This window comes from Bombina bombina, chromosome 1, assembly GCF_027579735.1.
Source record: "Bombina bombina isolate aBomBom1 chromosome 1, aBomBom1.pri, whole genome shotgun sequence".
Lineage (NCBI taxonomy): Eukaryota > Metazoa > Chordata > Amphibia > Anura > Bombinatoridae > Bombina > Bombina bombina.
In genome coordinates this window covers 1,051,226,912-1,051,515,269 of record NC_069499.1, presented here as the reverse complement: position 1 = coordinate 1,051,515,269, position 288,358 = coordinate 1,051,226,912, and the positions used below count along the sequence as shown (strand labels likewise).

Sequence of the window (288,358 nt, the reverse complement as noted above, 5' to 3'; positions counted from 1 at the left end):
TGTTATTATTGTACGTAATTCCTAATGGTTTATTATGAGTAAATAGTGATGTTAAAGGGACACTAAATCCATAATTGATCTTTCATGATTCTGAGAGAGAATCCAATGTTAAACAACCTTCCAATGTAGTTGTATGATGTAAATGCGTTCATTGTTTATATCTTTTTTTTGCCTGAATATCAATGACAAAAGGCATGCATGTGCATCCATCAATCATCATCTGGTGAGCCTATCTAGATATGCTGTTCATCCAAGCATATGAGTTGAATGAAATGCTATAATAGACGTAAATGAGACGTGTTTACAATTGGCTACTGTTTGTGAATAATGAAATGTTAAAAAATAATTTTCAGTCCGTTTAAATATGATTTAATTTTTTAAACCGATTTTGTATTGTTGATGATAGAATTGTTTGTGATTTCTAGTTGATGTAATGTAATTTACTTTAAGAATTTGATGTTGTAGTGATGTTCACACAAGTAAAAGCCATAACTCCATAGGGAAATTGTAATTTCTTGATCTTTTTGTCATAGCGGGACTAATGCAAGAATGAATGAATTAGCGCCACAATTCTAACGCTGGTATTACAAGTTTTAAAGTCTAAAAATGTTGTGTGCGTTAGGGAAATCTGCCGTTCGCGTGCACAAGCACATATTCCCTATAGAAGTCAATGGAGGATAGAAATTTCAAGAGAAATAAAAACCCAACACTTGTGTTGAGCGTAAAATGAGTGACTTCATGTTCTTTTGTGAAAAAGTAGCTAAATCGTGTTAATTTCATAATAAACTAATGTTTTGTGTAGGTAATGTGCTGTATATTGTCTGTATGTATCGATTTGTGTATATATGTGATGATATTTGTAGTTAGATGTAGCTAAATGAGTGTATGTTCCTGAATGTCTATGTAAGTCAATGTAAAATGGGTTTGTGTGCATTTTTTTTTTCCGAGATCTCGAAACTTTGATCCTTTATATTTTGACATGAAAAATTTAGATTTAAAAATGAAATATTGCAGAGTGTTTGTATGAGTGTAGGTGTACTTTGTGTAATGTTTTTGAAGTGATTTGTGGATGTTTTTGTTATCGGTATATCATTAACTACTGGGTCTGTGTGAGTGTTATGTATTTGAGCGTAGATGGTGATATTTGTGGCGCTACGGAAACTTGTAATAGAAAATGAAGCTTTATGGCCCATAACGATGATATTTGAGTCATAACACACAACTCGTAATCTAGCTGAGTATTATTTGCAAGAAAATGCTCGTTAATGCAAATTTGTAAATATAATTTGTAAACTAGAATAGACACTTCAGTATGTTTTTTTCCCTCTAAAAATGCTGTTTTTGTTTGTTTCAATCTGTATGCCAGAATACACAATGCAATATGAGCCATTTTGTACATATTGCCATTAATTAGATGTTTTAGCTTTTGGCTGTGCTAGCTAGGTACAGATACTAAGAATAGCATCAAACTCTCACAGAACACTCATAATACACATACACTTGTCAACCTCCTTAATCTTATACCAATATAAAAAAAAAATATTTTCACATAAATATGTCAACAAAATAAATTATTTGTTCACATGATAAAAAAAGGATGTTAACTATAGCCTGCCTTGGAGACATGAGTTTTCCTGTAATCATGGACTCACCTTCAGTCACGCAAGAGTCGTGCCAAGAATGCCTTTCTAGTATGTGTCACGTCTAAAATAAGAATATTACCACCAGCCACCCACTTTACCTTCTGTGCAGACACGGCTGCTATTACTTAATGGAAAACTAGTGACTCCAATTCTGCTTACTTACTACAGCAGCAAACCTGCAAATTGCACAATGGGCTCAGCGTCCTAGAAATCTTTCTGTGTTTCACAGATCCATTTTAATCAGATATTCTTTATTCACAACAATATTTACAGGAACAGACCTTTGAGACAGTGCATTGTATGAATGCACAAATAAAGTTTGACTATTATATATAACATTAATTCTTTTCAGTGTATTTCTCTTTGTAATTTCCATTTTTTATATGAACACCAATATTTCTAGATGGGCAGTGACTATAAATGTACATGTGCAGTATATTACTGATCATTAACATTCTCTGCTGGGACATGAGTGCCAATTGAGGCATTGATGCCATAGGTTTGCCACCTCTCCTGAAATGTATTTATCTGGCTCAGACTGACTGCTGAATGTTTTGGAACCAGGAATTCATTTTTTTCTTAATTTTATATTAGCAATATTTCTTTCTGAGTAGCAAATGCTTGCTTTTAGGAATATATGAGACACAAAACTGGGAATAATCTTGTAGATGTATGTTTCTGTATTTTTGCATTGAGACAGGCACATCACTGATGCATATTACCCATGGTCGGCTCCAGAACAAATAAAATGGGGGGGGCTTTTTTTTCACGAGGGGGCACGCATTTACAAAGCATGTATGAGAGTCAAAATAAGAGCAGACCTACATATTCTGCAGGAAAGTGTAGCTTCTGGCTGGCTTATCCCCCACTATTAACATTTGGAGAATATGTGCTAAATCACTAGGTAAAAGAATGAAGTCTTAATCCTATCTAGTGCACTAAAACAGAGCCATTAAACTTGAGACCCCCCAATGCAATAGTTCTTAAAAAAACAATGCACCCCTTAATCAGCATGATCCAAAACCCTTAAACTCATTATCAAATCTCAATCATGTCCCCTAAACAGCCATGCACCCCAAACCCCCCAATGCAATTAACCCCTTTGTTTGCAATAGCAGTGAGGATACTAGGTTTTCAGGTACTGGTAATTTTGTAGATTAGATTTAGCTATACCTGTTTCACAATAACTAACAGATATCAGGCTTCTTAATACAACCTATGTACTGTGAACCTATAAGAATATGATTGTATCATATAAATATAAGTCTATAAATGGCTACCGGCTTCTATCGATGCCTCAAAAGTGCACTGTGATCTTAAGCCCGACCTAAGATCACAGTGCACTTTTGAGGCATCGATAGAAGCCGGTATCCATTTATAGAATTATTTTTATATGATACAATCATATTCTTATCATGGTCTATTGTTTAAGAAAATGAGTAACTCACGATAGTAAGGTAAAATTAACAGGGTTAAAGACAAGTCCAAAAAGTCTCTAATTAACTTCCAATTCCAAATAAGAGGTTAAGACATGGAGCTCCTTGCAGATGCGTGATGCGATCTCACAGTTCAGCAGCTAACTCCGCCCCCCAGCATGCAGCATTACATAACAATTCATTACTGTATTTATTATTTTAAAGCGTATGATCATATCAATATTGTTTGAGGGGGCACAGCATTCCATTTGGGTGGGCATTGCCCCCCAATGCCCCCCCTTGGAGCTGACCCTGAATTATTACCAGGCATATCTTGACTCTTGAGCAAGCCAAAACAGTAGCAAATGTCTGGTTTAAACATTGCTCATGTGAGGTTTTTGTTTTAGATAACTAGAATTATATTTTTGTTTTTAATAAGTCATATTTCTAAAATGATGCTCTATGGTACTTTATGTGGTGGTCCACGAGAAGATGTTGGTGGTCCTTGACACCATCAAGCAGGAATTAATCTCCTCTGATAGTATAACTCCCTACAGTGCATGGCTGGACATCAGTGAAAACCGACAGAGGAGAAGTTAAATTGCAATCTCCCTAAGCATGTTGCGCAACCTGCGCAACTTGTGTAGCTAGATTGTATTTTTAACTCCTCCCGCCCAGTGCGCTGCTCAGAGGAAAATGCTTCAATTCTAAAGCCAGCAGAGGTTGGTATAGTCTTGGCTTGAAATAGTTGAATTAAAGTATATAGAAAAAGAAAATCATTAAAAAAAAATCTCTTTAATTTATTTTCTTCCCTTTACCTGTCTCTTTTTAGTAGTTTTCCTAATTCCTTTAGATGGACTTACATCACTGTTTGTTTTCCTCCCCTCATCTTCTTTTTTTAATTAAATATTAATAATTTTTCATTCTAATAATTTTATTCCACCTGAATTCCAGTAATTGCTATCCAGCAGATCAGCCATATCCCACCAGTATTATAGTAATTGCCAGTAACATCAGTCGTGGTTAGCTCACATCCATATTGAGATCTTTCTGATATAAACTTAATTTATGACTCCAATGTCTGTCCATGATCATAAGTAGTTTTGAATAATTCCTAACTGGGGTGGCAACTTGGAAGTCTTGTGGTCCTTTTAAACATAATTATTTTTTTCCCACTTTCTGCCTCTCTGTTTTTAGCTCAAAAGTTGGCACTCACCCTTCATCTGTCATTTGGAAGTATTCTCTCAGTTCTGTCATTCAATTAGATAATTCCCAAAAATAATTCTTAAAAATGTGTAAATATATACATAATGTAAACTTAGCTATGGTTATACTAGTTATGTACAGTGTGTGTATATATATATATATATATATATATATATATACAGGGAGTGCAGAATTATTAGGCAAATTAGTATTTTGACCACATCATCCTCTTTATGCATGTTGTCTTACTCCAAGCTGTATAGGCTCGAAAGCCTACTACCAATTAAGCATATTAGGTGATGTGCATCTCTGTAATGAGAAGGGGTGTGGTCTAATGACATCAACACCCTATATCAGGTGTGCATAATTATTAGGCAACTTCCTTTCCTTTGGCAAAATGGGTCAAAAGAAGGACTTGACAGGCTCAGAAAAGTCAAAAATAGTGAGATATCTTGCAGAGGGATGCAGCACTCTTAAAATTGCAAAGCTTCTGAAGCGTGATCATCAAACAATCAAGCGTTTCATTCAAACTAGTCAACAGGGTCGCAAGAAGCATGTGGAAAAACCAAGGCGCAAAATAACTGCCCATGAACTGAGAAAAGTCAAGCGTGCAGCTGCCAAGATGCCACTTGCCACCAGTTTGGCCATATTTCAGAGCTGCAACATCACTGGAGTGCCCAAAAGCACAAGGTGTGCAATACTCAGAGACATGGCCAAGGTAAGAAAGGCTGAAAGACGACCACCACTGAACAAGACACACAAGCTGAAACGTCAAGACTGGGCCAAGAAATATCTCAAGACTGATTTTTCTAAGGTTTTATGGACTGATGAAATGAGAGTGAGTCTTGATGGGCCAGATGGATGGGCCCGTGGCTGGATTGGTAAAGGGCAGAGAGCTCCAGTCCGACTCAGACGCCAGCAAGGTGGAGGTGGAGTACTGGTTTGGGCTGGTATCATCAAAGATGAGCTTGTGGGGCCTTTTTGGGTTGAGGATGGAGTCAAGCTCAACTCCCAGTCCTACTGCCAGTTTCTGGAAGACACCTTCTTCAAGCAAAAGATATAAGGAGGGTGGTGCATATAGAACATACACCACACTCCTAGGGGGCACTAACAATAAGCAGCAAACAGTAAGCAGATATATATACAGATAATTAAGAGAATATACAATAAACCTAGCACACTTATATCAGATTATTAGAGATGATATGCTCACAAATGGACCCAGATGATATTGGTATAATCAAATAACAAAATGTCCACGCAAAGAATAATCCAAAAGAAAGAAGGCAGCTCTCTGTCATAGGACGGTCATCCTGGTGTGGCGTGATCTATAAGAGAAAGAAGCACAGAGGCGCCAACATGGCCTAGTAACGTCACGTCAGTCAGATACAAAACATCAGCAGGATAGGAAATATACTCACAAGCGTAGCGCACCCAAATGGTGCTATTGTGGCAGCCTGGAACATCAAACAGTGGTCCAGCTCACTGGTGTCTCCAGCCAGATAGAGATGATCCTTGGCAAGGGCCTATCCTATGATGCCTATAAGGGCAAAAAAGGCACACACATAGCCCAGTAACGTTTGTACACCAGATAAAAAAGGATTCAAGGTTGTACTTACAGGAAACAAAGCACCACCAGGTGCAATATCAGCAGTACTGGGACCTCTCAGCCACCCAGTGGACTGTGGAATCCAATTTGCAGGATGCAGAAAATCACCACTTTGGAAGATAGAACTAGCACACACACTCTGCCCCCAAACAGGAGCAGAATAATTGTGATAAAGCAAGTGTATATTTAAAAACTTTTATTTTAAAAACAGCGACATGTTTCTCAGCCACCACAGGCTGTTTCCTCAGGCTATGTTAAAATGTTAACAACACTTGCTTTATAAAGACAATAGAACGTATAAAACTAAATCTGATAGGCTAATTAATTTCTAAAGTGTGAACACCTGTTGCACAGGTCAGCAGTTACATTAGCGGTATAGCACTTTAATATTATTATTACTTATAAGATTACCATGATCAGATGACTTATTTATAGGATACAAGGGTATCTTTATGTTGGACCAATGATTACACATATTTATATATATACTTCTGCACGTCATTTAGATATAGCTTTAGGTTTTGATTACATTCCACACTTTATTCTTGGCTTATCATTTTTATTATATATTACAAATATTTTGTTAGTACATTTATATTAAATATAGGTACATACATTTTGCATATATGATATCACAGATAGGGTTTAACATTAGTTAGTCATTGTGTCATTTTTTTTTATTTTTTTTTGGCCTCTATTAGGCTAGGTCACATTGACACTTTTTCACACTAATATCACATCACACATAGATAGGGGTTGCTGATTGTTTTTGCATTATCCTACACAGTGGTTGTTTAGTATTTCGCCATGTGTAACAATTTTTTTTTTTTTCTACTTACATTAGCGGTATAGCACTTTAATATTATTATTACTTATAAGATTACCATGATCAGATGACTTATTTATAGGATACAAGGGTATCTTTATGTTGGACCAATGATTACACATATTTATATATATATTTTCTGCACGTCATTTAGATATAGCTTTAGGTTTTGATTACATTCCACACTTTATTCTTGGCTTATCATTTTTATTATATATTATAAATATCTTGCTAGTACATTTATATTAAATATAGGTACATACATTTTGCATATATGATATCACAGATAGGGTTTAACATTAGTTAGTCATTGTGTCTTTTTTTTTTTTTTTTTCTTTCCCAAAAGGTTTATACTGTCTTACAATGAAATAATCTTTCTATGGCTTAGGTGCTCTAGAGTTGCATTTTACATTTTATTTAATTTGCTCAAAATGGTTTGTGTTACATATGAGAGCTTTTTTGTTAGGGCAGAGAAATAAATGTCACACTTTAAAAGAGGGTACAATGTAGATATAATACCAATTAAGGTCTATAATACTAAAGGAAATATATAGATCTATTGTGATATAAAACATACATGTGGTCAGGCATATTATGTGATTATATGTAGAATAGAGACTATTAAAATACATGTATCCTGCTTATGTTTTTTATGTGGGTATATTATATTGTTGTACATATTGTGATTATTTTATTTTGAGGTGTATAACAAATGTTTTTATTGTGATTGTTATATTACTGTTTTCCATTTTTTAATCTTAATTTGAAGGGTTACAAGGTTATTGCTATTGTCTATTTTGGGTATGACAATGGTATGGAGGTTAATACAGAGATATCTATTCTTATTTGGGATTTGCTCAAAATGGTTTGTGTTACATATGAGAGCTTTGTATATAGGGGTTTCCATGCCTACCAACTGCTGACCTGTGCAACAGGTGTTCACACTTTAGAAATTAATTAGCCTATCAGATTTAGTTTTATCTGTTCTATTGTCTTTATAAAGCAAGTGTTGTTAACATTTTAACATAGCCTGAGGAAACAGCCTGTGGTGGCTGAGAACCATGTCGCTGTTTTTAAAATAAAAGTTTTTAAATATACACTTGCTTTATCACAATTATTCTGCTCCTGTTTGGGGGCAGAGTGTGTGTGCTAGTTCTATCTTCCAAAGTGGTGATTTTCTGCATCCTGCAAATTGGATTCCACAGTCCACTGGGTGGCTGAGAGGTCCCAGTACTGCTGATATTGCACCTGGTGGTGCTTTGTTTCCTGTAAGTACAACCTTGAATCCTTTTTTATCTGGTGTACAAACGTTACTGGGCTATGTGTGTGCCTTTTTTGCCCTTATAGGCATCATAGGATAGGCCCTTGCCAAGGATCATCTCTATCTGGCTGGAGACACCAGTGAGCTGGACCACTGTTTGATGTTCCAGGCTGCCACAATAGCACCATTTGGGTGCGCTACGCTTGTGAGTATATTTCCTATCCTGCTGATGTTTTGTATCCGACTGCCGTGACGTTACTAGGCCATGTTGGCGCCTCTGTGCTTCTTTCTCTTATAGACCTTCTTCAAGCAGTGGTACAGGAAGAAGTCTGCATCCTTCAAGAAAAACATGATTTTCATGCAGGACAATGCTCCATCACACGCGTCCAAGTACTCCACAGCGTGGCTGGCAAGAAAGGGTATAAAAGAAGAAAATCTAATGACATGGCCTCCTTGTTCACCTGATCTGAACCCCATTGAGAACCTGTGGTCCATCATCAAATGTGAGATTTACAAGGATGGAAAACAGTACACCTCTCTGAACAGTGTCTGGGATGCTGTGGTTGCTGCTGCACGCACTGTTGATGGTGAACAGATCAAAACACTGACAGAATCCATGGATGGCATGCTTTTGAGTGTCCTTGCAAAGAAAGGTGGCTATATTGGTCACTAATTTGTTTTTGTTTTGTTTTTGAATGTCAGAAATGTATATTTGTGAATGTTGAGATGTTATATTGGTTTCACTGGTAAAAATAAATAATTGAAATGGGTATATATTTGTTTTTTGTTAAGTTGCCTAATAATTATGCACAGTAATAGTCACCTGCACACACAGATATCCCCCTAAAATAGCTATAACTAAAAACAAACTAAAAACTACTTCCAAAACTATTCAGCTTTGATATTAATGAGTTTTTTGGGTTCATTGAGAACATGGTTGTTGTTCAATAATAAAATTAATCCTCAAAAATACAACTTGCCTAATAATTCTGCACTCCCTGTATATATATATATATATATATATATATATATATATATATACATATACTGTATATACACACACTGTCCAGAAGAGAGAGAACATAAGGAGGCACTCTCTGGTCTTTTAATAGGTGAAATTTAATATATCAAGCATGAAGTTTTGGGGGGGACACTCCCCTTTCTTAGACAAAAGTATATATATATATATATATATATATATATATATACAAAACACAATAGAGGATCCAGCACAGGTGTGAAATTTTTTTGGCAAGTTTACCAAGACTTTGTCTGTATGGGGTGCCCGTACGTCAGAGGGTCCTGCACACCTCTCATACATACATAGAGCAAAACCCAAGAAAGAGACGTCAGCACCACCAATTCATTAAGGTGTAGTCTTTATTTGCAGTGACATGAAGACAGAAAACAGCAACGTTTTGGGTCCATCTGACCCATAGTCATGCCTGTGCTGACGTCTCCTTCTTGGATTTTGCTCTATGTATATATATATATATATATATACACACACACACACATTATAGAGGTTTGTACCTTTTTAAAAAAAATTATGTTAGTGGTCCACGGGATTCAAAATTGTGAGTTTAGAAAGGTTGGCGACCCCTGCTCTATGTAGACACACTTTGGCCTAGGTCAGAAGTGTCATGAGATGCAGGACACAGCATAGAAGGTACAACGCTATTTTATTGCAGAGCATAGAAGTATGCAGCTTGTACAACGCATCTAACTTGGTAACTGCGACATAGACAATCAATCCCCGAAACCACGCCCCCATCCGGTGACGTCACTTCCCACTCTCATCACATCTTCCCCCTTTTCAAAGGACAAAGCATACATTTTTTTTTTCTTTTTGAATAAATCAAATAACAAGGTATACAAGAAGCATACAGAAATAGTTTTGTTTAGTAGACAACAAATAACATGTTAAAGATGATATACATAAACAAAATGAAATACAATCCTGACTTGAACATTGGGGTAGACTACCCTAGTCCACAGTGACCATGGGATTATTCTGACCATTCTTCTGGTCACTGCTCTAACTAGTGCTAATCCCGATATCGGGCTGGAAGTTTCACCACCCTTCCACTTGATGTCATTTTACATGAACTGTCCTCTGATACAGAAGAAGGTGATTGAGAGTCTGCTGGAAGCAAAGAAGTATCCCCGCTGTGATCTTGCTGAGGGGAAGGCACCCCTCTTAAAACAGGGGATCCCACCGGCAGTGGTACTGAGGCATCCAGTCCCAAACTCTCAGGTACTGGCTGAAGATGTTTTCGATTTCGATGTGTGACTGTCTGTCCATCAGGAAGGACTACATAAGACCTTGGTTCTGGAGAGCGTCCAATTACCGTAGCAGGCGTCTTCCATTTGTTCTCATCATCCAGTTTAACTCTGACACTTTGTCCCACATTCAGCTCCTGCAAGGGCTTCACAGAGTGTTTACTGTCGTAGAAGAATCAATAGCCCCTTTTAGCCTCTTCATCCCTCCTAAGGACCTTGTCCCGAGGAACAGAGCTAGTTTGCTGGAACACACCAACAGAGGGTAAAGTGGTGCGAATCTGACGTCCTAGCATCGGCTGTGCAGGGCTAAAACCCGTGGCTTGAATGGGAGTTGTCCTATAGGACAAGAGGGCTAGGTACGGCTCAGATTGCTTTAAAATGAACTTTGTTGTTTGAACTGCCCTTTCAGCCATTCCATTGGCCTTCGGGTAATGTGGACTCGACGTAGAATGGACAAAATCATATTCACTGCTGAAAGAGCTGAACTCCGTGGAAGCAAACTCCATTCCATTATCACTCACTAACTCCATTGGTATGCCCCACCGGGCGAACAAGCTCTTGAGACGAGTGATAACAGCTTGACTTGTGATCTCATTCAAGGGTGCAATCTCCAAATACCTGGAATAGTAGTCAATCACGACTAGGTACTTTTTCCTGTGCAGTTCGCACAAATCAGCAGCTTTTTTCTGCCACGGGCCTGCAGGCAGTGGAGTAGAAATCAAGGGCTCTCTTCTCTGAGTAGGCCGGCATTCCCGGCAAAAGGCACATTTTGACACATGGCTTGCGATGTCGGAACTGATCCCAGGCCACCATACTGCCGTAGCTGCCTTTTTCTGCACTTTGTAATGCCCAAGTGGCCATCAAGAATCCTGCTTAACATCTCCTGCCGCATGCTAACAGGAATAACAATGCAGTCCTGGAACAGCACCAACCCACCCAGTTCCGTGAGCTGCAACCTTTCTGACTGGTAAGAACTTAAAGACATCCAGGCTGCCCGGATCTCGGGCCAACCTTCTTTTATGTACTTAATAATTTCTTGAAGGTCAGTATCTAAATATGTCTCCTTTCTTATTTGCTCTAGCTTCCCTGATGAAATGGATTTGGATGCCAGAACTAAATCTACATACACTTTCACATCTGATTCCGCTGAAGATTCTTCAGCAGCAGCCAGCGGGAGCCTGGAAAGTGTATCTGCCACTACCAGTTGTTTCCCCGGCACATGCACTACCTGAACGTTGAACCTGAGCAGCCGCATCAGAAGTCTCTGGCATCTTAGGGGTGTTTTGTCAATATCATAGAAGTTGATTAGAGGGACTACCGGTTTATGGTCAGTCTCCAGACTAAATTTCTCTAAACCCACTAGGTAACAATGGAAGCGCTCACAGGCCCAAACTGCAGCCAGGCACTCTTTCTCAATTTGGGCATATTTCAACTCAGCAGCCATCAGTGTAAGGGAACAGTAGGCGATGGGCTGTAGTTTGTTCTCATTCAACTGCAGGAGTGCGGCCCCTTACCCATAACTGCTCGCATCAGCACTAACCACAGTCTTTTTAGAAGGGTCGTAGAACCCCAATACTGGGGCAGACCCCAGCAGGGACTTGACCTGCTCAAAAGATTCTTCCTGTGAAGGTCCCCAGACCCAGGCAACATCTTTCTTTTAACAACTCTGTGATAGGGTGTAGTATTGTGGATAAATCTGGAAGGAACCTGCCCACATAATTCACAAGGCTTAATATTTGTCTCAGCTCATGTACATCAGAAGGAATTTTCATCTGATCAATAGCAAGGTCCGGCTTGATGCCATCCCCATTGATAATATGCCCAAAGTAACATAACTCAGCCTTCCTAAAATGGCATTTCTCCTTATTTTTTTTTTTTTTTTTTTTTTTTAAATAAATTTTTTATTTGAGAAAAACACATAGTACAAGAATATCATACAAATGTAACATTTTCAATGATACAGACAAAAGGGAAATAATAACAACCACTAGTACAGTTTCAATAGTTTCAGTACAAACGATATTCCAATGTTGCATGATATTTCAGGTAACATTTTCCTCAGTTTTATATTAATAAGGCGTATTACAACGAGTACTTAAGTAAGTGGGAATATATGCTCTCATAGGGTAGCCTCAAGAAGGATAATGGGGTAAGGAATGGAGAGAAAATAAAAATATTGAGTCAGAAAGGGGGGTGAAAAATAGGTGTATACAGTAAAAAAGTAGTAGTATATTATATTAGTGGTATATTATATTAGAAGGAGGAAACCAAGGTCTAATTAGTGTCAAGCTTGTTTAATTAGAGAATTTTTTTTCCACCAAGGTGCCCAAGTTGCGTGATAGAAATCTAGTTTATCTAGGGCTGAATGGGAGTAAGCTTCCATTTTTGATAAATAGTTGACTGTAGCTAAAATCTGTGAGGTGGTAGGAGGAGAGAGTTGTTTCCATGCTTTCGCAATTTCTAATTTAGCGGCCATTAGTACATAGATAGATAAGGCTTTATGTGTAGGGGTAAGGGCTGGGAAGTTTAGATGAAGCAGGCCAATTTGGGGACTAAGCTGAAAAATGATGCCTAGGGAGTGTAGTAGGTTAGTTACCCAGAGCCACACGGAGGAGATTCTGGGACAGAACCACCAGATATGTGCCTGAGTTCCAAGCTGTCCACAGCCCCTCCAGCATACAGGGGACTGAGAGTCATATATCCTATGAAGGGTGACTGGGACTAAGTGCCATCATACTGAGATTTTGTAGTGGAGTTCCCAAAGGGATGTGCAATGTAATAACTTTCTAGTAGACTTAAGTTCTCTGTACCAGGAATCAGCGTCAGCCGTGAAGTTAAGTTCGGTCTCCCAAACTATAAACTGCAAAACTTTTTGTTGAGAGGAGGGATCCAGTAGTATCTCGTAGTGGAACGATAAGGTTCCCTTAATCTTGTGAGGCAGGGACCATCGCTGCTCCCACACCTTGGCAGGTCTAAGGTTCTCTCTAGGGAATCCCCATGATCTGACTATGGAACAGAGTCGGAAGGCCTCGAATTTCAACCGAGCTGGAATCCGTAATTTATTGCAAATCGATGAATGGGACATACCTCCAGTATGATCGTAAAGGTCAACTACACGGTCTGCTCCAAGAGAAGACCAGCTGGAGACATGAGTATCAGATAAGCAGAAGAGAACACTAGCAATGGTTTGACATGGGGAGGGATGGGGAGCGATCGAATTTAAGTGTCTCACCTGATCCCAGAATTTGAGGGTATCTAAGATCACCAGGTGTGTGGTATAGAGACTTTTCCAATAATGAGAGGGAATCCAAGGGAGGTCTGTCAATCCTACGCCTGAAGGGAGAAGCGACTGTTCAACTTCCCTCCATAGTGCTGAGCTATCACTGCGACCCCATTCTATCAGATGGGCTATAAAGAAATAGTGTGTTGATGGGAGCTAATAGGAAAGCCGGAGATATCCGGGTCCACCCTGATAGCTTGAGCAAGCGGCTCAATAGAGAAAGCAAACAGGAGTGGGGAAAGGGGGCAACCCTGTCTCGTCCCATTTGTTATGTCGAAACTATTGGATTGAAACCCTATTCCCTTAACTCTGGCAGACGGATTAGAATATAGAGCCTGAACCGCAGTAATAAATTGTTCTGGGATCCCAAAGGCGTGCAGAGTTTCCCATAAGTACTCCCACCTCACCCTATCAAAGGCTTTCTCAGCGTCTAATGCTAGGACTAGGGTGGGGGTATCATTTCTCCTTATTTAATTTCAGCCCGGACTCTCTAATGGTCTGCAGCACACAGCTCTATTGCTGATCATGTTCTTCCAATGTAGACCCATACACCAAAATGTCATCCATGACGACTGCCATGCCCTCGTGGTCCCTTAGGAGAGAACTCATCTCTCTTTGAAAAATTTTTCGGGAGCAGAGGATATCCCGAAGAGGAGTCTGCAAAAGCAAAACCGACCTGCCGGAGTAATGAAGGTATATAGTGTAAAGGGCCCAGCACTAGTACCCAGGCAAATAGGTGCACGCTGTAGGGACCCTGCAATAGTCCCTTGTAGAATCCAAAGAAGCAGAAAAACAGCAGCACCTTGTAAATGCAAAAAATCTTCCTTTATTGGTTTAACATCATGGCAGACAAGAGATACGTTTCGGTCATACACTGACCTTAATCATGTTCTAAATGACATCATAACTGCTCACACTTTATACCCTTACTTAGAGGGGAGGGGCTCAATTACCTGGTTCAGGTGTAATCAAGTACATTCCTAACCTACATACTCCCTCTAGTGGTTGTTAGCAGAGAGATCACTCTTCTTTAATCCTCAATGACCTGTAAATACATACAACCTAAATTAAAAACAATATATAACACACGTGACCGGCGCGGACACTCCACGTCATCAACAGGCGACTCATCGTCGGGGGACTCAAGCGCAAACACCGAGGCGGAAGAAAACACCGCTGGAGCCGGAACCAGCAAGGCGCCTGTACAGCAGAAACAACGGCCACAGAGGACAACCCGCAACAAAACCAAATAGGTCTAGGGGTAAATATCTCCGGACATATTCTGACAGAAACTGAACAAGTTGTTATTGAGAAAGGACTGTCATTTTGCCCCCTTTCTAAGTGTAATTTTTTCGATTTGCATAAAGACCTTCATTCCTTTTTCAGGACTCTAAAATTGAAAGCATTCTTTGGTAATACCGTTGCTGAATACTGCAATAAGTCTCATTTGAGTAACAATTTAACACTGGGTAAATTAAACCTTAGAAATAAGAGTGGCTTTACACCTGTTATTCATAATTCGAGCATAGATACCTTTATTCAATTGGTGTTAAGGGATATAAGCTTATTACAGAACAAAGTTACACTGAATAAAAGCAAAACTAAGCCTAATTTTACATCAGCAGAGTTTAAGGCATTGAAAGATCTTAGCAGTAACAAGCATATAATACAGGGAGTGCAGAATTATTAGGCAAATGAGTATTTTGACCACATCATCCTCTTTATGCATGTTGTCTTACTCCAAGCTGTATAGGCTCGAAAGCCTACTACCAATTAAGCATATTAGGTGATGTGCATCTCTGTAATGAGAAGGGGTGTGGTCTAATGACATCAACACCCTATATCAGGTGTGCATAATTATTAGGCAACTTCCTTTCCTTTGGCAAAATGGGTCAAAAGAAGGACTTGATAGGCTCAGAAAAGTAAAAAATAGTGAGATATCTTGCAGAGGGATGCAGCACTCTTAAAATTGCAAAGCTTCTGAAGCGTGATCATCGAACAATCAAGCGTTTCATTCAAAATAGTCAACAGGGTCGCAAGAAGCGTGTGGAAAAACCAAGGCGCAAAATAACTGCCCATGAACTGAGAAAAGTCAAGCGTGCAGCTGCCAAGATGCCACTTGCCACCAGTTTGGCCATATTTCAGAGCTGCAACATCACTGGAGTGCCCAAAAGCACAAGGTGTGCAATACTCAGAGACATGGCCAAGGTAAGAAAGGCTGAAAGACGACCACCACTGAACAAGACACACAAGCTGAAACGTCAAGACTGGGCCAAGAAATATCTCAAGACTGATTTTTCTAAGGTTTTATGGACTGATGAAATGAGAGTGAGTCTTGATGGGCCAGATGGATGGGCCCGTGGCTGGATTGGTAAAGGGCAGAGAGCTCCAGTCCGACTCAGACGCCAGCAAGGTGGAGGTGGAGTACTGGTTTGGGCTGGTATCATCAAAATGAGCTTGTGGGGCCTTTTCGGGTTGAGGATGGAGTCAAGCTCAACTCCCAGTCCTACTGCCAGTTTCTGGAAGACACCTTCTTCAAGCAGTGGTACAGGAAGAAGTCTGCATCCTTCAAGAAAAACATGATTTTCATGCAGGACAATGCTCCATCACACGCGTCCAAGTACTCCACAGCGTGGCTGGCAAGAAAGGGTATAAAAGAAGAAAATCTAATGACATGGCCTCCTTGTTCACCTGATCTGAACCCCATTGAGAACCTGTGGTCCATCATCAAATGTGAGATTTACAAGGAGGGAAAACAGTACACCTCTCTGAACAGTGTCTGGGAGGCTGTGGTTGCTGCTGCACGCAATGTTGATGGTGAACAGATCAAAACACTGACAGAATCCATGGATGGCAGGCTTTTGAGTGTCCTTGCAAAGAAAGGTGGCTATATTGGTCACTGATTTGTTTTTGTTTTGTTTTTGAATGTCAGAAATGTATATTTGTGAATGTTGAGATGTTATATTGGTTTCACTGGTAAAAATAAATAATTGAAATTGGTATATATTTGTTTTTTGTTAAGTTGCCTAATAATTATGCACAGTAATAGTCACCTGCACACACAGATATCCCCCTAAAATAGCTATAACTAAAAACAAACTAAAAACTACTCCCAAAACTATTCAGCTTTGATATTAATGAGTTTTTTGGGTTCATTGAGAACATGGTTGTTGTTCAATAATAAAATTAATCCTCAAAAATACAACTTGCCTAATAATTCTGCACTCCCTGTATGTAAGCCGGCTGATAAGGGCGGGGCCACTGTGATACTTGATAGGGGCTATTATATACAAGAAATCAAGACTCAGCTACAGGATGGGGATGTTTACTTGCCACTGCATAGGGATCCTTCATTTGAAGTTAAAAAAGAACTTGAGAAATGTGTATCTAAGGCAATGTGTAATAGTCTAATTACTGGAAGTGAGAAAAGCTTTTTGATTCCAGACAAATTTTCCATACCAGTCTTCTACACATTGCCGAAGATACACAAAAATCTTGATAAACCGCCAGGGCGTCCAATTGTGGCAAGTACCAACTCCATCCTTACTAATGTATCTGTATATCTGGATAGGGTATTAAGACCATTGGTCACTACAGCTATATCCTATATTAAAGACACAGGTGATTTCCTTCAAAAACTACAGGAGGTAGTTTTACAGAGTGACAAATTTATTCTCTATACACTGGATGTGAGTAGCCTATATACTTCTATCACACATAATAGTGGTTTGGATGCTACTAGACAGGCTATCACATCCAGTGGTTTACTAACAACCTTTGAGAGGGAATTTATTATGGAGTTACTGCAACTAGTTCTTTATTGTAACTATTTCCTTTTCCAGAGTCAATTCTACATCCAATGTCAGGGGAATGCTATGGGGTTAAATGTCGCCCCCACATATGCCAACATCTATATGAACATGTATGAAGAGAAGTTTGTGTACACTAATGGCATGTTCCAGAAGTATGGACTCTGCTGGTTTCGTTACATAGATGACGTGTTTGGCATATGGGGGGGCGACATTGACTCCCTATGTGAATTTGTAGCAGATTTAAACATTTCAACAAGATCTATAAAATTTCAATTGAACCTGAGTGAGGAATCGGTCCCTTTCTTGGACACACTGATAATCAAGGATGGTAGGTCTTTAAAAACTGATTTGTACAAAAAAATGAGTGATAGAAACAGTCTATTGAGGTTTGATAGTGCACACTCCCCATCCTTGATTAGAAGTCTGCCCAAGAGCCAACTCTTACGTGTGAAGCGAATAGTCTCAGATGAGGATAAGATGACTTCTAGACTCAAAGAGATGGGCAATTGTTTTCTCAAAAGGGATTTTCCTAAATCCCTGATTGATAGACAAATTAAAGAAGTAGAGTCTTCTAATAGGGAACTAGTTCCTAAGGGAAATAATGTAAATAGGAAATTTCAGAAAAAGGAGAGACTTGTATTTGTTTCTGAGTTTAACCCACTTAGCAACAAAATAAATGGCATCATCAGGAAACATTGGCCGATGATAAAGGATCTAAATAAGCATATCAAGGAATTCCAAGAGCCCCCTATGCCAGCTTATAGGAGGTGTAGGAATATTAGGGACACTTTGGTCAAAGCTGACATTGGCCCAGAGAAGGGTCTGAGACAGACACATATTAGTAGTCCTCGGATGGGTTGCTATCCTTGTTTAGGATGTTGCAACTGCAACAGCATGATCAAAGGTGGGATATTTCTACACCCCCTAACGGGAAAGAGATATAATATTTCTGGATACCATACATGTAATACAGATTTCATTATTTATCTGATTAAATGCCCCTGCTCCAAAATCTATGTAGGGGAGTCAACACGCAGGGCCAGGGATCGTATAAATGAACACAAATCCAATATTCGTACAAAAAATCTTGAAGCCCCAGTGTCAGGTCATTTTTTTCAGGCTGGTCACTCAATCTCGCAACTTAGGTTTCAAATCATTGAACATATTAAAAGACCTAGACGAGGGGGTGATAGGGTTAAACTGTTGAAAACCAGGGAAACTTTTTGGATATACACCCTACAATCTATGGCTCCTGTAGGGATGAATAAAGAAATAGATTGGGGGGTAACCCTTTAATATACATGTCTCTCCTATAACTATAGAATAGTACCTTGTGGGCTATATACTTACACTAGACAATATATGTAGTTTTGGGAACTTTGTATTTTTTTGCTAGTTCTAAGTATTTTTAACTTTAATATATAAATGTGTTATATATTGTTTTTAATTTAGGTTGTATGTATTTACAGGTCTTTGAGGGTTAAAGAAGAGTGATCTCTCTGCTAACAACCACTAGAGGGAGTATGTAGGTTAGGAATGTACTTGATTACACCTGAACCAGGTAATTGAGCCCCTCCCCTCTAAGTAAGGGTATAAAGTGTGAGCAGTTATGATGTCATTTAGAACATGATTAAGGTCAGTGTATGACCGAAACGTTGTATCTCTTGTCTGCCATGATGTTAAACCAATAAAGGAAGATTTTTTGCATTTACAAGGTGCTGCTGTTTTTCTGCTTCTTTGGAGTAATGGAGGTAGTCATCTTGCGACACTTTGGATCTAGAGATATCTGCCAGAAGCCGCTGGAAGCATCCTGTGTAGAGAAGAACTTTGCCCCAGCCAATTTCAGAGCTATGTCTTCCAAGTGTCGGCAGCACATATCTCTCTCTCTTTACCGCCTCAACCAGCATTTTCAAGTCTACGCAAATGTGTACCTTCCCATTTTTCTTCGCAACAGGTACAATGGGGGCACACCAGTCAGTTGCTTCAACAACCTCTTCAATGACTCCCATATTCTTCATAAGCAGAAGTTCCTTCTCCACTTGAGGCATTAGTGGGAACTGAATTCTACGAGGAGTGGTAATGCTGTATGGGACTTTGTCACCTTTAAGTGATATTCGGACTCGGTTGCAATTGAGTAGACCCAATTCACCAAACATGTCTCATTCACTCTGGCGACTAGGCCCAAACCACAGGCTGCTTTTTTGCTCAGTAGGTTGTTAACACACTGACCTCTAATCACATGTAGCCACATGGTGAATTTCCTCTGCTTGTACTTGCAGCTGGCAAGAAATTTCCCTGCAAAAAAAGGGGTGTTGTTAGAGATACTGACACTCTCTGTCTCTAATTAACTGACCCAAAAAGATTGGTATACCTCCTACCTACCAATCAGGACAAAAGTGCATAGAAGTAGTGTATGGGTAGCGCTAGTGAAAGCATAGAGTGAATGATAATAAAAGCATATAATGAATGATATAGATACGACCAAGTGATTTAGTGAGAAAACAACTAATAATTAGATAGATAAACCAGTGTGAATTATAAGGGTAATGAATAAGGCAATTAATCGTCAATTTCTAATGTATTATTTTTGCAAAAATTTTGCAGGAAATTGCGTGAAATAGACATGACCTATAAGGTGACAATATCGGATGTAATGGTTCTTGCATATGATACTGGATAAAAGACAATTTTGTACTGGATAAAAGACAATTTTGTACTACAACGGAGTGATTTCCAGTGTGATGTATTTACATAAGTTAACTTTAACTAAAAAAGGAAAACTAAATAATAAGATGAACTAATAATGTTTGGATAATAAATTACAGCTAATACAACAAAAGTAGAATAAAAATTTTGTTTAATTGTATGATAATAAAATTAAAAGTGATCATTGGGTGCCGGCACCAGATACTATGAATTGTAACAATAAAACTCTCAATGTTAAAAAAACACTCAATGTTAAAAACAAGAATAGCATTCACGATTATAAAAAATGATGAAAGCCAATACAATGTTTGAGGAATATTAAAAGTTATCAGTTCGTTACTTATTGTTGGCAGTATAAGCCATGAAGTATAACAGTTCTCTTCCAAATATATGGTTACAATGTTACCGTCAATCCTGTGGTGGAAATAACTGTCAATTTGTGAAGTTAAAGTTCCGTATATTAAAAGTACGTTATTTTGTGCTCCTGATCAAAGTCATCCAAAGCAGTACTCCGGAACAGCAATAGCGGTCTTTTGGACTGAATGAGAGACTGCTAAATGGAGCAGTGTAGTTTAACGGGATATCGAATCCAATATTTCAGAAAGGGAACCGGTAGGTCCTGGGACCGAGGTATTTGCTGGCAGCTATATTCTCCTTTCTAGCTGTACCTCCAGGTCCTGCTACCTGTTCCGGTGTTGAAGGTCAAGGGCTGACTCACTGTGTGTGTCAGATATAAGTCCCAAAACTTTGTGTAACAATATCAAAGAAATGTGGTTAGTGCACAACCGGTGTATAGATCCTGGGTGAGGAATTATGCATATGTATTCCACTTATATAATCGTAAGCGGCTTCATGCACCTCACCTACTATAACCAGAGTATATACCAAATAAAAGGGAATGAGCAGTCTACGCGTTTAAGCCCTGTAGGCCTTTATCAAGATGCTCATTGTAACGTGGCTTGAGTTTAAATATCCTAATGTTACTCCTTATAGGTGTGATAATTAGGTTCAAATATATAATAATAATTAAGTAAATGTTTGTATTCATATCTCCATAATACCATGGCTTGGTTATTATGGTCATGTATAAATACAATTTTATTTTATGATTTGTGTGAGTTAACACAACTTTAAACTTTCTTGTTGTGAGAGACTCAATATGAGAAATGTTATTGACTGTTAAAGATATGAGAAACATATGATTTAAGAAAAATAATAAGAATAAGATTCAGATTATTAATTGGTGATTCAATGGAATAACATGAACTTGAGTTAAGATTATTAAACTGTGAGAATGTCTCGTTAGAAAAATGATAAAGATAGTATTCCTTAGGCAATGGTTAAATTAAGGGTTAATCTCCTTTTATACTTCACAGCGTAAGAAATAATGATTAGAGATGATTTGCGTCGCATAAAGATAAAAGCACAAAAGTTCAGTAATGCATTACTTAAGTCTTTTACCCAGCATGCTATAAGTATTCGTTGGTGCACATACCTTTCTGGCTAACGTTAGAGGATGGTAGAAAGTCTTACTTGTTATCCGGAGATGTTGCAGGGAGACCGGAGGTGTAGTGTCAAACCAAATGCTGACAGATCCCCCCTTTCAGGAGCCCCCTCCAGCAGACCTAGAACCTGGTTTAAAAGGATAAGCGAGATGAAAGTCTGCTAACAAATCAGGTGCATTCAAGTCACGCAATGGAACCCATGAGTTTTCATCATCACCATAATCCTTCCAATGGACTAGGTACTCAAGTCTCCCTCTACGAATTCTGGAATCCAGAATCTCTGAAACCTCATAATCCTCAGGATCAGATAAAGATAATGGTGAAGGTTCCGCAGTAGGAACAGTAGACCCCAAGTAAGGTTTTAAAAGAGATACATGGAATGAGGGGTGAATCCTCATTGTTGGTGGTAACTTCAAAGTTACAGCATTCTGATTAATTATCTTAAGTATTGGGAATGGACCGATAAATTGGTCAGCTAACTTTTTACTTGGTACGGGCAGTTTGATATTTTTCGTGGACAACCAGACCATATCATTTGGTTTATAAACCGGAGGTGTCATCCTTTTCTTGTCATAATACCGTTTCTGTGTTTCTTTTGCAGTAACCAAATGAGTCTGCAAAGTTTCCATTACATCTTTCAATGATTCAGAATAATTGGAAACAGACGGTGAATGGGAACAAGTTAGTGTGTTTGGATAAGTACGTGGATGAAATCCATAGGTTGCGAAAAAAGGAGAAATCTTTGTTGAAGCATTGATTGAATTATTATAGGCGAATTCTGCGCTTGGTAACCAATCATACCAGTCATCTTGTTGAGATGAAATAAAACATCTCAGATATTGTTCAAGAGTTTGATTGAGTCGTTCCGTTTGTCCATTGGACTGTGGATGGAAGGCAGTCGTGAACCTGAGTGAGATTTGTAATGTTTTACACAAGTATTTCCAAAATTTAGAAATAAACTGACTTCCTCGATCGGTTACAATGGATGTTGGTAACCCGTGTAGCTTAACTACATGACTATGGAAGAATTTTGCAGTAGTTGATGCAGATGGAAGTCTTTTTAATGGAATGAAATGTGCCAGTTTAGTTAAATGGTCTATTACAACCATTATAGTGTTGTGACCATTAGATATTGGTAATTCTACAATGAAATCAATTGCTATCATATCCCATGGTTTTATGGGAATGGGTAAGGGTGACAGGAGTCCATATGGTCTATGATGTTCCTTCTTTTTCTTCGCACAGGTTTCACAGTTCAGAATATATGCATGTATGGTTGTTTTCATCTGAGGCCACCAGTATTCTCTACTGATAAGTTCAGTTGTTTTTTCAACACCTGGATGACCAGCCAAAGGTGTATCATGATGTTGTTGAATGATTTGGTTTCTTAAGATATGTGGAACATAAATTAGACCATTCTTCATATATAGTCCAGATTCAGAATCTGGAGAACATATAGGTGGAATATCAGAATCTGAATGTTGTGCCTGAATTATGTCAGATGTTTCTAAAACCACTGCAGCAATGATTTTAGATGGGGGAATAATAAATGTGTTGATTTGAGAGTCTTCTACTGTTTGATATGAACGAGATAAAGCATCAGCTTTTATATTATTTGTACCTGGTATATGAGTAAGTGAAAAATTAAAGCGATCCAGAAATAAGGCCCAACGTACCTGTCTTGAAGACAGAGTTTTATTTTTCTTCAAATACTGAAGGTTCTTATGGTCGGTGAAAACCTGGAAAGGGATTGTAGTTCCCTCTAAGAGATGTCGCCAATGTTCCATAGCTGATTTCATTGCTAGTAATTCCTTATCGCCTATTGAATAATTACTCTCTGCAGGAGTTAATCTTCGAGAAAAATAGGCGACAGGATGGAGATGACCATCTTGTTTTCCAGGTTGTGAGAGTATTGCACCTATTCCAACATTGGAAGCATCCACCTCCAAGGTGTAAGGTAGTTCAGGATCAGGTAAACTTAATACAGGTGCTGTTGTAAACTTTCCCTTTAAATTTTGGAAAGCTTGCTCAGCGCTGGAATCCCAAATGAATTTTTGTTTACCTGTCAATCGGGTTAAAGGTTGAACAATGGTTGAAAATTGATTAATGAACTTTCTATAAAAGTTTGTGAAGCCCAGAAATCTTTGTAAAGATTTCAAACTTGTGGGTCTTTGCCAATTGACTATAGCTGTTACCTTCTCTTGGTCCATTTGAATTCCTTTTGGGGATATTATGTATCCCAAAAACTTGATGGTATCTTTATGAAACTGACATTTTTCCATTTTAGCATATAAATGATGATCTCGAAGTGTGGAAAGAACCCATCTCACGTGTTTTCTATGATCTTCTAGACTTTTGGAATATATTAGTATATCGTCTAGATAGACTATTACGCACACATCCATAAGTTCTTTAAAGATCTCATTTATAAAGAACTGGAATGTGGCAGGAGCATTCGTGAGTCCAAAAGGCATTACATTGTATTGAAATAAACCATACCTGGTTCTAAATGCCGTTTTCCACTCATCTCCGGATCTCATACGTATTAAATTGTATGCTCCCTTAAGGTCTAACTTAGTGAAGATGGTTGCTCCACTAAGTCGTTCAATTATCTCCGGGATGAGTGGTAATGGGTATCTATTCTTTACGGTAACAGAGTTCAGAGCTCGGTAATCTATAATGGGCCTTAAAGTACCATCTTTGTTAGTAACAAAGAAGATGGCTGAAGCTATAGGAGATGATGATGGTGATATAAAACCTTTTTTAAGGTTTTCATCAAGGTATTCTCTAAGCTGTTTCAATTCTTTTTGTGAAAGAGGAAATATTTTTCCTGTTGGTATTTCTACTCCTGGTTTAGTGTCAATAGGACAATCAAAATGCCTATGAGGTGGGAGAGATTCAGCATTTTTTAAATTAAACACATCATTAAATTCATGATATTCAATAGGTAATTCGGAGGATATGTGTCCTATATGAACATATGGGTAACATGTCTTTTGGCAATATTGTGATTGGAAAGTGATTTGATTTTGGGTCCAATCTATTGATGGGTTATGTTTTTGGAGCCATGGTAGGCCGAGTATTATGGGATGGATTGAGCTAGGGATGATATCATATGTTAAAAATTCTTTGTGTCTATCTGGTGTGATGGTTAATAATGGGATTGTGTGATGAGTGATGGGACCCTTTGATATCTGTGTACCATCTATTACCCTTACATAAACAGGAGAAGATTTCTGCAGAATAGGTATTTTATTTTGTTTAACAATAAATTCATCAAGGAATATACCATCAGCTCCGGAGTCAATAATGGCTTCGTTCTGAAGTTGTAGACTGTCCCACTGTAAAGACAATGTTATGGATAGATAAGAAGGGTTTTGTAATTTATTAGATGTGTAATTTAGTATCAACTTACCCTTCTTTTGTCGAGAGAGGATAGGACATGATGTAACATCATGATCTTTATTTGCACAGTAGAGGCAAAGATTAGCGGATCTTCTTCTTTGTTTTTCTTCAAAACTAAGAGGACCACGAATGGTACCTATTTCCATTGGCATAGGTGTTGAGTGGGTCTTATCTTGATAAGATGGATAAGTTCTTTTGGGGGTGTTATCAAAATGATGTTTTTCAATCTTTCTTTCACGGTATCTCCTGTCCATGGCTATGGACAACTTAAATAAAGATTCCAAACTCTCCGGGAAATCCACTCTGGAAAGTTCATCTTTTAAATGTTCGGACAAACCTAAACGGAACTGGTTTTTTAGGCTTACTGAGTTCCATTCAGAATCCGTGGCCCATAGCTGAAAATCCGCTATGTAGTCTTCCACTGGTCTTTTCCCTTGTTTAAGGGATCTTAATCTATGTTCAGCTGTTTGCTGTTTGTTTATGTCATCATATAGAACAGCCATAGTCTGAAAAAAGTTTTCCAGGGAATTTAATATTGGATCTTCTATTTCTAGAAATCTGTCTGCCCATGCTCTAGGCTCCCCAGAGAGATAGGAAATAGTGGTGAAAACTTTAATTTTATCACTTTGATAGGTACGTGGTTTTAAAGTAAATAATAGGATACATGCGTTCTTAAACTCACGAAATTTCGTGCGATCACCAGCAAATGGTACTGGGGGGTTAACCTGTGGTTCAGGAGTTTCAATTGGCTTATGAGTGACATATTCATTAAGTATACTTTTTAGTGTACTGTTTTCATTTTTTAGTTCGGTTAAACCTTGGGCCAGTATTTCCACTTTCTGGTTTAATGTAGTGATTTGATTAGCCATTTCAACAGGATCCATTTTTACCTGAAAATATGTAGCTAAAATAAATTATTTATTTCTTTTAAGGGCTTGATTATTCTGTGATAATTAGGTTCAAATATATAATAATAATTAAGTAAATGTTTGTATTCATATCTCCATAATACCATGGCTTGGTTATTATGGTCATGTATAAATACAATTTTATTTTATGATTTGTGTGAGTTAACACAACTTTAAACTTTCTTGTTGTGAGAGACTCAATATGAGAAATGTTATTGACTGTTAAAGATATGAGAAACATATGATTTAAGAAAAATAATAAGAATAAGATTCAGATTATTAATTGGTGATTCAATGGAATAACATGAACTTGAGTTAAGATTATTAAACTGTGAGAATGTCTCGTTAGAAAAATGATAAAGATAGTATTCCTTAGGCAATGGTTAAATTAAGGGTTAATCTCCTTTTATACTTCACAGCGTAAGAAATAATGATTAGAGATGATTTGCGTCGCATAAAGATAAAAGCACAAAAGTTCAGTAATGCATTACTTAAGTCTTTTACCCAGCATGCTATAAGTATTCGTTGGTGCACATACCTTTCTGGCTAACGTTAGAGGATGGTAGAAAGTCTTACTTGTTATCCGGAGATGTTGCAGGGAGACCGGAGAGCAGCGTTCAGTCTGGTCAGCGTGGTTACCGACTCTGGCGTGCTGCGCAGGAGATTGTCTGTGAGCGGAGATGACGTCAGAAAAAGCAAGAGCGTCCGTTCACAGACTGAATGCGGCAGAACAGCTGGTGTTACTGTTAACTTGCTGATATGTGGTATTTAAGTTCAGCAATAAATAAAATAACAATTACGTTATAAGGCTGCAATAGCCCTAAAGGTAAAGGGTGCAGAAAAGTTAATTCCTCAAAAAGTGAAGTACTGAAAATTCAGGTTGTCTTTGGCTTCATATGAAATGTTGTCTAGAGAGACTAGAGCAAGTCACCTAAACACACTTTAATAATCAAGCAATGAGTCCTGGGAGGTTGAGACTTAAGTAGGATAGAATTTGGGGAGGAGATCTGGTTTTAAAGGTGTAGTGTCAAACCAAATGCTGACAATAGGTTAGTTGTTGACTCCCAATAGATGTGTTTAACTCGGTAATCAGCTGTTGCAGTTATCAGATTGATTGCAGACATTCATATAATACACATTATAATAAAAACCTACAAACATTTTCATATAAGGTATGATATGTTTGTGAAGAAACATCTTCCATCTTAGATAAATTCAAGGATATGTCAGAAGATGTTTCTTTCTAACAAATCGATATTAAAGTGATCTTATGTTTAAACAGTGCAATTTAAGAACTCTTTTGTAAGTTGTATAGAGAATACATACCAATATAGAGGTTATAACAAATCTATACTTCATATTGAATGTTGGGTTATCTAAATCCTGAGATAATAGCAGACAAATATTGTATTTAGAGGAGAGTATATTTAAAGATGAGGGTTAAATTTAGATTGCGGATATTAATTATAGTAGAAAAAAAAGGGGGGACCCTATTAGTGGAAATGTATCTAGCTTAGCATCATCTATGCCATAATTTAAAGTTGTATATAGACACTATAAGTATTAAAAACCGTGTCATATTATATTATATTTAATATTTTATGATCTTGCGGGAAATCGTTAGCGAACGTGCATTAGGGTCGTGTTTGATGTGATGTGTTCTATAGAAAAAGATTTACCTTCCTAATAATATATAAAATGATGGGAAAGAAAAAATAGTGATAGAGGGCACCTTTATCTCTAGAACGAGTATGTGAGATATAGTGAGTGGATATTTTAGATATGCGAGGAATCTATCAATGTATTTCGATGATTGTATATAGCTAAGAAATGAATCACTAAAACATGAATGTGTATTCAAAAGATATTGAGGAAATAAATAATGTATATGTATATACAATATATACATATATAAATGTATATAAAATGTATATAAAAAAGGTTTACGTAAGATATGAATAATATGTGGATATTGAAAAATGGCAGGTTTTATCTATCCTTATAATTTTTTATAGTCTTTAGAATTTTCATAATTTTTATTTTCCCCAGAAAATCTTTTCACAAGATTTTTTCCCAGAGGGACATGATCCCCAGAAACAAGCAAGGCTTAATAGAAAATATCTGGTGTATGTCTGTATGTAGTCTTCACATTTGGAAATTAATAGTTAAGTGTATATATGTTTAAATATATATATATATATATATATATATATATATATATATATATATATATATATATCTATATTAAAATATAGGTCTATATTATAGTATGACTGAAATTTTAAATAAGTGAATTAAGATCCAATTCCGAATTAAGGCCATATGGGTGTAGTGTATTGTAGTGGAATATGAGTTCTGCTTCTTTTTTTGGAAAATATACTTCTGAAAGAAATTAAACACACCCTATAGATCAAATATATACAAAATTACATAGACCTCAATATGGTGCCAAGAGGCTTAAGGTTGAAAAAAAGTTGCACCTTTACCTTACCTGATGTACTATCTAATGAATGGTTTGAAATATTAGAAATGGCCTCTATAGGACTAATGAAGGTCATTGTTAAATCTAGACAAATCCACCTGGCTGATATTAAAAAAGAAATTGAGATATCAAAAAATAAACTTAGCAATTTAGACATCAATGAAGAGTATAAACAAATACATTCAGAAATTGCAAAAAAACTTTCAGAACAGAAATAAAATATCACTATACAGAAAAACTCTAAGTTTAATAGAGATCTAGAAGACTACAAAAAAACGAGGAAAATATTATCCCAGATGAAGATATAATATCTAGTGAACATGTTGACACAATAGCTGACAACACCACAAGTAATTCTAAAAAAGACCCTGCTTCCATTTTTAGTAAAAACCATTCTAAATTACAAAATAAATCACACCACTCAATTTCCCACAAAAATAAACTAGAACCCCAAAGAAAAGAACAGACTAACTATCATAATCGTAGTAGAATAGAGAATAACTATAATAAACCAAATTGGAGGGAACATAATACAAACTCACATAGGAATGTACAATATAACCATACCCCTATGAAAAAGGACACATATTGGAATAGAAATAGGAATAACCATTATGAAACACATAGAGACATATATGAAAATCATCGAGTACAACAGTCAAATGACACAAGATCTAAACTATAATGATAAGATCAGATCCACATATCCACAACATCAATATGATCGATCTTATGAACCAGAAAATTTTAGGAATCAACACAATAATGGTAATCATAGACACAATAATTATAACTACCAATTTGAAACAAATCGTAACAGAAGAGATTCAAATTATTATTTTTCTTAAAGAGAAAAAAATTTTCAAAGAGAAAACTTTCATCAAAGAGATAACCCTAACCACAATTGGAGGGTACCTTTAAGAAATAGATATGAACCTTTACAACAGACACCCAATCAAAATAGGGCCTACACAAATAGAAATCAGGGTAACAATAATCAGGATACTATATCTAAGGAGACTACTATTTTAGGGGGTTCCCCCGCAAGAGCGGGGACCTCAAAAGACTTCCAACAAACAGTAAAAACACAAAGAAACCTACAAAACAAAAGAAGATTAGAGTTAGAAGAGGGAGAGGAACCTCAAAACAAAACAATAAAAAGATAACTCCAATAAAATCTGGCATTTGTAATATCAGGAAAATTATTCTGAATGAGAAACAAGAAGAGGTTCTAAATAAAGGCCTCACATTTGCTCCATCATGCAAATTGAATAAATTCGAAACGTTAATTAATATTAACCAATATATATGTAAAATAACACTAAAAAGATACTTCCTTAAGAATCCTATCCAATACAAATCAGCAACTATTAATGATAACTATATTCATATGAACTACAAACCAAAGTCTGACTTTTACCCGATCAATGAGAAAAGTGAACATATAAATTTATACAAACAAAATATTAAGAAAGACCTTACACTATTAGACCAAACCAAACCATTAAGGAGTAACTTAACTAAAAAAGAAACTCAGACATTAAATGAACTTAAGAACAACAAAGAGATAGTGGTGAAGCCAGCGGACAAAGGCGGGGGCATTGTGGTCATGGACACAAGCTACTACATAGAGGAGTCAAATAGACTCTTAAATGATAGGTCCACATATAAGAAATTAACAATGAATCCCCTTCAAAAACAAATACAGCACCCTTTTGAAAAATGCTAGAACAGTAGGCATCATTAACCAATCTGAACTGGATTTTCTGACCATAACCCACCCTAAGACCCAGACGTTCATACCCAGAAGTATGTTGACTTCTACTTGCAGAAATATGTGGTGAATTTGCGATCTTACCTAAGAGATTCAACACACTTTCTTAATTCCATTAAAAACATTATATGGCAGGACAATTACACCTTTGTTACATGTGATGTGAATTCACTTTATACCAACATCTCACATGAACTAGATTTAACAGCAGTCAAAATCTATCTAGATAAAGATGACAAACTTCCAACAATATAAAATAAATTTATTTTGGAGTGCATTAAATTTATTCTCTCTAACAATAGCTTTATGATTAATGGTGAAACATTTTTGCAAATAAAGGGTACTGCAATGGGCACAAGGTTCGCCCCCAGTTATGCCAATTTGTTCATGGGCTATTTTGAAGACATTTATATTAATGATTGTCCATGGGGGGCGAACCTTGTGCACTATTGCAGATACATTGACGATATTTTCATAGTGTGGAAAGGAGATATAGAATTACTAGATGCATTTATGATTGATATAAATACAAATAACATGGGCATTTCCTTTACCCATGAATACAGTAGTAACAAAATACACTTCCTAGACATTGAGATTGAAATCATCAACAACCAAATACAGACCAGAACATATTTCAAAGATATAGATGCTAATAACTATATACATTTTGAGAGCTGCCATCTAACACAATGGAAATCTAACATCCCTAAGAGCCAATTTATGAGGATAAAGAAAAACTGTTCCTCATCTGAGAGTTATCAATCACAATTTAAAAACCTCACTACTAGGTTTATAGAAAAAGGATATGACCCTCATATTATCAATAAAACTCAAAATGAGGTAGCCAATATAGACAGAGATACATTACTAACAACTAAAACGATGAAAAAAGCAAAAATGCCAATATAAATTCAGCTGATCTCTTTATACCATTTATAACAGATTTCAGTTCACAACACCTAGAAATCAAGAAAATTTTAAAGAGACACTGGTACCTCCTCAAACCACGTCTCGTTTTAGGCCACAATTTAAAGAATCAACCTGATATCATTTTCCGCAAGGCAAGAAACCTAAAATCAATACTCTCACCAAGTGAATTTAAAAAAGATAAACAGATACATGACAGAGACCTTCTAGGTAAAGAACTGAGTGGTTATTACCCATGTAATACGTGCAAGTCCTGCCAATATAGTACAAAACTCAAAGAACTTAAATCTCCCAATACAAAATATTATACCAAAATAAAAGAAGTCATTAGATGCACAGATAAGAACATTATTTATTGCATACAGTGTTCCTGTAAACTTTTTTACTTTGGACAAACCAGCAGAATGTTAAAGGATAGAATACGTGAACATCTTTTGAAAATAGAACATGAAAATAGAACATGAAGTTTCAGATACCAAACTTTATTCTCACTTCAAGTCCACCAAGGAGACCTAAAACATTTTAAGTTTTTTGGGTATAAAAAAACTCACCCTAAATAAAAGAGGTGGGAATATGAATACACTACTCACAAAAAAAGAAGCAGAATTCATATTCCACTATAATACACTACACCCATATGACCTTATTTCGGAATTGGATATTAATTCACTTATTTAAAATTTCAGTCATACTATAATATAGACCTATATTTTAATATAGATCTATATATATATATTTAAACATATATACACTTAACTATTAATTTCGAAATGTGAAGACTACATACAGACATATACCAGATATTTTCTATTAAGCCTTGCTTGTTTCTGGGGATCATGTCCCTCTGGGAAAAGATCTTGTGAAAAGATTTTCTGGGGAAAATAAAAATTATGAAAATTCTAAAGACTATAAAAAATTATAAGGATAGATAAAACCTGCCATTTTTCAATATCCACATATTATTCATATCTTACGTAAACCTTTTTTTATATGCATTTTATATACATTTATATATGTGTATATTGTATATACATATACATTATTTAATTCCTCAATATCTTTTGAATACACATTCATGTTTTAGTGATTCATTTCTTAGCTATATACAATCATCGAAATACATTGATAGATTCCTCGCATATCTAAAATATCCACTCACTATATCTCACATACTCGTTCTAGAGATAACGGTGCCCTCTATCACTATTTTTTCTTTCCCATCACTCTTTTATATATTATTAGGAAGGTAAATCTTTTTCTATAGAACACATAACATCAAACATGACCCTAATGCACGTTCGCTAACGATATCCTGCAAGAACATAAAATATTAAATATAATATAATATGACACGGTTTTTAATACTTATAGTGTCTATATACATCTTTAAATTATGGCATAGATGATGCTAAGTGTTACGGTTACCCTTAGTCTCGCTGAGAGATGGACCGCTTAGTAGCCTGGATCCCTATTGCTAAAGAGGGGAGAAGCTGCTTTCCATAGTATTCTATATGAGTCTCGCAAATATAGAATAATCTCCCTTAGCTGCAGTACAGCTAGGATACCCTTCTGCCCACAAAAACGAGTCAACGCTGCGATTGAGGGTCAAACAAGAACTCAGGACTGGGATGCCCAGCCTGCTTTTTATTAAGGTTACATGCACACAGGGCACTCCCAGGGGGAGAGGGGGGAAACACAAAATCCCCCATCACACATTTAGATAGAGAGCACTGTCCTTTGACAGGCCACAATAGGATTACAGTACTTAAGATAACAAGTTTACAAGTTCATCTTATCAATTAGCAGTCTGGCTCCAGAGGTGATTAGACAATGGGATTTGTTATCACTAAACTTAGAGCTGAGGCCAGCAAACGTGTATTTAGGCAATAGTTTCTAAAAGCTGAAAAAAAAAAAAAAAAGTTAACTCTTTATGAAATGATACTTGTTACAGTTTTCTTGGAGCCCTTCTTAGGCGCTGGCTTGCTGGTTCAGGCATTGCTGCTGGGAAATAAGCTCTTCACAACAAAATAACTAATGCTTCTGTAACAGTGCTCCCTTTCTGTGGAACACTCTGGCAGACATGGTCTGACCCCTTTTCGGGGCAGACTAAGGCTGTCCAGACCGCTGGTTATGCGGGGCTGAGGTCGGTTTGTCTGGACAACCCGTCGGCGTTGCCATTCTGTTTCCCAGGTCTGTAAGTAATGGTGAAATTGAAGGGTTGCAACGATAAGCTCCAACGTAATAGCCTGCCGTTATCTCCAGAGACCCGGTTCAGCCACACCAACGGGTTATGGTCGGTGACCAGAGTGAACTCCTGACCATATAAATAGGGAGTCAATTTCTTTAATGCCCACACCAAAGCCAAACACTCCTTTTCGACCGCTGCATAGCTGACTTCGCGGGGCAGGAGCTTCCGGCTGATGTAGGCAACTGGATGCTCCCCTCCATCTTCGCCTACTTGGCTGAGGACGGCTCCCAGCCCGAACATGGAAGCATCTGTATGGACGATAAAACGTTTGTTAAGGGCTGGGGCCGCCAAGACAGGAGTGTTAATTAGAGCATTTTTGAGAGCCTGGAAAGCCGTTTCACAGTGGGGAGACCACAGGACCTGTCGAGGTAAGTTCTTCTTGGTCATGTCAGTCAGGGGTTTGGCAAGTGTGCTGTAGTCTGGTACGAACCGTCTATAGTACCCTGCCGTGCCCAGGAAGGCTAGGACCTGAGTCTTAGTGATGGGGGTGGGCCAATTGGCGACAGCTTCTATTTTGGCCGGCTCTGGTTGCTGCTTTCCACACCCCACCCGGTGACCCAGGTACTGTAGCTCGGCCATCCCAAAGTGGCATTTTTCTGGCTTCAGAGTCAGGCCAGCAGCCCGGATCTGATCCAGAACCATTCCCACATGAGCTAAGTGGTCCTCCCAGGACTCACTGTGGATCGCTATGTCGTCCAGGTAGGCGCAAGCAAAACTCTGGAAGCCATCCAGGAGCATATCCACCAAGCGCTGGAATGTAGCTGGGGCATTCTTCATCCCAAACGGCATTACCCTAAACTGATATAAGCCGAATGGGGTGACGAATGCCGACTTGGGGATAGCCTCTGGGGCCAGGGGAATCTGCCAGTAACCTTTGCAGAGGTCAATAGTGGTCAGGTAATTTCCCCTGGCTATACGATCGAGTAGCTCGTCTACCCTGGGCATAGGGTAAGCGTCCGTCACGGTATTTTCATTGAGCCTCCGATAGTCTACGCAGAACCGGGTGGTCCCATCTTTCTTGGGCACCAAGACAACTGGGGAGGCCCAGGGACTATCGGAGGGCTCAATTACCCTGAGCTGGAGCATCTCATCGATCTCCTTCTTCATTCCTGTCCCAACTGCTTTGGGGATTCGGTACGGAGCCTGGCGCAAGGGAGCTTGTCCCGGAGTATCTACCTGGTGGGTGGTTACAGTTGTGTACCCTGGCTTCAGGGAGAAGGTGAGGTGTTTGGACTGGAGGAGTTGGTTGAGCTGCTCCCTTTCAGTGGGGCTAAGTCGGTCCCCTATCTGAACCTGCTCCACTATACCTGTGGGGAGACTCTTTTCTAATAGGTCTGGAATGGGTAAACTGTCTGGGTCTTCCTGAGGGGAACAACATACGGCCGTCACGTTCTCTGGTCGCTCAAAATATTCCTTGAGCATGTTTACATGGAATGTCTTTCTAAGATTGTTGTCATGGCAGCTAGCTATCACATAAGTGGTGTCTCCCTTTTCTCTACGATCTGGTAGGGACCCTGCCAGGACGCCTGCAATTTGTCTGTCTTCACCGGCTTAAGTACTAACACCTTTTGTCCTATGGTGAAGATTCTCTTTCGGGCCCCCCGATCGTACCATACTTTCTGTCTTCTCTGGGCCAACTGGAGATAAGCCCGCACGGATTTGGCTAATTGCTCCATTCGGTCCCTGAGTTCCAGCACGTATGGCACAATGGGGACACCGTCAGCCTCCATCTCTCCCTCCCAGTGCTCCTGGATCAGGTTTAGGGGTCCCCGTACCTTTCTTCCGTAGAGCAACTCGAAGGGAGAGAACCCTGTCGTTTCCTGGGGCACCTCCCGATAAGCAAATAGGAGGTGCGGCAGGAAGCGTTCCCAGTCTCGGTATTCCTGAGTGAACGTCTTGAGCATTTGCTTGAGGGTCCCATTGAACCTCTCACACAGCCCGTTCGTCTGGGGGTGGTATGAGGAGCTCAGGAGGGACTTAATTTTGCAAACCTGCCAGAGTTGTTGGGTCAATTCAGCCGTAAATTGGGTGCCTCGGTCGGATAGGATTTCTTTTGGAAATCCTACCCGGGAGAACACCTGTACTAGTGCATTCGCTACCGTATCCGCTTGTATGTTGGATAGGGCGACAGCCTCTGGGTACCTGGTAGCGTAGTCCACTACGGTAAGAATGTAGCACTTACCGGAGGGACTAGGGGTAGCCAGTGGTCCCACTAGGTCAATAGCAACCCGGCTGAAGGGTTCCTCTACAATGGGCATATTTACTAGATGGGCTTTATGGTGATCGCCTCGCCTTCCTACTCGTTGACACACATCGCAGGTGTTACAGTAAGTTCTAACGTCAGCGTGCACCCCTGGCCAAAAGAACGTGTGAGTAATGCGGTGTAGGGTACGGGTTACGGCTAAGTGGCCTGCTAAGGGGATGTCGTGGCCTATTTTGAGGATTTCTTGACGGTATTTGTGGGGCACTACCAGCTGTCGCCTACGCTGTCCCCTTTTCTCTGTCCAGCGGTATAGTTTCCCTTTTTCCCATAAGAATGTTTCGTTATCTGCCCCGCCCCCTCTGGTCTCTGCTCGTTCCCGGTACTTTTGTAAGGTCGGGTCAGTCTTAGACTCTGCCTCGAAAGCATCTGGGGTGTCCCAGGGTATGGGGCCTAACCTGTCAGGCAAGGTCGGGGTAGGTCTTACCTGTGTCTCCCGCACTGGTGAGAGCTCTCGCTCCGTCCGGGCTTGGGCCCGTGTAGTCACTGGGTCCGCCTCGTTGTTGCATACTGGAGCATAGGCAGAAGTCATGGGGCCCAAATCGTTGCCCAGTAGTACTTCGGCAGGTAAATTATCCATTAGGCCCATGTTCACAGCCCCCTTTCCCGCTCCCCAATCAAGATGCACTTTAGCTGTTGGAATTTTGTACACATCCCCCCCCCACCACTCTAATGGCCACAGTCTGTCCGGATCGCTTGTGCTCTGGCACCAAATGACTCTGTACCAGCGTGATAGTAGCCCCTGTGTCTCGCAATCCCTCGGTAGATCGCCCCTCGAGCCATACCCTCTGCCGATGGTGCTGGCGGTTATCTGAGGCAGCATATACAGGGTCTGCCTCATGAAGCGGCCCCACATATCCCTCCATAGGGGCCTCTTGGTTAACACAGAGGGCCCGGGCCGGACGATAGGACCCAGAGGGGTAATTGTAATTCCTGGGTGTCTGGTGCGTATTAAGGGGGCAGCTAGCCATGAAATGCCCTGGTTGCTTGCATCGGTGGCAAGTCGGTCTGGGACGCTCAGAGCTGTTATTGGGTGGTCCTGAGTGTCGGACGGGCCCTGTGGGCACCGGGGCTCGGAATTCAGCACGAAGGGGTGCACGGTAAACCTCTCTGGGTTCGACCCGTGCTGGAGCTCGGTAGTTCATGGGTTCGTGAAGACGGGAGTCATAATGTTCATCGGCCAATTTGGCTGCTTCTTCTAAGGTAGAAGGCCCCTGTCTCGCAGCCATTCCTTCCCTTGCTGTTCCATGCCATTATAAAAATGTTCTAAGAGAAACAATTGTAAAATTTCCTCCCCAGTCACCGCTTTACTTCCGCTCAGCCAGTGATTTGCCGCTCTCCGCATTCGGTGCGCCCATTCCATATGGGTATCGTTAGGCTTCTTTTCCGTGCCCCGAAACTGTCGGCGATACGTGTCCGGAGTTACAGCGTACCGTCGCAACAGTGTCTCCTTAACTAGCTCATACTGTGTCACTTCCTCAGCACCCAGAGTACGAAAGGCTTCCAGGGCTCGCCCGGATAGTTTCCCAGACAATATCGTGGGCCACTCTCTGTTGGGAATCTGGTGCAGGGCACATTGCCTTTCGAAGTCCGCCAAATATTCATCAATCCCTGTCTCGCTCTCTAGGAAGGGTCGAAATGCCGCATAGGGTAATTTGGGCCTCCCAGCATTTTTGACAGGGATGATTACCTGCGGGGCTTCAGCATTGCGGTGTGCGTTCGCTAGGTTGAGTTCGTGGGCTCGAGTCTCTCGTATATCCTCGTCCGCCTCCGCCATCAACTGCTGTACCAATTCCATGGAGGGGTTCGGCCCGTATAATGAGAGCCTTTCCCGAACAATCCTGTTTTTTTCGTCACTAATCGTGGTCGGTGTTTCCGCCATTGTGAAGCTCTGATCCAGTTCGGTCAATTCTGCGATCAGCTCTCTCCTCGGCCGGTTGCTGGCGTACCCCCCTCTGCTTTCAAGTAAATCCTTTAGGGTTGTACGCTTCAATTTTTCCATCCGTTCTGTACCTCTCCTAGGAAATCCAGGAAAATCCCGCCGCTGCCGCCAAATGTTACGGTTACCCTTAGTCTCGCTGAGAGATGGACCGCTTAGTAGCCTGGATCCCTATTGCTAAAGAGGGGAGAAGCTGCTTTCCATAGTATTCTATATGAGTCTCGCAAATATAGAATAATCTCCCTTAGCTGCAGTACAGCTAGGATACCCTTCTGCCCACAAAAACGAGTCAACGCTGCGATTGAGGGTCAAACAAGAACTCAGGACTGGGATGCCCAGCCTGCTTTTTATTAAGGTTATATGCACACAGGGCACTCCCAGGGGGAGAGGGGGGAAACACAAAATCCCCCATCACACATTTAGATAGAGAGCACTGTCCTTTGACAGGCCACAATAGGATTACAGTACTTAAGATAACAAGTTTACAAGTTCATCTTATCAATTAGCAGTCTGGCTCCAGAGGTGATTAGACAATGGGATTTGTTATCACTAAACTTAGAGCTGAGGCCAGCAAACGTGTATTTAGGCAATAGTTTCTAAAAGCTGAAAAAAAAAAAAAAAAGTTAACTCTTTATGAAATGATACTTGTTACAGTTTTCTTGGAGCCCTTCTTAGGCGCTGGCTTGCTGGTTCAGGCATTGCTGCTGGGAAATAAGCTCTTCACAACAAAATAACTAATGCTTCTGTAACACTAAGCTAGATACATTTCCACTAATAGGGTCCCCCCTTTTTTTTCTACTATAATGAATATCCTCAATCTAAATTTAACCCTCATCTTTAAACATACTCTCCTCTAAATACAACATATATTATTCATATTTGTCTGCTATTATCTCAGGATTTAGATAACCCGACATTCAATATGAAGTATAGATTTGTTATAACCTCTATATTGGTATGTATTCTCTATACCACTTACAAAAGAGTTCTTAAATTTCACTGTTTAAACATACGATCACTTTAATATCGATTTGTTAGAAAGAAACATCTTCTGACATATCCTTGAATTTATCTAAGATGGAAACATTTCTAACTGTCAGATACACTTTATGTTTCTTCATGAACATATCATGCCTTATACGAAAATGTTTGTAGGTTTTTATTATAATGTGTATTATATGAATGTCTGCAATCAATCTGATAACTGCAACAGCTGATTCCCGAGTTAAACACACCTATTGGGAGTCAACAACTAACCTATAAGGAGTAACATTAGGATATTTAAACTCAAGCCACGTTACAATGATCATCTTGATAAAGGCCTACAGGGCTGAAACGCGTAGACTGCTCATTCCCCTTTATTTGGTGTACACTCTGGTTATAGTAGGTGAGGTGCATGAAGCCACTTACGATTATATAAGTGGAATACATATGCATAATTCCTCACCCAGGATCTATACACCGGTTGTGCACTAACCACATATCTTTGATATTGTTACACAAAGTTTTGGGACTTATATCTGACACACACGGTGAGTCAGCCCTTGACCTTCAACACCGGAACAGGTAGCAGGACCTGGAGGTACAGCTAGAAAGGAGAATATAGCTGCCAGCAAATACCTCGGTCCCAGGACCTACCGGTTCCCTTTCTGAAATATTGGATTCGATATCCCGTTAAACTACACTGCTCCATTTAGCAGTCTCTCATTTAGTCCAAGAGACCGCTATTGCTGTTCCGGAGTACTGCATTGGATGACTTTGATCAGGAGCACAAAATAATGTACTTTTAATATACGGAACTTTAACTTCACAAATTGACGGTTATTTCCACCACAGGATTGACGGTAACATTGTAACCATATATTTGGAAGAGAACTGTTATACTTCACGGCTTATACTGCCAACAATAAGTAACGAACTGATACATTTAATATTCCTCAAACACTGTATTGGCTTTCATCATTTTTTATAATCGTGAATGCTATTCTTGTTTTTAACATTGAGTGTTTTTTTAACATTGAGAGTTTTATTGTTACAATTCATAGTATCTGGTGCCGGCACCCAATGATCACTTTTAATTTTATTATCATACAATTAAACAAAATTATTATTCTAATTTTGTTGTATTAGCTGTAATTTATTATCCAAACATTATTAGTTCATCTCATTATTTAGTTTTCCTTTTTTAGTTAAAGTTAACTTATGTAAATACATCACACTGGAAATCACTCCGTTGTAGTACAAAATTGTCTTTTATCCAGTACAAAATTGTCTTTTATCCAGTATCATATGCAAGTACCATTACATCCCATATTGTCACCTTATAGGTCGTGTCTATTTCACACAAAAAAATATTGCAAAAATAATATATTAGAAATTGACGATTAATTGCCTTATTCATTACCCTTATAATTCACACTGGTTTATCTATCTAATTATTAGTTGTTTTCTCACTAAATCACTTGGTCGTATCTATATCATTCATTATATGATTTTATTATCATTCACTCTATGCTTTCACTTGCGCTACCCATACACTACTTCTATGCAAGAAATTTCCCTGCACAATCAATGCGGCCACCAGGACTATGAACTTTTGTTGTAACTTTCGCCAGCTGAGACTGTCGAGGCAGTTTTATGAATGCTGCAAGGGACATAACAGTGATGTCTGCTCCTGTGTCAATCTTAAAGACAACATTTGCTCCCATTACAGTAAGAGTAACCCGCCAATCTTCATCTGAACCAGACCGTTCAACAACGGACCCTACAAAGGATACTTCTTGACCCTCCTGGTCACTATCCACCTGCATCTCCTTAATGTTTTCAGCTTTACACGCCACTTCAAAATGGCCCATTCGGTTACATTTTCTACATTTTTTGTCTTTAGCAGGGCATACGACACACTGACCATGGGTACAGTTACACCACATGCAGCAAGCATGCTGTGCCCATCCGCTTCTGGGCCTATCTGTTGCCCTTGATCTACCGCTCATACTGTGCCTTTCACTAGCAGCTCTCCTGAACTGCTGTACTTCATCCACAATACTCTCGGACCTCAGATCAGCACTTTGCTTTTTCACCAGTTCACTCTGGCAGGCCATCCTAATAGCCCCATCCAATGTTAAATCAGCCTCCAACTGTAGCTTCAGTGAGACTTCAGTATCTGCAATTCCTATGACTATTCTGTCTCTGATTTGCTCCTCTTTAGCAACACCAAACTCACATAATTCAGCTAGTTAATACAGGCTGCACACAAATGACTCCACAGATTCTCCCACACGCTGAGCACATTTGTGAAAACAAGCCCTCTCATGAATCACATTTCTTTTGGGCACAAAGTGAGCACTGAGTTTGTTCATAACTATTTCAAAGTCAAATTCTTCCCCTTCTTGGAAAGTAAAGGCATTGAACACTGGCTCCACATCTATCCCCATAGAGTATAAAAGAGAGAATTAACTTGTACTTCACCACTCTCCTTGTCCAGCTTGGAAGCAATCCTGAAGCGTTGAAACCGCTGACGCCATGTGGGCCATGCTGCAGGCTGAGAGAAATCAAAAGGCTCAGGTGGGGTAAACGTCGACATTGTCATTAATCAGGAAAGCACAAGCAAGTACTTCTGACACCATCTCATGAGATGCAGGACACAGCATAGAAGGTACAACGCTATTTTATTGCAGAGCATAGAAGTAAACAGCTTTTACAACACATCTAACTTGGTAACTGCGACATAGACAATCAATCCCTTAAACCACGCCCCCATCCGGTGACGTCACTTCCCACTCTCATCACAAGAAGAATCTAGGGGCAGGAAATTTTAAGGAATATGTTTATGGCTTTATTCTTTCTCCTATACTCTCCAAATCTTTAATTGTAATAATTGTATTACAAATTAATAAACCCTGGTTGTCTAGTGGTGACATGTGTGTCCTCCATATGTCTCTGGCCTCCATATGAGCTAAATTTGATGTAGGTGTGGAGCTTTGGTGGCAACATATATCCCTGTACCTGGGGCAACACTAAAACTAAATACATCACTACCCACAAGGGATAAAATCCAATGTGACAAATACAAATGAAAAAAGTGAAAGTTTTAGCTAAACTAATATTTCATTGTACATTTATAAATGTCATGCTAAAATAACATTTAAAAAATGCTTCTGGATCTCGCATGATCTTAAACTATGTTTTCATCTCACATTAATCAGTCATAAAGTCAGAGCTCCCAGCCATACTGCATTTTGATTAATTGTCCCAGTTAGGTAACTTAGTTCAGTGTTGCCCAGTTACTGCCTGATTACTCCATCCTGGACCACCCAGCTCTTCCCAATGCACTTTGCCATAATGTAAGAAAATAGAGTTTCTCATTCTATTAATATTTCTATTCTATTAATAATATGCACCATTTCTATTGAATATAGAAAGTTATGCGTAAAAATGGTACTGCTATGGTTAGCTAACACTGTTGAAGCACAATCCATAGGGCTCAAATTTTAAATTCCATATTACAAGTTGAAGGCAAAGAGCTCGAGCAAAAGCCTTGGGTGCACTAACATCTAGGGCGAGATTACATATACGGCGCAGGCTTTGGCGCAAGTGCTGAAACCTGCGCCACCCGTAATTTAACCTCGCACATCGGGCAATTACATATAGAGCGCCAGCAGTTCATAAAGTGCCGTAAGTCGGAGCCCAGAAATGAGCGTAAATACAAATTTCTGGAGTCGCTAGTGACTTAAGGCACTTTAGAAACTGCCGGCGCCTAAGAAAAATAAAAAAAATATAAAATCTCCAGTAACAGTCTAACACGCCTCACAAAAATAAACCCGACAAGTATTAACCCCTAAATCCGCCATCAAACCCACACCCCAAGTAATAACTAAAGTATTAACACCTAAATCCGCCATCAAACCCACACCGCAAGTATTAACTAAAGTATTAACCAATAAATCCGCCAACCCCAACATCTAACTAAATACTTTAATACTAAAGTATTAACCAATAAATCCGCCAACCCCAACATCGCAAACTGCCTAATAAAACTATTAACCCCTAATCCGCCATTAACCCACAACGCAAACTTCCTATTAAAGTATTAACCTCTAAACCACCAAAGCCCACAACGGAATAAACCTATTAAAGTATTAACCCCTAAACCGCCAAAGCCCACAGTGCAATTAAATAATTAAATTACTAAACCCCCTAACCTAACACCCCCTAACACCCCGTAAATGAACCCAAATTACCATAAATTACAAAATATTAAAGTTACTAACTATTAAAATAAAAATCTAACATTACTTAAAAAAATAAGTATAAATTAAAGGGACAGTCTAGTCAAACTTAAAAAACATAATTTATGCTTACCTGATAAATTTATTTCTCTTGTAGTGTATCCAGTCCACGGATCATCCATTACTTGTGGGATATTCTCCTTCCCAACAGGAAGTTGCAAGAGGATCACCCACAGCAGAGCTGCTATATAGCTCCTCCCCTAACTGCCATATCCAGTCATTCGACCGAAACAAGCCGAGAAAGGAGAAACCATAGGGTGCAGTGGTGACTGAAGTTTAATTAAAATTTAGACCTGCCTTAAAAGGACAGGGCGGGCCGTGGACTGGATACACTACAAGAGAAATAAATTTATCAGGTAAGCATAAATTATGTTTTCTCTTGTTAAGTGTATCCAGTCCACGGATCATCCATTACTTGTGGGATACCAATACCAAAGCTTAAGTACACGGATGATGGGAGGGACAAGGCAGGAACTTAAACGGAAGGAACCACTGCCTGTAGAACCTTTCTCCCAAAAACAGCCTCCGAAGAAGCAAAAGTATCAAATTTGTAAAATTTTGAAAAGGTATGAAGCGAAGACCAAGTCGCAGCCTTGCAAATCTGTTCAACAGAGGCCTCATTTTTAAAGGCCCAGGTAGAAGCCACAGCTCTAGTAGAATGAGCTGTAATTCTTTCAGGGGGCTGCTGCCCAGCAGTCTCATATGCTAAACGGATTATACTCCGAAGCCAAAAAGAAAGAGAGGTTGCCAAGGCCTTTTGACCTCTCCTCTGTCCAGAGTAAATAACAAACAGGTGAGATGTTTGGCGAAAATCTTTAGTAGCCTGCAAGTAAAACTTCAATGCACAGACTACGTCTAGATTATGCAAAAGACGTTCCTTCTTTGAAGAAGGATTAGGGCATAATGATGGAACAACAATCTCTTGATTGATATTCTTGTTAGAAACCACCTTAGGTAAAAACCCAGGTTTTGTACGCAGAACTACTTTATCTGAATGAAAGATCAGATAAGGAGAATCACAATGTAAGGCAGATAACTCTGAGACTCTTCGAGCCGAGGAAATAGCCATCAGAAAAAGAACTTTCCATGATAGAAGTTTGATATCAATAGAATGAAGGGGTTCAAACGGAACCCCTTGAAGAACTTTAAGAACCAAGTTTAAGCTCCATGGGGGAGCAACAGGTTTAAACACATGCTTAATTCTAACTAAAGCCTGACAAAATGCCTGAACGTCTGGAACTTCTGCCAGACGCTTGTGTAAAAGAATAGACAGAGCAGAAATCTGTCCCTTTAAAGAACTAGCTGATAGTCCTTTGTCCAAACCCTCTTGGAGGAAGGACAATATCCTAGAAATCCTAACCCTACTCCATGAGTAATTCTTGGATTCACACCAATGAAGATATTTACGCCAAATCTTGTGGTAAATTTTCCTGGTGACAGGCTTTCGTGCTTGTATTAAGGTATCAATTACTGACTCGGAGAAGCCACGCTTTGATAGGATCAAGGGTTCAATCTCCATGCAGTCAGTCTCAGAGAAAGTAGATTCGGATGATTGAAAGGACCTTGTATTAGAAGGTCTTGTCTCAGAGGCAGAGTCCATGGTGGAAAGGATGACATGTCCACTAGGTCTGCATACCAGGTCCTGCATGGCCACGCAGGCGCTATCAATATCACCGATGCTCTCTCCTGTTTGATTTTGGCAATCAGGCAAGGGAGCAGAGGAAACGGTGGAAACACATAGGCCAGGTTGAAGAACCAAGGCGCTGCTAGAGCATCTATCAGTGCCGCTTCTGGGTCCCTGGACCTGGATCCATAACAAGGAAGCTTGGCGTTCTGGCGAGACGCCATGAGATCCAATTCTGGTTTGCCCCAACGGAGAACCAATTGAGCAAACACCTCCGGATGGAGTTCCCACTCCCCCGGATGAAAAGTCTGACGACTTAGAAAATCCGCCTCCCAGTTCTCTACCCCTGGGATATGGATCGCTGATAGGTGGCAAGAGTGAGTCTCTGCCCAGCGAATTATCTTGGAGACTTCTGACATTGCTAGGGAACTCCTGGTCCCCCCTTGATGGATGATGTAAGCCACAGTCGTGATGTTGTCCGACTGAAATCTGATGAACCTCAGTGTTGCTAACTGAGGCCAAGCTAGAAGAGCATTGAATATTGCTCTTAACTCCAGAATATTTATTGGGAGGAGTTTCTCCTCCTGAGTCCATGAACCCTGAGCCTTCAGGGAGTTCCAGACTGCACCCCAACCTAGAAGGCTGGCGTCTCTTGTTACAATGGTCCAATCTGGCCAGCGAAAGGTCATACCTTTGGACAGATGGACCCAAGATAACCACCAGAGAAGAGAATCTCTGGTTTCCTGATCCAGATTTAGTAGAGGGGACAAATCTGTGTAATCCCCATTCCACTGACTGAGCATGCATAATTGCAGCGGTCTGAGATGCAGGCGCGCAAATGGCACTATGTCCATCGCCGCTACCATTAAGCCGATTACTTCCATGCACTGAGCCACCGTGGGGTGCGGAATGGAGAGAAGAACACGGCAAGCATTTAGAAGTTTTGATAACCTGGACTCCGTCAGGTAAATTTTCATTTCTATAGAATCTATCAGAGTCCCTAGGAAGGAAACCCTTGTGAGAGGAGATAGAGAACTCTTTTCTTCATTCACTTTCCACCCATGCGACCTCAGAAATGCCAGAACTATCTCTGTATGAGACTTGGCAATTTGAAAGCTTGACGCCTGTATCAGGATGTCGTCTAGGTAAGGAGCCACCGCTATGCCTCGCGGTCTTAGAACCGCCAGAAGTGAGCCCAGAACCTTTGTAAAAATTCTTGGGGCTGTAGCCAACCCGAATGGAAGAGCTACAAACTGGTAATGCCTGTCTAGAAAGGCAAATCTCAGGAACCGATGATGATTCTTGTGGATCGGAATGTGAAGGTAGGCATCCTTTAAGTCCACTGTGGTCATGTACTGACCCTCTTGGATCATGGGTAAAATGGTTCGAATAGTTTCCATCTTGAATGATGGAACTCTGAGGAATTTGTTTAGGATCTTTAGATCCAAAATTGGTCTGAAGGTTCCCTCTTTTTTGGGAACCACAAACAGATTTGTATAAAACCCCTGTCCTTGTTCCGTCTGCGGAACTGGATGGATCACTCCCATTACAAGGAGGTCTTGCACGCCGCTTAGGAATGCCTCTTTCTTTATCTGGTTTGCAGATAATCTTGAAAGGTGAAATCTCCCTTGTGGGGGAGAAGCTTTGAAGTCCGGAAGATATCCCTGATATATGATCTCCAACGCCCAGGGATCCTGAACATCTCTTGCCCACGCCTGGGCGAAGAGAGAGAGTCTGCCCCCTACTAGATCCGTTGTCGGATAGGGGGCCGCTCCTTCATGCTGTCTTGGAGGCAGCAGCAGGCTTTCTGGCCTGCTTGCCTTTGTCCCAGGACTGGGTAGGTTTCCAGGCCTGCTTAGATTGAGGAAAAGTTCCCTCTTGTTTTGAAGTAGAGGGAGCTGATCCTGCACCTGCCTTGAAATTTCGAAAGGCACGAAAATTAGACTGTTTGGCCCTTGATTTGGCCCTGTCCTGAGGAAGGGTATGACCCTTACCTCCAGTAATGTCAGCAATAATTTCTTTCAAACCAGGCCCGAATAAGGTCTGCCCCTTGAAAGGAATGTTAAGTAATTTAGACTTTGAAGTCACATCAGCTGACCAGGATTTAAGCCATAGCGCCCTACGCGCCTGGATGGCGAATCCGGAATTCTTAGCCGTTAGTTTAGTCAAATGAACAATGGCATCAGAAACAAATGAGTTAGCTAGCTTAAGTGTTCTAAGCTTGTAAATAATTTCAGTCAATAGAGCTGTATGGATGGCCTCTTCCAGGGCCTCAAACCAGAACGCTGCTGCAGCAGTGACAGGCGCAATGCATGCAAGGGGCAATTTTTTATCCATTGGATCTGAAAAAGCACAACTGTCCTCAACCGGGATAGTGGTACGCTTTGCTAAAGTAGAAACTGCTCCCTCCACCTTAGGGACTGTCTGCCATAAGTCCCGTTTAGTGGCATCTATTGGAAACATTTTTCTAAATATAGGAGGTGTGGAAAAGGGCACACCGGGTCTATCCCACTCCTTACTAATAATTTCTGTAAGCCTTTTAGGTATTGGAAAAACATCAGTACTCACCGGCACTGCATAGTATTTATCCAGCCTACACAATTTATCTGGCACTGCAAATGTGTCACAGTCATTCAGAGCAGCTAATACCTCCCCAAGTAACACACGGAGGTTCTCAAGCTTAAATTTAAAATTAGAAATCTCTGAATCAGGTCTCCCCGATTCAGAGACGTCACCCACAGACTGTAGCTCTCCGTCCTCAGGTTCTGCATATTGTGACGCAGTATCAGACATGGCTCTCACAGCATCTACGCGCTCTGTATCTCGTCTAACCCCAGAGCTATCGCGCTTGCCTCTTATTTCAGGCAATCTGGCTAATACCTGTGACAGGGTATTATTCATGATTGCAGCCATGTCCTGCAAAGTAATCGCTATGGGCATCCCTGATGTACTTGGCGCCATATTAGCGTGCGTCCCTCGAGCGGGAGGCGAAGGGTCCGACACGTGGGGAGAGTTAGTCGGCATAACTTCCCCCTCGACAGACCCCTCTGGTGACAATTCTTTTATAGATAAAGACTGATCTTTACTGTTTAAGGTGAAATCAATACATTTAGTACACATTCTCCTATGGGGCTCCACAATGGCTTTTAAACATAATGAACAAGTAGTTTCCTCTGTGTCAGACTTGGAAAACACTTTAAACAAAGTTAACAAGCAATATAAAAAAACGTTACTGTGCCTTTAAGAGAAACAAATTTTGGCAAAATTTGAAATAACAGTGAAAAAAGGCAGTTACACTAACGAAGTTTTTACAGTGTATGTAACAAGTTAGCAGAGCATTGCACCCACTTGCAAATGGATGATTAACCCCTTAATACAAAAAACAGATTAACAAAACGAAAAATATGTTTTTTAAACAGTCATAACAACTGCCACAGCTCCTACTTTTGAAGCCTTTTGAGCCCATCAGAGATGTCCTATAGCATGCAGGGGACTGCTGAGGGAAGCTGAATGTCACAGTTTGTAATTTTAACTGCACCAACTGTAACTTTTATACTATAACAGTGGAAAGTCTCAGGAAAACTGTTTCTAGCAAAAATAAAGCCAGCCATGTGGAAAAAACTAGGCCCCAATAAGTTTTATCACCAAAGCATATATAAAAACGATTAAACATGCCAGCAAACGTTTTATATTACACTTTTATAAGAGTATGTATCTCTGTTAATAAGCCTGATACCAGTCGCTATTAAATCACTGCATTTAGGCTTAACTTACATTAATCCGGTATCAGCAGCATTTTTCTAGCAAGTTCCATCCCTAGAAATATGTTTACTGCACATACCTTATTGCAGGATACCCTGCACGCCATTCCCTCTCTGAAGTTACCTCACTCCTCAGAATATGTGAGAACGGCAATGGATCTTAGTTACTTCTGCTAAGATCATAGAAATCACAGGCAGATTCTTCTTCTAATACTGCCTTTGATAAAACAGTACACTCCGGTACCATTTAAAAATAACAAACTTTTGATTGAAGTTAAGAAACTAACTATAATACACCACTCTCCTCTTACTACGTCCATCTTTGTTGAGAGTTGCAAGAGAATGACTGGATATGGCAGTTAGGGGAGGAGCTATATAGCAGCTCTGCTGTGGGTGATCCTCTTGCAACTTCCTGTTGGGAAGGAGAATATCCCACAAGTAATGGATGATCCGTGGACTGGATACACTTAACAAGAGAAATCTGATGTATTTTAATTGGGCCCAATAAAACATTTTCCCTCCCTGGTTTCATGTGACTCATTAGTGTTACAAGGTCTCAGGTGTAAATGGTAAGCAGGTGTGTTAGATTTGGTGTTATTGCTCTCACATTCTCTCATACTGGTCACTAGAAGTTTAACATGGCACCTCATGGCAAAAACTCTCTGAGGATCTGAAAAAAAGAATTGTTGCTCTACATACAGTAAAGATGGCCTAGGCTATAAGAAGATTGCCAAAACCCTGAATCTGAGCTGCAGCACGATGGGCAAAACCATACAGAGGTTTCACAGGACAGGTTCCACACAGAACAGGCCTCGCCATGGTCGACCAAAGAAGTTGAGTGCATGTGCTCAGCGTCATATCCAGAAGTTGTCTTTAGGAAATAGACGTATGAGTGCTGCCAGTATTGCTGCAGAGGTTGAAGAGGTGGGGGGTCAGCTTGTCAGTGCTTAGACCATACGCCGCACACTGCATTGAATTGGTTTGCATGGCTGTCTTCCCAGAAGGAAGCCTCTTCTAAAGATGATGCACAAGAAAGCCCACAAACAGTTTGCTGAAGACAAGCAGACTAAGGACATGGATTACTGGAACCATGTCCTGTGGTCCGATGAGACCAAGATAAACTTTTTTGGTTTAGATGGTTTCAAGTGTGTGTGGCGGCAACCAGGTGAGGAGTACAAAGACAAGTGTGTCTTGCCTACAATCAAGCATGGTGGTGGGAGTGTCAGGGTTTGGCCCTGCATAAGTGCTGTCGGCACTGGGGAACTACAGTTCATTAAGGGAACCATGAATGCCAACATGTACTGTGACATACTGAAGTAGAGCATGATCCCCTCCCTTCGGAGACTGGGCCGCAAGGCAGTATTCTAAAATGATAACGACCCCAAACACACCTCCAAGACGACCACTGCCTTGCTAAAGAAGCTGAGGGTAAAGGTGATAGACTGGCCAAGCATGTCTCCAGACCTAAACCCTATTGAGCATCTTGAAACAGAAGATGGGGGGAGCTCAAGGTCTGTAGCACCCACCAGCTCCGTGATGTTGTCATGGAGGAGTGGTAAAGGACTCCAGTGGCAACCTGTGAAGCTCTGGTAAACTCCATGCCCAAGAGGGTTAAAGCAGTGCTGGAAAATAATGGTGGCCACACAAAATATTGACTCTTTGGGCCCAATTTTGACATTTCCACTTAGGGGTGTACTCACTTTTGTTGCCAATGGTTTAGATATTAATGACTGTGTTTTGAGTTATTTTGAGAGGACAGAAAATTTACACTGTTATACAGGCTGTACACTCACTACTTTACATTGTAGCAAAGTGTCATTTCTTCAGTGTTTTCGCATGAAAAGATATAATACAATATTTACAAAAATTTGAGGGGTGTACTCACTTTTGTGAGATACTGTATATATATATATATATATATATATATATATACATATATATATATATATATATACATATATATATATATATATATATATATATATATATACACAGTACAGATGAAGCTTGCACTCTCTGGATTTTCAAAAAGGTGCTTTATTTAGCAAAAAAATGTGACATTTCGGGAATCAATCACCCCTTCATCAGACCAAACAAATAGTGAGCAAACAGTGTTTAAATAAGGTGTTAACCCCTCCACCAGTTCAGAATAAGACAGCCCCATAAGGTCATATCCAATTAGACCCATCAAAATATAAAGTGACATTTCAAAAAAATAATATCTTAGCATATTTATACATGTGTGCAAGCATATCAACAATAAAATATATATTGTATATTATAGGGGGCTGAACTAGTGCACATTCAATAAAGTGAGAAACTGATAATGAATTAAATCCCAAATAACAGCAGAGCGGTCAAATAAACTGCAATATACTAGCATTCAGAGACTTAAACATATAGGAGGGACAATAATAAAGGTAAACACTTACAAATGATAAATCAAACATTCAACAGTCACTCAGAACTCCAAACCTCGACACAGTGGGCGTAGCCAAAAACAGCATCTAGGAGAAAAACCATCATGTGACGCCATCCCATCACAGGAAGTGCTGGCAAGCTGGGTCAATGTAAGGGCAAAACGGTTAAGTGCCAAAGTGATCAAAAATCAGTAAATAGTAACATAATACATCACAAACAATTCCTGCAAAATATGTTCAAAAGCAAATAAATAAAAGAAAACCAAAAGAAAGTCAGTGCAACATGTCACAGCACTTCATGATATATATTAGTCACAACCTCAAGCCAGCAGTGTATAATGTAACTAATACAGACAACACATTGGCAGTTCAGGGAATATATACAGGGAGTGCAGAATTATTAGGCAAATGAGTATTTTGACCACATCATCCTCTTTATGCATGTTGTCTTACTCCAAGTTGTATAGGCTCGAAAGCCTACTACCAATTAAGCATATTAGGTGATGTGCATCTCTGTAATGAGAAGGGGTGTGGTCTAATGACATCAACACCCTATATCAGGTGTGCATAATTATTAGGCAACTTCCTTTCCTTTAGCAAAATGGGTCAAAAGAAGGACTTGACAGGCTCAGAAAAGTCAAAAATAGTGAGATATCTTGCAGAGGGATGCAGCACTCTTAAAATTGCAAAGCTTCTGAAGCGTGATCATTGAACAATCAAGCGTTTCATTCAAAATAGTCAACAGGGTCACAAGAAGCGTGTGGAAAAACCAAGGCGCAAAATAACTGCCCATGAACTGAGAAAAGTCAAGTTTGCAGCTGCCAAGATGCCACTTGCCACCAGTGTGGCCATATTTCAGAGCTGCAACATCACTGGAGTGCCCAAAAGCACAAGGTGTGCTATACTCAGAGACATGGCCAAGGTAAGAAAGGCTGAAAGATGACCACCACTGAACAAGACACACAAGCTGAAACGTCAAGACTGGGCCAAGAAATATCTCAAGACTGATTTTTCTAAGGTTTTATGGACTGATGAAATGAGAGTGAGTCTTGATGGGCCAGATGGATGGGCCCGTGGCTGGATTGGTAAAGGGCAGAGAGCTCCAGTCCGACTCAGACGCCAGCAAGGTGGAGGTGGAGTACTGGTTTGGGCTGGTATCATCAAAGATGAGCTTGTGGGGCCTTTTCGGGTTGAGGATGGAGTCAAGCTCAACTCCCAGTCCTACTGCCAGTTTCTGGAAGACACCTTCTTCAAGCAGTGGTACAGGAAGAAGTCTGCATCCTTCAAGAAAAACATGATTTTCATGCAGGACAATGCTCCATCACACGCGTCCAAGTACTCCACAGCGTGGCTGGCAAGAAAGGGTATAAAAGAAGAAAATCTAATGACATGGCCTCCTTGTTCACCTGATCTGAACCCCATTGAGAACCTGTGGTCCATCATCAAATGTGAGATTTACAAGGAGGGAAAACAGTACACCTCTCTGAACAGTGTCTGGGAGGCTGTGGTTGCTGCTGCGCGCAATGTTGATGGTGAACAGATCAAAACACTGACAGAATCCATGGATGGCAGGCTTTTGAGTGTCCTTGCAAAGAAAGGTGGCTATATTGGTCACTGATTTGTTTTTGTTTTGTTTTTGAATGTCAGAAATGTATATTTGTGAATGTTGAGATGTTATATTGGTTTCACTGGTAAAAATAAATAATTGAAATGGGTATATATTTGTTTTTTGTTAAGTTGCCTAATAATTATGCACAGTAATAGTCACCTGCACACACAGATATCCCCCTAAAATAGCTATAACTAAAAACAAACTAAAAACTACTTCCAAAACTATTCAGCTTTGATATTAATGAGTTTTTTGGGTTCATTGAGAACATGGTTGTTGTTCAATAATAAAATGAATCCTCAAAAATACAACTTGCCTAATAATTCTGCACTCCCTGTATACAAGTGTGAAACAAATAATGTTCTCAATAGGAAAAAAAATCATATGTATTTATAGTGAGTATATAACAACACAAAAATAATAGGGTAAATTGCCCAATAGATATAAGACACAAAAATGTGTACAGTGTTGTATGTCACTAACTATAACATAGAAACACTTCCAATACAATGAATACAAATAATAAATAATAAAAAATATATATAAATAAAAATTAAAAAAATTAAAAGTTAAACACATATGTAAAACAAACAAAAAGAGCATATGAACCAAAAGTGGAAAAAATAAGAAAAAATGATGAGGATGACTAAAAGAGGGTCCCATGGGATGTCTACTGAGGAAATGCGGCTTCTCAGGGACGTCAACAGATAATCACCATAGCACAAGGAAATAATGGTTCACAAGTGTAGAGACCAGATAATTAGGATCATCATGCCTATCTATAGGGCAGGTTCTAAAAAAGATAATATAGTGGAATTTAGAACACCACAATAATTCTATAACATGAATATAGGGCTATATAAAATAGATTCATAATGTGCAAAAAAAAAACAATAGATTTAAAGGAGAATAACACATGATAGTTCTTCATCAGACTATAAATAGGTAGTAAATAAGTTAGGCCAGTGTGTTCACCACCTCACAATTCCATGTCAGTGTTTATTAGGAACAAAGAAATGTTCACCCACAACACTAATGGTGGTCTTGATCATCCAGTGGGTCATCACAACACAGTGAGAAAATAAACAACACAAGAAGTTATTAGTACATTTAGAAATAAGCCAAATGTATGAATGTACTACAGCCCAATAGGTACTCATAAAACTAACACATCCTAGAAATGTAAAGGGAACGATACCATAACCATAACTATAGAAAACATTGCCAATCCAATTGACGGTTCAAGCCATGGGGATGTAGTATTCTTAATTTAAAGATCCAATTAGATTCCGCCTGTAGTAGGCAGCTGTTTTTGTCATCTCCACATTTGAGTGGTGGCACATGATCGATCAGAATAAATCTGAGATCACTGACACCATGTTTCATCTGGATGAAATGTTTGGCCACTGGTTGGTCAGATTCTTGACTTCTAATGGCTTCACAGATTGAATGCCTATGATTTGCCATCCTCGTCCGTATTGTATCGCTCGTTTTTCCAACATAAAAACGGCCACAGGTACAGTTAAGCAGATACACCACATGTGTGGTAGTACATGTTAAGTAGAACTTGATGTTAAAACTTTGGTTAGTATGAGGATGTCGGAAGCGAGACCCCTGTATCATTGAGCTGCAGGTAGTACATCCTGAACATCTATAACAACCTTTCCTTTTGCTCTTAATCCAATTCTTTCGGTAGCAGTGTTCAGGATCAGTCAGCATGAGTTGGTCTCTTAATGATCTATTCTTCTTGAAGGCAATCATGGGTGGGCCAAATTCATTGAAAAGGAGGGATGGATCAGTATTGACAACCGCCCAATGTTTTTTCAGGTTCGCTGCAAAGTCCCTTTTGTCAGGTGAATATTCAGTAGTAAAAAGGATGCTCTTGGTATCATCCATCATTTCTCTATTTGCAAGTTTCAGTTTCTGTGCTTCTAGAACCTCCTTTTGCGTTAGCTGTTCCATTTCTTGGCACAGTTTCCTCATCCTTGGGTATGAATAGCCCCTTTGAGCAAAATGAAAGCCCATCGCTTCTAACTGAGCCGATTTCTTTAGAGGCTTCTTCCGCACAGTTCTTATCATTTGGGCTCTTGGGATAGAATTCACCAGACTCCTAGGATGAGCACTTGAAGCACACAGAATGGAGTTCCGATCAGTCGGCTTGGTATATAACATAGTAGCTAGATGATCCATTTCCTTATAGATCAATAGATCTAGGAATTCAATTGATGTGGTGTGATGTTTCAATTTGAATTCAACCGGATGCTTTAGGTTATTCAGTGCCTGAAACCAATTTTCCAGATCTTCAACAGTGCCATTCCAAATGAAGAGCAGGTCGTCTATGTACCGACGATACATGGATACTTGTGGTACCTCATCAACTTTCATAATATTGACCTCATAATCTTCCATGAAGATATTGGCATAGGATGGAGCCATATTCGACCCCATCGCCATGCCAGATGTTTGTAGATAATAGATGGTTTTAAATTTGAAGAAATTCAACTCAAGACAACATTTTACCAACTCAAGAAGGATGTCAACAGGGGGACCCACGTATGGTGTCTTCAAAAGTGCCCTCTGCACTGCCATAATACCCCTATCATGGGGAATAGTCGTGTACAGGCTATTCACATCTGCTGTAACAAGGAGACAGTCAGGATCCAGATGGTATGACCCATTCAATGTTTCCTCAATAAGTTAAGAGTATTCCCTTAGGAAGGAAGCCATTCTGTTGACACAGGGTTGTAGATAAAAATCTACATATTTAGCTAAAGGTGATAGCAGAGAATTTCTGGCCGACACGATTGGACGTCCTGGTGTCGCCTTAAGTGACTTATGAATTTTTGGCAATGTGTATAGAATTAGGGCATGCAGGGTTCTCAGTCGTCAAGAATTGGTAGGTTTGTTCATCAATCGCACCCAGTTGCAATGCATTCTTTAATAGTGCCTCAATGCTTTTTTGGAAGAGTGGAGTCGGATTCCTGTCTAATTTTCTGTAAACCAATGAATCAGCCAATTGTTCAAGAATTTCTTTCTTGTAGTCGTCATAGTTCATAATGATGACCGCACCGCCCTTATCTGCAGGGCGAATGACAATCATAGGATCATTAGCTAGAACAGAAATGGCATTTCTCTCTTCCTGGTTTAAGTTGTGTTGAAATCTGGGTTTTGCAGATGAAAGTAGATCAGTAGATAGTAGCCTGGTATAGGTCTTCAGACTTGCATTATTGTTGACCGAATCAAATTTACTTTGGGGTCTGAAAGGTGTTGTTTTCCCTTCATAAGGAGATCCTTTAAAGTGGTCTTTAAGGTGTAGGAGGCGTAGATGTTTTTGAATATCCACATAGGTTTTAAAATCATCAGATGCTTGTGAGGGAACAAAGGATAGTCCTCGATTCAAAAGGGTTTTTTCGATAGTAGAGAGGGGTCTATCACTTAAGTTGACAATAATGTCAGCGTCTTCTGTCATCTCGGTGGAAGAGGCGGTCTGTGGGTCATGCCACCCACCCCTCCTGGGGTGTGGTCTTCGGTGCCTCTGCGGTGTCCGGCGCAAGTCTGGACCCTGTGAAAAACCTGCTGTTGAGTTGAAGGAACAGAGCCCTGTCCCTGTGGTGTCATCTGATCTGAGTAAGTTCCAGAGCTTGTATCAACAGTTTGAAGACTACGTCTAGCATGTTGGCGTTGGCGTCTAGGTCTATGGAAAAACGGTCTTCGCCTTTCTTCCGGTCCTGTGAGCCATCTATACACACGCTTCTCTTTGTAATCATCGTTAACAATTTCAAGTTTTCTCTTCTTGAACTTGATCAGTTCTTGCTTATATTCATTCACCTGAGTGTTTAGTTTCTCAAACCATTTTTCAGTTGAATCAGCTTCCATGTCACCTTTTTTGTGTCCTCAAAGTGTGTAATTTCATCCTTGATCTTGGTTAACATATATATATAAAAACTAGAGTATTTACATGATGATTACATATATTACCTGTTATGAGTTGGTAGAGGTGGGGGTACTCAGTACCGGTGAGTACCCCCACAAAAAAAGCCCTGTATATATATATATATATATATATATATATATATGTCAAAGAAGAAAATTGCACTCGCTGGGTTAGAAACAAAAAAAAGTTTACTAGCGTGATGTTTTGGGGTATCTGAGGAAGGAGTGATTACCCCAAAACATGAGAGTGCTCTGCCTTGGAGATGTGTACATACATATATACATACAAACATACAAATACACAAACATATATACTGTATGTGTATATATATATATATATATATATATATATATAGATGCTGTAGAAAAACAAATCCTCCCTCCTGGGTCAGCCACCTGGGTGCAGCACTGAGATGAATAGAAGCAAAGATGATGCACTTTCAGGCTTTTTACAAATAAGTTTCAAATTTATTAGATGACGTTTCAGATCTACATAAGACCGCTGCTTCATAACTGGTGTTTCTGGCGAAAACTGAGCTTGATAGATAGGCCCCATAGACACTTTAGCAGACATGCAAAGAAACACACAAACATACTCAGACAGAGACACCCACACAGACACTCAGCACTTGTTTACATTGACCTGACAAGTACTGAGGTAGACTACAGTTTTGTCAAAAAAGGAGATTTACAAGACAAAATATGGAGTTCTGATTATCTTGGTGTCAAGGAAGATGCCAACTATATGATTTCAACAGCATGCAGTGGCTGAAAGGAAGGGCCCTGAACTGCCTAAACAATAATTTAAAGGTTAAGTGGTGGATTGGGGACTTCCGGAAAGGTCTCATTAGTCTCAAAGTCTGTAGGAAGATGGGAATAATCAGTAGTAAGTTTAAAATGTCTTAAAAATGATCAGACAATGTACACAAACACACACACTCAAACACATACTTGCATATACACCCAAGGAAACACCCACAGAGACAGCCTCAGAAAACACACAAAGACACACACACACACACAGAGAGAGACACCCACAGAAAACACACAGACATACACACACAGAGAGACACCCACAGAAAACACACACAGACATACATATACACACCCCCTCACTGACATCCACAGAAAACACACAAAGACATACCCTCACAGAGACACCCACAGAAAATGCACAGACACACACACACACCCTTACAGAGACACCCACAGAAAACACACAGACATATGCACACACCCTCACAGAGACACACACAGAAAATACACAGACATATGCACACAACATCATAGAGACAGTCACAGAAAACACACAGACATATGCACACACCCTCACAGAAACACCCACAGAAAACACACAGACATATGCATACACCCTCACAGAGACATCCACAGAAAACACACATACATACAAACATACACACACACACACACCCTCACTCAGACACCCACAGAAAATGCAAAAAAACATATGCACATATCCTCACAGAGACATCCACAGAAAACACAGATATACATACATACACACACCCTCACAGAGATATCAACAGAAAACACACAAAGACATACACACCCACCCTCACAGAGGCATCCACAGAAAATACACAAAGACATACACACACACACACACCCTCACAGAGACATCCACAGAAAATTTCACAAAGACATACACGCACACACCCTCACAGAGACACCCACAGAAAATGCACAAAGACATAGGCACACACCCTCACAGAGACATCCACAGAAAATGCAGAAAAACATACACACACACATCCTCAAAGAGACAGCCACAGAAAATGCACAAATACAGAAACACACACCCTCACAGAGAGACCCACAGAATAAAAAAACACACACACTCATAGAGACACCAACAAAAGCACATAGACATAAGCACAGACACCCACAGAAACACTAACAGGAGGTAACATTTCTGCACATTGCCATCCACTATATTCCCTAAATCAACAGTGTATGACATGCATGATAAAAAAATAGTAGAAATTAAGAGATCACTTTTTAAAGAATAATATTTGTAAATGTGCAAAATACTTCTGTGAATTCAAAATTTTACATTAATGATCTGTCAGAATGGGTAGATGAAGAAAAGTACTTTTGAAAGGTTGACGTATGTTTGGAGGTTCCCCCCCAATTTTCCCCACCCCTTCAAATCTGGTATACAAATGTTCCCATTTGTCAGCTGTACTGAATTTTGAAAATGCTGTACTCTATATGGTCTTGGTGGAACCATAAGCTGTGGTACTCAGTCTCATACCATTAGATCTGGTTAAATGCAGAATTTAGGCTTGCTTGTATGTATTTCAAAATTAAGTCAGCTGTAGTGTAAACTGAACAGTGTTAAGTTAACCTGTCTCATTTCCAACACAGAGCAATCTTAGCCTGAGAGTATAATATTTTATGCAGATGTAAAAATCTGAGATAAAATGCCTGGCATATGGAAAGTCCTTGCACAAAGGGCAGCACACTGGAATGTAATATATATATATATATATATATATATATATATATATATATATATATATATATATATATATATATATATATATATACAAATCATAACTGCCAAAAGGGCACCTACCATTTGTGTATTGAGGAGGAAACATTTCTGCATGGTTTTAAATATAGAATTTCTACAGCATTGTCAAATAATCATAAATACACTGCTGCATATTGCTAAAAATGTGTTTTTATGGACCTCTGGCCCCACCATACAACTACCACACTGAAGTCACAATCCAAAATTGCACAAAGAAATAAAAAACATTTACTAAGTAAGTCCTACCTAAATGATCTGCCGTCTGACTCAGGCACACACTGTACAAACTGAAGTGCAAAGTCTGTCTCACACTGTGCAGTGGTTTAGTGCACACTCTTAAATCCTCTTAAATGCTAATACTTTACTCCTTGTAATGACATTTCCCGCGCTCAATAGCTGTAGCTCCCTTTGGTGGCTGCCAAAATAAAAAAGTTTTTGTAATAAGTCACCCCTTTCACACCCTGATGGGGGCCCTGTGTGTGTGTGTACATATATATTTAGGTATTTATATGTGTTTTTTCAAATAAAGATACCAAGAGAACAAAGAAAAATTGATAATAGGAGTAAATTAGAAAGTTGCTTAAAATTTCATGTTCTATCTGAATCATAAAAATGGAAAAAAATTGGGTTCAGTGTCCCTTTAACAACAGTATACTGATATCAAGATGGACTTTAAAACTTTGTAGTGTTATTAAAGACTGATGTTGCACCTTTCCCCTGAAAAACATTTGTCCATTCAAGACAAGTGCTGGTTGTCACAGATTTATGTTTGAATTTTCAAAAACCTGTTGACTTGCAGAAAAAAAAATACAGATGGAACCAACAAGAGAAGATCTTTTCCCTCTAACATTTTTTATTAGAAACATACTCCCTTGTCATCTTAGATAAAAGGGAACTCAAAATCTGACCATCATGTTTTCCAAGTAGCATGCATATAGTAGATTTCTAGGCCAAGCCTGCCATCTAGTGTTTTAACTATAGCTAAACTAAGCTCTAAAACCTTTATCATTTCACAAGTAGTTTTTTTTTTTTTTTTTAAATTAATTTTAATTCGATTTTAGAATGAAAGGTAACACTTGGGGACATGCAGGACCTCTGTTCAAACATACACAAACAAAAGGTTAGGACACGCAGGTCCGGTTGCAATAGCTGTCAAAACATTGAAACACCATAAATATATTGCAGAGATTTGTGGTGAAAATAATTCACCAAGATTGAACCCTGGTGTGGGCTCTGAATATGGGAGGGGGGGGGGGGGAGGTGGTACTTATAAATTAAATTTAATGCTCCAGAGATCAAGTCAGTATAAGTTGCAGTAATATGTATTAATGGATTTGTCCATATAAATTAAGGAGCAGGTTCTGTCAACAACTTGTGATGCAGGTGACAAAAAATTCCAGAGACAAGTGAGATGCCCATTGTACCCAGTACACACTGTACTTAGCACCCACTGTACCTAGCACTCATTGTGCCTAGCACACACTGAACCCAGCACTCATTGCACCTAGCACTCGTTACACCTAGCACTCATTGCACCTAGTACGCATTGCACCTAGTACACGTTACACCTAACACACACCGTACCCAGCACACATTATAGCTAACACGCTGTACGTAACACTCATTGTACTCGGCTCACGCCGCACCAAGCACACGCAGTGCCCAGCACACATTGTGCATAACACTCATTATGCCTAACACTCATTGTACCTGGCACCCACTATACCTAGCACCCACTGTACCTAGCACAGACCGTACCTAGCTCACACTGTACCCAGCACACACTGTACCCAGCACACTGCCATGCCGAGCACACGCGGCGCCCAGCACACATTGAACCTAGCACACAGGGCCGGACTGGGAAATCAGACCAGCCTTGGAAATTTGTATAGACCAGCTCGCCCCGCCCCCTCTGAATCAACCCTGCCCCTTCATCTTAATCCCGCCCCCTCTGGTGCAGCCCCCTACGTATATCCATTAATAGTTACTCTCTGTAAAAGTCACATTTGGGGCAATACAGAGACTGCTTCCTGGGCCTGGTCGCAACTTTTTGCGACCCTGGAAGTTCCGCCACTGCCCTGTATATCAGCTATATACTCAAGTGAGATGTCAGATCATTATAACCAATGCCTTAGGGAATGGGATGTTGTGTTATAGGACTTCATTACATACACAGCAAAGTAAAATGCCTGTAGTGTGTTGCTACAGCTGTTAGCTTGTGAGCACTAAGTTGTGACACAATTATTGTCCTCAGATCAATGGGTTGTGACACACCTTTATTTTTATTCTTTTGCTATGCTTTTACTTTATTATTACTGTTAACTCTTGAAATTTCTCAGACAAGAATTGTGACAATGAGCCCATACATACTCACACGCTCATACAGTCACACACTCACGCACACTCACTCACATGCACTCACACGCACACTCACACACCAACAAGACATCAGACAGGATACCTGCCAAGGTGTTGGGCTAAATTCTCTAGATAATCTAGAGAATTAAGCCCAACACCTGATTTTGCAAAAATGCTCCAAGTAAAAACACTATGAATATATTCATTATGGTGGAGATATAATTATTCATAGTGTTTTTACTTGGAGCATTTTTTCAAAAGCAGGTGTTGGGCTAAATTCTCTAGATAATCTCCAAGTAAAAACACTATGAATAAATATATCTCCATTCTCCACCATAATGAATATCTGGATGAAGTGTAGATGCCATGCTTATATAAAACAGTCTGCCATATTTTGACAACACAGTCAGTATGTCTTCTACTGGACTTCACACAGACAGTCACTAACTTGTATCACATTCACTGTTCACAACAATAATTATTAAAAAAAATATATACTACATACATGAGTCCTTTATGCACCCCCAAATGCCAAACAAAGCAGGACATGATCTAACACAAATGACTGGACACCTAATAATGAACAAAGAGCCTTGTTGTGCAGCATCTTGCATACCCCTGGCCCCACACCTGCATATGGATTATCACAGGGCAGATCTACACACAGTCAAATTATTTTTAAATCACATCTACATGGGAGACTCACAGCTTGCTGCTGCACAAAGAATGGTAATTGAAAGCATGATGATGTAATAGAGAAATCCAACAATTGCTCTCACCTGAGCTCAAACACAAGCCTTTGTTGATCGTGATGGTGAATGAATCTTCAGACTTGAACCGAATGAATGATGTGCCTGCTACCTGCCTCTGCTCTGCTTTCTGTCTGCTGCTGCCCAAGTTGCCGCCGGTCCTGCTCCTGCTCTATTCAGTTCCGTGACCGTCTGACTCCCTGGTCCTGCTGCTCCCACTGTCCAGTGTACTGTCCACATGTGACCCCTGCTTGAGCTTCAACTTACTGTATTACTCACTGACGCTGCGCTGCAGCTGCTTCCAGGCTGAGGCTCCCTCCACTATGTCACGTGGTGAGAACACCAGTGAAATCAACTCACACAGTGGCGTGACATCACAAGCCGCTGGCGCCGGCCCACCCCACCTGACCTTGCCCGCGCCCTGCATATGATGATTCCTGGGCCCGGCTGAATCCTGAGTCCTCCTCCTCCCTGGCGGCCCAGGTCCTGGCCCTCAGTGAGTGACACTGCTTTGACAGACAGTCAGACTGAGCCTGTAACTGTGAGTGAGAGAGAGAGACAGTCTCAGACACAGACTTAGTCACTGTCTAAGTGAAATTATGATTCGCTATAATTTGGCTAAGGAGGGCTAGCTTATATTGGCTAAGTAAGTGAGGAGTTACTAGTTGCGGTAAGGTCCTTAGGTTAGCGCCGGCGGCCGGTTAACTTGCGGAGTCTAAGAGGGGGTTAATGTAACTTATAAATAAGTTAATAACAACAATAACAACTTTTACTACACAGTGCCGCAGCCTTACTGGTTACTAAGTCAGTGTAACAGCAGGGACTGATTACCTGCCGGCGGCATCAATATCGCAAAGCTGCAATTGCAAAAATATAATTTATACAGCTGCAGCCAGCCAGGCAGCCCAGCTGAGCTACCAGCCGGCGGCCCACCGGGATTTTTCCCGGTATCCCGGCTGCCCAATCCGGCCCTGCTAGCAAACGCTGTACCTAGCACACATTGTACCTAGCACCCACTGTACCTAGCTCACGCTATACCTAGCACACACCGTACCCAGCACCCACCTTGCTTAGTACACGCGGTACCTAGCACACGATGAACCTAGCACACGATGAACCTAGCACACGTTGAACCTAGCACACATGATACCTAGGCTAGCACTCATGATACCTAGCACAAATGATACCTAGCACACGCTGTACCCAGCACCCGCCATGCCGAGCACACGCGGTGTCTAGCACACATTGAACCTAGCACACGCTGTACCTAGCACACGCTGTACCTAGCACACATTGTACCTAGCACCCTTCACAAGTAGTTTTCAAACTGTAACAACTAAAAATGAAGATACAGCCATCATCAAGTCACATGCATCGCTTGTCTACTGCTTTCTCTCTCTCTCTTTAGAGAATAACTATTCTTCCTTTCCATAGTCTCCAATATCATCTATAGGAGAATCACCATATTTGCTAAAATGATGATTGATGGAACTACTAATACCTAGCAATGTGCTACTGGAACCTAGCTGCTGATTGCTGGCTCTACATATATGCCTCTTGTAATTAGCTCACCAGATGTGTCCAGCTAGCTCCCAGTAGTGCATTGCTGCTCCTTCAACAAAGGATACCAAGAAAATTAAGCAAATTTGATAATAGAAGTACATTTTTAAAGTTGTTTAAAATATGCTCTGTGGCCTCGATGATTGAAAGCTCTCTGGGCTGGCAGATTATTAAAGAATGCTCGCCAGTCCTTCTATTTCCCTGGTGGACTGATCTAAAGCCACTCTTTACCCTGAAAACAGGGTGTCTCACTAAGGGGCGTATACTGCATTTTCATATGAAATGTGCACAGCAAAATTCGTATTTTAAACATCATACTAAACAAATATTTGAACCATTCACACAAAATTAAAAGTGTAATTGTTGTTTTTTCGTAAAATAGGCTGAACACGGGTGTTCCATGGGCGTATACAGTGAGTGCAGAATTATTAGGCAAGTTGTATTTTTGAGGATTAATTTTATTATTGAACAACAACCATGTTCTCAATGAACCCAAAAAAACTCATTAATATCAAAGCTGAATAGTTTTGGAAGTAGTTTTTAGTTTGTTTTTAGTTATAGCTATTTTAGGGGGATATCTGTGTGTGCAGGTGACTATTACTGTGCATAATTATTAGGCAACTTAACAAAAAGCAAATATATACCCATTTCAATTATTTATTTTTACCAGTGAAACCAATATAACATCTCAACATTCACAAATATACATTTCTGACATTCAAAAACAAAACAAAAACAAATCAGTGACCAATATAGCCACCTTTCTTTGCAAGGACACTCAAAAGCCTGCCATCCATGGATTCTGTCAGTGTTTTGATCTGTTCACCATCAACATTGCGTGCAGCAGCAACCACAGCCTTCCAGACACTGTTCAGAGAGGTGTACTGTTTTCCCTCCTTGTAAATCTCACATTTGATGATGGACCACAGGTTCTCAATGGGGTTCAGATCAGGTGAACAAGGAGGCCATGTCATTAGATTATCTTCTTTTATACCCTTTCTTGCCAGCCACGCTGTGGAGTACTTGGACGCGTGTGATGGAGCATTGTCCTGCATGGAAATCATGTTTTTCTTGAAGGATGCAGACTTCTTCCTGTACCACTGCTTGAAGAAGGTGTCTTCCAGAAACTGGCAGTAGGACTGGGAGTTGAGCTTGACTCCATCCTCAACCCGAAAAGGCCCCACAAGATCATCTTTGATGATACCAGCCCAAACCAGTACTCCACCTCCACCTTGCTGGCGTCTGAGTCGGACTGGAGCTCTCTGCCCTTTACCAATCCAGCCACGGGCCCATCCATCTGGCCCATCAAGACTCACTCTCATTTCATCAGTCCATAAAACCTTAGAAAAATCAGTCTTGAGATATTTCTTGGCCCAGTCTTGACGTTTCAGCTTGTGTGTCTTGTTCAGTGGTGGTCGTCTTTCAGCCTTTCTTACCTTGGCCATGTCTCTGAGTATTGCACACCTTGTGCTTTTGGGCACTCCAGTGATGTTGCAGCTCTGAAATATGGCCAAACTGGTGGCAAGTGGCATCTTGGCAGCTGCACGCTTGACTTTTCTCAGTTCATGGGCAGTTATTTTGCGCCTTGGTTTTTCCACACGCTTCTTGCGACCCTGTTGACTATTTTGAATGAAACGCTTGATTGTTCGATGATCACGCTTCAGAAGCTTTGCAATTTTAAGAGTGCTGCATCCCTCTGCAAGATATCTCACTATTTTTGACTTTTCTGAGCCTGTCAAGTCCTTCTTTTGACCCATTTTGCCAAAGGAAAGGAAGTTGCCTAATAATTATGCACACCTGATATAGGGTGTTGATGTCATTAGACCACACCCCTTCTCATTACAGAGATGCACATCACCTAATATGCTTAATTGGTAGTAGGCTTTCGAGCCTATACAGCTTGGAGTAAGACAACATGCATAAAGAGGATGATGTGGTCAAAATATTAATTTGCCTAATAATTCTGCACTCCCTGTATGAAATTGCCTCTCTAATCTAAACGTATTTCTATAAAGATTTTCGCACTGCAGATCTCATCGTTTTTTCTCACCAACTAAAAGGTGGCAAGCTTTTCTCAAAACGATATGAACACTTATAACCCCAATAGAAAAACAAATGCATACTAAAATATAGGTGAATATAAGATGCTATATGCAGAAAGCAGCATAATGTGAGTTATATTGGCTGCAGGATTTTAATTTTTAAGTGATCCCCCTGCTCCCTGCTAACTTTGCACTAAGGAGTGAAGTGTCCCTATCCAGCGAGCTTCATTACATTTAATAGGAGCCATCTTGCCACTCGCAGGGACTGCCCCTTTTTTTACGATCATTCCACCGGGGCAGCCCTGCGAGAGTCGGCAAGAAAAAGTAGGTTTGAACTGGCAAAATTGATATCATCGAGCAGTATGTGAATAATACTGTAAATGAAAATGTTGAAAACGTCCTACGCCTGACAGTTCCTTGCATCCGTGCGGTTTCTTCTCTAAAAAATTGTCTCCAGTGGAGTGCAATTATGAAATTGGCGACAGGGAATTACTGGCCATAATTTTCGCACTCAAGGAATGGAGGCACCTTCTCGAGGGTACTAACGTACCAGTGCTCATTCTTACTGACCACAAGAATTTGACTTATATATCAGAAGCAAAACGTTTGTCACCCCGACAGGCCAGATGGGCGCTATTTTTGTCTAGGTTTAATTATGTGGTCTCCTATCTGTCTGGTAGTAAGAATGTTAGGGCTGATGCCCTCTCTCGACAATTTTTGCCTCTGTCCAAGGAGGAGTCTGTACCTATTCCATTTATACCTCCTGACCATATTTTGGCTACCATACGTACTAATTTGACTTCTCCCTTGGGGGAGGAGATCCTGGCTGCACAAACCAATGCACCTCCTGAGAAACCTAGTGGTAAGTGCTTTGTTCCTGAGAATTTTTGAACTAAACTTTTGCACACTTACCACTATCCTAAAGCCGAAGGTCACCCAGGCAAGAACCAAATGATTTGGTCTGTCACTCGACAATTCTGGTAGCCAGGTCTTAGTTCTGATGTTGCTGCGTATGTTGCCTACTGCTCAGTCTGTGAACACCTCAACGTCTTCCTCTGGGTCTTCTTCAACCTATTGCTAATGGTGAGTGTCCTTGGACACATCTTTCCATGGACTTCATTGTCAAGCTCCCTTTTTCCAGTGGCAAAACTGTTATCCTAATGGTGGTTGACCGTTTTTCTAAAATGTCACCGCTCCGGAACTTGCTTAAATTTTTGCCCGTGAGGTCTTCCGTTTACATGGGTTACCCAAGGAGATAGTCTCGGATCGAGGTAGCCAGTTTGTCTCCAGATTTTGGCATTCCTTTTGTGCTCAAATCGGGATCCAGTTTTCATTCTCCTCGGCATATCACCCTCAATCCAATGGGGCTGCAGAACGGTCTAATCAAGCTCTGGAACAGTTCCTCCGTTGCTATGTCTCAGATCACCACAATAATTGGTCTGAACTGTTACTTTGGGCAGAGTTCACTCGTAATAGTGCTATTAATGCTTCCTCCCACTTATCTCCGTTCATGACGAATTATGGGTTCCAACCATACTTGTTGCCCGATTCATTCATGTCTCAGGGTATTCCGGCTTTGGAGGAGCATCTCCGGCAACTCTGTTCCACATGGGTGTAGATTCAGGATTGCCTTCTTTGTTCTATGCAGTGCCAAAAGTTCCAGGCTGATCGTAGGCCTCTGCTCGCGCCTTCCTACCAGTTTGTTGAGAGGGTTTGGCTGTCCTCCCACAACTTGAACCTTCAGGTGCTTTCCAATAAGCTGGCTCCCAGTTATGTTGGTTCTTTTTGAATACTCCGACGGGTTAATCCTGTGGCCTACGCTCTTGACCTTCCTCCTGCAATGCGCATCTCCAATGTTTTTCATGTCTCCCTCTTGAAACCATTGGTTTGTAATTGGTTTACCACTGTGTTGCCTCGTCCTTGTCCTATCTCTGTTGACGTCCCTCCTGGTTCCTGACTCGGCTCGTCTGACTACTTGCTTTGGCTCCTGACTCAGCTCGTCTGAATACCAGCTCTGGCATTGACTCCTGGCTTGTTATTTGACTTGTGGACTTTTTATTATTTCTTTGTTATTAATAAAGGTGTGATTATTTTTGCACTTCTCGTCTCAGTCTGATTCCTGGTACCCTGACACGCCTGTTCTGAGGCCGCGGACAGAAATCGCCAGAAATCAACCCGATTGAATATGATCAGGTTGATTGACACCCCTTGCAAGAACTGCTGATGCAATAATAAATTCTGAGAGCGTATGCTGTCGGCATTTATCGATGTGCAGCGGATATGATCCGCTATATCGTATCATGTCCACTCACACAATCTTAAATATGCCCCCATGTCTCCAGATACATGTTAGCTGGATTCCAATTACTTCAAATTCAGAGCCATCTAGGTAAATATATCACAGTTTGATCATCGTTGCTACTGATATTATATAATCTGGAACACAATTTGTAGTATCGTACGTGCATCAGACTCATTGCTCACACCTTACCTCCAGCCATATTGTAACCCATCATCTATTCTATGGGTTCCATTTATTAAGCAGCGGAAGCTGCTTCGGAGGCCCATCAGGCTCGCCTGAAACGGAAGTTAAGAAGCAGCGGGATGCTATCAGGATGATTGGCATCACCTGCTAGTGGGCAATTTTCCGCCAATGACCAGAGGGCGGCATTGCACAAGCATTTCACCAGAAATGCTTGTGCAATGATAAATGTGGACAGCGTATGATGTCTGCATTTAGCGATGTTGAGCGGACATGATTCTATACAGCGAGTCATGTCCGCTCGTCATTTAATAAATCTAACTCTAAGCTTCTTCAGACTGCATCAAGATGTACCCAATTAGCCAGAAGATGCTCAGTAAGGCAAAACCTCAGTACAGCTAACTATCATATATTCATGGGTCTAGAGAACTGAATACTGAATAAAGGCAGATGCTTTTAATACCCACTGCTGTATAGGTAGTACTAGGTGTTTTAAATGAGTCTAAGGTAACTGGTTGGATTCAGTGGTATGGATTTTAGTTTGTCTAAAGTAAGCATGCAAAATGTTGGATAAATAATACAAAACTTGTAAGAGCATTATAATGATTTTATTTCCGACTAGGCGATAGGCCTGCCCAGAATTTGCTTTCATGTGCTGGTACTTAGATAGGAGCCTTCACTAAATCAGTCCAGCCATGGCTACTTGTGACTACCTCCTTCAGGGAACTGCACCTGCAGAAGAAAGACAGTAGGCTCTGAAGGGCAAAGTGCCGAATTCATGAGGTCTTTACCGACGCAAGTCTAGTGCCTGTCTTTATGCTGTCCTATTCACTGGACTGGTGGAAGCAGTAGGAGTCCTTGTGGCAAACAGGCAAAGATGGACATTTACTTGCAGAGGATAAACACACGGTGATATATTCACAATCTGCATATTGTTTATGAAGCTTTTGCACGTGCATGTTTATGTATTGCGCTATTTTAAGTGTTGAGTAAAACGTTTACCCTTAGAGTGGCTATTTGCGCTTGAGTCTTTTTTTATTTCATTTTTACAGCCTTTCTTTGGGAGGCAGTTCACAGATACCCTCCGTATACACAGAGCAGCAGCCTTAATTCATTTACAAGCAACATTCTGGAGGAAATGGTGCCCTTATATTGTGGGACCTAATAGCCAGATACTACTGCTTATACTCCATTACAGGACTCTTCATATTGCAAGGTCGGTGGTGTATCTGGAAATAAAACTTTTATATAAGACTTTGATATATATCAATTGGGACTCATATTGAGGTCACCGACCTGTTTTTGCTTTTATTGGAAATCACATGTGGATTGAATTTGATAGTTCACACAGTAAATAATATGTGTAATTATTTAGTGTATTTATCTTGACATATTATCACCTGTATAGGGAAGCGCAACAGTTCACCTTAATTTATTACCCCCTAATCTAATACTAAACTACCAATAGCCCTTAAAAGGGCCTTTTGTAGGGCATTGCCCTAAGTTAAACAGTTTTTCTACTTAAAAAAAAAATACCAATTACCCCCTAACAGTAAAACCCCCCACCCAACCAACCCCCCCAAAATAAAAAAAAACCTAAGACTCTAAAAACCTAAGCTATCCATTGCCCCTAAAGGGGCATTTGTTTGGGCATTACCCATAAAAGGGCATTCAGCTCTTTACTGCCCTTAAAAGGGCAATCAGCTCTTTTACAGCCCATTAAATCCCTAATCTTAAAAAAAAAAAAGTAAACAAATATCCTAAAACTAAGCCCCAAATAGGTACTCACCGTTGCTGAAGTCCGGCGATGAAGGGCTTCTTCCAGGCGGCTCCATCATCTTCTGTCTTCATCCGGAGTGAAGGCGGCGCAGAGCGGATGTGCGGAGTGGTCTTTCCCGATGCGCGAATCCGGAGTGGCTTTCCTCAGCGGCGGTCCTCAGCGGAGTGGAGGCTCCTCTTTACCAGATCTCTGGCGTACACTGAAAATTGAATGCAAGGTACCGCATTCAATTTGGGGTAACTTGCATTCCTATTGGCTGAAATTTTAAAATCAGCCAATAGGATTAGAGCTACTGAAATTCTATTGGCTGTTCAAATCAGCCAATAAGATTTTAGTAGCTCTCATCTTATTGGCTGATTTCAAAATTTCAGCCAATAGGAATGCAAGGTACCCCAATAAATAATATTTTCAGTGTGCGATGGACGATCGCATGAAGAGGAGCCTCCACGCCGCTGAGGACTGCCGCCGTTAAAGATCGCCGTTGAGGACCGTCGCTCAGAACCGCCGTTGAGGACCGTTGCTGAGGATCCGTGCATCGGGGAAGCCAGCTCCGCACCTCTGCTCCGCACCGCCTTTTGTTTCGGATGAAGATAGAAGATGATGAAGCCGTCTGGAAAAAGACCTTCCCCGCCGGACTTCAGGAACGGTGAGTACCTATTTGGGGCTTAGTTTAAGGATTTTTTTTTTTTTTTTTTATTGATTTTTTTAGGATTAGGGATTTAATGGGCTGTAAAAGAACTGATTGCCCTTTTAAGGGCAGTAACAGAGCTGAATGCCCATTTAAGGGCAATGCCCATACAAATGCCCCTACCTAATGGGCAGTTTAAGTTTTTTTAGTGTTAGGTTTTTTTATTTTGGGGGTTTGGTGGGTGGGGGGGTTTAACTGTTAGGGGGGACTTAGTATTTTTAAATGTAATAGAGCTGTTTAACTAAGGGCAATGCCTTTTAAGGGCTATTGGTAGTTTAGTTTAGGGGGTGTTTTTATTTGGTGGGGGGCTTTTTTATTTTCATAGGGATAAGGTTTAATTTTTTTTATTTTTGATAATTTTGTTTATTGTTTTCTGTAATTTTAGAGTTTTTTATTTTTTGTAATTTTCAATTTTTTTGTAATTTAGGTTTTATTTAAATGTAACTTAGTATTGGGGTTAATCTAGGGGGTGTTAGGTTAGGGGGCTTAGTAATTAACAGCTAGATTACAAGTTTTGCATTATGAGTAAAAAAGCAGCCTTAAGGCTCATAAAGCTGCTTTTTCACTACCGCTGCTAGTCTTGTAGGTACAGCTGTCCCGCACACTTTTTTGGCCGTACCGCAGATTAACTTACTCAATTTTTGTAAAGTCTTTTTTCAATGGGACTTCCATAGCACCGGTATTACAAGCTTTTTTTTTAGGCCAAAAAGTGAGCAGTACAGCCTATCCCGCAAGATTCGTAACACATTCTAAAGTCAGTAGTTATGAGTTTTACACTACAAAGCTGTAACATAAAACTCATAACTAAAGTGCTAAAAAGTACACACTAACACCCATAAACTACCTATTAACCCCTAAACCGAGGCCCTCCCACATCACAAACACTAAAATAAAATTATTAACCACTAATCTACCGCTCCCGACATTGCCGCCACTAGAATAAACATATTAACCCCTAAACAGCCGCACTCCTACCTTGCAAATACTAGTTAAATATTATTAAACCCTAATCTGCCGCCCCTAACATCGTCGCCACCTACCTTCATTTATTAACCCCTAATCTGCCGTCCTCAACGTCGCCGCCACTATACTAAAGTTATTAACCCCTAAACCTAAGTCTAACTCTAACACCCACTAACTTAATTATAATTAAAATAAATCTAAATAAAACCTACTATTAATAACTAAATAATTTCTATTTAAAACTAAATTCTTACCTATAAAATAAACCCTAAGCTAGCTACAATGTTTTATTTTTATTTTACAGGCAAATTTGTATTTATTTTAACTAGGTAGAATAGTTACTAAATAGTTATTAACTATTTACTAACTACCTAGTTAAAATAAATACAAATTTTAATTTACCTGTAAAATAAAACCTAACCTGAGTTACACTAACACCTAACCTTACACTACAATTAAATTACCTAAATTAAATACAATTAACTAAATTAAATACAAATACCTAAATTACAAAAAATAACACACACTAAATTACACAAAATAAAAAAACTAATTACAAGATATTTAAACCAATTACACCTAATCTAATAGCCCTATCAAAATAAAAAAGCCCCCCCAAAATAAAAAAAACCCTAGCCTAAACTAAACTACCAATAGCCCTTAAAAGGGCCTTTTGCAGGGCATTGCCCCAAAGAAATCAGCTCTTTTACCTGTCAAAAAAATACAAACAACCCCCCAACAGTAAAACCCACCACCCACACAACCAACCCCCCAAATAAAAGCCTAACTAAAAAAACCTAAGCTCCCCATTGCCCTGAAAAGGGCATTTGGATGGGCATTGCCCTTAAAATGGCATTTAGCTCTTTTTCGGTGCCCAAAAGCCCTAATCTAAAAATAAAACCCACCCAATAAACCCTTAAAAAAACCTAACACTAACCCCCGAAGATCCACTTACAGTCTTGAATGAAGACTTCGGCCCGCTTGGATGAAGACTTCTGCTGGCTTTGATGAGGACTTCTGCTACTTCGTTGATGATGGATGTCGGGTCTTCAAAGACTGTAAGTAGAGATTCGGTGGTTAGTGTTAGGTTTTTTAAGGGTTTATTGGGTGGGTTTTATTTTTAGATTTAGGGCTTTTGGGCACAGGATAAGAGCTAAATGCCCTTTTAAGGGCAATGCCCATCCAAATGCCCTTTTCAGGGCAATGGGGAGCTTAGGTTTTTTAGTTAGGATTTTATTTGGCGGGTTTGGTTGTGTGGGTGGTGGGTTTTACTGTTGGGGGGTTGATTGTATTTTCTTTTCAGGTAAAAGAGCTGATTTCTTTGGGGCAATGCCCTGCAAAAGGCCCTTTTAGGGGCTAATGGTAGTTTATTGTAGGCTAGGGTTTTTTTATGGGGGGGGGGTTATTTTGATAGGGATATTAGATTAGGTGTAATTAGTTTAAATATTTGATCATTTATTTTTTTATTTTGTGTAATTTAGTGTTTGTTATTTTGTGTAATTTAATGTTTGTTTGTTTTTTGTAATTTAGTTAATTGTATTTAATTAATGTAATTTATTTAATTGTAGTGTAAGGTTAGGTGTTAGTGTAAGACAGGTTAGGTTTTATCTTACAGGTAACTTTGTATATTTTTTAGCTAGGTAGCTAGTAAATAGTTAAAAACTATTTACTAACTAGTCTACCTAGTTAAAATAAATACAAACTTGCCTGTGAAATAAAAATAAAACCTAAGCTAGCTACAATGTAACTATTAGTTATATTGTAGCCAGCTTAGGGTTTATTTTATAGGTAAGTATTTAGTTTTAAATAGGTATTATTTAGTTAATGATAGGAATCTTTTATTAGATTTATTTTAATTATATTAAAGTAGGGGGTGTTAGGGTCAGGTTTAGGGGTTTATAACTTTAGTATAGTGGCGGGCGACGTTGGGGGCAAAATGTAGGTAGGTGGCGGCGATGTTAGGGGCGGCAGATTAGGGGTTAATAAATGTAGGTAGGTTGCGGTGATGTTAGGGGCGGGAGATTAGGGGTCAATAAGTGTAGGTAGGTGGCGGTGATTTTGGGGGCGGCAGATTAGGGGTTAATAAGTGTAATGTAGGCATCGGCGATGTTGGGGGCAGCAGATTAGGGGTGTTTAGACTCAGGGTTTAAGTTAGGGTGTTAGGTGTAAACATAACTTTTTCTTTCTTTGGGGCTGCTTTATGCTCCATTATTGCAGGTGTTAGACTTTTTTTCAGTCGGCTCTCCCCATTGATGTCTATGGGGAAATCATGCACGAGCACGTAAAACCAGCTCACTGCGGCGCTGGTTTTGGAGTGCGGTATTGAGCTCAATTTTGCTCAACACTCACTTCTTGTCTTTTAACGCCAGGTTTATGAAAACCTGTAATAGCAGCGCTATAGGGAGGTGGGCGGTGACAATAACTTGCAAGTTAGCACCGAGCAGCTCTTACCGCAAAACTCGTAATCTAGCCGTATATTCTCATTAGTGCCCAAATGTATATCTTGTATTAATTTAATTCAGTAATTTCAGTGTCAGATGGACAAACATTAAAAGAAAAAGCTAATAAGGGAGATCTCGGAATGGGTGCACAGTAAGGCACTGACATATATGTAAAACATATACATTGCTATACAGTACTGGCAGTAGCTGCACAATATAATACAGATAATAAGTAACTAAACACATACAATGAGTCACATACGGGGCAAACACTATCTGTATATATTTGCCCTATGGGTATTTATAAAATTGTTTATAGGCAAAATGTCTCTGGAGAGAAAAAAAAAATCAGCAAGCAAACATACAAACACTAAACATCTGTGCGTTAAACTATCTAATAAATACCTGATTTTGGGCCAGATTACAAGTGGAGCTGTTTTGAATGCACCAGCTTGAGCACTAACTCTGCTAGAAGTAAGATTACTACAGTTTGTGAATTTTTTTTTCATTACTTTAGTCTAGGAAGTCAAAGTATTTAACCCCTTGTTCACCATAGAGGGCTGTCATACCTTATGTTAGTAGTAGATGTGCAGCCCTCTAAGGCAGTCAAGTGCTTAAATAATTTGATTTAAAAGTTTACTTATACTATTAATAATGTAATAATTTAATTTTTTAATTTTATGCAAACACCTTTAATTATTTAATCACTGCATTAAAAATGTTAAATGGTCTATGCATCCTGAAAAGGAGGGTTAATATTTTAATGTTTTCTATTTTTTGTTTTTTTTTTAGTAAAATTAATATATTTATCTAAATATTTTAGTACAATTTTGGGCTAGTATTTCCCCTTAAATGGTAAAAGTTTTTCATATGTGTGAGTGTTTGTGCATCTATTGTTTTTAATAACTTAAATATATATTAATCCCCCATGTGTGTGTATATAATGCTTTTAATACCCGCCCCCACCGCCACATCCCTCCAGTTCTTAGCTTTGGTGTTCAGTATTTTTGTGGAGGACACCTGGCAACCTTGGCCAACGGCGGCAGAGTGATTTGGGTGTGGCCCAGGAGCGGCACTGTGATTGAATGCTGATTATTTTGAACTGAAGTTTGGCAAGTGGCTACCTGCCTTGTGCCTTCTGTTATACCGTACAAATTGGTCAGTACTATCTGTGTCCCTGTGGTTAAAAGTTTTTAATATGCATTTATCTAGTATGTTCTGTAAATGCCCCAGGTGTATAAATATTAAATATGGCTTACATTAGTTCAATGTGCTTGTCCTGATGCACCCACCCACCCATGCCCACACACATACATACACTTACATATAAACACATACACACACATATGCTTATTCACACACTACAAACATACACGCATACACTCACATACACTACTCGCACACATACGCACCACTACACACACAAACTTACATACAAATACATACACACACATACATACACATTCACACACTGCAAATACATACACACATACACTGACATACATACATACATTACTCACACACACAAATATATACACACATACATACACATTCACACACTACAAACATACTCACATACATTCATACATACTGTACATATACCACTCATGCACATACGCATTACGCACCATTACACACACACTTACATACAAACACATACATTCACACACATGCACAGATGGACAGACATACACACATAAATACAGACACACACATACAGGGATGTCTGCACACACACATACATACATGCACTACTCACACACTAGCACACACACAAATATACATTCAAATGGGGAATATACAATCTCTATAATTATAGATAAAATAGTTATCTGTAGGTTTTGTTAGAACATCTCTGTAACAGTTTGTCAAAGACTAGAAATTGAATGGTTTGTAATCGGGAAGGGGGGCGGCAAAATGTATCCTTGGCTGTGTGGTCAGAAATCCTAGCACCGTCCCTGACACTAACACCCATAAACTACCTATTAACCCCTAAACCGAGGCCCTCCCACATCACAAACACTAAAATAAAATTATTAACCACTAATCTACCGCTCCCGACATTGCCACCACTAGAATAAACATATTAACCCCTAAACAGCCGCACTCCTACCTTGCAAATACTAGTTAAATATTATTAAACCCTAATCTGCCGCCCCTAACATCGTCGCCACCTACCTTCATTTATTAACCCCTAATCTGCCGTCCTCAACGTCGCTGCCACTATACTAAAGTTATTAACCCCTAAATCTAAGTCTAACTCTAACACCCACTAACTTAATTATAATTAAAATAAATCTAAATAAAACCTACTATTAATAACTAAATAATTCCTATTTAAAACTAAATTCTTACCTATAAAATAAACCCTAAGCTAGCTACAATGTTTTATTTTTATTTTACAGGCAAATTTGTATTTATTTTAACTAGGTAGAATAGTTACTAAATAGTTATTAACTATTTACTAACTACCTAGTTAAAATAAATACAAATTTTAATTTACCTGTAAAATAAAACCTAACCTGAGTTACACTAACACCTAACCTTACACTACAATTAAATTACCTAAATTAAATACAATTAACTAAATTAAATACAAATACCTAAATTACAAAAAATAACAAACACTAAATTACACAAAATAAAAAAACTAATTACAAGATATTTAAACCAATTACACCTAATCTAATAGCCCTATCAAAATAAAAAAGCCCCCCCAAAATAAAAAAAACCCTAGCCTAAACTAAACTACCAATAGCCCTTAAAAGGGCCTTTTGCAGGGCATTGCCCCAAAGAAATCAGCTCTTTTACCTGTCAAAAAAATACAAACAACCCCCCAACAGTAAAACCAACCACCCACACAACCAACCCCCCAAATAAAAGCCTAACTAAAAAAACCTAAGCTCCCCATTGCCCTGAAAAGGGCATTTGGATGGGCATTGCCCTTAAAATGGCATTTAGCTCTTTTTCGGTGCCCAAAAGCCCTAATCTAAAAATAAAACCCACCCAATAAACCCTTAAAAAAACCTAACACTAACCCCCGAAGATCCACTTACAGTCTTGAATGAAGACTTCGGCCCGCTTGGATGAAGACTTCTGCTGGCTTTGATGAGGACTTCTGCTGCTTCGTTGATGATGGATGTCGGGTCTTCAAAGACTGTAAGTAGAGATTCGGTGATTAGTGTTAGGTTTTTTAAGGGTTTATTGGGTGGGTTTTATTTTTAGATTTAGGGCTTTTGGGCACAGAATAAGAGCTAAATGCCCTTTTAAGGGCAATGCCCATCCAAATGCCCTTTTCAGGGCAATGGGGAGCTTAGGTTTTTTAGTTAGGATTTTATTTGGCGGGTTTGGTTGTGTGGGTGGTGGGTTTTACTGTTGGGGGGTTGTTTGTATTTACTTTTCAGGTAAAAGAGCTGATTTCTTTGGGGCAATGCCCTGCAAAAGGCCTTTTTAGGGGCTAATGGTAGTTTATTGTAGGCTAGGGTTTTTTTTATGGGGGGGGGTTATTTTGATAGGGATATTAGATTAGGTGTAATTAGTTTAAATATTTGATCATTTATTTTTTTATTTTGTGTAATTTAGTGTTTGTTATTTTGTGTAATTTAATGTTTGTTTGTTTTATTGTAATTTAGTTAATTGTATTTAATTAATGTAATTTATTTAATTGTAGTGTAAGGTTAGGTGTTAGTGTAAGACAGGTTAGGTTTTATCTTACAGGTAACTTTGTATATTTTTTAGCTAGGTAGCTAGTAAATAGTTAAAAACTATTTACTAACTAGTCTACCTAGTTAAAATAAATACAAACTTGCCTGTGAAATAAAAATAAAACCTAAGCTAGCTACAATGTAACTATTAGTTATATTGTAGCAAGCTTAGGGTTTATTTTATAGGTAAGTATTTAGTTTTAAATAGGTATTATTTAGTTAATGATAGGAATCTTTTATTAGATTTATTTTAATTATATTAAAGTAGGGGGTGTTAGGGTCAGGTTTAGGGGTTTATAACTTTAGTATAGTGGCGGGCGACGTTGGGGGCAAAATGTAGGTAGGTGGCGGCGATGTTAGGGGCGGCAGATTAGGGGTTAATAAATGTAGGTAGGTTGCGGTGATGTTAGGGGCGGGAGATTAGGGGTCAATAAGTGTAGGTAGGTGGCGGTGATTTTGGGGGCGGCAGATTAGGGGTTAATAAGTGTAATGTAGGCATCGGCGATGTTGGGGGCAGCAGATTAGGGGTGTTTAGACTCAGGGTTTAAGTTAGGGTGTTAGGTGTAAACATAACTTTTTCTTTCTTTGGGGCTGCTTTATGCTCCATTATTGCAGGTGTTAGACTTTTTTTCAGTCGGCTCTCCCCATTGATGTCTATGGGGAAATCATGCACGAGCACGTAAAACCAGCTCACTGCGGCGCTGGTTTTGGAGTGCGGTATTGAGCTCAATTTTGCTCAACGCTCACTTCTTGTCTTTTAACGCCGGGTTTATGAAAACCTGTAATAGCAGCGCTATAGGGAGGTGGGCGGTGACAATAACTTGCAAGTTAGCACCGAGCAGCTCTTACCGCAAAACTCGTAATCTAGCCGTATATTCTCATTAGTGCCCAAATGTATATCTTGTATTAATTTAATTCAGTAATTTCAGTGTCAGATGGACAAACATTAAAAGAAAAAGCTAATAAGGGAGATCTCGGAATGGGTGCACAGTAAGGCACTGACATATATGTAAAACATATACATTGCTATACAGTACTGGCAGTAGCTGCACAATATAATACAGATAATAAGTAACTAAACACATACAATGAGTCACATACGGGGCAAACACTATCTGTATATATTTGCCCTATGGGTATTTATAAAATTGTTTATAGGCAAAATGTCTCTGGAGAGAAAAAAAAATCAGCAAGCAAACATACAAACACTAAACATCTGTGCGTTAAACTATCTAATAAATACCTGATTTTGGGCCAGATTACAAGTGGAGCTGTTTTGAATGCACCCGCTTGAGCACTAACTCTGCTAGAAGTAAGATTTTTGCGCTCAAAAAGCCAAATTTAGAATATCACGGCCTTAATAAAGTATTCCCCCATAAAACTCAATGGAGCAAAAACAGTGGAAACTCAATTGCTTATTCTCAAGTTCCCGACATTAAAATATGAAATATGGGGGGAGCTTCCGGGCGGCGACCAAGATGGCCGCTTATTTCAGAGTCTGAGCAGATGAGCTGATATATTTGCTGCACATCACTCATAAGATACATCATCCAAGATTTATTTCTGATTATTTTGCTTATATTACACATACTGATCATTTTGATATAAGTATTATTGCACGCCTTAGCTCTGAGGTACTGGAACGGAGAGGAGTGCAGCTGCGGCCTTCTTCAAGACCGACTTCTACTAACCACGGGTAATGTAGAGACAGCTACTATACACATATAACATTCCTGTGAGACTATAACCCCTGTAGTCAATAGCCCTATAAATCTTATAGAAACGGGTCAATTGGAAGAAATATTCAGTTTGTTTAATTGGATCCAAAATGGCTACGCTACAAAGCTTGAAATTGACACTATTGGAGATATTCAACAACCACTCTTTGAAGTTGTAGCTGGCTCTACACCAAGCCTTTTTCAGAAAACCCAAATTATCACTCACCGATGCTAGATTGGCAATGCGCACATTCTGGAGAGCCCAGTAATAAACTACTCTATACGCAACCACCAGGTGAAGCTGAAAAGACATGGGTAAATGGTTGCGTGGCCTTGCTACCGGCTTCACCTACTGCATCATCCCTGCTATCTGCAATGACTTAGGACAAGGCAGCTGATACTAGAGTCCTGTCTAGGATAGATAAAGTTGCATTCATAATACCCAGCTAGACTGAGATTGCCAACATTATGGGAGTCGGTGGGCCGAGCTCCAAGCAGGCGCCCTCGGGGCAAAACTTACCCACCACTATCTGCAAATTACTGTGCAATCTCCACAAACGATGTTGCTGTGCTGGGAGTCACTGCCCAACGGGGGCTGGATTCCCTTGGCAGAGTGCTGCAGATGCCCTTGCATTTCTGGATGCCGACGTACATGGCTCTAGGTGATGGTAAGAAGGATGATGTGGTTCCACTCATAAACGGTCAGACTTTTGCCTTTGTTATCTCCTGGCGATCCAGTGTAGGATAGACCCCCTACGGGTAGTCACGCTGCTTGATGATTTGGTTGTCTGGCACTTACCATTATCATCTGAGTGTGGCTGTAGACTTGGGACTAAAACAGGCTTTGTTATTTGAGCTGAGGCCTCCCCACAAACTTTGCCTTTTGTTATATGTTTAAAATGCATATTGTTATAAATTACCTGTTTTCTAGTTTGTTTCTTATACATAATGATGACCTAGATAATATATATAATACAGTTTCCGAAGTGTAGAACATGCTGTTTATTTACAAAATGTAATTTCTCTAGTGGATTATAGATGGTCAATAGGTAGCTCATGAGGTTTATAATATGAATGTGACTAATTTTAGAGAATGTTTGCTGCTCATAGATATTTAATGGAGGGAAGTTCAAAGCTTATGAATAATATATCACTTTTTTTAATATTGTAATGCTGGCCATTATACTGGAACGAATACAGAGCTTAAACAAGAAACAGCAATGGTGGCAGCAAAAAATAATTTATTCCATCAGCATAGTAACAAACAGCATCAACGTTTCGAGAGTACCTCCCTTACTCATGCTAAATAATCAAACTGATTTTCTTAAATGTATACATATGCACCACTAGGTGGCACCACAATGTGCGATATCTATTTAACCATTTCCAAACCATTTTACATGGTACTTTTTACACATTGTATATATTTTTAAACATATTACAAATCATCATATAATTAAAAACTATATACCATCTCCTATATCAAGGGCTATATCCAGAAATTGTAATCTTACTCTAAGCATATTTACATATTCTTTAATTCAATTTTACTTTCTATATCCAATTTCAAAACCTAACTCCATATCTGAATACTATACCTCAATTAATTATACATTGTTTACCTCCAACTTATCTAAACTCCCAATGCTGCTTTACAGAAATACAGATAAATCCCAATCTCTATTGAGTCCTATTGGTTCCATGGTCCTTAATTTATAGATCTAGAATGCTTCACGCTGTTTTAATAACAACTCTCTATTCCCACCTCTATGGGGCATATGTACATATTCAATAATTTGGAACCTTAATTCATTAATCAAATGTCCCTTTTGGATAAAATGATGTGCAACTGGAGCTTAAATATTACCTATTCTAATTGAACTCTTATGTTCAATTATATGGTCCCTAATGTTTCTAGTAGTTTCTCCCACATAGCTCATCCCACAAGGGCATATTATTAAATATATTACAACATTAGTGTGGCAAGTATGATATCCCCGTATTTTAAATTTCTTACCCGTGGTCGGGTGGTAAAACAATGGGCCTTTGATCATATTGTTACAACAAGAGTACAGAGCTGCCAGCGGCCGAGGCTGCAGATTTTATAGTACTTGTAGTATAATGACCACACATTTTGAGCTTTGTTCAGTGTTTACAAACAATAAAAGTCACACTACTTTTACATTAAACAGAGACAGACCTTTAATAAATTGTAATACTTCATATGGCCAGAGCTATAGTCTACCTCCTACTCATAAATTCAAATTTTCCTAAATTGCCAGACCACTACAAGACCTCCTATTAATAAAAAACCTAGTTTAATTATCTACTCTTCAGGCCCTGATGATACCTACTCAGTAGGCCAGTTGGCTGGCTAGAGTCCCTGTCCACAATTTATACTGCTTAATTCAGCTCCTACTTTAACAATGCCACATGTCTTTAAAATAGATTTTTTTATTTTTTTTATTTTTTTACTGTGTCATAGTACATAATTTTGACATTCTGGTTCAACGTTCAGTCATTTTTTGTTTTAATCATGATATACCTTCTATCTAGTAGCTAGAATTACTGATAATTCTTTGTAAGCACTTGATATAATTTTGTTCCTAAAGATAAGCTGGTTATTGTTTGATTACTATGCTTTAATATATGTTTACGTTGCAAAATATTCTTTGATATTTTATATGTTGTCTTCTACTAGTTCGTTTTTAAATCACAGTCTGTTATATAAAGTAAAGAAATTTAAAAGGAGGGTCATCATATGAGATCCAAAAGTGGTCTCTTATCTGCTCTGAATCACCTTCTGTAATATTGTATTAATAATTCTCTCTGGGAGGTCCAAGAGTGGCCTCATTTACCACATGTAAGGTTTCTAGTTTGATTGGCAAATTATTAATATATGTGATTAGGAGTGATTAGGTGCGCTACTTATAGCTAAAGGTGTACTAAAAGTATAATCGATATATATCGAAGAAGGGTAAGTGAGCAATATAAAAAAGTGAATACTAGATAGGACTAAAAATGTTCATAATTCATTAGTGTTCAGTACTGGATTGCTATTTTATAGCGCTTGGTGAGATGATAAAGACAATATGAGTCACTCTGTGTGGAATTTATATTTTATAGATCATATAGAAAAAACATATAAACAATAATAGTATATTAAAAACATCAATTTAAAGGGACGTCTCCCTTGTTATATAAAATTCTCAAATATAAAAACAGTGCATGGAATATTTGACACTATTGACACTTTAATAGTGTTTACATATGCTGCCCCATACATAAATTTATGCTGATGTCCGTCTCAAATGAACGTCTAGGTAATCGTATATCCTGCTATATTCAGGTAAATAGTAACAGCAGTGTGGTTCAGATTTGTATACCACTTAATCCGATGTTATAAAAGTTACTTAATGACAACGGTGCAGTTCTGATTTATACAACTCTTTAGCCGATGTTACAAAAGTTACTTAATGACAGCGGTGCAGTTCAGATTTGCATAACACTTTGGTTGATGAAACAGAAGTTACTTCTAGACAGGTATTTTTCTCCGAGTGAGACAGGTTACTACACAGTATTTTCTCAGTACCTGTTATTCTCCAAACCCGTCTGCAGCGTCCGAATCCCCTTCTCACCTGGTAACTGATCAGCGCCGCATGTGTCCTGGCGTCTGACGTCACCGCTTGGTATCTCTGGTGGGATTGGCTGAAATTTGACAAATCCTTTTGAATAATAAGAGAAAAACTTTTATAAAGTAACGATGTTGGTAAATGGATCCTGCACTTAGTGCTAAATGCACGCAGGATGTAAAAAGTTCCAATAGGAGTGTAATAGGCAACCCGGGTTGTTTACAGCTTATAAACTTGAATCATAAGGTATCCAGAAAAAGATAGTCTCTTTGTGTATTTATTTCACACAATAGCAGGGTCAGCAGTCACAAGGTCGACGCGTTTCGCTCAATAGAGCTTTATCAAGATCCTGGTGACTGTTGTGAGATTATATTTAAAGGCATCAGTTCATTCTGATTGGTCTTCCAATAATTGGGCTCATTTAAGGTGGAATGTTTTGTTATTCATCTGGTTTGTATGTATCAGTAAGGACTTAAGATGGAAACTTTTTATGAGGCAGCATTCTAAAACGTTATAAACTATACCATATAGAACATAAACACAGAATTTTTCTTATTACATAATGCTATTACAGATCAAAGTGTTTTAAATATTAACTACATGGTTTCATTCAAAAAGAAAAGGTGATAGGTCCATTTCAGAGTTAAGTCCATTTGGATATAGTGTTTTGTATTTGTAAATTAATTCAGCTTCTTTAATTAGTAGTTTCTTCTCTATGTCACCTCCCCTCCAGTTATTTTTTACTTTTTGTATTCCCCAATAGGAGAGATCTTTAGTGTTCCCTTTGTGGACAGTTTTAAAGTGTTTATATAGATGTGTATCTTCAGAGCCCCGTTCTATCTGGCAGAGATGTTCTCTTATTCTGTCTCTTACCATTCTTTTGGTTTCACCAAAATAAAAGAGGTCACAAGAGCATTTAAGAATATAGATTATGTTCTTGTTAGTACATCTTATTATCTCCTTAATATTAATTAATTTGTCTGAATTATTTATTTGTAAATTTTTTAATTTTTTACTGTGTGTGCACGCTTTGCAGGTGTAGCAAGGAAAAAAACCACTAATGTTTTTTCCTGTCAGGTCTTTCTGTCTCTTTATGTTTTGTTTTGATTTTTTTAGTTCACTGGGAGCTAGTATTGTTTTTAGGTTCGTTGCTTTTTTAAAAACAAATTTTGGTTGTTCAGCAATAGTTTTTCCCAGAATAGTATCCTCCTTTATGAGGTGCCAATGTTTTCTTATGATGCTTTTAATTATATTGTAATCAGCATGATAATTAGTAATAAACGGAATATCAATAACATTTTCATTATCGTTTTCTTTTCTTTTCTCCTTATAGGTTAAGAGGGACTCTCTATCAGTGTTTTTAGCTCTATCAGTTGCCCTATCTGTGATTGATTTATTGTATCCTCTCGCTTGAAATCTCTCTGCTAAAGTTTCTGATTGTTCTTCGAAATCTATGATTCTTGAACAATTTTTTCTAATTCGAAGGTACTGACCTGTGGGAATATTAAGTTTCCAGATGTTTAAATGGCAACTTTTTGAGTGTATATAACTATTACTATCAACCTTTTTGAAGTGGGTTTTTGTTTCAAGTTCTTTGTTCATAATCATTATCTCTAGATCTAAAAAGATAATTTTGTCTTTACTGTAATTAGAAGTGAATTTTAGACCCCAGGTATTAAGGTTCATTCTTTCAAACATAGATTTAAGATCTTGTTCAGTGCCCTTCCATATTAATAAGAGATCATCTATGTATCTCTTATAGAGCACAAGGTTTGCACCATAGCTGCCGGAGCCAAAAAAATCATCTTCCCATGCTCCCATGAACAGATTGGCATAGCTAGGTTTTTTTCCTTGCTACACCTGCAAAGCGTGCACACACAGTAAAAAATTAAAAAATTTACAAATAAATAATTCAGACAAATTAATTAATATTAAGGAGATAATAAGATGTACTAACAAGAACATAATCTATATTCTTAAATGCTCTTGTGACCTCTTTTATTTTGGTGAAACCAAAAGAATGGTAAGAGACAGAATAAGAGAACATCTCTGCCAGATAGAACGGGGCTCTGAAGATACACATCTATATAAACACTTTAAAACTGTCCACAAAGGGAACACTAAAGATCTCTCCTATTGGGGAATACAAAAAGTAAAAAATAACTGGAGGGGAGGTGACATAGAGAAGAAACTACTAATTAAAGAAGCTGAATTAATTTACAAATACAAAACACTATATCCAAATGGACTTAACTCTGAAATGGACCTATCACCTTTTCTTTTTGAATGAAACCATGTAGTTAATATTTAAAACACTTTGATCTGTAATAGCATTATGTAATAAGAAAAATTCTGTGTTTATGTTCTATATGGTATAGTTTATAACGTTTTAGAATGCTGCCTCATAAAAAGTTTCCATCTTAAGTCCTTACTGATACATACAAACCAGATGAATAACAAAACATTCCACCTTAAATGAGCCCAATTATTGGAAGACCAATCAGAATGAACTGATGCCTTTAAATATAATCTCACAACAGTCACCAGGATCTTGATAAAGCTCTATTGAGCGAAACGCGTCGACCTTGTGACTGCTGACCCTGCTATTGTGTGAAATAAATACACAAAGAGACTATCTTTTTCTGGATACCTTATGATTCAAGTTTATAAGCTGTAAACAACCCGGGTTGCCTATTACACTCCTATTGGAACTTTTTACATCCTGCGTGCATTTAGCACTAAGTGCAGGATCCATTTACCAACATCGTTACTTTATAAAAGTTTTTCTCTTATTATTCAAAAGGATTTGTCAAATTTCAGCCAATCCCACCAGAGATACCAAGCGGTGACGTCAGACGCCAGGACACATGCGGCGCTGATCAGTTACCAGGTGAGAAGGGGATTCGGACGCTGCAGACGGGTTTGGAGAATAACAGGTACTGAGAAAATACTGTGTAGTAACCTGTCTCACTCGGAGAAAAATACCTGTCTAGAAGTAACTTCTGTTTCATCAACCAAAGTGTTATGCAAATCTGAACTGCACCGCTGTCATTAAGTAACTTTTGTAACATCGGCTAAAGAGTTGTATAAATCAGAACTGCACCGTTGTCATTAAGTAACTTTTATAACATCGGATTAAGTGGTATACAAATCTGAACCACACTGCTGTTACTATTTACCTGAATATAGCAGGATATACGATTACCTAGACGTTCATTAGAGACGGACATCAGCATAAATTTATGTATGGGGCAGCATATGTAAACACTATTAAAGTGTCAATAGTGTCAAATATTCCATGCACTGTTTTTATATTTGAGAATTTTATATAACAAGGGAGACGTCCCTTTAAATTGATGTTTTTAATATACTATTATTGTTTATATGTTTTTTCTATATGATCTATAAAATATAAATTCCACACAGAGTGACTCATATTGTCTTTATCATCTCACCAAGCGCTATAAAATAGCAATCCAGTACTGAACACTAATGAATTATGAACATTTTTAGTCCTATCTAGTATTCACTTTTTTATATTGCTCACTTACCCTTCTTCGATATATATCGATTATACTTTTAGTACACCTTTAGCTATAAGTAGCGCACCTAATCACTCCTAATCACATACTCTATCGTTTTTTGAAAGACAGAAGGATCTTTCGACCCTTTTAGGTGTTTGGTTACTATACCCCTTAACCAGCGCACTACTACACCCTCCACATCCAACACAAATTATTAATATACTTGTAACCCTGCAATATGTCCTAAAAGTAAGCATTGTGTTTCTCTCTTCTCATTAGCACATATTGAGCACGATGTGATTTAATTTGTCTGTTTTTTTGTTTGTTTCGTTTTTATATGGACACATTCTATTTGTTTGCCTTGAACTGACCCTTAATAAAAAAAAAATATATTAAAAAATAAAATAATATATGAAATATGAATTAATAGTTCACATTCCAATGTTCTTTATGTGAAATATTTACAGTAAATACACAATATAAAACTTTATTAAATATGAATATTGCATAAATGTTTTCATCTACTTGATTGCAAAGGGCTGCATTGCATTTATATATGTGTGTGTGTACATATGTATTTATGTGTTTATATGTGTATATATGTCTGTAAATTCATATATACACATATACATATTAACTTCAATTGTGCTCAAGCGATCGTGTATAGTTCCATCGTGTATAGTTCCAACCCAAACACCTGCGATAAACTTGCAAGTAACTGTTTGCGCTCAATTTGTAATCTGGGCCTTTATTTTATCTTATTTTTTATCTTTTGTAAATTTATGTCGTTCTCATAGTATTGTTTGTTGTAGTGAATCCATAGATAGATAGTGTGCATGTATCTGGAAAACTACAGTATTTGGCAGCATTTTTCCAAAACGCTTTAGTGCATTAAATGACAGTAAGGTTCGCACAATGTATAACATTGTAAAACGCAGTTTTGCGAAACTGCTGCCATATAGTGTTCCAGACACATGAATGCTCCTTAGTCTACCCGATTTTCAACAAAGGTTTCCAAAAGAACAATGTAAATTTGATACTAGAGGTAAATGGGAAACATTTTAAAGTTGTTCATTCTATCTAAATTATGAAGGAAGATTTTTGAGTTTCATGGGCCTTTAACCTTGGACCTTTTCTAATATTTCACTATATGTTGTATAGAGGGACAGCCAGGTACCCTGCAGGGTTATTTCATCTTATCTTTGTTTTTGCTGCAGAACATTATGAGAACGTCACAGAAGATGACATTAAAGTACATATGGAAAGTAATGGTAGTAATTACCAGATAATGGTAATGATCTGACCCCAGATTTCTTTCCTTTAGTAAAACTTTACCAGCAATTGAAGAAAAGATCCAGGATAAATATATTACTGGTTTCTTTTGGACTCCCCATTATCATCCTCATAGGAGTAATTGTGTTAGGAGTATATTTTGGGTAAGTTAAAGCTAAATATTTAAGTAAATTTTTTTTAAGAATTCTTATTATATTTATGATTATTATTATTATAATACTTATTTATAAAGCACAGCGCTGTCCATGGATACAATTTGTTTACATAAAACAATGATACAAAACTTGTAAGAGACAAGACAAATTTTGACAAACAAATACAGGAGTAATTAAGGGCCCTATTCCTGTTAGAATTTACAATCTAGAAGGGTAGGAGGGTGAGAAACAGGAGGTGAGGACTGCAAGGGTGAGAGTGATGTTAATAGAGAGTTAGATTAGGGCAATTATTAGGTAAGTGGAATTCATTTGTTGGGTGATAGGTTTCCCTGAACAAAACAAGATTAGGGGAAAGTTTGACAATGTGAGGAAGTGCGTTCCAGAGGGTAGGTGCCGCACGAGAAGTCCTACAGTCTAGCATTGGAAGAAGTGATAATCGAAGATGCAAGGAGCAGATTATTGTTGAATCTTAGTGGACGGGCTGGAGAATACTTGTTTATTAGTGAGGACAGGTAGTGGGGAGCAGAATTGGTAAGGGCTTTGTGGGTTAGGGTAAGAATTTTGAATATCAATTTGATTCTGCTGTGAATGAGGAACCAGTGAAGGGACAGCAGATACAGAGTGATGGGAAAGGTGGATTAGCCTGGCAGAGGCATTTAGGATGGATTGATGGGGGAGAGGTGGGAGAGCGGAAGGCCAGTCAGTAGGTTATTGCAGTAATCAAGTTGGTAAATTACAAGGGAGTGGATTATTTGCTTTGTGGTGTCAGTGCTCAGAAATGGGTAAATAAATAAATTATATAAGAAAATTTCTAGTATTTTTTAAATGGAAATTGCTCTATAAAAACAATACAATTCATACTTTCTGCAGTTACAGATATTTCAAATTAAGGAAGATGGTGAAAGATGACAGTTAAATGTCAACAAATAGCCACTCACTATCTGGGCATTGGTTAATAGGAGGGCTCCCGGCTCCCAAGGGCACCAAGCCGGATTTCCTACACGGCTATTGGTTAAGAGTTGAAAACGTCACCTCTCTAGCAAAACAGCGTTCTGCAGTGGGCTGCCTTAGCATCTCAGAATGGCGAACCCTTAAAACAAGCAAAGGAGCTTTCAGCATGAAGTATGTTATACTTCATGAATGAAAGTCACCTTTATTTGTTTCACTGTAAGCATTTGTCATTGTCTGTATCCAGTCTGCCTGGGGTCTGTGCAATAGAGCTAATTATCTTGAGCTGTTGAAACTCTAACTATGTGAGTATTCTGGGTCTGCCTTCAATCTAGGGGGTGAAGATTTACACAGTATTATGCTATGATGTGTTTCTTTCTCTTTCTTTTGAGGAACATTGTTTGAACTATTTGTATCTGTGGGACTGTTTCTATTAAAGACTCTTTTCACTTTGGATATATCAGAATAGGGGGCGATAGTAAGCGCTGAATAGCTTAAAAGGCTGGAAACTAAATTCTGGCGAATAATTTATTCCATATACATTCAAATTAAAATCACAGATAAAATGTTAAAACACAATGTTCATATATAAATACAGTAAAATTCTGTTCATGGATCCATGAAATATTCCAGGAGTTTTGTACCTGGCTACTTTAGTTATACAAAACCTTGAATGTAGCTATCTTCAAAGTTCTTATGTGTGTTTAGGATAGATTAATAAGTCGGTTACCTGACTTTGGCGTTCTAGATATGGTTCTATTGTCAGTGGATGAAAAAAATGTGTGGACTGTGGTTCAGATCAGACCAATGTGATGTGTGACAATAAACAATATATCAACTTTCAAATAAACATTAAAATCTCAGCACATGATGGTGTAAAAACATTCGTTCAAACTTCAATATAAAATGAAAAAAATAATGCAATAATCAAAGGCGTGTGAGATCCGTTACCGGACCAAGTGGAGGAGGGGCTGTGAAAGAACGTGACGTTGATGCAAAAGTAGGTGTTTAACCCCAGAGAAATGTGAATCCACACTAGCGCTAGTGAAAAAAAAAAAAAAAAAAAAAATTCAAAAAGAAAAAAATATATAAAAAATATATATAAAAATAAAGAAATATAGAAAAATATATATATATATATATAGTTCAATGTAGATCAATCTTGAACAGATGAAAAAATGTGAGACAGATGAAAATAATGTGAATCTTCAAAAATAAATGAATAATCCCCTTGAAAAATAAAACAAAATTATCCGCAATCCAAAAGTGTAAAATTACGTAAAACAAATATAAATTTTGATGGGCAAAAGACTAAATTGGCAGAGATTCTATATAGGTGCTCCTAAATACAGAGCCGCTTCAGCACCCTAGGTGCCAGATCCGGAGGTCGTAGTTACCAACTGGTAAGTGATATTGTTAGTGTCTATGATGGAAGTCCATATAGTATATATAGAAATGTTGTTCATAAAGTCAATATCACAAAAATGTAAAAATATAAAATGATGAAAAGCCTGAAAGAGAAAAAAAAGAAACAATAGTGCAACACTGTATATAAGGGACAATAGTGGTATAAGAATCAAGCTCACCAGTATGTCTGTCAACGCGTTTCGGCCACTATTTGGCCTTTCTCAAGACTATATATATAGTCTTTACATTATTTTCTGTGTTAACCACATTATTGTGATTTTTGTATTAAAAGTATTGTATTAAAAGTGCATACAGGGACAGTCAACACCCGAATTGTTGTTGTTTAAAAAGAAAGATAATCTCTTTATTACCCATTCCCCAGTTTTGCATAATCAACACTGTTATAGAAATACACTTTTTATCTCTGTGATTACCTTGTATCTAAGCCTCTGCAAACTGTCCCATTGTTTCAGTTGTTTTGACAGACTTGCATTTTAGCCAATCAGTGCTCACTCCAGGGTAACTTCATGTGCATGTGCTCAATGTTATCTATATGAAACACATGAACTAATGCCCTCTAGTGGTCAAAATGCATTCAGATTAGAGGCAGTCTTCAAAGTCTAAGAAATTGGCATATGAACCTCCTAGGTTTAGCTTTCAAATAAGAATACCAAGAGAACAAAGCAAAATTGGTGATAAAAGTAAATTGGAAAGTTGCTTAAAATTACATTTCCTATTTAAATCATGAAAGTTTTTTTGGGACTTGACTGTCCATTTAAGGAGCAAAAAAAATCTGATAAATGAAGAAAATGTCTCAAAATTTTGTACGAGCTAAGTTTATCACTGCCCAAGCCTATTCTAGCAGTATCATGAGTTTTTGATTCCACACTGCAATTTGCAAACAAATGTTCCACAATACAATATTTCATTAAGCAGATAATATTAGACTTTATAAAATAGGGAAAAATTTGGTGGAATTGAGTTGATATTAAAGGTCATTTTTATACATTAAGAAACCAAAAAAAATGTGCTTAACGCAATTTATTTACAGTGTGGAAATCCAAGACTCATGAAACTTCTAGAATAGGCTTGGACAGTGATAAACGTTGTGCACATTTTAGTGGCAATTGATTGCTGTTTAGGCATTTTTTGGCTCATTAAGCACTTTTTGTACATTATGCCAGTTATATTAAACATTTTAAAATTGGCAAAAAGAGTAAAAAGTTTATATTTTTGTGTGTGATTCACCTAAATTATACACATTTTCTGTGCACATGTTTGAGGTTAGAATAATGTAATGTGTAACATTTGGTAGCAATTGAGTGATATGAAATGTCATTTTTGTACATTATGCAAGCAAAACATATATATATGCTTAATGTGATTTATTTTTACTGTGGGAATCCAAACTCATAATATTCTAGAATAGGTTTGGGCAGTGATAAAGTGATTGTTGTTTAGGCATGTTTTGGCTCATTGAAGGGAAAGTCCAGTAAATATTAAACTTTCATTATTCAGATAGGGCATGCAATTTTAAAAAACTTTTCAATTTACCTTGATCATCAAAATTGCTTTGTTCTCTTGGTATTCTTTGTTTAAAGCTAAACCTAGGTAGGCTCATATGCTAATTTCTAAGCCCATAAAGGCCACCTCTTATCTGAATACATTTGACAGCACTGATTAGCTTAAATACCAGCCTGTCAAAATAACTGAAATAAAAGTCTGCAGAGGCGTAAATACAAGGTAATCACAGAGATAAAAAGTATATTAATATAACAGGGTTGGTTATGCAAAACTGGGGAATGGGTAGTAAAGGGATTATCTATCTTTTTAAACAATAAAAATTCTGGAGTAGACTGTTCCTTTAAGAGCTTTTTTACATTAAGCTAATTGCATTAAAGGGACAGTATGCTATATAAAAATGTGTTTCCAATTACTTTTTTTTACCAGCTGCAGAGTATTAAAGTGAATGTCAATTTTCGAATAGCTACAGCCTCCTAATACTTCTTTTACACATATGTATTAAAACCGCTATGTTTAAAAAAAAAAAAAGACCATTTATTATATATTTTAATCACTAACTTTGTTCAGATTTCAATCTTACTCCTCCCACCCGGCACTTCCTTGTTCTTGACAGGGTGGGGTATAGAGCGGTCTGAAGCGCGCACCAGTGGAGCTCTTTATCTGCACATGCAATGAAATCAGACATATTTACTCTGCGCATGCGTTAAAATCCCTGATACTTACAGCGCAACATAGTATTCTTTGTTTAATGCTCAATTTACAATTGTGTGCTATAGAGCATGCGCGTCGCGTGAACGCGCATCACTTCTGAATTGTGAGATAATATCCTAACGCATGCACAGAAGAAGTGCATGACGTTTCTGAAAAGGGGTTGAATGCTTAAGTTAACGGATGTAGGTGACTTTACATTCACTTTAAATGTATGAGTTTTGCTTTTTTAAGGCTTATTTGAGTATATGAATTAGCTGATTTTGTGTTTTAAAGCCACAACCTTATTAAATAGGTTGAGCTTGTAGGTATAATCATTGCTTTATTACATTGTGTACATATACCTGCTTCTTTATCTTTTATCTGTCCATAAACCAATCACCAATACTTAGAGAGAACAATGAAAAATTAACATTTTATTACCTTATCTTATGGAGAGTCCACAATGTCATTCAATTACTAGTGGGAAAGCAGGAGGAGGCAAAGAACACCACAGCAAAGCTGTTAAGTGTCACTTACACGACAATTGCGTATCCTATCTTTTCAATGGGATCTTTCTAACTCCGGTATTTAGAGTCGTGTCTGAAGTGAGCGTTAGAAATCTAACGACAAAACTCCAGCCGCAGAAAAAAGTCAGTAGTTAAGAGCTTTCTGGGCTAACGCCGGTTCATAAAGCTCTTAACCACTGTGCTCTAAAGTACACTAACACCCATAAACTACCTATGTACCCCTAAACCGAGGTCCCCCCACATCGCCGCCACTCGATTCAATTTTTTTAACCCCTAATCTGCCGACTGCCACCTACGTTATACTTATGTACCCCTAATCTGCTGCCCCTAACACCGCCGACCCCTATATTATATTTATTAACCCCTAACCTGCCCCCCACAACGTCGCCGCCAGCTACCTACAATAATTAACCCCTAATCTGCCGACCGCAAAGCGCCGCCACCTACATTATAGCTATGTACCCCTAATCTGCTGCCCCTAACACCGCCGACCCCTATGTTATATTTATTAACCCCTAATCTGCCGCCCTCAACGTCGCCTCCACCTGCCTACACTTATTAACCCCTAATCTGCCGACCGGACCGCACCGCTATTATAATAAAGTTATTAACCCCTAATCCGCCTCACTAACCCTATAATAAATAGTATTAACCCCTAATCTGCCCTCCCTAACATCACCGACACCTAACTTCAAACATTAACCCCTAATCTGCCGACTGGAGCTCGCCGCTATTCTAATAAATGTATTAACCCCTAAAGCTAAGTGTAACCCTAACACTAACACCCCCCTAAGTAAAATATAATTTAAATCTAACGAAATTAATTAACTCTTATTAAATAAATTATTCCTATTTAAAGCTAAATACTTACCTGTAAAATAAATCCTAATATAGCTACAATATAAATTATAATTATATTATAGCTATTTTAGGATTAATATTTATTTTACAGGTAACTTTGTATTTATTTTAACCAGGTACAATAGCTATTAAATAGTTAAGAACTATTTAATAGCTACCTAGTTAAAATAATTACAAAATTACCTGTAAAATAAATCCTAACCTAAGTTACAATTAAACCTAACACTACACTATCAATAAATAAATTAAATAAAATACCTACAATTACCTACAATTAAACCTAACACTACACTATCAATAAATTAATTAAATACAATACCTACAAATAACTACAATGAAATAAACTAACTAAAGTACAAAAAATAAAAAAGAACTAAGTTACAAAAATAAAAAAATATTTACAAACATAAGAAAAATATTACAACAATTTTAAACTAATTACACCTACTCTAAGCCCCCTAATAAAATAACAAAGCCCCCCAAAACAAAAAATGCCCTAGCCTATTCTAAATTACCAAAGTTCAAAGCTCTTTTACCTTACCAGCCCTGAACAGGGCCCTTTGCGGGGCATGCCCCAAGAAATTCAGCTCTTTTTCCTGTAAAAAAACACATACAATACCCCCCCCCAACATTACAACCCACCACCCACATACCCCTAATCTAACCCAAACCCCCCTTAAATAAACCTAACACTAAGCCCCTGAAGATCTTCCTACCTTGTCTTCACCTCACCGGGTATCACACCGATCTGTCCTGGCTCCGATATCTTCATCTAAGCCCAAGCGGGGACTAGACATCCATCATCCGATGGCTGAAGAAGTCCAGAAGAGGCTCCAAAGTCTTCATCCTATCCGGGAAGAAGAGTAGATCCGGACCGGCAACCATCTTCTTCCAAGCGGCATCTTCTATCTTCATCCAATGAGGACCGGCTCCATCTTGAAGACCTCCACCGCGGACCCATCTTCTTCCGACGACGACTTCCCGACGAATGACGGTTCCTTTAAGGGACGTCATCCAAGATGGCGTCCCTCAAATTCCGATTGGCTGATAGGATTCTATCAGCCAATCGGAATTAAGGTAGGAAAATTCTGATTGGCTGATGGAATCAGCCAATCAGAATTTTCCTACCTTAATTCCGATTGGTAGACACACTTTGTCATCCTGCAACTCCAGAGGAAAAAACTGTAGAGATATTTCTTAAAAACAAATCCAATTTTATTTGTCAAAACAATTTAAAAATCATGTAAAAACATGTATGCTGCATAAGCTAGTCGCAGGCCTGCAACAAGGTGTTTAGAACCAAACGCCAAACATGTTTCGGGCCAAGTTTCAGCCCTTGTTCACTGGCATCACTAGAATCCTATCAGCCAAGCGGAATTCGAGGGACGCCATCTTGGTTGACGTCCCTTAAAGGAACCGTCATTCGTCGGGAAGTCGTCGTCGGAAGAAGATGGGTCCGCGGTGGAGGTCTTCAAGATGGAGCCGGTCCTCATCGGATGAAGATAGAAGATGCCGCTTGGAAGAAGATGGTTGCCGGTCCTGATCTACTCTTCTTCCCGGATAGGATGAAGACTTTGGAGCCTCTTCTGGACTTCTTCAGCCGTCGGATGATGGATGTCTAGCCCCCGCTTGGGCTTAGATGAAGATATCAGAGCCAGGACAGATCGGTGTGATACCCGGTGAGGTGAAGACAAGGTAGGAAGATCTTCAGGGGCTTAGTGTTAGGTTTATTTAAGGGGGGTTTGGGTTAGATTAGGGGTATGTGGGTGGTGGGTTGTAATGTTGGGGGGGGGGTATTGTATGTGTTTTTTTACAGGAAAAAGAGCTGAATTTCTTGGGGCATGCCCCGCAAAGGACCCTGTTCAGGGCTGGTAAGGTAAAAGAGCTTTGAACTTTGGTAATTTAGAATAGGGTAGGGCATTTTTTATTTTGGGGGGCTTTGTTATTTTATTAGGGGGCTTAGAAGAGGTGTAATTAGTTTAAAATTGTTGTAATATTTTTCTTATGTTTGTAAATATTTTTTTATTTTTTGTAACTTAGTTCTTTTTTATTTTTTGTACTTTAGTTAGTTTATTTCATTGTAGTTATTTGTAGGTATTGTATTTAATTTATTTATTGATAGTGTAGTGTTAGGTTTAATTGTAGATAATTATAGGTATTTTATTTAGTATGATATGTAGTGTTAGGTTTAATTGTAACTTAGGTTAGGATTTATTTTACAGGTAATTTTGTAATTATGTTAACTAGGTAACTATTAAATAGTTCTTAACTATTTAATAGCTTTTGTACCTGGTTAAAATAAATACAAAGTTACCTGTAAAATAAATATTAATCCTAAAATAGCTATAATATAATTATAATTTATATTGTAGCTATATTAGGATTTATTTTACAGGTAAGTATTTAGCTTTAAATAGGAATAATTTATTTAATAAGAGTTAATTAATTTCGTTAGATTTAAATTATATTTAATTTAGGGGGGTGTTAGTGTTAGGGTTACACTTAGCTTTAGGGGTTAATACATTTATTAGAATAGCGGTGAGCTCCAGTCGGCAGATTAGGGGTTAATGTTTGAAGTTAGGTGTCGGCGATGTTAGGGAGGGCAGATTAGGGGTTAATACTATTTATTATAGGGTTAGTGAGGCGGATTAGGGGTTAATAACTTTATTATAATAGCAATGCGGTCCGGTCGGCAGATTAGAGGTTAATAAGTGTAGGCAGGTAAAGGCGACGTTGTGGGCGGCAGATTAGGGGTTAATAAATATAATATAGGGGTCGGCGGTGTTAGGGACAGCAGATTAGGGGTACATATCGATAATGTAAGTAGCGGCGGTTTACGGAGCGGCAGATTAGGGGTTAATAATAATATGCAGGGGTCAGCGATAGCGGGGGCGGCAGAATAGGGGTTAATAAGTGTAAGGTTAGGGGTGTTTAGACTCGGGGTACATGTTAGAGTGTTAGGTACAGACGTAGGAAGTGTTTCCCCATAGCAAACAATGGGGCTGCGTTAGGAGCTGAACGCGGCTTTTTTGCAGGTGTTAGGTTTTTTTTCAGCTCAAACAGCCCCATTGTTTCCTATGGGGGAATCGTGCACGAGCACGTTTTTGAGGCTGGCCGCGTCAGTAAGCAACTCTGGTATCGAGAGTTGCAGTGGCGTTAAATATGCTCTACGCTCCTTTTTTGGAGCCTAACGCAGCCATTCTGTGGACTCTCAATACCAGAGTAATTTTAAAGGTGCGGCCAGAAAAAAGCCAGCATTAGATACGCGGGTCGTTACCGACAAAACTCTAAATCTAGCCGCAAGAGAACAAAGCAAAATTGGTGATAAAAGTAAATTGGAAATTTGTTTAAAATTACATGTCCTATCTGAATCATGAAAGTTTATATTGGACTAGACTGTCCCTTTAAAAGGCATAACAAAATGTTAGATATAACCAACTAAATATCACAGGTGGACAGATTTCAACTTAATCTGATAAATATAGAGTATACAAATATGTAGTTGAGTTGAATGAAAGTGACATGAAACCCAACATTTTTCTTTCATGATTCAGATAGAGCGTGCAATTTTAAACAACTTTCTAATTTTCTTGAATTATCTAATTATATTTGTTCTCTTAGTATATTTTGTTGAACAGCAGGGAAGTAAGTTCAGGACCTTGCACGTGTCTGGACCACTATATGGCAGCAGTTTTGCAAAAATGTTATCTATATGCAAGAGCACTAGATCACAACACTATTTCCTGCTATGTAATGTTCCAGACACTTACCTGGGTAACTCTTCAACAAAGAATAACATGGGAATGAAGCAAATTTGATTATAGAAGTAAACTGGAAACTTTTTTTAATTTAATTCTCTGTTTCATATCCCTTTAAGTCTTATGTAAGAAACACACAAAATAAAAAAGTCACATTTGTCTATTAGTGAATAACAGTAATTGCTAATTCTATTCAGATGTTTGGATTTCATATAGTTATGCCCTCTCATCTCATGTAAATAGCTTACTGCCAGGGTGTATGATTATAAATTATGCATCACAAATGTCAGCACTTAATGACCTTAATAAAAATGAGCTAGACACATTTTTATTGTGACGTTTCAAGGCAGGCACTGCCTCTTCTTCATATAAAACAGTGTACTGTTAACCCACAAGTGCAAAACACTTTTCATTGATTTCAAAGTAATTCAATATTGCTCAGTGATTTGATAGCCTCTGGCCGTAATATACATCTATTTCCTCTGATAATGTTTAACCCGATTCTCTTTAATATTAATCGCTTGCTTTTCTTCAGAGGTAGTCTGTATACCGAAACTCACACTTCTATCTTTACCATAACTTAAATTTTTTATATACTGTATATATATTTATATACACTACAAATATAGTAATGAATCCATAGCTCAGCGCCAGCTAATGAGGTGCATTTCAAGTCCAATTTATAAAATATGCCATGGAAAGATTTTTTACCCTTTAATTCCTATTGGCTGATAGAATTCCATCAGCCAATCGGAATGTAAGGGAAGCCATCTTGGATGACATACCTTAAAGGGAAACTTCATTCTACGTTGACCATCGGAAGAAGAGGATGCTCCGCGCCGGATGTCTTGAAGATGTCTTGAAGATGGACCTGCTCTGCGCCGGATGGATGAAGATAGAAGATGCCGGATGGATGAAGATTTCTGCCAGCTTTGATGAGGACTTCGACCCGCTTGGATGAAGACTTCTTCCGGCTTCGATGAGGACTTCTGCTGCTTGGATGAGGATGCATGTCCGGTCTTCGAAAACTGTAAGTGGATCGTCGGGGGTTAGTGTTGTTTTTTTTTAAGGGTTTATTGGGTGGGTTTTATTTTTAGCTTAGAGTTTGGGCAGTAAAAGAGCTAAATGCCCTTTTAAGGGCAATGCCCATCCAAATGCCATTTTCAGGGCAATGGTTAATTTAGGATTATTTAGATAGGTTTTTATTTGGGGGGTTTGGTTGTGTGGGTGGTGGGTTTTATTGTTGGGGGTTGTTTGTATTTTTTTTAACAGGTAAAAGAGCTTCTTTGGGGCAATGCCCTGCAAAAGGCCCTTTTAAAGGCCATTGGTAGTTTAGTGTAGGCTAGGTTGTTTTTTTTTTTGGGGGGGGGGGGCTTTTTTATTTTGATAGGGCTATTAGATTAGGAGTAATTCGTTTTTATTTTTGATAATTTCATTTTTTATTTTGTGTAATTTAGTGGGGGTTTTTTAATTTAGATAAATGTATTTGATTAATTTAAATTTTTTTAATTTATTGTAATGTTTTTTAAGGTTTTAGTGTAAGGCAGGTTAGGTTTTATTTGACAGGTAACTTTGTATTTATTTTAACAAGGTAACTAGTAAATAGTTAATAACTATTTACTAACTAGTCTACCTAGTTAAAATAAATACAAACTTACTTGTGAAATAAAAATAAAACCTAAGATACCTACAATGTAACTATTAGTTATATTGTAGCTAGCTTAGGTTTTATTTTACAGGTAAGTATTTAGTTTTAAATAGGAATTATTTAGGTAATAATTGTAAGTTTTATTTAGATTTATTTTAATTATATTTAAGTTAGGGGGTGTTAGGGTTAGGGTTACGTTAGGGTTAGGGTTAGGTGTTAATAGGTTTATTATAGCGGCGGTGTGGGTGGACGGCAGATTAGGGGTTAATAATCTTTAAATAGTGTTTGCGATGCGGGAGGGCGGCGGTTTAGGGGTTAATAATTTTATTATAGTGGCGACGATGTCAGGAAGCGGCGGAATAGGGGTTAATACATTTTTAAAGTGGCGGCAATGTCCGGAGCGGCAGATTAGGGGTTAATAATTTTATTTTAGTGTTTGCGATGCGGGAGGGCTTCGGTTTAGGGGTTAATAGGTCATTTATTGGTGTTTAGTGTACTTTGTGACAGTTTAGTTATGAGTTATATGCTACAGCTTTGTAGCATAAAACTCATAACTACTGACTTTAGATGGCGGTACGGATCTTGTCATTTTAGGCTGTACCGCTCACTTTTTGGTCTCACAGCAAAACTTGTAATGCCAACGCTATGGAAATCCCATTGAAAAAGGACTTTTATTAAAGTGCGGTACTGAGGTTGCGTGATGGCCAAAAAGGTGAGTGGTGCAGCTATTCTGACAAGACTCGTAATACTGGCGTTAGTGAAAAAAACATCGTTATGAAACATAACAATGCTTTTTCACTCATAACGCAAAACTCCTAATCTGGCCGTCAGTGTTTCTTCAAATACACTGTTACTTTATTTTGTGGTTGGTTACATCCAACGTTTCAGCCCACATTTGGGCCTTTCTCAAGGTGACTGACCCACTTCCAAACTCCCATTATATACACACCAATGATTAACTAATAATTGCCAGGTGATTTTCACCACAACTGGCAATTATTAGTTAATCATTGGTGTGTATATAATGGGAGTTTGAAAGTGGGTTAGCCACCTTGAGAAAGGCCCAAGTGTGGGCTGAAATGTTGGATTTAACCCACCACAAAATAAAGTAACAGTGTATTTGAAGAAACACTGAGTCTTCTTTCTTGAAATATGAATACATAGTAAGACTTAATACTGAATTCACACAAAAGTAGATGAGGAGTACACCGGTATCTTGCTTCCTTAAAAAGTCTCTTTATTTATTCATTTTAAAAACTTTCTTGCTTGTTTCACTACAGCCTATCTTCACACCATCTCTGGGTTGGTAAAAGCTGACATGTTTCGGCTACTCCTGCCGTAATCATAGCTTAGTTTGTGACCTACACCTTATTGGTTAAAACAATCTGACATTCAACCAATCGCCAATCTCTAACAAATTAAAGGGCTAGCTCTGAAACCTTTATAAATAACTGTGTGTTGTTTATGTATCTTATTTGTTTGGAATTACAATAATCTATTTCTCACTTCACACTTTACACAGAGTCAATTTCTATCTTTTCATATGTTAATTGTCATTTTCATTCTTATTTCTGTTTTTATTTATAATCTCATATAGTTATAAACTCGTTGCTTTTAATGTTTTCTGCTTATTTATTCCGGTTGTAATTCCGACTAAGATAAACTCTTATGCCAGCTTCATTTTGTGATTCCAAACACTTTTCCTAAAATTACTATTTAGTGCATCGTGGATATCTTTACTATTATTATGCCCCATAGTGGCAATAATTTACAGTGTATGCGTGGTAATAAGTGATTAGCAATACATTTTTACACTTAATATGTCTATTCAGTTCCAGTAATTTATCAAATCATATTCACTATTCAGGCCTGTCGGTTTTCTAGTCTTCAATCTTAAAATCCAATATACTACCTGCCTGGCTAGTACCTAATCCCTGTCCCCTCCTCGTTTTGGTGGGGGAATGTGTTAAACTATAGTCCATTTTAGACTATTAGGACTTGGTAATTAAAATGCATGAACAAGGGTGTGGTCAGTATACCTGATTTAATATTGCCTACATGCTCACAAATTCGTGACCTGACCTCCCGTGAGGTCATACCCACATACTGTAGGTTACAAAGTGAGTAAGTTAACAAGTAAATCACATAGGTATGTCTACAATTATAAAATTTTTTGTGTAGGAACATTTCCCTAGTTACCACACTTCGAAAACCATTACCTTGTTGTACATATGTACAAGCTATACAGTTAGTGTTATGGTTGTTAACCAAGAACTTTGAGTAATTTGGTCATTGCTCTTAAAATTAGTGTTTCCTATGGTCAGACCTCTTCTTAAGGCAAACCTACATCCCTTCCTGGCTGTTTCCGCTAGATCATCATCTGCTGTTAATACGGAGAAGTGCTTAGAAACTATTTCACAAATATGTCCATATTGTTCACTGTAAGTAGTCAGGAATGTTACTCCTTGTCTCCCATAATTTACCCGTGGATATGTATTACTAACAATTCACTTCTTTCTCATTGTTCTGCCTTTTCCCTGATGCCTGTTACCATCTCTCTACGATAGTCCCTTGACACTAATCTTTCTGTCAACTCATTTGCTTGCCTTTTAAAAATGGCTTTGTCCGAACAGTTTCTTAATGTCCTTACAAACTGTCCCTTTGTGATAGCCTTAAACACTCTGTTAGGGTGGCTACTCTTTGCATGTAGGATTGTATACTTCGCTGTTGATTTCCGGTAAACTTGTGTTTCTATGTGGCCCCCATTGTCATCTAGCTAGTACTCCATTTAGTGTAATGCCCAAAAAATTAATACTGGACCTATCTAACTCATGTGTAAAGCTCAGACCAATTACATTTCTGTTTAATTCCTCCATAAAGTCTGTCACCTCATTTTCATTTCCCCTCCAGATCAGTATCAGATCATCAATGAACCTCTTGTAAAAGCTTATTTTTGTCCTGAACGAGTTGCTCCCTCCATAGATGTGGGACTGCTCCAACCACCCCATAAAGAGGTTGGTGTAAGATTGGGCAAATTTAGCCCCCATCGCAGTCCCACACGTCTGGAGAAAGAACTCACCCTTAAAACAATAATAATTGTGAGTGAGTAAAAATGTTGTCACTCTAAGTATAAATTCACATTGTTCTTCATTATACTGACCTGATCTGGCAAGGAAATACTCTACTGCTCTAAGGCCTTCCTGGTGAGGTATTGAGGAGTACAAAGATTTCACATCAGTTGTAAGCCACATCATGTCGCTTGTCCATTCTTGTTCTGTTAGTAACCCTAAGAGATGTTTTGTATCCGTTAAATGGCTTAAAAGTCCCTCAACAAACGGTTGAAGGATGGCATCTAGCAATTGGGAGAGCCTTTCATTTAATGAACCTATCCCACTAATTATTGGGCGACCCTGTATATTCAGACCTGGCTTATGCATTTTGGGCAGGTGATTGAATACAGGTCTGACTGGGTTAGTTACTTGCAAATATTCAAGGGTGTTATCATCAAACATACCTATATCCCTTCCTTCATCTAACAGATGCCTTATCTCTCTATCAAATCTTAGTGTGGGGTCACTTTTTAGTGGGGTATATTGCTCATTGTCATCTAATTGTCTTCTTGCCTCATTTACAAATTGTTCCCTACTCATCACTACTATTGAGCCTCCTTTGTCTGTGGCCCTAATGATTAGATCTTTATTGTCCTGCAAGTTTTTTAATGCTATTCTTTCATTCCTGGATAGATTGTGCTTATGTGTAGTTGTTTTCCCTTTTTCTGATAATTCTGTTAAGTCCTTCTCTACCCTTTTCTGGAATATTTCAAGTATCTGACCTCTCGACTGTATAGGGTAAAAAGAGGACTTGTTTTTAAACTCAGGTAACCTGACAGGTTCCTGTAGAGTACAATTAATTTATTTCTGTAATGTCACAATCTTCATCAAATGTTAGGTATTGACCCTTTCTAACAATTACACCAGAGTTGTCCCCTTTCTCTAATTCATTAGTTTTATATAATTTCTTAGAGGAAGTTAGAGGAAGGTACAAAACTTAATCCTTTATTTAAAACCTTTCTTTCCATCTCACTTAACTTGTGATCTGAGATATTGATTACATTGTCTATTGGTATTTTGTGTAATGTCCCCTTCTTTGGGGGTACCAAGTTGACCTGATTTGTTCCTGTGATTGTTGATTCTGTTTGGGGACCTGAGGGTTGTTGCTTGTTGTATACTTGCACCCCCTTCTGGTCCTTTTGGGCCCAACTGAAAAACCTTATCCATATCACTGTTACTATTTTTTTTTTTTTTTTAATATTTTTTTTTATTAGTCTTAGCCATATACCAGAAGCAAAGAAATACACAAGAATAGTCCTCCTATACAGAAAAGAAAATATAAAATAACATACAAATAACATAATCGTATCTTCACTGGATCATTAGAGTCTAACAAAATCCACATAACTAAAAAATAGATCGACAATCATAGAATTTTTACATATTTTTGCAACCGTAATCCTATTATTGTCTCTAAATGTCTCTAAAAGGAGACTATCCTAAAATGGCTAATCCTTTTTTTTCCCCTTTTTTCCTACTCAAAACATTGAAAAAAGATAAAAAAAGAAGAACAGAAAACAAGAAACTAAAAAAGACAGGAAAAACGAAACACAAAAAACAACAAAAAAAAAAAAAGAGAAGGGGGAAGAAATCCCCCCCTCCCAGTCCTCACAACCTCAGATGAGATTTACCTATCTTTTAAATATCATCCCCAAATATAGATTATTCAGCCAAATTCCTATTTCTTATCCATAAATCTGGGAAGAACCCATGTATAACCAGTTCTGCAAAGCTTACTGAAGCCACAAAAGGTCTCAGGATCTGTCTCTGTGAACCAAAAGGAAATGTCTTAATAACCACCGCCCAGTCTTCCAAGAAGTTTCTAATTTTTCTTTCAGAGACAAATTGTATATGGAAAGATTCAAAGATAATCTGCGCTTGTATATCTCTTAAGACTTGAGACAAGCTGGGGGCCCTCTTCACCATCCAATTTTTGAAATCTAACTATAAGTATAATTGTGTTAAGAGTATTTAAACTATCCCCTCTTCTTATTTCATGAAAAAGTAGCAAATATCGTAAGCGAAATAGTCGAATTAAACACTTGATTGTACCAAAATTGGACTTTCGCCCATAGCTGTGATATCTTAGGGCAGGTCCATAACATGTGGCAGAGATCAGCCCGACTATAGGCACAATGTTCACAACGGTAACTTTTATCAGGATAGAACTTGGCCAAATGGGCCGGCGAAAGATAAGAGTTATTTAATAACTTTAAATGTGATTCTTTCCAAGTAACCGGTACGATAAGTTTGGCGACTCCCGCCAGACTTTCACTAACCTTCTCAAAATCTATAGACATAATATATGGACGCCATGGATTGATTATTTGATCCTCCATCAGTATACCTTGCTTAGTCAACATAATGTCATAGATCAAAGAAATTGAAGAGTCACCTAAGATGAATCTTCTAATACAACCCTTAATCTCAGTCCAATCACTCCCTCTACCTGCCTGCCAATCTTGAGCATTAACAAAATGCCGCACCTGAAAATATACGAACCGCTGCCACCTAGAAAGAGAAAATTGTTCCCTAATAGTATCCCATGAAAGCATCTGAAAATCATCATTAACTAATTGCTGAACATATTCTAATCCCTTAACCTGCCAGTCATAAAAAGATTTCTGATCTATGCCCGGGAGAAATAATGGATTCCTCCTAATTGGTAAATATTCAGAGAAGGAAGCATCAATTTTCATCAGTCTACAAAGTTTATCCCAAGCTATAATTATATTCCTAAAAGACAACAATGAAGATACCTCCAATGGGAGAGACTGCGGGGGACAATGAACAAGGGCTTTTAATGACCAAGGTTTAACCATGTAAGATTCAATGTCAATGGTAGTAAACCGCTCAGCTTGAGAGATCCAATCAAAGATGAACTTACTTAGAGCAGCATAATTATATAGCCTAATACTGGGCAATGCTAGTCCTGCACTGGTGTATTTTTGTGCAAGCCTATCCAAGGACAAACGTGGTTTTTTAGATTTCCAAATAAATTTTGAGAAGCTGGCTGTCAGTTTCCTGAGATCCTTGTTAGAGATCAAGAGGGGTAGGTTTTGAAGATAGTAGAGGATTTTTGGAAAAATTATCGTCTTAATGAGATTGACTGCTGCCGTAAGTGATAACGGAAATGTCACCCATATCTTAAGATCTTCTTGGATTTTCTGAAAAGATCCTTCAAAATTGGCCCGATACCAAAGTTTTGGGTTTCTATTGATTTCCAACCCGAGATAACGAACCACTTCCACCTTATGAAAAATAGTTAAGGGTTGATCCCTACTCGGCACCCCTAACCACATCAATTCACTTTTTTCCATATTGATCTTATAACCTGCAAATGAACTAAATTGGTTTATCGCATATATCACATTCGGGATTGTATCTGCCACTTTATTAAGAAAAAGAAGGATATCATCTGCATAGAGTAATATTTTCAAATTTTGCCTACCCAACGGAATCCCAGGAAGAATTTGACGTAATTTAACAGCCAGGGGTTCCAATACTATATTAAAGAGGAGAGGTGAAAGCGGACAGCCCTGTCTTGTTCCTCTTTGTAGAAGAATCCCAAAAGAGATTTTACCATTAATTAGTAAATATGATACAGGATTTCGATATATTTTTTGCACAAAACTGGAAAAGTTACAGAGGAGCCCAAATTTAGACAAAGATGAGAACAGATGCTTCCAGGAAATGCAGTCAAAAGCTTTAACTGCGTCTAAAGTGAGAACCGCTGTGTTTTCAAAATAATTTCTTCATCCACATCGTTCTGCCTTCCAGATATAATCAACTAAGGTTATTAATTTCCTAATATTCTTAGATGAGCACCGGGCAGGCATAAAGCCCACCTGGTCCGGATGGATACGTTTTTCCAAACATAAGACCAGTCTATGCGATAAAATGGCCGCAAGGATTTTATAGTCCGCATTGAGGACAGAAATAGGCCTATATGAGGCCGGGTCTTTTGGATTTTTCCCTTTTTTAAGGATCAAGGAGATATTAGCAGCTGTAAAGAATGAAGAGGGGGTATTATCTGCTGTAAAATAACTGTTAAACAATTTTTCTAATATTGGAGTGAGCGGCTCTGACAGGGTTTTGTAAAATTCGGATGGAAATCCGGACCTGCTGCTTTATTCAATTTAACCCTTGAGATCGCCCCACTAATTTCTTCTACTGAGATGGGGGCATTCAACCTGTCCAAATCTTCTAATTGTACTTGAGGGACCAGAATCGTAGACCAAAAGTTCGTTTCATTATCTTGATTGAAATCCCCTTCCAAATATAATTTTCTATAGAAATCGAAAAAAAATCCAGAGATTTCTTCCGAGTCCGATGTGCATCTACCCTTATACTGTAACACCGGAATGAGATTCTTATGTTTCCTCGCTTTGACTAATCTCGCCAAGCTCTTAGCAGAACTACCATGGATACTCTTGAAACGCAAGTTAATTTTCACCTCTTCTTCTTGATGTTTTTGTACCAAAACAACATCTCTCTCTTTCTTGGCATTCACATAAATATTCCAATTAATCCTAGAGGGTGAACCACAATAATTCCAAAAGGCATTTCTTACCTGATTAGATAATTGTACCTCTCTAGCGCGGATTTTCTTATTCCTTAAATATAAAAATCACTTTATTTCACCCCTTAAGACCGCTTTATCTGCTTCCCAAAAGGTTTCAATTTTATGGAGATAATCCGCATTATGTCTGGGGTACTCATTCCATCTTTCCTCTAACCAGGGCATGAATCTGGGCTCATTAGAGAGAAACCTAGGATAGAAAAATCTAGAATTCTTGTCCTCCAATCTGTTTTGCATAAACAAGAAGACCGAAATTATCGCGTGGTCGGAGATCATAATGTCTCCTATTTCAGCCTCCAATTTACCACTTGAAAGTGAGCCTGCCACCAAAAAGAGATCTATTCGCGAAAACGTTCTATGCGCTTTAGATTCACAAGTAAATCTTTGGATATCCGGGTTTAGTCCGCGCCACACATCATGAACCTGCAATTTCTCACAAAATCTCAGAAAATATTTTGAGCTTCTCTTATTCTCTGATAGATTTTTAGATGAAAGCCTGTCCATTTCCGGATATAGGGTCATATTGAAATCCCCTCCAATTATTAAGTTCTCTTTAATATAGGGAAATAACTTAGTCTTAATTTTATCCCAGAATCCTCCATTAAATTTATTGGGGCCATAAATATTACATAAAGTAAATTTAGTCTTGTTTATATTGATATGTAAAATAATAAATCTGGCTTCCGGATCTATCTCAACCTGGATAATGTTATAATCAAGGGTCTTATTTATCAAGATCGCTACTCCACATTTCCTACCTTTAGCCGCAGAGGTTATCACCTCCCCTACCCATTTAATCTTGAGCTTATTAGCTACCTTTTCATCTAAGTGGGTTTCTTGGAGGAAGGAGATATCTGGGTTCTTCCTTGCTAGAAGTTTAACAATAAGCTTACGTTTGGAGGGTGAAGAAATCCCCCCCCACATTCCAAGAAGTTATCCTAAGTGCCATTGATTACTAAAAGATACTTATCTTAGAGCCTGCGCCTGGCGGAGGAGGAAGGGAGGGAGGGGAGAAAAAAAAAGGAAAATTTTAAATAAGCATGCAACATTCTTATCTTGCATAACATAAAAAAAACAATCTTGGCTTTTAAGATTTAACCCATCAAATTTAAGATCAAGCATACCTAAAGTCACTAAACACATCTGGATTCTGACCCATTTCTGTATTCTCGTATACAATTTTGTCATGCTAACACTGGCACACCTCAGACTTATTTGTTTCATCGGACTTATTTATCTTTAAGAAATTCTTTAGCTTCCTCTGCCTCAGAGAAGCACAGACGAGATCCTCCGTACTCAACTATAATTTTAGCAGGATAAATCATACGTGCCTGAATTCCTTTATTAATAATTTGAGCACAGAGGGGGGCCATCGTCCATCTTCTCTGTGAGGTTTCCACTGAAAAATCCTGGAACAGCATAACTTTGTTATTACCAAAAATCAGGGGATCCTTTAATTTTTTGTATAGTTTCATTATTTCTATTTTATCTTGAAAATTCAATACCTTACATATAGAGGTCCTATTTCTACCCTGCGCTAATTCTAGAGATTTCTTTTGACCAACCCTGTGGGCTCTTTCAATTGCAATAGGAAGCATTGATTGCGGGACTCCCAGTCTCTGCAGTAATACCATAGACGTAAACTGTAGCAGATCTTCAAACTCCGGAGACTCTGAGAGACCCACAATTCTTATATTGTTCCTTCTGGCCCTATCCTCCAGGTCATCCAACCGCCCCTGCAAGATATTAATTTTCACATCCTGTCGGGTAATGATATTGTCTTGGGCGCTGACCTGGTCCTCTAAGTCGGATCTCCTACTCTCAGCTTCCTGCATTCGATTAGCGAATTGTCTTACCTCGGCTGACAGGGATGTAATTTCAGCGGAGATTGAACCCAATTCTTTTTTAATCATATCAAATTGAGGTGAAAATAAATCAGACAATTGGGTAATCAAAGTATGTCTCAGTAGTATTAGATAATAGCTCTGCTGAATCATCAGTATTAGCCTCTGGGGCTCTCACTCTTTTGTCTTTTATTTTGCTTGGCATTCTGGGGGAGGAAGATTTCCCTTGTGATAGGTATTTATCCATATAGCAGTGTGTGAAAAATCAAAGTGAACCAACCGTGAAAAAAAACCCCCACAAGTGAAGGTGAAGAAAAGTTGTGACGTGCTCGTGTAAATATTTTAGACTACATAAGTTAGACCGTGACACCGGCAAAAAACAATAATTGGTTTATAAAAGTGTTCTGAACCAAGATTCCCTAAGGGGGCAACGTGATTTCTCTTCTATCGCCGCCAATAATCCCCAAACACCAGGTTCGGGAATCAAATAAAAAGGTGAATTAAGGAGAGAGAAGTTCCTCCACAGGACGCCACACCACTATTTGTCCGAATTAAACCATTTACCCAGGCAGGAATTAATCAATTCCTGGCTGGGCTAGCAATCTACAATCTCACTAGCTTAGTATGAATAACAATTTAAGCAGAGATCAGCTCCTTCTTTGTTTCAAAACCGTTAAATAACTCTATCAAGGCAACAAATACACTAACAATGCAACACGTATGTTCTAATTGCAAGGTAGCTAGGCTAGTAACCAAATTTTAGCACATTAGTAAACACAACTAGCACATTATTATTGGTAAAGAAAAAGGACTAACGTTTAGAATATCCGTAACAGTCATCCTAGGTATCTATATATCGGGTGATCTATACTGCAGGAGAGAGTTTCATCCAATTAACAAACCACTATACATCAACCATAGATCTTTAATACATTAAATCTCCTAGGCCTAGATTTAGAGTTTGGCGGTAGCCGTGAAAACCAGCGTTAGAGGCTCCTAACGCTGGTTTTAGGCTACCGCCGGTATTTGGAGTCAGTAAAAAAAGGGTCTAACGCTCACTTTTCAGCCACGACTTTTCCATATCGCAGATCCCCTTACGTCAATTGCGTATCCTATCTTTTCAATGGGATCTTTCTAACTCCGGTATTTAGAGTCGTGACTGAAGTGAGCGTTAGAACTCTAACGACAAAACTCCAGCCGCAGAAAAAAAGTCAGTAGTTAAGAGCTTTCTGGGCTAACGCCGGTTCATAAAGCTCTTAACTACTGTGCTCTAAAGTACACTAACACCCATAAACTACCTATGTACCCCTAAACCGAGGCCCCCCCACATCGCCGCCACTCGATTAAATTTTTTTAACCCCTAATCTGCCGACCGCCACCTACGTTACACTTATGTACCCCTAATCGGCTGCCCCTAACACCGCCGACCCCTATATTATATTTATTAACCCCTAACCTGCCCCCCACAACGTCGCAGACACCTACCTACACTTATTAACCCCTAATCTGCCGTCCGCCACATACGTTATACTTATGTACCCCTAATCTGCTGCCCCTAACACCGCCGACCCCTATATTATATTTATTAACCCCTAATCTGCCGCTCTCAACGTCGCCTCCACCTGCCTACACTTATTAACCCCTAATCTGCCGAGCGGACCGCACCGCTATTATAATAAAGTTATTAACCCCTAATCCGCCTCACTAACCCTATAATAAATAGTATTAACCCCTAATCTGCCCTCCCTAACATCGCCTACACCTAACTTCAAACATTAACCCCTAATCTGCCGACCGGAGCTCACTGCTATTCTAATAAATGTATTAACCCCTAAAGCTAAGTCTAACCCTAACACTAACACCCCCCCAAGTTAAATATAATTTTTATCTAACGAAATAAATTAACTCTTATTAAATAAATTATTCCTATTTAAAGCTAAATACTTACCTGTAAAATAAATCCTAATATAGCTACAATATAAATTATAATTATATTATAGCTATTTTAGGATTTATATTTATTTTACAGGTAACTTTGTATTTATTTTAACCAGGTACAATAGCTATTAAATAGTTAAGAACTATTTAATAGCTACCTAGTTAAAATAATTACAAATTTACCTGTAAAATAAATCCTAACCTAAGTTACAATTAAACCTAACACTACACTATCAATAAATAAATTAAATAAAATACCTACAATTACCTACAATTAAACCTAACACTACACTATCAATAAATTAATTAAATACAATACCTACAAATAACTACAATGAAATAAACTAACTAAAGTACAAAAAATAAAAAAGAACTAAGTTACAAAAAATAAAAAAATATTTACAAACATCAGAAAAATATTACAACAATTTTAAACTAATTACACCTACTCTAAGCCCCCTAATAAAATAACAAAGCCCCCCAAAATAAAAAAATGCCCTACCCTATTCTAAATCACTAAAGTTCAAAGCTCTTTTACCTTACCAGCCCTGAACAGGGCCCTTTGCGGGGCATGCCCCAAGAAGTTCAGCTCTTTTGCCTGTAAAAAAAAAAACATACAATACCCCCCCCCCAACATTACAACCCACCACCCACATACCCCTAATCTAACCCAAACCCCCCTTAAATAAACCTAACACTAAGCCCCTGAAGATCTTCCTACCTTATCTTCACCATACCAGGTTCACTGATCGATCCAGAAGAGCTCCTCCGATGTCCTGATCCAAGCCCAAGCGGGGGGTTGAAGAGGTCCATGATCCGGCTGAAGTCATCATCCAAGCGGGAGCTGAAGAGGTCCATGATCCGGCTGAAGTCTTCATCCAAGCGGGAGCTGAAGAGGTCCATGATCCGGATGAAGTCTTCTATCAACGGCATCTTCAATCTTCTTTCTTCGGGAGCCATCATCTTCCATCCGACGCGGAACATCCTCTTCTCCCGACGCCTACTAGCCGAATGACGGTTCCTTTAAATTACGTCATCCAAGATGGCGTCCCTCGAATTCCGATTGGCTGATAGGATTCTATCAGCCAATCGGAATTAAGGTAAGAATATTCTGATTGGCTGATGGAATCAGCCAATCAGAATCAAGTTCAATCCGATTGGCTGATCCAATCAGCCAATTAGATTGAGCTCGCATTCTATTGGCTGATCGGAACAGCCAATAGAATGCAAGCTAAATCTAATTGGCTGATTGGATCAGCCAATCGGATTGAACTTGATTCTGATTGGCTGATTCCATCAGCCAATCAGAATATTCCTACCTTAATTCCGATTGGCTGATAGAATCCTATCAGCCAATCGGAATTCGAGGGACGCCATCTTGGATGACTTCATTTAAAGGAACAGTCATTCGTCGTTCAGTCGTCGGCCAGGATGGATGTTCCGCGTCGCAGGTCTTCAGGATGCTGCCGCTCCGCTCCGGATGGATGACGATAGAAGATGCCTCTTGGATGAAGACTTCAATCGGATGGAAGACCTCTTCTGCCCCGCTTGGATGAAGACTTCTACCGGATGGAGGACCTCTTCTTGCTCCGCTTGGATGAAGAATTTGGCTCGGCTGGGTGAAGACGACTCAAGGTAGGGAGATCTTCAGGGGCTTAGTGTTAGGTTTATTTAAGGGGGGTTTGGGTTAGATTAGGGGTATGTGGGTGGTGGGTTGTAATGTTGGGGGGGGGTATTGTATGTTTTTTTTTTACAGGCAAAAGAGCTGAACTTCTTGGGGCATGCCCCGCAAAGGGCCCTGTTCAGGGCTGGTAAGGTAAAAGAGCTTTGAACTTTAGTAATTTAGAATAGGGTAGGGCATTTTTTTATTTTGGGGGGCTTTGTTATTTTATTAGGGGGCTTAGAGTAGGTGTAATTAGTTTAAAATTGTTGTAATATATTTCTAATGTTTGTAAATATTTTTTTATTTTTTGTAACTTAGTTCTTTTTTATTTTTTGTACTTTAGTTAGTTTATTTCATTGTATTTATTTGTAGGAATTGTATTTAATTTATTTATTGATAGTGTAGTGTTAGGTTTAATTGTAGATAATTATAGGTATTTTATTTAATTAATTTATTGATAGTGTAGTGTTAGGTTTAATTGTAACTTAGGTTAGGATTTATTTTACAGGTAAATTTGTAATTATTTTAACTATTTTAGCTATTAAATAGTTCTTAACTATTTAATAGCTATTGTACCTGGTTAAAATAAATACAAAGTTACCTGGAAAATAAATATTAATCCTAAAATAGCTATAATCTAATTATAATTTATATTCTAGCTATATTAGGATTTATTTTACAGGTAAGTATTTAGCTTTAAATAGGAATAATTTATTTAATAAGAGTTAATTAATTTCGTTAGATTTAAATTATATTTAACTTAGGGGGTGTTAGTGTTAGGGTTAGACTTAGCTTTAGGGGTTAATACATTTATTAGAATAGCGGTGAGCTCCAGTCGGCAGATTAGGGGTTAATGTTTGAAGTTAGGTGTCGGCGATGTTAGGGAGGGCAGATTAGGGGTTAATACTATTTATTATAGGGTTAGTGAGGCGGATTAGGGGTTAATAACTTTATTATAATAGCGGTGCAGTCCGCTCGGCAGATTAGGGGTTAATAAGTGTAGGCAGGTGGAGGCGACGTTGAGAGCGGCAGATTAGGGGTTAATAAATATAATATAGGGGTCGGCGGTGTTAGGGGCAGCAGATTAGGGGTACATAGGGATAATGTAAGTAGCGACGGTTTACGGAGTGGCAGATTAGGGGTTAATAATAATATGCAGGGGTCAGCGATAGCGGGGGCGGCAGAATAGGGGTTAATAAGTGTAAGGTTAGGGGTGTTTAGACTCGGGGTACATGTTAGAGTGTTAGGTGCAGACGTAGGAAGTGTTTCCGCATAGCAAACAATGGGGCTGCGTTAGGAGCTGAACGCGGCTTTTTTGCAGGTGTTAGGTTTTTTTTCAGCTCAAACAGCCCCATTGTTTTCTATGGGGGAATCGTGCACGAGCACGTTTTTGAGGCTGGCGGCGTCCGTAAGCAACTCTGGTATCGAGAGTTGAAGTTGCGTTAAATATGCTCTACGCTCCTTTTTTGGAGCCTAACGCAGCCATTCTGTGGACTCTCAATACCAGAGTTATTTTAAAGGTGCGGCCAGAAAAAAGTCAGCGTTAGCTACGCGGGTCGTTACCGACAAAACTCTAAATCTAGCCGTTATTGTTTTAGATCCTTTCCTTCCCCCCTTCCACTTCCTCTAGGAGAAGGAATCCCCACTATTATCTAGCTTCCCTTCTGCTATGCAAGAACTAAAGCAAAATTATCACAGCAAGTCCCATTTGGTAACCATCACACAACACTTATTACCATCAGATTAGAATATTCAAGCACTATAGTCCACATTACTGTAATAGTGACTCAGAATGGTGACTGCTCCAGGATCATTTCATAGTCCCATTACTGTATTTTTCAGGAATACCAGACCCCGCTCTATGGGATACTCAAAAACATTACCAGTTAGAAATTCTCAATTGCGGTATTTATCAGAATAGCGTCTTTCAATGTGCCTGCTCCTATACCATTGGCTGCAAAGGCTCCCCTGAGTAGGTATGGTCTTTGTTCGCCTCTATCGCTCACCAGGGAGTGTCTGCGGGAGTATGTTCGAGACCGGCACTAGATCTCACTGTATGGATTCGCTGGGTATTCGGTCCAACACGCCACCCAGTGTAGCCAATCAGGAGCCGACAATTTCGCTCAAGCTCACCCAATCAGCATCACCAACGGCAACACCGTGCTATCTCCACCGACAGGAATCACCCCAGACCAGGCGATCACAGACACCGGATACCCGCACCGGCTCTACAGCTCACCAGGGAGCCCTCAGTGTAGTTCAGTCCGGTAGCGGGACCTTAATGCAGATGGTTTCTTTGGGAGATATCAGGTACGTTCAGCCCTCGGTAAAGTCCGGTCAGAACTAGGCTGTTTCAATCGTGTCAGAGTTCCAGGTAGGATACCGTAGCTTTTACAGCTCACCAGGGAGCGGCTATGCTCATCGGCGTGCGGCTACAAGATCGCCACTGCCGCCAGATCTCATGCAGATATAATTATCTCCAGGTAGCTTGTAGCAGAGGGGAGAGCACTTGTAGAGCAAGACAGCCACAAAAAAAAAATAAGGAAAGTTAAAATCACCACAGCTGGAAAGCAGATGCAGCCATCCGGCTTGTATAGACTTCAGCTCTCGTGCGGGTCCAGGCCCGGCTGAGTGCCACACTCAATCGCCTGGGAGCACTTCCAGGACAAGTGGCAGAGAGCGGGGAGCTGCTGGAAATGGCGTCCTCTCACAACACCGGCATGTAGCAAACCTGCATGTCTCCTCCCCCAAAGGAAGTCCACTGTTACTGCTGTTAACATTCATTACTCTCTGTGTAGGTTTGTACTTACTGTTGCTATCCATATTAATATAATCCCTATATTATTGTCTCATTAAGGGTTGGGTTAGAATGGACTTAACCTTAGGTCTGACTACCTGCTCCTATATGTTGGGATGTGTGGGAGGTGCAGAGTTCAGATTAGTTGGATTATTTGTCAGTTCCTCACCTCCTGATGCTGAGTATTCATCCGTAGACTCCGCCTCACTTTCTGAAAATCTGACTTTCCTATTCCTAGTGGTTATTTCTGCCCCTCCTGCCTCTCCCATGTCTCCCTCTATATCCCCTATTTGAATTTTGGTTATTCCTAAATTGGGAACGCTCCTTCCTGTTTCACACATACACTTTGTTTTGGTCATAATCAGACTGATCTCTGAGGTATTTCTTGTGTTTTATTTCTAATAGCAACTTTTTTGCTTCAACAATACTTTGTTGCAAGATTTTATCAAAACTTAAAAGATCAGATACCTCTTGTCTTTTATTGAGTTCTGTCTGAGTAAGAGCAATTTACACAGTAATGTCCCTACAATTCTTTGTATTCAACAATTAACAAAATCAGTTTAAGGGAACATTCAGGTAACGTGTTATTCCAACGTGTAATAAAGTCCTTGTCGTCAGTTATGAACGTGGGGAATTTGTTAATTCTTAGTCCCCTAGGGATGATATCTTTTTTAAATCTGTATATCACATTTAATTTTGTTTTCTTTTTTAAACAAGACTTCCATCCCATCAAAAAGTGAACTAAGTGATAACTGAGACTTGTCTGTTGTAAACACTTTCTCAAATTCTTTATCATTCCCATGTCTTTCCACAATTGTTTTCAAGGAAAAAATTTTGCAATATTCATTGGTTTCAGTCACAGTTACTGTGCAATTTTGATCTGCTGTTTGAACAAAGCTTGTGGAGTCTTTTATTCACTCCCTTTTGCAAGTCTATATGTAACGTATATGGTGGGATACCTGTTCTAATAAATCAGTAGATCCCCAATAATACTGAACTCACAGCACCAGGGATTAACGAGGCAGCCAGAGCCCCTAATCACTTAGTGAAATTTGTAAACAGTTCTGTTCCCTGTGCTGTTCCACATTCAGTGCCTCTTTCCCACATATCCTTTTTTGACAATGAACCTTTTTTCTCTTCTCAATTACTTGGTTATCTGGGGGGCCACGCTGCAAACCACGCTACAAATATTCCTTTTTAATTTGGGATTGCCATTTAACAGTAAACTCCCTTAAATGTTTAAGCAACTCACAGTTCATAGTTCCGTTTGTGCTCGGTCCTGGGGGACTGCCCTTTTCATCTGCTCCGTGTCGGATGGGCCATCCTTGTGTTGATCCCCTCCTCAAGTCTCCAAACTCACTCAAACTCTGTGTGAGCATATGTAATACTGTCTGTGTCTGTGGACACACCTCCCCTTTCATTTGTCGGTTATGGTTGTTGGCTCCATATACGTTTAACTGGGTTTCCCTTTGCTGGCTTCAAATATAGAATTCACACAAAAGTAGATAAGGAGTACACAGGTATCTTGCTACCTTTAAAAAGTCTCTTTATTGATTTATTTTAAAAACTTTCTTGCTTCACACCGTCTCTGGGTTGGTAGTCACAAAAGCGGACATGTTTCGGCTACTCCTGCTGAAATCATAGCTTAGTTTGTGACCTACAAACCAATGTTTAAAAAGGTGAAAAATTCACCTTATTGGTTAAAACATTTACAAATAACTGTGTGTTGTTTATGTATCTTATTTGTTTGAAATTACAATAATCTATTTCTCACTCCACACTTTACACATAGTCAATTTCTATCTTCTCATATGCTAATCGTCATTTTCATCCTTATTTCTGTTTTTATTTTTATTTATAATCTCATATTTATAAACTCATCGCTATTAATGTTTTATGCTTATTTATTACGGTTGTAATTCCGGCTAAGACTTAAACGTTTGGAGTGCCTAATCCTATTGGAAAATGTACAGTATCTCACAAAAGTGAGTACACCCCTCACATTTTTGTAAATATTTTATTATATCTTTTCATGTGACAACACTGAAGAAATGACACTAAAGAAGTGAGTGTACAGCCTGTATAACAGTGTACTGTCCCCTCAAAATAACACAACACACACAGCCATTAATGTCTAAACCGTTGGCAGCAAAAGTTAGTACACCCCTAAGTGGAAATGTCCAAATTGGGCTCAAAGTGTCAATATTTTGTGTGGCCACCATTATTTTCCAACACTGCCTTAACCATCTTGGGCATGGAGTTCACTAGAAATTCACAGGTTGCCTTTGGAGTCTTCTTCCACTCCTCCATGACGACATCATGGAGCTGGTGGATGTTAGAGACCTTGCGCTTCCCCACCTTCCGTTTGAGGATGCCCCACAGATGCTCAATAGGGTTTAGGTCTGGAGACATGCTTAACCAGTCCATCACCTTTACCCTCAGCTTCTTTAGCAAGGCAGTGGTCATCTTGGAGGTGTGTTTGGGGTTGTTGGAATACTGCCCTGCGGCCCAGTCTCCAAAGGGAGGGGATCATGCTCTGCTTCAGTATGTCACAGTACATGTTAATATTCATGGTTCCCTCAATGAACTGTAGCTCCCCAATGCCAGCAGCACTCATGCAGGCCCAGACTATGACACTCCCACCACCATGCTTGACTGTAGGCAAGACACACTTGTCTTTGTACTCCTCACTTGGTTGCCGCCACACACGCTTGACACCATCTGAACCAAATAAGCATATCTTGGTCTCATTGGACCACAGTACTTGACTCCAGTAATCCATGTCCTTAGTCTGCTTGTCTACAGGAAACTTTTTGCGGGCTTTCTTGTGCAACATTTGATGCAGTGTGCGGCGAATGGTCTGAGCACTGACAAGCTGACCCCCCACCCCTTCAACCTCTGCAGCAATGCTGGCAGCACTCATACGTCTATTTCCCAAAGACAACCTCTGGATATGAAGCTGAGCACGTGCACTCAACTTCTTTGGTCGACCATGGCGAGGCCTGTTCTGAGTGAAACCTGTCCTGTGAAACCGCTGTATGGTCTTTCTCACCATGCTGCAGCTCAGTTACAGGGTCTTGGCAATCTTCCTATAGCCTAGGCCAACTTTATGTAGAGCAACAATTCTTTTTTTCAGATCCTCAGAGTTCTTTGCCATGATGTGCCATGTTGAACTTCCAGTGACCAGTATGAGAGAGTGTGAGAGCGATAACACCAAATTTCACATACCTGCACCCCATTCACACCTGAGACCTTGTAACACTAACGAGTCACATGACACAGGGGAGGGAAAATGGCTAATTTGGGGCATTTTGGACATTTCCACTTAGGGGTGTACTCACTTTTGTTGCCAACGGTTTAGACTGTGTGTTGCATTATTTTGATGAGACAGCACATTTACACTGTTATACAGGCTGTACACTCACTACTTTACATTGTAGCAAAGTGCCATTTCTTCAGTGTTGCCACATGAGGGGTGTACTGGTGAGATACTGTATATATATATATATATATGTATGTATATACATATATATATATATTAATGTATATAATAATATAATATAATTGTATTTTATATAAATACATATATATATATATATATATATATATATATACAGTATATATATATATATATATATATATATATATATATATATATATATACACAGTATATATATATATATATATATATATATATATATATATATATATATAACATTTATAATATTATATTTAAATTTTAATAAAATATAAATATTAGTAAATTGTTTCTCATAATGCTCAATAAATATGCATCAGTGATCCATACATCCTCCAAAGTCATGTTAAAATGTATAATATATTTATGAGTTAAAATAGATGATGTATTCTAAAAGCACAAAAGTGCTCACATACATCTGTTAGATTTGTACTCAGCATCAGCCACACATCTGATGAGCAATGAGATTTAGAATCTCTCAGCTAATGATGTCCACAGAGCCATGTGATTCCCAGCCAGTGCAGCTGCTCCTGCTCTCTTCTCCTTTCTTCCATCTCAGGCTGTCATGGCGACTCCCAACAATGTTACTCCCACCAACTGCAGCTGGTGGCCCATTTCTGCTCTTGAAAATGATGCAGGAAAATCCAAGGAAGCTGAAGAAAATCCTGAAATATCTAGCCCCAACCTCAAATCTAAAGACAGGGTTGTTCTGTATCACTGGACACAGTCCTTCAGCTCCCAAAAGGTGAGTGCTGTGTTTGCCTACCAAAAATACAATATATAGCTACACTAGTATTTGTATGTTCTGCATTTAGAGAGAGAGGAAAGCTAAAGATTATTCATAGTTATTGTAAATACATTAATAAAAATGTGATTCCACTGTAAGACATAGGGAGATGTTGGTTCATTGCTTGAATAATAAATGTTGCTATGTCACTTGATTGTTGTAGATCTGCAGAATGCACACAGGAATCACAGTTATGTGTGTAAAAGCAGCACCAGCTCTATAGAATTCAAGGACATAATATGCATGAAATTAATGTATCTGTTTTTTACACAAGCAAGAATAATACATTAAACAATAGTGCTTTGTGTGAAGGCAATTGGAAGGTATTCTCTGCTGTGTATTAATGTTTGGTGAAATGAATTCTACCCTAAGGTGGTGTGAGAAATATTATAAATCTGTGCATGGCTTAATGTATGTGAACAGGCAGTTGCTTAGATTTGTATGATCTGAAATTCACTGTAGTATTAGAAAGCAGAAGAAACGGTTACCATCATTTTATGCACATTTTATTTAGTTCATGTGATGTATTTTGTATATAGCATTCTTTATCAATTAATCTGATACACTGAAGTGTTAGACAATGTAAACCAATATCAGAATCTCATTATTGTGCATAATATAAAATATATATTTTTTTACTATAATGTTAAAAAATAAACTGTTTTAGGGTCAGGACCCTGTCCAATCTTATTGACTGAAATGTCATTATTTATTAATTGCATCTAGCAGAATGAGATTGACAAGGCCAAGGGGATCATTAGAATGCATACTCCCCCCACAGCAAATGCCTATACCTTCTATATACATTATAGTAGGGGATGAAAAAAAACATCAAGGCAGCTAATTCTTAGGAGATCGGCTAAATTAAGGAGTTAGTTACAGCATTTGGCCAAATATATATATATACAGAGAGAGAGAGAGAGAGAGAGAGAGAGAGAGAGAGAGAGAGAGAGAGAGAGAGAGAGAGAGAGAGAAAGCTTTCTATTATATATTGTTCCTTTTGTTTTTCCAATCTTGCACTGTTATATTTCTTATTATTTTTAGTATTAACAAGCAAATATATTATTTAACTAATTATATTAAAATGTACAAAACTAATATATTATATCAGTTATAATTCAGAAATTGGCTTCATTGAACCCTTAGTAGAATAAGCAGCGACACTCTTCTGCATATGAGATCTGTCCCTGCTTACAATACTAAGAGCTCAATAAACACAGACGGAGCATCCACCTTCATTTTCAAAAAGTGCAAGCAGTATAACTTCTGACTTGCTGTACCGCCCTGCTGTAGAAAACAGAAAAAAGCACTGTGAATAGGGTGGACTGCAGACAGGGTAGGCGAGAGCATTAGGAAGTCCTAACTGAATAACACTATGGGAACAAGCTTATTACACTAATATTTATTTGTTATAAATTAAAGAGAAACTTTCCACATGATATGGTCTGTGTCCTTTTCAATCACACCAGTCTTGACCTTGTGTATAATCATTATAATTATATATATATATATATATATATATATATATATATAATTTGCGATTTATATAGCGCTTTTCTCCCTGTGAGACTCAAAGCACTTTACAAATATACCAACATAAGACATAAAAGTTAGGAGTTTCTGAAGGTCAGATAAGCGGACTGAATGCCTGATGGAAGAGGTGGGTCTTTAGTTTTTTTTTAAAAGTCTGTAAGGACGGTGCCTCTCTGATTGTGCACGGTAAAGAGTTCCAGAAAGTAGGGGCAGCGTGGCAGAATGCTCTGGAGCCTGAGTTTGTCCTTATTCTTGGCACTGAGAGGAGGGATGTGTTGGCTGACCTAAGTGAACGGGATGGGATGTAGGGTGTCAGGAGCTCTTTCAGGTACTGTGGGCCTTGGTTGTTTAAGGCTTTGAAAGTCAGCAGGCCAATTTTAAAATATGTTTGCCATTTAATTGGAAGCCAATGCAGGGAGTGGAGAACAGGTGTTATGTGGCAGGAGCTAGTTTGGTTGGACAGTAGTCTGGCTGCTGCATTTTGTACTGTCTGAAGGCGATGGAGTTCTTTTTTTGGGAGGCCCAAGTAAAGTGCATTGCAGTAATCTAACCTAGAGGATACAAATGGATTAATGTTGGCATATCATCCGGAGGAATTAAGTGTTGTATCCTGGCTATGTTTTTCAGATGAAAGTAGGCAGATTTTATTACAGAGGAAATCTGCTGTTCAAAAGATACTCCAGCGTCAATCAGCACTCCGAGGTTTCGTACCTTTGCTGAACTAACGAGTTCAGAGCCTCCAAGCTCCAGGCCAGTTGGGTGATCGTGGGATTTTTTTGATGCTCGGGGTCCCCTCACCAAGAGTAACTCTGTTTTGTCCGGGTTCACTTTGAGACAGCTAGCATTCATCCATTCTATGAGGTCTGTTAAGCAACTGTTTATGCGGCATGCTGGGTCTGTAGTATCTGGAGCAAAGGAGAAGTAGAGTTGTGTGTCATCAGCGTAACAATGATACCTTAGGCCATGTCGGTTAATGATGTCCCTCAGTGGTAGTAAGTAAATTACGAATAGCATGGGAGACAGGATAGATCCTTGTGGAACTCCACAGGCCAGTTCTGTTGGTGCTGATGAGCTTGATCCTGATATTACTCTCTGTGATCTACCAGCGAGGAAAGATTTAAACCAGTTAAGGACTGTGCCTCCTAGACCACAGATGTACTGCAAGCGCTCTATTAGAATCCTATGGTCAATGGTGTCAAATGCAGCTGAGAGATCCAGGAGGATTAGAATGGAGTAATCACCTTTGTCTCTTGCCATGAGGAGATCATTTAGCACTCGGACTAGCGCTGTTTCAGTGCTGTGGCGGCATCTGAAGCCTGACTGGAAAGGATCGAATATGTTTAGGCGTGATAGATGGGCTTCCAATTGAGTTGCCACTACTTTTTGAATTATTTTCCCCAGAAATGGGAGGTTGGATACTGGTCTGTAATTAGTCATGCAGTCTGGGTCTAATAAAGGTTTCTTTAGGAGTGGTTTTACCACAGCTTATTTTAGAGGATCTGGGAAGTCTCCTGTTTTTAGTGAACACTGCACTATTTTTGTGAGGACTGGGGCGAGTTTTTCAATGCATCCAGATATAAGCTGAGTTGGAGCAGGGTCTAAGTCACACGTAGTAGGGTGCAACTTTTGTATGGTGTTTGTAACTTCTTTTATATAAACATTTGTAAAAGTGGACCATAAACTGGGGCAATCTGGCATTCCATTGTAGTGGTTCTGGTGTGTAACTGTTTGGCCTGCTGTGATATCGGTTCGGATTGAGGAAATCTTGTCTCTGAAGAAGTTCGCAAATGCTTCACATTTATCCTGAGAAAAGTTGGTGGGGCTAAGCATGCATGCTGGTTTGCAGAGCCTTTCTACTGTGCGAAACAGTTGCCTGGGTCTATTGTGGGAGAGTGCAATTTCGCGTGATAAAAGTGAAGATTTTTTTCTGAGTTATCTTGGATTGATATTTTTTTAGATGTTTGGTAAGAGTGGCTTTATCCTCTGGATCATGTGTTCTGCGCCACTTTCTCTTGAGCTTACGTCCTGTTCTTTTCATTTCTCTGATGGAGCTATCAAACCACGGTGCATTGTTGTGGGTTTGGACAGTGCATATGCGAGATGGTGCAATGCTTTCTAGGGTGTCTCTTATGGTTTTGTTGTAGAGTTAGACTAAGGAGCTGGGGTCCTCGCAGGTGCCCATTAGTTCACTTAGATCCATATGTGATGCTACATCCAGTGGTGTCACCCCTTTTAATGAGCTGTGTTTGACCAGGTTCTGAGGCTGGTGTCTGGTTGATTGTGATACAATGGAGAAGTGAATGGAGTGGTGGTCTGACCAGGAAACTGGGTTTACAGTTACTGGTGACACTTCTAGTCCAGACTGAAACACTAGATCAAGTGTATGACCTTTTCTGTGGGTGGGAGTGGTGACGATTTGTGTAAAGCCGAGTGTACTCATCAAGCTGAGGAGATCCTGCCCAAGCAGGGATAGGGTGTTGTCAATCCAAGTGTTGAAGTCTCCTAATATAAGCCATCTGGGGCATTCAAGGATTAAGCCAGCCAAAAGGTCTGGGAGTTCCTGAAGAAATCTCTTCCCATCTCCTGGGGGTCTGTATATTAGCAGTATTCGGAATCCTCTCTCTATTGAGAGGCTGGCAGCTACACATTCAAAAGATTGGGTTTTGTGGACTGATATTGGTCTGGGATTTAAGGATGATTTTGCACAGATCATAACTCCGCCTCCTTTGCGATCTTGTCTCGGGTGGTGGAACACTGTGTAATTGTCTAGAATAGCTGCCTCTAGAATAGGCCCTGCATTTTCATCTAACCATGATTCTGTGATGCATGCTAATTCACATGTTTCAATAAGGTCGGAAATAATAGCTGTTTTGTTCTTTATTGATCTGGCATTGCATAGGATTGCTCTGATAGGACAGTCTTGGGATTCTGAGTTTTTGCTTTGTACTTTGGAGACAACGTGTCTTCTAATAGGGATCACACAAAGAGATTTTCATGATTTGATATTGCGGTTGTTGTGGCTTTTAGGTTGGATCACTTCAATTGGGCTTGCGGGTGGACAGGGTGGTGGGGCAGCTGTGATAGTGTCAGGATATAGAACTTTAAATTTTAATTTTCCTTCACGACAGCCCCTGTCGGTCCCTTTGAAAATGCTGAGTGATTTTAGGGTAGCCACTAGTGAGGGACTGATTGCTGCGACCGCTTTTTGGGGTCTTAAGGAGTGCAGATGTGAGGGCGTATAGGTGGTCATTCCCTCTGCAGTGAAGGGGTTAAAATAGCTTCTAGTATTTGTAGGAATGTTAGCAGTGGGGGCTCGTTACATTTCCCTGCTCTATAGGATTCAGGCCAGAGTGAGGTGTGAGATTTTGCACTTCAGGCTGCATTGTAGATAACAGATAAGAAAGCATGCAGGGGTTTTAAAACCAATGTATTTTAGTAAAATAGACTTCATCAATTAGTTTTTCTTGTGTTTAGAAATGAAATCTGAGCATTGCTAAATGGATGATGAAATCCAAAACCCAATTTGTGCATGGGTTGAGTCTGTGTGTTTTTTTTTTTTTTTTTTTAAGTTTAAGTGTACCTTGTTTGTGGTGTTCAGCTGAAGGTATCTCTTTCTGGTAGTAAGATGGTCCAGTGGGAGTATATTTCCATCCGTTGAATATCTCACTTTAGTAATGTCATCCGTTCAATTTATCTAGTTGTGCATTATGTGGAGTCGGTATTGGTCCTTGAAATAATTATGATGAATTTTGAATGTAAGAAGTTTAAAATTAAGATAAATCCAGAAGAGGTCGGGAGCCTGAGGAAAGTGTGGCAGTCAGCAGCGCGCGCTTCTCCCCCAAAAACAAATACAAAAGCCACAAGTTAAATTAACACTTAATTCAAACGCAACTAAAATAAATTATCTTCATTACTGAGTTAAAACTACTATCTATATTATACAGGTAGCAAAGCATTTTCCATTATTGGGAATCCTTTGTTACCCACCCACCCATAAAAAACCTCTTCCAATCCCAATTAACCCTAACACTCAAAAGATCCTCTACAAACCCCTTTCCCAATTGAAGCATTCCCTAACACATAAAACATAAAAACCTCCAAGTCATCCCTATCACTGATCCAATTGTTTAAACATAATTAATGAAATAAATAGATTTTCTTAAAAATAGTAGGTAAACCTGAAGAATACTCCGCCCTATGGTAATACAGATCACTGTAATGGACCCAGTTATTGCCACCAGAAGAATTTAATTAAGGATTACAATAGGAAAATACATTTAAGGGGCAGTTGGATTTTATTGTTTGGAAATTGATCCCTAAGGCAAAGAATGAGCCTATAGCAGAAAGTGGTTGATAAATAGGATAGTGCAGCATCTAATTTTTCTAGGACTGAAGACAGTTGGATAATTGGTAAAATAATTAATACCTGAACAATTAATATCTTAAGATGATAATAGTATTGTGGATATTTCTTTATCATGTGAAAAGTGAAGGTCATAGAAAGCTTTACAATTTATATAGAGAATGCAACTTTAACATTTACTTCTATTATCAAATTTTGCACAGTGTTTTTTTGTTAATATGTTCAGGGGCACCAGTACCTACTAATTATGTGCAAGAGTTCACAGTAAATACATAAATACAGTATATGCCTAGTTAGTTGACACTCTACCCCTAATAGAATATTTTATATTTATATATATATATAGGAAAAATAACTCATTGTGTAGTTCATTAACAAATCTAGACAGGCCCAGAGGCTTGTTTTCCCACAGAAAAACTCTGAATTACATTGTTTCCAATGCAGCAAAGGATTCTGGGTAAGATATGCAAATCAAGTACACAATGACACACCTTTTTACTTCAGTCTGCTTTTCAGCAGGTTCCCTTTACGCCAAAGTATCGCTGTACACACAGCTTATAAACTTAGCTAGGGTTAGTGCAGTGATTTATAACCATCCCAGGACAGACTGTTTCGTGGTTTTTGCCACTCATCAGCTGGGAAAAAGGTTAGAATCACTGCTGTGTGAAGTTGATTCCAGGCAGAATACAACAACATTTTAAATTAGGGGGAGATAAAAGGCGAGTTTAAAATCCTCCACTACGCACAAAATATAGAAAAAATAACTAATTGTGTAGTTCATTAACAAATCTAGAAAGGCCCAGAGGCTTGTTTTCCCACAGAAAAACTCTGAATTACATTGTTTCCAAGGGAACCTGCTGAAAAGCAGACTGAAGTAAAAAGGTGTATCATTGTGTACTTGATTTGCATATCTTACCCAGAATCCTTTGCTGCATTGGAAACAATATAATTCAGAGTTTTTCTGTGGGAAAACAAGCCTCTGGGCCTGTCTAGATTTGTTAATGAACTACACAATGAGTTATCTTTTCTATATTTTGTGCGTAGTGGAGGATTTTAAACTAGCCTTTTATCTCCCCCTAATTTAAAATGTTGTATATATATTTACACACACATGCAATTAAACATTGCTAATTAACAGCAGTGATGGATTAATCAGGTCAAGTAATTAACTATCTAGGACAGACCTGGACAAATCTGAGGAAGCTAGGGAGCTACAGCTTATAAAATTTTGCTTCCACGTTAACAATGTATTATTGGCTGAGGGACATTATCACAGATATGTCACCAGTCAAGTGTTCTGCAAACTCTTTATTATAGTTAGACACTGCACTTGTGAATTCTCTAATGCGGAGGTAAGTATATAGTGAGCACCTATGTTAGCGGCACTGTCACTGAGCACAAGTAGAGAAAAGTTGAGGAGAAGCCTACAGTGACTAAAATCTGTTCAGAGCAGGGCTACTAAAATGGTACATAGGGCTCCATTTATCAAGCAGCAGAAAGTTAAGAAACAGCAATCGTAACAGCGCCACTCCTTAACCTCTCTGCCACCTAAAAGGTGGTGGCTTAAAATCAGGATCGGGATGATTGACAGTCCTTGCTAGCGGCCGATTGGCCACCAGTGAGCAGGAGGCGGCATTGCACAAGGCTTTCTGGTGAAATGCTTATGCAATGATAAATGTCGACAGCGTATGTGTCTGCCTGCAGCGATGTCCAGCAGACATGATTTGCTATAGCTATTTGATAAATCGATATATAAATATATATAGCTTAGAGGAGAGAGATGATATGATAGAAACTTTCAAGTACATTAAGATGTTTAATAAAGCTGAGGCTGGAAGTACGTTTCACAAAAAAGCTACACCAGAACAAATGGTTATGATCTCAAGTTGAAGAGTAGCAGATTTAGGACTAATACAGAAGTACTTCTTCACAGAATGGTGGTTGGTTCTTGAAATAAAACTCCATTGCAAGTGTAAGACAAACACTGTGGGGGACTTCAAGCATGCATGGGATAAGCATAAGTCTATCCTATGAACCAATTGCTTATACAATATAGGAAATATGGGCATACTTGTTGGTCCTATGTTTTTATCTGTGATCAAAATCAATGGTTATATGTTTCTATACCCTATGAAGCACCAAAGACACTTAATACTTCACAGGATGGTGATGATTACTAATGTAGGACCTTTCAATACTAGTTCAGCCAAGAAAGTATTTTACAATGTCAAGCGTACTGAAGGAACTCAAAGAACTTTTAACCACATATTCTAATCCCAATAATATTTTTTCTAAGAAAAGGGAATTCCTACAGAACTATGTTGTATGCACATTGTAGGCAGCATTTAAATTGAATGAGTTAAAATTACATGAAACCCAAAGTGTTGATTTCGTATACAATCTTAAGCAAGTTTCAAATTGATGTATATTATCTAATTTGCTTCATCCTCTTGGTATCCTATGTTCAAAAGAATACCTAGGTAGGCAAAAAGGAAGAAGGTACTGCAGCCCAAATATATGTTTAAAAAGGGAGCTTTATTTGTTCACAACAACGTTTCGGACCTACATTAGGTCCTTAGTCATGATATAACTAAGGACCTAATGTAGATCCGAAATGTTGTTGTTTTTTGTACTTTGGACCATGCGAACAAATAAAGGTCCATTTTTAAACATATATTTGGGCTGGAATACCTTCTTCCTTTTTGACTGTCTGCAGGGGTATGACTACCCTGGACTCTGTGCCTGAATTTGAAGTGACCCTATTTGATTCACAAATACCAATGCATTACTGGGAGCTGTACAGCAAACAAACAATCTCCCTTAGAAAGCTTTAGCCGTGTGGTATTAACAAGATCCTTGGAATTGGGATCTATCATCACCCCTAATCACTCCTTAATCTTTACAATCCAGCACAGTGAAAGTCCATAGTAGACCATTAACTGATATTCTTACCGTGTGTATTTTCCCCTTACAAAAGTTACCCTTGTTCCGGGTCCCCACTTTCCTCCAAACTGCTGCTCAACTATTGGCATCTCGGCCTCTGTGCTCCGCTGCTCATTAACTGAAAAAAGGCTGTCATGAACAATGGCTCCTCTTTAGAATCTTTAGAATAAAGATTTATTTATAGAGAAATAAACAATGTAAAATTAGCATATGATCTCAGCATTTTAGCGCCTTATGCGTTTCGGCAACATAATCCTTAATCATAGACATTACTGGGAGCTAGCTGTTTATTACTTATTGCCGGATTCTGAGTGAAGCACAAAATTGTGCTTTCACAAGTGTGATATTTGCACTCCACTTATAATACCAGCTCATATAATTGTGGAAGCTTTGTGCTCAATAGAGAGGGCTAACATAGGCTCCAATGGCGCAGCAAAGGGGGGGGAAAGTTGTGCAGTGATGGGCAGCAATTTTAAATATATATGTATATGAATATATAGGTATCCAGTTTGGCTTTGCACACTTTCTATGTCCAGTGGTAGTCAGAGATTTACATAGCTCACAGGTGACTCCAACAAGGTATTTTATCATTGCACAAGTATTTCTAGTGAAATGTTTATGCAATGTCGCCGCTGCACATTTGCGGCAATCGGCCGCTAGCAGGGGGTGTCAATCATCCCAATCGTATCTGATCGGGATGATTGCTGTCCGCAGCCTCAGAGGTGGCGGATAAGTTAAGGAGTAGCGGTCTTAAGAATACAAATTTAAACAACAATCCAATTTACTTCTATTATTTATTTTGATGAATTTTTTAGATATCCTTAGTTGAAGAAAAAGCAATGCACATGTGTGAGCCAATCACAGGAGGCTTCTAAGTGCAGCAACCAATCAGCAGCTACTGAGCCTATCTAGATATGCTTCTCAGCAACGAATATCAAGAGAATAAAACAAATTAGATAATAGAAGTAAATAAGAAAGTTGTTTAAAATTGCATGCTCTTTCTGTATCATGAAAGAAAAAAAAATGGGTTTCATGTCCCTTTAACTTATGTTTCCGCAGCATGTTGAAGGGATAGGAAAGTCAAAATTAAACTTGAATGACTCCGATAGAGCATGTCATTTTAAGACACTTTTAAATTCACTTCTATTTTCAAATGTGCTTCGTTCTCTTAGTATCCCTTGTTGAAAAAGAATATGCACATATAAACCAGTGGGAGCTGCTGCTAATTGGTGCCTGCACACATTTGTCTCTTGTGATTGGATAACTAGATGTGTTCATCTAGCTGCCAGTAGTGCAATGCTGTTCCTTCAGCAATGGATAACAAGAGAATGAAGCAAATTTGATAAAAGAAGTAAATTGGAAAGTTGTTTAAAATTGTATGTTCTATCTGAATCATTAAATAATTTTTTTGGGGTTTACTATCGGCCCCAAGTGTATTTGTTGTTTTCTTCTTATCTGAAATGTGGTTATCTGATAGCTTGGTTTAGCCCACAGAAAAAAAAACAAAATGTTTATTTAGAACAGAGTCATTCATATATATATATATATGCAGCCACCAATCAGCAGTTAAAACTTAGGTTCTTTGCTGCTTCCTAGATAAACATTTCAGCAAAGGATAACAAGAGAGAAGCAAATTAAATAATAGAAGTAAATTGGAAAGGTTTTTGAAATTGTATGCTCTGTCTAAATCATGAATGTCTAATTAGGACTTTACTGTCCCTTTAACTGCAACTTATGCAAACACCACATATTTTTAATTCAGTTTCTGTATTTGCATTTAGTATTTGAATTGAAAGTCTATTACATGAATCATCTGAAAAGAAGTGTTTATGCAAATGACTCTGGAACCTACTACACTACAACTTGAAATCATGATCCCTTTTTCTGATGTTCCTCTTTCTTTAAAAAAGCTTTTTTTTTTTCTTTTTAAAAAGGTACATAAAACCCAAATGCTAAATCACATGAAAGTGATATATTATAATTATAACCGGCTGGCTAGAAAGAAATCACAGGAGCATCTCTATGTAAAAAATTAAGATATTTTACCTCAGAATTTCTTCAACTCACCTGAGTACGTGTTCTGTTATACAGTTCACATTTTGCTTTAATGTTATCTCATGAGATTTCACCAAAATCTTGTGAGAAACTGAAGAGGGAAAAAACATAACTTTGCTGCACATGCCAAATGCACACTCGCCAGTATATGCATTCTGATTGGATGCATAAAGTCATTTTTCAGTTGGATGTGGCTACTGAGGAATTTTGAGGTGTTGCATCACTTTCAAGGGATTCAACATTTTGATATCATGTCTCTTTAATTTCATAAAATCAGGAACAGGTTTATTTTTTCATCTATCTCTCTTTTTTACATGTATTTGTTTTATTTTGTACACTAAATACCATTTTAATTGTTTGCTGAATATAGTTTTTACAAGCTTATGGAGATATTAACTTTGCAAAATATTTGAGCATCCTGTGTAACACTTGCTGATTGGTGGCTACATTTAGCCACCAATCAGCAAATGCTACCCAGGTGCTGAACCAAAAATTGTCCAGCTCTTAAGCTTAGATTCCTGTTTTTCAATTAAAGATACAAAGAGAACAAAGAAAAATTGATAATAGGAGAAAATGAGAAAGTTGCCTCAAATTGCATGCTCTATCTGACTCGAGAAAGAAAAAAATGTGGGTTTAGTATCCCTTTAAGACAGAATAGAAATTATCATCATGTCAGACTGCTGTGTTCCTTTAGCCTTCCATAAACGTATGGAATCATTGTCTTAAGTCAAACTAACCATTCTTCTGTATTTTCTCTAATATATCTAAAAAAGAGTGTATCTTTGCTTTATATTGACTGATTCTCATCTGTGTTAGCATTGGAATTCTACTTAACTGCTTAGGCTTTCTTTGTTTCTCTACATTTTTAAAGCCTCCTGTGACTTTGCTTGTCTGTATTTCCCACAAGCGATCATTTTTGCTATTGAAGTTCAGGCCCTTCTCTGGAGAACCAGATTTGTTTCCTCTTTCTTTTAGCTTTATAAACATGCTGAATGTAGTGCATAAATTGGATTTCTTCAAATATTCCCAATGTTCCTCTGCTCCATTAAGCAGTGTATGCCCTTTTAAAAAATTGCTTGCATATTTACCCTTTTAAAAAAGCCATTCTTTCTACAATACTCGAAAACTAATACCTGCAAGTGCATGTAACCAAGGCTTTTTTTTCATCCAATCCAGAAGCCAGTCTAATAATTTAGCAGTCATTTTTTTCCAGTTTTCATTCTGGCTGTGTGAAGCTGGCCCCCTATAATCGGCACAAATAAAAAACCCACTGTGTTTTGTTAGTGCTACGTTTGTGCCGCAAAAATTAAGATTTGTGCTGCTTTTATTTTTAATATAATAGCAATTGTTTTTTGAGTTATTACATATTTAATAAAGGTCACCAAAGGTCACCCAGCCCTTCTACAACAGCCAAAGACATGAAACCGGGCTGGTTGGTTAGTGCTGCGTTTGTGCTGGTTTCTATCTCATTTAGTTTTTGATTTATAAACTATTTAATAAAGGTCACTAAAGGTCACCCAGCCCCCCCTACAACAGCAAAAACACATGAAACTGGTTGGTTAGCACTGTGTTTGTGCCGTTAAAATATTTATTTGTGCTGCTTTGGTTTTTTAGTTATAACAGTTTGTTTTTGTCAGTGAAAATTATGTAACCTGCCATCCAATTCGCCTCAGCTGTGTAAAGTTGGCACTCCATGTTTTTAAAATGTGAATAAAAATATAACATTTATTTGTGCTGTGTTTCTGCTGATTTGTGCTTCAAAAATTAACATAAGTGCCAGTTTCGTTTTGGAGATATTAAGCATTATATATGATCAAACTCCGCCCACTTTGCACTTCACATTTTTAAATTTTAAAAGCAAACATACCATTCGTTTGTGCTGAAATTCTGTTGATTTGTGCTTAAAAAAAATTAACATTTGTGCTGGTTTGGTTTTGGAAATATTAAGCATTATATTTGATCAAATGCCATTTGTTTGTGCTGATTTGGTTTTGGAAATATTGCGCATTATATATAATCAAACTCCAGCCACTTTTCGCCCCACATTATTAAATTTGAAAAACAAATATACCATTCGTATGTGCTTATTTGTGCAGGAAAAACAAACATTTGTGACAGTTTCGTTTTTGATATACTGAGCGTTATACATACCTCCTAACATTTAAAAATTCAAAAGAGGGACACCTCACCCAACCACCCCCCCCCCCCCCCGCGGCCAAAAAATTTAAATGTGGTGGGCGTGTCTTAAAAAATCATAAGACCAAAGTAATATAAATAAAATTCTTAATAAAGTCATATATTTTAATACACTTAGGCCTAGATTTAGAGTTGGGCGGTAGCCGTGAAAACCAGCGTTAGAGGCTCCTAACGCTGGTTTTAGGCTACCTCCGGTATTTGGAGTCATTAAAAAAAGGGTCTAACGCTCACTTTTCATCCGCGACTTTTCCATACCGCAGATCCCCTTACGTAAATTGCGTATCCTATCTTTTCAATGGGATTTTTCTAACTCCGGTATTTAGAGTCGTGTCTGAAGTGAGCGTTAGACATCTAACGACAAAACTCCAGCCGCAGGAAAAAAGTCAGTAGTTAAGAGCTTTCTGGGCTAACGCCGGTTCATAAAGCTCTTAACTACTGTACTCTAACACCCATAAACTACCTATGTACCCCTAAACCGAGGTCCCCCCACATCGCCGCCACTCAATTAAATTTTTTTAACCCCTAATCTGCCGACGTTATACTTATGTACCCCTAATCTGCTGCCCCTAACACCGCCGACCCCTATATTATATTTATTAACCCCTATCCTGCCCCCCACAACGTCGCAGCCAGCTACCTACAATAATTAACCCCTAATCTGCCGACCGCAAAGCGCCGCCACCTACGTTATACTTATGTACCCCTAATCTGCTGCCCCTAACACCGCCGACCCCTATATTATATTTATTAACCCCTAATCTGCCCCCCTCAACGTCGCCTCCACCTGCCTACACTTATTAACCCCTAATCTGCCGAGCAGGAACCACAGCGCTTATTATTATAAAGTTATTAACCCCTAATCCGCCTCACTAACCCTATAATAAATAGTATTAACCCCTAATCTGCCCTCCCTAACATCGCCGACACCTAACTTCAATTATTAACCCCTAATCTGCCGACTGGAGCTCACCGCTATTCTAATAAATGTATTAACCCCTAAAGCTAAGTCTAACCCTAACACTAACACCCCCCTAAATTAAATATAATTTTAATCTAACGAAATTAATTAACTCTTATTAAATAAATTATTCCTATTTAAAGATAAATACTTACCTGTAAAATAAATCCTAATATAGCTACAATATAAATTATAATTATATTATAGCTATTTTAGGATTAATATTTATTTTACAGGTAATTTTGTATTTATTTTAGTTAAGAACTATTTAATAGCTAAAATAGTTAAAATAATTACAAAATTACCTGTAAAATAAATCCTAACCTAAGTTACAATTAAACCTAACACTACACTATCAATAAATTAATTAAATAAAATACCTATAATTATCTACAATTAAACCTAACACTACACTATCAATAAATAAATTAAATACAATACCTACAAATAACTACAATGAAATAAACTATCTAAAGTACAAAAAATAAAAAAGAACTAAGTTACAAAAAATAAAAAATATTTACAAACATAAGAAAAATATTACAACAATTTTAAACTAATTACACCTACTCTAAGCCCCCTAATAAAATAACAAAGACCCCCAAAATAAAAAAATGCCCTACCCTATTCTAAATTACTAAAATTCAAAGCTCTTTTACCTTACCAGCCCTGAACAGGGCCCTTTGAGGGGCATGCCCCAAGAAGTTCAGCTTTTTTGCCTGTAAAAAAAAACATACAATACCCCCCCCCAACATTACAACCCACCACCCACATACCCCTAATCTAACCCAAACCCCCCTTAAATAAACCTAACACTAAGCCCCTGAAGATCTTCCTACCTTATCTTCACCATACCAGGTTCACCGATCGATCCAGAAGAGCTCCTCCGATATCCTGATCCAAGCCCAAGCGGGGGGCTGAAGAGGTCCATGATCCGGCTGAAGTCTTCATCCAAGCGGGGCAGAAGAGGTCTTCCATCCGATTGAAGTCTTCATCCAAGCGGGATCTTCTATGGTCATCCATCCGGAGCGGAGCGGCAGGATCCTGAAGACCTCCGACGCGGAACATCCATCCTAGCCGACGACTGAACGACGAATGACGGTTCCTTTAAATGACGTCATTAGATGATTAGATAGTTGCTTAAAAATGCATGCTCTATGTGAATCACGAAAGAAAATTTTTGAGTACAGTGTCCCTTAAATTGGACATTTAATAATAAATTCTTTCAAACTGCTCTCTGCATTCCCCAATAATATTCTAGATTCTGGCCTTTAAAGTCAGCAAAAATGCACAGTAGCACACTACATAGCATACACTTACACATGCAGATACACACACATTACATAGAATACACTTATACATGCAGATACACACACACTACATAGCATTCACTTACACATGCAGATACACACACACTACATAGAATACATTTATACAGGCAGATACACACACACACTACATAGCATACACTTATACAGGCAGATACACACACACTACATAGCATACACTTACACATGCAGATACACACACACTACATAGAATACACTTATACATGCAGATACACACACACTACATAGCATACACTTACACATGCAGATACACACACACTACATAGAATACACTTATACAGGCAGATACACACACACACACACTACATAGCATACACTTATACAGGCAGATACACACACACTACATAGCATACACTTATACAGGCAGATACACAGACACTACATAGTATACACTTATACAAGATACACACACACACACACACACATTACATAGCATACACTTATACATGCAGATACACAGACACTACATAGTATACACTATTACATGCAGACACACACACACACTACATACCATACACTTATACCTGCAGATACACACTTATACATGCAGATACACATACACACACTACATAGCTTACATTTATACATGCAGACACACACACACTACATAGCATAAACTTATACATACAGATACACACACACAGTTATGGATACAGATAGATAGACACACACACTACATCATATATGGGTATCTGTAATTCATTGTATGGGGTCCTGGGGTTGGCAAACACATTAGCTGGCAGTCTGCGGCTGCCACTGTTCGTTACCCTGGTATTAGCACTGCTCATTGTATAAAACTGAAGGCATGCTAGTATTATCATCACCAGGGGTTAGACATCATCACTACCAGAGGTAGGTTAGAGAGGTCAATTACCCGTGGTCAGAGTGTATACAGCCTTCTTACTCCTGCTTAACCCACACACCATTCCTTTTCCACAGGGAATATAACAGGTATCTAACCATGTGAGAGCAAAGCCAGCTGCTTCTGAGTATGGGCCCAATAGAATTTATAAAAAAATAAAAAAATATTTTATTTTTTATAAATGCCTAGGGCAAATCGGGACAGATGGCTAGCAACCCGGGACAGGGGGACAGACCCCTAAAATCGGGACTGTCCCACGAAAATCGGGACAGTTGGGGGGTATGCATTATATATGATCAAACTTCGCCCACTTTGCACCACACATTATTAAATTTAAAAAACAAACATATCATTAGTTTGTGCTGAGTTTCTGCTGAATTGTGCTAAAAAAAATTAACATTTGTGCCTGTTTGGTTTTGGAAATATTATATTTGCTCAAACCTCACCACTTTACAATCCAAGCCCAAAGTTTGATCAAATATAATATTATAAATATAATATTTGTTTTTAAAATGTAATGTGTGATGCAAAGTGGGCGGAGTTTGATCTAATATAATGCTCAATATTTCCAAAACCAAACTTGCACAAACATACTTTTTTGCTGCACAAAACAGCACAAATGTATCACAAACAAATGGTATATTTGATTTTAATATGTAATAATGTGTGGTAAAAAGTGGGCAGAGTTTGATCATATATAATGCTCAATATTTCAAAAATGAAACTGGCACAAATGTTTGTTTTAGCTGCACAATCAGCACAAAGGCAGCACATACAAATGGTATATTTGTTTTTAAAATGTTATATTGTGGGGTGTAAAGTGGGCGGAGTTTGATCAAATATAAAGCTCTATATTACTTTTTTTGATCACAAATCAACAGAATCTCAGCACAAACAAATGGTATATTTGTTTTTAAAATGTAATAATGTGGAGTGCAAAGTGGGCGGAGTTTGATCATATATAATGCTTATATTTCCAAACCGAAACTGGCACTAATGTTAATTTTTGAAGCACAAATCAGCAGAAACACAGCACAAATGAATGTTATATTTTTATTCGCATTTGAAAAACATGGAGTGCCAACTTTAGTCAGCTGAGGCGAATTGGATGGAGGGTTACATAATTTTCACTGACAAAAACAAAACTGTTATAACTAAAAAACCAAAGCAGCACAAATAAAAATGTTAATGGCACAAACCGGTGTACTATCAGATTCTGCTCCTTTGTCAGAATCTGCTCCCTCTGACTGTGCATGCTTTGTGTGACGTAATCGCACTCCATATATGTTAAACAGGAATGTGTGGAAAGCGATTATGTCAATCAGCAACATAGGAGCAGATTCTGACAAGGAAGTTGTGTCGGATCTTGCTGCCACTTCGAATGCGCTGTTGAAATTTAATACTGTCCCACAAATTAAAAGTGCATAATATATATATATATGTCACGGTGATGAAATATGCAACTATGTGCTTTCATTGAACTGTGTCTCCTGTGTGCGTGTATGTATGTGTATAAATATATATATATATATATATATATATATATATATATATATATATATATATATATATATATATATATAAATCCTCTCCAAGAACACAGGCACTCACTGGTCTTTATAAAAGGTAATCCTTTATTCAATCCATTAAAACGATAATAATACCATGACGTTTCGGCACAACATTGTGCCTTTATCAAATGTATCAAAATATTAAAAGCTTCATACCAAACTTACCCCAAATCACCACTTAAATACTGCTGGAGTATAGCACCTGCCGTCAACTCATGGTGTGTAAAGTCGGCGTCTGACGTCATCAGGGAGCGCTAAACTGTGCGCCCTGTGAGATCGTGATGCCGATGTTGTCATAGCAACATGTAAACTATACACGGTTACCCGGCGGCTATGCAATAAACCAACAGCTATATTTGCTAATCGAGTGTGTCGCCGATTACATGTGTTAGCGGAGATCCCCATACCTATAGCAATGGGACAAAATGTCGCTAATCCCCAAACTATTGGATAAAGAACAATATCTGTATCGGCGCAACACTCCCAGCAAATGATACTAAAAACAATGTGCATAAAAAACAAAATGTGTTTAAAAAGGTGTATCTATATAACATTGTATCTATATCATAGTAAGTGAAAAATATCACAATAGCTTTTAATGTCATAGAGACAAAAAACTACCTACATTTACATGTAGTATGAACTATTAGCTGACAGTCATGCCCACTAGTATTATGGTAGAAACATAGGAACAATATGCGAGCGATAATTATATGTCCATTTACTGAAACCCATATGCTACATCTGATTAGATCTGTGTACTCAGATTATGTAACCAGGACAGAATTTATCTAGTAGAAGGGACTAAAGTCCAGCGATGTATTGAGGCCATATGGACTGATGGTATTTAACCTGTAGATCCACTTGGTTTCACATTGTAGTAACAGGTTCCCCCTGTCACCTTTCCTTGGGAGTGGGGGTATATGATCTATAAGCATTGTGCGTAAACTGGAAACCGCATGCTTATATTGGATGCAATGCCTGGCTACTGGTTGTTCTGATTCTCCAGTACGTAGGGCCTCCCGTATTGCACACCGGTGATTTGCCATACGTTCGCGGAAGGTTGTTACTGTTTTGCCGATATATACCCTGGAACATGGGCAAATGATCATGTATACTACATATATGCTGGTGCAGGTTAGGCGATGTCTGATGTCGAATCTTCTGTTGCTATGAGGATGTTGGAATGAGTTGCCCCTAAGCATACCATTGCAGGTCACACATCCAGAGCAGGGAAAACAGCCCATTTTCGTGGGTTTAAGCCAAGTATCCTTTTTGTAGTTCTTTATTGGATCTGACTTAACCAATATATCCCTTAGATTATTTGCTCTACGGTATGCTATTCTGGGGGCAGTCACCCTCCCAAAAGGTAGTGTGGGATCACTGCCTACCACAGGCCAATGTTTCCAAACCGCATCAGCAAGTTGTCTCGAATCTGATGTGTATGTAGTTACCATATTGATCCGATTAGGGTCTGATTTAGTTGTCCCTTGTCTATTTTCCAAATTGGTGGGATCCATAAGATCATTACGTGCCTTCTTGACCATATCCCTGGTGTAGCCTCTCTCCACTAGTTTCATGTCCGATTCCTCTAGTTGTTGGTGTAGCATAGGCGTCTCTCTATTGTTCCTAATGACACAAGTGAGTTGGGAGGTGACAATCCCTTTCTTTTGATGCAGAGGGTGAAAACTCCTCACATCCAACAAGGAATTGCGGTCAGTAGGCTTGGTATAAAGGGAAGTACCAAACCGAGTGATACCCTCTGCATCAACTTTAAAGATGTTAAGATCCAAAAAGTGTACAGATACTGTACTGTAATCCAACTTAAACCTAATAGGACTAGCCATGGTGTTCAAATGTGACACCCACTCAAGCAATGCTGGCTCACCACCTCTCCACACCAAGAACACATAGTCGATGTAGCGTGTGTAATACATGATATTGCTGTTATCATGTGGCCGCATCAAAGTGCGTTCATACCACGTCATGTAGAGATTAGCATAAGTGGGTGCCACATTCGAACCCATGGCTGTACCTGAAATTTGCAGAAAATACTCATTTTCGAACTTAAAATAATTCATCTCAAGACAATGTTTTAACATTTCACAAAGGAACTCTATGAGTGGACCATTATATAGATCATTGCCCGTCACTATGGACCTGACAGCCTCCACACCCTCAAGGTGAGGTATAACTGTGTAAAGGCTGTCCACGTCCATGGTGACAAGCACATCGTCAACACTTAGACCAACATATTCCTTTAGAACACGAATCATCTCTGGGGAATCCTTAAGGTAAGAATCAGTATGTTTTACAACCTGCTGGAGGTGCGAGTCAATGTATATGGCCAAACTGGACAGAATAGAACCCCTGGCAGACACAATCGGTCTGCCAGGTGGATTAAGTAAGGTTTTGTGTACCTTGGGCAATAGATAGAGCACCGGAACCTTTGGATAATCCGTAATAAGAAATGACTGCTCCTGTTCACTAAGTATGCCAGCCTCAAAACCCTCCTGTAAAAATCTGTTAATGACCCTTTTATAGGCTGATGTAGGGTTACCAGATAGTTTCTTGTACGTTTGGTTATCCCTTAGCTGTCTAAGTGCCTCATTCCTGTATTCTGTATAGTCTAGAATGACAACAGATCCTCCCTTATCCGCAGGGCGGATAATGATGGATGTGTCATTCTTCAAGTCAGTAAGTGCTTGGGCCTCGGCCTTACTCAAGTTAGAATATGTCTTATTTTGAGGTATTTGTTTGATGTCATGACTGAGAGCTCTTGTATATCCTCTGATAGAATTATGTGTGTTTGCAGGTTCAAAAGTAGATTTTTTCCTGAATGGGGTAGGGACATATGTGTCATTTCTAAAGCAGGGCTATCATTCATACCGACCCCCAAAACTGATTCTTTTGATATGCTGGTAGATATACATAAATTACAGAGACAGTTAAAATTAAGAGATCACTTTAGAAATGACACATATGTCCCTACCCCATTCAGGAAAAAATCTACTTTTGAACCTGCAAACACACATAATTCTATCAGAGGATATACAAGAGCTCTCAGTCATGACATCAAACAAATACCTCAAAATAAGACATATTCTAACTTGAGTAAGGCCGAGGCCCAAGCACTTACTGACTTGAAGAATGACACATCCATCATTATCCGCCCTGCGGATAAGGGAGGATCTGTTGTCATTCTAGACTATACAGAATACAGGAATGAGGCACTTAGGCCTAGATTTGGAGTTTGGCGTTAGCCGTGAAAACCAGCGTTAGAGGCTCCTAACGCTGGTTTTAGGCTACCGCCGGTATTTGGAGTCAGTGATTAAAGGGTCTAACGCTCACTTTTCAGCCGCGACTTTTCCATACCGCAGATCCCCTTACGTCAATTGCGTATCCTATCTTTTCAATGGGATCTTCCTAACGCCGGTATTTAGAGTCGTTTCTGAAGTGAGCGTTAGAGCTCTAACGACAAAACTCCAGCCGCAGGAAAAAAGCAGGAGTTAAGAGCTTTCTGGGCTAACGCCGGTTCATAAAGCTCTTAACTACTGTACCCTAAAGTACACTAACACCCATAAACTACCTATGTACCCCTAAACCGAGGTCCCCCCACATCGCCGCAACTCGATTACATTTTTTTAACCCCTAATCTGCCGACCGCCACCTACGTTATACTTATGTACCCCTAATCTGCTGCCCCTAACCCCGCCCACCCCTATATTATATTTCTTAACCCCTAACCTGCCCCCCACAACGTCGCCGCCAGCTACTTACAATAATTAACCCCTAATCTGCCGACCGCAAAGCGCCGCCACCTACATTATAGCTATGTACCCCTAATCTGCTGCCCCTAACACCGCCGACCCCTATATTATATTTATTAACCCCTAATCTGCCCCCCTCAACGTCGCCGACACCTGCCTACACTTATTAACCCCTAATCTGCCGAGCGGACCTGAGCGCTACTATAATAAAGTTATTAACCCCTAATCCGCCTCACTAACCCTATCATAAATAGTATTAACCCCTAATCTGCCCTCCCTAACATCGCCGACACCTAACTTCAATTATTAACCCCTAATCTGACGACCGGAGCTCACCGCTACTATAATAAATGTATTAACCCCTAAAGCTAAGTCTAACCCTAACACTAACACCCCCCTAAGTTAAATATAATTTAAATCTAACGAAATTAATTAACTCTTATTAAATAAATTATTCCTATTTAAAGCTAAATACTTACCTGTAAAATACATCCTAATATAGCTACAATATAAATTATAATTACGTTGTAGCTATTTTAGGATTAATATTTATTTTACAGGCAACTTTGTAATTATTTTAACCAGGTACAATAGCTATTAAATAGTTAAGAACTATTTAATAGTTACCTAGTTCAAATAATTACAAAATTACCTGTAAAATAAATCCTAACCTAAGTTATAATTAAACCTAACACTACCCTATCAATAAATTAATTAAATAGAATACCTACAATTACCTACAATAAAACCTAACACTACACTATCAATAAATAAATTAAATACAATTACTACAAATAACTACAATTACATAAACTAACTAAAGTACAAAAAATAAAAAAGAACTAAGTTACAAAAAATAAAAAAATATTTACAAACATAAGAAAAATATTACAACAATTTTAAACTAATTACACCTACTCTAAGCCCCCTAATAAAATAACAAAGACCCCCAAAATAAAAAAATGCCCTACCCTATTCTAAATTAATAGAGTTAAAAGCTCTTTTACCTTACCAGCCCTGAACAGGGCCCTTTGCGGGGCATGCCCCAAGAAAATCAGCTCTTTTGCCTGTAAAAAAAAAACATACAATACCCCCCCCCAACATTACAACCCACCACCCACATACCCCTAATCTAACCCAAAACCCCCTTAAATAAACCTAACACTAAGCCCCTGAAGATCTTCCTACCTTGTCTTCACCTCAACAGGTATCACCGATCCGTCCTGGCATCCGGTGCTGAAGAGGTCCAGAAGAGGCTCCAAAGTCTTCCTCCTATCCGGCAAGAAGAGGACATCCGGACCGGAAAACATCTTCATCCAAGCGGCATCTTCGATCTTCTTCCATCCGGTGCGGAGCGGGTCCATGTTGAAGCAGCCGACGCGGATCCATCCTCTTCTTCCGGCGTCTCCCGACGAATGACGGTTCCTTTAAGGGACGTCATCCAAGATGGCGTCCCTCGAATTCCGATTGGCTGATAGGATTCTATCAGCCAATCGGAATTAAGGTAGGAATATTCTGATTGGCTGATGGAATCAGCCAATCAGAATCAAGTTCAATCCGATTGGCTGATCCAATCAGCCAATCAGATTGAGCTCGCATTCTATTGGCTGATCGGAACAGCCAATAGAATGCGAGCTCAATCTGTCGGCGATGTTAGGGAGGGCAGATTAGGGGTTAATACTATTTATGATAGGGTTAGTGAGGCGGATTAGGGGTTAATAACTTTATTATATTAGCGCTCAGGTCCGCTCGGCAGATTAGGGGTTAATAAGTGTAGGCAGGTGTCGGCGACGTTGAGGGGGGCAGATTAGGGGTTAATAAATATAATACAGGGGTCGGCGGTGTTAGGGGCAGCAGATTAGGGGTACATATTTATTGATAGTGTAGTGTTAGGTTTTATTGTAGGTAATTGTAGGTATTTTATTTAATTAATTTATTGATAGTGTAGTGTTAGGTTTAATTATAACTTAGGTTAGGATTTATTTTACAGGTAATTTGTAATTATTTGAACTAGGTAACTATTAAATAGTTCTTAACTATTTAATAGCTATTGTACCTGGTTAAAATAATTACAAAGTTGCCTGTAAAATAAATATTAATCCTAAAATAGCTATAATATAATTATAATTTATATTGTAGCTATATTAGGGTTTATTTTACAGGTAAGTATTTAGCTTTAAATAGGAATAATTTATTTAATAACAGTTAATTAATTTCGTTAGATTTAAATTATATTTAACTTAGGGGGGTGTTAGTGTTAGGGTTAGACTTAGCTTTAGGGGTTAATTCATTTATTATAGTAGCGGTGAGCTCCGGTCGTCAGATTAGGGGTTAATAATTGAAGTTAGGTGTCGGCGATGTTAGGGAGGGCAGATTAGGGGTTAATACTATTTATGATAGGGTTAGTGAGGCGGATTAGGGGTTAATAACTTTATTATATTAGCGCTCAGGTCCGCTCGGCAGATTAGGGGTTAATAAGTGTAGGCAGGTGTCGGCGACGTTGAGGGGGGCAGATTAGGGGTTAATAAATATAATACAGGGGTCGGCGGTGTTAGGGGCAGCAGATTAGGGGTACATATTTATTGATAGTGTAGTGTTAGGTTTTATTGTAGGTAATTGTAGGTATTTTATTTAATTAATTTATTGATAGTGTAGTGTTAGGTTTAATTATAACTTAGGTTAGGATTTATTTTACAGGTAATTTGTAATTATTTGAACTAGGTAACTATTAAATAGTTCTTAACTATTTAATAGCTATTGTACCTGGTTAAAATAATTACAAAGTTGCCTGTAAAATAAATATTAATCCTAAAATAGCTATAATATAATTATAATTTATATTGTAGCTATATTAGGGTTTATTTTACAGGTAAGTATTTAGCTTTAAATAGGAATAATTTATTTAATAACAGTTAATTAATTTCGTTAGATTTAAATTATATTTAACTTAGGGGGGTGTTAGTGTTAGGGTTAGACTTAGCTTTAGGGGTTAATTCATTTATTATAGTAGCGGTGAGCTCCGGTCGTCAGATTAGGGGTTAATAATTGAAGTTAGGTGTCGGCGATGTTAGGGAGGGCAGATTAGGGGTTAATACTATTTATGATAGGGTTAGTGAGGCGGATTAGGGGTTAATAACTTTATTATATTAGCGCTCAGGTCCGCTCGGCAGATTAGGGGTTAATAAGTGTAGGCAGGTGTCGGCGACGTTGAGGGGGGCAGATTAGGGGTTAATAAATATAATACAGGGGTCGGCGGTGTTAGGGGCAGCAGATTAGGGGTACATAGGGATAATGTAAGTAGCGGCGGTTTACGGAGCGGAAGATTAGGGGTTAATAATATAATGCAGGGGTCAGCGATAGCGGGGGCGGCAGATTAGGGGTTAATAAGTGTAAGGGTAGGGGTGTTTAGACTCGGGGTACATGTTAGAGTGTTAGGTGCAGACGTAGGAAGTGTTTCCCCATAGGAAACAATGGGGCTGCGTTAGGAGCTGAACGCTGCTTTTTTGCAGGTGTTAGGTTTTTTTTCAGCTCAAACAGCCCCATTGTTTCCTATGGGAGAATCGTGCACGAGCACGTTTTTGAGGCTGGCCGCGTCCGTAAGCAACTCTGGTATCGAGAGTTGCATTTGCGGTAGAAATGCTCTACGCTCCTTTTTTGGAGCCTAACGCAGCATTTTTTGGGACTCTCGATACCAGAGTTAATTTTATGGTGCGGCCAGAAAAAACCCTGCGTAGCGTTAACAGCCCATCTACCGCCAAACTCCAAATCTAGGCCTTAGACAGCTAAGGGATAACCAAACGTACAAGAAACTATCTGGTAACCCTACATCAGCCTATAAAAGGGTCATTGACAGATTTTTACAGGAGGGTTTTGAGGCTGGCATACTTAGTGAACAGGAGCAGTCATTTCTTATTACGGATTATCCAAAGGTTCCGGTGCTCTATCTATTGCCCAAGGTACACAAAACCTTACTTAATCCACCTGGCAGACCGATTGTGTCTGCCAGGGGTTCTATTCTGTCCAGTTTGGCCATATACATTGACTCGCACCTCCAGCAGGTTGTAAAACATACTGATTCTTACCTTAAGGATTCCCCAGAGATGATTCGTGTTCTAAAGGAATATGTTGGTCTAAGTGTTGACGATGTGCTTGTCACCATGGACGTGGACAGCCTTTACACAGTTATACCTCACCTTGAGGGTGTGGAGGCTGTCAGGTCCATGGTGACGGGCAATGATCTATATAATGGTCCACCCATAGAGTTCCTTTGTGAAATGTTAAAACATTGTCTTGAGATGAATTATTTTAAGTTCGAAAATGAGTATTTTCTGCAAATTTCAGGTACAGCCATAGGTTCGAATGTGGCACCCACTTATGCTAATCTCTACATGGCGTGGTATGAACGCACTTTGATGCGGCCACATGATAACAGCAATATCATGTATTACACACGCTACATCGACGATGTGTTCTTGGTGTGGAGAGGTGGTGAGCCAGCATTGCTTGAGTGGGTGTCACATTTGAACACCATGGCTAGTCCTATTAGGTTTAAGTTGGATTACAGTACAGTACCTGTACACTTTTTGGATCTTAACATCTTTAAAGTTGATGCAGAGCGTATCACTCGGTTTGGTACTTCCCTTTATACCAAGCCTACTGACCGCAATTCCTTGTTGGATGCGAGGAGTTTTCACCCTCTGCATCAAAAGAAAGGGATTGTCACCTCCCAACTCACTTGTGTCATTAGGAACAATAGCGAGACGCCTATGCTACACCAACAACTAGAGGAAATGGACATGAAACTAGTGGAGAGAGGCTACACCAGGGATATGGTCAAGAAGGCACGTAATGATCTTATGGATCCCACCAATTTGGAAAATAGACAAGGGACAACTAAATCAGACCCTAATCGGATAAATATGGTAACTACATACACATCAGATTCGAGACACCTTGCTGATGCGGTTCAGAAACATTGGCCTGTGGTAGGCAGTGATCCCACACTACCTTTTGGGAGGGTGACTGCCCCCAGAATAGCATACCGTAGAGCAAATAATCTAAGGGATATATTGGTTAAGTCAGATCCAATAAAGAACTACAAAATGGATACTTGGCTTAAACCCACGAAAATGGGCTGTTTTCCCTGCTCTGGATGTGTGACCTGCAATGGTATGCTTAGGGGCAACACATTCCAACATCCTCATAGCAACAGAAGATTCGACATCAGACATCGCCTAACCTGCACCAGCATATATGTAGTATACATGATCATTTGCCCATGTTCCAGGGTATATATCGGCAAAACAGTAACAACCTTCCGCGAACGTATGGCAAATCACCGGTGTGCAATACGGGAGGCCCTACGTACTGGAGAATCAGAACAACCAGTAGCCAGGCATTGCATCCAATATAAGCATGCGGTTTCCAGTTTACGCACAATGCTTATAGATCATATACCCCCACTCCCAAGGGGAGGTGACAGGGGGAACCTGTTACTACAATGTGAAACCAAGTGGATCTACAGGTTAAATACCATCACTCCATATGGCCTCAATACATCGCTGGACTTTAGTCCCTTCTACTAGATAAATTCTGTCCTGGTTACATAATCTGAGTACACAGATCTAATCAGATGTAGCATATGGGTTTCAGTAAATGGACATATAATTATCTCTTGCATATTGTTCCTATGTTTCTACCATAATACTAGTGGGCATGACTGTCAGCTAATAGTTCATACTACATGTAAATGTAGGTAGTTTTTTGTCTCTATGACATTAAAAGCTATTGTGATATTTTTCACTTACTATGACATAGATACAATGTTATATAGATGCACCTTTTTAAACACATTTTGTTTTTTATGCACTTAGGCCTAGATTTAGAGTTTGGCGGTAGCTGTGAAAACCAGCGTTAGAGGCTCCTAACGCTGGTTTTAGGCTACCGCCGGTATTTGGAGTCAGTCAGGAAAGGGTCTAACGCTCACTTTTCAGCCGCAACTTTCCCATACCGCAGATCCCCTTACGTCAATTGCGTATCCTATCTTTTCAATCTTCCTAACTCCGGTATTTAGAGTCGTTTCTGAAGTGAGCGTTAGAGCTCTAACGACAAAACTCCAGCCGCAGGAAAAAAGCAGGAGTTAAGAGCTTTCTGGGCTAACGCCGGTTCATAAAGCTCTTAACTACTGTACCCTAAAGTACACTAACACCCATAAACTACCTATGTACCCCTAAACCGAGGTCCCCCCACATCGCCGCCACTCGATTAAATTTTTTTAACCCCTAATCTGCCGACCGCCACCTACGTTATACTTATGTACCCCTAATCTGCTGCCCCTAACCCCGCCGACCCCTGTATTATATTTATTAACCCCTAACCTGCCCCCCACAACGTCGCCGCCAGCTACCTACAATAATTAACCCCTAATCTGCCGACCGCAAAGCGCCGCCACCTACGTTATCCTTATGTACCCCTAATCTGCTGCCCCTAGCACCGCCGACCCCTATATTATATTTATTAACCCCTAATCTGCCCCCCTCAACGTCACCGACACCTGCCTACACTTATTAACCCCTAATCTGCCGAGCGGACCTGAGCGCTACTATAATAAAGTTATTAACCCCTAATCCGCCTCACTAACCCTATCATAAATAGTATTAAACCCTAATCTGCCCTCCCTAACATCGCCGACACCTAACTTCAATTATTAACCCCTAATCTGACGACCGGAGCTCACCGCTACTATAATAAATGGATTAACCCCTAAAGCTAAGTCTAACCCTAACACTAACACCCCCCTAACTTAAATATAATTTAAATCTAACGAAATTAATTAACTCTTATTAAATAAATTATTCCTATTTAAAGCTAAATACTTACCTGTAAAATACATTCTAATATAGCTACAATATAAATTATAATTATATTGTAGCTATTTTAGGATTAATATTTATTTTACAGGCAACTTTGTAATTATTTTAACCAGGTACATTAGCTATTAAATAGTTAAGAACTATTTAATAGTTACCTAGTTAAAATAATAACAAAATTACCTGTAAAATAAATCCTAACCTAAGTTATAATTAAACCTAACACTACCCTATCAATAAATGAATTAAATAAAATACCTACAATTACCTACAATAAAACCTAACACTACACTATCAATAAATAAATTAAATACAATTACTACAAATAACTACAATTACATAAACTACCTAAAGTACAAAAAATAAAAAAGAACTAAGTTACAAAAAATATAAAAATATTTACAAACATAAGAAAAATATTACAACAATTTTAAACTAATTACACCTACTCTAAGCCCCCTAATAAAATAACAAAGACCCCCAAAATAAAAAAATGCCCTACCCTATTCTAAATTAATAGAGTTAAAAGCTCTTTTACCTTACCAGCCCTGAACAGGGCCCTTTGCGGGGCATGCCCCAAGAAAATCAGCTCTTTTGCCTGTAAAAAAATACATACAATACCCCCCCCCAACATTACAACCCACCACCCACATACCCCTAATCTAACCCAAACCCCCCTTAAATAAACCTAACACTAAGCCCCTGAAGATCTTCCTACCTTGTCTTCACCTCAACAGGTATCACCGATCCGTCCTGGCATCCGGTGCTGAAGAGGTCCAGAAGAGGCTCCAAAGTCTTCCTCCTATCCGGCAAGAAGAGGACATCCGGACCGACAAACATCTTCATCCAAGCGGCATCTTCGATCTTCTTCCATCCGGTGCGGAGCGGGTCCATCTTGAAGCAGCCGACGCGGATCCATCCTCTTCTTCCGGCGTCTCCCGACGAATGACGGTTCCTTTAAGGGACGTCATCCAAGATGGCGTCCCTCGAATTCCGATTGGCTGATAGGATTCTATCAGCCAATCGGAATTAAGGTAGGAATATTCTGATTGGCTGATGGAATCAGCAAATCAGAATCAAGTTCAATCCGATTGGCTGATCCAATCAGCCAATCAGATTGAGCTCGCATTCTATTGGCTCAATATTTAATTTATTTATTGATAGTGTAGTGTTAGGTTTAATTGTAGGTAATTGTAGGTATTTTATTTAATTAATTTAATGATAGTATAGTGTTAGGTTTAATTATAACTTATGTTAGGACTTATTTTACAGGTAATTTTGTTATTATTTTAACTAGGTAACTATTAAATAGTTCTTAACTATTTAATAGCTATTGTACCTGGTTAAAATAAATACAAAGTTGCCTGTAAAAAAAATATTAATCCTAAAATAGCTACAATGTAATTATATATATTTATATTGTAGCTATATTAGGATGTATTTTACAGGTAAGTATTTAGCTTTAAATAGGAATAATTTATTTAATAAGAGTTAATTAATTTCGTTAGATGTAAATTATATTTAAGTTAGGGGGGTGTTAGTGTTAGGGTTAGACTTAGCTTTAGGGGTTAATCCATTTATTATAGTAGCGATGAGCTCCGGTCGTCAGATTAGGGGTTAATAATTGAAGTTAGGTGTCGGCGATGTTAGGGAGGGCTGATTAGGGGTTAATACTATTTATGATAGGGTTAGTGAGGCGGATTAGGGGTTAATAACTTTATTATAGTAGCGCTCAGGTCCGCTCGGCAGATTAGGGGTTAATTATTGTAAGTAGCTGGCGGCGACGTTGTGGGGGGCAGGTTAGGGGTTAATAAATATAATATAGGGGTCGGCGGTGTTAGGGGCAGCAGACTAGGGGTACATAGGGATAATGTAAGTTGCGGCGGTTTACGGAGCGGAAGATTAGGGGTTAATAATATAATGCAGGGGTCAGCGATAGCGGGGGCGGCAGATTAGGGGTTAATAAGTGTAAGGGTAGGGGTGTTTAGACTCGGGGTACATGTTAGAGTGTTAGGTGCAGACGTAGGAAGTGTTTCCCCATAGGAAACAATGGGGCTGCGTTTGGAGCTGAACGCTGCTTTTTTGCAGGTGTTAGGTTTTTTTTCAGCTCAAACAGCCCCATTGTTTCCTATGGGAGAATCGTGCACAAGCACGTTTTTGAGGCTGGCCGCGTCCGTAAGCAACTCTGGTATCAAGAGTTGCATTTGCGGTAAAAATGCTCTACGCTCCTTTTTTGGAGCCTAACGCAGCATTTTTTTGGACTCTCGATACCAGAGTTAATTTTATGGTGCGGCCAGAAAAAAGCCCGCGTAGCGTTAACAGCCCATCTACCGCCAAACTCCAAATCTAGGCCATTGTTTTTAGTATCATTTGCTGGGAGTGTTGCGCCGATACAGATATTGTTCTTTATCCAATAGTTTGGGGATTAGCGACATTTTGTCCCATTGCTATAGGTATGGGGATCTCCGCTAACACATGTAATCGGCACACTCGATTAGCAAATATAGCTGTTGGTTTATTGCATAGCCGCCGGGTAACCGTGTATAGTTTACATGTTGCTATGACAACATCGGCATCACAATCTCACAGGGCGCACAATTTAGCGCTCCCTGATGACGTCAGACGCCGACTTTACACACGATGAGTTGACGGCAGGTGCTATACTCCAGCAGTATTTAAGTGGTGATTTGGGGTAAGTTTGGTATGAAGCTTTTAATATTTTGATACATTTGATAAAGGCACAATGTTGTGCCGAAACGTCATGGTATTATTATCGTTTTAATGGATTGAATAAAGGATTACCTTTTATAAAGACCAGTGAGTGCCTGTGTTCTTGGAGAGGATACGAATTGGCTTGCAGTGCACCTTGGCAGTCGAATTGGCGCAAGATTGTGCTGTCCTTTATCTGGACTATATATATATATATTATATTATTTACACTTTTAATTTGTGGGACAGTATTAAATTTCAACTGCACATGCGTAGCGGAAGCAAGATCCGACACAACTTCCTTGTCAGAATCTGCTCCCTCTCAGTGCGCATGTTGCTGATTGACATAATTGCGATCCACACATTCCTATTTAACATATGTGGAATGCGATTACGTCATACAGAGCATGCGCAGTCAGAGGGAGCAGATTCTGACAAAGAAGCAGAATCTGATAGAACACCGGCACAAACATAGCACTTACCAACCAGCCCAGTTTCAAGTGTTTTGGCTGTTGTAGCGGGGCTGGGTGACCTTTAGTGACCTTTATTAAATTGTTAATAAATCAAAAACTAAATGAGATAGAACAGAGATTTAAAAAGCACAAACCAGCACAAATGAAGCACTAACCAACCAGCCCGGTTTTATGTATTTTGGCTGTTGTAGGGGGGGGGGGCTGGGTGACCTCTAGTGGCCTTTGGTAACATTTATTAAATCTCTAATAACTCAAAAAGAAACAAGACAGAACAGAGATTTAAACAGCCCAAACCAGCACAAACGTAGCACTAACTAACCAGCCCAGTTTCATGTCTTTTGGCTGCTGTAGGGGGGCTGGGTGACCTTTGGTGACCTTTATTTAATCTGTAATAACTCAAAAAACAATTGCTATTATCTTAAAAATAAAAGCAGCACAAATCTTTATTTTTGAGGCACAAAACAGCACAAACGGAGCACTAACAAAACAGTGGATTTATTATTTGTGCCGACTGTAGGGGTGCCAGCTTCATACAGCCAATTTAAAGGGACAGTCTAGACCAAAATAAATTTTCATGATTCAGATAGAAAATGTAATTTTAAACAATTTTCCAATTTACTTTTATCACCAATTTTGCTTTGTTCTTTTGGTATTCTTTGTTGAAAGCTAAACCTAGGAGGTTTATATGCTAATTTCTAAGACCTTGAAGGCCGCCTCTTCTCTCAGGGCATTTTGACAGTTTTTCACCACTAGAGGGTGTTAGTTCACGTTTATCATATAGATAACACTGTGCTCACGCACGTGGAGTTCCAGTGAGCAAGCTCTGTTTGGCTAAAATGGATGTCTGTCAAAAGAACTGAAATAAGGGGGTAGTTTGCAGAGGCTTAGATACAAGGTAATCACAGAGGTAAAAAGTGTATTTATATAACTGTGTTGGTAATGCAAAACTAGGGAATGGGTGATAAAGGGATTATCTATCTTTTCAAACAATAAAAATTCTGGTGTAGACTGTCCCTTTAAATCCTTGGTTCCCGTTAATACACAGTTACACACACACACTAATCAAACCTCTTGATTGTCAGCAACAAACACACATTAGAAACTAATAAAGCTGTGATGTAACCCCTTGACTGCCCAAAACATACAAACAAAGCTGATGTAAACCTTGATTGCCTGATACACACTTGGGCAGTGTATTAACCCTTGTAAGGAGTAGGGAGAAAGCGAATGTTAGGCCTGTCTCCTGACCAAAGACACAGCCGAAGGCAGGCATTGTAACCTTCAGACTTGTACCCAGGTTTAATGTCAGGTTGTTAGGGCATTTTAAAATGCTCCAGCACCATTATTCTCAGTATCCTAGTTGGTTTGAAAATTCAAACCAATCAATAAAATGAAAGTAAAACACCAGCTACTTTTAATCTGAGTTAAAAAATAGAAGTGGTTTTTATTTTGCATTAACAGAATGTTTGAGAAGCCCTGCTCTCACACAATTGGTTGATCAACAGCAGGAGGTGTGGTTGCACAATATGCTGGGCAGACTGCTCACCAGTTGGGAATCTTTTCTACCTGGCAGTATGATAAATAGAGTCCATTGCGTATTCACATACCAGGATTTAGAATTCCATCGGGTTTGTGAGTTACATATAAGGGCAAGTTTACATTGCTAGTGTTTGTTAATCAGTTTTGGTTGGCCAACATTAGTTAATATGTTAGAAAACGAAGAGGAAAGAGACGACGGCACTACAGGTGCTGAGTCCTTCGTTGTATTCTTGTCTCTTATATTGTGTGAGAGATAATAATAGTATACTCGGGGACTTAGGTGCTGTACATTGGGAGAAACAAACTGGAAAAAATCAATTGCTGAACGCAGTTGAAAGAATGTACATAAATAGCACTCAACAGCACAGAGTCAAATACTAACTAATAGGTATTATTAGTTAGTATTTGACTCTGTGCTGTTGAGTGCTATTTATGTACATTCTTTCAACTGCGTTCAGCAATTGATTTTTTCCAACATTAGTTAATATGTCTCTGTAGCTCACAAAGCTGTCTGATTTTCATTTTGCTCTAGCCAAAGTACAGCAACAGGAGGTTGCCAAACTCTGAAATGAATGGGGTCATTTTTTTCTAGCCTTAGATTACTAGGCACAAATTTACAGCATGAGTATTTACAGTACAGCGGTTCCACCCCTTGCTCTCTCTCTATCCCTCTCTTTTGCTTTCCCCCCCTCTCTTTTGCTCTCTCTCTTACCCTCTCTTTTGCTTTCTCTCTCCCCCTCTCTTCTGCTCTCTCTCCCCCTCTCTCTAATTTGCTCTCTCTTTCCCCCCTCTCTTTTGCTCTCTCTCCCCCTCTCTTTTCCTCCCTCTCTTTTGCTCTCTCTCCCCTCTCTTTAGAGCTCTCCCCTCTCTCTTTTGTGCTCTGTCTCTCGCCCCCTCTCTTTTGCTCTCTCTTCCCCTCTCTTTTGCTCTCTCTATCCCCCCTCTTTTGCTCTCTCTCCCCCCCCCTTTCTTTTGCTCTATCCCCCCTCTCTTTTGCTTTCTCTCTCCCTCTTGTTTGCTCTCTCTATCCCCCCTCTTTTGCTCTCTCTCTCTCCCCTCTGTCTTTTGCTCTCTCTCCCCCCCTCTCTCTTGCTCTCTCTCTCTCCCCCTCTATTTTGCTCTCTCTCTATCCCCCCTCTTTTGCTCTCTCTATCCCCCCTCTTTTGCTCTCTCTCTCTCCGCTTTCTTTTGCTCTCTTTTCTCCAACATAGGTGTGTCCGGTCCACGGCGTCATCCTTACTTGTGGGATATTCTCTTCCCCAACAGGAAATGGCAAAGAGCCCAGCAAAGCTGGTCACATGATCCCTCCTAGGCTCCGCCTTCCCCAGTCATTCTCTTTGCCGTTGTACAGGCAACATCTCCACGGAGATGGCTTAGAGTTTTTTGGTGTTTAAATGTAGTTTTTATTCTTCAATCAAGAGTTTGTTATTTTAAAATAGTGCTGGTATGTACTATTTACTCTGAAACAGAAAAGAGATGAAGATTTCTGTTTGTAAGAGGAAAATGATTTTAGCAACCGTTACTAAAATCGATGGCTGTTTCCACACAGGACTGTTGAGAGGAATTAACTTCAGTTGGGGGAAACAGTGAGCAGACTTTTGCTGCTTGAGGTATGACACATTTCTAACAAGACTTGGTAATGCTGGAAGCTGTCATTTTCCCTATGGGATCCGGTAAGCCATTTTTATTAAATGAGAATAAAGGGCTTCACAAGGGCTTTAAAGACTGGTAGTCATTTTTCTGGGCTAAAACGATTGATATATAAGCATTTTTAATACTTCATAGTTTTGAGGAGTTATTTTATTCTTGGGAATTATGTAAAATAACCGGCAGGCACTGTATTGGACACCTTTTTCACTGGGGGCCTTCTCTAATCATAGGCAGAGCCTCATTTTTGCGCCTCTATTGCGCAGTTGTTTTTGGGAAGCAAGACATGCAGATGCATGTGTGAGGAGCTCAGATACATAGAAAAAGCTTACTGAAGGCGTCATTTGGTATCGTATTCCCCTTTGGGCTTGGTTGGGTCTCAGCAAAGCAGATACCAGGGACTGTATAGGGGTTAAATATAAAAACGGCTCCGGTTCCGTTATTTTAAGAGTTAAAGCTTTCAAATTTGGTGTGCAATACTTTTAAGGCTTTAAGACACTGTGGTGAAATTTTGGTGAATTTTGAATAATTCCTTCATACTTTTTCACATTTTCAGTAATAAAGTGTGTTCAGTTTAAAATTTAAAGTGACAGTAACGGTTTTATTTTAAAACGTTTTTTGTACTTTGTTATCAAGTTTATGCCTGTTTAACATGTCTGAACTATCAGATAGATTATGTTCTGTATGTGGGGAAGCCAAGGTTCCTTCTCATTTAAATAGATGTGATTTATGTGACACAAAATGTAGAGAAAATGATGCCCAAGATGATTCCTCAAGTGAGGGGAGTAAGCATGGTACTGCATCATCCCCTCCTTCGTCTACGCCAGTCTTGCCCACACAGGAGGCCCCTAGTACATCTAGTGCGCCAATACTCCTTACTATGCAACAATTAACGGCTGTAATGGATAATTCTATCAAAAACATTTTAGCCAAAATGCCCACTTATCAGCGAAAGCGTGACTGCTCTGTTTTAGAAAATACTGAAGAGCATGAGGACGCTGATGATATTGGTTCTGAAGTGCCCCTACACCAGTCTGAGGGGGCCAGGGAGGTTTTGTCTGAGGGAGAAATTTCAGATTCAGGGAAAATTTCTCAACAAGCTGAACCTGATGTGATTACATTCAAATTTAAATTGGAACATCTCCGCGCTCTGCTTAAGGAGGTGTTATCTACTCTGGATGATTGTGAGAATTTGGTCATTCCAGAGAAATTATGTAAGATGGACAAGTTCCTAGAGGTCCCGGGGCCCCCCGAAGCTTTTTCTATACCCAAGCGGGTGGCGGACATTGTAAACAAAGAATGGGAAAGGCCCGGCATACCTTTTGTCCCTCCCCCTATATTTAAGAAATTGTTTCCTATGGTCGACCCCAGAAAGGACTTATGGCAGACAGTCCCCAAGGTCGAGGGGGCGGTTTCTACTCTAAACAAACGCACTACTATCCCTATAGAAGATAGTTGTGCTTTCAAAGATCCTATGGATAAAAAATTAGAGGGTTTGCTTAAAAAGATGTTTGTTCAGCAAGGTTACCTTCTACAACCAATTTCATGCATGGTTCCTGTCACTACAGCAGCGTGTTTCTGGTTCGATGAACTAGAAAAGTCGCTCAATAAAGATTCTTCTTATGAGGAGATTATGGACAGAATTCATGCTCTCAAATTGGCTAACTCTTTTACTTTAGACGCCACTTTGCAATTGGCTAGATTAGCGGCGAAAAATTCAGGGTTTGCTATTGTGGCGCGCAGAGCGCTTTGGCTAAAATCTTGGTCAGCGGATGCGTCTTCCAAGAACAAATTGCTTAACATACCTTTCAAGGGGAAAACGCTGTTTGGCCCTGACTTGAAAGAGATTATTTCTGATATCACTGGGGGTAAGGGCCACGCCCTTCCTCAGGATAGGTCTTTCAAGGCTAAAAATAAACCAAATTTTCGTCCCTTTCGCAGAAACGGACCAGCCCCAAGTGCTACATCCTCTAAGCAAGAGGGTAATACTTCTCAAGCCAAGCCAGCCTGGAGGCCAATGCAAGGCTGGAACAAAGGTAAGCAGGCCAAGAAACCTGCCACTGCTACCAAGACAGCATGAGATGTTGGCCCCCGATCCGGGACCGGATCTGGTGGGGGGCAGACTTTCTCTCTTCGCTCAGGCTTGGGCAAGAGATGTTCTGGATCCTTGGGCGCTAGAAATAGTCTCCCAAGGTTATCTTCTGGAATTCAAGGGGCTTCCCCCAAGGGGGAGGTTCCACAGGCCTCAATTGTCTTCAGACCACATAAAAAGACAGGCATTCTTACATTGTGTAGAAGACCTGTTAAAAATGGGAGTGATTCATCCTGTTCCATTAGGAGAACAAGGGATGGGATTCTACTCCAATCTGTTCATAGTTCCCAAAAAAGAGGGAACATTCAGACCAATCTTAGATCTCAAGATCCTAAACAAGTTTCTCAAGGTTCCATCGTTCAAAATGGAAACCATTCGGACAATTCTTCCTTCCATCCAGGAAGGTCAATTCATGACCACTGTGGATTTAAAGGATGCGTATCTACATATTCCTATCCACAAGGAACATCATCGGTTCCTAAGATTCGCCTTTCTGGACAAGCATTACCAGTTTGTGGCACTTCCATTCGGATTAGCCACTGCTCCAAGAATTTTCACAAAGGTACTAGGGTCCCTTCTAGCGGTGCTACGACCAAGGGGCATTGCAGTAGTACCTTACTTGGACGACATACTGATTCAAGCGTCGTCCCTACCACAAGCAAAGGCTCATACGGACATTGTCCTGGCCTTTCTCAGATCTCACGGGTGGAAAGTGAACGTAGAAAAAAGTTCTCTATCTCCGTCAACAAGAGTTCCCTTCTTGGGAACAATAATAGACTCCTTAGAAATGAGGATTTTTCTGACAGAGGCCAGAAAATCAAAACTTCTAAGCTCTTGTCAAGTACTTCATTCTGTTCCTCTTCCTTCCATAGCGCAGTGCATGGAAGTAATAGGTTTGATGGTCGCGGCAATGGACATAGTTCCTTTTGCGCGAATTCATCTGAGACCATTACAACTGTGCATGCTCAGTCAGTGGAATGGGGATTATACAGACTTGTCTCCGACGATACAAGTAGATCAGAGGACCAGAGATTCACTCCGTTGGTGGCTGACCCTGGACAACCTGTCACAGGGGATGAGCTTCCGCAGACCAGAGTGGGTCATTGTCACGACCGACGCCAGTCTGGTGGGCTGGGGCGCGGTCTGGGAACTCCTGAAAGCTCAGGGTCTTTGGTCTCGGGAAGAATCTCTTCTCCCGATAAATATTCTGGAACTGAGAGCGATATTCAATGCTCTCAAGGCTTGGCCTCAGCTAGCAAAGGCCAAATTCATACGGTTTCAATCAGACAACATGACGACTGTTGCGTATATCAACCATCAAGGGGGAACAAGGAGTTCCCTGGCGATGGAAGAAGTGACCAAAATCATTCAATGGGCGGAGACTCACTCCTGCCACTTGTCTGCAATCCACATCCCAGGAGTGGAAAATTGGGAAGCGGATTTTCTGAGTCGTCAGACATTTCATCCGGGGGAGTGGGAACTCCATCCGGAAATCTTTGCCCAAATTACTCAATTGTGGGGCATTCCAGACATGGATCTGATGGCCTCTCGTCAGAACTTCAAGGTTCCTTGCTACGGGTCCAGATCCAGGGATCCCAAGGCGACTCTAGTAGATGCACTAGTAGCACCTTGGACCTTCAACCTAGCTTATGTATTCCCACCGTTTCCTCTCATCCCCAGGCTGATAGCCAGGATCAATCAGGAGAGGGCATCGGTGATCTTGATAGCTCCTGCGTGGCCACGCAGGACTTGGTATGCAGACCTGGTGAATATGTCATCGGCTCCACCATGGAAGCTACCTTTGAGACAGGACCTTCTTGTTCAAGGTCCGTTCGAACATCCGAATCTGGCCTCACTCCAACTGACTGCTTGGAGATTGAACGCTTGATTTTATCAAAGCGAGGGTTCTCAGATTCTGTCATTGATACTCTTGTTCAGGCCAGAAAGCCTGTAACTAGAAAAATCTACCATAAAATATGGAAAAAATATATCTGTTGGTGTGAATCTAAAGGATTCCCATGGAACAAGATAAAAATTCCTAAGATTCTATCCTTTCTTCAAGAAGGTTTGGAGAAAGGATTATCTGCAAGTTCTTTGAAGGGGCAGATTTCTGCTTTATCTGTTTTACTTCACAAAAAGCTGGCGGCTGTGCCAGATGTTCAAGCTTTTGTTCAGGCTCTGGTTAGAATCAAGCCTGTTTACAAACCTTTGACTCCTCCTTGGAGTCTCAATTTAGTTCTTTCAGTTCTTCAGGGGGTTCCGTTTGAACCCTTACATTCCGTAGATATTGAGTTATTATCTTGGAAAGTTTTGTTTTTGGTTGCAATTTCTCCTGCTAGAAGAGTTTCAGAGTTATCTGCTCTGCAGTGTTCTCCTCCTTATCTGGTGTTCCATGCAGATAAGGTGGTTTTGCGTACTAAACCTGGTTTTCTTCCGAAAGTTGTTTCTAACAAAAACATTAACCAGGAGATAGTCGTGCCTTCTTTGTGTCCGAATCCAGTTTCAAAGAAGGAACGTTTGTTGCACAATTTGGATGTAGTTCGTGCTCTAAAATTCTATTTAGATGCTACAAAGGATTTCAGACAAACATCTTCCTTGTTTGTTGTTTATTCTGGTAAAAGGAGAGGTCAAAAAGCAACTTCTACCTCTCTCTCTTTTTGGCTTAAAAGCATCATCAGATTGGCTTACGAGACTGCCGGACGGCAGCCTCCTGAAAGAATCACAGCTCATTCCACTAGGGCCGTGGCTTCCACATGGGCCTTCAAGAACGAGGCTTCTGTTGATCAGATATGTAAGGCAGCGACTTGGTCTTCACTGCACACTTTTACCAAATTTTACAAATTTGATACTTTCGCTTCTTCTGAGGCTATTTTTGGGAGAAAGGTTTTGCAAGCCGTGGTGCCTTCCATCTAGGTGACCTGATTTGCTCCCTCCCATCATCCGTGTCCTAAAGCTTTGGTATTGGTTCCCACAAGTAAGGATGACGCCGTGGACCGGACACACCTATGTTGGAGAAAACAGAATTTATGTTTACCTGATAAATTACTTTCTCCAACGGTGTGTCCGGTCCACGGCCCGCCCTGGTTTTTTTAATCAGGTCTGATAATTTATTTTCTTTAACTACAGTCACCACGGTATCATATGATTTCTCCTATGCAAATATTCCTCCTTTACGTCGGTCGAATGACTGGGGAAGGCGGAGCCTAGGAGGGATCATGTGACCAGCTTTGCTGGGCTCTTTGCCATTTCCTGTTGGGGAAGAGAATATCCCACAAGTAAGGATGACGCCGTGGACCGGACACACCGTTGGAGAAAGTAATTTATCAGGTAAACATAAATTCTGTTTTCCCCTCTCTTTTGCTGTCTCTCTCCCCCTCTCTTTTGCTCTTTCTCTCCCCCTCTCTTTTGCTCTCTCTCTCCCCTCTCTTATGCTCTCTCGCTCTCCTCTCTTTTGCTCTCTCTCCCCCCTCTTTTCCCCCCTCTCTTCCTCCCCTCTCTTCCCCCCTCTTCCCCCTCTCTCTTTTGTGCTCTCCCCCTCTCTTTTGCTCTCTCTCCCCCCCTCTCCCTCTCTTTCTCCCCCTCTCTTTTGCAGGCTCTCTATCTCCCCTCTTTTGCGCCCCCCTCTCTTTTGTTCTCTCTCCCCTCTCTTTTGCTCTCTCTCTCCCGTTTTCCCCCCTCTCTTTTGCAGTCTCTCTCCCTATCTTTTTCTCTCTCTATCCCCCCTCTCTTTTGTTGTCTCTCCCCCCCACACTTTGCTCTCTCTCCCCTCTCTTTTGCTCTCTCTCTCCCCCCTCTCTTTCCCCCCTCTCTTTTGCACGCTCTCTCTTCTCTTTTGTGCCCTCTCTTTTGCTATCTCTCCCCTCTCTCTCCCCTTTTCTCCCCCTCTCTTTTGCTGTCTCACTCCCTCTCTTTTGCTCTCTCTATCTTCCCTCTCTTTTGCTCTCTCTCTTACTACCCCCTCTCTTTCCCCTCTCTTTTGCTCTCTCCCTCCCCATCTCTTTTGTTCTCTCTCCCCTCTCTTTTGCTCTCTCTCTCTCCACCTCTTCCCCCCTCTCTTTTGCGCTCTTTCTGACTCTCTCTCCCCTCTTTTTTGCTCTTCTCCTCTCTTTTGCTCTCTCTACCCTCTCTTTTGCTCTCTCTCTCCCCTTTCTCCCCCTATCTTTTGCTGTCTCTATCTCCCCTCTTTTGCTCTCTCTCCCCTTTCTTTTGCTCTCCCTCCCCCTCTCTTTTGCTATCTCTCCCCTCTCTCTCCCCTTTTCTCCCCCTCTCTTTTGCTGTCTCTCTCCCTCTCTTTTGCTCTCTCTCTCGCCTCTCTTTTGCTCTCTCTCTTACTCCCCCTTCTCTTTTGCGCTCTTTCTCTCTCCCCTCTCTTTTGCGCTCTCCCCCCTCTCTTTTGCTCTCTGTCTCTCACCCTCTTCCCCCCTCTCTTTTGCGCTCTCTTTCTCTCTGTCTCTCTCTCCCCTCTTTTGTGCTCTCCCCCTCTCTTTTGCTCTCTCCTCTCTCTTTTGCTCTCTCTCTCCCCTTTCTCCCCCCTCTCTTTTGCTGTCTCTATCTCCCCTATTTTCCTCTCTCTCTCTCTCCCCTTTCTTTTGCTCTCCCTCCCCCTCTCTTTTGCTGTCTCTCTCCCCCCCTCTTTTGCTCTCCCTCCCCCCTCTTTTTTGCTCTCTCTCTCCCCCCTCTTTTGCTCTCTCTCTATCCCCCCTCTTTTGAGCTCTGTCACGTTCGTCAGCCATATGGCCCCGTCCACGTCACACCTGGCCCCGCCCACGTCATGTCTGGCCCTGTCCAGCCCCACCCGCATCACACCCGGCCCCATCCATGTCACGCCCCCCCTCACACCCAGTCGGCCCCAGATGCCAGCCAGTTCAGTCTGTTGAAGGCCAGGTGTTAAGATATATATCTCTACTTTAGCGCCAACTAACACCTGTGTGCCCGGATGAGGTGAAACCTAGCTTCCACCAATACGAATATAACTACAAAGGAATGGGGTAACCAGGCGCCAACTGACGGAGGCTAGGTGTAGGGAGGTTACGGTAAAAATCAACTTCAATTTTAATATACAAATAGTTAGAATAACAAATAGTTAAAACAATGTCAACAATAGGTAAAGTTAAAAACAGTGATAGTAAAATCAATATAACAATTGTAACTTCTTAAATCATGGATCCATGAGAATACAATGCAATGATAAGATATGATTGTGATAGGTCTAAATAGACATGGTACAATAGGATGGATAAAATCAATGAATAAACTGTATAGAGCTGATTCTGAAACAGGTTGTGACGTCAAATATTAATAATAACAACTAGTGTCCAAAAAAATCCTTTTAAAGGTAAATCTAAAATTAATATCCAAAAGGAGAAAATTCCGTGAAAAATGTGAACAAAATTAGTCCCAATCCTCGGTGTGTGTTTGAAATATGTCACAAATTGTGTCCCAAAAACACTCCAAATCAATGTAATCCAAAAAATATGAAGCAAAATATGAAACAAAAAGATGAATCAAAAATATGAAGCAAAAATGTAATAGGGTGCAGAAAAGTACTAGTGAAGTGATCCAATCCAAATTAAAAATAAAAAAAATGTGTGTTGAAACCTTTAATCCCTGTTTCTTCTGCTATGGAGGGGTGAATTCATAAGGTGTGAGAGAAAACCATAGGTGAAAAATGGCTAAAAAATTGTATAAAAAATACCTGTGGAAAGAAAAATACAAACAATGTGTAGCAAGTTCATAAATAATGACTCCAATATAAATAGGCTTACCAGTCTAAGCGTTTCGGCCCCTCTAGGCCTTTATCAAGACTGGTTATTTGTGTTTACTATCGGCCTTTTATAGCTGTCTACTCTAGTTGACCGGATGTTTGATTTTCCAATACTTCCGGTTTCGCCACTAGATGTAAATAAATATCTTTATTGGAGTCCCTATTCTAAAAAACTTCCATGTGGTAATATTTTATAGATATTTAAAAGTCAAAATTGTTTAAAATATTATACCCAAAGTCATGTCCAAAATTATAACCAAAATTATAGCCTCTGTATATTGGTGACGTCACTTCCGGGGTAGGCTGCCGATAATTACAGCTCATTTCAAATTTTACGGTTTGGTATATAGTACTGCTTTTTATAATCAATGTAGTAGATGACTCTTATAATTTGTCCTTGGTTATTAGATTAAAACATCCAATTTATGCTTGTTTTTGATATGCCGATTTTTAGGCTGTCCGATTGGTTGTGACGTCACCTCTTAGCCGCAAGGTGATTGGGTGTGCTTGCGAGTGTGTGTTCTACGATTGCTTCTCATATTTAATGTTTCTGTTAATAATGGCACTCGGGATCTTTTAGTTAGGTTGTTCAAATTATATTTGATATGCCGATTTCTGAGCTATCTGAATAACATATAATGTATAATCATCTTAGGGGGTATGTTTCTATTTACAATAGCACTCGGAATCTTGTAGTTAAGGTTGTTAAGAATATATTCGATATGCCGATTTCTAAGCTATCTGATTGGCTGTAACGTCACCTTATAGTCGCAAGATGATTGGATATTCCTACAAATGTATATTGAGCAATTCATTCTTATGTCTACTATCTAATCAACTGAGGGAATATGTTTCTATACTTAGTAGTACTCAAAACCTTTTAGTTTGAGTCATAGAGAGTATAAATAAGTAAGATTTACTTCTTTTTAAGCGTGGTGTTACGCCGATCGTTACTCTCCTGGCATGTATATGTGTATATTGCCTGATGCCTAAATGCTAATAGCAAATTGTATGGAGTGATCAGTATTGGAACTTAAGTGATTGAACTAGTCCGATATAGATATATTATATAACAAAAGAGTGTGAAAATCTCCTAATATACATTTTCTATATGACCCTTCAGAAAAAATTCAGATAAAATTGTCAAGCAAATCTTCTGTTCGAATTAAAATATGCTGATAGCGGGAGATGCTAGCGAGAGATACTTGGCTTATATTGAAATGTATTATGTATTAGATTAAAGTCAAAATAAATCTGACCTATCATAGAAACATAATCTTTTGCTGTAATTACAATTAAATAAAATTATCTAAAGTACAAAAACCCCCACTAAATTACAGAAAATAATAAAGAAATTACAAGATTTTTAAACTAATTATACCTAATCTAATCCCCCTAACAAAATAAAAAAAGCCCCCCCCCCAAATAAAAACCCCCTACCCTACACTAAATTACAAATAGCCCTTATAAATGCCTTTTGCGGAGCATTGCCCCAAAGTAATCAGCTCTTTTACCTGAAAAAAAAAATACAATCCCCCCAACATTAAAACCCCCCACCCACACAACCAACCCTACTCTAAAACCCACCCTATCCCCCCTCAAAAAAACCTAACACTAACCCCCTGAAGATCACCTTACCGGGAGACATCTTCACCCAATAGGGCCGAAGTCCTCAACGAAGCCGGGAGAAGTCTTCATCCAAGCTGGGCGAAGTGGTCCTCCAGACGGGCAGAAGTCTTCATCCAGACGACATCTTCTAATTTCATCCATCCGGCGTGGAGAGGATCCATCTTCAAGACATCCGATGCGGAGCATCCTCTTCAAACGACGGCTAAACATAGAATGAAGGTTCCTTTAAATGACGTCATCCAAGATGGTGTCCCTTTCATTTCCGATTGGCTGATAGAATTCTATCAGCCAATCGGAAATAAGGTAGAAAAAATCCTATTGGCAGATGCAATCAGCCAATAGGATTGAAGTTCAATCCTATTGGCTGATCCAATCAGCCAATAGGATTCAGCTGTTTTTTTTGTCTTTTAGATAATTTTATTTAATTGTAATTAATTGTATTTAATTTAGGTAATTAATTTAATTGTAGTGTAGTGTTAGGTGTAATTGTAACTTAGGTTAGGTTTTATTTTACAGGTAAATTTGTCTTTATTTTTAACTAGGTAGTTATTAAATAGTTAATAACTATTTAATAACTATTGTACCTAGTTAAAATAAATACAAAGTTGCCTGTAAAATAAAAATAAACCCTAAGCTAGATACAATGTAACTATTAATTATATTGTAGCTAGCTTAGGGTTTATTTTATAGGTAAGTATTTAGTTTTAAATAGGAATCAGTTAGTTAATTGTAGTCATTTTATTTAGATTTATTTCAATTATATTTAAGTTAGGGGGGGTGTTAGGGTTAGACTTAGGTTTAGGGATTAATATGTTTATTATAGTGGTGGCGACGTTGGGGGCGGCAGATTAGGGGTTAATAAATGTAGTTAGGTTGCGGCGACATTGGGGGCGGCAGATTAGGGGTTAATAAATATAATGTAGGTGTCTGCGATGTTGGGGGCAGCAGATTAGCGGTTAATAAGTGTAAGATTAGGGGTGTTTAGACTTGGGGTTCATGTTAGGGTGTTAGGTGTAGACATAAATGTATTTTCCCCATAGGAATCAATGGGGCTGTGTTAGGAGCTTTACGCTGATTTTTTGCATCTTTTTTTTCAGCCGGCTCTCCCCCATTGATTCCTATGGGGAAATTATGCACAGGCACGTTTAGCCAGCTCACCGCTAACGTAAGCAGCGCTGGTATTGAGGTGAGATGTGGAGCTAAATTTTGCTCTACGCTCACTTTTTTGTGGTTGTGGTAATACCAGCACTGTCTGTAAGTGAGCGGTGAGCATAAACTGCTCGTTAGCACCGCACCCCTGTTAACGCAAAATTTGTAATCTAGGCGAAAGTTTTTATGGCACAATACAGAATGCATTTTAATGTATTAAATGTACTTGTCAAACATTGGAATCAATCTGACCTCTGCATGCTAAAAATTCTGTAAGGGTTTGTGCTACTAAATTGCTAATATTTATTCACCTCACATGACTTACAGGAATTGACTACTTTATATTTCAAAGTAATCACAAAAGGATATTTTAATAATCAAAGTGACACTGCATTTTGTTACTCTTAAAGTGATAGTAAATCCTTAAAGTGATAGTAACGCTAGGATTTACCAGTGGAACAAATAAAGGGAACTTTCAGTCATGAAGTATAAAATACTTCATGTTGACAGTTCCTTTGTCTGCAGCGTCTGCACTATGTGCAGAATTATGTAACATTATATTAAGGACACCTTGGAAAAAAAAAAGATTTGCAAGATTTTAGCTCTTAAAGTTATACATACCTTGCTTTCCTCTCCAGCCTCTTCTGATCCGGTCTTCTATTTAAAAGCGTGTCACGGGCATGCTATTTAATAATAGCGGAATCGAGCAAAGGGTTTTAACATAGAGATACATGCATACACATGTCTAAATATGTATATGTATATATATATATATATATATATATAATCATCTATATATATACACATATATATATATATATATATATATATATATATACACATATATATATATATATATATATATATATATATATGTATCAGATATACAGTATATATAGAAATATTTATTTATGAATAAATAGAACATATTCTTCTATGTGAAGAACATTCGAATGTGAAATATTCATATTTTCATGTTGGGTTAGCGCACATGAGAATATGCGATCGGGTTTGCGCGCAAGTTGGATGGGTCCCCCCCCCCCATTGACTTCTATGGGGGAATAAGTTATCTCACGTGTGATATTCTAATTTTATCTGTTTGCGCCCGTTGGGTTAGTGCGCAAGCAAAAACAGTTTACTTTCAACTCATACGAGCACAACCCGACAAACGCAAAAAGCTTACTTTTAGTGCAATTAACTATAGATCAGGAGCATTAAATAGCTTTCTACTCATAATCTGGCCTTAAATATTAGGCAATAATAATGTTTTTTACCTTGTACACCAGAAAATGCCAAAAACATAGTGTTATTTCCCATATTTATGCTATTTCTGCAAAATAAAGCTACCTTCTTAAAATGTTTAATCTGCTAAAAAATAAAAAATAAAAAAATATATGGTTTGTGTGGGTACCTCAAAAATAATGTATAAATTCAATAAGAGTCTAAACTGCCCTAGCAGAAGGGTGTGAATGACTCATTAATGAAGGGTTAATACTCTTTAGCTGGTATAATAAGTCATCAGGAACATATTAGGGGGAACAACATTTATACTATAGCCCTCTTTAAATGTAATTATGCTTTGCATAGTTATCTCACAAATATTCCTTATCATTGTCATTTATGTTCCCCTTTTTCCCCTTTTTTAACTATTGTTAGATGATTTTCTTTTCCTACCTTCTCCCCCTTTCTCTCATTATTTGAGAGTCGACATCCATTAATATCACAGTTTCTTCCCTATGCCCCTTTCCTTATTATACATCATCTGCTTTAAGCATCACTTAGAATGTTTTCCCATCCCCTCTGGGAAATAGCTAACTATAAAACTAAGTTTCCATTTTCCTACTGCTTGCACTATCCAATTAGCTGCGACTTATTCACTTTCTCTTTCATCTCTAATTCAGATAACACCTCACTACATCTGACAGACTTTACTCTCTGTTATAGTCTTTTCTTCCATAAGCTTAAGACATGAAAATAAATTAAATATGTTATGGGGTTCCTTTTTCCCCAAGTTTTCCATGTATCTGTGTAGATCACTAAGTATAACACTTGGGTTTTTTGTTAGATTTCTAAGTTTGAGCCTTTAGTGCTCTCCCATGCCAGCCTTTTCCCAGTCCACTAGTTTTAGTCCATCTCTTTTTGCATTCTTTTAACTTCTAGTCTCATCTCTTTCTCTGTAATTAGACACTTTCCAACTTTCCAGCCCATATATATCTGGAGATTTCACCCTTAATGTGAATTGATTTGCAGTAAACGTGGGCACTGAAATGTACAGATCACAGAAAATAAGATTATGGGCCCAATGACCCATAATCATTGTTCCCAACTGGAGAATTTGTCTGGGTGACTTCATGGTATATGGGCAGCAGACACTGTATGTCCGCTGCCTGTATGTATCATTACAAACACAATTGTGTGTATGTAATATCTCCCCCATCTCTTGCAAAATCAATTCCTTGAGAAAAGGACATGACAGTCACTCCGAACTAACATGTTCTTGGTGATCTCTATCCAAATCATAGGTGGCAGAGAGAGTAATGACCGCTGCTTTTTACATTGCGGAAAGCAGGCTGCCCCACCAGGGTTTAAAAGCAGCATATACTGCTTAGTACATTGAGCACTATACAGGGAGTGCAGAATTATTAGGCAAATGAGTATTTTGACCACATCATCCTCTTTATGCATGTTGTCTTACTCCAAGCTGTATAGGCTCGAAAGCCTACTACCAATTAAGCATATTAGGTGATGTGCATCTCTGTAATGAGAAAGGGTGTGGTCTAATGACATCAACACCCTATATCAGGTGTGCATAATTATTAGGCAACTTCCTTTCCTTTGGCAAAATGGGTCAAAAGAAGGACTTGACAGGCTCAGAAAAGTCAAAAATAGTGAGATATCTTGCAGAGGGATGCAGCACTCTTAAAATTGCAAAGCTTCTGAAGCGTGATCATCGAACAATCAAGCGTTTCATTCAAAATAGTCAACAGGGTCGCAAGAAGCGTGTGGAAAAACCAAGGCGCAAAATAACTGCCCATGAACTGAGAAAAATCAAGCGTGCAGCTGCCAAGATGCCACTTGCCACCAGTTTGGCCATATTTCAGAGCTGCAACATCACTGGAGTGCCCAAAAGCACAAGGTGTGCAATACTCAGAGACATGGCCAAGGTAAGAAAGGCTGAAAGACGACCACCACTGAACAAGACACACAAGCTGAAACGTCAAGACTGGGCCAAGAACTATCTCAAGACTGATTTTTCTAAGGTTTTATGGACTGATGAAATGAGAGTGAGTCTTGATGGGCCAGATGGATGGGCCCGTGGTTGGATTGGTAAAGGGCAGAGAGCTCCAGTCCGACTCAGACGCCAGCAAGGTGGAGGTGGAGTACTGGTTTGGGCTGGTATCATCAAAGATGAGCTTGTGGGGCCTTTTCGGGTTGAGGATGGAGTCAAGCTCAACTCCCAGTCCTACTGCCAGTTTCTGGAAGACACCTTCTTCAAGCAGTGGTACAGGAAGAAGTCTGCATCCTTCAAGAAAAACATGATTTTCATGCAGGACAATGCTCCATCACACGCGTCCAAGTACTCCACAGCGTGGCTGGCAAGAAAGGGTATAAAAGAAGAAAATCTAATGACATGGCCTCCTTGTTCACCTGATCTGAACCCCATTGAGAACCTGTGGTCCATCATCAAATGTGAGATTTACAAGGAGGGAAAACAGTACACCTCTCTGAACAGTGTCTAGGAGGCTGTGGTTGCTGCTGCACGCAATGTTGATGGTGAACAGATCAAAACACTGACAGAATCCATGGATGGCAGGCTTTTGAGTGTCCTTGCAAAGAAAGGTGGCTATATTGGTCACTGATTTTTGTTTTGTTTTTGAATGTCAGAAATGTATATTTGTGAATGTTGAGATGTTATATTGGTTTCACTGGTAAAAATAAATAATTGAAATGGGTATATATTTGTTTTTTGTTAAGTTGCCTAATAATTATGCACAGTAATAGTCACCTGCACACACAGATATCCCCCTAAAATAGCTAAAACTAAAAACAAACTAAAAACTACTTCCAAAAATATTCAGCTTTGATATTAATGAGTTTTTTGGGTTCATTGAGAACATGGTTGTTGTTCAATAATAAAATTAATCCTCAAAAATACAACTTGCCTAATAATTCTGCACTCCCTGTAAGTGTACACTGGAGCCATAACCCAGTGTATAAATAAAGTTAACACAAATTTTTTACAAAATGTGCTATACATTGCTATACATGGCTGTCACAGCATACAGGGGGCCAGATAATTTTGAAATTTGTCAGAAAAAAAATCTACTGCAAGTGCTATTGTATTGTCTTTTTAGTGGGCACTTGCTGATTATGCAAATCTACTGTATTCAATAGTCCTTTAAATCTGTAAAGTACACAATCAAGTCTCACTTATAAATTTACATTGAAAATAAATAAATCCATTAATAAGGAATAGTAAAATAAATAATAATTGTTCCTTTCCCAATGCCGCCCAACATAGGCTGCTCTAGTGTTAGACCAAATAGGCAACGGCTTAAGGCCTCACTCCTGATGGGACCTCGCAGAGGGGTATAGAAAAAATGTCCTTTGTTTGTTTTCTTTTTCTGCCCCTGGGATCTTAGTTTTTAGTAGTAAAGTGACCCTGACCATCAACCCTCAAAGCCTCTTATACAACTGCAAGTTCTCTGGCTGTTACTTCTCACTTCCCTCCATCTTCTACCTGCCCTGTGTGGTGCTGTCAGCATCAGCATACTCAGGCGGCAGAGAGGACACAGGCAACAATAAACCTGTCCTTGTGCTAAGAATAACGCACAATCTGGAATTACAAGTGGATGATAAAAAATGTAACAGAGAATCTTAACCCCTTATTGACCATGACGTACCCTGTATGTTGCTGGTATTAAGGGATTTTCTGCTAATAACAGCTATTAGACAGTCCCTCCCTCCTGCAGGTTTCCTAAAATAGTGCGGTCTCAACGCTGCCACTATTGAGAAAACAATCCCCAAAGAAAGACCAGCAACATACAGGGTACATCACTGGTCGTTAAGGGGACATGAAAGCCAACATTTTTCTTTTATGATTGGATAGAGCATACAATTTTAATCAACTTTCTAATTTACTTCTATTATGATTATTTCTTAATTTTCTTGGTACTTCTTGGTAAGCACAGAAGAGTTCACATGCCCCGAGCACTATATTGCAGCAGCTCCAGATGCCTACCTAGGTATCTCTTCAACAAAAAAATACCTTGGCAATTAAGTAAATTTGATAAAAGTATAAAATGGGAAACTTTGTCTAAATCACAAAATATATTTTTTTTTATTGAGGCCAAAACCTTTTTTAGCACACCTTATACTTTTAATAGATAGAGCAAGGAGCACTATTAGTGTACTCTGTACTCATATTACAAGTGGAGAGTTGAGAAATACATGAAGAACTCCTTGCACGCCGTCTGCTTAGCGCTTGAGCAAAATCCAATATACATCTTACTGCATGCTCCTATAGCAATCTATTATGTGAGGGATTTAGCGCACCTGCACTTTCCGACATGTAGATGTTGGCACGCACTAGACTGCCACTTGTACTTGTAATATAAATGCAAAAATATAAGCGTTATTGATTGTTGTCAATTGATGCTAACTCAAAATTGCCCTAATATATTTTCACTCCACTTGTATTCTAGGCCATAGATAAAATCCATTCCAGAGCAATGCTTCACTCCTTAGCTGGACACTGCTTGTGACTAACAGCTATGCCCATTTGCTGATCCTGATTGGTTGGCTGGTCATGTCAGGCACCACTGAACTATTATGTCCCTTAAAAAATGAGAAGTCTGAATTCCATGTGATACTTTTCACGATCATTTTTATTTACTTTTTGAAAGGGCCATAATAATTATAAACTCTGATTTGTTAGAGCATTTAATTTTAAGACTAGCGACCCTGCAGTACTATGTGTTTAACCCCTGCGAATGGGGTTAAACACACAGTAGAAGTACTGCTTGGGTCCTGCAGGGCACTGCGGGTTGTGAGTGGAAACCGTGGCTGATCTAATCAGCAGTGCTAGTTACGCATCTGGGTCATGTGACGACTAGCGCTTCTGACTGGATCAGCAACAGTTTCTGCTCTAGACCTACAGTGCTCTGCGGGATCCTAAGTGATACTTTTACTGTGTGTTTATCCCTTTTGCTGGGGCAAAACACATAATGGTGCAGGGTTGCTAATCTTAAATTACATGGTCTATCGAATTAGAGAATGCCATTTTTTGATGATTATGGCCTATTATGTGTGTTAAGATCTTTTGATAAAATGATTACCTAAAATGTCTTTAGTGCTGCATTTGAAATTGCTGCATCACCTGCTATTCGCTGATAAATTAAATAGAATCTCACTGGCTAATAAAGACCACTCCCACTGCTCTATTCAACAGTCTCCAAAAGCATTAACAGAAAAACATGCATTTTTAAAAAAAATCTGTAATTCATTTAAAAGAAACTTTTTTGCAGTCAATAAATATAAAAACAGTTTAATGTCCCTTTAAAGCAAATTGAGAATAAAAAAGTGTATTAGCCTCCTGTGTGTAGTTGCAACTTTGTTGCTAAGTGGTGAGGTGGAGTTTTCTCACCTTATAGGAAGAAGTCAGAAGTTCAGCTACCTTTTTCTTCTGGATTCAAGGAGCTAAACCAACCCTCCCTCCCCCTTTTTGTTTGTTGTTGTTGGAAAATGGGCAGCATTCAGTTAAAGAGACACTGAACCCACATTTGTTCTTTTGTGATCCAGATAGAGCATGCAATTTTAAGCAACTTTCTAGTCTTCTATTATCAAATTGTCTTTGTTCCCTTGCTATCTTTATTTAAAAAAGAAGGCATCAAAGCTAAGGAGGCAACCAATTTTTGGTTCAGAACATGGACAGCACTTGTTTACTGGCAGTGAAGTTATCCACCCATTAGCAAGAACAACCCAGGTTGTTCAACAAAAATGGTCCGGCATCTATACATACTTTCTTGCTTTTCAAATAAAGATACCAAGAGAATGAAGAAAATTTGCTAATAGGAGTAAATTAGAAAGTTGCTTAAAATTGCATGCTCTATCTGAATCACAAAATAAAAAAATTGTGTTCAGTGTCCCTTTAAGGCTTCTGATGGAGTGTTTAGTTTATCTGGGGCCTGAGGAGAATTAGTTGACCTGGCTTTGTAAGTCCTTGAACAGTAGTTTTTTTCGCTCCTCTTGTCTCAGCATTCTATACAACTAGTTGTCTGTCATCTACTGCTTTGGAGTTGTTTGGTTGGCATTGCACCCTAGCAGGGCAGTTGATCTGGGCTCAGGTCATGGACAGAGAGAGAATTGAGTTATTGCAGGAGGGACAAAGTCCCCTGGTGCGGACCTAGGGGTGCTCCTTCTTGGCATGCAGCGGACTGAAGAGCTCCTATTTATGTGCATCTGTCAGATATTGTGGTAGCTGAGCTCCATTGAATGTTGGCAGCCTGGGCCTGACCAGCCTAGCATGGGTTAGTAACTTAGGATCCAAATTGCTGCCACCTGGGTTTATCTTTAAATTAAAGAGTTTGTCCAGCAGATGTTGTCTGCTGGATAATAAATACAACCCATGGGACTTTAAGCTTTCAATCCCTGTGTCTGTGTGTTCATTTTCTGGTATTTCATAATTGTTAATGATTTGTTTAAATTTAGTAAAACACAGGGATGATAGGGCATTTAATCCCTTATGGAAAAAAAAAGTTTACTCAAATATTGCAGATATGTGCTTGAATCTCATGAAAGAAGATCTCTAAATTTATAACCAATGTTTTTGTCATGTAAGAAAAAAGTTTTGTTTTTTTTTAAATCATTTTTGTAAGTTATTTAAACGTATGAACTATTTGTGGGTACTATGTTTCTTTAAAAAAAAAAATAGTCTTATTTTGGGTCCATCCACAGACACGAGCGTGACTCTGATAACAAATATTGTACAATTTGTTATAATTTACCAAATTTGTAATATAATGTAGTGCATTTCATTTGTTCCCAATAAACAAGCAGACAGTGCTTTTAGTGGCAATACGGCAAGACATTATGAAGCCAATTCTCCTGCTGAAAGCAATAAAACCAGAAATCCAATTAAACTTGCGCTTAAGAGCATTAGAGAAAGCCCAGAGAAAATCTGAGCAGGAAATGTATATTGGCCTCTGCAGATGGTGTAGAACAGTGTGGATGTGTGCACAGTTGTCTGTGGCTGCTGGAGGAGGGGCAGTGGGACACTGAAATCACCTATTCATCAAAAGCAACTGAGCTCCTTGCAGGTCAACTGAGCCTCTGAGACTGTAAGGGTTAATACACACAGTGGAATCATTAAGGGCAATGATTCAGCCGTTAAATTGACATTTAGATTATTTGATGTGTCAGATGAACACAGTATTGCCCCACATAATTACATTTCCTACTTTCCTCTATTCATTTTGAAGACAGCAGTTTGTTTTACTATTGATATATTGTATTTTCAGAAGCTTGGGGAAAACACTCTTTTATTAGACTATTGGGTTATCATTATTACTAATTTAATTATATTCCAAAGCAGTTTTGAATTTATAGTATGTCATGTTGCTTATATTTGACCTTTTTTGTGCTTATTTAAGAATTACAGTAACTTAGTGTTATATTATTTAGGTTTAATGGTGCCCTAGTTTCTAACAAGATTTTGTACTCATCATGTTATGATGTTTGAAATATTTCTATTTTTCCATGACTCTTTGTACTTTACCTTGTGTGTATATCTGATATATATCCCACTGTTTTACCTGTCTTCGTTTACAGTCTTTGATGTCCTTTTTGTTTACTGTTAGTCACCTTTGATGTCCTTCATTGTTTACTGTTTCCTATCTAAGCCTGCGTTCTTTAAACCTGAGACAGGAGAGGTGTCATGTGCTCCTTGTAAACCAAGTTTAACCTTGAATCTGTGTGCACTGTGAAGCAATTATCTGTGATCCCACAATATTTTCCTACAACTCCATTAGCAACACACAGTGCCCACCAAACTGACTCTTCTCTGCATATTACAATTTATGCTTGAAAAACGTGCTTATCTTATGAGCTGTGGCCCATACTTGTCTGCTTTTTGATTAGTCAATGCATATGTTACTGAAAAACGTGAAGGTTTTGCAAAATGTATGTAAAAACATGGCTAGAAAATATTACAGGGACATAACTATGTAAAAAAAAGAAGATATCTCAGGATGTCCCCCAATAACCACATCCTGTTGTAGGGGAAATGTAGTCATCCAATTTGGATGCTTGTCCCAGTACGTTGAAAGAAGCATGCATCTGGCACATGCAGGCACTATCACTTTATTCATCCTTAGTAAAGGATGGTTACTATGAAATCTTACAATAAATCCTATAAGATTATGTTAAAATCTCATAAGATCACAGTGAAGCAAAGAGAGACATCGCACTTTGGTGAGTTCACCTACGTTTTAAATAAAGAAAATCTAGGTATACATCATAACAGTTTTTTATTTCTTACAGTTGTGTTTGCACTAGGTGGAGTGCAAAGGAAACTATTAGTACTGAATGGCACAGGAAATGTGTGAAATAGATCAATTTTATTGACAACTTATCCTAAACAAAGCAATGATTATACATTAGGTAATATTTAGCTTTGATTGTTAATGACTTGTTAGTTGCTAAATATATATATACTGCCAGAGAAGACTGCAACACTGAACCAAACTTTCAGTCTGTGTGTATGTCTCCCTGCATGGTGTCAGAGAGACAATTGTAGCTTGCCTGCAGTTCTTTGCCTCCCTTCCACAGAATCACAGAAGTACATTTGTATTACAAGACTGTGAACAATATATTAACAAGCAGTAACAATGTTACTTTACTGCCAATTGTTTAAAAACATTATTTATATATTAAATATTTTTATTGAGGTAGTCATAACAATAACAAGGCAATCCCGACATTGAAGGGTACAGTTACAATGAAGCAATAATAAAGAAAAAGGAAAAAAAATAATAATTTCTAGATAAACAGTACAATACATCAGGTGAAAATAAGGGTCATTTATGAGTAACTGGTTCAAGAAATTGCCCTTCCTTATCCCACCTCATTTTTTTATTATGACTTCGTAGTGTCCTCAAACCATAGCAGATCCACCCGAGGGACCTGAAACATAAGGTACAGTTGAGGGCACACCCTCCATATCATGAAGAATCAGTGTCAACTAATATAGAGTTAGGAAAACAGTATATTCAGTTTTTGGTGATCTAAGGTATGAACAGCTATACCCGTATTAGTTTGAGAACAATAGAAATCATATAATGTGCAACAACGAAATATGTGAATTTGAAACATTACAACTTGTTTAAAAAGAACCTGAAGAACTTCAGAAAGTTCGCCACTGGGGCCTGGAACCTCTAAAAAAAAAAAAAGAAAAAAAAAAGGGGGGGGGAGGAAAGGGGGAAATATGGGGGCGGGAGTGAAGTAATGTCATGAGGGGGGGTTCAAGGGAAGGTCTGTTGAAGGCCGGGGGGGGAAACAGATACCTGTCAGTCAAAAGTCCCTCCTTGGCATAGAGCGTTATCACATTATTAATTTAGTTTAATCAGTCCTGTCAGATTGCAAGCTGCTCCTCAGGTATTCGTCCCATATGTACCAGACGGAATAATAAAAATTGTAGCGGCCCTCTACTCTAAGTGAGTATTCCTCCATTTTCTGTATATAGTCAAGGATGTCTAGTACTAGTGTCAATGTTAAATGGGAGTCCCTAGCCCACTGTCTAGCTATAGCTAGTTTAGCAGCCAATAGAATGATGACACATAATATTCTGGCCGGCCTTGGAAGCTCCTGCAGACCCAGATGAAAGAGTGCCGTATCTCCTGTAAGCCGTTGCACCAGGTGTAAGTGGGCTAATAGATCTGCTACCTGAGTCCAGAGAACCCTCAAATTGGGGCACCCCCACCACACATGTAGATGTGTACTTCTCTGTCTGCAGCCCTGCCAGCACTCCGCCGATCTAAGTGTGAAAATTCTATGCAACCTGGTCGGGACCCAATGCCATCTGAGTAACAGTTTAATGTATAGTTCAAACAAATTAGAGCAGCGTATTGCAGTATTGACGTCCTGGAGAGCGCGCTGCCAGACTATGTCTTGATACATCACTCTCAGTCCCTTGTGGTAGATGTTTTGACAAAGTGTGGAGCATCAAGTAAAAGTTTGTAATGGAAAGGAAGCGTACCTCGAAGAGATCTGCCTGCCATCCATCTCCTTTCCCAGAGCGTGAGAGAGTGGGAACCCATCTTGGGGAAACCCCAAGAGAGAAGAAGCGGTGTTAACCTGAGATACTCAAATTGCAAGTCCCCAGGAAAATCCTCTAGCGCGAAATTACGAGGCGGCAGCATGAGGGTGTCGCCTCTGTAGAGGTCTGAGACCTGCCTGATCCCCAGATTCTCCCATCTCCTTGGTCTCGAATCAGGGAGGCACTGCAACAGTGCCCTGATTGAATGGATTGGTGAGGGATGTGGAGCAACTGCTTTATGAGACCGAAGTTCTCTCCAACATCGCAAACATATCTTTATTATGCGACCATGGATCCCTTTAAGGATTTCAGCATGATCTGGAATCCAGATCAGATCAGTCAAATCCACTCCTGCTGGCAATGAAGCCTGTTCAATCTGGTACCAACACGAGGTACAGCCCTGGACCCCCCAGGCTGCAATATGTGAGAGCATTGCTGCCATATAGTAATGAGCAACGTTGGGAGCTGAAATACCGCCGCATTTCTTGGTCCTTTGTAGCTGAAGGAGAGATAACCTAGGATGTCTTCCCTTCCAGATGAATTTAGTGAAAACGGACTGGAAATGGTTAATAAGGTAGGTAGGAACAGCAACAGGGAGACACCTAAAAAGATAAGTCAGCCTAGGAATTAACATCATCTTCAGGGCCATTACTCTGCCCATCCAAGAGACCTCCAAAGCCGACCACTTCGTAGTCGTCTGTCTAAAGTCTTGGAGTAGGGACTGATAGCTTTTTTCAATGATTATCTTGGGGTCGTGAGATAGCTCTATTCCTAAGTGTTTTAAGCTATCTGTGGACCATTTTAACGGGTATAGCTTCCTCAGGGTGTCCAGTCTGGCAGTGTTCAACCCCAGCGCATACGCCTCTGTCTTATTATAATTAAGTCTATAGTACGATAAAGCAGCAAACTCAGCCAGAAGCGTAAACAGCTCTGGTAGTGAATCATCCGGCTCCGATAGGAACACTGTCAAGTCATCCGCGAAAAGCGATAAAGAGTGCGGGGTGTCATAGAGCACCAGGCCCCAAACAAGCAGGGCCGCCCAAATCCTGGCCGCCAGAGGCTTGACCATCAAGGTAAACAGTAGGGGCAACAAGGGGCACCCCTGTCTTGTGCCATTCTTAATAGCGATGGTCCTGGAAACAAACCCCAACCCTCTTACTCTAGCCGAGGGTCCCGAATATAGCGCCATGACCGCCGTCACAAATTTAAATGATATATTTATGCTTAAAATAATAAAATGAACATTAAAAATAACTGCATTTTAAATTAGATACAATACTTAAAATAATATTCATTATACATGACAATGCATATCATTTTAACATTGTATATAAATGTAGCGACATAGCTCCTATAGTTAGGGATTTTTGTATACTTTATTAGTCAGGTAGATTGCAGACATTACGTAGGTGTAGGCGTTCTGTGGGAGTTAGCTGAGCGTTCCAGGGGGAGTTTAGTGAAGACATGACATAGGTGTAGGCGGTATTAGGGAGTTACCTTGGAATTTCAGGGGAGTGTAGTTAAGACGTGACGTAGGTGTAGGCGGAATCAGGGAGTTAGCTGGGCGTTCCAGGGGAGTATAGCTAGAGTATGACGTAGGTGTAGGCGGAATTATGGAGTTAGCTGGGCGTTCCAGGGGAGTATAGCTAGAGTATGACGTAGGCGGAATTAGGGAGTTAGTTGGGTGTTCCAGGGGAGTATAGCTAGAGTATGACGTAGATGTAGGCATTCTGTGGGAGTTAGCCTGGCGTTCCAGGGGGAGTAACCTGTACTTTGATTGGGATACATTGCCAGCAGTGCAATATATTCCAATCTCTGAAGTACATGTTGCGAGTAGGGTGTCAGGCATGTTTGTCTCGCCACCTTTTCAATGGCGAGTTTTTACAGTGTGAGACAGATAATGTAGGTGTACTTAGAGTTAAGTTACCCAGGCATTATTTGAAGTTTTTCCAACACAGAAACTGTGTTTGGTTTATGTGAACTATCTGTCTGCGCTGTGTAGGAACACTTATAATATGTCCCCCACCCGCAGGAAATAGCAACAAGTGGCGATGTCTGCAACGTTTAGATGACATAGTACTCCCCATTATATCCTATCAGAGACACATTGCCACTCACCAGCACTTTGCGGGTCTGCCCCATTTTAGAAAATATTGATACTTTGAATATCGGGGCCCTAGCGCCCTGCACCAGGAAGCTGGGATTGTAGTCAGTACAGTTTATGGACTGAGACTTGGCGGCCTGTGAATGATTAAGGGATGTAATCTGAACAGTATTTTACTGACATGACCAGTCTTTTTCAGTTTCAGCTCAAAGATAAAAATAAAGGTTAAATATAGAAATAAAATATTTTATCATGGTCAAATTTTTTCTCAGTGTATTGGAATCTAATTATAGATAAATGATCATTTCAAATCAGTTCTAGCAGCGTTAGTTCCTGATTTATGCTGTATAATTAGTTATGCAAACATATGCTAATGAGCATGGCAATTATTTTAATTTTTCCAGAAAAAGTAGCCACCCTAGGTCTGCTGCATGGTTGAATGGTATGGTGAAACATTAGAGGGAAGGGACAGAGCAACAGAGCTCCCAAATTGGGATCAAAATGTGTAAACCCGGCATTAGAATTACCATATATTTAGTTAAAATAGTGCATATTTTTCTTCATGTGAGTAAAATGTTGCCTCTCATATTTGTAAAGTTAGACATTTCTAGAACATAATACAGCATCTAGAACTTATTACACTTTTATCAATTTGTTGTATAATATTCATAGGATTTGTTAAGATTATGACAGAGAAACTTGCCTCTGGTCAGACAATATTAAAAAGCATAGAAGCATAAATCTCTGCCACCATTAAAGGGACACTGAACCCAAATTTTTTCTTTCACGATTCAGATAGAGCATGCAATTTTAAGCAACTTTCTAATTTACTCCTATTAGCAAATGTTCTTCATTCTCTTGGTATCTTTATTTTAAAAGCAAGAATGTAAGTTTAGATGCCGGCCCATTTTGGTGAACAACCTGGGTTGTTCTTGCTGATTGGTGGATACATTCATCCACCAATAAACAAGTGCTGTCCAAGGTTCTGGACTTTCTTTTTCAAATAAAGATAGCAAGAGAACGAAGAAAAAATTATAATAGGAGTAATATAGAAAGTTGCTTAAAATTGTATGCTCTATCTGAATCACGAAAGAAAAAAAATTGGGTTCAGTATCCCTTTAAGGAATAGTAGGAAAGATATACAAATTATCACATCTGACCAATAATTGTTTTAAAAAAAAGAGCATCTATTCATTGTCAGTTTTCTGCAAGTATCATATAGTGCTGACTGCTGCCGGGAAGAAGTGTAGCAGGATTGTTATCCAAAATGCAATTTCTCATACATTTTATACTCTGCAGCTGGTATAACAAGTCATTGAAAATACATTCATATAAAAACAATTTTACAGTGTACTGTCCCTTTAGTGCCAAGCTGTGTAAACACAGCCAGTATAAGAAAGTACACTCCCAGTGGGTTATAGAAGAGATACGGTAACAAAATGTTAATTTTCCATTGTTCTCTCCAAGTATTGGTGGTGATTGGTTTATGGACAGATATAAGATAAAGAAGCAGATTTCTGTATACAATGTGATGCAGTAATGAGATCTGATAATACCTACAAGCTCAACCCATTTTATTAGGTTGTGGCTTCAAAACACAAAATCACCTTATTATTCCTATACACAAATAAACCTTAAAAAAACAAATCTCATACATTTTATCCTCTGCAGCTGGTAAAAAACGTAATTGGAAACACATTAAGGGAAAAACAATTTTATAGTATATTGTCCCTTTAAGAACAAGTCCATTTTTGGTTCAGAACCTGGGTTATGCTTGCTTATTGGTTTGCTAAATATAGCCACCAATAAGCAATCGCTATCCAGGGTGCTGAACCTAAAATGGTCTGGCTCCTAAGCTTTAAATTCCTACATTTTAAATAAAGATAGCAAGAGAACGGAAAAAAATGATAATAGGAGTAAATTGAAAAGTTGCTTAAAATTGCATGCTCTATCTGAATCATGAAAGAAAATATGTGGGTTAAGTGTCCCTTAAAGGGACAGTCAAGTCCAAAAAAAACTTTCATGATTTAAATAGGGCATGCAATTTTAAACAACTTCCCAATTTACTTTTATCACCAATTTTGCTTTGTTCTCTTGGTATTCTTAGTTGAAAGCTAAAACTAGGAGGTTCATATGCTAATTTCTTAGACCTTGAAGACTGCCTCTAATCTGAATGCATTTTGACCACTAGAGGGCATTAGTTCACATGTTTCATATAGATAACATTGAGCTCATGCACGTAAAGGGACCTAGGACTGAGCACTGATTGGCTAAACTGCATCTCTGTCAAAAGAACTGAAATAAGGGGGCAGTCAGCAGAAGCTTAGATACAAGATAATCACAGAGGTAAAACGTGTATTATTATAACTGTGTTGGTTGTGCAAAACTGGGGAACGGGTAATAAAGGGATTATCTTTCTTTTTAAACAACAATTCTGGTGTTGACTGTCCCTTTAAGTGTGCAAAACAATGTACTTCATACTATCCACATGACTGTGGCTAGTCTTGTTGGCTATTGGAAAACAATTGTAGTAAAAAGGATCTTACGGTTTTAAAAACATTCACACTTGGCTGATGTTGTATTATATAGCAAGACAACAGAAATGTCTTGTAAATGCAAGGTATTTTCTGTCCCTTTAAGAAGCAGTGTCCTTCAGACCAATGTGGCATGGGCAAATCTGCATGGCAAGGGCGTCAAAGCTGCAGCTGCAACTACATCATTGAAGCTGTTAAATATTTTTTTTAATTAATATTATTATTTCTCCCATGGGAAGGTTCTACAGATTATTTTTAATTTTACTAGTTTAAAATGGCTTTTCACTTCTTTTTAATAAAACAGTTTATTAAATAGTAAATTTTTAAAAAGCTCTGTAACTGAAATACAACAAATATTACAATGCATAGAAGTGATTTTCCCTTAATTAATGCAATGACGTTTATACATTTACCTTATTAACACCAGCCTGTTAAATTGCTGTTGTGTTGGACATTTGGTGAAGTGTATATAGTGCTTTAGATATGAAATCATGAAATAAAAAATGTGAATTTAAAGGGACACTGAACCCAAATTTTTTTTCTTAAGTGATTCAGATAGAGCATGGAATTTTAAGCAACTTTCTAATTTACTCCTATTATCAAATTGTCTTCATTCTCTTTGTATCTTTATTTGAAATGCAAGAATGTAAGTTTAGATGCTGGCCCATTTTTGGTGAACAACCTGAGTTGTTCTTGCTGATTGGTGCATAAATTGATCCACCAATAAAAAAAAGTGCTGTCCAGAGGTCTGAACCAAAATAAAAGCTTAGATGCCTTCTTTTTCAAATAAAGATAGCAAGAGATAGAAGAAATATTGATAATAGGAGTAAATTATAAAGTTGCTTAAAATTGCATACTCTATCTGAATCACGAAAGAAAAAATGTGTGTTCAGTGTCCATTTAATTTATTAAAGGGACATTGTACACTAGATTTTTCTTTGCATAAATGTTTTGTAGATTATACATTTATATAGCTCATCTGGTAATGTTTTTGTAACTATATAGTTTTGCTGTTTTTTTTAATAACATTGGGCTGATTTCCAGACTCCTAACCAAGCCCCAAAGTATCAAATGTAGACTGAAGTCTGCATATTCCTGCTGTTCCTGTTTGTATAATTTGTCATTTCATATGCAGGGGAGGGGACTATCTGCTTTTCCTTATTTCCCAGCCCCTTTCACTGGGTGTCCCAGCCTAAGCTCATTAACAGTGCTAAACTGGGAGCTTCTAATTAAGTTTTTAAAATTTTTTATACTGAATGTTTAGATCATTATCTGTGCATATTCTTCTTTATAGTAGTGTCTATTACATGCAGTTATGTGAAAATTGGTGTACACTGTCTCTTTAAGGTTAGCAGTGGTCTGGGAGTCCAGGTCAGCTGTGAAGCTGTATATTTTATTGTGACAGGGGTTAATATGAGAAGTTGTTTATTTATGAATATCTGCATGTTTTTTGGTACCACCTGGTCATTGCATTATTTGCATCTATGTAAATTAGCCTCAAAGTAAAATAGTTTAGTGACACTTGTATGGAAATAAAAACATATATCAACAGAACGATGCTACTCTCAAATTACTACATTCTTGTGCAGCTTTATATTGACTGCATGCAAGCTGCGCATTCTAACCATGTTGGTATGTTGTGGGCAGGGTGAAAGTGGTGAGCATTCTGGGCCCCGCGCTGCGATGGGCCCCGCACTGTCAGGGGTGAGGGTGTGAGAAGGTGCAAGGTACATCCTGCATTTAGTTTATGAAAAACAAAAAAGCTCACAATATTGATAACCAATATCGTGACAGGTGTGCACATAGATATAATCTACAATGGTTGAAGATTGAGCCAGTATAAATACATATAAATAGGCACACAGTATTCACTCAAAATAAAGATAGTTAAATATAAATAGAATTAATGTTCTTAATCCACGGTAACAGGCAGCATTCTCTGATAGAATGGAATAATGTAAACAATGTCCTGGAAGACAAAAAATTAAAGAGGCGCCTCTTTATTTTTTTTCTTCCAGGACATTGTTTACATTTAGTTTATGAAGAAGTGTTTATGGTATCAGAAGGTGTAATATATAGTGTCATGTTATGCAGGGTGCAGGCAGGGCATAGAGAGGGAATGGAATAAGGGGGCTATCATAAGGTGTCTCACAATTTGTCTTGCCCAGAGCCCCGCAAGGACACTAAAGTCAAAATTAAACTTTCATGATTCTGAAAGAGCATGCAATGTTTAAAAACTTTCCAATTTACATTCATTATCAAATTGTGAACAGTAATTTTTATGCACACTGTTTGAGACACATGCACCTTAGTTAGCATGTGTAAGAGTTCACAATGTGTGTATGTGTGTATATATATATATATATATATATATATTTATATATATGAGCTTGTGATTCACTGATGTCTGTCACATGATACAAGGGGATGGGATATGGAAGCACATTTTGTAAAAAAATATCTACTGCTCAGAATAAATGTTATTGCATTGTCTTTTTATAATGTTTTTGTTGATTATCCAGTTCTACTATATTTAGCTGTCCCTTCATTGTCATCTAACTCATAGTTTTTATTAGATTTAGCTCTAATAATGAATGAAATGAGAGAGGCCAATGTACCATGGAGGAAATACTTATACTAATAAGATATTCTGTTAGAAGGATCAGTAGTAGGGATGGGCGAATGTTTTCTAATATTAAAAAAATGAAACAAATTTTAACAGATTTGTTCGTTCGTTTCGAATTTCTAATGTTTGTACAACATTCTAACAAGTTTAATGTAATAGTAGTTTTAATGCTTTGTATAAATGTAATATTCGAATTATACATTCAAATTTATATATTTGTATCTATTATGAATCTATTTACTAAATTCCCTACCACATGAACTATTGAACTTCTGAATAGTATAAAATGTGGACATTCAATCTAATCGAAAGTGACAATTTAAAACTGTAAATAGCATTTGATTATAGAATATTTAAGAATATTCATTCTTATCAACATTCAATTATGTAAATCGAATTTCTACAATAACATTCGTTCTAACATTCAAATTAGAATATAAATACATTCGCCCGCCCCTAATCAGTAGTCATACAGTATTACATCTATATACTTGAAGTTAATATATACTGACTAAAATGGGCTGGTTATATATTATTTAAGTGTCATGAGCCAGGGCAAATTAGAACATTGTATTAGATGAGGTGAATGTTGTGTTAAATGGACAGTAAACACCTTGAGTAAAACAACTGTGCAGCATTCATTCAAAAATACATTACAAAGTATAGTTACGTTCATGATAACACCATCTAATAAAAATTATTAAAAAAAATATTGCACACAAAAGTTATAAAGGGTCAAAGATAGGTCATCTCAGGTGTTAGAAAAAAAAGCATGCAAAGGGCTTTAACACATTGTGATACATACATATACATTTCAAAAGTTGTATATGTATGTATATATTTATGTCTATATATGTGAACATATATATTTATATGTATTTACAGACATATATAAACACATACATATGTATACATATATAGTCATATCCCGTATGTGTATATATATATATATATATATATAAATATGTGCATTGGAGCCCTTTGCCGTTAAGTAGATGAAAACATGTAAAATAATATTTATGCAACATTCATATATAATAAAGGTTTTAACTATGTATTTACTGTAAATATTATACATGCCAATGTTTTGCACACAGCGGAATATGTCCTAAGTGATTATAAATAGATATTTATATATATATATATATATATATATATATATATATATATATATATATATATATATATATATATAGTATATCTGTATATATCTATAATATAAATAATATTGTAAATATATATTGTACAAACATACCATCAGAAATATGTAGAAATATTTATTTATGAAGAAATAGAACCTATTCTGTTATGTGCAGAACATTGAAATATGAAATATTCATATTTTCATGTTGGTTTAGCGCAAATGAGAATATGCGATCATGTTTGCGTGAGAGTGGGGTGTTAGGTTTTTTCCACTTTTTTTTCTCCATTGACTTCTATGGGTGAACACGTGAACACGGATGCGATATTCTAACTTCAAATTTTTGTCCTAGTCGGGTTACCGCGAGAGCCAAAAACATTTACTTTCAACTCGCAATACGAGCACAACCCGACAAACACAACAATCTTAATTCTAGCGCAATTAACACTCAAGCGGGAGCGTTAATTAGCACTCCACCTGTTATCTGGCCATTTTAAACAACAACAGGAACAATTTACTTTTATAATCACATTTGCTTTGTTCTCTTGATATTCTTTGTTGAAATCTAAACCTAGGTAGGCTGATTTGCTAATTTCTCATTTCTGAGTGCATTTTGGCAGTTTTTCACATCTAGACAGGGTTAGTTTGTGTGTGCCATGTAGAGAACATTGTGCTCACTCCCGTGGAGGTTTTTGTGAGTTAGCACTCATTGGCTAAAATGCAACTCTATCAAAAGAACTGAAATAAGGGGGCAGTCTGCAGAGACTTAGATACAATGTAATCACAGTGACAGAAGGAAAAAGTATATTAATATAACCATGTTGGTTATGTACAACTGGGAAATGTGTAATAAAGGGATTATCTATCTTTTTTTTAACAATAAAAGTAGACTGTCACTTTAAACGCCTCTTGCTTTTGTGTAAAGATTGTGATTTTCTTCCTAGGAGGACCAAAAAGCAAATTCTGAAACCTGGGCTTCAAAATGATGCAAACTACCTAAACTTGTGAAGTGATTGCTTTGAGCAGCAGACATATTAATAGCTATCTCTAATTGGCTACAATAAGGGGAGATAAGCTAACAAGTCTCGCCAGGGTTTTAAAGTAGTAGGTGACATTTTAATGGGCTTTTAAAACATTTATTTTGTAGGTAGCTCTTTTTCAGTGCAGTGATTGCTGATATGCTATGCATTTATATAAAAAAATACTTCACTTTCCATTTAACAATATCCCCTGATTATATTAATGTTAAAGAATTATTTCCCTAAAAGGGTATTCAACCTTAGATTTATTTTCAAAGGCAGAAAGCAGACGAGAATATATTTATTGTATGACAAAGAGCTAGAGTTTCATTGTTTTGCTGTTTTAGTGTTTTTAAACAGCCAATAGGAGATCTTCACCGGTTTGCCAAGTCATGGCTAGTTCTGATTCCTCTGCACAAACAAAACACATTTGTGCATCTCTACTGAAGGACAGTACAAACTGTATTTTATCAGATACAACTAAATAGATCAAATACATCTGTTTGCTGTATCTCTATGTATTTTACTCTTATTTCAGCAATGTTTGAAATATTTTGAGCATTTTTATTATTTTTTTAAACATGTTTAAAAAGATAACATTAACAATGGGGCCTACTCGTAGATTTGAAAGGTTTGGTTACATCAAATGTTCATGTTATGAAGTAGGGTTGTATTTATATGTTCTGTCGTCAAGGACAATAAATGGAAACTGGAGTTAAAAGGACATCACAATCTAAAAAAATGCTCTAGTGTGTTATAAAATTTTGGGCTAGATTACAAGTGGAGCGTAAAATATTGCTTTCGCAAAAGCGATATTTGCGCTCCACTTAGTAATATGAGCGCACGCAAATGTGCACTGGTATTACAAGTTAGGTGCAATGTGACTTGTTATCTAACCCTATATTATTACACTATTGGTTGCATTTAACCATGTGCTAAGTCATGCAGTCATATAACTGTGCTAAGCACATAGTTAATGTCAGCTCCAGAGCAGCAATGCACTGCTAAAACACACATCTGGTAAACCAATGACATAGGGTATATGTGTTTAGCCACCAATCACCAGCTAGCTCCCAGTAATGCATTGCTGACCCTAAGCTTGCCTTGGTATGCTTTTCAACAAAGGATACTAAAGGAAATAGGTAATTTCATAATAGACATTTGAAACTATTCCAGTTAATTATCTTTTTTTTTTTTTTTTTAAACTGCAAATATATTTTATATGTTTAGTCTAGATACATTCTATTATGTCCTGCACAAAAATACTTTTTCCTACAAATTGTGGCAGTAGTCCTTCCTTATTAATCAATGAGTAATTTGTATCTTGTAACATTTCTAACTTATTTTTTAAGCATAAAAGTATTTTAACATATGCTACTCTTTCATATAAATTATATAAATGTTTTGTGTTTAAAGTCCCTTTAATAATAGCTATTCCAGTTGGATTTCCAAGAACCCATTAAAAGTCCATGCTTGTTTATTTTTTCCCCATAGATTATTTTTTTGTTTATTTACATGGTAATTCTTCTTTGTCAATACCCACAGCTAGTGTATAATTATGTGTGTGATTCTCTTTTTAAGGATTTGTTTATTTATTACTATTTATAGTATACAGGTATGTTATATTGCCAACCTGTAGTATTGATGAGATTTCCATAATTGTTGTACACATCTGTTACAATTTATTTTCTAATTAAACAAAGGATCTTCTTTGTGATACACACAGCCAGCACAGATGAAACTGCAGGAAAATGATCAATCTTATTGAACTAACTGATCAGGCCAGTGCACACATAGAGCAGCCTGAAGCGGCAATTCAATTAGAATGAGGACATGGTCACTTACATTTTGGATGAACGGTGTAGATATTGCTTTTTCATACATCAAAAGAGTCCATTCACAAATGAAAAGCATTAAATCTATCTAGGCGCATTAATATAGCTGAACGGTTGTGCAGTCATCATTTATTTGATCAGGCATTCTTTGTCAAATGGTGTTTTAGGAAAGGCTTAAAACGTTGGAATAGCCAAATTAGTTTTGGGAGAGAGAAAGCTATAGATAGATGATAGATAGATGATAGATAGATAGACAGATAGATTGATTGATCAATAGAGAGTGTATTGTGTTTGCAATACAAATCTCATCCATATTAATTAAAACATTTTTAATTATTTACTTGCATAATGCCATATCTCTTGCAAGCTCTTGTTCACCTAACAGGTGAAGGAGGGTATGGGTGCAGGATTTAGTTACTCACTCACATCTCCCATATTCCAAGCTCATCAAAGAGAGTATAACCTGGTGTATATTATTATCATGTTATTATTTTGTATTATTATTATCATTATTTATTATTATTATTATTATTATTATTATTATTATTTAGTACCAACACTATTTTATTGGTATTATGACAACAAATGTCATAGTAACATAGAGGAGATACAAAAATAAAGACAGTGAATTTAAGAACTTTCTCCCTAGACAGCATAATGTAAGGGAGTGCCTTGCTCTGAGTGCTTATTGTAGGCCTAGTCTGTCAATTAGTTTCCAGCTTAGATAATTGGCATTTGATATGCATAAAACCTTACATAATGCAGTCACTGGCAAACCGAGCTTTGAACTTTCACTAAAGCCTACATTCCAGTACAGATGATGGACCTTTCTGGCCTGTTATCATGGAGCCATACCAATATTTTAATCTCAGAGCATTTTAAACACATTGCCAGAAACTGGGGGCACCAAAAACATTGTATGCCCTTTATAAAGTCCCATTCCAAAAGCTATTACAGACCATCCAAGAAACATCATCAGGGAGGCCAGTAACTCTGTTAATCCTATTCTTGTTAAGGCCATTTTAAAAAGGTTGGACATGTTTTAAGATTAAAAAGACTCACTTATTTCTGCCTAAAACAGCAACCTTTCTTCTTCTTAAAGTGCCAAAGCTATAGATGTCTTCCTCACTTTCAGTTTCACCCAAAATATAAAGGAGGAACTACCCTTGTTTTTTTAAGAAGACACAACAAGAAATGCTATTTTCAGCAGAAGTAAGCAAATCCAATTTTAATGACTTTTAAATGCCGTTACCAACTATACATACTAGACTTTAGTATGATAAATGGTTCTCCATTTCAGGTCAAACTATATATTGGTCCTTAAAGGGACATTATACACTCATTTGTTTCTTTGCATAAATGTTTTGTAGATGATCTATTTATATAGCCCATAAAGTTTTTTTTTTTTTTTAAATGTATAGTGTTGCTTATTTTTATATAACATTGCTCTGATTTTTAAACTCCTAACCAAGCCCCAAAGTTTTATGAGAATACCGTTAGCTGCCTACTCCAGCTTGCTCTTGTTTGTATAAAGGGTCTTTTCAAATGCAAAAGAAGGGGGGGGGGGGGGGGTCTTATTTCCCACTTGCTGTGGGCTTTCCGGCTACCTTTTCAACAGAGCTAAACTGTGAGCTTCTAAGTAAGTTTTTAAACAGTTTTATAGTGGATTTTTATATCAGTATCTGTGCATCTTATTCTTTATAGTAGTGTCTATTACATGCAGTTATATGAAAGTTGATGTATACTGTCCCTTTGAGAATGTAAGGAAAAACACCAGCCACATGCTAAACAAAACTATCCAATAATAAATTAAACAATCTAACATATTTTATATAATGAGGATATTTACATTAACTTAAGTTGTTTTATTTTTTTTAAAAATTGTTGAGGTTTTAGCAAATAATATAACAAATAAGGAATAGTGATGACACAATAAAAAAAATAATAAAATTGAGAAAATTGACAAATATAACTGGGGCCATCTTTTTAGGGATATTCCTCCTATAAAGTGGGTCATCTTAGAGACAAAAAATATGATGATGGGGAGTTAGCAAAACTGTGGCCACTTATAGACCTAGGAAAAATGGCAACTTAAGAAATAAAAAATAAAAAGAATAGTATACATACAGTTCCTTTGATAAATTAAAGCCCCTTTTGTAGTTTCATCTCTGAAAACACTTCCCAATGACAGGAGAATGTCTCAAATGGGATTGCTCAACTGTTCTTCTATAACAAGTAAATATATATAACACAAAAATATAAGTGACTATACTTCACCATCGCGGCAATAGACACAGTGGCATGACACTATATATGTAATTATCCATTTGTTACAGACAATAGCTTAAAAAAACTACAACAATATTTAAAACATATAATGAGATTAATCCTAGATCAGAAACTTTACTGAAAATAGCCACCAATATCACATATTTGTCACTTCTCTGTAAAATTACTCATTTAAGAGGATACCAAAAATAGTCTGAGCTTTATGACTCAAATAGGATATGTTAAAGGTACCTACATAGGTGATAGCTGACAATATTAGGAAATAAACATCTCAGGGGCATACATATCTGTAATATACAGTTCCATATTAGCATCAACTATTAAACAAACAGCTTTAATGCTGAGGTGCATTGCAGAGAGATTAATCATCAGAAGTTGTGTAGGAGAATCCTGTATACAGTATTTAGCAATTTTAACCAATGCAGTGCCCAACTGTAGTTCCCCTGATATAAAAACACCTCCGCTTGCAGACTAACTGTTATTATTATTATTATCATTTATTTGTATATTTGTATAGCGCCTCCAAATTCTGTAGTTATGAAATTAATCTTGTCTATAGCTATTTTCTCACATAACTCGGTAGGTCCTCCAAGGCAAGGAATGGCCCACACTGCCTCAAAGTCTCCCTTATATGTGGATCTATAGCTCCAGAGATGGTCTCCCGCCCTTAAACGGACTAAACCTTGATCTAGAAACATCACTCTTCTATAAACTGTGGCACTAAGCAAGATACCTCAGCATTCTCCTGACATACTGTACTGCTAGAATGGCAAATGGGTATGAATCAGGGTTGTTACTTTCAGTTCCCAACTTTCGATTGCATCCATGATGATCCAGAGGATATACTTAGTAGTACCACTTGAAACAACTCCGGAATATAGCATTTTATTTGCACAGCAATGTTAGCTGTTTACCCCAGAGACCTGGGGGGGAGGGGTATAAAATAGAGACCAGTCGTTAGCAAGGCTACTGCTGTAAATTCAATCATTCCGGTTTGACTGAAGTTTTCCTCAGGAGTTAGATCAATCTGGGCAGCGATGTCTAGGAATATCAAACAATTGTAGAATAAGCACAGATGGCCAGATTGAGAGGTAATAATCAATAGATTTAGTTGCTCAGATGAGCAGCCAAAGAAAAAAGGCAGCCACCAAGACTACGAACTGGACACGCCCCACCAACATAAGTTTTTATTTGCATTTTTAGTAATTAGAAAGGCATCTAATTGCAGCTGCACATCACTTTTCTGATATTTCTGGTAGTGAAGGGGTTAATCAGGTAGCTTATAACTTTTTTATCTGTTTTTTACCCGACACCTTCCAGCCACTTATCCCTATCTGATCCCTCCCAAACAGATATGTTCCCTCCCTTACTCCCTTCTGGTCATCACCATCTTACATACTTGCAGACAGTCTGCTGTTTAGGTAGAGTGTTTTTTTGTTGTTGTGTAGGGAACCTTCCTCACCCACCCAACATCCTGATCCCTCACAAACAGCTCTCTAACCCTCCCCTCTCTTACTAGGTGCTGCTATCTTATGTATGTTATCTGTCAGTACCCAGTTTGTAGTTTTTTTTTATTACTTATTACATAACGTTTCTGTAGTGTAGCAAAACCCCTTATCCCCCCAACCGATTGTATGGAGGATCCCTCTCCCTCACCTCTTTCCATAGTTTAGGGATCCCATAATGTATTCTTCTGTAGGTAGGGAATCCCCCTTCCTCCCCTCCCTCCTCCCTCCCGTGATGAACTGCTTGCCTTCCTCCTTCCCTCCCACATTACCCACAGGAGCACCACAAGCCATTTGCTTCAGCAAACTACCTTCATATAGTAAAGGGAGCACAATCAGCACTCCCTTACCATAGGATGGCAGATGCCTTCTGCCTCTGGCTGCGGTCTTAACTGTCAACGATAACAACCGGAACAGCAGCATGAGGCAAAAGGTTGGACATAGCTACTACTACGTCAACAAGATAAACTTAGCAAAGTACCCTGTAATGTGGTATCTATGTCCAATAGGCAGAAGAGGTTAAAGCTTCTAAAATGCTGATCTGTGTCCCCATGTTTTAGGAAATTGGCCATCCTTGATCCAGTTTATGTATTTGCTGTATGAGGAGAAACAAAGACATCATTTATCACACACAAACAATATAGGCAGAATATTTCTTTACATATCAATCACCTGGGTATTAGGTGCATACCGTGCATATTACTCACAATGGTATAAGTGACACCTCTATTGAAATAATAGATCCCTTCTTTCAATTAAGGATTTACATGCAAAGATGGCTATCAACAGATTCCCCTGGTAACAGCAATTACCTGATAGATCACTAATCATATGCATTAAAAATGGGAGATGAGGTAGCCCTTCTTTCAACTTCACCATCATTAAATAGTAGTAGTAGTGAGACATTTTATATTACAATCTCAAAGGCTTTACTTTCACTTTAATAGCTTGCTTTCTGTTTTGTTTCCAATAGCAAAGAGCAGATATAACAGGAATATATTTCATGTGTTTAGAGCATAACTCATCCTGTTTCAGAAGAAGTATAATATATGTATAATGTAAAAAGTGACAGAGATAAATTCATATTGATTTTCATATCTCATGTAAGAAAAACATTTCTCTTTGCTTTTAGATACGTTTAGTACTTGCGGAAAAAGGATTACAATGTGATGAGCGGGATGTCAGCTTGCCCCTTACAGAACATAAAGAACCTTGGTTTATGCGTCTCAACCTTGGAGAAGAAGTTCCAGTACTCATCCATGGGGACAACATCATAAGTGACTATAATCAAATCATTGACTATGTTGAAAACAATTTTGTAGGGGGTAAGATCATCGTGTTATAGGCCGTTTATTCTGGAGATCTCAAATATTTCTTTCTATTGTTGTATGTGCTTTCAAAATGAGCCCATCTTACTCCTCTGCACTTGTTAGTTGACAATGTTTGTAAAGAAGGGTGCCTAGTTTATGCCACATTAAAATGCAAATTGGTATTTGTTACGTTGCATAGAAAAACCAAAGATACTGATTGCCCCACTATTTGAGACATTGTTTTATTGGGATGTTTGCCATGACGTTTTCACCTATAACTAACACTATTGCTGGAATATTGACCATGACAGTAGAGATGTCACTATGGAGGGGGCTGAGATCTTGAGATGAACAAGATCTCACTGCCTGTGATATTTCCAGTAGGCCTATGTAGTTTTTCAGAATTCACATTTGTTTGCTAAATTCAGGCAGCTGCATTGGAATCTTTTCGGCACCAGATATCAGTGTGAAAGTGCAGCACATAAAGATGTGTGCAAATTCAGATTTTTGTGTGTTGCACTTTCACACTGATATATCTGGCACTGAAAAGAAGTAAATGCTGCTGCCTGTGGTCATATTTTTTGTATTCCTTTAGTAAACGAATGCTGAATTCCAAAAAAGTATTCATTCCTAATTTCCACTCTACTATGTTACTGGTGACCAATCTTCAGAAAGGAAAGGGATAATATTATTGTTAGTGGTTTAACCCCTTGGATGTCTAATGTCTTGCATTCCTCTCTGGTATATCCAAGGGAATAATGGGGGTTTCACACAATTTCGTATGGGCTAACAATAAATCACAACAATATTATCAAACACACCCAATTCTGAAATTCTGTCCCATTGTCCTTACCTCTATTTTTGCACCGGTTTATCTTAAACCTGGAATTGCCCAAATCCCAACCTAGAAATAATTAAGCTACATCCAGGAAAGTGTAAACAACACATGGTGTGTTTGTCCACAACTCTGTACTGCACACTTCATTTAGAAATGTAGTTAATACACCATTACTAATTTATTATCATTCCTGTGCACAATTTCAGACTTCTGTATGCAGAAACTAAGGATGTAAAATCATGCAAACATTTTAAATGACAAAATATACCAGAGATGGGATTAGGGCACAAGGAAGGAACAACAATTTCCCTACTAATGTTGTTAGAATTCACAACCTTAGCAAGAAATGTAAACAAAGGCCGCAAAACAGCCTTATCCTGATGGAAAATCAGAAAAGGAGACTCACAAGAGAGAGCAGACAATTTGGAAACTCTTCTAGCTGAAGAGATAGCCAAAAGAAACAACACTTTTCAAGAAAGTAGTTTAATATCCAAAGAATGCATAGGCTCAAAAGGAGGAGCCTGCAAAGTCTTCAAAACCAAATTAAGACTCCAAGGAGGAAAGATTGATTTAATAACAGGCTTGATATGAACCAAAGCCTTAACAAAACAGTGAATATCAGGAAGCTTAGTAATCTTTCTATGAAATAAAACAGAAAGAGCAGAGATTTGTCCCTTCAAAGTACTTGCAGACAAACCTTTATCCAAACCATCCTGAAGAAACTGTAAAATTCTAGGAATTCTAAAAGAATGCCAGGAGAATTCATGAGAAGAACACCATGAAATATTGGTCTTCCAAACTCGATAATAAATCTTCCTTGAAACAGACTTACAAGCCTGTAGCATAGTATTAATCACTGAATCAAAGAAACCTCTATGACTAAGCACTAAGCGTTCAATTTCCATACCTTCAAATTTAACAATTTGAGTTCCTGATGGAAAAACGGCCCTTAAAACAGAAGGTCTGGTCTTAGAGGAAGTGGCCAAGGCTGGCAACTGGACATCCGAATAAGATCCGCATACCAAAACCTGTGAGGCCACGCTGGTGCTATCAGAAACACATATGATTGTTCCATAATGATCTTGGAGATCACTCTTGGAAGAATAACTAGAGGCGGAAAGATATAAGCAGGTTGGTAAAACCAAGGAACTGCTAAAGCATCCACCATCTCCGCCTGAGGATCCCTGGACCTGGACAGGTACCTGGGAAGTTTCTTGTTTAGATGAGAAGCCATCAGATCTATTTCTGGAAGACCCCACATCTTTACAATCTGACAAAATACATCTGGATGGAGAGACCACTCCCCCGGATTTAAGGTCTGACAGCTGAGATAATCCGCTTACCAATTGTTTACACCTGGGATATGCACCGCAGAAATTAGACAAGAGCTGGATTCTGCCCAAGAAAGTTTCCAAGATACTTCTTTCATAGCTAGGGGACTGCAAGTCCCACCCTGATAATTGACATATGCCACAGTTGTGATATTGTCCGTCTGAAAACAAATGAATGGTTCTCTCTTTAACAGAGGCCAAACCTGAAGAGCCCTGAAAATAGCATGGAGTTCTAAAATATTAAATGGTAACCTTGCCTCTTGAGGTTTCCAAAACCCTTGTGCTGTCAGAGATCCCCAGACAGTTCCCCAACCTGAAAGACTTGCATCTGTTGTGATCACAGTCCAGGTAAGATGAACAAAAGAGGCCCCCTGAATTAAACAATAATGGTCTAACGATAATGGTCTCTAAGTCAGAGAGAGTTGAATGTTGGGATTTAAGTATATCAATTGTGATATCCGAGTATAATCCCTGCACTATTAATTCAGCATACAAAGCTGTAGAGGTCTCATGTGAAAACGAGCAAAGGGGATCGCGTACGATGCTGCAGTCATGAGACCTAAAACTTACATGCACATAGCCACTAAAGAGAATGATTGTAACTGAAGGTTTAGACAAGTGAAACCAATTTCCTTTGTCTCTTGTCTGTTAAGGACAGAGTTATGGACACTGAATCTATCTGGAAACCTAAAAAGGTGACCCTTGTCTGAGGTATCAAGAAACTATTTGGTAAATTGATCCTCCAACCATGTCTTTGAAGAAACAACACTAGTTGATTCGTGTGAGATTCGGCTAAATGTAAAGACTGAGCTAGAACCAAAATATCGTCCAAATAAGGAAACACTGCAATACCCTATTCTCTTCAAAAAGATCCTTGAAGCTGTTGCTAGGCCAAATAGAAGAGCGACAAATTGGTAATGCTTGTCTAGAAAAGAGAATCTCAGAAACCGATAGTGGTCTGGATGAATCGGAATCTGAAGATATGCATCCTGTAAGTCTATCATGGACATATAATGACCTTGCTGAACAAAAGGCAAAATAGTCCTCATAGTCACCAACTTGAAAGTTGGGACTCTTACAAAACGATTCAAAAACTTCAGATCCAGAACTGGCCTGAATGAATTTTCTTTCTTTGGGACAATGAATAGATTTGAATAAAATCCCAGACCCTGTTCCTGAAACGGAACTGGTATTATTATCCCTGAAAGTTTCTAGATCTGAAACACACTTCAGAAAAGCCTGAGCCTTCACCGGATTTGCTGGAATGCGAGAGAGAAAGAATCTTCTCACAGGAGGTCTTACTCTGAATCCTATTCGATACCCTTGAATCCACTGATTTTGAACAGAATCTGCCCAAATGTCTTGGAATAATTTCAATCTGCCCCCCACCAGCTGTACTGGATTGAGGGCTGCACCTTCATGCAGACTTGGGGGTTCACTTTGGTTTCTCAAAAGGCTTGGATTTATTCCAACTTGAAGAAGGTTTCCAATTGGAACCAGAGTCTTTAGGGGAATGATTGGTTTTCTGTTCCTTATTCTGTCGAAAAGAATGAAAATGATTAGAAGTGTTAGATTTACCCTTAGATCTTTAATCCTGAGGCAAAAAAACTCCCTCCCCCCCCCCCCAAGTTATAGTTGAAATAATTGAATCCAACTGAGAACCAAATAAATTGGTACCTTGGAAAGAAAGAGATAGTAATCTAGACTTAGATACCATGTCAGCATTCAAAGATTTGAGCCATAAAGCTCTTCTCGCTAAATTAGCAAAAGACATAGATTTAACATCAATTTTTATGATATCAAAAATAGCATCACAGATAAAATGATTAGCATGTTGAAGCAAACGAGCAATGCTAGAAAAATCAGGATCTGTTTCCTGTTGTGCTAAGCTATCCAACCAAAAGGTTGATGCAGCCGCAACATCAGCCATAGCAATGGCAGGCCTGAGAAGATAGCCAAAATATAAATAAGCTTTACTTAGATAAGATTCAAGTTTCCTATCTAAAGGATCTTTAAAAGAAGTACTGTCTTCCATAGGAATAGTAGTACATTTGGCAAGAGTAGAAATAGCCCCATAAACTTTGGGGATCTTTTCCCAAAACTCTAATCTAGCCAGTACCAGTCTTAACCTATTCCTTAGCAATCACATCAGAAATAGCATCAGGAACTGGAAAACCTCAGGAGTAACCACAGGAGGTTTATAAACAGAATTTAAACGTTTACTAGTTTTGATATCAAGAGGACTAAACTCCTTAATATCCAAAGTAACCAACACTTCTTTTAACAAGGAACGAATATACTCAATCTTGAAAACATAAGTAGATTTGTCAGTGTCAATGTCTGAGGTAGGATCTTCTGAATCAGAGAGATCCTCATCAGAGGAGGATATTTCAGTATGTTGTCGGTCATTAGAAATTTCATCAAATTTATGAGAAGTTTTAAAAGACCTTTTACGTTTATTAGAAGGCGGAATAGCAGACAAAGCCTTCTGTATCACATCAGCAATATAATTTTTCATATCAACAGGGATATCATGTACATTAGATGTTGAAGAAACAACAGAAACTGCACTAGTACTGATGGAAACGTTTTCTGCGTGCAAAAGCTTATCATGACAACTGTTACATACTACAGCTGGAGATATAATCTCAGCTAATTTACAACAGATATAATTAGCTTTGGTAGAACTGTGATCAGGCAGCAGGGTTCCAACAGTTGAGACATCTTGCAAAATGTAAAAGAAACAACAACATTAAAGCAAAATTGACAATTTCCTTATATGGCAGTTTCAAGAATGGGAAAAAAATGAAACAGCATAGCCCTCTGAGCATATAAAAGGCAAGAGGCATATAGGAAGTGGGTTGAAAAAATAAACTATTTTTTTTTGGCACCAAGTATGACGCACGGTGCAAAAGGAAGTTTAAATTTTTTTGGGCGCCAACAACATCCGAAAATGACGCAACTTGCATCATCACAGACACAACCTCGTGCAAGGAACCCTGGCGTCAACTAAGACGCTGGAAATGACGAACTTGCTTCATCAAAGACGGACCTTTGCGCCAAAAACATTCTCGCACCAAGAATGAACCAATAAATAACAGCATTTTGCGCCCTCGCAAGCCAAATTTTGCCCACGAAATTAAAAGAAAAAACAGTCAATTTGAAAAAAGAACTATACCCCAGGTAAGACAAATAACTTCCTAAACATGCTTCCCAAACTGAAACTGACAGTCTGCAAAAGGAAATATACATAGACCTGACTCATGGCAAATATAAGTAAAATACATATATTTAAAACTTTATATTAATACATAAAGCGCCAAACCATAGCTGAGAGTGTCTTAAATAAGAAAAACATACTTACCAAAAGACACCCATCCGCATATAGCAGATAGCCAAACTAGTACTGAAAAAGTATCAGCAGAGGTAATGGTATATAAGAGTATATCGCCGATCTGAAAAGGGAGGTAGGAGATGAATCCCTACGACCGATAACGGAGAACCTTTGAAAATATTTCCTGCAAGGAAAACCTTAAAATCAGTAGGCGATACTCTCTTCACATCCCTCTGACAAACACTGTACTCTGAGAGGAATTGGGCTTCAGAATGCTTAGAAGCGCTTATCATAGAAGAAATCATAGAAATCAAGCACAAACTTACTTCACCACCTCCATAGGAGGCAAAGTTTGTAAAACCTTAATTGTGGGTGTGGTGAGGGGTGTATTTATAGGCATTTTGAGGTTTGGGAAACTTTGCCCCTCCTGGTAGGATTGTATATCCCATACGTAATTGGCTTATGAACTCTTGCCAATTACATGAAAGAAAATCTAGTGTACAATGTCCCTTTGACTTCTGTATTCAGTTAACAAACAGAGAACATTAATTTAAACCCCTTTATTCCTGCAACACACCTAACATTTATTTAACCCTTTATGTGTAATAAAAGGGGAACATTGATTTAACCCCCTTTGTTCCAGAAACACTCACATTAGTAGCTATAATCCATTTGTGCAAGAAACACACAGAGTAGTAATTTAACCTTCTTGTCCCAATAAACAGTATATTTTTTTTTTAAGGTAATGGTATTGACCTTTATATATAATTTGTCTTGCCATCTCATATCACCCCCTGTAGATATACAAATTCCTTTACAAATTGCTCCTTTAAACATTCCCTAAAGACCTTTTTGTTCAGGGAAGCCTATCACCGACTCATTAACAAATGAACTTCACTAACCCAACAGTTACCCTCATCTCCCCACTAATATCATTCCCACCTTTGTAGTCCCCACCTCATGTTTCCCATCCTCCTACCCATCTAGATTGTAAGTTCCCATGGGAATAGGGCCCTCAATTCCCCCTGTATTTGTCTGTAAAATGTTGTATTTTATCGTATTGTTTCTCCGTTGTACTTCTATTCTTGTACCCATGGGCAGTGCTGCGGAATTTGTTGGTGCTTTATAAATAAAGAATAATAATAATTATAATAAAAATAATTTGATGGGAGCTTATGATGAGCACCACAAGAAAGAAGTCTATTGTAAGCCATCTTGGAAAAGTAACCTTAATATTCTACTCCATGGCCTTTTAAAATCCTTGATGTTGCTTTATGGTAATAAGGATCTATACTATAAGCATCCTCTAGTCAAACAGATGCCCTTGCTCTTCTCTTTATCCTTTTAATCCTTTCCAGTCTTGATGTGCAGATGCACTTGTCTTCTCAGATAAGAACATTTCTTCAGACTTTTCCTTGAAGATTTTATATTCAGTCATTCTAAAGGTGACTGTCCAATAATACCAGTGATGCATAATAATACAACATGAAAAGTAACAGTTACGTTAAAACACAGAACAGGACCTAAATAAAGGCACCTTAAAGGCATATCAATGGACATGCCAACCATTTAGAAAAAAATCTTCTTAAAAGTCCCTCATAGTGTCAATGTTTAAAGTGCTTTGATATTATAAATATATAACATTGTAAACTATTGTATTTTATAGTTTAGGGTCAATTTATCATGTCGTCTGCGGACAAGTGCTAGTGAGTAGCAGATGAGTGTCCCCTGTTCTTGCACCATCAATCGTGCAGGGTCTGTGAATCACTCTAGACAAACAAGTTTAAGGTGATTTAACTTTGCCGCCTCTGCAGCTTGATTAATGGACTCTATTGTTTATTGAGGTCTTATGGGGCATGCAGCAGTGATTTCATTTTAATTTTCTCTCACACTACTTGTGAAACATAGTAGACATATGATATTTAGAGTTTTTTCTTCTTACTGCTCAGAGAGATAGACATGAAGCAAATTAATTCCTGGATCACAACATCATCATCTATACTAAATTCATTTTTTTTTTTCATTTAAAGGGACAGTATACTGTAAACTTGTTTTTCCCTTAATGTATTTCCAATTACTTGTTATACCAGCTGCAGAGTATAAAATGCATGAGAAAACACATTTTAGCTTTATTTGTGCGTAGGAAATAGCTGGTTTTGTGCTTTGAAACCACAGCCTATTACAGAGGGTTGAGCTTGCAGGAAAAATTAGATCTCATTATATTATCATTTTATGTACACACACATGCTTTCTTGTCTTATATTTGTCTGTAAACCAAAGCTCAGTATTTAGAGAGAACAATAGGAAATTATCATTTTTATTATTTATCTCTTATACACCAGGAGTGTAATTTCTTATGCTGGCTGGGTTTACACAGCTCGTCAATAGCCTGGACTTAAGTCCAGAAACTTTCAGTATAGGTGGAGATACCACAGGTTAAATTAGCTATTTCAAAAGGCCAAAATAAGTGTCAATGAGCTACTTGTAATCAATTTAATACACTCCAGCAGGTAAAATGGATCATTGGTAACAAATTAAAGGGAAGAACATTTGTGGGTAAACTGTCCCTTTAAGGCAGAAGCTTTTTTGCTTTTTATTTTATTTAAATGCAATTTATATAGGTTTATATACTTTTTTCCAAAAAAATTATTACCTTTTTTTCTTCTGATAATTATTGAAAAGTAGTTCTAAATTTGTCTCTGCATACAATTTCTTGCAGTAATTTCTGTAGAGAGCACTCTTCAGATGAATAAACTAGCTACAATAATTGCATACTTCCAGAGATGTGATACAGATATCCTTGTCATTTGTTAGCACTGGCTTATTTACCCTTAAATAATATGCTCATTCTGCTGTTATACTGAGTTTGCCAGTCTCACTGTCTGGGCACAGTAGTAGGTGGGGGTCACACAATACCCCCCTAGAATCTCTACCACAGCCCCCACTGTGATCTTATAATGAATATATTTTTTTACAAATGAGCTGTAATGTTACCTATTGGCTGCCAGTACTAATTAATAATTGTCCCTCTGGCTGCCAGTAAAGTAATTTGATGTCCTTGATAAAGCATGTAAATTTAAGCAACTTTCTAATTTACTCCTATTATGCATTTTTCTTCATTCTCTTGCTATCTATATTTTAAAAGCAGGAATGTAAATCTTAGCAGCCAGCCCATTTTTGGTTCAGCACCATGGATAGGGCTTGCTTATTGGAGGCTTACATTTACCCACCAATAAGCAAGCATAACGCAGGTTCTCAACCAAAAATGGTCAGCCTCCTATGCATCACATTCCTGGTTTTTAAATAAAGATAGCAAGAGAACAAAGGAAAATGGATTATAGGACTAAATTAGAAAATTGCTTAAAATTGCATGCTCTATCTTAATCACGAAAGAAAAAATTTGCGTTCAGTGTCCCTTTAAGTATAACCCACTGTGTAGTTACAACACTAAAACAAACTGTTTTATATCCCTTTAAACACTGTTTCAATTCTATATAATTCTACATATTCTTATAATTATGTTTTTGAAACACAGATTAACCTGAGAATGTTATGTATATATTATAATTGTATTGGTTGTTTACATATTGGAGAAATAGGTTTAATATTTTAGGTCTCAATTTATCACGCTGCGATTGTAAGTTTGTTGCCCTTGTGGTGCATGTTTGCTCATGTGAGCTTGCAACAGCATGTTAAGGGCTAGATTTATCAAAGCTGAGGCGGACAGGGGCATGTATACATGCCCCTGCACGCCTCAGCTCGCCTGTGGCGTGGCGAATTTACCTGCAGGTAATCACCATTGAACATGAGTGCAATTTTGCGCTCTCGTGCAATCCCGCCCCCTGCCAGCGCACAACCAATCACGTGCCGGCAGGAGCTGTCAATCTCTTCGGTCGGACTAGACCGCGGAGATTGAATTTCAACACCTTAGAGGTGGCGAAGAGGTTAGGGAAGCTGCTTGTTAAATTACGGCGGGCAAGTTCTTGTGAGAACTTGCAGCCGTAGGGGCTTTGATAAATCGAGCCCTAAGAAACAGGAATCGTATAACCACTACTTACTAACATCTGATTTGTCCAGTATGATTTACAAGCCCTGAACTCATTATATAAGGTTAATGAGAGCAGGTGGTTGAGCTGCACAAGCAATTGCTTATGCAATATTAAGTGCAGGCAGCATTGCATATACCATTTTGAAAAGTAATTAAAGGGATAGAAAGGTTAAAAAATGAAATGTGCATGGGTGTATTTACATTTTTGAATAGAAGCAATTTTGCAATATATTTCCATTAGCAAAAATGTTTCTGGTAATGTATTACTGTTTTCAGTAGCATACTGACATATGCTGCAAGGGTTGTGCATCAGTATTTAAGCTCAGAGAGAGAGCTGGCAGTTGTGTGTAGTGTTTGTCTCATACAAACCGCTGCTGACTCTCTGAGGTGTGGTGTTTGATTACTGGTGCACATTCCCTGGCAGCATAATCATTTTTACTAGAAGTATTTTGTTAATGGAAGTATATTGCAAAAATGATTCTATTTAAAATGTAAAGGTACCTGTGCACATTTCAGTTATGACCTTTCTACCCCATTAAAATAAAATTTATAGATTTGATTGAAAAAATGTTAGTTTTAAGGAAATATTTTAAATTACTATAAAAATACTGATCATGAGCAATTCAAATGCAAATATTTTTTAGATACTTTTATATAAAAGTTATCTAAGAAAGTTTATTTTGTTTTCTTTAAATGTCTATTTTTAAAAAAAATATTATTCTTAAAGAAGGATATCATGAGCACTGTGGAATTTCCCACTCTCCTACCTTTTATGTAAGATCTCATTTGACTTTGCCTTGCTATCTCTAGTTCCTAGCAATGTCCTAGTAGTGGATGCACCCTCCTGGGCTGGATGATACTTCTAGAACTGGTTGCAGAGAATAGACCTGTAATCTTCAGACTCCAGCTATATTCCATCTGAGGAGTGGCCACCATTAATAATAAAGTGCAACAACAGACATTCAATGAAAATTATACACAACATTTAAGAAGAAATATGAACATCTCTGTAAACTGTGGCCATATATATTTTTTAACTACCACTATGGTTTCAATTTTCATTTTTTTTAATGTATTTTATTATCTTTCATTCTTAGGCAGTATTACCTAGTAGTCACTTATTTACATGTACTTTAAAAAGGACAACTTGATGAGATATAAAAAGCCCACACATTTTAACATTAGATATATTCCACATGAATTTAATTTCTAACTAAGATATGTGCACATCTTAATGGGATTTTACTCTTTCCAGTACTAAATAATGTAGCTGAGATTATGAAGTAGTCGGTTGTGCAAAGTGCAATACAATTACACATTTATAAAAAGTATAGCTCATCATTTATATGTCCAAAGTAGTAAGCTGATCCTTGCAAGTTTTTTGTTCTCCTGTACCAAGAGCCAAATTAACTCTAGCCATATAGTGTATCCCATAATAGTTTAACATTTACCCATAAGTTTACAAGACCTAACTATGGTTTTCACGTCCTTTCCTTTCATTTACCTCCTTTCAACTTCCTTCTCTGCTCATTCAAAATCTACCCTTACATTATAACGCTATTCTTCTTCATTTTGTCCTTTTCATCTTACAACGTTAAAAAGACAGTAGCGCTTCCCTATACCGGTACTGTGATACCGTAATGAATATAACTTTGCATATATAACACAGAACAATGATAAAATAATTCACTCAGTCCACATATAGTAAAAATGACACCAAGACAGTGACTTTAGTAAATACCCCAAAGTGAGCAAAAATGTCCCAATGTTCTTAAATGGGAATCTTGATATCAAATCATATCACTGACCTTGAAATTGTGAGTGAGTCCTTGGTCAAAACCAAAAAATAGCAGGATGGAAATGATCTAGTTGATTCCACAATGTGGAATGGTCGTATCCCCAAAACCGTTATTTGTGATACCAATGTGGCTGCTGCTCTTTGTAAACGAAGGGTCTCTGTTGACTCCCTCCCAAAGAAATGCTGGAAACAAATGAAAAAAGACAAGAGCACTCTTGTATTTTTTCATTTGTTTCCTTTTCATCTTAGCCATATTTATTTTTTATATATATTTTTTTTATATTCCACTTTGTTCTCCAACTTCTCAACATTATCGTTCCTCTATTTACTATTTTTACATCCTTTGTACCAGTACAGTTTACCTTTTCTTTCTACCCTTTCATTTTCCTCTTCTATTAATATTTATCTTCTCACCAATAGCATCACTTTCAGTTTCTACTCTTTCTTTTGTCTTATTTTCCTATTGGTTAAATACATTCTCATCACCTTAGCATAGTATGTAGGATTGTTTAAAGCTATTTTATTTAAAGTTAATTATGGCAGCACATAAATAAATACAGAGGTTACATGTATGCTGAAAAAAAGAGACTAGTGACTATTGCATTGTTTGTGAGTTGGTGAAACTGATGAGTATAAACCCATTTGTTACTAAAAGGTAATCCAGTGATTTTATAAATAAAATTGATCTGTATCCAGGACATGTCTTGTTTTCTAACATGTTTGTTTTTGTAATTCCAATTCTAGAACACATTCCACTGTTGATACCGGAGCGAGGAAGCCTTCTTTATTCCAGGGTTCTTCAGTACCGAGACATCTTGGACAACCTTCCAATGGATGCCTACACTCATGGATGTATTTTACACCCGGAGCTTACAATGGATTCCATGATCCCAAAATACGCCACAGCTGAGATCCGCCGTAAGTGGCAAAGTTAGCTGACTGCCTTTTGATAAGTCAGCGAGTGAGGACAACATTTTAAAGTCCTTTTGCCAGGTACCAATAAAACAGAGGGTCCATATTCTTTATGAAAAAAAATAAACAGATGGGCCAGCATATACATAATTAATACTGGAATTAATCAAAACTGCTAGCTCTGTAAAGGTTTATGTAAGTAACAAAACTGCAAATTTAGAAATAAATAAATAAAAAGGTCCAGTGCTGGTGGAATAAGAATCAGACCATACTATATATATTGAAACTTAGGAACATGAGCCTCTTCCGAATCCTTTATCAGCATGATGCATTCTCTACAGAGGTTTGGATTGTCTCTGTTCTCTTCCCAGTGCAACAGGGGCCAATTAATGCCATGTCTAGTAGAGAGGGGTTATAATATCTAATCTACAGTAAATGGGTAACCTTTTTAGATACTTATTTTTGAGTAAATATAAATGTATTTATAAATTGCACATATATATGGTCTAAAAAATATTTAAAATGTACTTACATTTTGTGACACAATACAGTCTAAGGGCTCCATTCAGAGGCCCATCGTTTCAGGCTCGCCTGAAATGGAAGTTAAGAAGCAGTGGATTGAAATCATCCTGATCCGATACAATCTGGATGATTGACAGCCCCTGCTACTGGCCAATTGGCTGCCAGTGAGCAGGGGGCAGCATTGCACAAGCATTTCACCATAAATGCTTGTGCAATGATAAATGCGGACAGCGTATGCTGTCTGCATTTAGTGATGTAGAGCGGACATGATTCGCTATAGCAAATCATGTCTGCTAGACACTTAATAAATCTACCCCTAAATGTTATTCTACAGAAAATGGCACTTTAATTTTTTTAATATTCCATATAGATCTTGTACCATCAGTAAAAACCTACAGCTTATACAACAGGGGACTAGAATGTAAAATTGCATCATTTTAAGTCAAATTACTTCAAGGTTTTTATCTTGACATAGTAAATCAGTATTTATTAGATTGATTTTTGGAACACATTAGTTGTGTTGTACTCTTCAACTAAAAAATAATTCAGAAATCCTGATTCAGGAAAATACCAAATATTTTGCAATTATTAGTACTGTATATCATTCATAAATCCTAGTCATGCTTTCTGGTCCTCAGCATGTAATACTGACAGCATTCAATAAACTGTCTACGATATGTATATGTGTTTATTGCGCACATGTGACCTAATACATTCTAAGCAATCCAAAACTCCAAAACAGAATCTTATAACATAGACTTCCACTGGAACAACAAATATGGTGGCTGTGAATCATTATATATATATATATATATATATATATATATACAATAGTTTCATTTAAACTACACATACAAGAATGCAGAAAATAATATACATACAATATGATATCACTTCAACTAATTATATATAATATTTAATTGTGAAAAGTCATCAGGATAAAATCCATTCTTGAGGGTTATCAAAACAGTTGAGACTTGGGCCTCTAGTTATCAAGCCGTCAACCGCAAATATGCTGGAATTCCGCATTGTATTTGTGGCGAGCCTGATTCGCCTTAGTTATCAAACTCTACAGACCGGCAAAAGTAGAATATAGTGACGTAAGATATGATCCGCCGGACTCAGTCCAACACAGATCGATGCTTTCGCCACTACAGATGTTCTGAACGCAAGTTCGGCACAATCTGACTACTTTTGCTAGTTATCAAATAACTAGCAGGTACGCTCACCACTTTTCCGGCCCAGCGTACCTGGTTTTCAATCCGCCGCCCTGGAGGCGGCGGATGTCATAGGAATCAATGGGAGTCTGAAATCAGCGAAAGCTTATGTTCGCTGCTGCCCGATATCCCATTGATTTCTATGGTAGTGTCTACACCTAACACCCTAAAATGTACCCCAAGTTTAAACACCCCTAATCTGCCGCCCCCTACACCGCCGCCACCTACATTAAATTTATTAACCCCTAAACCGCCGATCCCGGAGCCCGCCGCAACTAAATAAAGTGTTTAACCCCTAAACCGCTGCTCTCGGAGCCCACCGCCACCTACATTATACATTTATTAACCCCTAATCTGCCGCCCCCTATACCGCTGCCACCTACATAACATTATTAACCCCTAAACCGCCGCCACCTACATTATATTTATTAACCCCTAATCTGCCCCCCCTACACCGTCACCACTATCATAAACATATTAACCCCTAAACCTAAGTCTAACCCTAAACCTAACACCCACTAACTTAAATATAATTTAAATAAATCTAAATAAATATTCCTATAATTAACTAAATTATTCCTATTTAAAACTAAATACTTACCTGTAAAATAAACCCTAAGCTAGCTACAATATAACTAATAGTTACATTGTAGCTAGCTTATGGTTTATTTTTATTTTACAGGCAAGTTAGTATTTATTTTAATATTAACTATTTAATAGCTACCTAGTTAAAATAAATACAAAAGTACCTGTAAAATAAAACCTTACCTAAGTTACAATTATACTTAACACTACACTATAATTAAATTCATTACCTAAATTAAAATAAATTAATTACAATTAAATAAAATTAACTAAAGTACAAAAAAACAAACACTAAATTACAGAAAATAATACAATTATTACAAGTTTTTTAAACTAATTACACCTAATCTAATCCCCCTAATAAAATAATCATCCAAAATGGCGTCCCTTGAATTCCGATTGGCTGATAGAATTCTATCAGCCAATCGGAATTAAGGTAGGAAAAATCCTATTGGCTGATGCAATCAGCCAATAGGATTGAGCTCGCATTCTATTGGCTGTTCCAATCAACCAATAGAATGCAACCTCAATCCTATTGGCTGATTGGATCAGCCAATAGGATTGAACTTCAATCCTCTTGGCTGATTGCATCAGCCAATAGGATTTTTCCTACCTTAATTCCGATTGGCTGATAGAATATTATCAGCCAATCGGAATTCAAGGGACGCCATCTTGGATGACGTCATTTAAAGGAATATTCATTTGTCGGGTAGTCGTCGGCCTGGAAGGATGCTCCACGTTGGATGTCTTGAGGATGGACCTGCTCCGCTCCGGATGGATGAAGATAGAAGATGCCGTCTGGATGAAGACTTCTTCCCGTCTGGAGGACCTCTTCTTCCCGGCTTGGATGAAGACTTCTGCCCGTCTGGAGGACCACTTCTGCCCGGCTTCGTTGAGGACTTCGGCCCGGTTGGGTGAAGACGTCTCAAGGTAGGGTGATCTTCAGGGGGTTAGTGTTAGGTTTTTTTAAGGGGGGATTGGGTGGGTTTTAGAGTAGGGTTGGGTGTGTGGGTGGTGGGTTTTAATGTTTGGGGGGTGGTATTGCACTTTTTTTACAGGTAAAAGAGCTGATTACGTTGGGGCAATGCCCCGCAAAAAGCCCTTTTAAGGGATATTTGTAATGTAGTATAAGGTAGGGCTTTTTATTATTTTGGGGGGCTTTTTTATTTTATTAGGGGGATTAGAGTAGGTGTAATTAGTTTAAAAAACTTGTAATTATTTTATTATTTTCTGTAATTTAGTGTTTGTTTGTTTTTTGTACTTTAGTTAATTGTATTTAATTGTAATTAATTGTAGTTAATTTAGGGAATTTATTTAATTATAGTGTAGTGTTAGGTGTAATTGTAACTTAGGTTAGGTTTTTATATACAGGTATATATATTTGTATTTATTTTAACTAGGTAGCTATTAAATAGTTAATAACTATTTAATAACTATTGTACCTAGTTAAAATAAATACAAAGTTGCCTGTAAAATAAAAATGAACCCTAAACTAGATACAATGTAACTATTAGTTATATTGTAGCTAGTTTAGGGTTTATTTTATAGGTAAGTATTTAGTTTTAAATAGGAATAATTTATTTAGATTTATTTAAATTATATTTAAGTTAGTGGGTGTTAGGTTTAGGGTTAGACTTAGGTTTAGGGGTTAAAGGAACATTCCGGTCAAAATTTAAATGCACATAGATGAATTACATCTTTGAATAGAAACAAATTTGCAATATAGATGTATTGGCAAAAATGATTCTAGTAAAAGTTATCACTGTTTTAGTGTTAACATTTTTCTCTGCATGTGCACGTGAAGTATAAATAGATATTCTCACAGCACCGGCAATTTAAATACTGCAGTTGTTTAGATAATCAGTGGGGCTTGTATCATGTCAGCACTTAACAAATTGGGTCATTACCAGATGTTAAAAGCACCTTAGGCTCTCTGAGCAAGTGCTGTGTTTAAAATGCTGGTGCACGGTGCATACTTAAATACACTTTTGAAACAGCTATAGCTTTTATTAGAAGCATTTTTGCTAATGCATGTATATTACAAAAATGCTTCTATTGAAAACTACAATGAATCCATGTAAAGTAAATTTTTGGCTGGAATGTCCCTTTAATTTGTTTATTATAGTGGCGGCGATGTAGGGGGGGCAGATTAGGGGTTAATAAATATAATGTAGGTGGCGGTGGGCTCCGGGAGCGGCGGTTTAGGGGTTAAACAATTTATTTAGTTGCGGCGGGGTCCGGGAGTGGCAGGATAGGGGTTAATAACTTTATGTAGGTGGCGGCGGTATAGGGGGAGGCAGATTAGGGGTTAATATGTATAATGTAGGTGGCGGTGGGCTCCGGGAGCGGCGGTTTAGGGGTTAATACATTTATTAGAGTTGCCGTGGGGTCCGTGAGCGGCGGTCTAGGGGTTAATAACTTTATTTAGTTGCGGGGGGTTCCAGGAGTGGCGGTATAGGGGGTAAAACAGTTTAGTATAGTGTGGGTGCTTAGTGACAGGGTAGCAAGAAAGTTGTGAAAAAGTCGAAGAGCAGCGAGATCGATGACTGTTAGTTAACAACAGTCCCCTGCTCATCGCCCCGTACTTGGTGCGCGGCTTTTTGACAGGTTTTTTGATAATTTTGGAGAGCGTATTCAGGTCTGCGGCAACGATGTTAGGCAAACTTAGGCGAGCGTATTGGTGCCGTCGAATGCAGGTAAGTTGACGGCTAAAATAGAGGCCTTTTACTTTTATTTTTTCCTCTAATGCTAAGATTAGAAAGTCTTCTGTGGTGTTTTTGTTTGACCCATACTAGGCCAGAATACAAGGGGCACGCAATCTTCATTTTTTTTGCTCACGTGCAAACTTTTAATGCAGGCGGGTTAGCGCATGTATTACAAGTTGAAAGTAAACTTAAGGACTTTGGATATTGTGAGACTTCAATGCAGAGTCCTGAAGAAAAAAAAACTATACTTGTTGCTTGCATGCTAACCCATCACAGCTCTAAACCCAAAGGAAGTTATAAATATTTTACATTCCAATGTTCTTCACATGGAAGAATAACAGAATTTATGTTTACCTGATAAATTACTTTCTCCAACGGTGTGTCCGGTCCACGGCGTCATCCTTACTTGTGGGATATTCTCTTCCCCAACAGGAAATGGCAAAGAGCCCAGCAAAGCTGGTCACATGATCCCTCCTAGGCTCCGCCTTCCCCAGTCATTCGACCGACGTAAAGGAGGAATATTTGCATAGGAGAAATCATATGATACCGTGGTGACTGTAGTTAGAGAAAATAAATCATCAGACCTGATTAAAAAACCAGGGCGGGCCGTGGACCGGACACACCGTTGGAGAAAGTAATTTATCAGGTAAACATAAATTCTGTTTTCTCCAACATAGGTGTGTCCGGTCCACGGCGTCATCCTTACTTGTGGGAACCAATACCAAAGCTTTAGGACACGGATGATGGGAGGGAGCAAATCAGGTCACCTAGATGGAAGGCACCACGGCTTGCAAAACCTTTCTCCCAAAAATAGCCTCAGAAGAAGCAAAAGTATCAAATTTGTAAAATTTAGTAAAAGTGTGCAGTGAAGACCAAGTCGCTGCCTTACATATCTGATCAACAGAAGCCTCGTTCTTGAAGGCCCATGTGGAAGCCACGGCCCTAGTGGAATGAGCTGTGATTCTTTCAGGAGGCTGTCGTCCGGCAGTCTCATAAGCCAATCTGATGATGCTTTTAAGCCAAAAAGAGAGAGAGGTAGAAGTTGCTTTTTGACCTCTCCTTTTACCAGAATAAACAACAAACAAGGAAGATGTTTGTCTGAAATCCTTTGTAGCCTCTAAATAGAATTTTAGAGCACGAACTACATCCAAATTGTGCAACAAACGTTCCTTCTTTGAAACTGGATTCGGACACAAAGAAGGCACGACTATCTCCTGGTTAATATTTTTGTTAGAAACAACTTTCGGAAGAAAACCAGGTTTAGTACGCAAAACCACCTTATCTGCATGGAACACCAGATAAGGAGGAGAACACTGCAGAGCAGATAACTCTGAAACTCTTCTAGCAGAAGAAATTGCAACCAAAAACAAAACTTTCCAAGATAATAACTTGATATCAACGGAATGTAGGGGTTCAAACGGAACCCCCTGAAGAACTGAAAGAACTAAATTAAGACTCCAAGGAGGAGTCAAAGGTTTGTAAACAGGCTTGATTCTAACCAGAGCCTGAACAAAAGCTTGAACATCTGGCACAGCCGCCAGCTTTTTGTGAAGTAAAACAGATAAAGCAGAAATCTGTCCCTTCAAAGAACTTGCAGATAATCCTTTCTCCAAACCTTCTTGAAGAAAGGATAGAATCTTAGGAATTTTTATCTTGTTCCATGGGAATCCTTTAGATTCACACCAACAGATATATTTTTTCCATATTTTATGGTAGATTTTTCTAGTTACAGGCTTTCTGGCTTGAACAAGAGTATCAATGACAGAATCTGAGAACCCTCGCTTTGATAAAATCAAGCGTTCAATCTCCAAGCAGTCAGTTGGAGTGAGGCCAGATTCGGATGTTCGAACGGACCTTGAACAAGAAGGTCCTGTCTCAAAGGTAGCCTCCATGGTGGAGCCGATGACATATTCACCAGATCTGCATACCAAGTCCTGCGTGGCCACGCAGGAGCTATCAAGATCACCGATACCCTCTCCTGTTTGATCCTGGCTACCAGCCTGGGAATGAGAGGAAACGGTGGGAACACATAAGCTAGGTTGAAGCTCCAAGGTGCTACTAGTGCATCCACTAGAGTCACCTTGGGATCCCTGGATCTGGACCCGTAGCAAGGAACCTTGAAGTTCTGACGAGACGCCATCAGATCCATGTCTGGAATGCCCCACAATTGAATTATTTGGGCAAAGATTTCCGGATGGAGTTCCCACTCCCCCGGATGAAATGTCTGACGACTCAGAAAATCCGCTTCCCAATTTTCCACTCCTGGGATGTGGATTGCAGACAAGTGGCAGGAGTGAGTCTCCGCCCATTGAATTATTTTGGTCACTTCTTCCATCGCCAGGGAACTCCTTGTTCCCCCCTGATGGTTGATATACGCAACAGTCGTCATGTTGTCTGATTGAAACCGTATGAATTTGGCCTTTGCTAGCTGAGGCCAAGCCTTGAGAGCATTGAATATCGCTCTCAGTTCCAGAATATTTATCGGGAGAAGAGATTCTTCCCGAGACCAAAGACCCTGAGCTTTCAGGGGTTCCCAGACCGCGCCCCAGCCCACCAGACTGGCGTCGGTCGTGACAATGACCCACTCTGGTCTGCGGAAGCTCATCCCTTGTGACAGGTTGTCCAGGGTCAGCCACCAACGGAGTGAATCTCTGGTCCTCTGATCTACTTGTATCGTCGGAGACAAGTCTGTATAATCCCCATTCCACTGACTGAGCATGCACAGTTGTAATGGTCTTAGATGAATTCGCGCAAAAGGAACTATGTCCATTGCCGCGACCATCAAACCTATTACTTCCATGCACTGCGCTATGGAAGGAAGAAGAACAGAATGAAGTACTTGACAAGCGCTTAGAAGTTTTGATTTTCTGGCCTCTGTCAGAAAAATCCTCATTTCTAAGGAGTCTATTATTGTTCCCAAGAAGGGAACTCTTGTTGACGGAGATAGAGAACTTTTTTCTACGTTCACTTTCCACCCGTGAGATCTGAGAAAGGCCAGGACAATGTCCGTATGAGCCTTTGCTTGAGGTAGAGACGACGCTTGAATCAGTATGTCGTCCAAGTAAGGTACTACTGCAATGCCCCTTGGTCTTAGCACCGCTAGAAGGGACCCTAGTACCTTTGTGAAAATTCTTGGAGCAGTGGCTAATCCGAATGGAAGTGCCACAAACTGGTAATGCTTGTCCAGAAAGGCGAACCTTAGGAACCGATGATGTTCCTTGTGGATAGGAATATGTAGATACGCATCCTTTAAATCCACCGTGGTCATGAATTGACCTTCCTGGATGGTAGGAAGAATTGTCCGAATGGTTTCCATTTTGAACGATGGAACCTTGAGAAATTTGTTTAGGATCTTGAGATCTAAGATTGGTCTGAATGTTCCCTCTTTTTTGGGAACTATGAACAGATTGGAGTAGAATCCCATCCCTTGTTCTCCTAATGGAACAGGATGAATCACTCCCATTTTTAACAGGTCTTCTACACAATGTAAGAATGCCTGTCTTTTTATGTGGTCTGAAGACAATTGAGACCTGTGGAACCTCCCCCTTGGGGGTAGCTCCTTGAATTCCAGAAGATAACCTTGGGAGACTATTTCTAGCGCCCAAGGATCCAGAACATCTCTTGCCCAAGCCTGAGCGAAGAGAGAAAGTCTGCCCCCCACCAGATCCGGTCCCGGATCGGGGGCCAACATCTCATGCTGTCTTGGTAGCAGTGGCAGGTTTCTTGGCCTGCTTACCTTTGTTCCAGCCTTGCATTGGCCTCCAGGCTGGCTTGGTTTGAGAAGTATTACCCTCTTGCTTAGAGGATGTAGAACTTGGGGCTGGTCCGTTTCTGCGAAAGGGACGAAAATTTGGTTTATTTTTAGCCTTGAAAGACCTATCCTGAGGAAGGGCGTGGCCCTTACCCCCAGTGATATCTGAAATAATCTCTTTCAAGTCAGGGCCAAACAGCGTTTTCCCCTTGAAAGGTATGTTAAGCAATTTGTTCTTGGAAGACGCATCCGCTGACCAAGATTTTAGCCAAAGCGCTCTGCGCGCCACAATAGCAAACCCCAAATTTTTCGCCGCTAATCTAGCCAATTGCAAAGTGGCGTCTAAAGTAAAAGAATTAGCCAATTTAAGAGCATGAATTCTGTCCATAATCTCCTCATAAGAAGAATCTTTATTGAGCGACTTTTCTAGTTCATCGAACCAGAAACACGCTGCTGTAGTGACAGGAACAATGCATGAAATTGGTTGTAGAAGGTAACCTTGCTGAACAAACATCTTTTTAAGCAAACCCTCTAATTTTTTATCCATAGGATCTTTGAAAGCACAACTATCTTCTATAGGGATAGTAGTGCGTTTGTTTAGAGTAGAAACCGCCCCCTCGACCTTGGGGACTGTCTGCCATAAGTCCTTTCTGGGGTCGACCATAGGAAACAATTTCTTAAATATAGGGGGAGGGACAAAAGGTATGCCGGGCCTTTCCCATTCTTTGTTTACAATGTCCGCCACCCGCTTGGGTATAGGAAAAGCTTCGGGGGGCCCCGGGACCTCTAGGAACTTGTCCATCTTACATAATTTCTCTGGAATGACCAAATTGTCACAATCATCTAGAGTAGATAACACCTCCTTAAGCAGAGCGCGGAGATGTTCCAATTTAAATTTGAATGTAATCACATCAGGTTCAGCTTGTTGAGAAATTTTTCCTGAATCTGAAATTTCTCCCTCAGACAAAACCTCCCTGGCCCCCTCAGACTGGTGTAGGGGCATTTCAGAACCATTATCATCAGCGTCCTCATGCTCTTCGGTATTTTCTAAAACAGAGCAGTCGCGCTTTCGCTGATAAGTGGGCATTTTGGCTAAAATGTTTTTGATAGAATTATCCATTACAGCCGTTAATTGTTGCATAGTAAGGAGTATTGGCGCACTAGATGTACTAGGGGCCTCCTGTGTGGGCAAGACTGGCGTAGACGAAGGAGGGGATGATGCAGTACCATGCTTACTCCCCTCACTTGAGGAATCATCTTGGGCATCATTTTCTCTAAATTTTGTGTCACATACATCACATCTATTTAAATGAGAAGGAACCTTGGCTTCCTCACATACAGAACATAGTCTATCTGATAGTTCAGACATGTTAAACAGGCAAAAACTTGATAACAAAGTACAAAAAACGTTTTAAAATAAAACCGTTACTGTCACTTTAAATTTTAAACTGAACACACTTTATTACTGAAAATGTGAAAAAGTATGAAGGAATTGTTCAAAATTCACCAAAATTTCACCACAGTGTCTTAAAGCCTTAAAAGTATTGCACACCAAATTTGAAAGCTTTAACTCTTAAAATAACGGAACCGGAGCCGTTTTTATATTTAACCCCTATACAGTCCCTGGTATCTGCTTTGCTGAGACCCAACCAAGCCCAGAGGGGAATACAATACCAAATGACGCCTTCAGTAAGCTTTTTCTATGTATCTGAGCTCCTCACACATGCATCTGCATGCCTTGCTTCCCAAAAACAACTGCGCAATAGAGGCACGAAAATGAGGCTCTGCCTATGATTAGAGAAGGCCCCCAGTGAAAAAGGTGTCCAATACAGTGCCTGCCGGTTATTTAACATAATTCCCAAGAATAAAATAACTCCTCAAAGCTATAAACTATTAAAAATGCTTATAAATCAATCGTTTTAGCCCAGAAAAATGTCTACCAGTCTTTAAGCCCTTGTGAAGCCCTTTATTCTTATTTAATAAAAATGGCTTACCGGATCCCATAGGGAAAATGACAGCTTCCAGCATTACCAAGTCTTGTTAGAAATGTGTCATACCTCAAGCAGCAAAAGTCTGCTCACTGTTTCCCCCAACTGAAGTTAATTCTCTCAACAGTCCTGTGTGGAAACAGCCATCGATTTTAGTAACGGTTGCTAAAATCATTTTCCTCTTACAAACAGAAATCTTCATCTCTTTTCTGTTTCAGAGTAAATAGTACATACCAGCACTATTTTAAAATAACAAACTCTTGATTGAAGAATAAAAACTACATTTAAACACCAAAAAACTCTAAGCCATCTCCGTGGAGATGTTGCCTGTACAACGGCAAAGAGAATGACTGGGGAAGGCGGAGCCTAGGAGGGATCATGTGACCAGCTTTGCTGGGCTCTTTGCCATTTCCTGTTGGGGAAGAGAATATCCCACAAGTAAGGATGACGCCGTGGACCGGACACACCTATGTTGGAGAAATTTTCTTTTTGTTTAAAAATAATATATATATATATATATATATATATATATATATATATATATATATATATATATACATACATACATGTAAAGATAAATAAACAGAAATATATATAATTAAATATTTAAAAATTTAAAGAACAATTTATTCTAAGGGAAGAAAATTGGAATGTAAAATATTTAAAACATAATTACAGACATTATTGAATATCAAAATTGTTAAAGAAATGTTTTTTCAACTTTTAAAGGATTTGGGGCTGATTTATCAAGGGCCGAATGGCCCCTAATGCCCCTGTTTCCGCACAAGCCTTCAGGCTCGCCAGAAACAGCAGTTATGAAGCAGCGGTCTTAAGACCCCTACTCCTTAACTGTTTCGCCTGCTCTGAGGCTGCAGACATCAATCCGTCCAATCTCATATGATCGGGCTGATTGACACCCCCTGCAGGGGGTGGCATTGCACAAGCTGTTCACAAGAACTGCTTGTGCAATGATGAATGCTGACAGCGTATGCTGTCGGCATTCATCAATGTCTGTCGGTCATGATCCGCTGAGCAGATCATGTCAGACAGACCGATGATAAATTGTCCCCTTTGCGTGGAAAGGGCTTCATTGCATATATGTTCATATAAGTATATACATGTGTGCATATATGTGTTTATATATATATATATATATATATATATATATATATATATATATATATATATATATACATACACATATTTACCTGTCTGGCTACCTTATTTCTTCTCCTCAGTCACCCTGTCCTCATTCATGGGGACCCTAACCTCTCTGTTGACAATCCCAATGCCTCCTCTACAAAACAACTTCTCCAACCCACTTTCGGTCTGTCACAGTGGACTGATTCTCCCACTCACACTCTCTCAAACTTTTTTCCTCTTTCTGACCATCATCTCCTCACTTCCCTGCAGATTCGTGTCCAATCGTCCGCTAGCAGGGGGTGTCAATCAGCCCGATCATATAGGATCAGGCGGATTGATCTCCGCAGCCTCAGAGCAGGCGGACAAGTTATGGAGCAGCAATCTTTAGACTGCTGCTTCATAACTGCGGTTTCTGGCGAGCCTGAAGGCTTGCGTGGAAACAGGGGCATCAAGCTCTGTTCGGAGCTTGATAATTCGGACCCCTTGTCTCCAGATACTCTCCCTCGTGTCCCCTTTGCTCTGTTCACGACCTCCTCCTCTACCCCTCTCTTGTTACCTCCTCACATTCCAATATTTAGGACTTCTCCAGACTGGCCCCTATTTTGTGGAACTCTTTGCCTCGCTTCACAAAACTGTCCCCTAATTTTAAACGTTTTAAGCGCTCCTTAAAGACTCTACTGTTCAGGGATGCATACAACATACGCTAACCTTTTCTAACCTCAGTTCCTCCCCTCCTTTGTTATCCCCTTGAACCCCTTAGCATGTAAGCCCATGAGCCCAGCTGTTTGTAGTTCATGAGAGCTGACTACAACAGTGCAACTCATAGCAGGGCTCTCTACCCACTTGTTCCCTATAAATATTACCTGCATATTATGCCTTTGTTTATAGTGCTGCAGAATCTGTTAGTGCTCTACAAACAACTGATATATATATATATATATATATATATATATATATATATATATATATATATATATATATATATATATATATATTGTATAACCCTTTTTAGTCAAATATCCTGTCTTTTTCCATATACCTACTTTTAAATTGTAATATATGTACAAGTTAGTGTGGTCACGATATTGCTTATCGCGACCCACAATAACTTTAGCACGCCACTTGTAATCTAGCCCATTGTTGTTAAAGAATGCTATCTTGCTCACACTAAGCATTGAGGGAAATAAGAAAAGGCCATTTGCCAATGCATTTAGTACTTATAAAAATGTTTTGTAAGACTAATAATGAAGATGCACACTAATTGTATTTCTTGATTGACTAATATTTAGTTCCAGCAACAAACGGTGTGTTTTTTTCGTGCTTACTCAATTCAAATGTAGGAAAGCCAGAGATCCTAGATTTATTGACTACGTAACTCGGGCGAGGAGAGATATTGGGATTGCGTTGGCAGAAAATACAAATAAAAACCTAATCTGTATTTGAAGTTGTTCCACATCAACCTTTATAAGGTTGCAGTAGAGCTCAGGGTGTGTTAAGAGTCTATTTTTATATGCAAATTAATGAAGGAAATACACTGGTACTTTCTGAAGCAGGATAACTGTGAGAAAGCTGTTTTGCTTGTAAAAGAAATGTAATGGTCAGATCTGACTTTAGTGGCAATGGTGCCTGTTTGTTAGAACATCAAGACCATCAGTTGGCATTGCCTTTCTTTATATTTAGCTCTCAACTGAGAACCCATTCCAAATTTAATCTAAGGAAACTGTTAAAATAATTAAAATACCTTCAGTATTTAGAATTGCTCAATATGTGAACTCAATCTTAGTTTAAAGAACCTCTTCTTCTGTCTTCTAAGCCAGTACAGGATGTGTATAGGTATCTTTTTCCTAATTAAATAAATATATAAAACATAAAATATAATATTTTCATCATGGCATAAAAATTCTAGCAGTTTTAATCCTAAAAGTTTGCTCATGACCCCTTCTTATTCCTTATTATGTGAAGTCATAGCCTTCAAACCAACTGGTTTGTGGTTATTAAGATGTTTTAGGTATGAAGTTTGCAGTAAGAACAATTGAAACAAATTAAGCCTTGCTATGCATGATCTAGTATTTTATACTAAACTTAATTTATACTTATACAGCCTTGGTTCTGTAAGGCATCATATTATTATTAGTGTAATTAATGTGTATAGTGAATTAACTTGTTTTGCTTTTGTGTTATCATACAAACAGGACTCAGGACTACATTGGTACAAATGTGAATATTGTGCCATGCTGAAACACAAATATAATATGTATTATAAGTTCGATCATAAGGGGAGCAGGGGTGTAACTACAGGGTCTCAGACTCTCAGAGGTCTCAGTTAAGACCAGGCCCACACCTCTAAGGAGCCCATCTCGGCTTTTGCAATCAGTAGGGTTATCACTCTACTTGTATCATGTCTGGGCCCTCTGTGTGCTCCCCTGAAAACCAGGCTAACAGTTTAAGGAAAGTGCTTGGATTTGCCTTTACAATATTATGGCAGGGTTTCCAAGATGGCCACACACAGTTACTGTACAGAAAAACCTGCTGCAGCCATATTTTTACAGGAAAGATGTGCAAGCCCAACCAAGGGGACGGATGAGTCACATTTATAGAAAAGAGGCTCATATTTCTCCTATGTGGTGCCGGCTCAGCTTCTGCTGATTGCAAACAGCCAGGAAGGGCTCAGCACAAGAGAGTTATGTCACTAATGGTGAGCACATTTTACATACTGTTGTAGATTAACAAGAGCCTTTGTCGACCACTTTCTAGGAAATTTGGTAAATGCCACCACAGAATTGATGAAGCTTGATCATGAAGAACCTCAACTAACAGAGCCATATCTTTCAAAACAAAAGAAGCTCATGGTAAGGCATCTATTCAATACACTTTTAAATCGTCTAATATAAATAGAAAGATGAAATTAGGGTTGAGCAATGTGATATTTTCCTTAAAGGCACATTAAACACTTTGAGATGGTAATATAAAATGATAAATTGCATATATAAAAAGAAGTCTGCAATATACTTTCATTGTTTATTTTGCCCCCTTTTCCTGTAATTCCATTCTGAAATTGTGAGCTTTTCAGTTCCTGTTAAAATGAAGTGCAGAACACTTATATTGCACATAGCCATTGGCTGCAGACTCTAGTGACCTATTTAGAAACTGTCCCTAATTGGCCACAGCAAAGAAGATAACCTAAGTTACAACATGGCAGCTTCCATTGATTTATAGATACTAAATCTTATACTTAATTTGTCAATATTTAAACAGCTAAAGACATTTTAAAAAATACAGCTACATGTTATTCTCAGACTTATCTTTTCTTTAAATGCATTATTCTGTCTACTATTTATTTAGTGTTTAATATCCCTTTAAAGGAAGATTGTGTTGAAAAAATATAATTTTTACACCACTCACAGAGGAACTTTACGTGTTTAACCCCTTTAAAAACTGATTAAACACATAGGTAAAGTATCACTCAGTAGCCACACGCATTACAGATTCCAAGCTAAAGAGAGCCATGATGGACAGCGGCATGACCCTGCCCATGATCTCACTAGCAGTTCTCTGTGGCCCCTGAGAAGGACTTTAGTTGTGTTTCGTCCCTTTGCTGCAGAGAACTGCTGAGCAGAAAACAGACCATGAGGCAGTGGGCAGTCACATGACTTCACCAATCAGCAGCTGTATTCAGCTCAGGGGCTGCATTGTATGTGGATTCTGAGTAAGACTTTACTTATGTGTGTAATCACTTCATGGGAGTTCCAGGGTGAGTAGCGCACAAATTACATGGTCTAACAAATTAAAGCATTTAACTTTTCACTACAATGTCTCTTCAAAGTCAACCAGTCAACAGCTGCGCTGTTAGGACAAAAAAAGTATAAAATTGAAAAGAAAAGAAACAGAAGGGAAAAGGGTTATTCTAAGACTGACAAAACTTAATAGTCAAAATACTTGGTACAAATAAGATGATCCTCACTTTGCTGGGTTATTAAAGGTGACAGATATTACTTTATTATATACATGTCATCATGGGTGGGAAAAAATCTCAGAAGCCTAGAAAAAGATCTCTAATATTTGTACTTAAAAAATGTTTTCAAAGTACAATGTTATCTCTGTATAGATGCTAAATCTATCAGGCTCTAAAGATTTATATATTTTTGTACAACCTAATCTTCATTCTCTTCATATTTTTTGTTTCCTTGTTTTAATGGATAATAATAAGTTGGCCTATTAGAGTATGTGTGTATATTTTCCCTAAACGATTATGCTTCAATGTCCCATAATTGTAATACTTAATACAGTGTCATAACATATCTTTGAATTGTTTTCAGGGCAAAATATTGGAACATGATAATGTGAACTTCTTGTTGAAAATTCTGGTTGAACTAGGAATGGTGTTAGATCAAATTGAGGCTGAGTTGGAAAAGCGAAAACTTGAATATGAAGGTATGCTACAATGTATGTTCATTTGTTTTGTTTTTTTAAGCTTGAGAAATATGAGCTATAAACCAGCTAATTTTGTATGGTAAGCTATGTTAAGAAGTGAAGTGTGGAGGGAGGCTAAAGGGCAATTAAACACAGTAGAACAACATAATGCAGCAAATGTATACTAAAAAGACAATGTAATAACACTGCATTTCAAACAAGAATGAATTTCAAAGTTTCCCTTCATTTACCTATGCCATGTATCACGTGACAACTATCAGCCAATCACAGACTTATATACATATATAGATTGTGAACTCATGGCTCATCAGTAAACTATATCAAAGGAACAAAGTAAGAGGTTGATCACAATCTATCAGTTGAGGCCTTTTCCAGGGCTGGCTCAAGATATTGTACTTCCTGGGTCCGAGAATACAATGATGCCCCCCCAGTAGTAACATTACTGATTAACATATCAATGTACTATCCTGGCCACTGACCTTACTAAGCCTGCCTACCTGCATGCAACCAATGCTTATTAGTGGCGGCTTGTGGGTTATTCAAATGGGGGTTCACAGTACATGAACTGGGGTTAAACACCATCTCTCCTCTTTTTCTTTCTCTCTCTCCTCTTTTTCTCTCTCTCCTCTTTTTCTCTCTCTCTCTCCTCTTTTTCTCTCCTCTTTTTCTCTCTCTCTCTCTCTCTCTCTCTCTCCTCTTTTTTTCTCTCTCTCTCCTCTTTTTCTCTCTCTCTCTCTCCTCTTTTTCTCTCTCTCTCTCCTCTTTCTCTCTCTCTCTCTCTCTCTCCTCTTTCTCTCTCTCTCTCCTCTTTTTCTCTCTCTCTCCTCTTTTTCTCTCTCTCCTCTTTTTCTCTCTCTCCTCTTTTTCTCTCTCTCTCTCCTCTTTTTTTCTCTCTCTCTCCTCTTTTTCTCTCTCCCTCTCCTCTTTTTCTCTTTCTCCTCTTTTTCTCTCTCTCTCTCTCCTCTTTTTCTCTCTCTCTCTCTCCTCTTTTTTTTCTCTCTCTCTCTCTCTCTCTCTCCTCTCTCTCTCTCTCTCTCTCTCTCTCTCTCTCTCTCTCCCCCCTCTTTTTTTCTCTCTCTCTCCCCTCTTTTTCTCTCTCTCTCTCCTCTTTTTCTCTCTCTCTCTCCTCTTTCTCTCTCTCTCCTCTTTCTCTCTCTCTCTCTCCTCTTTTTCTCTCTCTCTCCTCTTTTTCTCTCTCTCTCTCTCTCCTCTTTTTTTCTCTCTCTCTCTCCTCTTTTTCTCTCTCCCTCTCCTCTTTTTCTCTCTCTCCTCTTTTTCTCTCTCTCTCTCTCTCTCTCTCCTCTTTTTCTCTCTCTCTCTCCTCTTTCTCTCTCTCTCTCTCTCTCTCTCCTCTTTCTCTCTCTCTCTCTCTCTCTCTCTCCCCTCTTTTTTTTTCTCTCTCTCCCCTCTTTTTCTCTCTCTCTCTCCACTTTTTCTCTCTCTCTCTCTCTCTCTCTCTCTCTCTCTCTCTCTCCTCTTTCTCTCTCTCTCTCTCTCTCTCTCTCCTCTTTTTCTCTCTCTCTCCTCTTTCTCTCTCTCTCTCCTCTTTTTCTCTCTCCTCTTTTTCTCTCTCTCCTCTTTTTCTCTCTCTCTCTTCTCTTTTTCTCTCTCTCTCTCCTCTTTTTCTCTCTCTCCTCTTTTTCTCTCTCTCCTCTTTTTCTCTCTCTCTCCTCTTTTTCTCTCTCTCCCTCCTCTTTCTCTCTCTCCCTCCTCTTTTTCTCTCTCTCTCTCCTCCTTTTTCTCTCTCTCTCTCCTCTTTTTTTCTCTCTCTCTCTCTCACACACACACACACACACATACACACATACACACAAACATAAAAACACACAAATATAGAAGCATTTAGTATCTTGCCTCACTGTTCCTTTCAGTGTTCTTAGCTATTGTGCAAACATTGTTTTCCTTTATTGATTGTAAAAACATTTATTGATATGGGATTATGTGGTGAGTTAGAGAGGGGAATATCACTGAGACAAACAGACAATGCATACAATATTGTTATTTGCAGGTAATTTCTGAAGTTTTATAGAACCAGTGTGAGGCAAAAGAAGGGGTCAGCATGTCAGTTGTATTTTTTTTAAAAAGCAGAGTTCATAGGTTGGGTCAGATAACAGATTAACAACTTCATGTGTCTCCTTTCAGTAAAGCTGAGATGAGACCAATGAGATCGTTAATCTGTTTAACGTTACTAAAACAAGTCCATTTGTCAGTACAGTCTTACTTAGCCTGCCTGTGTAAAATATCCTGGCAGTCTCCAGACCAGTCTAAACTAATAGCTTAGCAAATGTGAAACATCTCCTGCAAACTGCCGGAGACTTTAGAACATGAATCTTAAGAGATAAGCTGACAGGCGACAGCTTACAACATTTTTAAGTAAACTAAAATGAGGCTCCTACCTTGTTAGGTTTGTTAATGGCAGGCAGCAGCAGATAAGTTTTTTTCTAACAAGCGATCATGTCAGCAACATGCCTAGTAAGACTCTGAGACGGACCCCCAGCTTGAAATGATTTCAGAGTGGCCACTCACAGATTTGCCAATTACTACTGCACCAGTGCACTGCCCTCTCTACAGAAGCCCGCGCAGGCTGTTACAATTGCTGTATGTGGCCCCCGCTGTAGCACCCCCGCTGGCCACTATTAAAAAAATTTAAACTAAATCACCACCTACCTTACAACATTGTTTGAGCTTTGAGGCGAGCCATTTTAAAGGGAGCAGTGCTGATGGGCCCCCCACAAGTGGCAGACCTTTGCGATCGTGGAAGTTACACCCCTGGTTTTGCGCCGCCGACCAAGCTCCTTCTCCCCTCACTGTGACACTGACATCACATGGCTCAGCCGCGGTTAGGAAGATATAGGAGCTGGGTTGGGGGCGGCGCTACTAGCACTAAGAAATAAGTGCTCTGGGCTTGAAGCCTATACTTCTATGTATCGCACGTGCGATAGATAGAAGTATAGGCTTCAAGTTTAAGCCATGTAATAAAAGTCCCACTCTCCAAGTAAAAACGGCAATTTTCTTTTTCTTTTAAAATTTGACTGCAACATTTTGGGTTGATTAAATATAATTTTCCAATAGTGGTGTTATTGGAAAAATTATATTTATTTAGCCAAAAAGTAGTTTTGTTTTGTTTTGTATTTTTTCCTCTCAGCAGGGGTCAGGGCTCTCATGGGGGTTCACGTGCGACTGTGAACATATAGAGGAGCCTCCACTGATGCTTATGCACAATTGCAGCGTAAGTGGGAAGAAAGTTAGGGAAGAGATGCCCTTCTCCCACCTGACTGTTTCTGTGTCTTTGTGCATGATGAGGTTATGCTGCTGGGAGCCTGCGACTTCACCTACGGAGACAGAGGACAAAGTGGTCTGGAACTGACAGTGACTAACTCAGTCACTAATGTGCTGCCCCTTGTTAATTGCTGCCTGTGTTCATTGGACTCACTTGGTCCCATGGTTGAGCCAGCCCTGACAAGACTACAGAAACAGTGTTTTGTGTCCCTTTAACAATTCTTTATGTAAGATCTACCAAGCTAAATCTATCCCACATATCTTGAAAACTACCTTTGGAACACAAAATAAATTGAATTTAAATATATTATATCAGTTGCCAATGTAGGGACACACTTCTTTTCTAGGTGGCATGGTCCTGACTACCAAATTGAACAACATGAATTCCATGATTTAGCCTTACTAAGAGCACAGTGCCAGCTACCTAGCAACTAGATACACACACACACGTCACTTACTATACTGTATGTACATAATGTATAAACAGAAAAATAATATACCTACCTAATAAGAAGAAAAAAATCTACACCCAGCTTCCTATTTCTTCTCTACAGAGTCACAATTATAATGGGCTGAAACTATTTGCAGGAGCCTTTACGGCAAAACAATCATGTATGAAAGTTACAGGTGTAGCTACCATAGCCATAGTTGTTCCTCATATTTTTTGCTGCCCAAAAAACCTATGTATGATGCTAGTAGGATAATTTAGCCCTAGCAGGTGTTGCTGAGGAGGGAAACATAAGGAATAATTTTACAAAATAAAAATATAAATAGCTTTGTAGAATTCATACAAACTCTATAGAAGTGGTTCTCAACCCAAGTGATTTCAAGGCGAGTAAATTTAGCCAGACATGTCCAGGGCCCGGACTTTAATTAAAACATGTCTAGGGCACCCATTTTTAACAGCATCTGAAGGACCAATTTCCAGACAACTTTTAAATTACAGCACCTCTTTTCATTAAAAAAATTTTTTAGAGCACAATCCCCATGGACAGTCGAGATCTGAGGTACACCCAGCATGGAAGCTTATCAGAAATCAGCATATGGATCTTTGTGAGACAGACATGAAAAGCAAAATACAGTGAATAATATGAAGGAAAATAGGGGCATGGAAAAAAAGCGGGAGTATTTAGAAAGTCGGTGTAGAAGCAAAATTCTTCATAATACAATAAATAGTTATGCCTCCCTACTCACTTGCACAAGATGTTTCTGTAATCATCCAGAGAGTCAGAGTGAAGAGGAGGAGTCTGAAAAGGGAACAAAGAGAAGCTGAGGGGATATGACAGTACTAATGTTGGCAAAACACTTCTAAATTAACTAATCTAAAAAGTGATTTAAAGGCATATGGTGTATGACAAGGTGTTTGGGTAGAGTTCAAAGGTGTGTATATATATATATATATATATATATATATATATGTGTGTGTGTGTTTGTGTATATACAGGTATGTGTGCACAAATTTATATGTACACACACATACCCATACATACACATAAATACATACACACATACAAATACACATGCATATATATACACCCTTGATCCCTTCCCAGTCAAACACCATGTCGTATATCATATCATATCCATTTAAATCATTGTTACCACACTTTTATTATTAAAAATATGTATAGCATTATACTGTGTGAAGTACAAAACTATTTCTTTATTTTTTTTTTATTTTTTAATGCATTTTGGACTTAACACAACGTTTGTTTAGCTGCCTTTAGTTCAGTGCACCATTATCTTAGCACTTAGTGAAAGCCATGACCTGGGTATGGTAGTATGCCCCATAAGAGTCTTTTAGGTGAGGGATTTAGCGTGGCCATGCTATCCAACCTTCAGATGATAGATAAACTTTTGCTCAAGAGCTACCATTTTACTTAACACAAAAATAAGAGCACTATTGATTTAACTTGAACAGTGTTAACGCTCAAAATTGCTAATATTTTTTGTTCTAAACTTGTAATCTGGACCTAAAAGTGAAAATATAGTCATCATGTCTATCAAAGACTATTTTATATGTCAGTTTCGGGTGGTTTCCCAGTTTCTGTTCTGATAACAGTTACTTACACACGAAAAGTCCTTTTTAGGATCATTTCTAGTGAAAACACATTTGCGGCTGTGGGCTTTAAATGCACCAATAAATTTTGCATTGTGTTCACTCGAAACACCTTCTGACATATTCAGACGGAAATCAAAAGCCATTAGATATGTGCATGATCGAAAAATTCGGTTCGGTTCGGATCGATTTGGAGGTTTTCGAATTTCGTTTCGGATCGATTTGAATTCGGAAAACTTCGAATGAATTAGTTTCGGATTCGTTTCGGATTCATTCGGTTTTGAAAAAATTCGTCTGGATTCGGTTCGATTCGGTTTGGAGATTCGGAATTTTGGTATGTGTGCTGTGTATTAGACTAGTATTATGTACTGTATATTAGGTGTAACCCATAGCAGAGTGATATAACCTAATATACTGTACAATACTAGTGTAATCCATGTCCATCCGAATTTACCGAATAAATCCGAACTAATTCGGATTTATTCTGTAAATTCGGCAGTATTTTGATTCGGAAATTCGGTTCGATCTGAATCTCTGAGTTTGCCGAATTTTCTGAATTTCCGAATCGAACCGAATTTCACATGTCTAAAAGCCATTTCAGGATGTAAATAGCCAATAGATTGGGATTGACCGTTATATTTGATAATGGAATTAAAGTTACTGATGTGTTTTTTTTCATTTGCATATCTTAACTGATCCATGAAAGCTTAATTTTATCTTCCCTGTCCCATTAACTATTGGCTAACTGTTTTCAATCTTGGACATTGAATAATAGTTTCATATGGTACTAAGACTATTTTAAGTGTAAGGAAAATTGGTTATTGACATATTTGGTCCCTGGAAAATAATATGTTAGGAACTTGTTAGACGTGTATATTGCAACATTTTTTCTATGAATGCTTTGGTCATATAAAGGGTGTTAGCACAGAATATACCACAACAACTTGAAAACAGACAATACATAGGCAAATTGAATCTCACATAATATATGTATAATAAATCTTGGCATCTTTATAGCACAATTTAAAAAAAATCATCTTTTGTGTAAAAAGTGTTTTTTGTATCATACCCCCTAGAGAGAAAAATCTATAAGCTAAGTTTTCAAAATGAAGCAAATTGCATCAACTAACCATTCAATTTGCAGGTTATATAATTAATTTTTGGCTTATCTAGGGAGTAGGGTTGACTTACCACTTTTTCTGAAAAAAATATACTGGCCATGCTCATAACCATAAATCTACACACATATTTATACAGCATAAATCTAGAACTAAGGGTACTAGGATTGATTTCAAGTTATCATTTGTTACAATTAAATTCCTTGACCTTGATAGCATCTTTATTTCTATATTTAATCTTTAAACATAGATATTGACATTGACGGCAGATAAGAGCCATAGGCCCAGCAAGTCTGCCAGATATTTCCTAAAAGTATAAACTTATTTAGTTGGTGGGATAGCCTTATGCTTGTCCCATGCATTCTTAAAGTCCCCCATAGTGTTTGTCATTACTACCTCTTATGGAAGTTTATTCCATGAATTAATCACTCTTTCTGTAAAGAACAGCTTCCTTAAATTACTCCTGAATCTGCTACCATTCAGCTTGAGATCATGAACCCTTGTTCTTGAATTTTCCTTTTTATGTAAAATACTCACTGGCTCAGTTTTACTAAGCCCTTTAATATACTTGAAAGTTGCTATCATATCACCTCTTTCCCTTCTCTCCTCTAAGCCATGCATATTTAGGTAATTGAGCGTCTTCTGGTACGTTTTATTTTTTAGACCATGTACCATTTTGGTAGCCCTTCTTTGCACAGATTCAAGTTTGTATATATCCTTCTGAAGACATGGGCCTCTAGTTATCAAGCCGTCTACTTTCTAGCATTCGCCAGCCCCAATACGCTCGCCTAAGTTTGCCTAACATTGCTGAATACGTTCGCCAAATTTATCAAGAAAGTTGTCAAAAAGCCACGCACCAAGTACGGTGCGATGAGCAGCGGACTGTTGTTAACTGACAGTCATCGATCTCGCTGCTCATCTGCTTTTTTACAGCTTTCTTGCTAGCCTGTCACTAAGCACCCACACTATACTATACTGTTTTACCCCCTATACCGCTGCTCCTGGACCCCGCCGCATCTATAATAAATATATTAACCCCCAAACCTCCCCTCCCGGACCCTGCCGCAACTATAATAAATATATGAACCCCTAAACCGCCGCTCCTGGACCCCTCCGCCACCAACATTATACCTATTACCCCTAATCTTCCGCCCCCTATACCGCCACCACCTACATAAAGTTATTAACCCCTATCCTGCCGATCCCTGACCCCGCCGCAACTAAATAAAATGTTTAACCCCTAAACCGTCACTCCCAGAGCCCACCGTCACCTACATTATACTTATTAACCCCTAATCTGCCCCCCCTACACCGCCGCCACCTACATTATATCTATTAACCCCTAAACCTAAGTCTAACCCTAACACCCCCCTAACTTAAATATTATTTAAATTAAAAATATTCCTATAATTAAATAAATTATTCCTATTTAAAACTAATTACTTACCTATAAAATAAACACTAAGATAGCTACAATATAATTAATAATTAGCTATCTTAGGGTTTATTTTTATTTTACAGGCAACTTTGTATTTATTTTAACTAGGTACAATAGTTATTAAATTGTTATTAACTATTTAATAGCTACCTAGTTAAAATAAATACAAATATACCTGTAAAATAAAACCTATCCTAAGTTAAAATTACACCTAACACTATACTACCATTAAATAAATTAAATTAATTAAATACAATTACCTACAATTAAATAAAAATAACTAAAATTAACTAAAGTACAAAAAAACCCCTCTAAATTACAGAAAATAAAAAAATTACAAGAAGTTTAAACTAATTACACCTAATCTAAGCCCCCTAATAAAATAAAAAATCCCCCCAAAATAATAAAATTCCTTACCCTATACTAAATTACAAATAGCCCTTAAAAGGGCTTTTTGCGGGGCATTGCCCCAAAGTAAACAGCTCTTTTACCTGTAAAAAAAGAAATACAACCCCCTTAACATTAAAACCCACCACCCACACCCAACCTAACTCTAAAACCCACCCAAACCCCCCTTAAAAAAAACTAACACTACCCCATTGAAGATCACCCTACCTTGATCCATCTTCACCCAGCCGGGCCTAAGTCCTCAACGAATACGGGCGAAGTGGTCCTCCAGATGGGCAGAAGTCTTCATCCAAGCGGCATCTTCTATCTTCTTCCATATGGTGAGGAGCGGCACCATCTTGAAGACATCCGATGCGGAGCATCCATCGATCCGGATGACTAAACGAAGAATGACGGTTCCTTTAAACAACGTCATCCAAGATGGCGTCCCTTGAATTCCGATTGGCTGATAGGATTCTATCAGCCAATCGGAATTATGGTAGGAAATATCAGATTGGCTGATGAAATCAGCCAATCGGATTGATCTCGCATTCTATTAGCTGTTCCAATCAGCCAATAGAATGCGAGGTCAATCCGATTGGCTGATTGGATTTTTCCTACCTTAATTCCGATTGGCTGATAGAATCCTATCAGCCAATCGGAATTCAAGGGACGCCATCTTGGATGACGTAATTTAAAGGAACCGTCATTCTTTGTTTAGTCGTCGGGATCGATGGATGCTCCGCGTCGGATGTCTTCAAGATGGTGCCGCTCCTCGCCAGATGGAAGAAGATAGAAGATGCCACTTTGATGAAGACTTCTGCCCATCTGGAGGACCTCTTCTGGCCGGATTGGATGAAGACTTCTGCCCATCTGGAGGACCACTTCGCCTGGATTCGTTGAGGACTTAGGCCCGGCTGGGTGAAGATGGCTCAAGGTAGGGTGATCTTCAATGGGGTAGTGTTAGGTTTTTTTAAGGGGGTTTGGGTGGGTTTTAGAGTTAGGTTGGGTGTGGGTGGTGGGTTTTAATGTTGGGGGGGTTCTTTTTTTCCAGGTAAAAGAGCTGATTACTTTGGGGCAATGCCCCGCAAAAGCCCTTTTAAGGGCTATTTGTAATTTAGTATAGGGTAGGGAATTTTATTATTTTGGGGGGATTTTTTATTTTATTAGAGGGCTTAGATTAGGTGTAATTCATTTAAACTTTTGTAATTTTTTTATTTTCTGTAATTTAGAGGGGGTTTTTTGTACTTTAGTTAATTTTAGTTATTTTTATTTAATTGTAGGGAATTGTATTTAATTAATTTAATTTATTTAATGGTAGTATAGTGTTAGGTGTAATTGTAACTTAGGTTAGGTTTTATTTTACAGGTATATTTGTATTTATTTTAACTAGGTAGCTATTAAATAGTTAATAACTATTTAATAACTATTGTACCTAGTTAAAATAAATACAAAGTTGCCTGTAAAATAAAAATAAACCCTAAGATAGCTACAATGTAATTATTAATTATATTGTAGCTATCTTAGGGTTTATTTTATAGGTAAGTATTTAGTTTTAAATAGGAATAATTTATTTAATTATAGGAATATTTATTTAGATTAATTTAAATAATTTTTAAGTTAGGGGGGTGTTAGGGTTAGACTTAGGTTTAGGGGTTAATAGATATAATGTAGGTGGCGGTGGTGTAGGGGGGGCATATTAGGGGTTAATAAATGTAATGTAGGTGGCGGTGGGCTCCGGGAGCGAAGGTTTTGGGGTTAAACATTTTATTTAGTTGTGGCGGGGTCCAGGAGCGGGGGATTAGGGGTTAATAAGTGTAATGTAGGTGGCGGCAGTGTCGGGGCAGCGGTTTAGGGGTTAATAAGTATAAAGTAGGTGGCGGCGGTATAGGGGGCGCAGATTAGGGGTACTCGGGGTACATGTTAGGGTGTTAGGTGCAGACACTTCCCATAGGAATCAATGGGATATCGGGCAGCAGCGAACATGAGCTCTCGCTGCTGTCAGACTCCCATTGATTCATAAGGGATCCGCCGCCTTCAGGGCGGCGGATTGAAAAAAAGGTACGCTGGGCCGGAATAGTGGCAAGCTCTTTATCCCCCTATAATAGTACCTGGTTGTAGTTTGATATCTTCCAAAAGTAGTCAGATTGTGCCGAACTTGCGTTCGGAACATCTGTAGTGACGTAACCATTGATCTGTGTCGGTGGATCCGGTGGATCGTATTTTACGTCACTAGATTCTACTTTTGCCGGTCTGTAGGGCTTGATAACTATGGCGAATCAGCCTCGCCACAAATACCCTGCCGAATTCCAGCGTATTTGCAGTTGACGGCTTGATAACTAGAGGCCATGGCCTCCAGAACTGCACACAATACTCAAGATGAGGGCTAACTAATGATCTGTAAAGTGGTTTCTGCTGAAAATATTTCTACCAAGACATCCAAGCATTCTTCTGGCCTTACTCGCTACAGTACTACATTGTTTACTAAATTTTAAATCATCTGAAATAATAATCCACAAGTCCCGTTCCTCATTTGTAACAGTCAGTAAAGTGTCATTGAGTCTGTAATTAATGTTTGGATTTTTGTTCCCTAAATGCATAATTTTACACTTTCCTGTGTTAAATTTCAGATCCCAGTCATTTGCCAATCCTCCAATTGTTGTTTATTACTTCTCATTTTGTCTACCACCCCCCCCCCCCCCCCCGGAACATTTACTCTATTACACATTTTTGAATCATCTGCAAACAGACATACATTCCCCTGTAACCCTTTGCTGATATCTCTGATAAATATGTTAAACAAAACAGGCCCCAGAACTGACCCCTGAGGAACACAACTAGTAACAGCGCATCTGCTGAATCTACTCCATTTACTAAGACACTTTGTTTTCTGTCCTTAAGCCAGCATTATACCCAGTTAATATTTTTTTTATCCTAGTCCAAGGAGAGGTGTTTTATTTCCAACTTTGACTTGAATCTTAAAGGGACACTGAACCTACATTTTTTCTTTTATGATTCAGATAGAGCATGTCATTTTAAGCAACTTTCTAATTTACTCCTATTATCAATTTTTCTTTGTTCTCTTGCTATCTTTATTTTAAAAGCAGGAATGTAAATCTTAGCAGCCAGACCATTTTAGGTTCAGCACCATGGATAGCGCTTGCTTATTGGAGGCTTACATTTACCCACCAGTAAGCAAGCATAACCCAGGTTCTCAACCAAAAATGGGTCGGCTCCTATGCATCACATTCCTGCTTTTTAAATAAAGATAGCAAGAGAACGAAGAAAAATTGATAATAGGAGTAAATTAGAAAGTTGCTTAAAATTGCATGCTCTATCTGAATCATGAAAAAAAAATGTGTTTAGTGTCCCTTTAAATACACCGGTTATGTTGGTAAAATACGGGCTGGGTCATGACCCTACTAGGGAGAGTGGGACACCTCTTGTTTTTACACAAAAACAAGAGGTGCTTAAAGGGACACTGAACCCAAATTCTTTCTTTTGTGATTCAGATAGAGCATGCAATTTTAAGCAACTTTCTAATGTACTCCTATTATCAATTTTTCTTCGTTCTTTTGCTATCTTCATTTGAAAGAGAAGACATCTAAGCTTTTTTGGGGTTTCAGAACTCTGGATAGCACTTTTTTATTGGTGGATGAATTTATCCACCAATCAGCAAGGACAACCCAGGTTGTTCACCAAAAATGGGCCGGCATCCAAACTTACATTCTTGCATTTCAAATAAAGATACCAAGAGAATGAAGAAAATTTGATAATAGGAGTAAATTAGAAAGTTGCTTAAAATTTCATGAATCATGAAAGAAAAAAATTGGGTTCAATGTCCCTTTGATGTCCTTTTAAGAAATCATCCAGTTAATTTGTTTTATGTTATTAACCTTTTTGTTCTTATCACTTCCCTGTTTATCTGGAAAGCTTACAGAGATAATGAATAATTGATTTGACCTTTACTGCATCTCATTTGAATTCAAGCTTACATTTCTTTTTGGTTTGCCATGTAATTAGCAAAAGAAAAAACTATTATTGCCTTTTTGTTTCATTTCATGCAGTTGATTTCCTTGAATTAATTTCTGTAAAACCGTTATGGTTTGTACAAAGCAAGTCATTTATCAGAGTCTTTCTCCTGTAAAAATGGCCCAGAACAACAAACCACAATAATAATTATTTGACATTTAGGGTTAGATTACAATGTTATAGTCATAGCGATTGATAACCGTTTTTCCCCTATGACAAAAAAAGTATGTTTCACAAGTATTTTTAGTAAGATTTAAAAAAAATGCTGCCATTGTATTTTTTCCATGATCAAGCTCAAATTATTACTTATCACTGTCACTAGGTCAGTTGTGTCAGCCAATAATTTAGTGTATTTTAGAGGTAATTTTTACGTTGGGATTTTAAGGAGGCTTTTATGTTTTGTGTATAGACATTTATTTTTAAGGGTAAACCTTCAGTTATTGGAATAGAAGCCCTTCTAGGTTCCCATGCCTATGAAGTGCAGTATATATTTAGGAGGGGCTGTAAGTTCAAAAGAGGCTAGAAGCACTATTTTCCACGCCTTGCTGCCTGCGGCCGAGACAGCAAGACGTATGCATAGATATATCACTGTTTTGGAAATACAAACCACCTTAGTATACCCTGTACTTACAATAGACTCTCTAATAATAAATCTATAGCTGTGTGATCCCCCATCATAACATGCATGTTTAGCATAGTCCCTTTGAGCATACTTCCAATTAGATATATTATCTACAATTTCTTCCTCCATATGACCCTTAAAGATCTGGCAAAGTTATAACTTCAAGGCTCATCTTTGTTATTTACTCATATCCAAGATGGCGTCCCTTAGATTCCGATTCAGAATTAAGGTAGAAAAAATCCTATAGGTTGATTCAATCAGCCAATAGGATTGAGCTCGCATTCTATTGGCTGATTGGAACAGCTAATAGAATGCCAGCTCAATCCTATTGGCTGATTGCATCAGCTAATAGGATTTTTTCTACCTTAATTCCGATTGGCTGATAGAATTCTATCAGCCAATCGGAATCTAAGGGACGCCATCTTGGATGACGTCACTTAAAGAGATATTCATTCTGAAGAAGCCGTCGTTTGAAGAGGATGCTCCGCGCCGGATGTCTTGAAGATGGACCCGCTCCGCGTCGGAAGGATGAAGATAGAAGATGCCGTCTGGATGAAGACTTCTGCCCGTCTGGAGGACCACTTCTGCCAACTTTGTTGAGGACTTCTTGCCGCTTGGATGAAGACTTCTCCCGGTAAGTGAATATTCAGGGGTAAGTGTTAGGATTTTTTTAACAGTGTATTGGGTGGGTTTATTTTTGAGGTTAGGGCTTTGGGCTGCAATAGAGCTAAATGCCCTTTTAAGGGCAATGCTTATCCAAATGCCCTTTTCAGGGCAATGGGGAGCTTAGGTTTTTTTAGTTAGGCTTTTATTTGGGGGGTTGGTTGTGTGGGTTTTACTGTTGGGGGGTTGTTTGTATTTTTTTTTTACAGGTAAAAGAGCTGATTTCTTTGGGGCAATGCCCAGCAAAAGGCCCTTTTAAGGGCTATTGGTAATTTAGTTTAGGCTAGGGTTTTTTTTTATTTTGGGGGGGATTTTTTTATTTTGATAAGGCTCTTAGATTAGGTGTAATTAGTTTAAAGAACTGTAATTTGTTTTTTATTTTCTGTAATTTAGTGGGGTTTTTTGTGATTTAGCTAATTTAATTTAATTTATTTAATTGTATTTCATTTAGGTAATTTATTTAATTGTAGTGTAGTGTTAGGTGTTAGTGTAATTTAGGTTAGTTTTTATTTTACAGGTCATTTTGTGTTTATTTTAGCTAGGTAGTTATTAAATAGTTAATAACTATTTAGTAACTATTCTACCTAGTTAAAATAAATACAAACTTGCCTGTAAAATAAAAATAAACCCTAAGATAGTTACAATGTAACTATTAGTTATATTGTAGCTAGCTTAGGGTTTATTTTATAGGTATTTAGTTTTAAATAGGAATAATTTAGTTAATGATAGTAATTTTATTTAGATTTATTTAAATTATATTTAAGTTAGGGGGTGTTAGGGTTAGGGTTCAACTTATATTTAGAGGTTAATACATTTAATATAGTGGCAGCAACGTTAGGGGCGGCAGATTAGGGGTTAATAAGTGTAGGTAGGTTGCAGCAACATTGGGGGCAGGAGATTAGGGGTTAATAAATATAATGTAGGTGTCGGCGATGTTGGGGGCAGCAGATTAGGGGTTAATAAATATAATGTAGGTGGCGGTGATGTCTGGAGCAGCAGATTAGGGTTAATAAATATAATGTAGGTGTCTGCGATGTTGGGGGCTGCAGATTAGGGGTTAATAAGTGTAAGATTAGGGGTGTTTAGACTCGGGGCTCATGTTAGGGTGTTAGGTGTAAACATAAAATGTATTTCCCCATAGAAATCAATGGGGCTGCGTTTCTGAGTTTTACCATGCTTTATTGCAGGTGTTAGACTTTTTGTCAGCCGGCTCTCCCCATTGATGTCTATGGGGAAATGGTGCAGGAGCACGTACAACCAGCTCACCGCTGACTTAAGCAGCGCTGGTATTGGAGTGCGGTATGGAGCAAAATTTTGCTCTACGCTCACTTCTTGCCATTTAACGCCGGGTTTGTAAAAATCCGTAATACCAGCGCTGCAGGTAAGTGAGCGGTGAGAAAAAACTGCACGGTAGCACCCCACAGCTCAAAACACAAGACTCGTAATCTAGCCGTTTATTTCTAGATTTTTCTTTCAAAATATACTGTGTTCACTTAAAGAGTTATGTTGTATGAGGCATGTAAGCCATTATCATTGGGATTTGTTTTACATTTTATGTATGCCTTTTTTCAAACCTCAATAAAAAAAATTATAAAATTTATAAAATAACCCCCCCCCCCCTCAAAAGAGGCTAGAAGCCAATACATAAGTGTCATCAGAGAAATTAAAACACCTTAAAGAGAAAAAAAAACTATAACCATGCTGATTGTCTGATTTGGAAAGAATTTATTTGCATATTATGGTGGAAAATAAGTATTTGTTCACCTACAAACAAGCAAGATTTCTGGCTCTCACAGACCTGTATCTTCTTCTTTAAGAGGCTCCTCTGTCCTCCACTCATTACCTGTATTAATGGCACCTGTTTGAACTTGTTATCAGTATAAAAGACACCTGTCCACAACCTCAAACAGTCACACTCCAAACTCCACTATGGTGAAGACCAAAGAGCTGTCAAAGGACACCAGAAGCAAAATTGTAGACCTGCACCAGGCTGGGAAGACTGAATCTGCAATAGGCAAGCAGCTTGGTGTGAAGAAATCAACTGTGGGAGCAATAATTAGAAAATGGAAGACACACAAGACCACTGATAATCTCCTTCGATCTGGCGCTCCACGCAAGATCTCACCCCGTGGGGTCAAAATGATCACAAGAACGGTGAGCAAACATCCCAGAACCACACGGGGGGACCTAGTGAATGACCTGCAGAGAGCTGGGACCAACGTAACGAAGGCTACCATCAGTAACACACTACACCGCAAGGGACTCAGATCCTGCAGTGCCAGGCGTGTCCCCCTGCTTAAGCTAGTACATGTTCGGGCCTGTCTGAAGTATGCTAGAGAGCATTTGGATGATCCAGAAGCGGATTGGGAGAATGTCATATGGTCAGATGAAACCAAAGTAGAACTGTTTGGTAGAAACACAAATCGTCGTGTTTGGAGGAGAGAGAATGCTGAGTTGCAACCAAAGAACACCATACCTAGTGTGAAGCATGGGGGTGGCAACATCATGCTTTGGGGCTGTTTCTCTGCAAAGTGAACAGGACAACTGATCCGTGTACATGAAAGAATGAATGGGGCCATGTATCGTGAGATTTTGAGTGCAAACCTCCTTCCATCAGCAAGGGCATTGAAGATGAAACATGGCGGGGTCTTTCAGCATGACAATGATCGCAAACACACCGCCCAGGCAATGAAGGAGTGGCTTCATAAGAAGCATTTCAAGGTCCTGGAGTGGCCTAGCCAGTCTCCAGATCTCAACCCCATAGAAAACCTTTGGAGGGAGTTGAAAGTCCGTGTTACCCAGCAACAGCCCCAAAACATCACTGCTCTAGAGGAGATCTGCATGCAGGAATGGGCCAACATACCAGCAACAGTGTGTGACAACCTTGTGAGGACTTACAGAAAACGTTTGACCTCTGTCATTGCCAACAAAGGATATATAACAAAGTATTGAGATGAACTTTTGATATTGACCAAATACTTATTTTCCACCATAATTTGCAAATAAATTCTTTCCAAATCAGACAATGTGATTGTCTGGATTTGATTCCACATTTTGTCTCTCATAGTTGAGGTATACCTATGATGAAAATTACAGGCCTCTGTCATCTTCTTAAGTGGGAGAACTTGGTAGCTGACTAAATCCTTTTTTGCCCCACTGTATGTATATATATATATATATATATATATATATATATATATATATATATATATATATATATGTGTGTGTGTGTGTGTGTGTGTGTGTGTGTGTGTGTGTGTGTGTGTGTGTGTGTGAAAAAAGAGAAAGAGAACAGCACTCCTTAGATAGAACAAAAGCTAGAATAACTTCCATGCCTGTTCATTTAAATTGCAACTCAGGGTGCGCATTCTTTTTGCACACTTTGCCCCTTCACAGAGAAAAAATATCCTGTAGCATACCAGTCTGATCCTGCCCAATGACAGTCCAGCGCCAAAATACCAGGCAATTCTTCTCTGAACAAGGGAAGCAACAACCCCAGACGATCGTTTCGGCCTTCTGTGGGCCTCGTCAGTGAGGTGCAGTTGTATCTCTCTAAGGGCATGGGAGCATGGGGTCCACGTCTGGATTACCCATTAGTCTTAGTGAGACCCAATATATATATATATATATATATATATATATATATATATATATATATATATATATATATATATATATATATATAGATATAGATATAGATATATATATATATATAGTGAAAATAGCTGGGTCAATGTTTTCTTGTTTTTAAAGTTATCGCTTGCTTTGAAAGGGGCTGTTAAAAGGAAGCTATCAGGAGTAAAGAAGATTGTTCTATCACTGCTATGTAACAAGCAGTAAATGTAATGTGTTATACTGCAGTGGCACGGCGTACATAATTAATTAGGCAGTTTGCACAGAGAAACAGTTATATATCAAACAGCACATCCATGGTGATCGATAATTAGATCTCATCTGTATCATATTTCTTACTCAGAAGAACCAACTAATAATTTATTTTCCCCAATGGTGCAGTCAGATTATCTCTGCATAATTTTGTTTACAGAGCAGCAATAGTGCACACATCTATCTAAAGGCGTATAAAACTGAGAACATATTTTACAGTAAAGTCAGTGGAAAGAAAAGGGCAGACAGAAAATCAGTGCACAACGCAAGTATAGTAAGCATAGTAAAACTATACTTAGAGCTAAATTAAGGAATATTCAAATTAATAAAAATATTAATTTCTATAGAAAGTCAATTACATTAACACTAATTTCTCAATATTCTTTATTAAAACAGTTGAAAAAATTAACCCCCTTTCCATATCCCTTTTACGATGGCAGCCATAATTTAAGGTGAATGTTCTAACAAAATTCATTGGGTGATAACTGCTTCCTGCTAATGTTGTTTGGTTGAAAGGTACTTCCTGCTAATGATGATTGGCTGATAGGCACTTCCTGCTAATGTTTGGTTGAAAAAGTCCTTCCTGCTTATCTTTCATGCCCATGTTTACATTTTTCCCTTTCATACCAATGATTGAGAATGTTTAAGTGCAGTGTCCCTAAAATGGTGCCTGAAGCACTTTGTTATTGCAAGCCACATGTGAACATTTTAAGAACTTTAGTTTATCCATTTTATATATATTGAGTTGAAAATATTATGTTTTTATGTTGGATTCTACTGGATAAAAACAGATTTTTTTAATATTTTATTTTAATTGAGAGTTTTGTCTTACAAACAACTGAAACATTTTCAGGAAAAACAAAAACAAAATTCTGCACAGAAATTTGGAAATTGACATATATAAAAATTATTTATGCTTCAAACTAAATATTCATGTATAACCTTTAGACAAATAAGAATGCAAAATATAATTGTTTCCTGTATAAATACAACAGACAATATTTTAAGGCAATATCAGCTAGATTACAAGTCTGTGCATTTGTCTTTTAATGCTGAAAATATGGTATTTTCAGTGTTAAAACAGCACCGCAGCCATTACAAGTCTTATCGGTATAGGTGTACCACAAGCCTTTTAGCCTGTAACGCAACGTCAGTACCGGACTCGTAAAATTTACGTTTTTTAATGGGATTCCCATAGCGCTGGTATTACGAGTTTTTCTGGGATGCTAAAAAGCGAGTGTTACACTCTAAAACGGCAAGATCCATAACGCCATCTAAAGTCAGTAATTATGAGTTTTACGCTACAAAGCTGTAACATAAAACTCATAACTAATGTGTTAAAAAGTACACTAATACCCATAAACTACCTATTAACCCCTAAACCGAGGCCCTCCCGCATCGCAAACACTATATTAAATTTATTAACCCCTAATCTGCCGCTCCTGACATCGCCGCCACTAATAACATTTATTAACCGCTATTCCGCGGCTCCCCGACATCGTCACCACTATGCTAAAGTTATTAACCCCTAAACCACCAACCTCCCGCATCGCAAACACTATTTAAATATTAACCCCTAATCTGCCGTCCGCCCACATCGCCCCCACTATACTAAAGTTATTAAGCCCTACACCGCCGCCACTATAATAAACCTATTAGCCCCTAAACCAAAAGCCCCCCACAACAAAATATAATAAATTAAACTATTAACCCCTAAACCAAAAGCCCCCCACATTGCAATAAACAAATTTAAACTAGTAACCCCTAAACCTAACGCCCCCCTAATGTTATATTAAAATGAAAGATTTGAATCAGCCAATAGGAATTAGAGCTGCTAAAATCCTATTGGCTGTTCAAATTAGCCAATAAGATTTAAGCAGCTCTAATTCTATTGGATGATGAACCAGCCAATAGAATGAGAGCTGCTTAAATCCTATAATAAATTAATATATCAAAATAGAAAGGGCCTCTCGACCTAGTATAGAACACTAGCCATTCACTAGATTACTGCATTCGTGTTACTGACATGTGAGTCCTACTCTGGATGTTGTTTACTTTTAGTCCACTGTTCTAACATAAGTTTGTGTGTGTCTATTGACCCTTGTTGAATGTTGTGGTATCTTTCTAAGTGGATAAATGTATCTACCTGCCTTTTCCATTCTTCTACTGTAGTGGCTACCCATTACTTCCAATGCTTTGGGATTAGTAATTTACCGCTGTTCAGCATGGCCAGCAGCAAGGCTGTGCTCGCTTTGTTAGCAAGCTTGGGCAGTGATAGATATAATACTGTTTTGGGGCTGTTTTGCAGTGGTTTCCCTAGTGTGTGTGCTATGTGGTTGAATATTCCCACCCAGTAGTTGTCTAGTTTAGGGCAGTCCCACGAGATGTGAGTTGGCGTACCATCTCCCCCACAGTCCCTCCAGCATTTAAGGCTTGTTTATATATACGTTGTAATCTGCTAGGGGTGAGGTACCACCTTGTTAAGAATTTATAGCTGGACTCTTGCACCTTTGTAGATATTGAAGCTGTTTTAGTGATTTGGAAAGCCATCTGCCATTCTTGATACGTTATCTCAGTTTGTAGTTCCTTCTCCCATGCTTTTATGTATGAAGGGAGAGCGTATGAGTCCTCTGCAAGTAGAAGTTTGTATGTTATGGATATTGCATGTGCTGTGGGTGCGTTTCGTAGGCATATGTTCTTGAATGGAGTGGGTTGCCTTGTGAGCCTATGTTTGTATCTATGTGTCGCGAGGTAATGATTTAGTTGTGTATGCGAGTACCAGCTCATGTTTATGTCAGGCATTGTTTCCATTATGTTGCGGTGTGTTATAAGTTTGCCCCCCCCCGTGGTTAATGTTGTGAGTGTCCAGTCTTTAAAGGGTGTCTTGTGATCTGTCTCCTTCTCTGTATGGTTCCATGGTACTGTAGTGTTTTGGTAAACAGGTGTCAGCGGGGAGTGTTTTGAAGATATGTCGTGGTGTGTGTAATCTTGTCCCAAGTTTTATAGAAGTCTATTAACAATCGGTATGTTGTAGCTGCCACTGGTCTGTTGATCCGCCCCACCCAGGAAATCGACTTGTTTTTTCAACTGGACAGATCGGTAACTAGGGTATGTTCTACGGTTTTATAATTTGCTTGGAATATAACCTGAGGGTCTGAGGAGAGGTATATTCCCAGATATTTCATTTTAGTTGGTTGTAATATTAGGGGGCAGCCCCGCAGTGCCATGTCTAAGTCTCCTGAGTTGTATGTAATGTCATTAACTCCAATTTTGTTTATTAAGGTGGAAGTTGGAGAGCTGTCTGTAATCTCTAAAGGCAGTCAGGGTTTTGGTAAGTGAAGTGTCAAGATTGGTCAGTGTTAGTAGGATGTTGTCCGTGACTTGGTGGATATCCCTGAGATTTGTGCGTCCTCCCGAATTCTCTGCACCAGACCCTTTATGGCTATGGTGAAAAAAAAACTGGTGAGAGAGGGCAGCCTTGTCTTGTGCCGTTTCTGATAGAGAATCTATCAGACAGGAGGCCGTTCACCTTAACTCGCGCAGTGGGGTTACTGTATAATGTGAAAATTTGGTCTATGAATGTTTCGCTAAATTTCATTTTGGTCAGGTCCGCTTTTAGGAATAGCCAATGTACTCGGTCGAAGGCTTTATCGGCGTCCATCGAAACCAGTACTAGGGGTATGTGGTGTTGTTGGGCATGTGTCACTAACTGCAGCACTTTCAATGTGTTGTCTCGCGCTTCCCTTCCTGGCACAAATCCCACTTGGCCTGGGTGTATCAATTTCGGTAGGAACTTGTTAATTCTGTTTGCTAAAATTTTGGCATATATTTTGATATCCGAATTCAAAACTGAAATGGTTTGTCTGGGCTTCTTCCCTGCTTGGGAAGGACAGTAATATTTGCCTCTAACATTTGGACTGTAAAACCTCTCTCTTGTAACAGCGAGTTGAAGAGGGATGTTAATGGTGCTAACAGATGATGCATATAAGTCATAATATTTTATTCCTAGTCTGTCTAGCCCTGGGCTTTTGCCATTTGGCATGTTTCTGATGGCTGTTTTGACCTCTTCATTCATGATTGGCATGTCTAGGCATGCAGTGTCCTCTGGGGATAGTGTATGTAGTCGTACGTTGTCTAAATATCTATCTATGTCAGTTTGTGTGCTGTCATTTCTGATATTATAACGTTTCTCGTAATAGTGTCGGAATGTTTCCACTATTTTCTCGCTGTCTTTCTGTGTTTGTCCTGCCGCCTTGTGTGTATATACGTGTTTAATTGTTTTCGTTTTAATGCTTTGGCTAACGACGACCCTATCTTGTCATTCATGTCAAAGCATTTTTGTTGCAATATTGAGGCCTTTCATTGGTATACTTTAGTGAGGTGGTTATTCAGGTCATTCCTAATTTTGGTCAGTGATATAATATAGCTAATATAGCAGTGGAGGAAGGGGCTTTTTTATGTTTCGATTCCCAGTATCTAATTTGGGATAGGGAGGAGTTTACAAATTGCCGATTGTTTTTAGTTTCCCTCGTTTTATGTTTAATGAACTCACCCCGCACTACACATTTGTGGGCTTCCCATATTGTTGAGGGGGGTATAGTGCCTGAGGTGTTCTCCTCAAAATAATGTCCTAGAGTCAAGTCTACATCCATATTGATCAGGGGGTTGTCTAAAATGTACTCATTGAGTCTCCATAAGAAGGGACGTAGGGGTGTGTCTGGCCAAGCTATTGTGCATTGTACTGGGGAATGGTCTGCCCATGTAATTGGGAGTATGCTGGAGCCAAAGAAAGCCCCAGCTAGTCCGCTATGAGGTAGTCTATCCTAGTGTATATGTGATGAGGGTATGAATAAAATGTATAGTCTTGCACACCAGGATTCACTGACCTTCATACATAATGCAGTTTTAGTAGTTGAAGCTGGCCATTTATGGCTTTAATTACTTTTTGTGGGGTACATGTCTTGCCCGTTGAGGTGTCCCATATGGGGTTTTATGGTAGGTTTAAGTCCCCTGCTAAATATAGTATGCCTTTCGTGTGTTCGAGTAGTAGTTGCACCACCTGCTTGAATACTATATGTTGCCCTTAATTAGGAAGATATACAGGGAGTGCAGAATTATTAGGCAAATGAGTATTTTGACCACATCATCCTCTTTATGCATGTTGTCTTACTCCAAGCTGTATAGGCTCGAAAGCCTACTACCAATTAAGCATATTAGGTGATGTGCATCTCTGTAATGAGAAGGGGTGTGGTTTAATGACATCAACACCCTATATCAGGTGTGCATAATTATTAGGCAACTTCCTTTCCTTTGGCAAAATGGGTCAAAAGAAGGACTTGACAGGCTCACAAAAGTCAAAAATAGTGAGATATCTTGCAGAGGGATGCAGCACTCTTAAAATTGCAAAGCTTCTGAAGCGTGATCATCGAACAATCAAGCGTTTCATTCAAAATAGTCAACAGGGTCGCAAGAAGCGTGTGGAAAAACCAAGGCGCAAAATAACTGCCCATGAACTGAGAAAAGTCAAGCGTGCAGCTGCCAAGATGCCACTTGCCACCAGTTTGGCCATATTTCAGAGCTGCAACATCACTGGAGTGCCCAAAAGCACAAGGTGTGCAATACTCAGAGACATGGCCAAGGTAAGAAAGGCTGAAAGACGACAACCACTGAACAAGACACACAAGCTGAAACGTCAAGACTGGGCCAAGAAATATCTCAAGACTGATTTTTCTAAGATTTTATGGACTGATGAAATGAGAGTGAGTCTTGATGGGCCAGATGGATGGGCCCGTGGCTGGATTGGTAAAGGGCAGAGAGCTCCAGTCCGATTCAGACGCCAGCAAGGTGGAGGTGGAGTACTGGTTTGGGCTGGTATCATCAAAGATGAGCTTGTGGGGCCTGGAGTCAAGCTCAACTCCCAGTCCTACTGCCAGTTTCTGGAAGACACCTTCTTCAAGCAGTGGTACAGGAAGAAGTCTGCATCCTTCAAGAAAAACATGATTTTCATGCAGGACAATGCTCCATCACACGCGTCCAAGTACTCCACAGCGTGGCTGGCAAGAAAGGGTATAAAAGAAGAAAATCTAATGACATGGCCTCCTTGTTCACCTGAACTGAACCCCATTGAGAACCTGTGGTCCATCATCAAATGTGAGATTTACAAGGAGGGAAAACAGTACACCTCTCTGAACAGTGTCTGGGAGGCTGTGGTTGCTGCTGCACGCAATGTTGATGGTGAACAGATCAAAACACTGACAGAATCCATGGATGGCAGGCTTTTGAGTGTCCTTGCAAAGAAAGGTGGCTATATTGGTCACTGATTTGTTTTTGTTTTGTTTTTGAATGTCAGAAATGTATATTTGTGAATGTTGAGATGTTATATTGGTTTCACTGGTAAAAATAAATAATTGAAATGGGTATATATTTGTTTTTTGTTAAGTTGCCTAATAATTATGCACAGTAATAGTCACCTGCACACACAGATATCCCCCTAAAATAGCTATAACTAAAAACAAACTAAAAACTACTTCCAAAATTATTCAGCTTTGATATTAATGAGTTTTTTGGGTTCATTGAGAACATGGTTGTTGTTCAATAATAAAATTAATCCTCAAAAATACAACTTGCCTAATAATTCTGCACTCCCTGTATGTTTACTAGTGTTATATATAAATTGAACAGTACACCTGTGACCATTATGTAAGAGCCATTGGGATCTTTCATTATGAAAGTTGGTTTAAAAGGAATCAAATTTTTAAAGAAGATTCTTACTCCACCCTTCTTTGAGTTGCCTGATGCTAGGTAGAAAGTTTAATACCTGTGGTTTATGAATTTGGGCTCTCTACCCTTTTTAAAGTGTGTCTCCTGCACATACAAAATGTCCCCTGCTTCCTTGTATAGTTGATTAAATGCTTTAGACCTCTTTTCTGGGCTATTAAGCCCCTTAGCATTAATTAAAATCAGTTTGAGTGGGTGTGGTTGCATCCTTCCTGAGTCTATCCACTCACTGTGGTACCTAACGTAGTGCAAGGGTGAAGTGTGTGTCAAAGGTGATGTCCTGATGTGTAGTTTATTTGAGTCAGGTAGCTGGCCTCACTAGAGTATCTTGTTTCTCTGCTTCCTTCTGTGTATCAGTGTTCTAGCTGTTTTATAGATTGTCGCATATATTCAACCAGGTGAGAGATGTAAAGTGTACCAAGTAGCTAGAAAACCAGCATGCAGTTACAAATAAGCCTAATGTGTAGCAAATATGAACAATATAAGTAACGTAACAGTTAAATTAGTGTCACAAGAAATTAAACAATACAATAGACAGGGTAGTATCCCTTTAACACGCCCTATACTTTCAATGGTTAGCGCAACCTTTCTAAACATCACTTTTATTTCAAGTTGAAAGTTATGTGTTGTGCGTGAGAGCAAGATATAACAACGCTAAATATATATACACAGTGTCCTTCACTTATATTGGCACCCTTCGTAAACATGAGCAAAGAAGACTGTGAAAAAGTGTCAAAAAATAAACAAAAATACTCTGCTCTCATGGATATCAAACGATTGCAAGCACAACAAAGTCTTATAAAAATAAAATGTTAAATATATGCGTGGCACAATTATTGGCACCCTTTTATTTAATACTTTGTGCTACCTCCATTTTACAAGATAACAGCTTTTCTCCTATAATGGCTTATGAGGTTGAAGAATACATGGCAAGGGATCTGAGACTATTCCTCCATACAGAATCTCTCCAGATCCATCAAATTTCGAGGTCAACACTGGCTCACTCTTCTCTTCAGTTGACTCCACAGGTTTTCTATGGGGTTTCAAGTCAGGGGACTGGGATGGCCATGACAGGACCTTGATTTTGTAGTCAGTAAACCATTTTTGTGTTAATTTTGATGTATGTTTTGGATCATTGTCCTGCTGGAAGAGCCAACCATGCTGTCAGGGTGCCAGGAATCAGACTGAGACGAGAAGGGCAAAAATAATCACACCTTTATTAATAGCAAAAAATAATAAAATGTCCACAAGTCAAATAACAAACCAAGAGTCAAAACCAGAGCTGGTAGTCAGACGAGCCGAGTCAGGAGCCAAAGCGAATAGTCAGACAAGCCGGAATCAGGAACAAGGAAAACAGCAGAGTCAGGAACAAGCCAGGGATCAGGAACCAGGAAGGACATAAGGCAGCCAGGTAATACACAGGAACTCTCACAAACAGTTCTGAGACAACGCAAAGGCAAAGCATACTGAACAGAGGCCCTTTAAATAATAAGTGATGACATCACAATTCTGAGACTGCATCCTGTCTCACATGAATGATGCACACCAGTCTGGCCATAAAAGGAAGTGCAGGATATGAGCAGCATCCCCTACAATGCACCATAGTCAGGAAGAGAGGTGAGTAAAATGGCTGCCAGCAGCACATGGCAAACACAACAGGGAAAAAACCCTGACAGTACCCTCCCCTCAACGACCCCTCCCCCGTGGGAGGACAAAAGGCTTATTGGGGAAATGGGCTTGGAAGGCACGGAGGAGAGCGGGAGCATGAACATCAGAGGAGGGAACCCAAGAATGCTCCTCCAGACCGTAGCCCCTCCAGTGAACCAAATACTGTACCCGGCCCCTGGACATACGAGAGTCAATAATGCTGCTGACCTCATACTCCTCATGGTTGTCAACAAAGATAGGACGGGGACGAGGCAACACAGTGGTAGACCGATTACAAACCAATGGTTTCAAGAGGGAGACATGAAAACATTGGAGATGCGCATAGCAGGAGGAAGGTCAATAGCGTAGGTCACAGGATTAACCCGTCGGAGTATTCGAAAAGGACCAACATAATGGGGAGCCAATTTATTGGAAGACACACGAAGGTTCAAGTTGCGGAAGGACAGCCAAACTCTCTCACCAACCTGGTAGGAAGGTGCTGGCAGACGCCTACGATCAGCCTGGAACTTTTGGTGCTGCTTAGAATAATGAAGGCAATCCTGAATCTGTACCCACGTGGAACGGAGTTGCTGGAAATGTTCCTCCAAAGCCAGAATACCCTGAGATATGAATGAATCGGGCAACAAGGATGGTTGAAACCCATAATTCGCCATGAACGGAGATAACTTGGAGGAAACGTTAATAGCACTATTATGAGCAAACTCTGCCCAAGGTAACAGTTCAGACCAATTATTGTGGTGATCTGAGACATGGCAACGGAGGAACTGTTCCAGAGCTTGATTAGACCATTCGGCAGCCCCATTGGATTGAGGGTGATATGCTGAGGAGAAGGAAAGCTGGATCCCCATTTGAGCACAAAAGAAATGCCAAAATCTGGAGACATACTGGCTACCCCGGTCCGACACTATCTCCTTGGGTAACCCATGTAAACGTAAGACCTCCCGGGCAAAAATTGAAGCAAGCTCCTAAACGGTAGGTAGCTTTATCAAGGAAATGCAATGTGACATTTTAGAAAAACGGACAACCACCATAAGGATAACAGTATTGCCATTGGAAACAGGGAGCTCGACAATGAAGTCCATGGAAAGATGTGTCCAAGGACGCTCACCATTAGCAATAGGTTGAAGAAGACCCACAGGAAGACGTCGAGGAGTCTTATTCTGTGCACAAACTGAGCAGGAGGCAACATATGCAGTAACATCAGAACAAAGACCTGGCCACCAGAATTGTCGAGTGACAGACCAAATCATTTGGTTCTTGCCTGGGTGACCTACGGCTTTAAAATAGTGGTAAGTGTGCAAAAGTTTAGTTCGAAGATTCTCAGGAACAAAACACTTACCACTAGGTTTATCAGGAGGTGCATTGGTTTGTGCAGCCAGGATCTCCTCCCCCAAGGGAGAAGACAAATTAGTACGTATGGTAGCCAAAATATGGTCAGGAGGTATAACAGGAGTAGGTACAGACTCCTCCTTGGACAGAGGCGAAAATTGTCGAGAGAGGGCATCAGCCCTAACATTCTACTACCAGGCAGGTAGGAGACCACATAATTAAACCGAGACAAAAATAGCGCCCATCTGGCCTGTCGGGTGACAAAGGTTTTGCTTCAGATAGATAAGTTAAATTCTTGTGGTCAGTAAGAATGAGCACTGGCATGCTAGTACCCTCGAGAAGATGCCTCCATTCCTTAAGTGCCAAAATTATGGCCAGTAAATCCCTGTCGCCAATTTCATAATTGCACTCCGCTGGAGACAATTTCTTAGAGAAGAAACCACACGGATGCAAGGAACCGTCAGGCGTAGGACATTGAGACAAGAGTGCACCTACTCCAGTCTCAGACGCATCGACCTCAAGAATGAAAGGCAGCACAGGGTTAGGATGAGCCAGAACTGGAGCAGCAGCAAAGGCATTCTTAAGACTATCAATGGCCTTAATGGCAGTAGGTGACCAATGGAGTGGATCATTCTCTTTACGGGTCATATCTGTGATAGGTTTGACCAAGGAAGAAAAGTTTTTAATAAACTTTCTATAGTAATTGGCAAACCCCAAAAAACGTTGAATAGACCGAAGACCAACTGGGTGAAGCCACTGCAGAACTGCAGATAACTTGTCAGGATCCATGGAGAACCCTGCAACTGAGATAACATAACCTAGTAAGGTTACTTGAGTCTGATGGAACTCACATTTCTCGAGTTTACAAAACAGGCCGTTCTCGCGTAGTCTCTGAAGAACCCGTGTAACATCAGAACTATGAGCCTCAAGTGTGGGTGAGTGTATGAGGATGTCGTCTAAGTACACCACAACAGACTGTTGCAACATATATCGTAGGAAATCATTAATATATTCCTGAAAAACAGCAGGAGCATTACATAGGCCAAAGGGCATTACAAGATACTCATAATGCCTGCTTCTGGTGTTAAATGCTGTTTTCCATTTGTGGCCCTCCTTTATCCTAACAAGATTGTACGCTCCTCTCAAATCAAGTTTAGTAAAGACCGTAGCTCCCTTGAGGCGGTCAAAGAGTTCCAAAATAAGCGGAATAGGGTAAGCATTCTTAATGGTAAGACGATTAAGACCCCTATAATCGATACATGGTCTTAACTCGCCACCCTTTTTCTTCACAAAGAAGAAGTCAGTCCCTGCAGGAGAGCAGGATTTGCGGATGATCCCCCGTGACAGAGCATCGGCAACATACTCCTCCATAGCACAATTCTCTGCAACAGAAAGAGGGTACACCCGGCCCCAAGGAGGAATGGCTCCGGGTTGCAGGTCTATGGCACAATCGTAAGACCGGTGAGGAGGCAATGTCCTGGCACGCACCTTGTCAAACACGTCTAGGAACTCTCGGTACTCCTCTGGCAATTGAGATACCGAAGAAGTGCACAAGACTTTAACTGGTTTCTGAAGACAAGTGGAAATACATTGCGGGGACCACGACAAAATTTCGGACCTGCGCCAGTCGAGACTGGGATTGTGCTTCTGAAGCCAGGGATAACCCAGAACAACCAGAAAATGCGGAGAGTTTATCACCTGGAACTGGAGGGTTTCAAAATGGAGAGCCCCAACAGCCATGGACAACGGAGCAGTTTCGTGAGTAACGAGTGCGGGCTGAAGGGGCCTGCCATCAATGGCCTCAATAGCAAGCGGAACGGTCCGAGGCAAAACAGGAATGGAGTGCTTAGATACAAAAGCACTGTCAATGAAATAGCCTGCAGCACCGGAGTCAACAAGAGCCTGAGTGACTATGGAGGAGTCCACCCAGGAAAGGACAACTGTGACCAACGGTTTCTCCTTAAGCGGTTCCGGGGACGAGGATAAACCACCCAAGGTCTGCCCCCGACAGGACCTTAGGTGTGAGCGTTTCCCGGCCATGTAGGACAAGACTTCAAAAGGTGGCCCTGTAAACCACAATAGAGGCAGAGCCCCTCCCTCCTCCTAAAGGCCCTCTCCGCCAAGGAGAGACACATGAATCCCAGCTGCATCGGCTCAGCAGTACCTGGCTACTCGGGACCAGGAGGTATGGGAGGAGAGGGAGGCATGGGTGGGAACGAACATGTAGGAGACAACAGAACAGGAGGATTCCGCAAGCGCTCCTTGAAAGAGGGCCTCTCTCTGAGTCTGATGTCAATTAGGATCAAAAAAGACACCAATGTCTCAAGATCCTCTGGTAAATCTCTGGCAGCAACTTTGTCTTTAATCGCATCAGAGAGCCCATGAAAGAAGGCGGCAACAAGGGCTTCATTGTTCCAACCTACCTCTGCGACAAGCGTACGGAACTCAATAGCATACTGAGCAACAAATCTTGTACCTTGCTGAATGGACATGAGTCGTTTAGCAGCAGAGGAGGAGCGAGCCGGAACATCAAATACCCTTTGAAAGGAGGCCACAAATTCAGGGTAATTTGAAATCACAGGTTTATTAGTCTCCCACAAGGGATTAGCCCAGGCAAGAGCTGTGTCAGAGAGTAACGAGATGAGAAATCCCACCTTAGCTCTGTCAGAGGGAAACGCCTGAGGTAACATCTCAAAGTAAATGCCCACCTGGTTCAAAAACCCTCTGCACTGAATAGGATCGCCTCCATATCGCTGAGGTAGAGGTGCAGAACCGGACATGCTCCTGGTAGGACTAGGTGCAGCAGCGGAAACAGGAGCAGCCATAACTTGCGGGACACTTTGGTCCAAATGTGCAGTGCGAGTCAGCAGAGTTTGCAGGGCTAGTGCAAATTGATCCAAGCGGTGATCCTGTTCATCCATCCTGGAAATGATGGCAGGTAAAGGTGGATTATTAGCACCATCAGGATTCATGGCCTTTGCGTAATGTCAGGGTGCCAGGAATCAGACTGAGATGAGAAGTGCAAAAATAATCACACCTTTATTAATAGAAAAAAATAATAAAAAGTCCACAAACAACAAACCAGGAGTCAAAACCAGAGCAGGTAGTCAGACGAGCCGAGTCAGGAGCCAAAACGAATAGTCAGACGAGCCGGAATCAGGAACAAGGAAAACAGCAGAGTCAGGAACAAGCCAGGGATCAGGAACCAGGAAGGACATCAGGCAGCCAGGTAATACACAGGAACTCTCACAAACAGGTCTGAGACAACGCAAGGCAAAGCATACTGAACAGAGGCCCTTTAAATAATAAGTGATGACATCACAATTCTGAGACTGCATCCTGTCTCACATGGATGATGCACACCAGTCTGGCCATAAAAGGAAGTGCAGGATATGAATGCACCATAGTCAGGAAGAGAGGTGAGTAAAATGGCTGCCAGCAGCACATGGCAAACACAACAGGGAGAAAACCCTGACACATGGCCATTTTTAAGCTTTCTGGCAGAGGCAGCCAGGGGTTTATTTAATATCTGTTGATATTTGATAGAGTCCATGATGTCATGTATCCTATCAAAATGTCCAGATCCTCTGGCAGAAAAACAGCCCCAAAAAAGAGCCATGAGGTACTTTTCCATATGGCTACTTCTCTGTGTGCACCAAACTCACATCTGGTGTTTATCCCAAAAAAGCTCTATTTTGGTTTCATCTGACCATAGAACTCGATCCTATTTGAAGTTCCAGTAGTGTCTGGCTAAATGAAGATGCTTGAGTTTGTTTTTGGATGAAATTAAAGGCTTTTTTCTTGAAACCCTTCCAAACAATTTATGGTGATGTAGGTGACATCGGATTGTAGTTTTGGAGACTTTCTGATCCCAAGATCCAACTTACTTCTGCAATTCTCCAACTGTGATCCTTGGAGATATTTTGGCCACTCGAACCATCCCTTCACAGTGCTTTGAGACAATATATACACACGTCCTCTTCCAGGTTGATTCATAATATTTCCAGTTGACTGGAACTTCTTAATTATTGCCCTGATGATGGAAATGGGCATTTTCAATGCTTTTGCTATTTTACTTTGGCTCTTCCCATTTTTTGAAGCCCCACAACCTTTTGCCGCACATCACAGCTATATTCCTTGGTCTTACCTATTGTGATGAATGACTAAGGGATATCATTTTGTATAATATAGTATAATATTAAATTAACCGAAAAATTTAAAAATGCTATAAGAGCATTTTTTAATTTTTCGGTTCATTTAATATTATACAATATTATACTATTCGAAATTAAAACCCTATGGCCTAGATTTGGAGTTCGGCGGTAGCCGTCAAAACCAGCGTTAGAGGCTCCTAACGCTGGTTTTGGCCGCCCGCTGGTATTTGGAGTCAGTGATTAAAGGGTCTAACGCTCACTTTTCAGCCGCGACTTTTCCATACCGCAGATCCCCCTACGCCATTTGCGTAGCCTATCTTTTCAATGGGATCTTTCTAACGCTGGTATTTAGAGTCGTTTCTGAAGTGAGCGTTAGAGCTCTAACGACAAAACTCCAGCCGCAGGAAAATAGCAGGAGTTAAGAGCTTTCTGGCTAATGCCGGTTTATAAAGCTCTTAACTACTGTACCCTAAAGTACACTAACACCCATAAACTACCTATGTACCCCTAAACCAAGGTCCCCCCACACCGCCGCCACTCGATTAAAATTTTTAACCCCTAATCTGCCGACCGCCACCTACGTTATACTTATGTACCCCTAATCTGCTGCCCCTAACCCCGCCGACCCCTGTATTACATTTATTAACCCCTAACTTGCCCCCCACAACGTCGCCGCCAGCTACTTAAAATAATTAACCCCTAATCTTCCGACCGCAAATCGCCGCCACCTACGTTATCCCTATGTACCCCTAATCTGCTGCCCTAACATCGCCGACCCCTATATTATATTTATTAACCCCTAATCTGCCCCCCTCAACGTCGCCGACACCTGCCTACACTTATTAACCCCTAATCTGCCGAGCGGACCTGAGCGCTACTATAATAAATGTATTAACCCCTAATCCGCCTCACTAACCCTATCATAAATAGTATTAACCCCTAATCTGCCCTCCCTAACATCGCCGACACCTAACTTCAATTATTAACCCCTAATCTGCCGACCGGAGCTCACCGCTATTCTAATAAATGTATTAACCCCTAAAGCTAAGTCTAACCCTAACACTAACACCCCCCTAAGTTAAATATAATTTTTATCTAACGAAATAAATTAACTCTTATTAAATAAATGATTCCTATTTAAAGCTAAATACTTACCTGTAAAATAAACCCTAATATAGCTACAATATAAATTATAATTATATTATAGCTATTTTAGGATTAATATTTATTTTACAGGCAACTTTGTTATTATTTTAACCAGGTAAAATAGCTATTAAATAGTTAAGAACTATTTAATAGTTACATAGTTAAAATAATAACAAATTTACCTGTAAAATAAATCCTAACCTAAGTTATAATTAAACCTAACACTACCCTATCAATAAAATAATTAAATAAACTACCTACAATTACCTACAATTAACCTAACACTACACTATCAATAAATTAATTAAACACAATTCCTACAAATAAATACAATTAAATAAACTAGCTAAAGTACAAAAAATAAAAAAGAACTAAGTTACAGAAAATAAAAAAATATTTACAAACATAAGAAAAATATTACAACAATTTTAAACTAATTATACCTACTCTAAGCCCCCTAATAAAATAACAAAGCCCCCCAAAATAAAAAATTCCCTACCCTATTCTAAATTAAAAAAGTTACAAGCTCTTTTACCTTACCAGCCCTGAACAGGGCCCTTTGCGGGGCATGCCCCAAGAATTTCAGCTCTTTTGCCTGTAAAAAAAAACATACAATACCCCCCCCCCAACATTACAACCCACCACCCACATACCCCTAATCTAACCCAAACCCCCCTTAAATAAACCTAACACTAAGCCCCTGAAGATCTTCCTACCTTGTCTTCACCATCCAGGTATCACCGATCCGTCCTGGCTCCAAGATCTTCATCCAACCCAAGCGGGGGTTGGCGATCCATAATCCGGTCCAGAAGAGGCTCCAAAGTCTTCCTCCTATCCGGCAAGAAGAGGACATCCGGACCGGCAAACATCTTCTCCAAGCGGCATCTTCGATCTTCTTCCATCCGGAGCGAAGCGGCAGGATCCTGAAGACCTCCAGCGCGGAACATCCATCCGGACCGACGACTGAACGACGAATGACTGTTCCTTTAAGGGACGTCATCCAAGATGGCGTCCCTCGAATTCCGATTGGCTGATAGGATTCTATCAGCCAATCGGAATTAAGGTAGGAATTTTCTGATTGGCTGATGGAATCAGCCAATCAGAATCTAGTTCAATCCGATTGGCCGATCCAATCAGCCAATCAGATTGAGCTCGCATTCTATTGGCTGATCGGAACAGCCAATAGAATGCGAGCTCAATCTGATTGGCTGATTGGATCAGCCAATCGGATTGAACTTGATTCTGATTGGCTGATTCCATCAGCCAATCAGAAAATTCCTACCTTAATTCCGATTGGCTGATAGAATCCTATCAGCCAATCGGAATTCGAGGGACGCCATCTTGGATGACGTCCCTTAAAGGAACAGTCATTCGTCGTTCAGTCGTCGGTCCGGATGGATGTTCCGCGCTGGAGGTCTTCAGGATCCTGCCGCTTCGCTCCGGATGGAAGAAGATCGAAGATGCCGCTTGGAGAAGATGTTTGCCGGTCCGGATGTCCTCTTCTTGCCGGATAGGAGGAAGACTTTGGAGCCTCTTCTGGACCTCTTCAGCACCGGATTATGGATCGCCAACCCCCGCTTGGGTTGGATGAAGATCTTGGAGCCAGGACGGATCGGTGATACCTGGATGGTGAAGACAAGGTAGGATGATCTTCAGGGGCTTAGTGTTAGGTTTATTTAAGGGGGGTTTGGGTTAGATTAGGGGTATGTGGGTGGTGGGTTGTAATGTTGGGGGGGGGGGTATTGTATGTTTTTTTTTACAGGCAAAAGAGCTGAAATTCTTGGGGCATGCCCCGCAAAGGGCCCTGTTCAGGGCTGGTAAGGTAAAAGAGCTTGTAACTTTTTTAATTTAGAATAGGGTAGGGAATTTTTTATTTTGGGGGGCTTTGTTATTTTATTAGGGGGCTTAGAGTAGGTGTAATTAGTTTAAAATTGTTGTAATATTTTTCTTATGTTTGTAAATATTTTTTTATTTTCTGTAACTTAGTTCTTTTTTATTTTTTGTACTTTAGCTAGTTTATTTAATTGTATTTATTTGTAGGAATTGTGTTTAATTAATTTATTGATAGTGTAGTGTTAGGTTAATTGTAGGTAATTGTAGGTAGTTAATTTAATTATTTTATTGATAGGGTAGTGTTAGGTTTAATTATAACTTAGGTTAGGATTTATTTTACAGGTAAATTTGTTATTATTTTAACTAGGTAACTATTAAATAGTTCTTAACTATTTAATAGCTATTGTACCTGGTTAAAATAATTACAAAGTTGCCTGTAAAATAAATATTAATCCTAAAATAGCTATAATATAATTATAATTTATATTGTAGCTATATTAGGATTTATTTTACAGGTAAGTATTTAGCTTTAAATAGGAATAAGTTATTTAATAAGAGTTAATTTATTTCGTTAGATAAATATTATATTTAACTTAGGGGGGTGTTAGTGTTAGGGTTAGACTTAGCTTTAGGGGTTAATCCATTTATTAGAATAGCGGTGAGCTCCGATCGGAAGATTAGGGGTTAATAATTGAAGTTAGGTGTCGGCGATGTTAGGGAGGGCAGATTAGGGGTTAATACTATTTATGATAGGGTTAGTGAGGCGGATTAGGGGTTAATAACTTTATTATAGTTGTGCTCAGGTCCGCTCGGCAGATTAGGGGTTAATAAGTGTAGGCAGGTGTCGGCGACGTTGTGGGGGGCAGGTTAGGTGTTAATAAATATAATATAGGGGTCGGCGGTGTTAGGGGCAGCAGATTAGGGGTACATAGGGATAACGTAGGTTGCGGCGGTTTACGGAGCGGCAGATTAGGGGTTTAAAAAAATATGCAGGGGTCAGCGATAGCGGGGGCGGCAGATTAGGGGTTAATAAGTGTAAGGCTAGGGGTGTTTAGACTCGGGGTTCATGTTAGGGTGTTAGGTGCAGACGTAGGAAGTGTTTCCCCATAGGAAACAATGGGGCTGCGTTAGGAGCTGAACGCTGCTTTTTTGCAGGTGTTAGTTTTTTTTTCAGCTCAAACAGCCCCATTGTTTCCTATGGGGATATCGTGCACGAGCACGTTTTTGAGGCCGGCCGCGTCCGTAAGCAACTCTGGTATCGAGAGTTGCATTTGCGGTAAAAATGCTCTACGCTCCTTTTTTGGAGCCTAACGCAGCATTTGTTTGAACTCTCGATACCAGAGTTAATTTTATGGTGCGGCCAGAAAAAAGCCCGCGGAGCGTTAACAGCCCTTTTACCGCCGAACTCCAAATCTAGGCCTATGGATTTGTGTACCCAACCAAAATATCTTAAGAACAAAATTATATTGATCCCACCTTCTTGAGGATTGAACCTATTTAATAATTTCTAGCATGTTACATATTGTATATAGAGGGCTAGATTACAAGTGGCGTGCTAACATTAGTTTGCGCAATATTACAAGTTGAAAGTAAACTCTTCCCGCCGAGTGCAATCTAAATTTGTGCTTATCAGGTTAGCTCGACTGAAAACCTTACGTAAAATGTTAAGGAGAGTGCGCTGACTCTGTGCTGTGCTTGTGTGTATATATATATATTTATGTTTATGCATTTGTATTTATGTATATATACACATGTATACATATATATACATTATATACATTTATTTATATATATATACACACACTATACACTTTGCCATTTCCACTCAAATAGCTGAAAACATGAAAAAAATTTTTTTATTAAACATTAATAATTAAATGATAAATATTAATAATTTTTTATGTGTTTTATATGTACATATTTTACATGTTCTTTATATATGAGAAAATGCTCTTTGTATTTCTAAATATATATATATATATATATATATATATATATCCTGTATATACCGTATCCCACAAAAGTGAGTACACCCATCACATTTTTATATCTTTTCAAGTGACAACACTGAAGAAATGACACTTTGCTACAATGTAAAGTAGTTAGTGTACAGCCTGTATAACAGTGTAAATTTGCTGGCCCCTCAAAATAACTCAACACACAGCCATTAATGTCTAAACCATTGGCAACAAAAGTGAGTGCACCCCTAACTGGAAATGTCCAAATTGGGCCCAATTAGCCATTTTCCCTCCCCAGTGTCATGTGACTCATTAGTGTTACAAGGTCTTGGGTGTGAATGGGGAGCAGGTGTGTTAAATTTGGTGTTATCACTCTCACACTCTCTCACACTGGTCACTGAAAGTTCAACATGGCACCTCATGGCAAAGAACTCTCTAAGGATCTGAAAAAAAAGAATTGTTGCTCTACATAAAGATGGCCTAGGCTATAAGAAGATTGCCATGATCCTGAAACTGAGCTGCAGCACGGTGGGCAAGGCCATATAGCGGTTTCACAGGACAGGTTCCACTCAGAACAGGCCTCGCCATGGTCGACCAAAGAAGTTGAATGCACATGCTCAGCGTCATATCCAGAGGTTGTCTTTGGGAAATATACGTATGAGTGCTGCCAGCATTGCTTCAGAGGTTGAAGGGGTGGAGGGTCAGCCTGTCAGTGCTCAGAACATACGCCGCACACTGCATCAAATTGGTCTGCATGGCTGTCATCCCAGAAGGAAGCCTTTTCTAAAGATGATGCACAAGAAAGCCCTCAAACAGTTTGCTTAAGACAAGCAAACTAAGAACATAGATTACTGGAATCGACTAAGGACATGGATTACTGTGGTCCGATGAGACCAAGATAAACTTTGTTGGTTCAGATGGTGTTAAGCGTATGTGGCGGCAACCAGGTGAAGAGTACAAAGACAAGTGTGTCTTGCCTACAGTCAAGCATGGTGGTTTGAGTGTGATGGTCTGGGCCTGCATGAGTGCTGCGCGCACTGCCGAGCTGCAGTTTATTGAGGGAACCATGAATGCCAACATGTACTGTGACATACTGAAGCAGAGCATGTTACCCTCCCTTCAGAGACTGGGCTGCAGGGCAGTAATCCAACATGATAACAACCCCAAACACACCTCCAAGACGACCACTGCCTTGCTAAAGAAGCTGAGGGTAAAAATGATGGATTGGCAAAGCATGTCTCCAGACCTAAACCCTTTTAAGCATCTGTGGGGCATCCTCAAATGGAAGGTGGGGGAGCGCAAGGTCTCTAACCTCCACCAGCTCTGTGATGTTGTCATGGAGGAGAGGAAGAGGGCTCCAGTGGCAACCTGTGAAGCTCTGGTGAACTCCATGCCCAAGAGGGTTAAGGCAGTGCTGGAAAATAATGGTGGCCACACAAAATATTGACACCTTGGGCCCAATTTGGACATTTCCACTTAGGGGTGTACTCACTTTTGTTGCCAACGGTTTAGACATTAATGGCTGTGTGTTGAATTATTTTGAGGGGACAGCAAATTTACACTGTTATACAGGTTGTACACTCACTACTTTACATTGTGACAAAGTGTTATTTCTTCAGTATTGTCACATGAAAAGATATAATAAAATATTTATAAAAATGTGAGGGGTGTACTCACTTTTGTGTGGTGATACTATATATATATATATATATATATATATATATATATATATATATATATATATATATATATATATATATATATATATATATATATATATAGTATATATATATATACATACAACTCACAGAAAACTGGCACTCACCAGCAGGCACACAGTAATGTTTAAAAGCAAAAATGATTCATTTGGCTCCAAAGGATCAAGCCCAGGACCACGTCAAAATGTTGCCCTTCCTGGAACCCTAACCAGCACCCACACAATGCATACTTTCAAACAAACCAACTGGGAACCTTCCAGGGTAACACAGGGTTTTGTAATCTCCCCTGAGTAAATACAAAACACAGGAATAGACCGCACTCTCAGGCTGGACCAGGTAAACACCCTAAGCCCCTGTAAACTCCACAGCCCTGAACATTGAGAGACAGCTGCACAGTTCCCAGCAACCCAAGCAGTAAACCCATGAGCTGCCTGGGTGACAGGCCCATAGGAAAGCATATAAAAAATTATTAACACAACACACAGAACACCTGAAACTCACCAGCAGACACACAGTAATGTTTAAAAGCAAAAATGGTAGAGTCCGTTGCATCTGGCGCCAAAGGATCAATCCCAGGACCACATCAAGGTCTCTCCCTTCCTGGGACCCTAACCAGCACCCACACAATGCATACTTTCAAACAAACTAACTGGGAACCTTCCAGGGTGACACAGGCTTTTGTAATCTCCCCTGAGTAAATAAAAAACCTTGACGTGGTTCTGGGCTTTATTCTTTGGCCCCAAATGCAACTGACTCTCCCATTTTTGCTTTTAAACATTACTGTGTGCCTGCTGGTGAGTGACAGGATTTCTGTGTGCTGTGTTGATAATTTTTGTAATGCTTCCCTATTAGCGTGTCACCCAGGCAACTCAGGGGTTTTATACTTTTTCTACAAAATTCACCATTAACATCTATGGGTTTTTTTTGTAGAAATATAATTTTATAAGCTTTTCTATTGTATTGTGGCCGATCCCCATAATTCCTAAGTGCTATTGTTAGTATTACAAAGTGCATGGTATGTGGGATATTATAGGGTTACATTTACAAGCCATTTGGTTTTGTCCAGTGGAATGATGCTTTTACATTCATGCCATTTGCTGTGTTTATTAAGTATCTAAAGTTAGTTATATTGGCTTCTTACACCTTTATGGTAAATATTCTCATGGTTTCCTTCCTATGTATCAAAAGTTTGTTTTTTATAATCATTTCCATTAATCCATCTGTTTTACTTAAAATAATCTAGAAAATATTTAAGGGACACTGTACACTAGATTTTTCTTTGCGTAAATGTTTTGTAGATTATCCATTTATGTAGCCCATCTGGGGGTGTTTTTGTAAAAATTTATAGTTTTGCTTATTAGACATGTGCACAGCAGAAAAATTTGTTTAGTTTCTGACCGATTCTGATTTTTTCCGAATTTCGTTTCGGATCGATTAGAATTCGGGTACATTTGAATGTATTTGTTTCGGATTCATTCGGATTCGAATAAATTTGGACGTATTTATTTCAGATTCGATTTGTAAATTCAGAAGTTTGGTATGTGTTACGTTGATTCAGATGGTTCCAAGTTACCCAAACGGAATTATTTCACTGTTCTATCTTACTAAATCTCACTAAATTTAATTTTTATACTGAATTGTGATTAGTCCATGGCCATTCGAATGTAACGAATAAATCCAAACTAATTCAGGATTTATTCGTTACAAATGCATTCGGATTAGTTAAGTTTCGTTGCTAGGGTAACTCGGAAATTCGAATCGATTTGAATCTCCGAATTTGGCAAATTCGTCCAAATTTCGATTTGGAACGAAGCGAAATGCACATGTCTATTTCTTATAACATTGTGTTGATTTTAGACCAAGCACCAAAGTTTCAGATGTATACTGATGTCTACAGACTCCTGCTTGCTCCTGTTTGTGTAATAGGTCTACTCCTCCTGCTTTCTCAGCCCCTTTCAGTGCGTGTCCCAGCCTAACCTTATCACAGTGCTAAATTGGGAGCTTCTAACTATGTTTAAAAAATGTTTTATATTGGATTTTTATATCATTTTCTGTGCATATTCTTCTTTATAGTAGTGTCTATTACATGCAGTTATATGAAAATTGGTGTATACTGTCCCTTTAAGTAAATGCTTTGTTTTGACAGGTCAAAAATGTGAACTATGGCTCTGTGGACACGTCTTCACCTTAGCTGACATTCTTCTAGGAGCTACATTACATCGACTCAAGTTCTTAGGACTATCAAAAAAATACTTGGAAGATGGAAGCAGACCAAACTTACAGTCATTTTTTGAGAGAATACAAAAGCGATATGCATTCAGAAAAGTTTTGGGCGACATCCACACCACACTTCTATCAGCTGTTTTACCCAATGCATTTCGTCTTGTGAAACGAAAGCCACCATCTTTCTTTGGGGCATCATTTCTCATGGGATCATTGGGAGGAATGGGATATTTTGCCTACTGGTACTTAAAGAAAAAATATATCTAATGATGGCCAATTGGTGTTAGTCTGGTGTCTCTGTGCTATGTGGTATTATCAAGCCTAGTTACAGTACATTAAATCTAAACAAAGATTACATAATACTAATATCCTTAATGCTAATGTAAACATTCCATATTAGATATGTTAGAAATGATACTGCAACAAAATTCTTCAATTTGGAAAGGTTTTTTGTAGATGAAAAGCTGAATAATTGTAATGTTTAAATTGTTGCTAAGAAATATAAATGCAACAAACACACTGTGTTAAAATAGGCCCCTCATTTTTAATTCCTTATTAATGTAATTAGTAAAGTGGACTAATTGTGTAATTAGAACTTACCAAATATAAGCCATTATCTTTTTAAGCACTCTTCATTTTCTGCCATGGATTCTCTAAAGATTATAAAGTAAGAGCACAGATGAATTCCTTATTTCCTTACACATAATTCTAGAACCAGACGGATTACAATGGTTATTATTGCATTTATTTAACTGTTATTATTGCATAATGCATTTTTTATTATTTACATTAAATTGAGTATTTTTTAATTGAGCTGTTTTTAGAATGTACAAGACTTGTTTTTACCTTTTTGATGCCTTCAAAACAGCTCCCAGTTTTCTCAAAGATTGTGTTCATTCGTTGCCTGAAAGTTCATTTTCACTCATGTATTTCACTTTGTGAAGTATTTATAACTGTGACAAAGAAAAGGACACTGGGATTTATAATCCTTCATCATATGAAGTTGTTTGGCATATATGTCTGTGCACATGTTCATAAATATTCACAGGGTTCAACACTTTCTTGTGCCTTTTGTATGTCAGAAAGAGCAAATTAAATACTAACCAAGAAAGTATTGCAGACATTCAATAAAATTCTGGTGGGAAAAATTAGATCATTTTTCCTTTTTCACTTTTCCCCAAGTGTTTTTGTGTAGTCTAATTCAATCAAAAAGTTGTTTTTACAAAATAGAGGTATCCTAATACACAACCTGCAAGTTTACTGCACCTACAGTAAGACTTTATCCAACCCCAAGTGGTATTAAAAAGGTATTAAAGTAATTGTTTTATATGTTCATATTATATATATAAAAATTAAGCACCGTATTATAAAACCTCTGCTCATAAACCAAATGTTTTTTTTTTAAATACTTAATAAAAAAATGCATAAATGAGTGGAGCTAAAAGCAAAAAAGACAAACACTAGTGAACGCAGTGCTTAAAAAAATCCATATGGGATATAAATATGTGTAAAAAAATGCTCCATAAATTAAATAAATAAATAAGAAACCCTAAGACAGTATCTAGTCTTTTTTGCATTTAGCGCAATTCATTTATGCATATATGGTTTTCTTCATTTTGATTGTTTAAGGGAATCCATCCTTTTGGGGTAGCTAAGAAGGATTCTTTTCTTGCACAATCAAAAATAATTTTATTTCAAATACTTAATCTTGTCATTTTGTTTTTGCAATCAGAGTTTTTTTAATGAAATATATATATATGAATTAAAGTAAAGGTCGTGACAATACAATAACAAAGCAAGTAACAAATTGTTAAGGAAAATATATCAGTAGCAAGAAAAAAAAAGAAAAAAAAACTTAGCTCAATTTTCTCAGCCTTAAAGGGACATGAAAACCAAAATTGTTCTTTAATTATTCAGACAGAGAATACAATTTTAAACAACTTTCAAATTTACTTCTATTATCTAATTTGCTGCATTCTCATTGTGTCCTTTGTTGAAAAGCATATCTAGATAGGCTCAGGAGCTTGGAGCTAGCGGCTGATTGGTGACTGAACTTGTATACCCATGTTCATTGGATTACAAGTGTGTTGAGGTAGTTCACAGGAATGCTTTGCTGCGTCTTAAATAAAAGATACAAAGAGAAGCAAAATTGATAACACGAGTAATTGGAAAGTTGTTTAAAAATGTATAAAAAATATAAAAAATATGGGTTTCATGTACCTTTAATATGGTGATGATATCACATTAGGTACTGTTGGGGTATACTGTTATGTATCTACATAAACCCCATTACTATTTGGCATACAGTTAGTGACCTCTTTCCTTCCTGTTTTATCTCAAGATTCAGGTACCAGCTATTACTTATACTTTCTGCTGCTGGAAGTGTAGTTAATGACAGTGTTTTCACCTAGAGTTTTGGTTGAGTTTATTTATCACCCATACCCCAGGCTGTGGGTCTGATTTTAGAAATAACAAACACTGAACTGGTCCTTGTAGGGTTTAATATGTTGTCAAAATTACCTATTTGGAAAGTAAAACAATGGGTATTTTGACAAATTGATTTAATCTCTAGAAGTTACAAAAAACCCTCAAGTAATACAAAACAAAAAGTTATTGGATATTTTATAAATAATTACTGTAAGTGGTAATTAATTATACATTTTGTTTTGTGCCTTACTCTAATGGTGTCTTACTATCATATGACAAGTATAAGTGAAAATCCAAACTACCCATATGAAGTATAGGGTGGAACAAAATAAACATATGTGAATAGTCCACGCAAAATTTCCAAAAAGCTACTTGTAAAGATGCAATCACATTAAATTGTTACAATTTAGCATACATATAAATGGCCAAATGTCTGCCTGGCAAATCTGTGGAACTAAGGGAAGAAGAAATATCTATTGAAAATATGTCTTTACCTTCTGGGGATTTACGTTCTCAGCCTGCAAGAGGACCAACGAATGAATCCAGCTAGCAAGAGAAATTGAAGACACTTTCTAACTCAGTTTGGGGCCAGATTAAATCACAAATGTTCTGACTACGTTAAGCATATGCATCTGTCATTTCTGAGAATTCAGACAGATTGAAGGTTCATTTATCATATAAACAATATTCTTATAATTAACCACCTTGGAATAAATACTGAAAAGCTCTAAACATAACTTTTTATTAATGGAAAATCAGATAAAGAGGGCAGGAAAGTAGAGAACCCACTTCTGAAACATATCTGGCTATAGGTAAACCTACCAAAAAAGTGTCTTAAAAGTCAAAAGTTTGAAGACAGCATATGCAATCTTTAAAGGATAAAGTAACCAAGCCTGAAATAAATACATATAGATTCAAAGAAGGAACAGGACTTTAATAGGAGGACACATTCTTTCCAATAGTATAAAGACTCAGAACAGTAAGATGACCATTAAAAAAACCTGAATAGACAAGGCTCCATCTACACCATCCTGTAGAAGCTACAACATCTTAGGAAAACTCTTCTAACACTATTTGAAAGTAATAGCTTGCTTTTGTAATAAAAGGGTTGGAAAAATGAAAAGAAAACACTCATCAGTAAAACACACTAAAGTCTTGATAAAAAAAGTGGATTTTCTGACAGAATATTGAAACTAAAAGATGTAACCTTTAATATTTAGCTCCTGTAAAGAACTCGCTTGCATTCACTCTGTTATTCGCACAGCTGAGGACGCTAAAAAACTCGTGTTTTTTTGGTGATGCTGCTGCTTAGAAAATCATCCTCTACCTGACACATTTTATTTTCAAAATAATTCAAAGAATAAAAGTAATTGAGTACTAGTTGGACTAGTTTTACTTTACAATAAATCATCATTACACCTGGAGTAAACACCTGAAGATATTTGTTTCTTGAATACAGCCCCATAAGCACTTACTAATATTAAGTCTATTTTTTCCAGAGATATCTATATATACCACTTTCATGAGTGAGAGAATTTGTTGTCAACACTGAAATATGGATGGCACTAAAATTGATCTCTACAAAAATGAAAATGCAATAATGATTCTGTTCTAATACACATGCTGTGAACTTCCCCATGTAGCATAATGATATGAGATTCACAGCTAGAAACATACGCCTAGATTACGAGTCTTGCGTTAGCCTTAAAAAGCAGCATTGAGGGGTCCCAACGCTGCTTTTTAACACCGGCAGGTACAGGTGTACCGCTCACTTTTTTTCCGCGATTTTAGCATACTGCAAATCCCCCTACATCAATTGCGCATCCTATCTTTTTAATGGGATTTGCCCAATGCCGGTATTACGTTTGCTGGAAAAAGTGAGCGGTAGACCCTCTCCTGTCCAGACTCCTACCGCATTTAAAAGTCAGTAGTTAAAGAGTTTTATGGGCTAACGCCGTAACATAAAACTCTTAACTAAAGTGCTAAAAGTACACTTACACCCATAAACTACCTATTAACCCCTAAACCGAGGCCCCCTTTACATTGCAAACAGTTAACTAAAATGTTTATCCCCTAATCTGCCGACCGGACATTGCCGCCACTTTAATAAATATATTAACCCCTAAACCGCCGCACTCCCGGCTTGCAAACACTAGTTACATTTTATTAACCCCTAATCTGCCGTCCCTAACATCGCCGACACCTACCTACATTTATTAACCCCAAATCTGTCGCCCCCAACGTCGTCACTACTATATTAAATGTATTAACCCCTAAATCTAAATCTTACCCTAACCCTAACACCCCCCTAACTTAAATATAATTTTAAAACATATAAATAAAATTACTACAATTAATTAAATTATTCCTATTTAAAACTAAATACTTACCTGTAAAATAAACCCCAAGCTATTTACAATATAACTAATAGTTACATTTTCGCTAGCATAGGGTTTATTTTTATTTTACAGGCAACTTTGTATTTATTTTAATTAGGTACAATAGTTATTAAATAGTTATTAACTATTTAATAACTTCCTAGCTAAAATAAGTACAAATTTACCTGTAAAATAAAACCTAACCTAAGTTACAATTACACCTAACACTACACTATCATTAAATTAATTCCCTAAACTAACTACAATTAATTATAATTAAATTAAATAAACTAAATTATGAAAAAAAAAACTAAATTACAGAAAATAAAAAAGAAATTACAATTTTTTAAACTAATTACACCTAATCTAATCCCCCTAATAAAATAAAAAAGCCCCCCAAAATAAAAAAATTCCCTACCCTATACTAAATTACAAATAGCCCTTAAAAGGGCTTTTTGCGGGGCATTGCCCCAAAGTAATCAGCTCTTTTACCTGTAAAAAAATGCAATCCCCCCCAACATTAAAACCCACCACCCACACACCCAACCCTACTCTAAAACCAACCCAATCCCCCCTTAATAAAACCTAACACTACCCCCTTGAAGATCACCCTACATTGAGCCATCTTCACCCAACCGGGCACAAGTGGACCTCCAGACCGGCAGAAGTCTTCCTTCAACCAAGCGGCTTCCTTCTTCCATCCGGATCGGAGCGGGTCCATCTTGAAGACATCCAACGCGGAGCATCCTCTTCCATCTGACGGCGACTGAAGAATGAAGGTTCCTTTAAGTGACGTCATCCAATCCTATCAGCCAATCGGAATTAAGGTAGGAAAAATCCTATTGGCTGATGCAATCAGCCAATAGAATTGAGCTTGCATTCTATTGGCTGATTGGAACAGCCAATAGAATGCGAGCTCAATCCTATTGGCTGATTGGATCAGTCAATAGGTTTGAATTTCAATTCTATTGGCTGATCCAATCAGCCAATAGGATTTTTCCTACCTTAATTCCGATTGGCTGATTTTTAAAGGAACCTTCATTCTTCAGTTGCCGTCGGATGGAAGAGGATGCTCCGCATCGGATGTCTTCAAGATGGACCCGGATGGAAGAAGATAGAAGATGCCGCCTGGATGAAGACTTCTGCCGGTCTGGATGTCCACTTCTGGCCGGATCGGATGAAGACTTCTGCCGGTCTGGAGGTCCACTTGTGCCTGGTTGGGTGAAGACTTCTCAAGGTAGGTTGATCTTCAAGGGGGTAGTGTTAGGTTTTATTAAGGGGGGATTGGGTGGGTTTTAGAGTAGGGTTGGGTGTGTGGGTTTTAATGTTGTGTGGGTTTTAATGTTGGGGGGGTATTGTATTTTTTTTTTACAGGTAAAAGAGCTGATTACTTTGGGGCAATGCCCCGCAAAAAGCCCTTTTAAGGGCTATTTGTAATTTAGTATAGGGTAGGGAATTTTTTTATTTTGTGTGGCTTTTTTATTTTATTAGGGGGATTAGATTAGGTGTAATTAGTTTAAAAATTTGTAATTTCTTTTTTATTTTCTGAAATTTAGTGTTTGTTTGTTTTTTCGTAATTTAGTTTATTTAATTTAATTGTAATTAATTGTAGTTAGTTTAGGGAATTAATTTAATGATAGTGTAGTGTTAGGTGTAATTGTAACTTAGGTTAGGGTTTTTTTTACAGGTAAATTTGTACTTATGTTAACTAGGTAGTTATTAAATAGTTAATAACTATTTAATAACTATTGTACCTAGTTAAAATAAATACAAAGTTGCCTGTAAAATAAAAATAAACCCTAAGATGGCTACAATGTAACTATTAGTTATATTGTAGCTAGCTTAGGGTTTATTTTATAGGTAAGTATTTAGTTTTAAATAGGAATAATTTATTTAATTATAGTAAATTTATTTAGATGTATTTAAATTATATTTAAGTTAGGGGGGTGTTAGGGTTAGGGTTAGACTTAGGTTTAGGGGTTAATAAATTTATTATAGTGGCGGCGACGTTGGCGGCGGCGGCAGATTAGGGGTTAATAAATGTAATATAGTTGCAGCGACATTGGGGGGGCAGATTAGGGGTTAATAAATAAAATGTAGGGTTCGGTGATGTTGGGGGCATCAGATTAGGGGTTCATAAGTATAATGTAGGTGGCGGCGGTGTCCGGAGCGGCAGATTAGGGGTTAATAATATAATGTAGGTGGCGACGATGTCGGGGGCAGCAGATTAGGGGTTAATAAGTGTAAGATTAGGGGTGTTTAGACTCGGGGTTCATGTTAGGGTGTTAGGTGTAAACGTAAATTTTCTTTCCCCATAGGAAACAATGGGGCTACGTTAGGAGCTGAATGCTGCTTTTTTGCAGGTGTTAGTTTTTTTTTCAGCCAGCTCAGCCCCATTGTTTCCTATGGGGAAATCGTGCACAAGCAACGCTGGTATTGAGGTGAGATGTGGAGCTAAATTTTGCTCAACCCTCACTTTTCTGAGGCTAACGCCGGCTTGCAGAAAACTCATAATACCAGCGTTGTCTTAAGTGAGCGGTAAGAAAAAAAGGAGTGTTAGCACCGCACAGCCTTACCGACAAAAACTCGTAATCTAGATGATAGTTCTTACCTGTATTGGTACAAAACACAGGTATTATTGTCTTGTGATAAACTGTGTATGAAAAATATCATTGCACCCTAACCTCTACAAACCCTGACCCACCCTCTACAGTGCAATTCTCTCACTGTACATCTCCCCAGAGTAACCCGTTCTGTACAGTGAGAACTTTTTGGCGCCATTGCAGCAGCTCAATAGTTTCAATCAGCCAGATTACGAGTTTTGAGCGATATAGGGAAATTAATGACCGCAACATTTTCTGCGTTATTTCACCTCCCTATAGTGCTGCTATTACAGGTTTACAAACAGCAGGATTGTGAGGGCGATATGGTTGTGTTGAGCTCCATACCGCAACAAAATCAAGCGCTGCTTTGACGTGCTCGTGCACGATTTCCCCATAGACATCAATGCGATTGCGGAATGAAAAGCTCCGTAATGCAGCCCCATTAATGTCTATGGGGAAAAGAAAAAGTAACGTTAAAACCTAACACCCTAACACAAACCCCACGTCTAAACACCCCTAATCGACTGCCCCTAACATTGCCGCTACCTGCATTACAGTTATTAACCTCTAATCTGCTGCCCCTGACATCGCCGCCACCTACATAAAACTATTAACCCCTATTCTGCTGCCCCTAACATCGCCGGCACCTACATTACAGTTATAAACCCCTAATCTGCCGCCCCTAACATCGCCGCCACCTACCTACACTTATTAACCCCTAATCTGCCGCCCCCAATGTTGCCACCACTATACTAAAGTTATTAACCCCTAAACGTAACCATAAGCATAATCCTAACCCTAACGTAAGCCTAAATCTAAGCCTAACCCTAACACCCCCTAACTTAAATATAATTAAAATAAAGCTAAATAAACCTTACAATTATTAACTAAATAATTCCTATTTAAAACTAAATATATACTTACCTGTAAAAAAAAACCTAAGCTAGCTACAAAATAACTAATAGTTATATTGTAGCTATCTTAGGTTTTATTTTTATTTCACAGGTAAGTTTGTATTTATTTTAACTAGGTAGACTAGTTATTAAATAGTTATTGACTATTTACTAGCTACCTAGTTAAAATAAATACAAAGTTACCTGTAAAATAAAACGTAACCTGCCTTACATTAAAACCTAACATTACAATAAAATTAAATAAATTAAATGAATAAAATACAATTTACTAACTTACAAAAAAAAATAAGCACTAAATTACAAAATATAAAAAACAAAATTGTCAAAAATAAAAATGAATTACTCCTAATCTCATAGCCTTATAAAAAAGCCCCCCCCCAATAAAAAAAACCCTAGCCTACACTAAACTGCCAATGGCCTTTAAAAGGGCCTTTTGCGGAGCATTGCCCCAAAGATACCAGCTCTTTTACATTGCAATAAAAAAATACAAACAACCTCCCAACAGTAAAACCCACCACCCACCCAACCAAACCCCCCTCTAAATAAATCTAAGCTAAACATTGCCCTGAAATGGCATTTAGATGGGCATTGTCCTTAAAAGGGCATTTAGCTCTTTTACTAATTGCCCAAAACCCTAACCTAAAAAAAAACCCACCCAAAAAAAACCTTAAAAAAACCTAACACTGGGGGCGGAGCCGGCACTGAAACTGAGCGGTCGCAAGCTTGTATAGCTCCGGCTATTTTTTCCTAATAAACATATAATTGACCGCTCAGTTCAGTTCAAATTTCAAAAATAAGGTGACTAAAGGCTTAAGCAATACAGCTGGAGAGCCCCGAGTCCTGAGGGCACTCCAGGATAGCGAACCTTCCCAGAATGGCGGCAAGTAACCTGGCGGCACCAATTAGGCCAACAACGGAACTTCTGAGCCTTTCTTTCCTAGAGGCATTACGCAGTCTATTGAATGACCACTTTGCCAGCCTTGAAAAGAGCATTCTGAAAGTGTGGGAAGGTGCTGCGAGAACTGACAGACAGCGGGATACACAGCGCACCTTACTGATGGGGCTAGAAGCCGCTCCAGGTCTAAAACTTGAAGGAGGACTGATACACTCGAGAATGGCTGAGTCAGTTAGATCCGAGCCTAAGCAGACTGTAACTACAGCTACACTGAGAGGGAGCGTTTCTGACTGGGACCCGCAGCAACAGCAGATTATGGCCGCTACAACTGCATATGATAAACAAGAAAGGCAGAGAGGAAAAAGCATGGAGTCCCCTACAAGCGTGTGTATTCCGGTGCACATAATGGCTGTGAGCCTTAACATGCAGCCTGAGCGAGTTTGGAAGGCTGCGATCGTGTGAACTCACGCTGAATTACAGACCAACAGACTATCCTAAGGTAATTTTCAGCCAGCTCACTAACACCCTGAGGTTACTTACCGCTGCCCCGCAAGCATTAAAGAAGGGTGAAGGCTAGATCTTGGAGCATTTATGGGACTGGAGAGGGCCAAATATGGCGTCGGATTGTGACTCACGCAGTCCACAAGTTGACATTGTTGCTGCACTCCCAGTTAGACCTGTTCTATCCTTTCTGCCATGCTCCTCTGGGGTGAGGTCGCTATAAGGATTTTCATTAACCCAGAACTCTGACTTTCGGCAAACACAATGTCACCCTTACATTTACTACAAGACTTAAATTTGGGAGTCAGCCATTCTTATTTTAGTAGCGTTCTTTTTGCCATCTTATATATGATCTGTTTTTCTATTTCTAGTTATAAGTTCCATCTATTTGTTTTAATTTTTGCAGACTATACAAACAATGTCTAGGTTAATATGAGGCTGTTAAAAAAGTTTATATTTCATGTTCTGCTATCTCACATATGACTATATTGTATTAACATAGCTACAGCTACCCTACCTTTTTGCATAATAGCTGATAACAGTATGCTACTGATTAATTGTGTTTCTTCCCTTCCAAAAAGAGAGATATCTGTATTCATGTATAAATATTGGAGGGTTACAGTCCTATACAAATTTTACAACAAATGCTTTAGTTGAGTTTTTGTTTCTAAAGTGATAGACAATAGTATGTACCATGCCTTGTCTGTAAGTGCATTGGTTCCATATGAAGGCTGTCGGTTAGGATCCAGCTGACTGCCTAAGGATTTAATATATATACACACATTTATACTCCCGTGCTCACCCTATATAGTAAATTGACACTGGGGATTGAAACACAATATCTTATGCTGTCCCCTGACATTTTGACTGCCCCTAAGGCTTGGGGGTCTGCGGCCGAGACCCCTGAGCCTTCTCATCTGTACCCCTATAGATGATATGGACAACATATTTATGAAAAGAAGTTCAAATAGGTAGATGGGAAGTGCTAGTGCCCTTCATTACATATACCCATCAATCCTTACAGATAGCTCCAAACGTTTGCGCCTCAACAGAACCTATATATTACCATATGTAGCTTTTCATTTATACATTTCATATATATATTTATGTAGGCTGGCCCTGCATTCTATATAGCTCACCTGATAGTCCCGAAGCTGAACTACAAAACTTTTTTTTCAGCTCTGGTTGGTCAGGTTCTACATCAATCTAATGCATGAGTAACCCTCTCTATACATATATTTGTAAACCAGGTCCTTAGATGATTCTTTACAATACTGCGATGTCCTATTTCATCACAGCGTGTGTACCTTGAATTACAACATAAAAAGCCCCCTTTGCTCCACGTTTCTAACACCTTATAACATGATATATATACATATATATACCCACCTCCCCCCCCCAACCCACAATGTGCCTCCCGTTAAGGAGTACTAATTATGCGGCTTTTCTCGCCTATGCCGCAACCTTCACCACGTTTTTCACCACTACCTGCAAATTGTGCATATTACATAATTTTCCCTCCCACCCTGAGTTGATATTTCAGTTAGGTTTAATAGTGACCTATTAAGCTACAAGAATAATATCGCAAGTTTATTTGGTATGTAAAACATAAAGTGATTCTCAGGTTTCCAGTTATCAGTTATAGCATTTAGCTACTATATAGCTTTTCCATGTTACCACAGAACATTCAAATTACTATACAGTAAAAATGTTCAGGTTTCCAGTTATCAGTTATAGCATTTTGCTACTATACTAAAAACAAAAAAAGAGGTTCTCACTTAAAGATCCAAGAGTGGTCTTTTATATTTGAATTAGCCCCCTATATATATGATTATATACCATTGTTTGAGGTCCGAGAGGGGCCTCTGTTACCATTTAGGGAGCATACAGAGTACTAGGCATTCACAATGTTATTTTGCATTATTTCTTTTTCATTTCAGGTATGCATTGTGTCTCTATTCAAACCTATGCTATAATTTACCTGTTATTTTTTATTGTGACGCTTTGTTTATTATATTCTATGTATGCCTTATTCTGAACCTCAATAAAAATTTAAAAAAAAAAAAAAAAAAAAAAAAACCTAACACTAACCCCTGACGATCCACTTACAGTTATCGAAGTACGGACATCCATCCTCATCCAGCCGGCGAAGTCCTCATCCAAGCAGCAAGAAGTCTTCATCCAGATGGCATCTTCTATCTTCATCCATCTGGTTCGGAGCGGGTCCATCTTCAAGACATCGGGCACGGAGCATCCTCTTCTTACGATCGTCGCCGTAAACTGAAGGTTCCCTTTAAGTGACGTCATCCAATATGGCGTTCCTTACATTCTTATTGGCTGAAAGATTTCTATCAGCCTATAGAAATTATCGGGGGAAAAAATCCTATTGGCTGTTGCAATCAGCCAATAGGATTGAGCTTTCATCCTATTGGCTGATCCAATAAACCAATAGGATTGAGCTGTCATTTTATTGGCTGATTGGAACAGCCAATAGAATGAGAGCTCAATCCTATTGGTTGATTGCAACAGCCGAAAGGATTTTTTCCCCTTTAGTTCCTATTGGCTGATAGAAATAGGAATGTAAGGGACGCCATCTTGGATGACGTCACTTAAAGGGAACCTTCAGTTTACGGTGATGACTGTAAGAAGAGGATGCTCTTAAAGAGGATGTCTTGAAGATGGACCCGCTCCGCGCCGGATGGATGAAGATAGAAGATGCCGTCTGGATCAAGACTTCTTGCCGCTTGGATGAGGACTTCGTCGGCTGGATGAGGATGGATGTCTGGACTTCGATAACTGTAAGTGGATCGTTTGGGGTTAGTGTTAGTTTTTTTTTAAGGGTTTTTGGGTGTTTTTTTTTTTAGGTTAGGGTTTTAGGCAATTTGTAAAAGAGCTAAATGCCCTTTTAAGGGCAATGCCCATCCAAATGCCCTTTTTAGGGCAATGTTTAGCTTAGGTTTATTTAGATAGGTTTTTATTTGGGGGGTTTGGTTGGGTGGGTGGTGGGTTTTACTGTTGGGGGGTTGTTTGTATTTTTTATTGCAATGTTAAAGAGCTGGTATCTTTGGGGAAATGCCCCGAAAAAGGCCCTTTTAAGGGCTATTAGCAGTTTAGTGTAGGCTAGGTTTTTTTTATTTGGGGGGGGGGGGTATTTTGATAGGGCTATTAGATTAGGAGTAATTCGTTTTTATTTTTGATCATTTCTTTTTTTCTTTTTTGTAATTTAGTGTTTATTTTTTTTGTAAGTTAGTAAATTGTATTTTATTAATTTAATTTATTTTATTTTATTTTATTGTATGTTAGGTTTTAGTGTAAGGCAGGTTAGGTTTTATTTTACAGGTAACTATATTTCTCAGACACAAAACACTCAACACTGAGCTGCGCACAGGTACTAATGCAACAATATATATATTATAAATAATAATTGTGTAACATTTAGATTCGGTTAGTGCTGTACAGATATATACATTTAAAATTTAGAAATACAGTAATTTAAAAAAAAAAATAAGAAAAAAAATACAATTATTTCAATGATAATGCTCACAATATACAATTCATATCAACCAGAATAATTACCACCAACGTGCCTCAGGGAGTATGTGTAAAAAACCTATCTTGAATCTTTGTGAATGCTTATTCCTTTAAGGAAGGATAGCTCTCCCCTTGATGAGTCACAGGTGCAGCTCCCACACGTCTCCAAGCACCAAGGAGTACAATGGAAATGAAAATGAGAAACTGCAAAACAAGAACACAGGAGCGCAACCTCGACTCAAGGTAGTAGTTGAATAATTTATTAGAGCACACACCACTCTATACACTTACAGGAAAAAAGATAAAAGATTGCCTTAATACATATATAGTTATGGCTTCAAACAACTGGGATCACCACACTTCTACGCTTTTGTATTTAGTACATATTATGTCCAAAAATGTAAAAAAAACGGTATTGCTTCTTCAAGTGCCTGCAAGAGAACTTTCCTCCAACAAACAACAATGGATGCGTACATCAGTCCTGTCTACGCGTTTCATCTGTCCTATGCAGACTTTCTTAAGACAATCCCGGACTGAACGTGTACTGACATGAGGATCCCCGTCTGTTAAAAGCACCTACGAACTACTCCTCTTCCTGTGACGCATCTCACACAAATTGGCCGACTCGGAGCACAACAAACCCGCCTCTAGCCATGTGCTTATTACGTCACACTTCTTTCATTAATAACAACAAGTCTACATTGGACAGACGAAACGCGTAGACAGGACCGGTGTATGCATCCATTGTTGTTTGTTGGAGGAAAGTTCTCTTGCAGGCACTTGAAGAAGCGATACCGTTTTTTGTACATTTTTGGACATAATATGTACTAAAGACAAAAGCGTAGAAGCGGATGGTGATCCCAGTTGTTTGAAGCCATAACTATATATGTATTAAGGCAATCTTTGATCTTTTTTCCTGTAAGTGTATAGAGTGGTGTGTGCTCTAATAAATTATTCAACTACTACCTTGAGTCGAGGTTGCGCTCCTGTGTTCTTGTTTTGCAGGTAACTGTATTTATTTTAACTAGGTAGCTAGTAAATAGTTAATAACTAGTCTACCTAGTTAAAATAAATGCAAACTTACCTTGAAATAAAAATAAAACCTAAGATAGCTACAATATAACTATTAGTTATTTTGTAGCTATCTTAGGTTTTTTTTACAGGTAAGTATGTATTTAGTTTTAAATATGAATTATTTAGTTAATAATTGTAAGGTTTATTTAGATTTATTTTAATTATATTTAAGTTAGGGGGAGTTAAGCTTAGGGTTGCGTTAGGGTTAGGGTTACGTTAGGGTTGGGATCAGGGGTTAATATATTAATGTAGAGTTAGTGATGTGGGAGGTCAGAGGTTTAGGGGTTAATAATCTATTTTAGTATATTTCGTTGTGGGGGGCTTGCGGTTTAGTGGTTAATAGGTTTATTATAGCGGCGGTGTGGGCGGACGGCAGATTAGGGTTTAATAATATTTAAATAGTGTTTGCGATGCGGGCGGCGATTTAGGTGTTAATATGTTTATTATAGTGGCGATGATGTCGGGGAGCAGCGGAAAAGGGGTTAATACATTTTAATAGTGGCAGCGAGGTCCGGAGCCGCAGATTAGGGGTTAATAGGTTTATTATATCGGCGGTGTGGGCGGACGGCAGATTAGGGATTAATAATATTTAAATAGTGTTTGCGATGCGGGAGGGCGGCGAGTTAGGTGTTAATAGGTTTATTATAGTGGCAACGATGTCGGGGAGCGGTGGAAAAGGGGTTAATAAATGTTAATAGTGACGGCGAGGTCCGGAGCGGCAGATTAGGGGTTAATAAATGTATTATAGTGTTTGTGATGTGGGAGGGCCTCAGTTTAGGGGTTAATAGGTAGTTTATGGGTGTTAGTGTACTTTTTAAGTGTTAGTGTACTTTTTAACACTTTTAAGTATGAGTTTTATGGTACAGCTTTGTAGCGCAAAACCCATAACTACTGACTTTAGATGGCGGTACAGATCTTGTTGTTATAGGGCGTACCGCTCACTTTTTAGCCTCCCAGGAAAACTCGTAATACCGGCACTATGGAAGTCCCATTGAAAAAGGACTTTTTAAAAAGTGCGGTACTGACGTTGACCAAAAAGGTGTGCGGTAAACCTATACCTACAAGACTTGTAATACCACTGTTAGGGAAAAAGCAGCGTTATGAGCCATACACTGCTTTTTCACTCATAACGCAAAACTCGTAATCTAGCTGAATATTGGAAAACTGATTTACAGTGTGCAAACTTTATAAAGTCCAATACTATATACGAGAAAAGTTTAGATCACTTTCTTCTGCGTGATATTTAAGGTATATCAAACCCAAAAAAAATAATTTGTGATTAAGACAGAACATGCCATTTTAAAAAATAACTTTCAAATTTACTTCTATTTTCAAATTTGCTTTGTTCCCATGTTATTCTGTGTTGAAGAGATACCTAGGTAGGCATCTGGAGCACTACATGACAGGAAATAGTGCTGCCATCTAGTGTTCTTGCAGATGGATAACATCCTTGCAAAACTACTACCATATAGTGCTCCAGAAATGGGCTGGCTCCTAGGCAAACATCCCTGCTTTTCAGCAAAAGATACCAAGAGAACAAAGAAAAATTGCTAATAGAAGTAAATTAGAAAGATGTTTAAAATCAAATGCTCTATCTGAATCATCAATATGTACAGTTGTCCTGGAAAAGAAGAAAAGGTCTCTCAGCCACTGATTGGCTGACAGCATGGGGGGCATTCTGTGTGCTCTGAGGTGAACCAGGCAGCCATATTAGTCTTAACAGCATTGTCTGTAACTAACAAGTACAGGCTGCCAACAGGCTGAAAGATGGTCAGAGTAGAAGAACTGTAAGTGAATTTTCATGAAGTGTTATGGGACTGTGCTGTGAATCTATTGATGACCCTGGTCTCTGGCACAGAAAAGATAGTTTTATTTAGGTTTTGGTGTTTAGCCTAACAGTTATTGGTGCGGTGATGCAGGAACAGGGTCTTTTCATTTAATACTGTCTAAAGGAATCATTTGCATTACACCTTTGCTGTAGATGGCAATAATGCGTTTAATATCCAGTCAATGGCAGAGAACCATCTCCCCCTATAGTGAAGTATAGAAAAACGCCTCTGGGTGAGGCTGCCTTCTAACAATGATTTTAGAACATATCACCTGCAATCTCAATTGCAATGTCGATACCTTTGTAACATAGCACTATTGTGATGATACTTTTAGTATTGGGCCCTATGTGTTCAATTATGTTTTTGTGTAGGTGATAAATAACATTACGCTCTTAGAAAAAGTAGTAATGTTTTCTTCTATATAAGTCCTAAGTAAAGCTTTGTATTTACATCCTGGTAAGGAAACTTCTGTGACTTGGATGATTTAAAATTTAGTTTGATATGGAACTTTGGCCTTGATCACAATCTAATGGCAATGGCTTTTTTCAGCTTTTTTGGAGGTCTAAAAGACTATTTTGGCGTGATCACAATAGCATGTTTTTAGCTGATTCCTGCACTAACAAATGGGTTTTCAGATCCTTGATAAATGCCCTGATTTTCTTATGGGGCCATTTTGGTAATGGATCAACAAAATCAAGAATGTAGAAGAATCTACATCTGAAGAAGATACCTATGAGGTCTTGAAAGCTTATGTAATAAAAAAAAAACCTTGATTTTGTTTGTCTGTTAAAAGATATCACAATCTACTAAAGAAACATTTTCTGTGGGACCAATACAGCAACAACCCTTTTTCTCCTATGGGACCAAAAAGTTCTCTGCGATCACTATACATTTTTTAACCACTTTATGCACCCAGTTTCGTCTTTTTGAATTTGACACCTCTAGACACTCGATTTTGGGCAGTTTTATCACTATTTCAAGGCTATTTGCAAACAGTCAATTATTTTGCACATATGTAAAATGTTCTGAAATAGCCACTGGAGACATTTCAGAGGTTTATGAACATACATGGTATGAATTCATAAAAGCTCTATTTATTCCTATTGTAGAGGTTCTATACAGGGAACATGGCATACATTTGTACGGTTTAGATACATATACATATCTACAACTCTGGAAAAAATAACAGACGACTGCAAGATAAATCAGGCAGATTTATCTTTGTGAAGGACACATGAATCAAACCACATACAAGGTTATCCTCTAAAAAAAACTTGCTTCCTTCTGCTCTGACAATGTTCCCCAACTCTGAGGAATGATTTTCCAGCAGGACAATGCTCTATGCCACACAGCCAGGACAATCAAAGTGTGGATGGAAGACCACCAGATCAAGACCCTGTCATGGCCAGCCTAATCTCAAGACCTGAACCCTATTAAAAACCTCTGGAATGTGATCAAGAGGCAGATGAATGGTCACAAGCTGAGTTTTTGTTCCAGGAGGGGCATAAAGTCACCCAAGAGCAATGTAAAAGACTGGTGGAGTGCATGCAAAGACGCAGAAAAGCTGTGAATGAAAATCAGGTTTATTCCACCAAATATTGATTTCTGAACTCTTGCTATGTTCAATAATTAGTACTGTGTTGTTTAAAATGAATATGAACTTGTTTTCTTTGCATTATTTGAAATCTGAAAACTGCATCTTTTTTGTTAAGTTGTCATTTTCTGCAAATTTTGTTTGGAATTTGGGAGAAATGTTGTCAGTAGTTTATAGAATAAACAAACATGTTAATTTTACTTAAACACATACCTATAAATAGTAAAACCAAAGAAACAGCGGATTATGCCCACCCGACACTTGATAAATCAGCCCCTTAATGTTTTTCAGAGCTGTATATGTGTTGACTACCTGATATCCTGGAAAATTTACATGTATAAAAAGGGATAATCCACAAGGCGTGATAAATGTAAACCATAGCAGTTTATTGTAACATATAAATCAAGGTGCACAACACCCAGAACCTTCAGATGCTGAGATCCGATGCATTCACTGCCTACTGACACTTCACCAGGGATACAGAGCTGTACACACCTCTTCCTTTTATTCGGTTGTTCATTAACTCTTAACACATTTAAAGGTAAACCAATGTTTAAAAACAAATGCATAAAAACATCATGAGCTGCACTCTTACATGTACGGGTAATAAAGTACTGAATGGAAGGAATGAAAGAAAAGAAAACTATTAGCTAAAATTCCTCAAGAAACAATACAAAAGTATAATATAAAGTATAGACAGTTAATATTAGTTCCCAAAGGTGAAAAAATAATATATTAATTACCAGCATAAAGTTTTAAATCCCAAATCTCATTCATACTATCAGGATTTCCAATTTTTAGAGTCTAAATCCAAAACACTTTCTATTCAATTTTTCAACTATTTCTACACCAGTGAATATGATCAATTTAGGAAACCAATCAAAAGTCTGGAACTCAAATAAAGGGCTAGATTACAAATGGAGAGCAAATTAGCGCTACTGCTTGCAAGCTAACTTCGCTAGATGGAGGCTTTTTGCACTACAGTGAATCATGTCCACTTGACAGTTGTTAAATGGAGCCCATATAATTAAGTAGTGAAATGTCTACAAAAAAGTATTATCTGTATCAAAATAATCACATATTATCTATGAAAATTATTATATTATTTTGACATATAATAAAAAATAAAGTGCAAAAACAATCATTACAAAATATATAGATCATGATTTTTCAGTAGTATTTATAGGAAGTTAAATAAAACACCCTGCAACACAGTTTAGCTCCCTACAAGTGCAAATATGCAAAAAGTGAAAACAGCTCCACAAGTTACACCTCTCTAGAATTATTCGACTCCCTGCCTTCATATAAGTTTCCTTTCACCTAGTGACCATAAAACAAACAAACAAGAAAAGTTAGACAAAACAGAAAGAGTAGCATATTGTTGCTACCCTTTTCCCATCAGGACAATTTTTAAAGGTGGTGCGGTGTGGTGTGAGCTTGATCTGCAATTGGTATGGGCATCACCTTAGTGCATTCTGCATCCAGTGCAGTCTCTCTCCCTTAAATAGAAGGTCTTCCTGTGGCCTCATCTCATACTCCTTGGCCAAGATTCAGTAAAACTCATTGTTGTAGCAAGATTGTCATCACCAGATATCACTTCACAGGCAACAGTGAAGATCATAAGAATAAGGCATAAGCTCACAGCTGTGCGTTCTGATCTTAGTCCTATAGTAACTAAATGACCTCATACCCTTCATTTCATATATTACACACCCAATTCCATGCTATCCTGATGTATTTGGACTCTAGTCTACTTGCAATCGAAGAAAAAGAAAAAATGATCTGAGCTAACTTGCTAGAAGGATTTCTGCAATCGTTTTTCATTATAGACAATTTTTAAATAAATAACAAATAAATAAATGCAGGTCATTTTTATAAGTATTACATCATATTAATGCAGTACATGTAACAAGGGAGTAAATTCCTAATGTAATAAGATTAATGAAAACTTGCTGTTTAGTAAGATACAATTTTTTGTCTTTTTAAGTCATATTAAACTGTGCTTTAATAAAGGAGAGTGAGTTGTTTTATAATTAGCAGCATTAGTAGAATAAATATATTAACCAAACTTAGAAATCTATTCACCCTCTCCATACTCCAGTGTAGTGGGAACATATTTGATATTCTGCTAACCCCTTAAATATTTACATTAAAAGCAATGATGGGCATAAAGTTAATAGTTATATCCTATTGAAGTGATATTTTTACAAGTAATATTTTATCATGTTGGAGAGTTATGATATGTACTTATATGATGAACGACTGGCACATTCCTTGGGCCAATATCTTAATGTAGTGATGTGGTGTTCAGCTAAAATGAAAGTAATTATATTAGCAAATATACATTATTTAAGATACAGACAGACTTTTAGTTTACTAAAATTATCACCAGCATACAGTGTAATTTGTCAACATCTTTGAAATATAGACAAAGCAATGAAAGTGAATGGCAAGTGTTGAGAACCAAATTTACCCCTAGATGGAGCTATTTTATTACAGATGAGGTAAATGCCTTCAAAAATGCTTTTATTTGTTTTAGAAATGTTTAAATAAAACCCCCGTTACGGTTTATGATATATTAGTTTATTCAGTAGTTACATAGAGCAAAACAAAATAGCTCTTTTCTTCTGGTTTTATGTAACTTGACATCATCATGAGTATTGTCTCAGCAAATCTATCTAGAAAGAGTCCTTATTAGTTATTATAGATCAGTAATGTTATAGCAAGGTGTTAGAGATCTCTGATCACAGCAACCAGCTGATTGGGCTGACAGTAAGATGCAATATCAACATTTACAGATGAATGTAAAGACTGCACTATACATGCATATGACATTTTTGATGCAATCTGCAATTTTAAACGCTCTCAAACGTCTTAACTGCAGTAAAAAGTGTGTATGTCTTTGTTTTTATGCCAGGGGTAACTGAAGCATGCTACATCTGAAACCACAGAAATTCAAAAATGTCAAAGCAAAAATAAATAAATAAATAAGTCCATAAATAAAGACAACTATGACAGAATAAAGAACGTAACTGTGACATACAAATGTAACAATTGTGTTTGGAGTTTCCATTTTTTTTTTCTGATTAGGTAAACGCATAACAAAACCTATAAGAAAAAGTTGTAATTTTCAAGTAGGTTCTTAGAAGGATTTTCATAGATTTTCAACAACGTAGAAGACACAACCATAATCATTTTGATTAATTGTAGAAGTATAATTTTTAAACCTCCAAACATTTGATTGCAACCTAAATGTATATTATGTTTATTTAATTTGTGCACTAGTTTAAAAGTGTTGTTTGAACTATATTTGTTATAATTTTCATTAAAGAGACATGAAACCCAATTTTTTTCTTTCATGATTTAAGTAGAACATACAATTTTAAACAACTTTCCAGTTTACTTCAATTATCAAATTACAAATGACAATTGGTATATATATGCAGCCACCAATCAGCAGCTAGAACTTATCACCTAGATTACGAGTCTTGCGTTAGCCTTAAAAAGCAGCGTTGAGAGGTCCCAACGCTGCTTTTTAACGCCCGCTGGTATTACGAGTCTGACAGGTACAGGTGTACCGCTAACTTTTTTTCAGCGACTCGAGCATACCGCAAATCCCCTTACGTCAATTGCATATCCTATCTTTTCAATGGGGCTTGCCTAACGCCGGTATTACGAGTCTTCTAAAAAGTGAGCGGTACACCCTCTCCTGTCAAGACTCCTACCGTATTTTAAAGTCAGTAGTTAAGAGTTTTATGGGCTAACGCCGTAACATAAAACTCTTAACTAAAGTGCTAAAAAGTACACTAACACCCATAAACTACCTATTAACCCCTAAACTGAGGGTCCCCCCACTTCGCAAACACTTAAATAATTGTTTTAACCCCTTATCTGCCGACCGGACATTGCTGCCACGGTAATAGATATATTAACCCCTAAACCGCCGCACTTCCGCCTCGCAAACACTAGTTACATTTTATTAACCCCTAATCTGCCGTCCCTAACATCGCAGACACCTACCTACATTTATTAACCACTAATCTGCCGCCCCCAACGTCGCCGCCACTATACTAAAGTTATTAACCCCTAAATCTAAGTCTAACCCTAACCCTAACACCCCCCTAACTTAAATATAATTTAAAATAATCTAAATAAAATTACTACAATTAAATAAATTATTCCTATTTAAAACTAAATACTTAGCTATAAAATAAACCCTAAGCTAGCTACAATATAACTAATAATTACATTGTAGCTATCTCAGGGTTTATTTTTATTTTACAGGCAACTTTGTATTTATTTTAACTAGGTGCAATAGTTATTAAATAGTTATTACATATTTAATAACTTCCTAGTTAAAATAAGTACAAATTTACCTGTAAAATAAACCCTAATCTAAGTTACAATTACACCTAACACTACACTATAATTAAATTAATTCCCTAAACTAACTGCAATTAATTACAATTTAATTAAATAAACTAAAGTACGAAAAAAACTGTACTAAATTACAGAAAATAATAAAATAATTACAATTTTTTAAAACTAATTACACCTAATCTAATCCCCCTAATAAAATAAAAAAGCCCCCCAAAATAATAAAAAGCCCTACCATATACTAAATTACAAATAGCCCTTAAAAGAGCTTTTTGCGGGGCATTGCCCCAAAGTGATCAGCTCTTTTACCTGTAAAAAAAAACAATAGCCCCCGCCAACATTAAAACCCACCACCCACACACCCAACCCTACTCTAAAACCCACCCAATCCCCCCTTAAAAAAAACCTAACACTAACCCCTTGAAGATCACCCTACCTTGAGAAGTCTTCACCCAACCGGGCACAAGTGATCCTCCAGACGGGCAGAAGTCTTCATCCTATCTGGGCAGAAGAGGACCTCCAGACAGGCAGAAGTCTTCATCCAGGCAGCATCTTCTATCTTCATCCATCCAGAGCGGAGCAGGTCCATCTTCAAGCAAACCGACACGGAGTATCCTCTTCTTCCGATGACTCCCGACGAATGAAGGTTCCTTTAAATGACGTCATCCAAGATGGCGTCCCTTGAATTCCGATTGGCTGATAGGATGCTAACACTAAATTACAGAAAATAATTAAGGTAGGAAAAATCCTATTGGCTGATGCAATCAGCCAATAGAATTGAGCTCGCATTCTATTGGCTGATTGGAACAGCCAATAGAATGCAACCTCAATCCTATTGGCTGATTGGATCAGCCAATAGGATTGAACGTCAATTCTATTGGCTGATTGCATCAGCCAATAGAATTTTTCCTACCTTAATTCCGATTGGTTGATAGAATCCTATCAGCCAATCAGAATTCAAGGGACGCCATCTTGGATGACGTCATTTAAAGGAACCTTCATTCATCGGGAGTCGTCGGAAGAAGAGGATGCTCCGCGTCGGTTGGCTTGAAGATGGACCCGCTCCGCTCCGGATGGATGAAGATAGAAGATGCCACCTGGATGAAGACTTCTGCCCGTCTGGAGGTCCTCTTCTGCCCGGATAGAATGAAGACTTCTGCCCATCTGGAGGACCACTTGTGCCCGGTTGGGTGAAGACTTCTCAAGGTAGGGTGATCTTCAAGGGGTAAGTGTTAGTTTTTTTTAAGGGGGGATTGGGTGGGTTTTAGAGTAGGGTTGGGTGTGTGGTTGGTGGGTTTTAATGTTGGCTGGGGGTATTGTATTTTTTTTTAAAAGGTAAAAGAGCTGATTACATTGGGGCAATGCCCCGCAAAAAGCTCTTTTAAGGGCTATTTGTAATTTAGTGTAGGGTAGGGCTTTTTTTTTTTAATTATTAGGGGGATTAGATTAGGTGTAATTAGTTTAAAATTCTTGTAATTATTTTATTATTTTCTGTAATTTAGTGGGGGGGGGTTTGTACTTTAGTTTATTTAATTTAATTGTAATTAATTGTAGTTAGTTTAGGGAATTAATTTAATTATAGTGTAGTGTTAGGTGTAATTGTAACTTAGGTTAGGGTTTATTTTACAGGTAAATTTGTACTTATTTTAACTAGGAAGTTATTAAATATGTAATAACTATTTAATAACTATTCTACCTAGTTAAGATAAATACAAAGTTGCCTGTAAAATAAAAATAAACCCTGAGATAGCTACAATGTAACTATTAGTTATATTGTAGCTAGCTTAGGGTTTATTTTATAGGTAAGTATTTAGTTTTAAATAGGATTAATTTATTTAATTGTAGTAATTTTATTAAGATTATTTTAAATTATATTCAAATTAGGGGGGTGTTAGGGTTAGACTTAGGTTTAGGGGTTAATAACTTTATTATAGTAGCATCGATGTTGGGGGCAGCAGATTAGGGGTTAATAAATGTAGTTAGGTTGGGGGCGGAAGAGTAGGGGTTAATAAATATAATGTAGGGTTCGGCGATGTTGGGGTCAGCAGATTAGGGGTTAAGAAGTGTAGGTAGGTTGCAACGACATTGGGGGCGGCAGATTAGGGATTAATAACTATAATGTAGGTGTTGGCGATGTCGGGGGCGGCAGATTATGGGTTAATAAGTGTAAGATTAGGGGTGTTTATTCTCGGGGTTCATGTTAGGGTCTAAGGTGTAGACATAAAATGAATTTCCCCATAGGAAACAATGGGGTTGCGTTAGGAGCTGAACGCTGCTTTTTTGCAGGTGTTAGTTTTTGTTTCCTATGGGGAAAATTGTGCAGTTGTAGATTGTGAACAAATCCTTAGAGAAGCATCTACAAATTATTTTTCTGATGGACTGGAATTGCATTGGTGAATTATCTTTATGCAATTTATAGATGAAGTTTAAAGGGACATGAAAACCAAATGTTTTCTTTCATGATTCAGACAGAGCATGCAAATTTAAACAACTTTCTAATTTACTTCTGTTTTTATTATTTACATCTGTTCTCCACTTTTAATATTCTTCTTCAACCACCCCCACATCCTATTACAACTTTTATCTCAACACAAGATTTTGCCAGTCACTTTTTTTGTTTTGATTCCATCTGAAACAAAATCATCTTTTAACCAAGTAACAGTCTCAAAAGCTTGCAATCATCCAAAACCCACAAAGCAATAAATTCAGCTTTTTTGCCCCTGTAACTGAGGAAGAATTTTCTTCCTTTATACTGTCCTCTCACCTCAGGACCAGTCCCCTTGATCCCATCCTTTTACAGCTACTACAATCCCTCTCTCCTACCCTTACCCCTATCCTCACACACACCTTCAACCTCTCCCTCAGCACCGGTATATTTCCCTCATCTCTTAAACATGCACTGGTCACACCTATCCTCAAAAAAAACCTCTTTTAATCCAATCTCCCCATACAACAACTGCTCCATTTCCCTTCTCCTCTTTGCCTCAAAACTTCTAGAAAAGCTAGTATATTAAAGTCTTTCACATTTCCTATACATTAAACTTCCTCCTTGACCACCTGCAATCTGGATTTCACCTCCAACACTCCACAGAGACAGCAATCATTAAGGTTACCAACTACCTACCTACAGCAAAATCAAAGACCACTTTTCTCTGCTAATCTTCCTTGATCTGTCTGCAGCCTTCGATATTGTTGACCAACCTCTTTCGCTCCAAACCCGCCAATCCTTTGGCATTTGCAACACAGCCCTCTTTTGGTTATCTTCCTACCTGTTTAACTGTACCTTAGTGTAGCCTTCTCTGGAGCATGCTCTGCCCCTTTATCACTTTCTGCAGGAGCACCACAAGGCTCTTTCCTTGGTCCCCTTCTCTTCTCAATGTATACATCACCATTAGGTTCCTTAATAAAGTCCCACAGGTTTCAATATCATTTGTATGCTGATGACACCCAAATCTACCTCTCTGCACTAGACCTATATCCTCCCTTGCTAACTTGTATCACCAACTGTCTTTCTCATATCTCATCTTGGATGTCCTCTCACTACCCTAAGCTACATCTCTCCAAAACTAAACTCCTTATTTTCCGCCCTTCTTCCAAAATCAGCACCCACTTCTCCTATAACTGGTGATAATTCCATCATCACCCCAACCCCACATGCACAATGTTTTGGGTCACATTTGACTCAGATCTTTATTTCACTCCTCACATTTAGTCTTTAATCAATTCCTGCCACTTCCACCTTAAAAACATCTCGAAAATTCGACACTTTGTCACACAAGACACAACTAACATTTTAATCCACACTCTTATCCTTTACCACCTTGACTACTGCAACTCTATCCTCTCTGGTCTCACCAGCTACTGTCTAGCTCATTTATAATCCATAATGAATGCCTCTGCCAGACTCATCTTCCTTACACATCGCTTTTCATCTGCTGCACCTCTCGGCCAATCTCTTCACTGGCTTCCTCTAGCCTCCAGAATAAAACACAAATCTCTGACTCTGACATACAAGGCCTCAATAACAATGCTCCCCCCTATATCTCAGACCACAGATACTCTCCCTCCCATCCCCTTCTCTATGCTCACAAAGTTCCACTCTCCTACTCTCTTGTTACCTCCTCACATTCCAGTCTAAAGTACTTCATCAGACTGACCACTATTTTGTGGAACTCTCTGCCTTCCTCCACAAGACTCTTCCCTAGTTTTGAAAGTTTAAAGACTCCTGTTCAGATATGCATACAACATACACTAGCTAATCTTATCTAACCTAAGTTTCTCTCCTCCTTTGCTATCCCTTTGAACTTGTCACACCGCTCCATCTTGGCAGCGGCTCTGTCTCTCCTACCACGGCCGTTGCCATGGTTGCGGCAGTTGTTGTGGCGATGACATCATCACCACAGGCTGCTTCCAGCCTCTGATGCTGCTCTCCTGTTTGATGTTCTTGGCGCAAACCTGCACCTGTATGTAAGTACATCTCACTTTATGCACTTTGCCCAAATATAAGTGTTACTGTGTGTGCTCCTGGGTGCTTATATTTTCTACCTGAACTGCTGTTTGCATTATCGTTACTGAACTCTGCCTGTTTCAAGACTACTCTATTGCTTAACCCCTGAATTGCTGATTGCCTTATTGTTGCTGACCTCTGTCTGTTCCTGACCATTCTACTGGTTTACCCCTGAACTGCTGAACTACTGATTGCCTTATTGTTGCTGACCTCTGCCTGTTCCTGACCATTCTACTGGTTTACTGCTGAACTGCTAAACTGCTGATTGCGTTATAGCTGCTGACCTCTGTCTGTTCCTGACCATTCTACTGGTTTACCCGTGAACTGCTGAACTGCTGGATTGCCTTTCTGTT

General features: G+C 38.7%; 1 protein-coding gene across 1 annotated transcript; it reads left to right on the top strand.

The window, feature by feature from the left end:
* Positions 1 to 119,113: 119,113 nt before the first annotated feature.
* GDAP1L1 (ganglioside induced differentiation associated protein 1 like 1) lies at positions 119,114 to 262,550 on the top strand. The gene is made up of 6 exons (XM_053693609.1): positions 119,114 to 119,293; positions 192,306 to 192,498; positions 204,577 to 204,750; positions 219,410 to 219,504; positions 220,972 to 221,086; positions 261,299 to 262,550. The coding sequence occupies exons 1-6, from the start codon at positions 119,114 to 119,116 to the stop codon at positions 261,640 to 261,642; spliced, it is 1,101 nt and encodes a 366-aa protein (XP_053549584.1). The 3' UTR covers positions 261,643 to 262,550.
* Positions 262,551 to 288,358: the final 25,808 nt, after the last annotated feature.

Excerpts from the sequence above, each read along its gene's own strand:
- GDAP1L1 (XM_053693609.1), top strand. The coding sequence starts at position 119,114 with ATGGCGACTCCCAACAATGTTACTCCCACCAACTGCAGCTGGTGGCCC. Across the intron at positions 219,505-220,971 it reads CAAAACAAAAGAAGCTCATG|GGCAAAATATTGGAACATGA; the intron begins GTAAGGCATCTA and ends AATTGTTTTCAG. Across the intron at positions 221,087-261,298 it reads GCGAAAACTTGAATATGAAG|GTCAAAAATGTGAACTATGG; the intron begins GTATGCTACAAT and ends TTGTTTTGACAG.